The sequence below is a fragment of the Cynocephalus volans genome, chromosome 11, assembly GCF_027409185.1.
Source record: "Cynocephalus volans isolate mCynVol1 chromosome 11, mCynVol1.pri, whole genome shotgun sequence".
Classification (NCBI taxonomy): domain Eukaryota; kingdom Metazoa; phylum Chordata; class Mammalia; order Dermoptera; family Cynocephalidae; genus Cynocephalus; species Cynocephalus volans.
Genome location: NC_084470.1, coordinates 47984053 through 48272410, shown reverse-complemented (window position 1 = coordinate 48272410; position 288358 = coordinate 47984053). Strand labels below are relative to the sequence as shown.

The window sequence follows — 288358 nt, the reverse complement described above, 5'->3', positions numbered from 1 at the left end:
AAAATTTGTTAAGACCTGTTTGTTTAAGACCAACTTAACATATGGTCTATTCTAGAGAATGTTCTATGTGCTGCTGAGAAGAATGTGTATTCTGCAGCTGTTGGATGAAATGTTCCATATATTTCCATTAGGCCCAATCAGCCTAGAGTAGAGATTAATTCTGATGTTTCCTGGTTAATTTTCTGTCTGAACAATCTGTCTTTTGCTAAAAGTTGGGTATTAAAGTCCTCAACTATTATTGTTTTGGCATCTATTTCTCCTATTAGGTCTAATATTACTTGCTTTTTATAACTGGGTGTTCTGGAGTTGGTTGTGTATATATTTACAATTGTTATATCATTTTGTTGAATCAATCCCTTTATCATTATGTAATGACCTTCCTTATCTTTCTTTTACTTTCCTTGGCTTGAAGTCTATTTTATCTGATATAAGTATAGCTATTCCTGCTCTTATTTGGTTTCCATTTGCATGAAATATCTTTTTTCTATCCTTTCACTTTCTGACTGTTTGTGTCTCTATAGGTGAAGTGAGTTATTTGTAGGCAGCATAGAGTTTGTTCTTGTTTTCTACTCCATTGGGCTACTCTGTATCTTTTAAGTGAGGCATTAAATTTATTTTCATTTAGAGTTATTAACGATATAATAGGGACTTGTTACTGCTATTTTGTTCCTTTTATTCTGGTTGTTTTTTTGATCCTTTTTCCCAATCTTACTGTCTTCCTTTGTGATTGAGTGGTTTTCTCTTGCAGTGTATTTTTATTTCTCACTATTTATTTTTAGTACGTCTCATAAGTTTTTGTGTTGTGTTACCATGAGGCTTATAAAAAACATGCTATAGTTATAACAGATTATATAGACTAATAACAATTTAACTTTGATATCTAAAAAAAAGAAAAAACCAAAGCCAACTCTATGCCTTGATGTCATTCCCCTCCATTTTTTGATAATTTGTTGTTTCAAGTTACTTCTTTTTAATATTACCTATCTTTTACATGGTTGTCATATGTGTTCATGCCTTGTTAGATTTGTTTTTTAGTCTTCATACTAAGAATGTAAGTGATTTATTCACCACCTTTATGACATTGGAATATTCTGAGGTTGTCTGTGAACTTACTTTACTAATAAATTATGTACCTTCAAATGTTTTCTTGCTGCTCCCTAGCATTGTCTTCTTTCAGACTGAAGAACTCCCTTTAGCATTTCTTGCAATGCAGATTTAGTGTTGATGAATTTACTTAGCTCTTGTTTGTCTGGGAAAGACTTTGTTTCTCCTTCATATTTGAAGGTTAGTTTTGCTGGATAGAGATTCTTGGCTGACAGTCTTCTTCCTTCAGCACCCTGAATATATTGTCCCATTCTCATCTGGCCTGTAGGGTTTCTACTGAGAAATCCACTGAGAAACATATTGGTGCACTGTTGAATGTTATGTGTTTCTTTTCTCTTGCTGCTTTCAGCATTCTTTCATTGTCTTTGGTTTTTGATAATTTGATTATGATGTGCCTTGGGGTGTTTCTCCTTGGATTGAATTTGATTAGTGACCTCTGAACTTCCTGTACGTGGATGCTGTCATCTTTCTCCATACTTGGAAAATTTCAGCCATTGTTTTCTTAAATAAGCTTTCTTCTTCTCTTCATTTTTCTTCTTCACGTATGTGAATCATGCAAAGTTTACTTCGTTTGCAAGAGTCCTATATTTGCTCTAGTTTTGTTTTACCTTTTCTTCTTATTTTTTCTTTTGGCTTCTCTGATTGCATAATTTTATGTGTTTTATCTTTGAGCTGACTGATTCTTCTGTTTGGTTAAGTCTGCTGTTGGAGCTTTCTATTGATTTTATTGGTTCAGATAATGTATTCTTTATTTCTAGAATTTCTATTTTTTAAAAAACTAATTCAGTTTCTTTGTCAAGCTTCTCATTCAGCTTCTGGATTGTTTTCCAGATATCATTTAATTCTGAATTCTCTGTCAGACATTTCATAAATCTGCTGTTCCTCTGGATCTATTTTTAAAAAAAATTAATTAATTTATTTATTACAAATATTCATGATATACAAAGCTGATTGTACCCCTCCTGTCCATGATGTGGGGGCCAGATTCATACTGGGGGCATATCCATTACCAGAAATTACTTTTGTACTCTTTGTCCCCTCCCAATTATCCTCCAACCTCCCTCCCCCTCCCCCTCACCCCTCAACTCCAATTTGTAGCCCTAGGAATATTCCCTTCCTCTGTTGGATCACGGCACTACTGTGGTCTTTCTTCCCTTTCTTCCTTTCTCTCTTAGCTCCCACATATGAATGAGCACATGAGGTATTTATCCCTCTATGCTTTGCTTGTTTCACTCAACATAAGTTTCTCAGGGTTCATCCATGTTGTTGCAAATGGGAGTATTTCATTCTTTTTTATGGAAAAGTAGTATTCCATAATGTATATATAGCACAGTTTCCTTATCCAATCATCTATTGATGGACATTTAGGTTGGTTCCATATCTTGGCTATTGTAAACAGAGCTACAATAAACATGGGAGTGCAAGTATCTCTTTGACATGATGACTTCCATTCTCTGGATATATACCCTGAAGAAGTATTGCTGGATCATATGGAAGATCTATCTGTAGTTGTTTGAGAAACCTCCAAATTGTTTTCCAAAGTGGTTGTACTAATTTACAGTCCCACCAACAGTGCAGTAGTGTTCCCTTCTCTCCACACCCTTGCCAGCATTTGTTATTCACCATCTTTTTGATCATAACCAGTCTAACTGGAGTGAGGTGGTATCTCAATGTGGTTTTAATTTGCATTTCCCCGATGACTAGTGATGTTGAGCATTTTTTCATGTATCTGTTGCCCATTTGTATGTCTTCCTTCGAAAACTGTCTATTCAGCTCCTTGGCCCATTTTTTAATTGGGTTATTTATTTTTTTACTGTGTAATTGCTTGAGTTCTATATATATTCTGTATATTAGTCCCTTGTCGGATGCATAGTTAGCAAAAATTTTCTCCCACTCTGTAGGTTGTCTTTTCACTCTGTTGATTGTTTCTTTTGCTGTGCAGAAACTTTTTAGTTTGATATAGTCCCATTTGTTTATTTTTTCTTTTGCTGCTTTGCTTTTGGTCTCATGTTCATAAAGCCTGTGCCCTGACCTAACTGCTGAAGTGTTTCACCTAAATTTTCACTCAGTAATTTTACAGTTTTGGGTCTTATACCTAGGTCTTTAATCCATTTTGAGTTGATTTTAGTGTATGGTGAGAGATGCATATCTAGTTTCATTCTTCTGCATATGGATATCCAGTTTTCCCAGTACCACTTGTTGAAGAGACAATCTTTTCCCCAATGTAGATTTGTATTGCCTTTGTCTAATATCAGGTGGCTATAGGCCTGAGGAGTGATTTCTGGGTTCTCTATTCTACTCCACTGGTCTGAATTTCTATTTTTATACCAGTACCATGCTGTTTTGGTTACAACAGCTTTGTAGTACAATTTGAAGTCAGGCAGTTATGCCTCTGGCTTTGTTTTATTTTTGCTCAGGATTGCTTTGGCTATTCAGGGTCTTTTGTTTTTCCATTTGAAAGGTATGATTGTTTTTTCCATTTCTGTGAAGAATGTCATTGGTATTTTGATGGGGATTGCACTGAATGTGTAGATCGCTTTGGGTAGTACAGACATTTTCACAATGTTAATTCTTCCAATCCAAGAGTATGGAATATCTTTCCATCTTTTTTGTCTTCTTTAATTTCTTTCAGAAGTGGTTTGTAATTCTCATTGTAGAGGTCTTTCACCTCCTGGGTTAAATTGATCCCTAGGTATCATATTTTTTTGGTGACAATTGTAAATGTGCTTACTTTCTTTATTTCTCTTTCTGTTAATTCATTATTTGAGTTGATTTTGGGGTATTTATTTTGTATCCTGCAACATTACTGCAGTTATTAACCAGCTCTAGGAGTTTTTTGATAGGGTCTTTTAGTTTTTCTATATATAGTATCATGTCATCTGCAAATAGGGAAAGTTTGACTTCATCTTTTCCAATCTAGGTTCCTTTTATTTCTTTCTCTTGCCTGATTGCTCTAGCTAGTACCTCCAGTACTATGTTGAACAGAAGTGGTGAGAGTGGACATCCTTGTCTTGTTCCTGTCCTTAAGGGGAAGGCCTTCAATTTTTCCCCATTCAGAATAATACTGGCGGTGGGCTTGTCATAAGTGATTTTTATTATGTTAAGATATTTTCCTTCTATATCTAATTTGTTGAGAGTCTTTATCATGAAGGAATGTTGAATTTTGTCAAATGCTTTTCCAGCATCAATTGAGATATGGTCTTTGTCCTTGAGCTTGTCGATGTGATATATCATATTTATTGACTTTCATATGTTGAACCATCCTTGCATCCCTGGGATGAATCCCATTTGATCATAGTGTATAATTTTTTTAATACCTTGCTGTATTCTAATTACTAATATTTTCTTGTGGATTTTATCATCTCAGTTCATCAAGGATATTGGCCTATAATTTTCTTTTTTTGTTGTGTCTTTATCTGATTTTGGTATCAGAGTTATCATGTTGACCTCATAGAATGAGTTTGGGAGAGTAGCATCTGTTTCAGTTGTTTAGAATAGTTTCATGAGAATTGATATTAATTCCCCTTTAAAAGTTTGATAGAATTCAAGTGTAAAGCCATCTGGACCAAGACATTTTTTTGTTGGAAGATGTTGCTTTGCCTCACACAGGGTGACGGAGATGCAAAAAGGATTACTCAAAGCCCATTTCTTCAGAGCAGTGAGACACCCCAAAGGGGTTAATTTCCTGGAACCCTCAAGACAGAGGCATTCTTCCTTTGGGAAATTAACACCAGACTGGGGTTCTGTCTCAGTATTTATTCTCCAGGCCAGAAAATTACAGAAAAGGAACAGGTGAAGTTATGGCTAAGTATAGTTTAACAATAGAGGCTGGTAACATCAGTAAAATAACGAAGTGACATTCCATAATGCAATTTGCAAAAGGTTAAGTTGATCCACCAACAAAAGCTTTTTCTTTGTAAATACCGTCTTTTCCTACAGCAATGTCTTTAGCATATTTACGTAACACTCAAGTAACTTTCTTAACATATCAATCAGTAGATTAACCTGCTCCAAGGGCATTTGTCCTTGAGCCAGCAAGTTTGCTGTGTTACAATTCTATATCCACAACAGAGACTTTAGCCTGGGGAAAGTTTCCTGTCTTTTGCAAGGTTAACATTTCTATAAGTAATTTTAAAAATTTAGGTTAAACCTGAAATACAGGGCTTTGGAAACTAGGCCCTGTGAAATACATTTGCTTTAGAAATGCTAGTATACCCCAAAGGAAGACTGCTAATTGCCACTTTAATCTTCTTGCTTGTTATTGGTCTGTTCAGGTTTTCTATCTCTTCTTGGTTCAGTCTTGGTAATTTATATGTGTCTAGAAACTCATCCATATCTTCCAGATTTTCAAATTTGTTGTCATACAGTTGTTTCTAATAGTCTCTAATGATTCTTTGTATTTCTGTGGTATCAGTTGTAATTTCTCCCTTTTCATTTCTGATTTTTGCTATATGGGTCTTCTCTCTCCTTTTCTTTGTTAATTTAGCTAATGGTGTGTCTCTTTTCTTTATCTTCTTGAAAAACCAACCTTTAGTTTTGTTGATCTTTTCTATTGTTTTTTGGGGTCTCTATTTCATTTAGTTCTGCTCTGATCTTAATTTTTTCTTGCCGTCTACTGCCTTTAGACTTGGATTGTTGTTGTTTTTCAAGTTCTTTGAGGTGTAGTTTTAGGTCATTTACTTGAAGTCTTTCCATTTTTTGATATAAGCATTTACTGCAATAAATTTGCCTCTTAGTACTGCTTTTGCAGTATCCCACAAGTTTTGGTATGATGTATATTTATTTTCATTAGTTTCTAGAAATTTTTTGATTTCCTGTTTAATTTCTTTTCGGACACATAGGTCATTCAGGGGCCTGTTATTTATTTTCCATGTTTTGTATAGCTTCCAGTATTTTGCTAATTGTTTATCTCCAGTTTTAGTCCATTGTGGTCAGAAGAGATTGTTGGAATGATTTCAATTTTTAAAAATTTGCTGAGACTAGATTTGTGACCTAATATGTGGTCTATCCTGAAGAATGTACCATGAGCTGATGAGTAGAAAGTGTATTCTTTAGCTGTTGGGTGAAATGTTCTGTATATATCTGCCAAGTCTAGTTGGTCTGGGATATAGATTAAATCCCGTGTCTCTTTGTTGATTTGTTACCTGGAAGTTTTGTCCCATATTGAGAAAGGGGTGTTCAGATCACCCACTATTAATGTATTAGCCCCTATCTCCTTCTTTAGGTCTAAGAGTGTTTGGTTGATACATCTGGGTGCTCCAGTATTGGGTGCATACATGTTTATTATTGTTATTTCTTCTAGCTGGATAGTTCCGTTTATCATTATGTAATGGCCATCTTTGTTTTTTAAAAAGTTTATTTTTGGTTTAAAGTCTATTTTGTCTGATATAAGAATAGCTAGTCCTGCTCATTTTTGGTTTCCATTTGCATGGTATATCTTTTTCTGTCCCTTCACTTTTAGTCCATGAGTGCCTTTACAGTTGAGGTGGGTCTCTTGAAGACAGCATATACTTGGGTCTATCTTTTTAATCCAGTCAGTTAGTCTGTGCCTTTTGAGTGGGGAGTTTAGTCCATTCACATTCAGAGTAGTTATTGAGAAGTGTTGTTTAATTCCTGTCATTTAATTGCTACTTGTTTAGGTGGTTTTAATATCTTTTGATCATTATTTCCCCTTTCATTTCCCTACTTCAGTGTGAGTTGGGAATTTAAGGCAGAATGATTTAGCTTCTTCCTCTTTCTTGCTGGCATTTTTGTTTTAACTGTGGGTTTTGCCCTTGCTTGTGTTTTCATGATAGTGGTCACCATTATTCAGATTCCAGATGAATGACTCCCTTGAGAATTTCCTGCAGGGCTGGTCATGTGGTGGTGAACTCCCACAGCTTTTGTTTACCTGGGAAATACACTATTTCTCCCTCATTCCTGAAGGAGAGCCTTGCTGGGTAAATAATTCTTGGCTGGCAGGAATTTTCTTTCAGTATTTTGAATATATCTTTCCACTTTCTTCTGGCCTGCAGGGTTTTGGTTGAGAAGTCTGCTGTTAGTTTGATGGTGGTTCCCCTATAAGTGACCTGACGCTTTTCTCCTGCTGCTTGTAGAATTCTCTCTTTGTCTTTGAGCTTTGCAAATTTAACTATAATATGTCTTTTGGAGGATCTTTTGGGGTTGGATCTGTTTGGGGACCTTTGAGCTTCCTGGATCTGAAGGTCTGTATCTCGTCCTACACCTAGGAAATTCTGTTACTATTTCCTTGAGTAGGTTTTCAATACCTTTTTCTTTCTCCTGCCCTTCAGGAATACCCACAATTTGGATGTTGGAGCACTTGAGGTTGTCTGCTATCTCTCTTAGGTTTTCCTCATTATTTTTAATTCTTTTTTCCTTTTTTTTTTGTGTGCCTGAGTTATTTCAAAAAGACCATCTTCAAGCTCTGAAATTCTTTCTTCTGCTTGCTCTACCCTGCTGCTCAAACTATTAGTTGTGTTTTTTATTTCATTGAGTGAGTCTTTCATTTCTAGAAGTTCTGCTACACTCTTTTTCATAGTATTAATCTCTTTGAAGATTTCCGTCTTCATATTCTGGATGTTTTTTCTTGTTTCACTGTGTTCTCTAATTGAGTCTTCCTTTACTTATTCAAGTTTTCTTAAGATCATTGCTTGAAATTCTTCTTCAAACATTTCAAGGATTCCCTGTTCCATGGAGTCTGACTTTCAGGCATTACTGTATCCTTCCAGTGGTGTCATTTCTTCTTGATTGTTTATGCTTCTAAAGTTTTTTTTGCTGATGCTTGGTCATTTGGCAGGGGGTTTTCTCCTTCTATAACACGGAGGTTGGCTGTGGAGTGGCCTTGGATGCTAATCCATGTTAGGGGGGTGAATTGTCTTTGCTTGACAGTACGTGTGGTGGTAGTTATGTTAAACCACCTTGGTTCCTGTTGTAGACTCTGTCATTGTAGAATGAGCTCCTAGTGCCATGGAGTTCTGCTGGGCTAAACTTGGTGGGTCAGAACTGTAGGCTGGTGCTCATCCCTGGGTCTGAGGCTGGAGAAGGGTCTGTGTGGAGGGCATTGGGGTGGGGCCTGTGTTTAAGGCAGTGGGGTGAGGGAACCAGGTGGCGATGCAGTTCCACTGGCTGGCACCCCTCTGGATCTATTGCTGGTGCTTTGTTTGTTTCCTTTGTTGGTGTCATATTTCTTTGTTCTTTTTCTATCTTTGTGTCTGTATGTTGATGCCTCGGCATTTGAAGAGACTGCTACCTCTTCTAGGCTTTATAGGTGTTCTTTGATGGTGTTAGACCTTTACTGGTTAATATCAGAGCTTTGTCTCTGGTCTGTGGTTTTGGTTAATTCCAGAATTGGTGAAATTTCCTTTGGGGACCAGCATTTGAGCTCCGTGCTTGTGCTAAATTGATGCTTTGCTGCTGATTTTCTAGGGAAGGCTTTTTGTGTAGACCAGATTTTAATTGTTGACCTTTTGATCACTTACAGCTCTGTGAGGTCAGATATACATAGGAAGTTCTGGCCTGGGACTGAGTCTTTTCAGCAAACCTCGCCCCCTGCTGTTCTATCATCCTGACCAATCTCCACTGTGTGGACCTGTTCCAATGGGAAGGCAGATCAACTGCTGACTCTGTGCCCCAATGTTCTCCTGGTGGACCAGTTTCCATTCTGCACTACAAATGCTTCACATGGGGTGGGCCAAGCGCGGGTCCCTCTGGATGAGTCACTGGCCTCTGGGTAGTTCCTTTCTTCAGTCAGCTATGGTACCTTGCTTCTATGTGAATCCATGGGAACATTGTCAGTGGTTTTGCTGACCTGGGGCTGGTATGGTGTGCTCTGAGGCCCTCTTCTCTCCTGCAAACTCCAGGCAACTTCATGCAAAGGGCTCAGCTGTGGATTTTGCTGGTTCGTGCTCCATGTGTGCTATAGCTTCTCTTGCCTCTCACAAGGCTGGACCTGAAGTGGCTGGGGCTTGAAATGGTTGGAGTTTCTTCATCCTCTCACCCTGGCTTCTTTTGCTTTCATGAACTCCTTACATTTCTCTTCTTCTTCCCCTGAACTCCAGTGGTCCCAGGTTGGCAATCTTTGCTTTTTAATGGTTATAAATTGGTTGATTGTAGGGGAGAGTGATTCTGGGGACCTTCTATTCTGCCATCTTGATGATGTCACTTTCCATTTTCCTCATTTTATATAAAGGTACGTACCGTCAACCTGATTTATCTATTGGTGTTGACCTTGATCACCTGGCTGAGATAGTGTCTGTTGTTAGGTTTCTCCACCGTAAAGTTACACTCCCCACAACACCCTCCTCCTTCTTGCTTTCCATACTGCACTCTTTGGAAGAAAGTCACGTGCAGCCCACACTTAAGGACTGGGGTGTTGTGTTTCACCTCCTCCAGTATGGAGTGTCTATATTAATTATTATTATTATTATTATTTTTTTTTTTTAAAAAATTTTATTTTGACGATATACATTGTGGCTGATTATTGCTCCCCATCACCAAAACCTCCCTCCCTTCTCCCTCCCCCCCCGCCCCCCCAACAATGTCCTTTCTGTTTGCTTGTCGTATCAACTTCAAATAATTGTGGTTGTTATATCTTCTTCCCCCCCCGTTTGTGTGTGTGTGTGTGTGTGTGTATTTATATATTAATTTTTAGCTCCCACCAATAAGTGAGAACATGTGGTATTTCTCTTTCTGTGCCTGACTTGTTTCACTTAATATAATTCTCTCAAGGTCCATCCATGTTGTTGCAAATGGCAGTATTTCATTCGTTTTTATAGCTGAGTAGTATTCCATTGTGTAGATGTACCACATTTTCCGTATCCACTCATCTGATGATGGGCATTTGGGCTGGTTCCAACTCTTGGCTATTGTAAAGAGTGCTGCGATAAACATTGGGAAACAGGTATACCTTCGACTTGATGATTTCCATTCCTCTGGGTATATTCCCAACAGTGGAATAGCTGGGTCGTATGGTAGATCTATCTGCAATTGTTTGAGGAACCTCCATACCATTTTCCATAGAGGCTGCACCATTTTGCAGTCCCACCAACAATGTATGAGAGTTCCTTTTTCTCCGCAGCCTCGCCAGCATTTATTGTTCAGAGTCTTTTGGATTTTAGCCATCCTAACTGGGGTTAGATGGTATCTCAATGTGGTTTTGATTTGCATTTCCCGGATGCTGAGTGATGTTGAGCATTTTTTCATATGTCTGTTGGCCATTTGGATATCTTCCTTAGAGAAATGCCTATTTAGCTCTTTTGCCCATTTTTTAATTGGGTTGCTTGTTTTCTTCTTGTAAAGTTGTTTGAGTTCCTTATATATTCTGGATATTAATCCTTTGTCAGATATATATTTTGCAAATATTTTCTCCCACTCTGTTGGTTGTCTTTTAACTCTGTTAATTGTTTCTTTTGCTGTGCAGAAGCTTTTTAGTTTGATATAATCCCATTTGTTTATTTTTCCTTTGGTTGCCCGTGCTTTTGGGGTCGTGTTCATGAAGTCTGTGCCCAGTCCTATTTCCTGAAGTGTTTCTCCTATGTTTTCTTTAAGAAGTTTTATTGTTTCAGGGTGTATATTTAAATCCTTAATCCATTTTGAGTTGATTTTAGTATACGGCGAGAGGTATGGATCTAGTTTCATTCTCCTGCATATGGATATCCAGTTATCCCAGCACCATTTGCTGAAGAGGCAGTCCCTTCCCCAGTGAATAGGCTTGGTGCCTTTGTCAAAGATCAGCTGACAGTGTGTGTGGGTTGATTTCTGGATTCTCTATTCTATTCCATTGGTCAGTGTGTCTGTTTTTATGCCAGTACCATACAGTTTTGGTTATTATCGCTTTGTAGTATAGCTTAAAGTCAGGTAGTGTTATGCCTCCAGCTTTATTTTTTTTGCTCAGCATTGCTTTGGCTATGCATGGTCTTTTATTGTTCCATATAAATGTCTGGATTGTTTTTTCCATTTCTGAGAAAAATGTCTTTGGAATTTTGATGGGGATTGCATTGAATTTGTATATCACTTTGGGTAGTATGGACATTTTCACTATGTTGATTCTTCCAATCCAAGAGCATGGGATATCTTTCCATCTTCTTGTATCCTCTCTAATTTCTCTCAGCAGTGGTTTGTAGTTCTCATTATAGAGATTTTTCACATCCTTGGTTAACTCAATTCCCAAGTATTTTATTTTTTTGGTGGCTATTGTAAATGGGCAGGCTTTCTTGATTTCTCTTTGTGCATGTTCACTATTGGGGAAAAGAAATGCTACAGATTTTTGTGTGTTGGTTTTGTATCCTGCTACTGTGCTGAAATCATTTATCAATTCCAAGAGTTTTTTTGTAGAGGTTTTAGGCTGTTCGATATATAGGATCATGTCATCTGCAAACAGGGACAGTTTGACTTCATCTTTTCCAATCTGAATGCCCTTTATTTCGTTCTCTTCTCTGATTGCTCTGGCTAGTACTTCCAACACTATGTTGAATAGGAGTGGTGAGAGTGGGCATCCTTGTCTAGTTCCTGTTCTTAAAGGAAAAGCTTTCAGCTTTTGCCCATTCAGGATGATATTGGCAGTGGGTTTGGCATATATGGCTTTAATTATGTTGAGATACTTTCCCTCTATACCTAACTTATAGAGGGTCTTTGTCATGAATGAGTGCTGAACTTTATCAAATGCTTTTTCAGCATCTATAGATATGATCATATGGTCCTTGTGTTTGAGTTTATTAATATGGTGTATCACATTTATTGATTTGCGTATGTTGAACCAACCTTGCATCCCTGGGATGAATCCCACTTGATCGTGATAAATAATTTTTCGTATGTGTTGCTGTATTCTGTTTGCTAGTATTTTAGTGAGGATTTTTGCATCTATATTCATCAAGGATATTGGCCTGTAGTTTTCTTTTTTGGTTATATCTTTACCTAGTTTTGGTATCAGGATGTTGTTTGCTTCATAGAATGAGTTTGGGAGAGTTGCGTCTGTTTCAATCTTTTGGAATAGTTTGTAAAGAATCGGTGTCAATTCCTGTTTGAATGTTTGGTAAAATTCTGCTGTGAATCCATCTGGTCCTGGGCTTTTCTTTGTTGGGAGCCTTCTGATAACAGCTTCAATCTCCTTTATTGTTATTGGTCTGTTCAAATTTTCTACGTCTTCACGGTTCAGTTTTGGGAGCTTGTGTGTGTCCAGAAATTTATCCATTTCCTCCAGATTTTCAAATTTGTTGGCGTATAGTTGTTTATAGTAGTCTCGAATGATTCCTTGTATTTCAGATGAATCAGTTGTAATATCGCCTTTTTCATTTCTAATTTTTGTTATTTGAATCTTCTCTCTTCTTTTTTTGTTAGCCATGCTAATGGTTTGTCAATTTTATCTTTTCAAAAAAACAACTTTTTGATTCGTTGATCTTTTGAATTGTTTTTTGGTTTTCAATTTCATTCAGTTCTGCTCTGATCTTAATGATTTCTTTCCGTCTGCTAACTTTAGGTTTGGATTGTTCTTGTTTTTCTAGTTCTTTAAGGTGAAGTGTTAGGTTGTTCACTTGCCATCTTTCTATTCTTCTGAAGTGAGCGTTTAATGCAATAAATTTTCCCCTCAATATTGCTTTTGCAGTATCCCACAGGTTTTGGTATGATGTATCATTGTTTTCATTAGTTTCAATAAATTTTTTGATTTCCTGCTTGATTTCTTCTTGGACCCATATGTCATTAAGTAGAATGCTGTTTAATTTCCATGTGTTTGTATAGTTTCCAGAGTTTCGTTTGTTATTAATTTCTAGTTTTAATCCATTGTGGTCTGAGAAGATACATGGGATAACTCCAATTTTTTTGAATTTATTGAGACTTGATTTGTGACCTAATATGAGATCTATCCTGGAGAATGATCCATGTGCTGATGAGAAAAATGAATATTCTGAGGTTGTTGGGTGGAATGTTCTGTAGATATCTGCCAATTCCAATTGGTCTAGAGTCTTGTTTAGATCTTGTGTTTCTCTACTGATTCTTTGCCTAGATGATCTGTCTAATATTGACAGTGGGGTGTTCAGGTCCCCTGCTATTATGGTATTAGTGTCTATTTCCTTCTTTAGGTCTAATAGAGTTTGTTTTATAAATCTCGCTGCTCCAACATTGGGTGCATACGTATTTATGATTGTTATGTCTTCTTGATGGATCAGTCCTTTTATCATTAAGTAGTGTCCCTCATTGTCTCTTTTTATGGTTTTTAGTTTAAAGTCTATTTTGTCAGATATAAGAATAGCGACTCCAGCTCGTTTTTCTTTTCTGTTTGCATGGTAAATCTTTTTCCATCCTTTCACTCTTAGTCTGTGTGAATCTTTATGGGTGAGGTGGGTCTCTTGTAGGCAGCATATAGTTGGGTCCTGCTTTTTGATCCAGTCAGCCAGTCTGTGTCTTTTAATTGGGGAATTTAAGCCTTTTACATTAAGAGTTGTTATTGAAAGGTGTTGATTTATTCCTAGCATTTTATTGGTTGTTTGGTTGTCTTAGGTGTCTTTTGTTCCTTGCTTTCTGATTTACTGTTTGTTTTCTGTGTTTGTTGGTTCCTTAGGTTGTAGATAGTGTTTTTGTTAGCTTGTTTTCTCTTCATGAATGCCATTTTTATTATACTAGCGGGTTTAGATTTTTCTTGGGTTTTTATGGCAGTGGTAGTTATTTTTCAGGAACCAAACCCAGTACTCCCTTCAGGATTTCTTGTAAGGGTGGTCTTGTGGTAGTGAACTCCCGCAGTTTTTGTTTGTCTGAGAAATATACTATTTGCCTCTCATTTCGGAAGGATAGCCTTGCAGGGTAGAGTATTCTTGGCTGGCAATCTTTGTCTTTTAGTATTTTGAATATATCATCCCATTCCTTTCTAGCTTTTAGGGTTTGTGATGAAAAGTGTGATGTTAGCCTGATTGGGGCTCCCTTATAGGTGATTTGACGCTTCTCTCTGGCAGCTTTTAAGATTCTCTCTTTATCTCTGAGTTTTGCCAATTTGACTATGACATGTCTTGGAGAAGGTCTTTTTGGGTTGAATACATTTGGAGATCGTTGAGCTTCCTGGATCTGAAGATCTGTGACTTTTCCTATACCTGGGAAGTTTTCTGCCACTATTTTGTTGAATATGTTTTCAATGGAATCTCCATTTTCCTCCCCTTCTCGAATACCCATGACTCGGATATTTGATCGCTTATGGTTGTCTGATATCTCTCTCAGATTTTCTTCAATGTCCTTGATTCTTTTTTCTTTCTTTTTGTCTGTTTGTGTTATTTCAAACAGCCCATCTTCAAGTTTAGAGGTTCTCTCTTCAACTTCGACAAGCCTGCTGGTTAAACTCTCCGTTGTGTTTTTTATTTCGTTGAATAACTTCTTCAGTTCAGCAAGTTCTGCTACATTTTTTTTCAGGACATCGATTTCCTTGTACATTTCCTCTTTCAGATCCTGTATACTTTTCCTCATTTCATCATGATGTCTAGCTGAGTTTTCTTGTATCTCATTCAGTTTCCTTAGAATTATCACTCGAAATTCCTTGTCAGTCCTTTCAAGGGCTTCTTGTTCTATAGGACCTAGAGTTTGAGATTTATTAACTTTTGGTGGTGTACTTTCTTGATTTTTTGTATTCCTGGTATCTTTTTTTTGGTGTTTATTCATTGTGGCAGGGGGTTTCACAGTCCACCGGTTTGAGACTAATGACTAACTAGGATGTTGCTGTGGTTGCCAATTTAGTATGTCTACCTCCATGACTGCTCAGTTGGCCTCTAGTGCCTTGTGTGTGTGGTTGCCTCGGGTCTTGGGCTTCTCCGGGGAGCCACCTTTCTGGTCAGCTTGGACTCTGCTGCGCTGGTGGATCACGTACCACAGGGTGTGTGATCTCTGTTGAGCTTTCACTTCCTGTGCAGGACTTCTCCCTGTTCCGTGTGCTCTGGCCCAGGCTGTTAGATCTTGCAGTGGCGACCCCACTGGGTGTGTGGTTTCTGTCGAGTCTCCGCCTCCCTTGCCGCACATCTCCCCCCTCTGTGCGCACTGTGCTGGGCTGGGGTGTGTCTTCTGCACCCCTCGTCTATCAGCTGGGCCTTCAAGACCCTGCTCAGCACTGCCTCGCCCAGGAAGTCTACCAGGTTTCTGCTAGGCACAGACGACCGGTCTCTCTGGGTGCCTTTGTAGCACTATGTAGATCTTTCTCGGGTCTTGTTCACCTTTGTATCCCCCCAGTATAAACCGAGTCTAGCGCCCACCTGCAGCCTGGTCTCCGGCAGGTTCAAGCGGACCTGGGAACTCTCCTACCACACTATTCCCAACCAGAAATTCGTTAGGCTTTTTTCCAAACTGGTGGCCGCAGAGATGGTATCTGCCTCCCAGTAACAGGGAGTTTACCTGGGGCCGGAGTCCAGGGTATGGTGGAGTGACAGTCGGCCCGCCCGTACTTCCTTGCCCTCCCGACACTGGCTGGGGATGCCCCCTGCCACCAGCCCTGCCAGAGAACCGCGGAGGGAGTGGGAGCTGAGGCCGGTCTGCAGGCTCTGGAAAGCCCGGCCCAGGCCAAGCAAGTGGGAGGGCTCAGTGATGGCCGAGCAGGGCGGAGCTGTCCGCACCTGGGAAAATGGAGGCAGCACTGGGTGGTGAGTGGCCTGGTGGTGCAGGCGGGAGCTGCGTGGGCATCCAACCCCCGAACAGAGCTGTGCCAGGGGTCACTCACAGTGCTGTGCCAGGTTGGGTGCTCACTCTCTGTCTCTGGTTTGCCGCCTTTCCCAGTTCTCGGCCGCTGCCGCCTCGGGCTGTTCAGTCGCGGCGTGGCTCAGGCGCTCCCAGGAATCTTCTTTAATGCCGGCCTGAAACCTCGAATCCTGAATAGGGCAGCTGGCCGCCTTCAGCGCGGCCCCGGCCTCCGGGATCCTGGCTGCATCCACAGCATCCCTGGCGCCGTGTTCCCTGTTTTGAGACTCGCTTTTGCAGCTAAGAAACAGTTCTTTTCCTACTCCACCCTTCAAAGCTGTTGCCTGTAAATGAGGCAGCCTCTCCTGCCGGGGGCAAAGTGGTGGTCACCCCCCACGACCGGTCAGCAGCAGCAGTCCTCCCTTAAGAGATGGCGAGAGGAAGGTCCACAAGTTTCCCGGCTGCCTGAGGCCCAGTGGCCGCCTTTTCCACCTCAGCTACTCCGCGCCAGCCGCCGCAGCCGCCGCCATCTTGAAAAAAAAATCCTATATTAATTATTTTGAATTTGGGCTGGCTGGTTAGCTCAGTTGGTTAGAGTGTGGTGTTATAACACCAAGGTCAAGGGTTTGGATCCCCATACCAGCAAAAAAAAAAAAAAAAAAAAAAAATTATTTGGAATTCTTCTGCATGGGAGATTTTTCTCTTCTTCCCCATTTATCTATTTGTTCAGTTATTTATTAATATCAGTATGACCTAATAGATATTTATTTTATACTTTGGGTTATAATCCAATGTAACATTATTTTGCTGCTAAAATTGTTCCAGCTCTGGCTATTGAGATCTCTTTCAGTTGGCTCTTGTGTGTTTGAATTACCCCCCACTGCCACATCATTGTGAGTTTGTTTGTTTATTTTGAGTACTGCCTTACTTCCTGGCATTACAAGATGCTCCAGACTGACTTGTATATTTCCTGCCACAGTCCTAGAATCAGATATACTCCCAAGGAGACATGGTTCCTTTTATGGGAGAATGGTATTAGAAACCATGATGGTTAATTTTATGTGTCACTTTGATGGGGTTAAGGGATGCCCAGTGCAACCTTATTTCTGGGTGTGTCTTTGAGTGTGTTTCTGGGAGAGATTAGCATTTGAATCAGTAGACTGAGTAAAGAACTACCACCCTCAGTAATGTCAGTGGACATATCCAATCTATTGAGGGCCTGGATAGAACAAAAAGGCATAGGAAGAATGAATTCTTTCTCTCTCCAAGAGCTGGGACACCCATCTTCTCCTGCCCTTGGATATCAGAGCTCCTGGTTCTAGGGCCTTCAGACTTTGGGACTTACACTGAAGCCTTTGTGGTTCTCAGGCCTTTGGCCCCAGGCTGAGAGTTACACTATCAGCTCTCAGTTCTCAGGCCTTTGTACTTGAACTGAATTATACCACCAGCTTTCCTGGATCTTCCACTCAACTTGCAGATAGCATATTGTGGGACTTCTCGGACTCCGTGTTTGCATGAGCCAATTCCTATAGTAAATCTCTTCTCTCTCTCTATATATATACATATGGAGAACTCTGACTAATACAGAAACCAAGATCTAGGCACCAGGTGTGCATGTTGCTACTGAGGTATCATTGTTTCTAGTCCCTCTCAGCTGACAGAGTAAGAAATATGTGTACATACTAACCTAGGTATATTCACATATCTATAAATATTTCTATATGTAAGTACCTCTATCTATATTAAGCTAAACATAAATTTATATTGATGTCTCCAACTCTAAGCTATTATCACGTTGATTATTCTAGCCTTTCCCTTGCTTACCTGTAAATTCCTACTCCCACAGTGAGCAATCTGGCTTCCACCATCTGCCATCCATTTACTTAATTGTTTAATTACAGTATACATGCAGTATACATGTTTAGCAGTATCAGGATTGTTAACTTGTTACCCTATGGGAAACAACTTTGTCAACCAGAGTATAGTGCTTATGTACCGTTTCTTTTGCTTTCAGTTTTACAGACTGTATTAATCTTCTGTTTAATATCTTTCCCCCCAATCCCTTTAGTAAAATTATTTCTAACAGTTGTAAATATAATTATATATATGTTTTAATATGTATAATACATATATATAGTAATATATATATATTACTATATTCTGCATTTCGTCCTAGGATTCTCTGACTTTCTAAAAATTAGTTTTTTCAAATTCTCATACATTAAAGTTCTACCTTTGTTCTATAAAGTTCTATAGGTTTTGACAAATATGCAGTATCACATGTCCATCATTACAGTATCATACTGGAGTTTTGCAACCCCCAAATCCCCTGTGCTTTACCTATTTATCCCTCCTCACAATATGATCATATTAGTGTGAATCTATTTCTGGGTTCTCTATTTTTTTCTATGGATCTATACCTGTATTCTGTCACCAATGCCATGCTGTCTTGATTACTGTAGCTTTATAATACCTCTTGAAATCTAGCAGTGTGAGTTCTCCAACTTTCCTTCTTCAGGATTGGTTGCTATTCTAGGTGTTTTGTATTTCCATATGAACTTCAGAATAAGCTTGCTGATATCTACAAAATAGCTTGTTGGGATTTTGGATGGGGTTACGCTGAGTCTATTGATCAAGTTGGAGAAAACTGACATCTTAACAATATTGAGTCTTCCAAAGTGTAAACACGAATCTTTTCCACTTATGTAGATCTTTGATTTTTTTCATTTGTGTTTCGTAAGTTTTCTGTATGGCAGTTAGTTTTAGATTTATACCTGAGCATTTCATTTTGTTGGTTGATACTGTAAATAGTATTATTTAGGTAATTTCAAATTTCAACTGTTCACTGCTGTTGATTCCAGTCTGTCCCTTGCTTTTTCCATTGAACCTTGATGTCTGGACAGCATTGAGAGCAAGAGCCTGTATTCTTAGATATGGAGATAACATTTGATGTTTTCAATGCTATTGGGGCAAGGGAAAGGCTGGCACTTTCCTCTGCTGAGCTTTTGGAAGGCAGGTTGATTTGAGACCTTGAATTCACCTTTGTAAAGGACCAGTTCTTTTTATTATTTCTTTGTGATCTGGACTTGTAGAGATATTTTTCCTCCTTAATATTTATCAGTGGTACAGAACTTTAGTGCTACATGGAAGGTAGTGGAAGGAAGCAGTTGACTCATTGCCTGTTTCTGGGTTTCTTCTTAGGCCCCAAATTTTGCACACAAATTTCAACCAACTTGGTTTCCTACTGAAAATAATACTGAGAATTATCCTGGCTTATAATATTTAACTTTACATTTTTGTATCAAAAAAAAAAAAGAAAAGAAAAGAAAAGAAAAATCCAACATGTTGGAATGAAGCTGTGTCCAGTTCCCCCCCAAAAGACTTCAAGACAAGGACTGATGTGCAAATGATTTATGAAGGAACCTCTCCCAGGAGAAGCAGGAGAGGGAGTGGGGGAAGCCGAGCAAGGTTGGGATTCCAGGGGAAGTCCTTGCCTAAGCCTAATTCTGAGGGGGAGCTCTGGGGTGCAAACCACACAGCAGAGTCTGTCCAGTTTCAAGGCAAGGAGTGAGCCTCTTTTACACCTGCCCTTGCCAGTCACTGGCCATGGGAGAATGTAAACTCTTAGAGAGCTTCTGGCAGCTTCAGGAGCCCAAGGGTAGTGCTCTGAAGAGACTGTGGGTGTAAACTGTTAGGAGTGAGGAAAGCAGAGGCTGGGGAGGAGACTGCATAATCTGGGAGATGACGGAGGGGAGGATTTGGGCAGAGCACTGACAGCAAATGCCCAGGTAGAGTCTTCTGCATGGAGAGTGTCTGGTGGGTAGAGACAGCTCTAGCAGGGCTTAACATTTTGATAGTTCTTTCCATTTTAATTTTTCTCTCCTGATCTGAGGTTGTGTCCATGACACTTTCCCTCCTTATTACTGCTGTAGAAAAGACACATTTACTGTATGTTGCTTTGCGTGCTTCCTCTGGAGAGAGACCATCAGCTCACTGCTCCCTAAGGTCGCAGGGCTGCCCATTTCACCATTTACTGTCAGAGCCCAAGGCTGTAGCAGATGCGCATATTCCTTGTTTAAAAAAATATATAGCCAACTGTCTTTTTCCTGGAAGGTGATGATGTAGTTTTTTGATTATTCACATAGTTTGATATCATTCTTCTTTTAATTATCCCATTCATCAGAGGACTGGGAGGTGAAAAGAGAGAAGCTGAAACTCAAATGGACTTAAAATTTATATGAGGCTGATTTGGAAGGGGCTCCTTACTGTTCTTTTGACCCCTTCCACATGGTGTTTGCATTAATGTGACTCATTTAGACAGGACACATTTCCCTAAAAGTAGTCATAATTCGCAGTGATGTCATTGGTAATTTTCTTATTGATTTTGGATGATGAGAGCAAAGGCACATTATTGATTAATTCTAGAAGTGAAAATTAGCTGAAGGCAGTGGACATGTGGCTCCTTTTCTGTCTGGAGTGAGGGTGAGGAGGTGGCAGGGACTTTGGGCCTTCTCTCATTCTTATCCTCCATCTGTTCTTCCCTCCTGCCTGCAGGCAGGACATTGACGAGGTGGCTACGCTGACCCTCCCATTTCACTCTCCACTTCTGCCCCACATAGTTCATCAGGGTGCATCTGTGGCCACTGCCCTTGTGGTGTTACTGCCTACTGTGTTCTCACCATGACGCGTGCTTCAGGAGTTCTGCAGCAGCTGGAGCAAACACAAACTAACATATGTGTATGCGATCTTGGCATAATTCTAATGCAAAGAATGACTGTACTCTTAAGTACTCGTCCAGAACATTATGGGTCAGTGTAAGACTTTTTTTTCTTCTTCTCTAAGAAATCAGAACTCATGCCAATACTCTGCCAGTAAGCCATTCTCAAAAGGCGCTTAAATGAATGTCCATTTATAACTATAAATCATTTATATTTCCTTGAAAATAAGGTTAGTAATGCCACATTATTAAAATCTGTGTTAAATAGGTATCTATCTAATCTAATTCAATTTCTCTGTTTTACATTTACCACTACACTTGTAATGGATGGTTGTACGTAGGACTGAGGGGTTTCCTGAGACATGGGACCTTCAGTGCTAAAATTAGGAAATTCCCAGGCAAACCAGGACTAGTTGGTTACGCTAGACCACACAACACATCGATTCGTAATGTAAACTAGTCACTGACCCCTCAGAGGAAGGTTTCTGAGTTCATTCTGACTCTGTTACTATGGGCACTTTCCTCTGTTCAAACTACTGTGAAACTTTTGTACAAGAGGGCTCCAAATTTACTCCAAACATATTCAGATGTGAGAAGAAAAGTTATCTTGTTTATTTCACTTATAACTGATCCAACTTTTCTCCAGAGCCTCCATGCCTGCTAGGGACTATGAAATGCCTGGGTCTTGCAGTCTGACTGGTTGGGCTTCTTTTCCCCTTTTGTGGGGCATGCACTCCCCTCCATCATGTTCTCCTTTTGGTTGAGGCAGCATTTGCCCTGCTGTCTTCTCAGGTCATAATAGATGTGGTGCAGGCAGAGAAATTGGTTTACTGGTAAGGAGACATGAATCAGAAAATATTTAGAAAAGCTTAACTCACACTCATTCAATGTGCCATGATAAATTTCTCAAATTCATTCAATATACAATGATACATTTTTTGCTCTTTACTATGATCAAATTTAAATACAAATGCAGTCGGACCTCAATATCCATGGGATCCAACCACTGATCAAACAGATTCCAAAAACAACAAAAAAAATGCATTTGTGTTAAACATGTACAGACTTTTCTTCTTATTAGTATTCCCTAAACAATACAGTACAACAACTATTTACATAGCATTTACATTGTATTAGTTATTATGAGTAATCTAGAGAGGAGAATGTGTGTAGCTTATATGCAAATACTACACTATTTTATAGCAGGGACTTGAGCCTGTGAATTTGGGTATCTGAGGGAGGTCCTTGAACAATCCTCCACAGACACTGAGGAATGACTATATAACAATGTGGTACAGAGACATGATTCCTGCTGGTATTTTGTTACTGGGTAACTGTAATAGAAGGAATTTAAGACCAAGGAAGATTAGAATGAAGACTTTGGAAGATTCTTCACCTCACTGGTGAATAGCCTCTTCCCTGCCTCAGGCAGGCACAGTAGTGGCTGTCTGCCTGTGACCAGCAACCTCGCCACTGCTCTGATGTGTCCGGATCTGCGAAGCCGGCATAGGGCTCCTGCTTTGCCCTGCTTTTGTAAAAGCGTCTTGACCTTAGCAGCATATCTGTTGTTATTGAAATAGAAACTTCATCTCTCATCGTCTGTAAGCTGGTAACATATGAGTGGTTTTAAATTCTCCTCTGATGTTTCACACTTCAGAGAGAATAATTTCACAATGCCATCTTTTTTTTTTTTTTTTTTTTGACCAGTAAGGGGATCGCAACCCTCGGCACGGTGTGGTCCGCACCACACTCAGCCAGTGAGCGCACAGGCCATCCCTATATAGGATCCGAACCCGCGGCCTCGGTGCTACCAGCACTGCACTCTCTCGAGTGAGCCACGGGGCTGGCCCTCACAAAGCCATCTCTTTAAGAGGCACAGTTTTACAGTTGGTTGAATTTATAATACCAATAATGACAGTTAAAGATATTTTTCAGGAGCTGTTCATGCTTATCCCTGTCATTCACTGCCCAACCACTAAAACTGTAGATTCACATTTGTCATCTCATTTTTCTGGCTTTTACATATTTAACTTTCCCTTTTAGTGAAAGATGAGAGGAGATTGGTGTATGAATTTTGGATGTAAGTGTGACAAGATGAATGCTCCTAATGACCCCTGTTTTTCAAATGTAAATTTGATAGAAAGACATTTCCATTGTCCTCTTTGACTCTAGAAGCATCTACTACTCCATTTTGAAGCTTTTATTCTCCCCTCAAAAAATTCAACATTCGTAAGAAGCAGAAAGGGACAGTCATTAACTACATGTATTATTTGAAAGCAACTATGGTTTCTCAGTAGATAACCCCTTCACCAAGCCAGTGGTAGCATGTTGAGCATGAGTAAATCCACGGCTGGCCATTTAATTTCCAGGAGAAAACAAATTTCTTGATCTTATTTTCTTTGTGTGAATATTCTTATTTTAGATCCAAGACTGGCATAGTGGTTTTCTATTTCTGCTGTAACAAATTGCCACACATTTAGAAGTTGAAAATAACACCATTTGTTAGTTCACAGTTCTGTAAGTCCAGCAAGGCATGACGGGGCTCTCTGCTCAGGGTCTCAAAGGTGCATTCTTATCTGAATGCTTCAGGGAAGAATCAGTTCCAAGCTCATTCAGGCTGTTGACAGAATCCAGTTCCTTGTGGTTGTAGGACTGAGGTCTTGTTTTCTTGCTGGTTGTCAGCAGTGGTCACTCTCATCTTCTTGAGATCACTCATATCTTTTTCACATGGCCTTCTCTGTCTTCAAAGCCTTCTGTCATCATATTGACAGGTTCCACCCACTCACAAAGTGCAGGGCTTATAGAAGAACAAATATTGCAAGGCCATCTTACAATTCTGGCAACCACAGGGAGTGATGATGATTTAATGTGGTGATCAGTTTCTCTGTGTTCTGAAAAGATTTCCTGAGTAGAGAGATCGGCTGTACAGAATATGATAATAGGAATAATAATCTTTAATTTTTTTAATATAAAAAGGCTGTAGCACCATCATATTCCTTCCATAGAAAAATAGAGAATGAAAGAAAGGAAAGATAGAAGAAAGAAGAAAGAAATTGCTGATGGAGTGATAGATGTGAGATTCTTCCTTATTAATTTTATGCTTTTGGAGCTTAACAAAAACAGTGCACGTCTACTTTGTACTCTTTGTGCTTAACTCTTTGAGCTGAGACAGGTAACTTGAATTCTGGTCTCTTGGCTCTTACTTTTAAACTTTGTGATCCTAGAAAGTCTAGTGTTCATTTGGCTCATAAAGATAATCATAACATGCTTTCCTAAAGACAGGCAACCTTGAGAGTTGCCTCACTCTAAGATGTAGGTACGTGGATGTGACTGGGATGTGAAGGACCTGCTCACTCCCTCAGAGTGAAGTCCTGTGTTTAGGGCGTTTAACAGATGCGTATTGTGCTTTCTCTCCAAGTCTTACCCAGTGGCCTGTGGTTGGATCTCAGGGAGTTTCCACAGGGGGCATGCCACTCTGTCCTCCACCTGGAAAAAATGAAAACTTTGAACAGAATTTTTTTCTTCTTTTTCCAAATCCCATTTATGTTGTAAGCAGAGCCTAACGACAAATCTATTTACAAAGCCATTAACATCTGATGGGCAGGACAGCGGGTCCAGTAGAGAAGACTTTTCTTAGTCCATCAGTGACATACAAGGCCTCCAGAAGAATGTTCAGAGCAGTTAATCATTCCAGACTTGAATCACCTTCTTCTTGAATCCTCCTTGAATGCAGAATGGGAGAGGAGGTGGGCTTCAGCTCTCCCTCCTCGCATCCCTGTCTTGACTAGCGTTCTTTCTCTCAGCCCCTCTAGGAGCCTGTCTCCTCGAGAGTCCCACTCTCTCTTGCTGTGCTCCTTTCAGGTCCTTCAGTTTTTCAAACCCTTTGCTTCCTCATCCCCCTCACCTGCTGTCAATCATCTGTTTGCTTTGCTTTTTTTCTTGGATGGAACTCTGGAAGGCCAAAGATCCATGAAAGTAGGGGAGGAGATGAAAACAACAATTTGTTGGTTGCTTGTCAAACATCTATAAGATAATCAGAGTTTTACACTGACAGTAGAGGCTTAGCAAAATTCCTGTATACTATTTTTTATGTTTACAAAGCTACTCAGTGTGATTTGAGTTATTCCCTTCTGTTAATCTGGGTTGGCACATGCCCAGTCAGTCCTATAACTGAGTTGGTTTGGGCTTATGTTGGGAATAGTATATAAGTTTCTTCACTCACAAGCTATTTCAGAGACCAAGCAAACACCAGCCTTATTCTTTATGTCCGTGCTTTTAATTCTCCTTGGACTTGGGATCACCATTGTATTCACAAACAAGCTTTGGTTCCTAAAAGTTAAATCACAAATTGCATGTACCATTGGATGATGCTATTAAAATTGTCAATATTAATAAATCCAGAATGTTCAACAAACTGATCTTTGAAAAATAGAATCTAATTATTGTAGACTATTGTGCATTCCAGATTGAGATGAGTGTCATAGGGTTCTATATAAATATATTTATTTGAATTGAAAAATGAAATCAGATTCTTTGGAGAGAAGGGAACTCTGATTTGGTGATTGGTTTGATATGAGGACTGACATCATCATTACGTTATATGAAAGTCATCTACCACAATTTATCTACTGTTCCAACTTTGGTCATAAAGTAAAAGCCTTTTCTCCCCAAATATTGCTTAGCACAGTTGTGTAAAAATTAGAAATATTATATTTTCCCATTCCTTTCTGAGTAAATTGTGTTAAACAAGGTGCCCATAAATTAAAGTATTAGTATAACCGGGTATAATTAATAGTCACTTCATAGATCTTGATAAAGTCTCTTACATGTACTTCCCAGAAACCAAAAACGTGAATGAGTAGAATGACTGTGTAACAAAATCCTTTGCAAAACACATAGTTTCCAATTCTTTGCTTTCAGCAAAATTGAAAGAAGGTTGAATCAACTTGTCAGTATCTGGGTCATTTAAAATTAGTTTTTAATTGTGGATCATGATGTGATTTTTGGTATATTGCAAAGAAGGAGTTCAAAAATTTGAGTAATATTGCTATAAAAATCTTTTTATTTCTACTTATTTATGTAAACAAATTTTCTCAATGCTTTTACCTATAAAAATAAAAATTAGTTAAGAAATTAATACTAAATTCTGCTTTGTTTTGTTTATAATATTTACCTGCATATATGATATAATTAAAAAATTCCATATCATATGAGATGTTTCCAATAAAAATTTATTTTTTATGTTTAATACATATTTCTAAAAAATTATAATATATTTTTTGATATTTGTGTTGTAATAATTATAATGGTAATTCAACCAGAAGAAAGTTTTTTAACCTTAAATGACCAAGTGCATTTATGTTCTCTATTCCTCACTCATTACCTTTGTATTAAGAGTATATTTCCCCACTTCATTGATGTTCGACTTGACTATGTGACTTGCTTTGACCAATGGAACCCTAGCAGATGTGATACAAGTCGTGGCTTCAAATGTGCTTATGTGATTTCATCTCGTCTCTTGAACTTATGTCATCCACCTTCATAAGAAAATGTCCAGGGTGGCTGTTGTCCAAGAAAGAAGAGGTAGGGAAGAGACCTGAACCAACCCAACATTTGGAGCCACGTCTGGCTGATGTGTTGCTTTAGCAGAGCAACTTCCTCTGACCCAGAGACTCTGGAATGAGGAAAAACAAATATGTGCTATTGTGAGATTCTGGAGTTTTTATGCAACATTATAGCAAAATCTGTCTAATAAACTTAGAGATGTGTGCCAAATGAAATACATAAATTAAAAATCCTATTTGTACTACTGTTTCATTATACAGAATATTATTAGCTTGATTAATAAAAGACTTTCAAGAATAAAATATACAGTTATTTGGATAAAATTCTGTAGAATCCAGCTTTGCTCTACAAATGAGGCATCTAATCTACTTTCTGGGTTTCTCCATGATGTTCTTTCCAACATTTGGTTTTATTATTAAGAAAGGGATAGAAATAAAATTCCAATTATTTATACCTTTGACCCATGATTTACTAACAGTAACCCAAAGACAATATTTCTTATGAAATTTGGCAAGAGTACAGTCATGTGCTGCATAATGATGTTTTGGACATTGACAGACCACATACAAGATGGTGGTCCCACAGATTATAATGGCTACAACCACGTAGCCTAGGTGTGTAGCAGGCTAGGTTTGTATACTCAGTGATGTTTGCATGAAGACAAAGTCTCCTAATAACACATTCTGAGAAAGCAACCCTGTCACTAAGTGACACATGCTTAGCTTACCTAAGTAAGGAGATATTTTAGAATATTCTGTAACTGAAAACCATGTTCAATCTTATCAACTTCCCTCATTCTTTATACTGAATGAAACTGTCTCCATTTAGAAAACTCCCTATAACTGAGAATCTTAAAGTTGGGTATGTGAACCTCTGGGGCTTTTGCATGGCTGAAGGCCACAGGCTACTCAATGTCTCGGATAAACATAATTCCTCTTCTTGTGCTATCAATATCACTTGACCCAAAGCTTCTTAAATTCTAAATTAAGCCTGGACATATGGAGGAATAGGATGCAAGATGTATAATACAAATTTTAAGATATCACACAAGACTTCTAGGACATTTTGAAATTACAGTAGGATCCGGCAGCCATGACTCCTGAGTGTCTGAGATCACCATTCTCTACTATTAGGGGGTCTTCCATGAAAATGTTTGAGAAACATGTCTAAGGGCTTCACTTGTTTGAGGTGGTCCTTGCTGCTGTGAGGAGAGAAAGATGCCATCAGTGCCTACATTTCATATGATACAGATGTGGCCCTCTATGTCTGGTCATGCTGCTGGCTTTTTTCCTGATGCTATTCTGGATATAGTGTTTGAGAGCAGTTTGCAGAGTTTGCAGAAGTTCTGGAGGGTTTTCTTCTTGGCTGACATTCAGAGAGGAACTTTTTTTATTTGGGTTACAAAACAGGTCGATATCTCATTAACAGCGATGACAGATTGTAGGGGCTCTAAGACAGCCTCATGCCAAATGTGAAACAACCAATTTGTTTATGAAATCATTTAATCTATAATCATGGCATGTAATGAAAGGAGCTGGTGGCATGGCATTGGCATTTATAAGCCAGTCACCATGATATGTTTCTGTGAATTACGCATCCATCAAACTGTAATTTATGAGCAATGAGAAAAAAGGATACATCTGGGCAGTTCTTGAAACTTGTTGAGGCAAGGGTAATGTCTTTAATTCACCTGAATGTAAAAATCACACTATTTACTTATTGAGTTATTTGCTGTTCTGCACAATGTCATATTCCTCTGGTCCTTCACATTTTGTCAGGGATTTGGGAAAGCAAAGGGTGTAACATTCTTTTCAGTTTCACTGATTATAAATTTGTTATTTTCCAAAGATGTAATAGATGTAGTGCAATTATTTTTTGTTGTGATTCGGGGGCAACAGAGCCATGGCTCTGAGTGTACTGCTTGTATTGATCTTGAAAAATTACTTGAATTACCTTTCATTGGATAAATCAAGAGCCATAATTTGGGCTTACATGAGACTGCAGACAGAACATCTGTGAGATTTCTATGGACTCTGGGATTTCCCATCATTTTAAATAGTGGAATGCAACCCCTCTCTGAACTCTGGCCACACTGATCTGTTTCAGTGGGTCATTAACTGTGGTTACAAGCTATTTATTCCTTTATGACCACCTTAGAAAGGCCCCATATTTCAGCCTCCACAATCACATATCTATGGTGTATTTGGGACTGCAGGTCAAATTAATATATATTCAACAAATCTATGCCTACCATGACTTTTGGTGTTTTTACTTGGATGGTGATGATAATCACATTAATTTTTCTGGTGTTCATGAAGATTAAATGGTCAGGAGTGTGAAACACCAGCACATGGGTGCTCCGTCGATGTCAGTCTGGGTGCCTCCTCCCCACGAGTACACGCATCCAGCAGGCTCTCTCAGGGTAGGGGAAGGGTGCTGGAGTATAACTGTGTGCTTTCATGGTTTTTATGGGTGTGGGGTGATGCCCAGAGCTAATCAAACCAAACGTGTGAGCTCACAGGTGAGGTCATCAAAAGAACCAGACGAGTATCAACTGAATGTCGTTGTTGCCTGGGTTACATGCACATTTTTCTCTTGATATTCCATATTCTTTAAAATTCCACATCTTGATGAAAAAAGATATAATTTTGTCTGTTAAATTTCAGCTACTCTTATGGCCCTCACGTGCACTGCTCTCTGCAGTAGCATTTTACCTATACGATTCTGCTGGATTTTAGTATTAGAGCTAAAGTATGTGTGTTAGAAATACTTTCTGTGAGTAGCCAGAATTCATGGGGTAGTGAGCTTGGCACTGGAATCCAAGCCTAAGTTTCTACCTCATCACTTTTGTTTCTCATTATCTAACTTTGGGATGTTTGAGTTATTTGTGCTGGGGCCAGATGTGGTCAGGAGACCTTTAAATAACACTTCACAAACATTAGTATGGCCTCAGTATTCACAGATGGCTCTTTCCAGTGTAAGAGATTGTCTAATACTCATGATCTGCCCTGAGGTTTATAAAAATAGGAATATTAGGCCAATTTATATTTTTTAGAAAGAGCCGTGTTCCCTGTTATTCTTAGAGAAATGATTAACAGGGTGGGCACAAATATGATGATAAAAATGTTTGTGATAGCTGTTTATGATAACGACAAAAAGAAAATTGTAATTATACAAAATTATTATTGAGATAGCAATCTCCTTGTAACCCACGCAAGATTATTCCACTTCTCAATGTCTGTCCGTAAGAAACCCCTCTGAAGCCACATTGGTCCTACAAACTTCTCTCAAACACAACATCAGGAATGGCCTAAAGAAAATGGTCAGAGGCAGGGCTAGAGGGGAAAGGGCCAAATCTGTAAAACATAAAATTTATTCCTAACACAACAGGAACTAATCTAAATGATGGGAAACACCATCGAGGCATATCTCTTGAATGCTTCCAGTAACAACTAAGAAGAGCGAACGTCTACACCTGGGCAATGAGGGGGTGCTGGGAGGAGGAGGGGTTCTAGAATCATGCTGATATTTTCCACTTGAATTAAACAACTTCCTAGAAGTCTTGGCTTTTATTTTTAAAAAATAACATACATTTTGTATTTTACTCCATAATAATAATCTATCCTTTATTTTAGTATTTAAGAAGTCTGAAGTTATTTCATTAAGTAATATTGATGTCCCAAGCAGCTGTGCCATGTTTGTCCTGGGCTTTAAGGAGCCCATGGCCTTATGTCAAGGGATCGGTTGCCTCAGTTTAAAGCCTGAATTTGGGTGCAATTTCTCCTTTATTAGACATACTCTCTGCCAATCTATCTTAGAAATAGCTGCTCTGACGGACCCTAAGGAAGTGGTAGCTCCTAGAGAGGTGGTAACACCAGCTATGCAGCATGTTGGGAGCATAGAGGAGCACCCAAGAGTGCCTAAAGGGGCAGATAGGGGGTGCTCTCAGGAGGAGCATGGAGACAACCTGGCTCACCAGCAGTGGCCCGGATCCTGGTGGGGTCAGCCTATCTAGCCTTGTCTCAGAAGAACATGGCCACTCTCACTGTAGCCAGGCATGGACATAGGGAGAGAGTCTTGATTCTGGGAAATGAGGCAGGTGCAGCAGAGGTAAAATGTGAAGATCAGTTAGTTGTTCTGGCTGTAGTCACAGATGGAATGAGCAGAAACAACACCTAGTCCAGGTACACAGGGCTGTCTCAAAGGAGGTGGGAAAGCAGGGCTCAGTCTGTCTGTCACTTGGGGTCAGGACAAAAATTCCTCTCTTGGTTCCAGACACCTCAATGGGATGAGACAGAAAAACCCAAGTACTCAAGAGACCCTTGCAGAGGGGACTATGGGGGCAGGCTGGCCTTTGGTGGTGGAGGGGATTCCATACCACTTTTGCCTAAAATAAGAGGATTTGGGGATTTGGGGCTGGCTGGTTGGCTCAGTTGGTCAGAGCAAGGTGTTGTAAAACCAAGGTCAAGGCTTCAGATCTTCAGATCCCTGTACCAGCCAGCAATTAAAAAAAAAAAAAAATCAGGATTTCTATCCTTCAATGGAGATCTGTAAAAGATGGTTTCCCAACTCCATTGTCATGAAAGCTGTTGACACCCTTTGGACTTGTCTAGTTTTAGGAGGAGGCATCAAGGATGGCATTAGGACTGAAACCATAGACCGATGCTGTGAGTGAAGACTAATGAGGGCCAGCAGAAAGGGGAAGAGGAAAGGAGAACAAATATTAAAAGCAAGAACATAATCTCAAAGCCAGAGGATATTGAGAATAATCACTACCCAAGGAGTAATAAAATGATTACTCAGAAGTGACTATATTTCTGGCTATGTGTGTTGTCAAAGGAAAGCAAGAGATTGGCTGAGTTTTTAGAATAGTTTCAGCTTGGGGATAATGAGGCAACATTTGGTTAAAACTAAAAATGTTCAGGCATGGATTTACTGTGAGTGAGTCACACACAGATGATCAACTTGAAAAGGTTGAGAAGGGGTTCAGGAGTTTTCAGAGCTTCATAATTCATTAGAATGGCTTGGTCTCCGAAGAAGATAGACAATTAATTCACCATTTATTTTTTTTATAAGAGAAATATGGGTTTGTTTTTGTACAGGAGGTACAGTTCTCTTCTTTCATTGCCATTATTTTAATGTGAAGCATAGTTAGACAACTAATGGTGAAGAAAAATGAGCTACGTGAAATAGGTAGATTGAGGCTTAGGAATTTATGACTTTATGAAATTCCTTTGAAGTCATATAATCACATTTGTCAATTTTACGCAATAAAACTGACCATACAAAATGATGTGAGGATTCTAAATTCCTATTTTTGGATGTAAGATAAATATTAAAGTGCTATGTTAAGATACACATTCAAGTACTATGTATAATACTATGTAAAAAGGACTATATTCTCCCCTAAATATCATTTAAAAGATTCATTTAGTTAAAAATGGGATATTTTTGAGAAAAACATGAAAAAAATTTGTATATGACTAGGTTCCTTGAAGCTCACTGTGAATGTCTACCTGAATAACAATCTCTTTGGTTTTCACATTACATTCATTGGAAATCTAACATCTAGTTCCTGGATAAACACTATAACTTTTATGGGACCTATTGAGCAGCAATATCTGGTGGTCCTGAAACAGAGCATTCATTCTCTTCTCTGCAAGACATGTCTGCTGGCTGTGTTGACTTTCCATCCCACCTCTTTCAGGGCTGGCTTAAATTTGGAATAGGAAGCATACTTCCTGAAGAAAGTCACACTGCAGAGTTTCCTGTTTTTGCTTTCTGCAGGAAGCCAGGAAAATTACTTGTTATATTCTGATGTTGTTATATTCTGATGTTGTCATCATCACCATCATCGTCACCATCAATTGTCATAATTTTTAGGACTTGACAGATTTGTTCACTCATATATGTATATATTGATGTAGTACCGTGTTAGATATTGAGCAGTTACAGATAGGCTTTAGGTAGTTGCCAGCGTCATAGGGATGATAAAAGTGTCAGGCAAATCTGTAAGCACATCAAGCAGAATGTGTTCAGTGTGAGGTAGAAGCCTTGAGCCAGCTCAAATGCTTTGTAAACATAAGCTGATAAATAGAAACACACAAACAAAAATCACAGTAGCAAAAAATGCACAAAAACCCCAGGGGTTTTAAGGAAGATAGGAAAGATTATAGCCTTATGATATTATCTGAGGGAAAAACCAACTCTCAAAGTTTGTGCTAAGTAGCTGATTAATAACAATTTTAGAAACCCAAAGAATTCTGCTGAGATTATTGCTTGTATTGTCATCACATCAATATTTTGCTATTTCTATGCTCAAAAGAAAGCAACCTTTTGATAAGCCAAGGCTATTTTTCACACATCAATCTCCATTTGGCATGTTCTGTTGTATATAAAAATGTGACATGAGCACTATACCAGGAGTGAATTTGAGCTGTAATTGAGCTTTTTTGTAATTGAGCATGATCATTTACTGGGTAACTTTGCACAAGGCAATCTTTCTGAGCTTCAGATTCTTCCTTTATAAAATGCCTGTTTGGTTCATAGGGTTTATTATATGGATCAAATGAGATAATATACATAAAAGCATTCAGAAAACTGTCAAACAGTATTCACATGTGAGTTGATGTTGATTGCGTCTGTCTACTCTCATAGTTTTATAGATATTTAACACATTCTTTATTATTCTACTTTTAAAAAGTGTTCTCGAGTATTATCCAGATTAATTTGAAATTATTTGGTTAAATTTTCCAAAATATTCTCTTGCTATTTTAATTTAGATTGTATTAAATTTATATGTTAATTTGGGAAGGATTGACATTTTGACCTATTATAATAAGTGTTTTAATTTGATAACGTGATATGTTGATCACTTTAAGAAGTCTCATTTTATATCCCATGGTAAAATTTTAGTTTATCTATTGTTTACTTCACATTGATAATCTTTGTTTTTTAATTGGAAATTTAATTCATTTACATTTAATATAAATACAGATGTATCTGAGTTTAAATGTGCCATCTTATTTTATGCTTTTCATTTATTATGTTCAATAATCCTTTTTTCTTTGTTTCTTTTTTGTTAAAGTATTTAAAAATTCTGTTTTCTCTTATTTGGAAGTTGTATGGAGTGTTTCTATTCTTTCGGTGGTTAGTCTAGAAATTATTGTACAAATCACTACCTTATCAAAGTATAAACAATACCTTCACTCTCATTCCAGAAAATACAAGGACCTGAGAGCATTTTAACTCTGTTTACTTGACTGATAGTCTTACAAGAAATATTAAACACTTCTCATGCCCCATTTCACATTTTCTCAACCCTCTCATAGGTGTGAGGAGGTTAATGGTCAACTGGGGACAGAAGCTGGTGAATAGCTACTCCTGTCTTTGCCCTGCCGGTGGACATACCTGTGGTGCATCCATTTTACTTGGCTTCTTAGAAGGCCTTGGTGAGATTGAGGTCCAGTTGCCCACAGAAGAGACCTGCTCAAGAATAAGCACTTTTATTGACTTTCCCTCCTTTCTTGTTTTGCTCTCCCCAGTCCCGCATTTCTCTCCTCTGGGAATAAATTGCATGTAAGCCTTTGTCTCAGGCTCTGTTTTCCAGGGGGATCACAGGCTAAGACACTGTATATTTTAGTTATATAACTTAACCTTATATATTGACCTCTTTGTTTGCTTTTTATTTCTTCTGCACATCTAACATTTCACATGAAATAATTTTCTTTCTGCTTGAAGTGCATCCTTTGTACCTTTATAGGCCTGTTGGCAATAAACTCTCTAAGTTTTTGCTTGAAAATATATTTCACTTTTGTTTTTGGCAAATTTGTTTTTCTGGCTATAAAATTCTAGGCTAACAGTTACTTTCCCTAAGCACATTGAAGATATCATTCTACTTCTGTTTTCTATTGCTGTTGGTAAGAAGTCACCTACCAATAACTGTCACCTGTTCTTTTTCCCCCTTCTTCTGGCTGCTGTTACATCTTCTTATTTTATTTTATTTTGTTCTCTGTTTTTCTTTAGTTTTGCTATGTGTCCAGGCATGAGCTTCTTTTTAATTTATTCTGCGTAGGACTCATTCACTTCTTGAATTTGCAGATTGATGATGTATTTATTCAGTTTTGGAATATTCTTAGCCATTTTTTTCCCATAAATTATCTCTGTTCCAGTCTTTCTCTTTTCTCTTCTCTCTCTCTTCCCCCCACCCCCAGGATTCCAGGTAAATGTATATTAGACCTTTTAATTCCATTTTGTGTATCACTCATGCTCTCTTCTGTTATTTTTTTCCATTTTGTCTCTTTCTTAATATATTCTCCCTATAAACCAGGGCACTATTTTCTCTTAAGCTGAGTCTAATCTGCTACTATTGTTGTTTATCATATTTTTTATTTTTAATTTCTATTAGGTTATTTTAAAAATCTGCTATGTCACTTTTTATAATTTTTAGTTATTTTCTGAAATTTTAAAACTTGACTTTTATGTCTTTGAAGCAGTAAGCTGGTTAGCCTGTGTCTGGTAGTTACAGTCTTTGAAATCTTTGAGAATCATTTTTGTGTCCTGTTTCTGCTGGTTCTTTGTTGTAGTGACTTGTTTTCTTGTGCGTCTAGTTTTTTTTTTTTGGCTCTGTGTAGTACATTGCACCTAATTTGTTTTTTTAGAAATAATTTGATGTTTAATATGATGGTTCTCTTCCTCAAGAGAGTTTTTCCTTTTTTGTTGTTTGGTAATTCTCGTTTTTTTTTTTTTTTAAGTGTTTTGTCCAGATTTTTAGACATCTTGAGCATGAGGGTTGGTCTGAATCTCTTTGAGTTTCCATTTCAAGAAGTGGTAACAATATTCAAGGTTTTTGAGCGGGATCTGACATAATTTGGTATCAAATTAAAAAATATCACATTGGATGCTGTGTGGATATTGGAAGCAGGGCAAGAGGGGGAGCAGGGAGACCAGTTAGGAGGTCTTGCTGTTGACCCAGTGAAAGATAATGGTTATTCGGTCAAGGATGAATGAGGTGGAGAGAAGTAGATTTGTTTGTAAGATAGAACTGACAGGACTTTATATTAAACTATAAATTAGTGATACAAAAAAGGGTGGGATAAAGAAGGACTTCCACAATTTGACTTTGCTAACTCATTGGGGATTGTGCCACTTACCAAGAAAGAGGGGGCTGATCATTTCCCGTTTGCTCTCATATGTCTTCCCCATCCTACCCATGCTATGCTCTATGTCATAAGACCCCTCAATTCCTGGGCTCCATTGTTAACTGTTTTTCTGTAGGCTTGTCCAACACAGGCAATAGTAGAAGACTGACTAGCAGGAGAAAGGGAGAAGCCAAGGATATTTCTTCCTCTTGCTCTGCTTTAGGAATCTCTAGCAGGGGCTTTGTCTCTTCTATGGGTCTGGTTTCTGTCAGTTTTCATAATCCCTACTCTCCTGGATGATACTGGCTTTTAGACTCTGATGATGCTTCCACCTTTCCTTTCCTTCCAGCCCTTCAGGTGATGATGACTTCCTGCTGTGGCTGTACTATGGGTTTGTGTTAGTCCATTGAGGCTGTTATTACGAAATATCATTGGGTAGCTTATAAACAACAGATTCTTATTTCTCACAGTTCTGGAGGCTGGGAAGTCCAAGATCAAATTCATTGTGTGGTTAGAACCTGTTTCCCAGTCCATAGATAGCACCTCCTTGCTCTGTTCCACATGATGGAAGAGGCTAGCTAGCTCTGTGAGGTCTCTTTTACACGGTCCCTAATTCCATTCACCTTCTGAAGGCTCTATCGCCTAATACCATCTCCATGGGAGTTAGGATTTTAAGGTATGAATTCTGGAGGAACACAAACATTCAGACCACAGCAGGGTTGCCCTACCATCTCCTATTTCCATCACCTGAGTTGAAAATTCCTGGTATTAAATCTTTCTGTTGGAAAGACCTAGAGTGATTCTATATTCTTGACTCCTGACTGAACTTTAACTGATACACCTGGGAAGGACTAGGTTGGTTGAAGAAGAGGGGAAAATGAAGCATTTCCTGAAATTTGAGATATATTTTTGATATCAAAGTGGAGATGTCAAGAAGGTGGCTGGACATAAATCCAGAATTCAGGGAAGAGGTGAAGAGGAAGAAATTTGGGACTCAGAAGCATATAGGTGGCACTGAAAGCTAGGGATGGGTTATGTAACCTAGGGAGAGAACATAGAGACATAAGAGGAAGGGTCTAGGACTACCCTGGGGGAATTTTGACACTCAAAATCCAGGCGGAGGAAGAGGAAACTGCAAAAGGAAATAGGAAAGGATTGGCCAGGGAGGTAAGAGGAAAATTAACAAAGTGCGGAGTTGCAGAAAAGAAGAGAGGAGTGTAACAAGAAGAGGATTTTCAAAGGACAATGAGAGGCTGAGTAATATGAGAAGAGAAAAATATCCACTGGATTTGTCAGCATGGACTTCTCTGATGACCTTGGCCACCCCAGCTTTATGGAAGGGATGTGGATTGGAGTGGGTTGGAAGGAAATGAAAACAACTCTTTTGTGATCGTTTGCTGTACAGAGGGTTTCTCTCTCTGGCTGGCAGTTACTTCTCCAGCTTGGCACTTGATCCCCTTGGACTTCTCACAACAGGATGGTCATCTTTGGCTGAGACATCTTTTAGGGCTAAAAATGGGGACAGTGCATGTGAGCTTCTTAGTTCACAAAATAAAGCTCTTGGCTTTATCTTTAACAACAGAAATGACTGCTGTGTGAGACACGTTGGGCTCTCCTGGCAGCGACTGAGGAGTAATGGTACAGCCTTGAATAGGTAAGTGGGTGAACAGGTGTGTTTGGCCCTAGAACAAAGCCATAAAGATGAAACATGAGAACATCATACAGCCCACACATGAAGCCATTTCCCCCACACTGTTAGCTATTGGTTAGCACAATGTTTCTCAACCTCCTTTTCATTACTGTCCCATTAAGGAGCCTGTTTAGATATATTCCCCTAATTACCACTCCCCATTATGGAATTTCAAACCACAGATATATTTTATATCTGTTTAGGTACTATATGGATATCTTTGTCTTTATATATAAAAGATTAAAAAATTTTCACACCCCTAAAAATCAACTTTATCATGCTAACATCTCTGTTGAGAATGCATGGTCTAGTGTAATAATATTCTATCATCTATAGCAGGGGTTGGCAAATTTTTTCTGTAAAGAGCTAGATAGTAAATATTTTGTGCTTTTCAGGCCACCTATGGTCTCTGGTCTCTGTGATATACTCTTTATTTTTTAACCTACTCTTTCAAAATATAAAAATTATTCCTAGGTTGCTGGGTACAAAACCAGGCTGTGGGCTGGATTTGACTCACATGCCGTAGTTTTCTGACTCCCTGATTTGTAACAACAACAACAAAAAGTCAAATTTCAGACTTGAAGTAAATAAATTTTTTGCCAGTTTATTGCAAGGCAGTTTGAAATATATAATATAGTTATAAATTTAAAAAGTCACATGGGATTCATTCATTTATTTGCCAAATAATGATTGACAACTTGTGTGCACAATGGTATGAGTAACTTCTATATTATGGCGAAACTACCAAGTAACCAAGTATTGGAATGAATAAAAACAGCCAGGAATGTGCAGAGCATGCAGGGAGGTGATGGCGGGGCCACACTAGACTGGTATAGAGGACCACCTTGGGGACTGGGCTCAGAGAGATTTGGGTTTGTATCTACTCCCACCTCAATATTGCCTCATGACCTTGGACAAGGCACTTAACTTTTTAGAGCCTCAATGTCTTTAACTGACAGTGCAAGTGATAATAAAATTACCACTTCAGAGTTGCTGGAAGGACTAACTGTAAGAAGACAGGTACCTTATCCTTTCTAGCAGCTCTGTAGTGTTAACTTTCTTTTTCTTTCTTTTGCTCTTAACATGACTGAACTGAGAAGTTCTTATAAATATTGTTATAAACTAATGTCAGGAAAGCAAATATATACCCATTCAGAGACAATGGCAGTTGGTGACAAGCTGTCTCTGTGATGAGGATGCTCATGGAATTCAGGAGCCACCTAGAAAGTCTGGTTTGGGAGGTCTCAGAGGCACCTGGAAGTTTTCATTTTTAAAGCAGTCCAGTTGACTCTGCTGCAGGTTGTACAAGTGTCAGACTTGAGAAACACCGTCCTATCATTAAACATCGATGGAGGTTGCAGGATCCCATAAATATATAGTTTTTCCACCAGGTTTCCTGAGACCTCCTTGATCAGCAGGAAGAAGACTAAATGCCAAGACTGGGTCCAGGGGCTCCAAGTTGTATATTTAACTGGACTCCCTGCTGAGGTGACCAGTTTTATCAGGTTCCAAAAGGAAACAATGTCGAGCCCGTTCCAGGCATGGGCTGACATCCTAGGGTGCTTGATCAGGACACTGGGCCCAGCAGACAATGGTGGCACCAGCATGGCTCTGGGTTGTGTGACTGGCTTGGGGCCGGGTGTTGGACAGCTGGGGATTCAGGATGTGGGACTGAAGCCAGGAAGAGGGAGACAACAAGAACTAGAAGGGGGTTTAGGGTCTCAGCGTAGTCCAACCTTGTATAAGGGGGTGAGACAACCACTTTTACTATTCCCTAGCTGTATAACTAACTTCTCAGGCCCTTATTTTTCAAATTTGTAAAATGGGATAATAATTCTTGCTTTAGAGTGATGCCATGAGGATGATATAAGGTATTTAAATCATCCAGTATGGCATCTGGCACACTGTAGGTTCTCAGCATACAGGAATGGTTATTAGGATCATTATAGGGTGGAGTTCTGGTTCCCTAGAGAGTAAATCAGGGAATAATCAGACTCAGGCCAACCTGGTGAGGGCTAGGGGGAGGGCTAGCTCATGTGCTATGTAGGCAGCCAGTTTTATGGCAGTGGAGTCCACCCTTAAGGTCCCTAATAGGGATGTGAGGCTGTATTGATCCTTACTGCCTTGGACAGAAGATGCCCAGGGTCTAGGCAGCTGACCTGTTGGTGGAAGGGCTCATTCCCTGCAGCATCGGGGGCTTGCTAAAGCAGACTGAGCTGGCCTTTGGGGTCCTGGCCAGCACCTGGGGCCTGCCTAACCTGGGACTGAGATTTCCTCCTTATTCTAGCCAGAACCATCCATGTTTTGGGGTTCACTCTTAGAGACTTTGATATTTTGGATGAGGATTAGAGTTGAGAACCTGAATTTTAGACCCCCTCCCCACTTCTTCTTCGACCTTCTTTCTCCCTCTGGTTCACACCTTGGGAAACATTGTCCTAGGAGGCAGGAAGAGAGAGGTATGGGGTGGTGTTCTCACCTTTTGGGGTTTGTAGCACCGTTCTGAATGCTTGGAAGCATACTGCAAGGGATTGCAGGAATCAACCTGGTGCCAGCAAGCCAGCAGTCACTCCAGTGTAACCCCCCCACCTTGTAACAATGCCTCATGTTGCCTTCAAAAGCATCCCATCAGCCCACTAGTCTCTGGCTTGCCCCACAGAATCATGCCTCTCTTTGAACTAAACTGTTACTGCTCTGACCACACTCTTGAATGTGTGCAGGGGGCAGACTTCTTGCATTCTTCCTTTGAGTCTTGTTTGACTTTTTGCTGAGCCTCCCACCTCTTATCCCCAGCATGCTGAGTTCTCTCTACACTGAGCCAGGTGCCCTATGGAGCTCAGAGTGTCAGCTGTGTCAGCAGTTGGACTGAACCATGACAGCGTGTTTCCCCTGTTGTAGTGGGTCTTCCACGGTGACCAGCAGTTGGGGGAAAACTTGTGTGGCAGGTTTATCTGGGCACAGGGGTTGAGAGCCATTGGCATAGACAGAGTGGGGAAGGTGGAGGGAGGAATATGCAGAGCCCCAGTGTGGGAGTTGAATTGGACAGAGACAGCGGGGGCACCATTTAGTGCTGGTGAAAAACAAAAAATATTTCTATGAAAATCTTTTTCCCCAAAGTCAGGGGTTGGAAACAACTTCTAAGCTGAGTTAAGGCCTCGGCATCTTTCTTCACTGACATCCTGTGGGGTAGGAATACGTGCCCTGTGTCTGGACTGACTCCATACGTCCATATATTAGCTGGGTTGTCACAATGCTGCAGCCTTCCAGCTAGTGGGCCTGGCTTCTGTAGTTAGAGTATGAATTGAAATGAGTCTTTAGAATCCACTCCTGTTCCTTTTCTGGAGGACCTGAGTTTATTCCTATGGTTCTCTCTCATTTGCTTGCTGGTGAAAGCGCAATATGCTCATGTTAATTGGATTTGTCTGATTCAAACTGTTTTCTGCAATCATAATGGATGCAAAATGACAATGATTATTTACGAGAACTTCAAACAAAAACATACTCCTTATAAATGAGTGTAAAGTTAATGCTGTATGGAAACAGCATAATTTTAGAACTAAAGACACAAATGTCTGTCAGCTTTTTTGCCATCTGCATGGTTTTGGAGGCATAAAGCAGTTTAACGCATTGCCCCAAATATGCTAACTATTCACAGGCTCTTGAGTGAATCTCTGGTGTTTGAAAGAGTCTGTGTTTGCTTACTCTGAGTTTTTGCAGAACGAAGTACTGACAGACCAATTTTTCAGGTCCTACAGGCCAGTGCTATTGGAAGTGTGCTCTGAGGACTGTGCTGGTCTGCCACCTGCCCACAAGGAGATGAGGGCAGAAATGAAGAGCACTTTGATAGCAATATGCCACTGCTGCCACATCCAAGCGATGGTCAATGGCATTGTCTTTGAGTGGAACGTAGACCAGTTTTGGTGGTGCATTTGCATGGAGAGTCACCTGTGCCATGAGCTGAAGGCTGGTCATGTCAGTAGGGCCACATTAAAAGTTAAAAATGTTATGTCTTGAGCTTGTTGAAATTGCTTTAAACTTTCTTCTTCCATTTCTGTCAACATTCCTCTGTGGGACTGGTTTATCTATTCCGTGTTATTGAAACAAAACAGAAATCATTTAGATATACAAGTATATTATTCCTTGTGAATAGCAACAATCTAATTTAGGTTTAACAAATGCATTTGTTACATTAAAACTGTTAAACACTGATATATATGCACGGTGTTTGCTCAAAATGTGCACAAGGTGCTTAACGTGAGGAATTGCTAACTCATAATTTTTAGTTTTGTTATGAGCATGAAATGACAAAAAGTTACAGCCATAATAAAGATTCTCTATGTTTATTGCCTCTATGCACACTTTCAATAAAAAAGATGTTCAGATTTTGTTCTTTCCTGTTTCATGTTTGTCCTGATTATATTTATTGATGAACTGATGTATTAATTGATATGTAATTTTGTACCTGCTCAATCTAATAATAAGAAATTTGGACTTATATTTATATGTAAGTTTCTGTTTTTAAATTTCATTTTTCTAGTAATTAATTTTTATTATATTTTTTACAACTCTAAGTCTGTAATGGATTTGAAATTTTTAAAAAAGTGGTTTGTTACCACACATAGGTAGAGAAGCAATTCTATAGGTGATAGTAGTATTTCTCAAAATGAGGCCCATGGCATATGTACATCCTAAACACCTTGGGGTATGAATGTACATTTCCTGAAGCAGAATCTCTGGGGACAGGCTTGACAATCAGCATTTAAATAAGCTTACTTAACCGTAAGAGAGACTTGAAGTTAACATCAGCATTTACTGTATGAAAAGCACCAGACTAGGTACTTTCATATTTTAGGATTCCTGGAGGGCTACTGTACAAAGGAAGGCAGAATCATCTTGGAAGTACCAAACCATCCCTGACTGCTTTGCTCAGAACTGATCATAAGATCATTTTCAAACTCTATTTCAGGTGAGAACAGAGTTCTAGATGGTGACCAATGGGGCATTGTCCCAAACCATATCCTTTCAGGGTTTTTTTCTTTTTCTTTGTTTCTTTTTGTTTTTGTGACTGTGTTAATGCCCATCATGACGTACTTTTGGCAGGTTAATTGCCAAGTAATAGATAAGAATGCCCATGGGCCATGTGATGTACTTATTAGTATGATTGGCTCATTTGCCATGGCAATCTAGATGACTGAATCAAATCAACACTGTAGCTTCTTGTGGCTTTCTTGACAGTCTACCATTGTAGAATAAGAAAATATATCTGAAACTGAATTTAATTATATTTTACCCCAAACTGGGTCCTCATCCCAATTTTCTCATTTTTATGTTGAAAGAAAAATTATTACTCCATCCCATTAGTGCAGTAGTCTCCTAGCTCAGTAGAACTGTATTTTCAGAACTTTATTTTGGGAGTGACTCTCAAAGTCTGTGTACCCCAAGAGCAGCTTGCTTTCCCCTGGCTGTCTCCTGGTGGCAACCTTGAGGCCATTACTTGCACTTGCTTGCGTCCTCCTAACAGATCTGATTCCATAACATACTCATGAGAAGTGGGTACTTTGCTTAAAATTTTGTGGGGAGATGGAGAAGAGGATTTATGCATATTGCACAAATGCCACAGAAATTCAGCAAAACATATTTATTAAATATCTCCATCTTAAACTTCCTTCTTTGGCAGCCTCTTCATTCCTATCTTTATCCTGAAAGCAAAAGAAAAAAAAAAAAAAATCTTTCTTACTGTCTTGATCAACCAGCCTCCACTATGTGTTCTCCATTCATCAAAATAAAAGTTCAGCATTGCCTGGATATAGACCATTTAAAATTTGCCTGTTGGAGGTTCCACAACCCAAGTGACTTCTCAGAATATTCACTCAACAAAACCAGATTGTTTCCTAGGCTGGAATTCAGCTAAAAGAAAGAACTCTCTCCCTATTGTTATGTGTGTAATAGACAGAAAGGAAAAAGCTGTGGCTGAAGGGTTAGTATTAATTGTCGATCTCAGCCACAAGGTATGTATATTTCTCCGCAGGCTTGCCAACAGAGTGTTTTATCACAATTTTAGATTTTTGTCAATTTGATGGTCAAAATGTAGTATCTCAGGGTTATTTTAATGTGCATTTCTTTTATTATGAGTGAGGTTAAACATCTTTTCATATGTTTAAGAGCCATTTTATTTATTTTAGATGAACTATCTCTGCACAACTTTTGTCATTTATTTTTGTATTGATTCTTATTTTTTGTTTTATTGATCCCATCTCTCTGCCCTAATGCATATTTTAATATAAGCTTCATAAATGCAGAGGTTGAGGTCTGTTTTATTTTATTTACTTATTTATTTATTTAGCAACAATGAGTTATTTATTTATTTATGTATTTTTATTTATTTACTTTATTATGAATATTCATGAGATACAAATCTAATTGTCATCCCTCGTGCCCATGATGTGAGGGATAGATTCATACTGGGGTCATACCCATTTACCAGAAATTACTTTTGTACACTGTGTCCCCCATCTAATTATCCCCCAACCTACCCCTTTCCTCCTTTCCCCCCCACTCCACTTTGTAGACATAGGAATATTCCCTCCCTCTGTTAGACCACGGCACTACTGGGTCTTTCTTTCCTTCCACCTTTCTCTCTTAGCTCCCACTTATGAGTGAGTACATGCGGTATTTATCCCTCTGTGTTTTGCTTATTTCACTCAACATAAGTTTCTCCAGGTTCATACATGTTGTTGCAAATGGAAGTATTTCATTCTTTTTTATGGCAGTGTAGTATTCCATGGTGTATATGTACCACAGTTTCCTTATCCAATCATCTATTGATGGACATTTAGGTTGGTTTCATATCTTGGCTATTGTAAACAGAGCTGCAATGAACATGGGAGTGTAGGTATCTATTCGACATGATGATTTCCATTCCTCTGGGTATAAACCCTGAAGAAGGATTGCTGGATCATATGGAAGATCTATCTGTAGTTGTTTGAGAAACCTCCAAATTGTTTTCCAAAGTGGTTGTACTAATTTACAGTCCCACCAACAGTGCAGTAGTGTTCTCTTCTCTCCACACCCTTGCCAGCATTTGTTATTCACCATCTTTTTGATTATAGCTAGTCTAAGTGGGGTGAGGTGGTATCTCAATGTAGTTCATTATCTACTATATACATGGCATCTAGAACAGTGCCCAGTACTTTGAAGGCTCAATACTCAAATAATAAGTATTTGTTACAAATACTCAATAAGTATTAGTTAAAAGAATGAAGTAGCTATTTATATTTAGGAATATTTGTCTTTTGTAAGTGAATGAGTTGCCCATATTTTGTACAAGTTTTCATTTGTCTTTTGACTTCACATAAGGTGTTTTTGTTGTTGTTGTTTCTTGCCATACAGAAATTTTAAAATTTTATGTAGTCAAACTTTCCTGTTTTCTTCTTTCATAGTTTTTGAACTTGGGGTCAAAAATTAGGAAAGGCATTCCCAATTTAAGATTATAAAGTAATTCACCTGTGTTTCCTTCTAGTACCTTTATATCATAGTATTCTTTTTTATTTTATTTTTGATATATTTGGAATTTATTGTTTTGTGAAATGTGGCTCCATTTTTTTTCTCTCCAGAGGACTACCTAGTTACTTTTAAGCAGTGGTTCTCAGACATGGGCAATTTTTCCAGCTGGGAAATATTTGGCAATGTCTGGAGACATTTTTAGTTGTCACAACTTGGTATATATGTGTGGTAGCATCTAATGGGTAAAGTCCAGGGATGTCCTGCAATGCACAGAACAGCCTCCTACAACAAACAGTTTTCTGACCACAAATGTCAATAACGCCAAAGATGAGAAGCCCTTCTCTAAAATCATTTACTGAGTAGTTTCTTTTCACCTTACTGATTTGAGATGCTTTATTTATCATGTACCAGATTCTTAAAGTCATTTGGGTCTATTTTTATACCTTTCAGTTATGTTCCATTGGTCAACCTATGTATCCATGCATCAGTAACACACAGTTTCAATTACAGTGGTTTTACAATCTTTTTTAATATCTGAAAGTTCTAGCCTTCTCTTGTTTCTCTTCATTCTTCATAATTTTCCTGGCTATTTTCTCTACCTAAAAGTTAGAGTCAGCACATCCACTTCTAAAAATGTACCCAATGGTATTTTTATGGAAATCCTGCTAAATTTATAAATTAACTTAGATTTGACATCATTATGATGTTGAATCATCCTATTCAGAAATATGGTATGTTTTTCCATTTTTCAAATCTTTTTTTGGGTTAGTTATGGTATTTGAAGTTTTTCTTTTAATAGTCCTTTAATATTGTTTGTAAAGACCATTACTAATTATTTTATTTCTCATGTAAATAGGTTTTTTTCTTCCATTATATCTGCTAACTGTTGAGTGTTTAAATACCTGAACGCCAATGATTTCTGTATTTTAAGTTTGCCCCTTGCTAACTTAGTGAAATTTGATTGTGGCAGTTTTTCTGTCAATTTAAGGGTGGGATGTTCCAGGTATACAAGCATATCATCTATAAATAGTAAAAGTGTTACGTCATTCTTCCCAGTTTTAATCCTGCAATATCTTTGTAGTGTCTGATCACATTGGGTAGTATCTGAGTATAATATTACATGATAATTGTAATAGTGGGAGTACTCATCTTATTCCGACGTTAGTGAGATGCCTTTGGTGTTTATCAGCATGAAGCTCACATTTGGGCTGAGAAGAACATCTTTTATCATATTAAGTTACCTCAGTTGGTTAGAGCGTGGTGATATAACACCAAGATCAAGTGTTTGAACTCCCTCACTAGACAGCCACCAAAAAAAAAAAAAAAAAGAAAGAAAGAAAGAAAGAAAGAAAGAAAGAAAGAAAGAAACTAAACATATATATATGAAATATTTTTGTTATTTATTCATGTCAAGAATAGTTGTAAAATTTTGTCGAATGCCATTTTATTGTCTATAGAGAGAATTACATGCCTTTTCTCTTTACATATAAAAATATAATGGATTATGGTAATTGATTTCCTAATACTAAACCATCCTTGAACAAACCTACCTGGCCATTATATATTGCTTTTAGTACTGCTGAATTCTCTTTCCTAATATTTTAATAAGGATTTTTACCCTGATATGCATAAGTAAAAGCCATTTAAGATTTCCTGTTTTGGGCAATCTTTATGTTCTTTATCAGGTTTTGATGTCAATATTATAATCATAGAATTTAAAAAAATGCAGACTTTTTTTTTTCTTTTCTACATTCTAAAAAAGAATTTCCCTGTGAAATGGTCTGGACTTAGAGCTTTTGGGAGTAGGTGAGTTGACAATTTTTCTGTATTTTCTATGGAAATTAGTCTATTTAGAGTTTCTATTTTTCCTGGCATCAGTTTTGGTAAATTATACTCTCTTGAGAAACCAGACATTTCACTTGGTTTTTCATAGAGTTGAGTAATGTAGTTGCATATTATCCTTTAAATTTTCTTGCTCTTTTTTTGTTATTTACCTTTTTTCTTTATACATATATTTTGTGATAAAGTTTTATAAAAATGTTTTTATAATTATTTTTTGAAAAAAAATCTATTTTCTGTTTTCAGGGTACAGAGTTCAACATATATCAGTAAGGCCCACCCTGCTAACACTGTCAGTCATGTCGTTTACCGCCCTATCTGCCTTTGGCCCAGAAAGATTTTGGGGTGGTATGACAATAGGAGGGCCAGGCAATGCCTTCTAAAGCCTGTGGCCTGGAGTAGGTTCCACTCTTGTCTGGGTCTAGGATAGCACTGTCATACACGTCAGAAGGATTAAAATGAAAAAGAATGACAATTTCAAGTATGGGTGAGATAGCAGGGCTTCTGGAACTCCAAACATTGCTGATAGTAAACTGGTATGTAAGTTGATAAATATTTTGAAAGATTATTTGGCAGCATCTAGCAAAATCTATGACGGAAATTCTACCATAGGTATATACCCAACAGAAATGTGTACATACATATAGGAAAATCTGTACAGGAATGTTTATGATGTCATAGTTCATAGTAGCTCCAAACTGCAAACAACTCAAAAGTTCATCAACATTACAATAGATAAATAAATTGTGGTATATTCATTCATTCAATGGAATACTATATATAAATGAAAATGATCTACCTGTGACAATATAGATCAATCTCACAAACATTGTTGAGCTAAAGAAATTAGAACCAAAGGAATATGTTTTGTATAATTCCATTTACATTAAATTCAAACATAGGCAAACTAATGTCTGAGGACAGAAGTCAGGCTATTGGTTTCTTTTGAAGAGGAAGGAGTGAGTGTTGATTGGGGGGACATGAAGGTGGCTTCCAGCATTCTCATAATGTTGTATTTTTGAATCTGGGTGGCTGATAGATGGGTGTGTTCTTTTGTGATTAGCTATCAACCTGCAGATGCATAATTTTGAAACCCCCTATACATATGCTATAGTTCAATAAAAAGATTATTAAAAAATCATAGGTCCCATATAGATATGAGGCTTTCCCTGTTCTGAGATGATCAGCCTTCTTTGGCCACTCTTCTGAGCCTTACTCTGTTGTGTCTTCTTACTTAAGAAACTGAGGACATGCAGGGGTCTGTCTCCACGCTCTGAGGTGGCTGGGTACGGGTGCCACAGCCATACACAGATAATCTACCACATCTCTCTTCCTGGTAGGTCTGGAAGAACCAAGTAACCGAAACCAAGAGATCCAGGCCTTGATTGGGTGGCCTCATTGAAAATTGAATGGACTTGCAGAGCAGGAACAAGCCTTTGTCCCAGGAAGAGCAGTAAAGTCCTAATTGGAGTGAACGAATCAGATCTAGGCAATGAGCACTAATCTGGACATGGGAGGAAAGCCAGCAAGGCAGGAGCCAGGTCAGAGTGGGATGGCTGGGGCTGAGGATGGAGATGTAGCATGAGAGCCAGGATTCAGCACTCAGTGCTGCCTACTTGTAGGTTCATGGGCTGTTCATGGAGCAGAGCTGGGAGAGGGAACTGGGGACAAGAACCTGATCTAGTGATACCTTCCATATTTTCATCCTGCAGATGGTTTTGGACTGATATTTGTTCCAAGCTCAGACTTCAAAATGGATAAAAACACGTGTATATGCATTGCAGCATACACAATATCCATTGAATGGAACACCTGGAGGTTAGCTGTCTTCTCCAGCAGATTAAAATAAAGGTTTTCTGGTTAGGTGCTTATACCAACTGCTACCCATGGTGCAGCTAGAGCTTAAATAGCACAAGGGGCAGGAGGGGGAGTTGTATTGAAGTTTGTTTGTCTTTAAATTTTGTTGAGGCCACAGTAAAACACAAGAGGGAATGTATTGCAAAAGTCAGGAAGCTATAAAGTATTTTTATGCCAGAACAGTTCGGTTGGTTTTAAAACGTCAATTAAATCAGCAGATGGTTAGCTATTCTTTTTTTCTAAGTTCAATGGTATAATTTCAGAATTAAAAAGACTGACAAATCCAGCATACATCTACTCTATTATGAGACATGTCTTTAAGTAAGTTTAAAAAATAATTACCTGCTGGTAGCCCCCACTGCCCCAGTGTGCTTGGCAATGCAATAGCCATGGGTTTGGGGGCACTGGCATGACTTCATATAGTTCCTCTTAGTCTGTCTCCTGCATTATTATCTCAGCTTTTCAAACCGATGGTTGATGTATTTTTAAATGGTTTTGTAAATGAAAAAAATGAAAACAGGAAACTTGTCCGAAGTCACTCAGGTTGGTATTGGCAGAGCTAGCGCTGGAATTCAGGTGTTCTTGTTATTGTAGCCACTGGATGGGTTCGACATGGGGTTTTGCTGAGATACACCTGTTCACTGCTTAAATCATCAAGTCACAGTAAATCATTTAACAGTCTATAGGAAAGTCAGATATGGAGAAGACACACTAACAGAAGCCTGTGTGTTTTATTTATTGGTGTTTAGACCTAATCTGGAGATAGCAAGAAAGCAATAAAGGCTCTTATCTCTGGCAGAGGCAAGGCAGGGCAGGTCAACGAATTACGAGAGAGTCAGAAACAACAAGGACCACTGGCTTCATCTGGTTCTCTTTTTATTTATTCTTGACAAATGTGATTTATGAATCCCAGTTCTTTTGTCCCATTATAGAATGGAGCTATTGGCTTCATGCCTGACACCACAATTTTGTTCTAAGCCATTCTGTCTACTCTTGTGCATTTCCTGGCCACATTTGTACACCCTCTTGTCAGTTCCATAAATCATTACAGATAAGCAAAATACTTCTCTTAACCTTTTGGAAAGATAACATGACCAATATTTTCTGAACATATTCTTACCAGGCTTGCTTTGGGGAGATAAATATGGCCTGTCTTGATGGGGCATCACACTGCAGTAGCATGATTTATGGAAGGGGTGTGGGGCTTGCTCATTGCGGCTTACCCAAAGACTTTTCAAATGTCTTTTTCTGTGTGGAAGAACCATGGTGAGTTGTAAAGAAATATAGTAAAGATTTTTGAGAAAGACCTTGTGGTCAGGATTTCTACAACTGTTTCTATATACCCAGGTGGGGGTGGAATGTGAAAATTTTAATACACTCACTTGAATTATCTAGATATTCTTTTTGAGGGGTGTGAACCTTAGTTACATTTTTTTCTGTATGTTTACACAGACTTCACCAAAAATGTCTCTGCCAAGAAGCCTCTTTCCAGCCTCCAAAGACACATATTTGCAGTCTGCCCCTAGAATGAAGGGAATTTAACCAAGATATAGAGAAGAAATGGAATGTATGTGGCCTGTGGGAAGAGCCTTTTCCTATAGCATAACCAGGATATTGTACATCTGAAGAAAAGACATTTCAATAGGAAACTGTGTCCAGCACAAACTTCAGAGAAGGAAAATATGTCATGGTTGAGACTCAAGCTGTGGAGTCAAAAAGGGGTGAATTTTAATCCTGATCTGTCAGTGGAATAAATTTGAGCAAGTGCCTGTCTTGAATTCACCTGTTTTGCTCCCTTGTGAGATGAAGATATTGTGTACCTCAGAGTATTGTAAGGATGAAAAGAAACAGTCTGCTGGCTTTCAATGAAGCATAGTTTTTCCTCCTAGATGTGCAGAATTATAATGATCATTCCTACTCCTCAGTTATCATAGCATATGGTTATCCTTATTTCCTGCACAGCCTCTCTTTTATTATTTTATGTATTGTCTCTTTTGTTCCCCATTTTCCTGTTTTCTGCTCCCAACAGGCCCCCACTCTTGTGTGTCTTTCCAAGCTTCTGGTATAAGTTCTTACAAGCAAGGGAAACTTGGAGGTGCCTGCAACCCGGTCCTCACATCATTTGAGCTACTGCCTTGTGTTCATGAACCAGAAAGCTCAGCTTCAGCTCCCAGGGCTGCTTTTTAAAGATTTAGCGCAGTCTTCAGAATCTACAGAATGCCCAGATGATGTACTTCAGGGATGCCAGAAGGAGGCAGAGACTTTATCTGTTTGAGGATACACACACATATGCATGCACACACACACACACACACACACACACACACACACAAAGTGTATACATACCCACACATCTTACCGCCTCCATACATATAAATTGATATGCTTTTCTTTCTTTTCCTTTTCCTTTTCAGGGGATATCAGGGAAATTTTCTTTGGTGAGTGTTCACTCATGCTGTTCATGTAGATCTGCACATATATATATATATATATGTATATATATATTTTTTAATAGTGACTATTTTTTCTCTTTTGCTGCTGGAATAGGGGAAATCTTTTCTGGATCTGGTCTTTACCACTGGTCAGGGTGGGAATTGGTGCTTTTGGTCCTGTTTTAAGTCCAGGCAGATTCTGTCTGTATCACTTGCCGAGGCTGGGCTTAATTCCAAGCCTTGCTCATCCTGGGTCCCTTGGCAGGGAAAACATGAAATCATTTTTTCTTTTTTTAAATCTCTTCTGTCTTTTTTCTTTCTTAAACAAATGGAGTTCTTCACAATCTTTCATTCCTATTATCTACTGCTGTTAGAGCATACAGGGTTTCCTTTCTGGGGGTCTTTGCCTTAGCAGACTGTCAGTAGTCCCCGTCTTCCTCTAAGGTTGTTTTTTTGGAGTTGCAGGGGGCAATTAGATACAGAAAGAGAGATCCTCAGGGAGATGGCAGTAAACCAGCAAGAGGAATAACAGAAGTTTTGCTTTGTAAACGTCGAGGTTGTGAACAGTTTCCCAATTTTGTGTAATTTTAGTTATAGATTCTGTCCTATTAAGTGACTCTTTCATACCTTTAATTCTGTTCAATTTGATGTTTATATTGCCAACATGTTTTTTTTTTTCATTATTATTATTATTTTTTTGTCCACAGTTTAATCTTTAACTTCTTTGTGCCATTTTATTTTAGGTCTCCTTTTATGTAGAATATAGTTGGGTTAACTTTTAAAAATTTTTATTTATTTTTTATTATTAGCATATTCATTATTACAAATCATATTTTTTCTTTATGCCCTTTACCCAAACTATCACTCCCCAGGGTTTGCTTTTTAACCAAATCTGAGAATTTTCTTCTTTTGAGAGGGGAGTTTAACTTATGCCATTTTTATTCTGATTGAAGCTGTTAGTCTTTTGACAACTTTCTTATCTGCTTATTTGTCTACATACTTTCTTTACTTTTAATTTTCCCATATCTGTTAATGATATGTCAGGCTTTCAGTTTTGCTTTTGTTGTTCAACTTTCTTGAGACATTTTAATTTCTATTTCTCCAATTTTTAAATCTAAGATCAATTTAATGATTACGTCTTCCCTGTGCCATTCTTGGGATTAAAATTGCTCATATTTCCCTCCCTCACTATACCATTTCCTGATCTTTCATACTCTAATTTGGGATTATAAGTCAGACTACTATTATTGTTGAATCATTTTCCTCACATCACACGTCTGTAGCTTTTTTTTTAATTTAAAAATTTTTTTTAGATAATTTATTATACATACACGTGGGGTACAACGTTGGTTTTCAATAATTGTGTACAATGTGTGATGGTTAGATCAGGATAGTTAGATGTCTGTAGTTTCGATCCTATTCTTTATGAACAGCAAAACAGAATTCAATTCTGATTTTGTGTTTTTAGTTCCTTCGGCTACTTTCTTTTTTTAAAAAAAATTTTTTAAAAAATTTTATTTTGTCGATATACATTTTGGCTGATTATTGCTCCCCATCACCAAAACCTCCCTCCCTTCTCCCTCCCCCTCCCCCCCATCAGTGTCCTTTCTGTTTGCTTATCGTATCAACTTCAAGTAATTGTGGTTGTTATATCTTCTTCCCCCCCCCCCCGGTTTCGTGTGTGTGTGTGTATTTATATATTAATTTTTAGCTCCCACCAATAAGTGAGAACATGTGGTATTTCTCTTTCTGTGCCTGACTTGTTTCACTTAATATAATTCTCTCAAGGTCCATCCATGTTGTTGCAAATGGCAGTATTTCATTCGTTTTTATAGCTGAGTAGTATTCCATTGTGTAGATGTACCACATTTTCCGTATCCACTCATCTGATGATGGACATTTGGGCTGGTTCCAACTCTTGGCTATTGTAAAGAGTGCTGCGATGAACATTGGGGAACAGGTATACCTTCGACTTGATGATTTGCATTCCTCTGGGTATATTTCCAACAGTGGGATAGCTGGGTCGTATGGTAGATCTATCTGCAATTGTTTGAGGAACCTCCATACCATTTTCCATAGAGGCTGCACCATTTTGCAGTCCCACCAACAATGTATGAGAGTTCCTTTTTCTCCACAACCTCGCCAGCATTTATCGTTCAGGGTCTTTTGGATTTTAGCCATCCTAACTGGGTTAGATGGTATCTCAGTGTGGTTTTGATTTGCATTTCCCGAATGCTGAGTGATGTTGAGCATTTTTTCATATGTCTGTTGGCCATTTGGATATCTTCCTTAGAGAAATGCCTACTTAGCTCTTTTGCCCACTTTTTAATTGGGTTGCTTGTTTTCTTCTTGTAAAGTTGTCTGAGTTCCTTATATATTCTGGATATTAATCCTTGGCCAGATGTATATTTTGCAAATATTTTCTCCCACTGTGTTGGTTGTCTTTTAACTCTGTTAATTGTTTCTTTTGCTGTGCAGAAGCTTTTTAGTTTGATATAATCCCATTTGTTTATTTTTCCTTTGGTTGTCTGTGCTTTTGGGGTCGTATTCATGAAGTCTGTGTCCAGTCCTATTTCCTGAAGTGTTTCTCCTATGTTTCCTTTAAGAAGTTTTATTGTTTCAGGGTGTATATTTAAATCCTTAATCCATTTTGAGTTGATTTTAGTATACGGTGAGAGGTATGGATCTAGTTTCATTCTCCTGCATATGGATATCCAGTTATCCCAGCATCATTTGCTGAAGAGGCAGTCCCTTCCCCAGTGAATAGGCTTGGTGCCTTTGTCAAAGATCAGATGGCAATAAGTGTGTGGGTTGATTTCTGGATTCTCTATTCTATTCCATTGGTCAGTGTGTCTGTTTTTATGCCAGTACCATACTGTTTTGGTTATTATAGCTTTGCAGTATAGCTTAAAGTCAGGTAGTGTTATGCCTCCAGCTTTATTTTTTTTGCTCAGCATTGCTTTGGCTATGTGTGGTCTTTTATTGTTCCATATCAATGACTGGATAGTTTTTCCATTTCTGAGAAAAATGTCTTTGGAATTTTGATGGGGATTGCATTGAATTTGTATATCACTTTGGGTAGTATGGACATTTTCACTATGTTGATTCTTCCAATCCAAGAGCATGGAATATCTTTCCATCTTCTTGTATCCTCTCTAATTTCTCTCAGCAGTGGTTTGTAGTTCTCATTATAGAGATTTTTCACCTCCTTGGTTAACTCAATTCCTAAGTATTTTATTTTTTTGGTGGCTATTGTAAATGGGCAGGCTTTCTTGATTTCTCCTTCTGCATGTTCACTATTGGAGAAAAGAAATGCTACTGATTTTTGTGTGTTGATTTTGTATCCTGCTACTGTGCTGAAATCATTTATCAATTCCAAGAGTTTTTTTGTAGAGGTTTTAGGCTGTTCGATATATAGGATCATGTCATCTGCAAACAGGGACAGTTTGACTTCATCCTTCAGCTATTTTCTAACATGAGACAATAGCTTCTTTCCCTTTTCCAGTGAACTTTTAATTTCAGCCCATATTTTAGCCAGCTGATTTTCTAGTTTATTTTACATTTTAAAATAGAGTTGATACTTTTTAATTATCTTTTTACCTTTTTATACTTTAATGAAAGCACAAATTGAATTCATTATAAAATGCTATTTTGTATATTAAATCAGTTTCTTTCAAGTGTTTGCTATGTCTCTGAATTGTGTAAGTGATAGAAGGAAAAGATAAATGACAGATGGCTCTTAGGCATTTGGTGTGAGAAACCTGGTGGACTATGATGCCATTTGGATACTTCATTTCGGACAAGGTAAGTTTGAGATATCTTTTAGAGAATCCTCTGGTGATTTATTATGTCTCAAACTTACAATAGAGTTCTAAACTGGAGAAGTAAATGTGATTGTCACCTGCATATAGGTGCTATTTAAGATAACAGGGCTTGAGTTTACCAAGTAAGGGTCTAAAGAGAGAAGAAAAGATCCAGTCCTGAGGCATGCCAACATCTAGATTTTGGGTAGAAGAGGAAGAGAGTACAAACAAACACACAAAAGGGGCCAAGTATGTAGAAGGAAAAACTAGGAGATGATATATCACAGAATCCAAAAAGGAATTCTGTAATAGGCTTCTGTTAAAGGCTCCTCTTATTGGTTTAAGTTTAGCACTAAATTAGCCACTTAGACAATCTAGATTTGCCAGAGTAAGTAAAATTCACCCAGCCAAATGTAAAATTGAACATGACCTGGATGGAAAAAAGTGAACAACCCCCTAGTGAACATTTGGAATATCAGGAAATTAGCATTCTTCTAAAAGCAGCAGTCAGAGGTATTTATCTCAGAGATATTTGTCTCCAGTCGGCAGCTGTTCTTCCAGGATAGCACAATTATGGAGAAGGGAAACAACAAACATTCATTGAGCACCTATTATGTGGAAGACACAATTAACTTAATTCTCATGAGGAGCCTGTTTTGTGGCCACTTTGCAGAGTCAGAATGAATCTGCACCTGGAATTTGGTTTGAATGTTGAGGCTGATGACACTGCACACCAAAAGAATTTGAAAAAAAACGTTATTATTTAAACAAGGGGCTCCTAGGAGGAACTGGGTGGGCACAACAGTTCTGAGCTGGCTTGAGCAAATCAGGAGTGGGTTGGGCCATTATAGTGGCTAGGGGGTGGGACTGGGAAAATTTTTCTGCCAATGCTAAAGGAGGAGGTGCATGGATGAGCTTTCTTACCAGCCTGTCCATTTGTGGGACCAAAAAGGAAAGAGAAGGCATGACTTAACAAAAAGTCAGTAATCAGACATCAAAGTGGAGTCAAATTACAGAGCTTGAAATGCAGTTAGCATTGGCTTCATTTTAGAAATGAGGCTTCTTGAAGGTCACACAGCTGGTGAATACTGGAGCAAGAAACTCAGATCAAACTCTGTGGTATTTCCAAATCCCTTGATATATAAATGTATATTAGGCTCAACAGACGATGAATGACAAATAAAACCACCACTTCCAAAATGTGTAAACAATACCAGAAATAAGTATTGCATGTAAAGGAGCTTTGTGAGTAAATAAGACTGGAAAATGCTGGGTTAAATGAATTAAATTAGTTTTTCTTCTTTCTTTTCTAACAGAATTTATGCGGTGTGAATCTTCAAGAGGAGTATGCAGAATTTCTCAATTTATTTGACCATGAAACACCCTTTTTCCTAGCAACACACTTTTGGGAAATGCTAGATTACACTAATTCTACCTGCAACAGCAATTAGACTTACTTCTGCATAAATGGAATTAAGAGCCCTCCATAAACCTGATCTTGATGCCCAGATAATCCACCATTCTCCTTTATCATTTAAAAAATTAATATAGCTTTTCTTTTATGAAAAAGCAATCCCTTTTATTAGTAGATTTGCATACATAAAAGGGTGATCAAAAGCATCCACAAACTTACATTTGTAGATGACTATGAATACTTTGATGCATATTCTTACAGAACTTTAAAAAATGCATATATACTTATAATTACCAAAATATGGGATTATCTCTTAATTTATTTTGTGCCCTGATTTTTCACCAAATAATAAATGATAAACAGATTTTCATTTTAAAACTATAACCCACTAGATTATTTTCATGTAGTATAGGTGTATTATTATTTATTTCGTCCATTTCTTAATGCTGGACATTTAAATTTGTCTACATTTTCACTAATAAAACCTTACTATGATTAAAAATAGTGGCGTGATGTACATTCCTGTGGCTAAATTTTTACATACACCCTTAATAATATCTTTAGGAAAAATTGTGGGGAAATTAATAAACTCTCTCATTCTTCAGTTTTCTCATCTGTAAAATTGGACTTTTAATAGCATCTGTTCTGCAGGGACCTTACGAGGACTAACAAATATTCTGTGTGCGTGTTTAGACCACTGCCTAGCACTGACATCACTCAAGAGGTGCTGGCGATTATTATTCCATTGTCATACTTAATAATTTGTAACCCTAACTGGATGTGCTCATTACTCCCTTTTTATTTACCTGGTTTCTCAGATGCAGGTCAGTGTTCCCCCCTATCCCCCTGAGGACATCTTCTGTGCCAAACTCAGCCTTCCCTGTGTGAGTCCAAGTAAGTCCAAGGTTTCCAGGGGCCTGAAGAGGGGGATCTGAGGAAGTTGTTTAAGTGTCATGGCATGTACCTCAGCCAACAGGAGAACTCCCTAGTCAGTCCCCTGTCATGGTTTTTCCAGTCCCCAACCCAATAAGCCACAGGTTTCTGAATATTATACCCTAGAAGAATAAGTCTTAGGAGGATGCCTTGCCCATGTCAGCCTCCTTCTCTTTGTAAAAGGAGAAAGATGGTGTGTTTGTAGAGTATTTTACTTCACTGGTGCAAATGTTCTTTCTCACCACCCCTGAAAAAGCAGATTTGAGGTATGGGGTGAAGAGCTGTTTTACCCTTACAGCCCAGAACATACTCATGTTTTTTCTGGAATCTCTTCCTATGCAATATCAGACTGGGGGTGTCTGGCCAGTCCTAGCAATTCTGATTATGACCACACTTGCTACACTGGAAACAAATGGGGGGTGGAGGGAGTGAGCCCAGGCTAGCTAACCAGCTGATTTTCGGGAAAAGTCTCTTATACATAGTCCTGGATGTTTTCTCTCCTTAAGTGGCCCAGGTCTGCCTGGTGATCCTTCTGCCAACCCCAAGATTCATTCAGCTTTGCTAAAGTTGTATTCTTTATTTAGATTTGACCTCACAATATGGAGAAATTTAGATAGCTCCTTAAGTCTTTGGTCAAGTTCATGTCTAAACATAAACATTTGACTTTAAACCACTTTAACACCAAACTGTTGCTCCTGGACCTAACTCTTCAAGCTGATGTCCACCAGCTGCTGTGTGGCCTGCTGTCTGAACAGAGGACCTCTTGCCTTTTGCCCATGTGTGGTCATCCAGGGCCCCTCCACTCTTGGTTAGGAAATCGTCCCTGTGCATGAACACTTAGTTGTAGAAACAGAGCAACCTTAACCAGTGGCTCCAGTCACCTTGGATGCTCCCTTTCATGTTTGCTTCTGTGTGTTTGATAGCTTCATGCTTTTCTCCCACTGCAGACTGAGTCAGATACCCATCTAGGGGTCAGTAACTGGTGGCCAGGGGAGCTGACAGGTACAAACATGGCACCACCCATGGGAACCATGTATACAGGGTAGATGGGGGAAGCGGGAGTGCCATAAAGAAGAGGAATGGTCCTTGGCAGACCATCCCTTATTGATAATTACAGGGAGATACTTTTAGGTTGGCAGGAGAACAGGTGCTAGGTATTAGTCATCTTTTGCTGCAGTAACAAACACCATAATTCTCAACAAGATAAAAACCAAATACTTGCTTCTTTCTGGCATTAAATGAAGGCTGAGAGTTGGCTGTGATTCTGGAGGGCTTTCCTGGGCTCCAGGCATCTTCTCATTCCAGGACTCAGGCTAAACTTTCCATTCTGTTCTTATAGAAGAAGGCAAGAATGCAAGAAACTAAACTGACTGAGAGCGTTTAAAGTTTCTGCTCACAAGTGGCAAGTAACATGTTTATCCACATTCTTCTTTTCTACCCCAGTCATGTGGCCAACATGTCAGCAAAGTATATTCTGCCAACTGGGAAGTACTCAAAGTCACATGGCAAAGGCTGTGCTGAGTGGTCCTTATCACTCACTATAGGGGAGGAAGCAGGAGGCGTGAGTCAATGGGAGTGAGGACAGGACAGCACGTGGAAATTCCTCTTGCAAAGAATCTGCCATTTAAGGAAATGGTGATTTGGTAAATTATAAGTGTGGCACATCAAGGGCTTTTTGTTTTGTTTTGTTTTTGTTTTTTTAAATGAAGGATGCTTTTTTGCACAGCAGTCAAAGAAAAGCCACAAGGGAGAACATAATAAAATAATCTAATACTTTGAGCCTACATTCATTGAAAGATTACTCTGTGTGGTCACTTTATATTTGTCACCTTACTAGTCTTCAACAGACTCATGAAAGAGGTATTGTTATTATTTTAATTTTGCCAATGAGGATAGTGAAGCCAATAACATATAACTTGCTTAGTCACAGAGCAAGTGGGTGGCAGAGTTGATACTTCAGCCTAGTAGATGGACTGTAAACTCTTGGCTTGTTTCTCCTTTACTAGATGAAGATGGTAGAAACACTTCCTTCTTCCCATCCCCTTTTCTACCCCCCACCTCCAAGAAATCCATAGGCATGTAGTGGTAACTTGCAGATCCTGGAGCAGGATAAATGATAAGTGATCGGGTCATAAGAGACAGAGGATGCTCACATGGACATCCTGCCCTCCTAACTGCACTCCAGGCATGCTATAAACATTGGACAGCTTTATAATGAATATACTGGGCCTTTGGCAAGACTTCCTTCTTCTTGGCTGACATGGCCAAAGCAGCCAGAATTCTTGGCAATTGCATCCAGATGTTGCTTTCAGCTGGAAAGCAGAGTCTACCTAAGCTTCCTTCTGGATCCAACAGAAGAAGTTCTGGATTTACTGTACTTTTTGGTACATTTGCTGACACATTTCTTTATATTTAGGACCAAATGTTCTGAAAACAGAGCCTGCATTGTATTTGCCAAACATGCATAAGAACACAAACAAAACATGTTTGCAAGCCTCAAATAAGTGCTTTTTATGCCTAAATGGCCCTTTGGAAGCCATCCAGCACCACAGTGTGTAAGCTTTCTGAACAATTCTTCATAATTGTGTATGCAAAGGATATATATTCACAATTGCATGAATGTCTTTAATTGCCTTTGATTACATGGCACGCTCTATCCTACTCTCTTGAAATGAGGGTTCTTTATACACCAATGGTTTTTAAATTTTTTATAGGTTCCATGAGTGGAATTTTGTACAATGGGATTTTCTAATAGGAGCTGGGATGAAAGGAGAGGAAGGAGAAATGGAAGGGGACACTAAATTCTGAACAAATAAAAGGAAAATTTGAGTGTAAATTGTTACATCCCACTGCTCTGTTCCCAAACAACTGTGTGGGTAGAATAGAATTGGCACCTTGTCCAAGTTCCCTCTGGGTGGAGGACTTGCTCAGTCCTAAACAGCATCTGGTGTTTCTTTGTCTTGTACAAAAAGTTCAAAAGGGCTGACCATAGGCAAGATAGAAGGACATTTGGGGAAAGTATTTTCTGTACTTTCCATTCATGCCTCCATGGTCCCCCAAATATATCCCTATTACCCATGCTGGGGACAGAGGCGAACAGGACTTATGAGGGTCCCTGGCCATCAGATTGTGGTTGTTCACGTGGGAGTGTTTGGAAGGGGGCTGGAGAGAATCTCCAGGATAGACAGGTGTTACTCCACACTAGAGGGCAAAGAATACTGGCTTGGCTGCTGGCAATCTGTGGTCCCTATCAGAAGGCAATGGGAAGAGCAACAACTTAGAACCATCTTGATGTACTCAAAGCTCTTCAATGCTGGGGATGCCGGCTCATGCTCAGAGTGTGGTTGGCCAAATCTCCGTTTCATCCTCTCTATTCCCCCAGGGTTGTCTTCCTCCTCCTTTATCCAGTGCTTGGTGTATTTTAATATTGTCTTTTAGACAGAGAAAGTTGCTCTATAAGAATACAACTCTAGTGTTCTGACTTGTGCTCCGGTGAATGGCTTTTTTGGTTAACATTTGAGTATTTGTGGCTTTGTTTGGGTCCTGTAGTAGATAACTCCAGTTCTGTTGTTTGGACTTGGAGAATGAAGAAGTTCAGTGGCTGAGAGTGGGAAATGCAGATTAATTCTTAGAAATATATGTCACTACAATAAAATACCATTTATTGAGCTGTGCATACAATGAGTCAAACACTGCATTAGGGGACTATCTTAGTCCATTTTCTGTTGCTTATAACAGATACCCCAAAATGTGTAATTTATTTAAATGGAGGAGTTTATTTCCTACAGTTTTGGAGATTGGGAATCCCAAGGTCGAGGGGGTGCATCTGGTGAAGGCCTTCTTGCTGTTAAAGACTCTCTGCAGAGTCCCAAGATAGCACAAGGCAGCACATGGTGAGGGGGCAAGAGCATGCCAGCCCTGGTCTCTCTTCCTCTTCTTATAAAGCCACCAGTTCCACTGTCACGGTAACTCAATCCATTAACCCATTAATTCATGAATCCATGCATGGATTAATCTATTCATGAGAGCAGGGCACTTATGACCCAATTACCTCTTAAAGGACCTATTTCTCAGTACTGCTATATTTGGGATTAACTTTCAGTATGAGTTTTGGAAGGGACAAACACACAAACCACAGCAGGGACCCCTCAAACGTTTTTTCCTCCAATAGATATGTATGGCACATATTATTCCATTATAATCAATGAGGAGACTTTGGGTCTGAGGGCACCAGTAAATTTCCAGACCTGGGAATGCAATTGTATATGCCTGACTCCAGAAGACTGATCTTTCCGATAACAGCCTGCCTCGTTTTGGAATTGCCGGGGTCTTTTGCCCTGTCTTCTTTTCCTTTGGGTTTCTTTTCCCTGGTACCCAGAGCCAGTGACAGGTTCTCTGTGATCTCCTAGCACATCAAAGACTGATCTAGAGCAGGCATTTAAACTGGGCATTGCTTCTGTTGTTTCTTCTTCGGACTGCATTTCAGAAATGGAAATTTGGAGATTAGTTTCATGCTATTCCCAGAGGGCCTTGCAAAGGTCTGAAGGTGCTGGAATAAGGTTGTCTCAGCATTGGTGCTTACCCAGTTTTGATAGCCCAAAATGAGGCCAAGTAAGACAATATTCTGCAAAGGTACTGTGTAGTAGACACAGTAGTGCCCCTCCCAGATTCCCTTTGTTGGGTTGGTGTACCCATCTTTCCAACTCCTGTGAATGTCAGCTGCTTATGTTTCGTAGCTACTCATCTTTTCTGGAAAATTATCCTGGGCTAAGGGAAGTTACCTGGACTGCAGAGCTATATGAGAGTATAAGCTCCCTTTCCTTAAGAAGGGTCATGTATGGAGTGTGGATTCTATCCAGAGGCTCTTTGTAGAGCAGGGCAAGGCCAGACTATACTTGAGACACATCCTTGCTCAGCCAACCCCCTTGCCTATCCTGCTACCTTCACTCTTTCACAGTTTTCTCATGAGAGTGCTCTCCCAGGAAACCATGTGTACTTGATCCTTGTCTCAGGCTCTTTTTAAGGGACATTGACCAAAGATAGGCTGCTAACTCATTTGGTCCACTCTGAACACAGAATCATGAACACAATAGCTGAGCAAAGTCTCTTTTATTCCAGTGGCTATCCCTAACAGTGTCCGAAGGAGTTATTTAATGAATTTTAGGAGACATTAAATAGACTATTTGAGAACAAATGAACCCACTTATAGAATAAAAACTATATTGGCTTGTCAAAATAGTTAACTTAAACACAAGTAATGCAACAACTCTGGATATTATGCAACGGGATTCACGTTCTAATTTCTAATTCGCCTTTCACTTGCACTGTGGTAAGAATCCTTGACCAGACGGATTTTTCCCAAGGGCTTGTTTGCCCTTCTCATCCAGTCTGGACTTCCTTTTCTTCCTTTTGCCTGTGTTCTGCTGAGTGTAAGATTGCTACTCTTGTCTCTCACTATTTTTGTCTTTCGTTGGTATACAAGGGAAGCAGAGTTTTCAGATCAGAATGCCGAGTCTGTCTCTCCTTACATACTTGTTTGAAGTTTACTTTAAATATTGTCAAATGATTGAAAAAATGCTTAGAGCTAAATCCTTATAGTTAGGGAAATGTTTCTCTCTTTGCTTTGAGGGCCTTTGCTGTCTGCCTGGGGCCTGCTTGCCTGTGCTGCAGCTCTGTGGTTTGGCTCTGCATTACACGTAGCCTTTTTCCTGAAATAATCCTGCTTGGGGTCTGGGTTGAAAACTGATCACTTTGGGGGATAAATCAGGGCGCTATGACAATTTCTGTATAATGTCACTAAGCATCCATTCTCATTGCAGATTAGAGGGTCTAACTGTTGACTTACTTTATGTCCAATATACTTTTAGTTAATGATTTCGTCTGGTATATATTTTTTTAAGTTTAGAGGTTTCTGAGATCGTTGCCCATGTAAGTTTCTAAGTCAGTTTTCCTTCTGGATGTGTTTTTATTTTTTATTTTTTATTTTTACAAAGTGGGCCTTAAAATCCTTGAAGGAGAGGAAGGGATCAAGACAGGAAATAAATATTCATTGTATCTACTTTCCTGATATAAGAAAGCAATTGTTCAGTTAGGCAACGGGCTGTAAACTTTTTCTTCTTAGTTGCAAGGTTTTTTCTTTCTCTGCAACCCACTGAAACAATTCTCTCTAACATACCTTTGCTCACATAGTATCCTCTGCTTGAATGCTTTAAACTCTCCCTTCTGCTAAACTACATCTCATCCATGTTTTAAGCTCATGTCCCACTATCGTTAAAAAGTCTCCTCTAACTGTAACTATTCCATTCTTATATAACACCACCATCTTTTGAACTCCTAGAGCATTATCTATACAAAAATTGCCAATACATGTCTACTCTGACTGCTTCGTAGTGACTACCAGGTATATTGTGTTGAGAAGATAAAAAACTCTGTCCAGGCTCACTGGGAAGAGGAAATGCTATGAACTGAATGTTTGTTTCTCCCCAAAAGTCTTATGTTGAAGCCTAATCTCCAGTGTTATGGTATTTGGAGGTTGGGCCTTTGGGAGATAGTTAGACCATGAGGGTGGAGATGGGATTAATGTTTTTATAAGAAGAGACAGAGAGATATCTCTGTCTTGGTGATGTGAGTATACATTGAGAAGGCAGTTGTTTGCAAGCCAGGAAGTGGCTCTCATCAGACACTGGATCTGCTGGCACTTTGATCTTGGAGTTCCCAGACTCCAGTTTGTTAAATATTTGTTGATTAAACTACCCAGTCTATGGTATTTTGTTACAGCAGACTGAACTAAGACAGGAAGTATGATTGATTAGCAATGTCTCCCATGAACATCAGTGGCAGAAGGGGCCTTATGTTTGCCGTACTTGTTTTATGCCATTCAAATGACAATTTTATATTTTCTGCCTTGTTTTTTAGTTATCTTTTAAAAACATTCTTTATTTCTCCAGCTATATTGCATACTCACTTAGCAAGTGAACCATATACTTCTCTGTAGTCACAGGGCTTAGGTTTTAGCACATAGAAGGTATTTATCATAATGCACCATTAATGACTTGTCCTAGACAAATAATATCTATAAGCTTCTAAGGCTTCATTATTTTCCAGATAGATAAGAACTACTCTTGGAATTTCTTTTGAGTGCTCACCCTACAACCAGGCAGAAAGGCACAATTTAAAGAATCACAGGCATGTAACGTGATTTCATAATTAATGTTCAAAGAAAGAAGGTGAGGCTCCAGTTGACCCAGAAACATTAAACACTTATTCCTTTCCCGGTGGGGATTTTTGCTTTTTCAAATTTTCCATTGCAAACAATGATTTGCAAAAGAAAACCGCTAATTAAAGTGGACTTAAAACTTAAATTGGATACTCTCATGGAAAGCCAATTATGAATTATATCTTTATTAAAAACATGTCCACAACCATGTGAAACTTACCAGATTTGGGAGCATATGTCCACATTAATGTAAATCTTAGAAGAGTTTGCATTATTATTTCAGCAGAAAGACAAAAAAGAATATATTCAAAATTCAAACTCATTAAATAACTTAGGACAAGGGTCAATACATGAATGAACAATCTTCCTATTTGTTTAATTTTTAAAAAATTTCTGAAGTTTGTAATGTATAATACGAATGGCTGTCTTTTTGGAGGTGAATATGTAGAACAGATCATTGCCCCCAAGGCCTGGACATTGAAGCTTGGTTTGTCTATAATTGACAATGTATCAGAGAATTGTGTGACAGCCATAAGCATTTGATCACCTAGTGAAAATTAAAGAAATCATCTGAAGATAATTTTTAAACTCATTCAGCAGCTGAAGAATCATAAGAAATCATAAAGTTAAGTTTTTAGAATGACGGTCTTCAATGAAGAAATTAACACTACAGTTTTGATATAATCCCAAAGGTACACATATTAAGTTTCTAATGGATGTCAGGCATTGTGCCAGACACTGCATTCCCTACAAAGATGAATAGTTGCAAAGTAATTAGAAAGAGTATGGGTCCAGGCCGGCCCCATGGCTCACTCGGGAGAGTGCAGCGCTGGTAGCGCCGAGGGCAAGGGTTCAGATCCTATATAGGGGTGGCCGGTGCGCTCACTGGCTGAGTGCGGTACAGACCACACCATGCCAAGGGTTGTGATCCCTTTACCGGTCAAAAAAAAAAAGTATAGGTCCTACACCTACATAATTATGGATTCATATCTGGCACTATAACTGACTAATTGTGGGAGCCTGGGGAGGTTACTGACCTTTTCTGAGCCTCAGCTTTGTCATTTATAATCTGATGATGCTGACTTCAATTGTTGTTGTATGAACTAGGTAAGATGGAATAAATCTAAAGACAGTTGGGAGAGAAAGAGAAGGGGCTTGAATAAGACTTGGTAGGAGGTTGTTCCTTACTGGGAGATAAAAAGACCATAAAGGGGCTGGCTGGTTGGCTCAGTTGGTTAGAGCACAGTCTTGTAACACTAAGGTCAAGGGTTCAGGTCCCCTTATTGGCCAGTGGCCAAAAAATAAAGACAAACGAAATACCAAAAAGACTACAAGATGTGGGGCTGATACCCCTCTTGATAAAGAGAGGGTGTATTAGTCAGGGGCTCTCCAGAGTAAAACAAACCAATAGGATATACACACATGTATGCACATGAGGATACTTCAAAAAGTTTGTGGAAAAATGGAATTAAATGATAAAAATAAAAAAAATGTAAAATTTATTTCTCAATATAAGCTCCATCAGGTTCAAGACACTTTCGTAAGTGATGATATCAGCCATTTAGTCCATCCCTAAAGAAAGGTGCTGGGAACTTAACCACGTCAATGAAGTCTTTTTTACATTATTAACTGAAGAAAAATGGGTGGTCTTTAAAGACTTTTTAAGATTAGGAAACAAAAAGAAGCCCGAAGGAGCCAATTCAAGACTGTAAGGTGGATGCCTAATAATTTCCCACGGAAACTCTTGCAAAAGTGCCTTTGTTTGATGAGAGGAATGAGTAGGAGCCTTGTTGTGGCAGGAAAGGACTCTTCGGAGAAACTTTCCTGGGTGTTTTTCTGTTAAAGCTTTGGCTAAATGTTTGAAAACACTCCCATAATAAGTAGATGTGATCATTTTTGGCCGTCCAGAAAGTCAACCAGCAAAATGCCTTGAGAATCCCAAAAGGCTGTTTCCGTGACCTTTGCTCTTGACTGTTCTGCTTTTGCTTCGCCTGGACCACTCCCACCTGTTGGTAGCCATGGCTTTGATTGTGCTTTGTCTTCAGGATCCTACTGGTAAAGCCATGTTCCATCCCTGTTGCAGTTCTTCAAAAATAATGCTTCAGGATCTTGCTCTCATTTGTTTAAAATTTCCCTTGAAAGCTCTGCTCTTGTCTGCAGCTGATCTGGGTGCAATAATTCTGGCACTCATCAAGCAGAAAGTTTGCTCAACTGTAATTTTTCAGTCAGAATCGTGTAAACTGAACCAGTTGAGATGTCTGTGGTGTTGTCAGTTGTTTCTGCTGTTAACCATCAGTTCTCTTCAATTAGGGCATGAACAAGATTAATTTTTCCTGTCAATTTGATGTGGATGGTCTGCTGCTGGGGGCTTCATCTTCAGCATTGCCTCATCTCGTCTTAAAACAACTTATCATTTTGTAAACTGTGATTTCTTTGGGGCATTGTCCTCAGAAACTTTTTGTAAGCATCAATAATTTTACCATCTTCCACTCAAACTTCACCATAAATTTGATGTTTGTTCTTGCTTCAATTTTAGCAGAATTCAAGTGGCTCTGATAGGGGCTTTTTTCAAACTGATGTCTTATCTTTCTTGGTGTCTGAAACTAGATCCTGTTCAGACATGTTATAAGACATTACTACAAATTTATTTTGGTGCAAAAAAATTCTGAAATCCAAGCATAGTTTTTTTTCATAATATGCATTTTCCATGAAGTTTTTGAAGTATCCTCATGTACCGCCCCCACACGTATATATATTATGTATGTATATGTATGTGCATGCTAAAGAATTGGTTCATATGACCATGGGAGCCTGCAAGACTGAAATCCATAAAGCAGGCCAGGAAGCAGGAAACCCAGACAGGATTTCTATGTTGCAATCGTGAGGCAGAATTTCTTCTTCTTCTGGAAATTTCAGTCTTAAGGTCTTCAACTGATTGAATGAAGCACACTCATTATGGTGGGTAAACTGCTTACTTAAAATCTCCTGATTTAAACATTAATCTTCACTCAAAGTTTATCTAAAAAACAAATGAACAAACAAAATCCCTTCACAGCAACGTCTAGACTGGTGTTTGACGGGGTGGCTGGGCACTGGAGCCCAGCCAAATATGCACAAAAAGTTAACCATCATAGAGTGTTAAAGAGATAAGCCAATCAACCTTAAATGTGTTAGGATTTGCTGTGGAATGAAATCTATAATCAAATGATATGTATGTAATCCAATACTAAAAACTACCATCCCGATAATAACAATAGTGATGATAGTAAACATTTACTGAATTCTATGTAAGAGGACCTTTTTATGTGGATTTCCCCTTTATTCAGTGTGTTATCCATGCATTTGTACACCACTTCTCTAGGCAACTAGGGAATAGCACATATATATGTATATATATATAAATAAAAGTAATATACATATTATATATAAGTAATTTATATATATAAGTAATTTATATATAATATATATATTACTTTTTGGTGCTATTCTCTAGTTACCTAGAGAAGTGGTGTACAAATGCATGGACAATGCATACATACGTGTGTATACACACACACACACACACACACACACAAAAGAATATTATTCAGCCATAAAAATGAAGAAAGTACTGATATGTGCTACGATGTGGATGAACCTCGAAAACTGTGCTAAATGAAAGAAACCAGTTATGAAAGACCACATATCATATTATTCTATTTAAATGAAATGTCCAGAATAGGTAAACTCACAGGGACAGAAAGCAGATGGGAGCCTGCTAGGGGCTTGGCTAAGGAGATAAAGGGGAGTGGCTGCTCAAGGGATGTGATGTTTTCCTTTGGAGTGATACAGATGTTTTGGAACTTGATTAAGGAGGTGGTGGCACAAAATTTTGCTATTAAAGCGTGCACTAAATGCCACAAAATTGTAAGCTTTAAAATGGTTAATTTTAATCGTTAAAAAAGTAGTAGAATTTTAAAACATACTCTGTGACAGAAATATAATGAAAAATTTGCAGAGAATATAGGTAATAGATTCCAAATATTAGGGGTGTCAACAGCAGTTAGACACTGCCAGTATGGGGAGACCTCCTTTACTCCTTCTCCTCACCTCAGTCATGGATGCTCACCTCTTCTCCAGCTGGATGTATGACATGCCCCTGGAGGGACTACTATATTCAGGGGAATCTCTTTAGTCTGCCATGGCCACAACTCTGTTCCATCTTGGATCCACGTGGGCACCTAAGACCCAGCTACTAGCCCTTGTCCTCAAACCACTGGATCTTTTTAATTTTTTAATTAATTAATTTATTTTATTGGTTATGAATATTCATGGGGTACAAAGCAAATTGTCACCACTTGTGCCTAAGATGTGATAGGCAGATCCATACGGGCAGCATGTGCATCACCACAAATTGTGATTATAGCCTGTGTCCCCCACCCAATTATCCCTGACCTCCCTCCCCGTCCCCCTTTCCCCACTCCACTTTGCATCCCTAGGTATGTTCCCTCCCTCTGCAAGTCCAACGCACCACTGTGGTCTTTCTCTCCTTTCTTCTTTAACTCTTAGCTCCCACTTATGAGAGAGTACATACGGTATTTATCTCTCTGTCAAACCGCTGGATCTTAAAGGTAAGAGGGGGACCTCAGAATAGTCCCAAATGAACTGCCATTTTGATTCTCTGCATCCTCTGGCCAGTGCCTGTCTAGTCAACTTTTGAACAAGACTCACATATGAAAGCTGTTGACCCGGAGGTCACATCAGGAGAGGGGAATCTGAGTTTTGTGGCTAGCTTCTGCCATATTGTTTGTTTTTCCTCTTATGACTTTTTCTTTGTATCTTGAAGTCTCTCCAGATCCCCATTCTTATCTTTGATCCTTCTTTTCTTCCAGCTTCTAATCCATGCCTTCTTCTTGTGGGCATTCTTGTATAAACTGGTTAGGCCAGCAAGTTTAGCTGGTCATTCCCAATAAGAATAACTGAGATGGTGTGTAAAAAATGGAAAGGTTGACTCTGACATTTTAGGGATGGTAAGAAATGAATGGCAGAGGTAGGCTATAGGAAAAGATCATTGAAAGTAAGGCAAGGAAGTGAGCAGCTGAGACACTGACTAGATTGTCAGTCATGCTGAAGTAACCAAGAGCAATGACAAGAATTTAGAGGAAGAAAATGGATGAGGGAGCATATCTGAGAAGTCAGGAAGTGGCTTCAGGAAGTAGGAGCAATAGATGGCATATGCCTCGGGCATGCATTGCAAAAGAGCTGAGATTTTTGGAAGTGATGGGAGAAAAAAGTTCTGGAAGTAGCAATAAGGGGCTGGAAGAACATTTACCTACCTCATTGTCCTGGTACAGAGGAACTTGAGGTACTGGAGAAAAACAGCCACCTTCTGAGAGGACTGCAGGAGAAGCAGTGTCCTTGCGTTTGGCCACATTTCAGTTAGTGCTAGAAGCTAAAACAAACTTCAGTTCACTATCCTCCCTGTAACATTTAAAGTTCCTCCTAGTTTGGTATTTGGCACAAAAAATTGAAATGGAATAATGAACTCATTTTAATGTAAAACAGCTACAATTTCCAGTAATCAGAAAACTTTGATATGGACACGGACATCAGGTCTAAGGCACCAGCTTACTAACTGAACGAATTAACAAGAGCTCTTTTTTTTTTTTTTTCAGGATGATAAGCTTAAATGAGGGTTTTCCTGGGTGAATGGTCAAAAGAGAATTACTCTTCTATCAGGTTAAGGGCTCTTACACACATATGCAGTCATTTAGAGATTTTTATTTCTATAAGAATATAACTTTTGCCTCAAAAGACTATGAATTTTATTTTCTGAAGAAATATCAGCACCAAAGAATTTTTATCTTTAATTTTTTGGGGGGCAGCTGGTCTTTAAAATATCAAATTTTGGTGCATATATTCATTTCTTTTCAACACTGCAGTTACATTGTATGAAAATGTTTAAAGTTAGAGAAGCCCTGCTGTGAACTGTAAGAACAAGACTCAGTATCCTTCGGGGAAACAGACACAAGGCTGGGCATCTGCTTGTGTGAGGTGGCGAGTTTGCTGCAGGTTTTGCTGGGCCATGTTCAAAAGAACAATTGGTCCTCACATGTCTCTAGGCTGTAGTTTTTCCATCCAGTTGTTGAAACAGCAGAATAGGGCATGGTGCCAAGTGAGCCCTAGAAACTGAGTGAGATTGTTAGCCCTTAAGCCATGTGGCCCCACAGTAAAAGTTCCTTAATTGGAAAATCATGGGTATTTGTGCAGTCTGTATTTTCTTATTAAAGAAGCTACTTTAACACAAATAACTTACTAAAAGTCATCCAGAACAAAGCCCTGCTCCTGCTGTTCCCATCCCACTCCTTTAGTGAGGGACAACTTGGGAGCTGAAGTGGAGCAGAAACAGGATACAGATTTTTCATATGGTGCCACAAGAAACCCTATCATTGCTTTCATTCTATGAAAACCACTCAGTTTCAGAATTGGCCAAATTATGACTTGATTGCTTTATTACATGAGACGAGCTCACACATGAAACAGAAAACAAACATTTAGGACAATGCTCCCTCTTGGCGTTATGGTACATCATGAGTAGGCATAAGAGGCTCTCAGTGTGGACAGCCTAGATGACAGGTATGTGCCTTCCAGGCCAAGGTGCTCCCAGTAAATTCCTGGCTGAAAGCAGAAGTTTCCAGAAAGCCGACTTGCACTAAAGATGAAGTTTATGGGAGAATCAGTCAGGACATTTTTCTGTTTCTTCATGGTCATCATCTATCTCTAAAGAATACTGTGGTAAGGGTCCCAGTTTTGGATGAACCCGTTTTAAGAAATAATTTAGAATCAAAGACCATTAGAATGGGTTAAGGGCATTCTTATAAAACCTTACCTATGTATGGGAAAATGAGGCCCCATTTGTTAAGGGCTGAGCAGGAAAGAGAACTTCATCTTTATGCCTTTCTCTATAGAAGTAACTTCTATTTCAAGACGTCCAACTAAAGGCAAATGAACACAAATTGGAACATATGATTGGTTTTACATCTATGGATACAGGCTTTTTTTTAAAGGAAAGAAGAGAGAAATCATCAGTTATGGAATATAAAATGTTGTGAACTTGCATATTACAATTTTTAGGAAAGAACACAGAAATGTGATCTGTTTACTGGCTCTCAGTTTCCACACAGCTTTAAACTGCTCTGGAAAAATAAATTTCTAAAAGCCAATGGCAGGACAGACATTTCTCTGCATTTGCTACTGAGGTTATCACATGATTATATCCTTTGGAGCAAACAGATTGGATTACCAGTGTGGTCAAGTTCCACTGGAATTACTGAAAATTGTCATAAAGCTGTATTTTAAAAATATTCATTTTACTTCTTCTGAATATAAGTAATGTGGTATGTTAATTCCCTGCCAAAATGCTTTCAAAAGACATATTTTTAATGATTAATAATTATAATAGTTTATATTTAATGAGCTTGTACTATGTCTTACATGTTTTGGGTTTTTTTTTTGAGATTTGAAATCAATATAAAAAAGTTAGGTTTTACTATAAGTGTTCTCATGTTACAAATTCACGCTTTTCTTTCCCTAGGTGCTTAGTTATGAAACAAAGGAAATCATCCTGTTTTCCTAAGCATCTGGCATACATTGTAACTAATCAAAGGAGTAAGTAATCGATCTTTTTCAGGGGGAGTTAAGGATATTTCAGAAATGTAGAGAGAAAAGAAGGAAAAATTCCAAACTTCTTGGATTCTCATCTTCAGTACTGGATAAGCAAACCTTTATATTTCCATTATGCAATAAAATCATTCATGGCACAGATGTATACTGATGGGTTCCTTTAGACCAGGGAGTGAGTTATGAAACACCTATTTTTTTTATTACTTATTATTTTTCATAAACATTGGTTGACTCTTAATGAAGTTATGGGTTGATCAGATAGAGAAGTGAGGCTATGGCTGTGGACAAAAATACCCCCTTAACTATGGTGACTCAATAGCGAGGATCAGTGAGGAGTCTTCACAACCCCATGGTGATGCTCTGATAGATTAGAGTAAAACCACCAAAGCACGGATGTAATGAGCTCTCTGCAAAAGGCAGCTTAAACATTGGCCTGTCTGCTAGTATTAACACATCTAAAAACCAAACAGGGAGCAGAAGAACATCTGTGAGGTCTGGAAAGGGGGTTCCAGGAGGAAGCTTTGTTTAACCACAAGTGTTTCAGTCTGCTTGGCCACCATGCTGCTCTTGGAGACGTAAGCATCAGGCATTGGAATCTGACCCAAAGTCCTCTTTTTCTCACTTTTCTGTGTATTACACAACATTATGATTATAATTTATATTCCATGTGAATTTGTCTGTGTAAGGAGGTGTGTCTACTGTGAATATGAACATTAATTTTATCAGTTACCATTTATAGAATGTCTACTGTTGTGCCAGTATTATATTGATTACTTGATATATGCTGTCCATATTGTTCTAGTCCATGCACACTGCTATAATAAAATACGAGAGACTAAGCAATTTACAAAAAACAGAAATTTATTTCTTCACAGTTCTGGAGGCTGGGAAGTCTAAGATCAAGACACTGGCAGATTTTGTATCTGGGTGAGGGCCTAGGTTTTCTGCTTCCAAGATGGTGCCTTGTTTCTCCATCCTGTGGAGGGGATGAACACTGTGTCCTCACATGGCAGAAGCCAGAAGGGCAAAAGGGATCAACACTAGTTTCTTCCAGCCCTTCTATAAGGCTGCTAATTCCATTTATGAGGGCTCTGCCCTAATGACTTAATCACCTTTTAAAGATCCCACTTCTTAATACCACCACAATGGTGATTTTCAACACATGAATTTTGAAGGACACATTCAGACTACAGCATTAATTTTTCCACATCAACTTTATGAGGTAGGTATTTTTGATGTCTCTCTTTCACATTGATAGGAACATCAAGGTTTCAGAGGGGTTAAATCACTTCCGAGGGTAACACTTTAGCAAGGGGTAGAGAGCCGAGAGTTGAAATCAGGTCTGCTTATCTTCAGAGTATGAACTCTTCAAATCTTGGTATTCTGATTTCTCACTGGAAAGTGATTATCCCAGTTTCTTTCTCAGATGCTGATGACATTGATTAGTTTGAGTAAGCCCGTGAGAGACCAATCAACTCTGAGGGCCAGGACACAGCTGAGTTTCTGGATCTGAAAAGCTGAGACATGGGGTGTGGGCAGATAATCCTGCCCAGCTCCCTGCTTCCTCCAGCTGCTGTCACTACCAGAAGAAATCTCAGCCTCACCCTCTCCTCATAGCTTTAAACTCACAAACCTTCAGAGAAGAGCTGTGGCAGGCAAGGAAGAAAGTCACTATGGGCATATGCTTGTAGTCTCCCTGCAGCAAGTAACAAGTGGTTTGGGAGAAGTTTGGTTAAGGAAAAAATATTATTTGTCCTAACATTCACAAAAGCTCCATGTTTATTATGTAAGTATTTTACTTTCAGAGATTTAACAATCCACACCAGAAAGAATAATAGATTTTTCTCATGGAGAATACCAGGGCTAGTTATTGAGAGAAGTTCCTGATATCAAGGCTCTTTGTATCTAATGGATATAAACATAAGTGGTTTATTTTGAAAGTATGGAGCACTGGTTAAGCTTCTGGATTCAAAATGCCCTGTTTAGCTGCGAGGAAATTTGAATGACCCCTCCTCTCTCTGGGAGCATGCTGCCTCTGTTTTAAGAGCATGACTCCTGGAAGGATGGGCGTGCTGCCTTGCAATTTTCTAAGAATTGTGTCCTTGCTGGTAAATGATCAGCTCAGCCAGTTTCTTAGTTGAAGGCTTAATTGATTCCGAGTCGCTTTCTTTTCACTGAGCAGTGCTTGCTTGACACACAGAGGGCATCCAATAAATATTGGTTAAAAGAAGGAGAGACCAGAATTTTCAAGAAGACAGAAAAAGTGGAGGAGAGCAAATAACATAAAAAGTGAAAGTAAAACATTTCTACTGAAGAAAAGCACAATTTGGCAGACTAATTTTTTACCTGGTACTAAGGATTATAAATGTAATCTAGTCAGAGTCTGGTGACTGTATACATTTAAGTGGACAGAGAAAATCCTAAAACCTTCCTAGAGAGAGAAAAAATGTCTAAAAAGGAATTTAAAAAACTATACATCAGGCTTTAAGAACACTAAGTGCTAAAAGATAAATTGCTATAAAAGTCATTATTGGAACATGTCTTGGTCTGTTTTGTGCTGCTAAACTAGAATACCACAGACTGTGTAATTTATAAAGAACAGAAATTTATTTCCTTGCAGTTCTAGAGGCTGGAAAGCCCAAGATCAAGGTGCTGGCATCTGGCGAGGGCTTTCTTGCTGCATCGTCTTATGGTTGAAAGCAAAGAGGCAACAGTGGGCCAAACTTGTCCTTTTATCAAGAACGCACTCCAGCAATAATGAACCCACTCCTGCAATAATGGCATTAATCCATTCCTGAGAGTGGAGCTCTCATGACCTAATCACTTCTCATAGGCCCTACATCCCAGCATTGTTGCATTGAGGATTAAGTTTTCAAACATGCTTTTTGGGGAACTCATTTAAACGATAGCAGGACAAGTGATAAAATCTGAGTAAAGTCTGATGATTAGATAATACAATTATGTCAATAATGTCTTGATCTTGATAAAAGTATATTAGTTATGTAAGTGAATGTCCTTGTATTTTAGGAAATACACACTGAAGTATTTAGGGATGAAGGGGTATCTTGTCTGTAATTTACTCTCAAATGGATAAAAATAATAGGGATTAAATAAATAAGTAAATGCAGCAAAATATTAACAATTAGTGAATATGCATAAAAGATATATAGAAGTTTTTCTATTATCATGTCACTTTTTAATGTTTAAAATATTATCAAAATTAAAATTAAAAAAATTTGAGTGGAAGAAAATATTTTGAACTCAAAATGCTACCTTCAGAAACAAATATCAATTTATTATGAGGAAAAAATTTAGATATTGTTGCATGTAGAAGAAAAAAATCATAGCATTTGCTATTCTTTATGAAATAATCAGTGAGATTAGGTCAATGAAATAGCAAATATATCCAAGACAGAGACTTCCATGGGCTATACAAAATTTTAGTTGAATATGACACAAATTAAAAGGTGCTAAAGAGAAATTAAAAGAAGTTTCATTAGACTCAGTCTCCCATAGAGTCTCCTTTTATTGGCCAATTTTCAGCGATGCAGAATTACATTTCTTTTACATGGCTCCAACCACAGTGCTCAAGTATATTAATCACACTGTGCATAAACATAATACTAAAATGCTGTTTATATTGAGTTTTAAAAATTCAATTCTTAGATCATGGAAAACTAATTCTAGTTAAAGAAAAGAATGTTATGAAACTGGACTACACGATATAAAAATAAGAATAGACAAAATATTGAGATACGAGAAGAGGTGGATGAAAGGGTAAATGGAAGCTAATAGATAATTTTGGAAGTTTAAAAATCAAGAAATAAATGTGTTAATATATGATTAAATTAGGAAACTGATAGGAAAATGAAAAATAATAATACAGCAAAATTCTCTAGGTGGAGGTGTGCAGGGAAATGGGGAAATTTAAAATTCTGAAGGAAAGAGCTAGTCCTAATAGGTTCCCGAGAGTTTGCTGGAGTCACTGAATGTGTGAATGAGAACAGAAAGTTGCTTTCCTGTGTCAGCATTCCCTCCTGGTTCTGATTTGATTTTTTATATTTAAGAACCCAGCATCCAAAGGGCTCATTTCTGGACCTTTCATTGCCAGGATCAGAAATGGTGTTGGCAAAGTTCCAGTCTCCTGGCAGTCCTCCCTTCTGAGGAGAGCTGTGGAAGGCTACTGGGAGTGGGTGGTGGGTGGGGATGCTTGCCAACACCTGTGAGCATTGCCTGGTCCCACTAAGCAGCATCCGGTGAGCCTGCCATGGGCCCCTTTCTCTTGTCTGCCATGGACCAGTCACAGTTAGCTCCTCGTGCTGACTCTGTCCGTCAGAGGATGTCTTACATAGCATAAAAGAGATGAGCTCCCTGGCCTTGTGATTATTGAGCTATCTGTGCCTCTGACGAGATTGGAAACCCAATGTTTTTGTTTTCCCCAAATTCATATGTTGATACCTAATCCTCAGAGCAATAGTATTAAGAGATGGGGACTTTGGGAGGTGCTTAGGTCATGAGGACAGAACCCTCATAAATGGAATTAGTGCCCATATAAAAGAGGCTTGAGGGAGTCTGTTTGCCTCTCCTGCCACGGGAGGACACAGCAAGAAGGAACCATCTGTGACAAATGGGCCTTCACCAGACTCTTAATCTACTGGTGCCTTGATTTTGGGCTTCCCAGCCTACAGAACTGCAAGCAATAAATTACGTTGTTTATAAGCTACCCAGTCTAAGGTATTTTGTTACAGCAGCCGGAACAGACAAGACACCTAGGACACTAGAAAAAATGTTTAAGATGAAGCAGGGTATCAGATACTCTAAAAGTGACAAAAATCTTTATTGCGTTTTTAAAAATTAATGTTAAAAAGTAATATCATGGAAAATCTTTTTATTTATGCTTCTGGGAAGATGGAGCAGATGTATTTCTCTTTATTCCTCCCATTAAGTACAACTAAAAACACAGCACATTATATATAAAACAAACATAAGAAGATTCTGGAAGGTGAAGAAAAAGGTGGATCAGCTAGGGACCTCAGCACCTGAGGAATAATATGGTAGTAAATTCCTTGGGTTTTATTTTGCCTCATATATATATATATGAGAGACATATATATATATATATATATATGAGAGACATATATATATATATGTGATATATATATATATCACACACACACACACACACACACACACATGAATCAAAGGAGCAGACACCCTGGAAACACTAATGGGCTCATATAAAAAAAAAAGACCCTATGCTGTCTATCCTAAGTGACTCATTCTGCAGCATACACATGTACTGAAACAACACATTGTACCCCTCAAAAATAAATATAAATAAAATTGAAAAAAAAGACCCAAATAAAATTGAAAAAAAAGACCCAAATAAAAGTCTTCTCTTTCTAGCCAAACAACGGGGACAGAGGCAGCCTAGCAACATAGAACACTTGTGGTTAATAATCACTCTACTCCAGCCAAGCATCACAGAAAAAACCATGGCAGAACCCTCACTCATGCCAGCAAGGGCTGAGTGGGCAGCCTAGACGTTTACACACGCAAAGCTGTGATGAGGCATCCCAGCACCACCACCTGGGTAGTATCAGAGAAAACCAGTAAGAAGGTGAGACTTTCATCCTCTCCAGCCTGCACTGAGTCCCACCTCTCCAGCCACAATGTCAGTTAAGAGTAAGTGGGGATCCTGGACTTCCATCCCCACCTGGCCATGATGATTTGTCTTTCCCTTTCCCTGATGGGATGGTGTCAGACAGAGCCTAGTGAAGAGTCAGGACTTTCACTATTACCCAGAATAATGAGACCACCAGCATTATGGTGTTAGTGGAGACCTCACAGAGGGCTACATCTCTCAGTCCCACCCAGCCGCAATAAGGGGCCTCTCTTTTCTCAGGGGCCAATGAAGGCCGAGTGGAGAACCTGGACTTCTACCTCCACTTGGCAGCAACGACGTGGTGCCCGTTTTTCCCCTGCCACAGTTGGAAAATGCAAGCTGAAACTAAACAAGATTTAAATACAGCAAATGAACCAGAGAAGAAATTAAAAAGGAAATAAAATATTTCCTGGAGACAAATAAAAATGAAACCACAGCATAGCAGAACCTATGCAATACAACAAAAACGGTTTTAATAGGGAAGTTCATATCAATGAATGCCTACATCAAAAAGGTAGAAAGAATTCAAATAACCAACCTAACATTATGCCTCAAAGAGCTAGAAAAACCAAACCAAACCAAACCCAAAATTAGTTAAAGGAGAGAAATAACAAAGATCAGAGCAGAAATAAATGATTTAGAGATTAAAAAAAATACAAAAGATCAATAAAACAAAGAGTTGGATTTTTGAAAAGATAAACAAAATTAATAAACTTTTAGCTAGACTAAGAAAAAAGAGAGAAGGCTCAAATACATTAAAAAATAAAAAATATAAAAGGAGACATTACAACTGATACTGCAGAAGTGCAAAAGATCAGAAGACTATTACCAGCAACATACGCTAACAGACTGGAAAATCTAGAAGAAATGAATAAATCCCTAGACATAAACAACTTACCAAGGTTGAATCATGAATAATTAGAAAATGCAAACAGACCAGTAATGAGTAATGAGATTGAATAAGTCATAAAACGTCTCCCAACAAGGAAAAGCCCAGGACCAGATGGCTTAACTGCTGAATTCTACTAAACATTTGAAGAACTAATAGCAATTATTCTCAAACTCTTCCAAAAAATGCAAGAGGAGGAAATACTTCCAAACTCATTCTACAAGGCCAGCATTACCCTTATCCCCAAAGCAGGAAAGAACACAACAACAACAAAAAGATAACTACAGAACAATATGCCTGATGAATGTAGAAGCAAAAATTCTCAACAAATACTAGCAAACTGAATCCAACAACACATTAAAAAGATCATTCAACATGCTTAAGTGGGATTCATCAAAGGGATGCAAAGATGGCTCAACATACGCAAATGAATAAATGTGATACATCATATCAACAGACTGAAGGACAAAAATCATATGATCATTTCAATAGATGAAGAAAAAGCATCTGATAAAATTCAACAGTGCTTTGTGATAAAAGCACTCAACAAATTAGGTATAGAAGGAATGTACCTCAACCCAATAAAGGCCATATATGACAAAGCTACAGATAAAATACTGAATGAACAAAAGTTGAAGGCTCTTCCTCTAAGATCTGGAACTAGACAGGATGTGCATTTTCCCCACTCTTATTTAGCATAATACTGGAAGTCCTAGCCAGTAATAAAGCAAGAGAAGTCAATAAAGGGCATCCAAACTGGAAAGGAGGAAGTCAAACTATCCCTGTGTGTGGAAAACCCTGAAGACTCCACCAAAAAAAATTACTAGAACTAATAAGTGAATACAGTAAAGTTGCAGAATACAAAATACAAAACCAAACCACAAAAATAAATAGTGTTCTTATAGGCCAATAACAAGATATCTGCAAAAGAAATCAATAAAGTAATCTCAATTATAATTGCCTACCAAAAAAAAAAAAAAAAAAAAAGGAATACCTAGGAGTATATATAACCAAAAATGTGAAAGATATGTACAAAGAAAACTATAAGACATTGGTGAAAGAAATTGAAGGAGACACAAATAAATGACAAGATATATCCCATGTTCATGGGTTGGAAGGATTAATAATATCAGCATGTTCATATTACTTCAAACAATCTACAGATTCAAGGTGCTCTCTATTGAACTACCAATGACATTCTTCACAGAAATAGAAAAAATTATCTTAAAATTTGCATGGAACCACAAAAGCCAAAGCAATCTTAAACAAAAAGAAAAAAGTTGGAGGCATCACACTATTTGACTTCAACATATACTATAAAACTACAGTAACCAAAACAGCATGGTACAGGCATAAAAACAGACAAATTGACCAGTGGAGTAGAATAGAGAACCTGAAATAAACCTACACATTTACTGCCAACTGATTTTCAACAAAGGTGCCAAGAATATGCACTGGGGAAAGGACAGCCTCTTCAATAAATGATGCTGAGGAAACTGGAGAGCCACATGCTGAAGACTGAAACTAGACCCCTACCTCTCACCATACACAAAAATCAATTCAGAATGGATTAAAGATCTAAGTTTACAAAATCTGAAACTATGAAACTACCAGAAGAAAACATAAGGGAAACACTACATGAAATTGCACTGAGCAGTGCTTTTTTGATCAAGACTACAAAGGCACAGGCAACTAACGCAGAAATAAATGGGACTACATGAAACTAAGAAGCTTCTGTACAGCAAAGGACACAGTCAACAAGGTGAAGAGACAACATACAGAATGGGAGATACTGTTTGCAAATACATATCTGACAAGGGGCTAATATTTAGACTGTATAAGGAACTCAAAGAACTCAACAGCAAAAAACCAAGTAACTCAATTAAAAAATGGGCAAAGAATGACAGACATTTCTCAAAAAGAAGATATACAAATGGCCAACAGGCACATGAAAAAATGCTCAACATCACTAATCATCAGGGAAATGCAAATTAAAACCACAGTGAGATATCATCTCATTCTAGTTAGAATGTCTATTATTGAAAAGACAGAAAATAACAAATACTGGCAAGGATGAGGAGAAAAGCGATTGTTTCAATTCTAAGACTTACTATACAGTTCCAGCAATAAAGATAGTATGGTATTGGCAGAAGTATAGACACATAGATCAATGGAACATAATAGAGAACACAGAAATATGCCCAACTCTTTTTTGACAGAAGTACAAAAGCAATTCAATGGAGGAAAGAGAGCCTTTTCAACAAATGGCACTGCAGCATTTGGACATCCATAGGTGGAAAAATGAACCTCTATTTAAGTTTCACATCTTATACAAAAATTAACCGAAAATGCAACTTGGAATTAAATGTAAAATGTTAAAGTATAAAACTTATAGAAGAACACAAGAGAAAGTCTTTGGAATTTGGCTTGGCAAAGAGTTCTTATTTTGACATCAAAAACATCAGAAAAGGAAAAACTGATGACTTGTATGTCATCAAAAGTTAAAAGCTATTGCTCTCAGAAAGACTATTGCTCTCAAAAGCTTTCTCATCGAAGAGGATGAAAAGTCAAGCAACGGACTGGGAGAAAGTATTTGCAAATTACAAATCCAAGAAAGGACTAGTATCTAAAAAATATAAAGAATTCTCAAAACTCTATAGTTAAAAAGCAAACAATCCAATGAGGACATGGGTAAAACACATAAAGAGACAATTTGTCAAGGAGAATATACAGATGGGAAATAAGCACATGAAGATATGTTCAATATATTACCTGTTAGTGAAATGCCAATACTAACCATAATGAAATATCACTAGACACCTATAAGAATGACTAAAATAGAAAGCAGTGACCACATCAAATGCTGACAAGGATGAGGAAAAACCCTATCATTTATACATTGCCAGTGGGAATGTAAAATGACGCTACTACCCTGGAAAGCAGTTTGGCAGTCTCCTAAAAAGCTAAAAATGCAACTACTGTATTACTCAGCAGCTGCACTTCTAGGCATCATTTATCCTAGAGAAATAAAAACTAGAGTTACACTAATGCCTTTACATGAATGTTTACAGAGGTGTTATTTGCAGTAGTCAAAAATTGGAAACAGCCCAGATGTCTTTCAATGGATTAATGGTGAAACAAACTGTAGTACATTCAGACCATAGAATACTAGTCAGCAGTGAAAAGGAACAAATTACTGATACACACAACAACCTGGATGAATCTCCAGAGGATTATGCTGAGTAAAAAACAAACAAAAAAATCTTAAATGGTTACATACTGCATTATTCCATTTAACATTTTCTAGATGACAAATTCCAGAAATGGACAACTGATTGGTAGTTGTTAGGCGTCAAGGTGGAATTGAACCTGCAGAGAATTGGGTATAGCTATAAAGGGGGACACGAGGGATTCTTGTCCTGATAGAAATGTTTTCTTTCTTGACTCTATCAATGTCAACATCCTGTTGTGATGTGATTTTTTGCTATGGTTTTGAAAGATGTTACTACTGGGGGAAACTGGGTAAAGGGTACATAGGATTTCTATTATTTCTGACAACTGCATGCAAATCTACAACTGTTCAAAATTAAAAGCATAATTTAAAAAATCCCTTAAAAAGTAATAATGTAACTCTTAGCTAGGCTAACCTAAATTGAAAGGACATAGACCCAAATGTAATGGTTAAAACCCAATAGAAGTTAATTTCTTGTTCATGTAACAACCCAGGTAAGTTTTCAAGGGGGTATGTGGTTCTTCCCCATGTAATAATTCAGGGGCAGGGGTTCCTTCTGTCTTGTGTCTCCAACATCACCTAGGACCTTCCTATAAATGACTGAGGCTGAGTTGCCATGTCCAGGACCACGCTGGTGGAAAGAGAAAGAGAACATGGGGTGACCCCTCATTTCTGAAAAGTATTGACCTAGAAGTGGCTTACATTTCAGCTCACAGTTTGTGGCTAATGTGATTACATCTGGCTCCCAGGAGGACTGGAAAATGTAGTCTCTGTAAAGAAAGCAGCTTCTGAGATACAACTATAGACAGGGAGAACTGATTACAGTGAACAGCTTTCTGCTTAAAATCTAAAAAGTTTCAAGCAATTTGGAAGTATAAAAAAGAAGAAAAGAATGCATTAGCTTTCTTGTTTCATTCTCTCTACTCCTGGAGTTCACCACTTGTTAATGGTTTGCAGCATTTCTTCCCAGACTTTTCCTAATTTACACATGTAATCATAAATAGCCCCAACAGAGAGACTCAATAAAATGAGTGAATGCTTGACACAGGATTGTGCAACTTTGTCTTCCCACATACCAATATTTCTTTCTATTGTTTTCTGTCTCTCTCAATCTCTTTATACACACACATGCACACACACACTTTTCATTTTTAAAAAATGCCTGCCTCATATTCTATAGCAGAGATTTACTGCACTGCTTGTTTATATTACTATAGAACCATTCTTGTTTGACTGTTTTCAATTTTATGCTATTATAAGTAGTGCTTAAAAACCTTTGGGCTAAAAGCTGTTTCTCTGTTTAGTATTTTTCCATTTATGATATTCAGAAATATAACTCCTGGGCCCAAGACCACTGGGTTTAAGGCCTGCAAGTTTCATTTTTTTTTTGTTCTTGCCTTTCTTTTTTGGTCACCTTCATAAGTTTCTTACAACTAAGGTTTCCTCTGCACAGGTTTACCAAATTTACCGAGTTGAAAAAGTCAAATTTTATTTCTGGATTTGGTTTAAATTTTATTGTTTTACTTCTTAATGTTTGTGATTCTTGTGTAAGTATGTATGTGGAAAAATAGGCATATGACCCTGTCTCATTCTTGGAAAACTGCAGTTTCTCGTTTTAAAGTGATTTTCTAATAAAAGGCAGATCTCTGGGTCAGTCATCCTTGACTTTGTTCTCTGTAAGCAGAGAAGTCAGGGGTTGTTGAGGTTTTTCATACATGCAATTCATGCTTCTTGATTTAGCAATATTTCAAAGAACCTAACAATTCCTTCCTGGGTGACCACTTCTCCTGAGTTTGCAGGTCCTGACACTAGATCTATTCCGATCTATTCCTTGGGCTTCTGGATCTCCCCAGCTCCAGATCCTGGTTTCAGAAGGAATAAAATCTTCTCTCTTTGTCATATACCTGAGGATTAGCTTCCCACTGGAACTGTTCTTACTGTGCAGTTGAGTCCACCAGTAATCCTGCTGTGGTCCTTTTGGTTCCTCTTCTCTACGAAATCCATACTTTTCCCTCTTATCTTCCTGGTTTATGACCTGGTTCCTTTTCTCTTTTTAAGAGCCATAAAAACATCCTGGGCATTTTTTCCTGTGAGACTTTATTTCTGTCGCAGAAGATCTCACTGGGTCTTGCCCCTGTTCCTTTGGTAACTTTGCCTTGGTTGGTTTTCTTAGCTTCACCTCTTCCCTTCCCCATCCTATCTCTTTTTCGTCTCGTCTGTGTACTTCTGTGTGCTTTATACTTGATCACTTCTGTTTCACTTTTAGAGGGTAGCAGGGCTTGGGTCCTGGTCACCCCCAGTGGGAGATGGGTAGAGTTCTGGGTTAGCAAAAAAGGATGATGGATCACTGTTGAGAAGACAGTGTGATCTAAAGAAATGAGCATGCAATTTGGAGCTACAATGGCTTGGTCAAACCTGTGTGTGCAAACGTGTGTATGTGTGCATATGTGTGTGTTTGTGTGTGCATGCATGTGTGTGTGTGGTAGACAACAGAAAGCAGAGAATCTAGTAAAGGAAACATAAAAGAAACCTTGGGATAGTCAAAGAGAAGGAATAAGGAAAAATATCAGGGGCTTTACAGAAGTCTAGAATAAGAAGGAAAGAAGAAAACTTTTGAAGATGAGACATGTTTTAATAGTGAGAACATTTTTTTCTTAAGGGGAAAAAGTGGTGAGAATAGAAGCTAGACTGCATGGAATTAAGGAAGAAATCAATAAAGAGTGAAACGCAGGCTTTGGAATCTGACCACCTGGGTTCAAATTCCTGCATCATCACAAACTAGCTAATTGACATAGAACAATGTCCTTGTTTTTCAAGTTCCTCACCTATGAAATAGGGATAATAACAGTGTCTACCTTCTGGGACTTTTGTGAGAATTAAATGAGACAATACATGCGTATCACTCAGGGTTTGATCAGAGAAGCTGCACTACTCTGAGGAATATAGAAAAGAAAATTTATCAGAAGGATTTGACTCTCCAGTGGTGGCAACGGGTGGAGAAGTCTATGCTAGACTTTGTCTCTTCATCTAGTGTTGAGCTTCAAATAGCATTAGGTCAGCCAGGCTAGCTGCTAGACAAGAAAGCTGGGTGTGGTCGAGAGCAAAGACACACTGGAACCCATGAGAATGAACCAGAGCCCGCCCTGTTCCTCCCCACCTGCACACTCAATGCCTGCATGTGGCTGACACGCAGGAGAAGCTGGCGCCCTTCACCAAGATGCCATATACACGTGTGAAGAAGTGCGGGAGTTGGAGGACCTGACAGTGACAGTGGGAGGGAACAGCCATAGTGCCTGGTACCTCCCACTGACCTTCAGAACGTAAAAAATATGGCTGCTTCTCATTTCTGCTTTTCAGATCTCCTGCAAGATTCTTCCTGTGACCTACACTGACATGGCACCATTCAGGGGAGGGAATTCGGGGAGATGTATTCCTGCTTAGCTGTGTTGTCATAGTGGAAAGCTTACAAAGCCACTATAACATGTTAAAATCTGGGCATATAGGAGTGATAATAAATGTTAACTATTGGCATTGTTAATTATGAGAAGAGAGAGGCAGAGGATTTCTGGTCTAAGAAAATGAGCAACAAGAAGAAAGCAATGGTCCCCAGGGGTCCACTGGAGTTTTGGGTTTGGAGGGGTGGAAATCTTTCTGCTTCTTCCTGTCCTGGTTGTTGACACTGTCTCAAGCTGGCAAGTTGGACCTCTGCCCCTCTCATCTGCTCGTCAGAGCGCTCTACCCCTCCTCATAAACAGAGGCCCTTCTTAGCCCCTTCTCGAGCTCTTTGTTCCTCCCGAGAAGAGGTTTATGGTAGCCATGGGAACTTGGCTCAAAATAGAAGTCCAAAAAGAACTCCGTTTTGGAGTTCTGGCTTACCTGCTTGTGGTGACCTCAGCAACAGACTTTTTACCCAGTTAAGGCAACCCCTTTCTCAGCTCCCCCCTCTCCCAAGTCCTGTAACCCTCCCAGCTGTGTTAGAGGAATGGCGGACTGCCTTCTCCAACAAACCACAGTCAAGATCTCTGGGGATCCTTGCTGACACCGTGCACGCCTATGAAACTCTGGTCTTCATATATAAACTAACAGTGTACACATAAGAAATGAAGAATTCATAACAAGTCCTCTAATTTATCCCCTTCATGCCTCAGTTTATTTGTATGGAAGATAAGGCTGTCAGCCACCTTCCTCAAAAGGATATTGTGCGCTTTCATGGTGAAGACTTGACATTTATTTACCAGGGTCACATGAAAGCCCTGATTTAATCTCTGGAAAAATGCTCTGAGCGTTTCAGACATAGGGACCATATAAGCATAAAGAATTTTGCCCATAGCTCTTGGGGGAGGTGGCGGTCAGTCACCAAGGGCATGGGCCAAACCCTGGTTCCCTCTGCTTTCCATTTGTGTATAGATAAGTTACGTGGAGAATCACAGAGGATCAGCATATAATATGCCAGTTTATTAACTACTAGTTATTCACATACTGAAAAAAGATATGATGAAAATATTTACCATATGATAGAAGATAATTCTTTTAGTCAGCAGGTTGCAGTAGGGAAACAGCCTTTTAATAGGATACTATCACTCTTGGGAGACAATAGTAAAAAGTTCTGAGGCTTCTAGGTGCCAGTCAATACACTATACCCTTTCACATAAATATGTCCTTTAATTCTCTCAACAATCTTTCCAGATAGATATTATTATTTCTGAGGCTCAGAAAGGTTTAGTAATTGTTCAAGGCTACAAGCTAGTAAGGTACTAAATCAGGATTTGAACCTAGGTTGCTTGTATTAAAAAAATGTCCCACATCTTCTCACTATATTATCAAACACTAACAGTTTCCATCTGGGTCAACAGTTATATTATTTAGCATTTACTATTTATGTTCTTTTTGTGATATAGTGGCAATATAAATAAAATAAAGAAAAAATAAGCTTTTAAGGACTGTAGCTATTATGTTTTAGAGTACACAGTTACATTCATACTATACCCAGACTTATACATGCTGTCCGTGTTCTTATGCATTTATGAAACCTTGGAAGAGAGCTTGTATAAATGGGAAAACAATAACAGCCGAATTCGTGTGAAGGGAAGGCCAAGTTCATCAGTGCTGGAAGCTCCAGGGAACTGAAGAGCACAAATGTTAAAGAGAAACCAGAGCATTAGTGAAAATAAATCACCGGTGCAGTAAAATCACGGTGTTTCAGGCCATTGTGTTTCTGCTGTTTGGTCAGGGGTATAATTTATATTTCTCCAAGAGTGAACAATCACTCAGAAGCCCTCATTATTTTTTGTCTGTTGGAAAGGTGACTTTCCAAAATAGTCTATTTCCTGTAATTATCCAAATTTCAAATCAGAAACCCATTAAAAATCATTTTATGTTCAGCAAGAGAGAAAGACAATAAACAAATAAGCATGCATAGCACTCACACCAGCAGTCAGCTGAGGAGTTGAAATAATAAAGCTTTCAGAAGTAGGTGTTAAAAATAAGACCTGAATACAGTGAAGGGAAATTCTAGCTGGCTTGCCATGTTGTGCATATTGAGAGTGTGTGAAGAGGTGTCCTGAGATGCTGAGGATGGAGATGTGTCCTCGTGGGTAGGCACCAGGGCAAGGGCCTGCTGGGGAGAAAACCTTGGAGCTCCTCTACTTCATTGTTCTAAGTGGAGGCTTTCCTTGGTAACTCAAGATGGTATTTGTGTAATTAATAATTTCAGCTGTAACCTAAGTTCTTCTACAGAAAATAGGTCTTCTCCAAAAGAAGATGCTTAGTCCTGTTGAGCACTTTTGTATGTCTGCATGTGCAAAGTGAAGGAAGGAGCTAGAGAGAAATACTCTGCTCTGCTTAAAAGAATGAGAGGAATTCTCAGGCTCCTGGGGGCAGGGCAGGAGCAAACAGAGAGGAGCAGGGAAGAAGGGGGTGGCAAGGTATGGAAAGCCATGTGCTGGGGCTCTTCCCTGGACCTCTGTGCTGACATCACAGCTCAAGCCTACTAAACTCAGTGCATGATTTATCAGAGTGGATTTCTTGTAAACAATGGAGAGAAGACTGAGTTTTGCTTCCAGTTTGAGGTAGTGCAGCAGCTTGTGAGGGCACAGGAACAGGGAGGCAAAGGGCTCCAGGAGAATGTAAGTCTTTGGGAATTTCTAGAGATTGCAACGGAGGCTTTGGACTTCTTCAGGCTATGCACTTGAGACTCCCAAGTAATCCTCTCTAGATTTCAAGGGCTGGAAAGACCCCAGGTGGTACCTCTGTTTTGGAGACATACTCAATTTAATCCAAAGGATAGGTATTGAACATTCATTACATGTAGAGAGCTGTGCTGGGTGCAAGGCAAGTTGCAACTCAGCTCTCCATTCCACAAACGTGTGTTGCTGAAACTATGAAACAGATTAGTTTCTTCCCTTAAATTGCTCATAATCTAGTAAGAGAGAGGGACAAGCAAGTAGCCACTTTCCAAAATAGAATGAGGTAGGAAGCCTTGGCAGGGCAAGGAGAGCCACAGAGCAATCGATGATAATGGGTAGTAGGTTCAGAGAGGTATTCTCTCCACATGCGTGATGTACATTTATGGCTATGTTTTAGTGAGTTCCTACTATGTACCACAACCTATGCTACAATCTTTCTATCAAATTCTCTAAACATCCCCATGAGGAAGGCATTGTTTGACATCTGTTTTATGGCTGAGGAAATGGGCAGTGAGTTCACACAGATGGTAAGTGTTGATCCAGACTGGAGCCCCCTCTGAGCATAGATCTCACACCTGTCCTTAATCACTACACTGCAGTTTGTGGGAATGTCTGGGTGAAAGGGTGCAAGGCTTCTGGGTGCTAGCACAGACCTGCAGTGAGTCTATGACACAGAATTACTCAATGCTCTTTACTTTTAACATCACTCATAATTTGAGACCTGAACATCATAAAATACAAGCAATTCCTACTCTTTTTCCCCAGTCCCATACCTGACCTGAGCTTTCTCTAAAAGCAATGGAGATTGGAGGGGGGCAGGTGCACAAAAGGGCCTTGTGGAGCAACCTGTCAGCATGTGCTCTTTAAGATGCTTATCCAGAGGTGGCGATGGGTCTGCAGCATCACATCCTCACCTTGTGACTGGGGCTGGAGCTGCAGTTCTCCGCCAAGAAACAGAACATAATCAAAAATCTAGTCCAGGTCCTGAATTTGATCTCTATCTTGGTGGGTTTTGTTGACTGGTTTAACCTTCTATGGGCAGAGGTCACGGTCGTCTAATACCATGAGCTGGACATGTTAAGAGGCTGGAGAGTGTGCTGGTAAGGGCAGATGGGGCTGGCGATGTCTCTGATGATGTCAGTACTCTGTGGTACTCTGAACCTATCACAATGATAGCTTCTCTTGATTTCCTTCTCCAAGGCAATCAAGCCTAGTCTCCCCTCAAGGGGTTTAGAGTCTATTTACTGAAATAAACTGTAAAAATCATCACAGTCAAGCACGAAGGGATAGATGTCAGTTGAGCAGTTCTGGTCAGGGATATGCAGTTTCAGAGGAGCTGAGCTTGGTCTGGGGCCTTGGGAGAAGACTCCACTGCAGGATCAAAGCAATACTTTAGGACGGTGATTCTGGCTTTGAGGTTGGCTTTGAGGAAGAACCAAAAAAAGGTTTGCAGTGGTGGAGGACCTCTGAGCACACATTGCAGGATGCTGCCAAGCAGGCTGGCTGACCTTCTGGGCTGCTGTGGGTCTCTAGCTGTTGCCCTATATGGCAATAGACTCTGTCACTCAGGCATGGGCTTCCTTCACTTGCAGACTGCTCCCTCTCTTGTTCCTAAGAGCGTCTTCCCTTCTGTTTTGGCTCTCCTAATACCAACTCTGTTTTCACCCCAAACCCAATTAGAACCCTACAGAATACTGATTTCACCCAGATTTCATTATGTCCCGTAAACCTCTTCTTGGTTTCCTTCACCTGCCTTAATCACGCAAGCACGTTATCTTCTCCTTGTTTCCCACAATCTTCTCTTGATTAGACACCCCTTTCTCTCACACTTAATCAGTTACTCATTGCTAGGAATGATTGATCTGTCCTGAAACATAAATATCAGTATAAAGTGCATTTGAGAAACAAATCGCAGCCCAGGGTGGAAATGCTCATTATCTAACCATCTCATTATTGACCAGAATTTGTCTTTGACTGTACTTTTGCTATCCCTCGTCACACAAAGCTAGAGGTCGCTGCAACCAAAATTCACCCTTCCTTTCTGAGAGAAATAGAAATTGGGAGGAAGAAAACAAATCTTTTACATTCATCTCCTGAGGCTAGAAAATTTACCAGATCTAAGAAAGGTATTATTTCTGTAAGGAGGCTGGATTATTTTCAGGTGACGGTACAGTCTCTGGGTGGTGGTAGTGGTGGGGACAGTAGAGAAGGAAAGGGTTTAAAAGAGAGAAGGGCATGGGAGTCACCTTGCAGAGTCCTAGGCAAAGAATCTTTGCTTCTGATGTGAAAAACAGGTAGGAAATAGCTTTGAAATCAACCAACTGAGTCAAAGAGCAAATAACTACTTACATCGTTATCAGGGTCCAGCATAAATTTCATCTGAGAATGTGTGTGTGTGTGCACACACTTGCCCAGGTGTTGTGTGTGTGCATATGCATGCCCACATGTTGTGTGACTGCACACGCACATCCTGGAGTTCTTTGCCTTCTGATTAGGACGTGGGCTGCAGCACCCTCAGTGTAGGCTACAAGGTGGCAGGGATAGTATGTCCTCAGATGCAGTTTTACTGGCCAAACTGAGAAATCTTTCCCCACTTTTCTCATCCCCAGAGGCTAGCTAGGGGAATGAAATAATCTCTTTCCTACACTGGTTACACACTACTACATGCTATCAGATCTTTCCTGTTCTCTTTGGTTGGCTTTTTTGAGTTTTGGGAGCTCTCTTTGTTCCAGATCTGTTTTTGCAGGCACAGGCTTTGTTCCTCCTTGACAATACCATTCAGGTGCAACAATGGGGATGAGTTAAATTTCTTGCATCATCTCTCCATCTTCGCAAGTGGCACTGTGATGCCATATGTTTCCTATTGGTGCTGTAACAAATAACCACAAACTTAGTGACTTAAACAATGCAAATTAATTGTCTTATGGTTATGGAGATCAGAAGTCCTAAATGGGTGTCACTGAGTTAGGGTACAAGTGGCTTTCTTTCTTCAAATGTTCAGGGAGACTCAGCTGTGGTCCAGTTGGCAGCCTCCTCGGCCACATGAAAGCCCTGCAGGTAACAGGACCTGCCCTGCTATGGTTTGGATGTAGTTTGTCCCCCCAAAAACTCATGTTGAAATTTGATCCCAATGTGGCAGTGTTGGGAGGTGGGGCCTAGTGGGAGGTGTTTGAATCATGGGGGCACATCCCTCATAAGTAGATTCATGTCCTCTGGTGGGCTCACTCTCTCAGGGAATGAATTAGTTCCAGAGAGTGGCTTGTTAAAAAGAGTCCGGCTTTCTCATTTCTCTCTACTGCTTCCTCTCTTGGCATGTGATCTCTTTATACACACCTGCTCGCCTTCCACTTTCTGCTGTGAGTTGCAGCAGCATGAAGCCCTCTGTAGATGCAGGTGCCCAATCTTGAACTTCCCAGACACCACAATTATGAGTCAAATAAGCTCTTTTCTTTATAAACTACCCAGCCTCAGGTATTCTGTCATAGCAACAGTAAACAGACTAAGACACTCCCTTCCGAGAAGTTGGGTTAGCATTATCTGTTGTTACTTTAGCTGGTCTGTTGAGGGCCTTACACTCCAAACCAGGGGCTCTTAAAATGTTTCTTCCTTCAGCAGACACCAATCTCTTTCCAAGTGTTCTGTGACATAAAACCAGTTCAGATTTGTTACATTGCTCGTGATCTTTTAGTGCCTGGTACTGCCCATCCCCACACCACAGATTGCCCTGTCTGAAACCTCATCTGGGTCCAGATCTGCTTCCTGCTACTGCCCTCCTGGCTGAGATTTTGGATCCTCTGTTCCACTTCTCTTTCCACCGAGTATACAATACTCCTCAGATGGCTGATTCTCCTCAGGAGGCTGATTCTCTTGTGAGTACAATAAATGTTTCTTGGTCCTGAAAGCCCACAGATTTATTTCCAGCAGGGAATCAACAAGAATTGCCTTGTGCTGCTTTATTGCATTGAATTTTATGGTTTTAATATCACATATCTGCAAGACTCATACACTAGTTTCCTAGTATTTAGGTTTTTAACTTTTCCCCTTGTGATTGAAAGGGGGAAAAGCAACTTAGGCAGCACTAGTGGTGAGCAGTTTTGTATTTTGGGATTTCTCCATAGTAGGAAGGCTCTTTATAGGTCTATAATGAACATGACAGGAATCTGGCCCAACTCACAGGATGCCTGTGATTTTTTAAACCTTTGTTCCCCTGGTTGTGAAGAAGCTTGTATACTTGTTTCCATTTTGATGATGTTTTAACCTTTATTATTCTATGAATAATTTTTTCTGGGGTTCTAAACACCAGGATTGATTTGGGAAGGATGGGGCCTTCCCTAGATAGATTATTCCCTTTGGGCCATTTCTCTATAGATGAGACATGAACCTAAACCCTCCTTGAAGGAGACGTGACATAAATAAGTAAACAACCTTTTCTTTCTATCCCCACACCATTCCTCCACCCAACCCTATCCTGCCTTCCTCCCCAGCTCCTCTATCCTCCACCCAATCTTGTAGTAATACTACTGATATTGCTCAAATACTCAACACTCCAACATGAAAGGGGCACACTATTGGAAACATTTATGTGAACAAATTTAAAAAAATTGCCTCACTTCCACAAAATCTAACCACCTCATCTCCACAAAGTACCCTTCCTCACCACCCATCAATTCTAGTGAAACAAAAGTCCTTCAAGTGTTGGGAAATCATAAAAGAAAGAGTTGAAAAGCTGCCTTACCACTTCTAATCTAAAATTGTGTTTTTGGAAAGTGAACATGTTTTTGTAATGGAAGCTTTAAACTTTTGTAGACCCTGTTCCTAATGGAACCAGCAAAGTTCCAACATGCTCTTGTGGTTCACTGTACTTTCTCTGTTTTAGCACTAATCACACATTTTTAGTGGTACTTGTATGATTACAGTCTTTCCCAGTAGACTCCAACAAATATTTGTTGATTTCACTGCAAAAATAACAATCATTGTGTGTTAGTCCATTTTATGAGCTGTAACAGAATACAAAAGACTGGGTAACTTAAAACGAACAGAAATGTATTGGCTCACAGTTCTGGAGGCTGGGAAGTCCAGTATCAACGTGCAGCATCTTGTGAGGTCCTTCTTGTTGGGTCATCTCATGGCAGAAGGCAGAAGGTCAAAGAGAGGGCAAGAGAGAGCAAACTCACTCCTGCGATAACAGCATTAATCCATTCATGAGGTCAGAGCTCCCCTGACCCAAACACTTCCCATTAGACCCCACCTCCCAACACCACTGCCTTGGGGATCAAGTTTCCAACATATAAACTTTGGTGGACACATTCAAACCATAGCACATTGTAAGACCAAAGAAAAATCTGTGTCCTGTAACCAGAAGCTTGTGGTTCACCGTGTCCACGCTTAGATGCTGTTAGGTATGAATACATTTCCAGTTCATTATGTGATTTTCACCCCTACCAGTCTTGTAGGTTGCATGCACTGGAGCTGTGATGTGGTCTCCACCCAAAGCCCCAATCTTTAAGAACTTAGAAATGAGGGTATGTTTGCTTTCTGAAAGTTAAACTGTACAATCAGCACAGAATAGATTAAATCAGAGATAATGAAACACTTTGAAAAGAGACACTCCTTGGCTAGGGCAAGAATTACCTGAAAGTAAAATATGTGCCCCTGAGAAGAGGGGTAGTCAAGCTGGGGTCACTAGTGCAAAAGTGAGCACTGGCCATTTAAGCACTGGATGGGGGATAGGAGGTCTTGTCCAACAGCTAATGAGTGTGGTGGGTCCCACTGGCACGATCATTCCCACTGTGCCTGTGGCTCTCTCAGGCTATGTCAGCTGGTGCCATCAAACACACCTCTAACTCCCATAGCCATTTAGCACCCTTCTGAGTACAAGAGGGATTTGATGTACAAGAGTACTTCAAAAAATATGCAGAAAAATAGAATTGAAAGATAATGTGAAACTTTCTGTGAACTTTTTGAAGTGCCCTCATAGTTACCGTCAGAGCAAGTAGGTCATGCTAGTAAAGTTTGCCCATCAACATGGTGACTATATATTTTTTTCAATGTCAATTAATAAATTATCATTTTGGGCTTATGTGACTTTTTTGAGGTTGATGAATGTAAGTCCTATTGTGAGACATGGAGTTCTCCTCAGTGCATGGACACATCAGATTTCTGAACCTGCAAGGCTTAGGGTGTATCCCACAGATCCTGGGAAATTCATAAGTATAATGCAAACTCTTCTCCTGGCAAAATCTTTGTATCACTTCATGCTTTTTACTACAATCATTTATAAATCCATTAACCTGAACCTATTACTATCATCATGAAAGTAATTACAGTGGACTATATAGTAAGGCACGGCACATAATAATTATCGCCTGCCCGTCATTCTATGACTCCAACATTTAACTTTGCAACTAAAACACTCCCAGTAGCTAGCCACTTAGGAACACCGGAGATGCTGTTATAGGTTCAAAGCCTGTTCTTCCTTGTGCGAGTGACCTAATCATTCTGAGTCTCTTTTTCTCCATCTGTAAAATGGAGACAATAAAACTGAGCTCTCAGCATTGTTGTCAGGAATTGTCGTCTTATCACGCAGCAAGTATTCCTATCAGGACAAGATTGCCCCTAACCTCCTTTAGAAATGCACTCTTTGGCTGTATGCTTCTAGGGTTATTTGGTACAAACATATTTCAGAATTTCATTTCTTACCCATCTACGATGAAGGAAAGAAAAGAAGTCCAATACCTTATAATTAGGAACTCCGAAGGCTCTTTGAGTTTTTCAGAACAACCCTATGAGCTTTTCACCAGTGATTGTGGATTTCACTGTAACTTTTCTTTCTGTCAAAAACCCTTGATCCTAATTCTTTGCATTTAATATTGAAATTTTCCAGGAATATCTTTGGAACATCTTCACTTGAAAGTGGTTCCTTTACAGTTTGCTCCAGGAAGTTAAAGAAAATGTTTACCTGGGAAATGACCTGAGCTGTTCGTCCTAAATGTAGAGGGGGAGGCTGTGTGGCTGCCATTTCCTCCCTCCACAGGGTGGCACTAAGGAGGTGACTGGAGGTGCTTGCAAGATGTCTTTCATCTCAGCCCCACTGTTGTTTGCTCTTGACTTCCTTGTCTTTGACAGAGCATGTGAGCAAAAGTAAATGAGAATATAGATAACCTGAATAAGGATTCACTCAACAGATACACATAACTCTGTACACTGCAGACATGATTTTCCCCCAACATCCATTGAACATTTAAGCATATATTAGAACACAAAATAAAATGCCAATTAATTCCTCAAAGCAGAAACCACATGGACCATATTTTCTGATGATGGTGCACAATAGTTTAGTTACACACACACACACACACACACACACACACACACACGCATGTACGAAATAAAAAAATCAAAGAGAAAAATCAGAAATAAATGAAAATTTTATTTAGAAATGAATGAAATTGAAGACAGCTATTTAATACGGTCAAAGCTGAACTCAGAAGAAACTGGATAACTTTGTATAATTTTTTTTACCTCAATAAGAAATAAAAGTAAATTAAGTAAGCAAATAATTTTCAATAAGCTGGTAAAAGGAGAAAATGGACAAAGACAAATTTTGACATGCATAGAAAAACATGAAATCTGGCGAGTAACCTGAGAACCCAAGTAAATGGTGCCAGTGGAGGAATTCCAAAGATGAGCCACAATTGTTCTTGGAAATAGGTCTTATACTTTTCCACGGTGTATTTTCAGGACTTCAGTACATCCTGACTTCCGTGAAGACACGGATAAAGTTCAATAGCTGTTTAAGCTTGACAATGAGATGATTTAAAAAATCTGCCACTTTTCAGTTTTAAAAGGGAACTCAAAATAAATTGCTATTATTAAAATTTCAAGGTACAGGTAAAGGTTTCTATTACCCACAGGAAGACTGAAGACAATTTATAACTCCTTGCTGGAAGCTAAGAAAAACACATTCTAAGGGTCAAAAACACCAGGTGTTGTACAAAATACACAACAGAATGGGAAATGAGCAAAATCTAAGAGATAGTTACAGGATGTCATTAAACTAGTTTTATTTTGTTTGAGTTATTTTAGAATTTTTGTTTTGTGATAAATCTGTGGAGCACACCTGCTCACTTAGTTTCCTGGGGATACTATTTTGGGCAATGCTGAACTTTCTCTTATCCCCAGCTTTATACCAGCCTACTCCCTGCCAGCCAGTGTTTGTTAAAGCTATCAGAGCACAACAAAGCTACTATTCCTTGTGAGTTTTTCACCCCTGGGGTACACAGGTTTCTGATTTCTCCTACTCCCCTACAGACTCAGATTCCAGAGTAGATTGTCTTCCAGCCTTACTTATCACTGTGATTGTGTGCTTTTGTCTTTTTCAATACTTCATAGGTAATAATAGGTAACATAAGAGGTGAATCTCTAAAAAGGGGAGAATGTTTTTTGGAATGTCATTCTAGGAGAGGCTAACAGGTGCTCCACAGTTCTAAGTCCCCTTTTTGAAGATTCACCATGAGAATTAGCAAACTGAAAACTTTCAGAAGTCCTGAGTAAAAAAGTCAGGTTCACTTTAAACCTAAGCTTCTATTTGAACACAGAGCACTTTTCCACAGCGGCATCTCTGCCTGGGCCTGACTCTAGGCTGGGGCAGGCCAGCAGGTTTCCTTCCTGGCTCTCCTCTCTTTGGAGTAGCCAGTCATCTGGACTAGCTTTTGGACTGCAGGGGTGCTCTCTTTTTCCTTTTAGCAGTACTTGGCACTAGGCTGTCTACATGTGATCTTTCCACCGATTTTATTTTTCTCCTTTTAGCAGCAAAGAGGACTAACTCTAATAAGCTCCTACCATGCATCACTCCACCTTTAAATATGCAACCCATATGCTGGACTCTTCTTGATGAGAGTGTGTGCACGTGTTTATGTGTATGTGTGTGTTTGGTGAGTAGCTGGAGAGGAAAAGAGGTCTGTGAAATCAACTCTACTGGTAGCCATCTGGACATATACACATGGGCTCTCTTTGCAGCCCCACTGCTCACATTAAAGGTGCCACAGATGTCTGCTGGTGATAGGAGTGAAGGAAGCTCTATTCTCCACCTTCTGGAGCCCTGGGGAAGATTCAATGAGTTCTTTATTTCAAATTTGACATGATAGAATTCAAGTCTTACAGCATGGGTGGTAAAGTCTGGGCATAGCTGCCCTGGTTTAGCCTCTTACGCACCATCCCTTAACTGGAGGCAGGGGCAGGAGGGGACGAAACACAAGGCTCTTCCTTTACATTATGAAGAATATTCCCCAGACCCAACTTTTTCTTGTTCATTTGGACACTTTCCCCTCCTTCCCTGTCCCCTCACCAGAGTCTGCCTCCTGAGGTCTTCATTTCATCTGCAATCCAAAATTGTGGCCCTCCTTCCATCCATTTCTCAAGTCTTGAAAACCTTCAAGACTTCGGAAGGTCATAGCTATCTTTGTTCTTGTCATTTCTGCAGACAAGCAGGAGGAAAGAAAAAGTTCTGGGTCCTAAAAAAATGTTCTGTGTGTGTGTGTGTGTGTGTGTGTGTGTGTAAGCATCTGTGATAATCTATGTTATAAGGAGCGTCTTGCTTTTTCCATTATGTCTGGATGACTCCAGATCTTCAGAGAACACTAGACATCTCACATTTGTAGGGTTAATTGCCTGCCAATGCTTGAAGTTTGCAAAACTTTTGGGTCTCATTGCGTAGGAAAAACACTTTTCCTCTTTTCTAACTTTGGCTCAGATTACAAAGCCTTTGTTGCAGTTATCTGTTTCTGTCTAACAAATTACTCCAAAATTTAGTGACATAACTGCCCCCCATATTTACCTTCCTCATAAATCTGTAACTTGGGTAGGGCTCTGCAAGGACGACTCATCTCTGCTCTCTAAAATTTGAGACCTCGGCTGCTGAAATGTATGGTCTGTCCACTGGGTCTCTCTTGCATGGCCTCAAGGTAGACAAAATTCTTATATGGTGTCTCAGGCTTCCAACAGTGAGTGTTCCAAGAGATCAAGCCAGAAGCTGCAAGGACATTTTTAACCTGGCCTCTAGTGCTATGTAGTATCACTTCTGCTGTATTCTATTGTCACATAAGACCGGCCCTGATTCAGTGTGGGAGGGGGCTACACAAAGGTAAAAATATCTGGAGGTAGGAATCACTGGGGGGCTAACTTGGAGTCTGGCTACCATATCGTCCTTCTATTCAGCTTAAAAAAGCAAACTAATTTTTTAATGCAAATAAAATGTGCATATGATGTGATACCATTGTACCAAAAAACTTCAATAGATATTGCACAAGAAAAAAGAGATCAGGACACATGTTTTCTATGCTCTTTCCAGCCACTGTGCTGTCTTTATTAAATAGAATATTGAATTAGAGGGAAAGAGTGTTTATACTCTGCATTCAGTTTTACAGAAATGCAGTCATATTATCCACGCTGGCTCTCAAAGAATCCATCTTGGAATCCACCTGGTTTCACACGTTATATCAGAGAGGGAGAAAATTCTGGATGCTGGCTTTAAAATGAGAGTAAGGCATCCAAACTACTGTGGAACCAGCAGCTATCCTGTCCCCGCTCCCAACTTCACACTGAGCAGTAACAAAAGAAATAAATGGAGACTAATGATGCTTTGGTTTGGGAAATAATGCTTACATGCACAGAATGCATCCACATAAGTCTTTTGAAAACCAATTGTAATGATTTTATTGCTTTGCAACAAAATAAATCAAACTGACATTGATCCCAAGGTCATAGGGAATTGAAGTTTAACCATATTAATGACTAATAGGATGCAAGTTTGAGTGCGAAGAAGAGACTTGAGGAGGAAGGCATCACAGTATACAGCATTCTTGTAAACATTAGCACAAGTGCAGAGTAAGAGAGATTCCCCTAGATGATCTTAACTAGGCCCAAGTTCTCCTACTTTCAGAGAATGAAGCAGAAGGATTATTTTTCATTTTACATCTGCTAGGGTATCATATACTGCTCTAAAGGAGAATGGATTCCAATTTGGCTATAATTCTTCTAAGATGCTGCTATTGGATCCTCTCCATGTTCCTGGTTCCCTGCAAGGTGGGCTCAATCTCCAAAATGGAGTCCTGAAGGATGGCATGAAGGGAGAACACCACCCCCAGTACAGAGGATGCCAGACGAAAATGGAGTTTGTCACCAAGACTTTTTGCCACATTCTCTTCCTGAGCTCCATTGCCTTCAGGAAGGGCATCATAAATGAGAGGGCTGTTTAATCTTCAATAAATAAGGACTCTTTACCCCACTGTGCTCCTGCTGGCCCTCCCCCTGTATCTATGCCTCGTATCCTGCTCTGTCACCTCCATTGGTAACTAGAGCAGAAGGAAAGACCGTCTGTCAACAACCTTTGTGCAGATCAGGTCTTTGCAGCTGGTGCCAAGTAAACTTAGCCTTTGCATCTAATGCATACCACCAGGACTTACTCAGAGGACTGAAGAGAAAGAAAGAACAAGTCAGCTACTCTGAATTGCATAATCGCAAAGTGAAGAGGGACTGGGGGAGCACTGGAATGGTGGGGGCTAGAAAGTAGGCCTTCCTGATGCTCTGCAGAGAGACTGCTTGTGATCTGAAATATGATGATGTTAACTGGCCGGTCCTGGGGACCAGGGTCTGGAATCAGCATAACACTTGGATACATGAATTTGAACCTCACATTGGGGCCACACGGCAACCTGGAGCACACTCCAGTGGGTTAACTTATACCACATGGACAGGGAAGGAGTTAGGTCCTGGGGGGCAGCTGTGGTTTGCAGCCCTGCTGCTGCAGCCAGGTATGGCACTTGGCTCTGCCAGCCGACTCTGAGCCTTGTCCCCACTTTGGGCAGCCTGAATATGCTGTGCGATGGGCCCTCTGCTTTGCAGCTGCTATTCCGCAGTCTCAGATCCTCGAGTGCTGTCTCACTGTTTCCTGGGGGCTGGGTCAGTATGGCAGCTCCTCTGGGTTGACACAGTGTGAGATGAGGCAGAAGGCATTGCAGCAGAGCTTGCCTGCTGCAGAAGGAGGAGGGGCCAGCAATCAGATGTTCTCTAGGACATCGAGGGGGACAAGGCCTCTCTTCTTTCCACTGAGGACTCTAATAAAGCCATCTTGTTCTTCTTCAGAACTCACGCAGATCTGAATGCCAAGGAAGAAAAAAACAAAAGGCTTTGGTGTCGACAAGAAAGAAGCTAGAACCTGCAGCTTCAATCACTGCTGACTGAGGTCACAGGAGCACCTAATTGGAAAAGGGAGAGCAGTTTCAGGGTGGGAGGTTGTGGCACTGTGAAGAAGAGGTCTGATAAAAAAAAGTTAGGCAGAAATCTGGGTTTGGAACTAGGCCCAGGCACTGAATGTTTGTGAGATTTAGTTTTATGAATGAGGATCAATAAAATGGGGATTAATAATACTGTGTCCCCTGGAAGAGTCACTGTGAGGACAGAATGAGATAATGTTTATCAAAGACCCTAGTATGTGGCATGCAGTGAGTACATTACTTTAAAGAAACATTACTTTAATATGTTACTTTAAAGAAACAAAATAAAAGCTATCTTTCAGCAGGCTCCTCTCATGTGTTTGGAACTTTATATGTGCCTCTCATAACATCAGGAAGTTAAAGGGAACTATTTCATTCCTGGCCCCAAGCAAATAGATGGTAGCATATCCCATATTCCAAAGTAAGGCCACCTGTGCTAGACTTCAAGAGATGGTAAAAATCCATTAGGGTACCCCCAGCACTCATCACTTATAGGCCACTGAAGGGTATACAAGGGTGGATGTGGCCAGATGAAAATTAGAAGAGGTTTGTGAACAGAACTGTCAGTATGTTGTGAGTTTCTCCTGCCTGACCTGCTTCCATGGGAGGCGGGCTATGTCTTAGGTTGGATTCCCTGGAAACAGAGCCTGAGACAGGGATCCTGTGCAAGTGACTTATTGAGTGGGTGCTCCTAGGAGGCAGGAAGTGAGAGACACAGGATGGGGAAGGGGAAGAAGTTAAGCAGGGACATGGTCTCAGCTGGAAACCAGCCCAGCCTGATCCCACAGGAACTCTGGAGTATGAATTGCACTACAGAGTTGTCTCACTTTGAGGCAAGGGGTCTAGCCTTTTGGACCCCATGTCAGTCAGTCATTGGCCACTGTCTGACCTGGGGTGTGAGAGGCTTAACTTCTTGGGTGAGGCAGCTCCTGTGCTCCCAAGGGAACCTTGCTGAGAAGGGCAGCTGTGAGCCATCAGCAGCTGACACAGCAAGTGGGAGATGGGTCACCCACCTAGTGATAGGGATGTTGGCAGGGCTCCCACAGAAACCTCCACAGTGGGCTCCTCTGTCACATAGATAAGGGGCTTTCACAGGACACTTAAAGAGATTGATTTGTGACCCCTGGGGATAGGGGCCTGCGATGGACTAGTATCTGACTCATGTTTCAGAAATCTACTGAAGAAACTTGACTATGTGAGAAACTCAACTAGAAAGAGGCTCAGACAGTGAAGAGGAGCTAATTTGTAAGATCAGAGTTTGGTTGACTATTTCACAAGACCAGCTGTGGGTCATCTGTGAAAGAGAAATAGCTCAGGGGTCGTGTTGGATCCTACCAGAGTCTGATGCATAAGGTGACCCCAAAAGGAAGGTGGGCCATCTGATTTTTGAAAGCTGAGACTTGCCATTGCCCATGCCAGAAACACTGCAGAGGAGATGCCCCAGTGATGGGCAGGGAGCATATGTTTTTGAAGAACGCACAGAAATGCCTTGAGAGAAGGATTTACCTATAAAACCTCCCAAAGTGTGTGTCTTCTTTCTTATTCTAATGTGCCAAAATTCAACAATCTAAGGAGCAACAATCTACTACAAGTCCAACCAGCCAGCATCAGTGAAATGCTAAACACCTGCCCCCTTGCATAGGTTTGCTCTAGATGCTTATTTAAAACATGTTCAGAGGTGAGCCCGCTGGAAGCAGCTGGCAGCAGCACCAGTCAGTGGAATGATGTGGCTCCATGCAGCCCCCTCACCCTGCTGCCTTGGACCAAGGCAGAGGGGGAGCTCCAGGCCCCATTCCCATTCCCTGAACCACTCCCATGCTCACCCTGCGTGGTGAGCCCCCTGGTGGTGGCCAGCAGCAACACCAGCCAGCGGAACTGTGTGGCTGGACACAGCCACTCACCCTGCCTCAGACCCAGGGGGCAGCACCAGCCTACAGATTTCACCCGAGTTTGGCCCAGCAGAACTCCACAGCGATAGGGGCTCATTCTACAACCACAGAGTCTAGAATGGGAACCAAGATGGTTTAACATAACCACTACCACACCTACTGTCAAGCAAAGACAATTCGCCCCCCACAGTAGCAACCAGGGCCACTCCACAGCCAACCTCAGTGTAATAGAAGAAGCAAACCCCCTACCAAATGACCAAGCATCAGTGAAAAAATACTAGAAGTACAAACAATCAGGAAGGAATGACACCACCAAAAGGAAACAGTAATGCCCCAAAATCAGACTCCATGGAACAGGGAATCCTTGAAATGTCTGAAAAAGACTTTCAAGTAATGTCTTAAGAAAACTTGAAGAAGTAAAGGAAGACTCAATTAGAGAACACAATGAAACAAGAAAAAACATCCAAAATATGAAGGAGGAAATCTACAAAGAGATTAATACTATAAAAAAGAGTGTAGCAGAACTTCTAGAAATGACTCACTCAATGAAATAAAAAACACAACTGAGAGCTTGAGCAGCAGGGTAGAGCAAGCAGAAGAAAGAATTTCAGAACTTGAAGATTGTCTTTTTGAAATAACTCAGGCAGACAAAAAACAGGAAAAAAGAATTAAAAATAATGAGGAAAACCTAAGAGAGATGGCAGGCAACCTCAAGTGCTCTAGTGTCTGAATTGTGGGTATTCCTGAAGGGTAGGAGAAAGGAAAAGGTATTGAAAACCTACTCAAGGAAATAGTAACAGAAAACTTCTCAGGTGTAGGACGAGATACAGACCTTCAGATCTAGGAAGCTCAAATGTCCCCAAACAGATTCAACTAAAAAAGATCTTCCCCAAGACATATTATAGTTAAATATGCAAACCTCAAAGACAAAGAGAGAATTCTACAAGCAGCAGGAGAAAAGCATCAGGTCACTTATAGGGGAACCCCCATCAAACTAACAGCAGACTTCTCAACCAAAACCCTGCAGGCCAGAAGAAAGTGGAATGATACATTCAAAATACTAAAAGAAAATAACTGCCAGCCAAGAATTCTTTACCCAGCAAGGCTCTCCTTCAGAAATGAGGGAAAAATAGTGTATTTCCCAGACAAACAAAAGTTGTGGGAGTTCACCACCACATGACCAGTGCGGTAAGAAATTCTCAAGGGAGTCATTTATCTGGAATCTGAATAATGGTGACCACTATCACAAATACACTAGAAAGAGCAAAACTCACTGTTAAAACAAAACTGCCAGCAAGAAGGAGAAAGAAGCTAAGGCATTCCACCTTAAATTCCCAACTCACATTGAAGAAGAGAAATAAAAGCGGAAATAATGATCAAAAGATATTTAAACCACCTAAACTAGTAGCAATTAAATGACAGGAATTAAACAACACTTCTCAATAACTACTCTGAATGTGAATGGACTAAACTTCCCATTCAAAAGACACAGACTGACTGGATTGAAAAGCTAGACCCAAGTATATGCTGTCTTCAGGAGACCCACCTCAACTGTAAAGGCACTCATAGACTAAAAGTGAGGGATGGGAAAAGGTATACCATGCAAATGGAAACCAAAAACGAGCAGGAGTAGCTATTTTTATATCGGACAAAATAGACTTTAAACAACCCCCCCCCGTAAACAAAAAACATTTAAAAAGACAAAGAAGGCCATTATATAACTATAAAGGGAACTATCCAGCTAGAAGACATAACAATAATAAACATATATGCACCCAATACTGGAGCACCCAGATATATCAAGCAAACATTCTTAGATATAAGGAAGTAGACAGGACCTAATACATTAATAGTGGGTGATCGGAACACCCCTTTCTCAGTATGGGACACAACTTCCAGGCAACAAATCAACAAAGAGACACAGGATTTAATCTATACCCCAGACAAACTGGACTTGGCAGATATATACAGAACATTTCACCCAACAGCTAAAGAATACACTTTCTTCTCATCAGCTCATAGTACATTCTCCAGGATAGACCACATATTAGGTCACAAATCTAGTCTCAGCAAACTTTAAAAAATTGAAATCATTCCAACAATCTCTTCTGACCACAATGGACTAAAACTGGAGATAAACAATAAGCAAAATGCTAGAAGCTATACAAATACATGGAAAATAAATAATAGGCCTCTGAAGAAATTAAACAGGAAATCAAAAAATTTCTAGAAACCAATGAAAATAAAGATACATCATACCAAAACTAGTGGGATACTGCAAAAGCAGTACTAAGAGGCAAGTTCATTGCAGTAAATGCTTATATCAAGAAAATGGAAAGACTTCAAGTAAATGACCTAACACTACACCTCAAAGAACCTGAAAAACAACAACAATCCAAACCTAAAGGCAGTAGATGGAGAGAAATAATTAAGATCAACCAGAACTAAATGAAATAGAGACCCCCAAAATAACAGAAAAGATCAACAAAACTAAAAGTTGGTTTTTCAAGAAGATAAACAAAATAGACACACCATTAGCTAGATTAACAAAGAAAAGGAGAGAGAAGACCCGTATAACAAAAATCAGAAATGAAAAGGGAGAAATTACAACTGATACCACAGAAATACAGAAAGAATCATTAGAGACTATTACAAACAACTGTATGACAACAAATTTGAAAATCTGGAAGATATGGATAAATTTGTAGACATATATAAATTACCAAGACCGAACCAAGAAGAGATAGAAAACCTGAACAGACCAATAACAAGCAAGGAGATTGAAGTGGTATTTAGCAGTCTTCCTTTGGAGGATACTAGCATTTATAAAGCAAATGTATTTCACAGGGCCTAGTTTCCAAAGCTCTGCAGTTTCAGGTTTAACCTAAGTTTTAAAAATTACTTTAGAAATGTTAACCTTGCAAAAGACAGGAAACTTTCCCCCGGCTAAACTCTCTGTTGTGGATATAGAATTGTAAAACAGCAAACTTGCTGGCTCAAGGACAAAAGCCCTTGGAGCAGGTTAACCTAATGATTGATATGTTAAGAAAGTTACTGGAGTGTTACATAAATATGCTAAAGACATTGCTGTAGGAAAAGACGGTATTTACAAAGAACAAGTTTTTGTTGGTGGATCAACTTAACCTTTTGCAAATTGTGTTATGGAAAGTCACTTTGTTATTTTACTGATGTTACCAGCCTCTATTGTTAAACTATACTTAGCCGTAACTTCGCCTATGTTCCTTTTCTGTAATTTTCTGGCCTGAGACAGAAATACTGAGACAGAACCCCAGTCTGGTGTTAATTTCCCAAAGGAGGAATGCCTCTGTCTTGAGGGTTCCAGGAAATTAACCCCTTTGGAGTGTCTCACTGCTCTGAAGAAATGGGCTTCGAGTAATCCTTTTTGCATCTCCATTACCCAGTGTGAGGCAAAGCAACATCTTCCAACAACAACAAAAAAAAGACTGGCGCTGGATGGCTTTACAGCTGAATTCTATCAAACTTTTAAAGGGGAGTTAATACCAATTCTCATGAAACTATTCCAAACACTTAAAACGGATGCTACTCCCTCAAATTCATTCTATGAGGCCAACATAACTCTGATACCAAAACAAGATAAAGACACAACAAATAAAGAAAATTATAGGCCACTATCCTTGATGAACTGAGATGATAAAATCCTCAAGAAAATATTAGCAATTAGAATACAGCAATGTATTAAAAAAATTATACACTATGATCAAGTGGGATTCATCCCAGGGATGCAAGGATGGTTCAACATATGAAAGTCAATAAATATGATACATCACATCAACAAGCTCAAGGACAAAGACCATATGATTATCTCAATAGATGTTGAAAAAGCATCTGACAAAATTCAACATTCCTTCATGATAAAGACTCTCAACAAATTAGATATAGAAGGAAAATATCTTAACACAATAAAACCCACTTATGACAAGCCCACTGCCAGTATTATTCTGAATGGGAAAAATTGAAGGCCTTCTCCTTAAGGACAGGAACAAGACGAGGATGTCCACTCTCAACACTTCTGTTCAACATAGTACTGGAGGTACTAGCTAGGGCAATCAGGCAAGAGAAAGAAATAAAGGGAATCCAGATTGGAAAAGATGAAGTCAAACTTTCCCTATTTGCGGATGACATGATACTATATATAGAAAAACCTAAAAACTCTATCAGTAAACTCCTAGAGCTGGTTAATAACTTCAGTAATGTTGCAGGATACAAAATAAATGCCCCCAAATTAGTAGCATTTATATATTCAAATAATGAATTAACAGAAAGAGAAATAAAGAAAGTAAGCCCATTTACAACTGTCACCAAAACAATACAATACCTAGGGATCAACTTTACAAACCACATCTGAAAGAAATTAAAGAAGACACAAAAAGATGGAAAGATATTCCATGCTCTTGGATTGGAAGTATTAACATTGTGAAAATGTCTATACTACCCAAAGCAATCTCCAGATTCAATGCAATCCCCATCAAAATATCAGTGACATCCTTCACAGAAATGGAAAAAACAATCTTACCTTTCATATGGAAAAACAAAAGACCCCGAATAGCCAAAGCAATCCTGAGAAAAAGAAAAGGAAAAAAAAAAAAAAAAAAAAAAGCTGGAGGCATAACTCTGCCTGACTTCAAATTATACTTCAAAGCTGTTGTAACCAAAACAGCATGGTACTGGTATAAAAATAGACATTCAGGCCAGTGGAGGAGAATAGTGAACCCAGAAATCACTCCTCAGGCTTATAGTCATCTGATATTAGACAAAGGCAATACAAATCTACATTGGGGAAAAGATTGTCTCTTCAACAAGTGGTGCTGGGAAAACTGGATATCTATATGCAGAAGAATGAAACTAGATATGCACCTCTTACCATACACTAAAATCAACTCAAAGTGGATTAAAGACCTAATTATAAGACCCAAAACTGTAAAATTACTGAGGGAAAATATAGGTGAAACACTTCAGCAGTTAGGTCAGGGCACAGGCTTTATGAACATGAGCCCAAAAGCACAAGCAGCAAAAGAAAAAATAAACAAATGGGACTACATCAAACTAAAAAGTTTCTGCACAGCAAAAGAAACAATCAACAGAGTGAAAAGACAACATACAGAGTGGGAGAAAATTTTTGCTAACTATGCATCCAACAAGGGTCTAATATACAGAATATACATAGAACTCAAGCAATTACACAGTAAAAAAATAAATGACCCAATTAAAAAATGGGCCAAGGAGCTGAGTAGACAGTTTTCAAAAGAAGACATACAAATGGGCAACAGATACATGAAAAAATGCTCACCATCACTAGTCATCAGGGAAATGCAAATTAAAACCACATTGAGATACCACCTCACTCCATTTAGACTGGCTATGATCAAAAAGACGGTGAATAACAAATCCTGGCAAGGGTGTGGAGAGAAGGGAACACTACTGCACTGTTGGTGGGACTGTAAATTAGTACAACCACTTTGGAAAACAATTTGGAGGTTTCTCAAACAACTACAGATAGATCTTCCACATGATCCAGCAATCCCTCTTCTGGGTATATATCCAGAGGAATGGAAGTCATCATGTTGAAGAGATACCTATACTCCCATATTCATCGCAGCTCTGTTTACAATAGCCAAGATATGGAACCAACCTAAATATCCATCAATAGATGATTGGATAAGGAAACTGTGGTATATATATGGAATACTACTTTGCCATAAAAAAGAATGAAATACTCCCATTTGCAACAACATGGATGAACCTGGAGAAACTTATGTTGAGTGAAACAAGCAAAGCATAGAGGGATAAATACCACATGTGCTCACTCATATGTGGGAGCTAAGAGAGAAAGGAAAGAAGGAAAGAAAGACCACAGTAGTGCCATGATTCAACAGAGGGAGGGAACATTCCTAGAGCTACAAATTGGAATTGAGGGGAGAGGGGGAAGGGGAGGGAGGTTGGGGGATAATTGGGAGGGGACAAAGGATACAAAAGTAATTTCTGGTAATGGATATGCACCCAGTATGAATCTGGCCTCCACATCATGGGCCGGAGCGGGGACAATCAGCTTTGTATCTCATGAATATTTGTAATAAATAAATTTAAAAAAAAACATGTTCGATTAAAAAATTTAAATAAAGCAATCAAATTTGAAAACAATTCATGGACATATACACAATACATGTTGTGTTGTGGTGATGCTGAATTGAGAGAATTCAGGGGAAGTAATCAGAACACCGAAATTCCAGCTAGAGCTAAGAGCCTTATTCAATTACCCCATACCTTGGAACAAAGGAAAAACAGACAGCAGTTTGGATCTCCATTGGCATTTTGGGTCATTTTCAGAGTGTTCCATCATTTCTATGAACAGCAAATTTTAGTCTGTAGCAAAAAACCACTGAACATTCAAATGTGTGCCCTTCTAAAACATACACTTTTGCTTTTTCCTTTCCTCATTCAGAGTTTCCATGTGGAAGAGAAACATTACTTGGCAGGTTAATGGAAGAGTTGTTTGGAAGTATCTCAGAGACAGGAAGCCCAGGAACACAACATTCGTGCTTTGTTGAGTGTGTTGACTTATTTTGCATTTCTAGTTGGCACCTCCAGGGTAATTTGGTTGTGGGAGACCTCTATAAGGATGAGAAGTTCTGCACCCACTCCGTACTGCTTGGACAGGCTTGGGAGCAGGCAATGGGCAAATAAAATGAGGAGGTAAGTGAAGTCAAAAAAGTTGATGAGTACAAATGGCTGAACACAGGCTGCAGATAGAGTGAGAACTCTATCCAGAAATGAAGGATCTAGAGTTTAAAGTTCTGGTGGTCAAAATACATAACCTTCCAATCTTTAGAATCTACCATTTTAGGACACAACGGCAGAGCTGAAAACATTTCCATTCATTTAGAGGCAAAATGAAAAGATCTTCCCAGATGATTAATTATGGGTGGAAAAAAGTGGGAGGTGAGGGACAAACAGAAGGACTCTTTTGGATTGGAGGGCCATAAATAGGGTGACTTAGTAGTCTTAGTTTGCTCAGGACTTTCTCAGTTTTACCACTGAAAGTCTCAAGTCCTAGGAAACCCCTCAGTCCCAAACTGAGACAACTGGACAGTTGGTCACCCTTGCAGAAATCTAACCACGTCCAGTTAGAGATACATTGTGTAAGGATCCCCAATTCCTTGTTTTCCACACTTACATACTCATTCAACAAGTTTCTGCTGGGTGCCTACTATGTGCTAGATACCATCCAGAAGCTGGGGAACTAGGGGAACATGACAGACAGGTTCCTACCTTCACAGAGCTTTCTGGGTACAGCTGGGCAGACAGACGTTCACTGAGAAGTTACACATTGGGTGAATGCAAGGGCCGTTCTGTTTTGATCATTGATTTTTCCATGGACAACACTGAGTAAACTGACTGGCAACAGGTAACATTCATATTTTTTGAGTGAATTAATGAATGCAGGAAAGGGTGCTAAGGGGAATATATATGGCAAGTATCTAGCCTAGAGATTAAGAAAGCTCTTGAAGAAGTGACATTTAAATCACGAGAAGGAATTGTTGTGGGAGGGAAGAAAATGAGAGTAATATGAACAGATTCCACTATCAAGAGACTGTGGCACTTTGGAGTAATGCCAGAAATGCTGTCAGGGCCTAGAATACGCAGAAAATGCAAGCCACATTAAGCTCCGCTGAAACTCTTAGCTGACAGTCTGACCTGTCATCCACTAGAACTGGGTCACAAGACAGCCACTAAATAATCACCGACAAGGAGAATGGGGCCAATTCAATCAATTCAGTTAGGATTGCCTGGGTCTTGTAAGGTACAGGTGGACAACAGAACCAAGCTCAGGGCTCTGCAGCATGAGAAAAGGGCAAACACGACTACTGGTATCAATCAGAAGGGAATTAAAGGGTTCTAAGTGGAGGAATGAGATGGTCAGATTTATTCAATACAGTTATTTTTTTTCTCCCCATCCCCTCCTCTCCTCTCCTCTTCTCTTTTGTTCTCTTGCCACCTGTTCTCTCCCCACCCTCCTTTTCTCTCTCTAACTGGAAGACCTCCTGAAGGCTGAAAAATATTCTTCTTGTACTGGTAAATTCTGACCTGGCCACCAGCTTGCTGGCACAATGCACACCTGAGTTGGGTACATCCTGTGTGCAGCTGGACATCTCAATGCCAAGGTGGTGCAGAGCAGAGCCACTCTACATACACACTATGCCATCTGCAGCCAGCCCAGTGCTTACCTAGCTATCGAGTCCAGCTACAGCCAGCCCCTCAGCACCACTCAGAGACTTTGCTTCCCTAATACGGGGCAGAGACAGTTTATGGTCTCCTGGCTTTAAAATACTCCATTTCTTACCCAATCTTATTTTCCAGAGCTAGACTCCTTGCTGGGCTGGAGGTCCCTGCTTGGAGTTAAACTTTAACACTCAGCTTTCAATCTTTGGTTTCTTAATCATTATTATCATCACTTTAAGACCAATCATCCAGGTCTCTGCTCTCGTTTTTGAATTTGCCAGACACTGAGCTGGACTCAGATTGATCCACTCAGCTGGGAAACCTTAGTTCTGGGCTGATCACTCCTTGTCCTAGGATAACTGGAACACTTGAGGCAGACACTGTTGGTAGACATCAATAGCCACTTTTCCCCTTTCCCACACAGCAGGGTCCCGACTTTTGTTCTGTTGCTCATCCCTATCCTATATGACACAGGTGAATCCTAACTGGCCCACGTCTGTTTCTACCCTCCTTGCTAGTGATTCTTAGTGGTTTGCTGGGAGTGAACAGGGCCCTATTCCTTTTTCCTTTCTATTTCTCTAGGGGGTAATTTAATTCCAGGCTCATTTAGGTTGTTGCTGAGTCCAGTTCCTTTTGGCTGTAGGACTGAGATCCCTGTTTCCTTGCTGGCTGTCGGCCAAGGGTCATTCTCAGCTTCTGGAGGCCACCTGCATTCCCTGCTGCGTGGCCCCTTTCCTCCATTTTCAAATCCAGTAATAGTGGGTTGAGTCCTCTTCGTGTTTTACCTCTGACTTACTCTTCTGCCTCATTTCTTCTCTTCCCTCTTCTGCTGCATCACTCTGCATCAGTCAGACACATTTCTTTGTTCTTAAGGGCTCAGGTGACTAGAACTGGCACTCCTAGACATTCTAGGATATCTCCCCATCTCAGGATCCATAACTTCATCACATCCACAAAGTCCCTTTTGCATAAAGTCCAGGTTAATTTCCTTTTGCTTGCTATTAACAAATTACCATAAATTTGGTAGTGGCTTAAAACAATACAAATTTATTATCTTACAATTCTGGAAGTCAGAAGTCCTAAAATCAAGGTGTTAGAGGGCTGCATTCTTTCTGGAGCCTCTAAGAGAGAATCTGTTTCCTTGTCTTTTCCAGTTTCTAAAGGCCACCTGCATTCCTTGGCTCATGGCCCCTTCCTCCATCTCCAAGGCCAGCAACACAGCATCTTCAACTCTGTCTCACTCTCCGACCTCTGCATCCATCATCACATCTCCTTTTCTGACTCTGATCTCCTGTCTCCCTGTCATAAGGACCCCTGTGATTACACTGGGCTCACTGAGATAATCCAAGATCATCTTTCTGTTGCAAGATTCTTAACTTGATCATATTTACAAAGTTCTTTGTGCCATATAAGGTAACATATTCAAAGTCTGGGGATTAGGACATGGGCATCTTTGGGGAGCTGTTATTCTGCCTACCATAAAATAAAAGGATCAAAGCTGTTATTATAAAACATTAAAAAATATTGTAGAAAATATGCACATATGTCCGAGAGTCATTCTTTCAGACACTGGATGCAGTAGTTTGAAGGAAGACTTGGCCTCAATGCTATAAGGAGTGAATCTCTTGAGGTAAAGGGATAATGTAATGAGATGCAAAGAAAATAGGCTGTAGAGGAAAAGACTACAAGGAAATAAATACTGAATTAAAACTCCTGTTAGAAGTAATGAAAGACTGGATGGAGGCTTCAGAAAACCAAAGTGAAATGGGGGCTATCTTGAAATGTTCTCTTAGGAGGACATGGAGAGAGATGATGAAGTGGCAAATGATAAAGAGATTAAATCTACGAAGGAAACGGTAAAATAGAGATTATCCAACCAAAGAATTATCTATGAAGCTCCTGGAAGAAGGAGCATTAGGATCAAAAAGCAAATGATAAACTTTACCACATATGGTAGACCAAGTATAAATATTCTTAAAATATAGAAAACATTTTTAATATTGCAAGAAAATGGACAAAGTACACGAGTAGATTATTCAAAAAAGAAATACAAATGCTCAATACATATGTGATAAAATGTCAACCTCACTAACCATTCAGGAAATGCAGATTAACATAAAATATTACTCATCTATCAAAATGACATATGTTGGAAAATAGTAAGGTTCAGTTCTGGCAAGGATGTGGTGACCTGAATATTCTTAGGAAGAACTGGTGTGGGTGTACATTGGCACAGCCTTTCCAGAGGCAATTTGGCAGTATGTATCAAGTACTGTAAAAATCTTTTATCCTACAAATTCTAAAGTATATCCTAAGGAAATAATCAGAGTTAGGGAGAAAAATTTATGTTTAAAGATGTTCATTGCAGGTATCAATAATAGATTAAAAAATAAAAACTCTGAATATCCAGTAATAGGGGATACTTAAATACATTCCTGAACACCTAGACTAGGTATTGGCAGACTTTTTCTGTAAAGGACCAAACAGTAAGTATTTTAGGCTTTGCAGGCCATATGGTCTCTGTTGCAGTGATTCAACCATTGCAGCATGAAAGCAGCCACAGGCAATACATATATGAATGAGTGTAGATATGTTCTAATAAAACTTTAATTAAAAAAACAGAGATTTGGCCAATGGGCCATAGTTTGCTGCCCCTGATCTATATAATGAAATGTTATGATCTGTTAAAAATTGTGTTTTGATGAGCATTTAAGGACTACATTAAAAAAAAAGTTGGGAAACTAAATAAAATATGATATCAAAATGTGAATTAAAATAAAAATATGGTAGGAAATATGCCAAAGTGTTAACGTTGATAATATCTTGATGGTTGGATTGCCCACGGTCATTATTTTCTTCTTTATAGCTTTTAAAAATATATTTTTCCCAAATTTTCTCCATAATAAAAAATTTTAGTTTCATAATCTAAAAATAATTTCTTCATTAAAAAATCTTTCATAGAACACAAAGAATCAATAAAAACAGTTCTATAGGTATGATAGAACTATAGATAAATTTAAAGAAATGTTTTTATGGTGTTTAAAGTTGATTTAAAAAGAATATTTTTTAAATTTAAAAAATGAAAAAAAATAGCCCTGTGTCAATTCAAACTCTAGCTATGTTCATAACAAATGGATAACTTAATTCGATTTAGAAACAAGAGTACTGTGAAAAATAATATAATAATTGTGAGAAAGATTAATCCCAGAGGCAGAAATGTGATTTAATCAAAGAGATGCATTGCATTTATTTTCAGAATTAAATTTCTTCTATTTCCCTGTTAATGATCACTTGTCTTGTTATGTTTTTAGAGTTATAAATATCATACTGGCTATTTTCTGGTGCTTATTGGGTAATTTTATTTGGCATTAGCCATTGAAGATGAATTCCTCATTTAAGCTTTACTCTGAATGACGATGGTGGCAAGGGCAATGACCTCTCTTAAGCACCTACAGTGGTCAGGCATGGTGCGGAGCCTTTATACAGGTGACCACATTTAAGCCTCACATCCACCTCAAGTGCGGGATGCTACTATGCTGATTTTATAGATGAGAATGTTGACATTCAGAGGTGACTTTGCCAAAACACACAGATCCATTTCTGTATGACACTATACAGATCCATTTCTGTATGGCACTATTATCTGTGTTCTATTTCACTTTCTCCCTCCAGTTAACAGCATGTTTTGAAATCTTCCATCTAAAATAATTTAAGACGCTAAAGTGGAGACAAATTTTGAAATTTGTTCTTAATAATAGATTTCTAAAATGCAAGTTTTCTTTCAAGTGGCTAATGTATTTCAAAAATTGGTTGCAAAGTTAATAACAGAGATTGAGAATAGAGACTTTGTGTAAGAATGAAGAGACCTCAGTGCCTTTTGTTGACGCTTATCTAATTGGAAATAAAAATGCCTTTAGTTGTCACAAAGCAACTATAAGTTTTAAAGTGAGATTGCAGAAATGAAGGAAATTGTCAAACTTCAGCTTTGATCAGAACCCCTGGACAGTTTGTAAAAGAGATTGATTCTTACTTTGACCTGTGAAGTTCTGATTCATCAGGTCTCAAGTGGGGTCCAGGAATCTGCATTTTTAACAAATGATCTGATCTCCAGGTGAGTCTTACTCAGCTGGTCCAAAGACCACACCTCAAGAAACACCAGACTGTTCCAGGTTCAGGCTGAAACGCCCTGTTGGATCTTGAATATGGGTAACTGAAGAGGCTAGGATGTTTGCCTCAGTCCCTCCTACCCCAACCTCCAGCAGACTGTTAGTTCAACCATGAGGGTAGAGGATGTGGGCGTGAGGCTCATTCCCAGAAAAAAATTGGGGTGGGGGTGGGGGTGGGAGTATGCCAAGGATCTGGGAGAAGTCACTGAGCATATGTTCTGCTTCTGGAAGTTGATCAACTTGAGCAAATTTTAATTTTCCTTCTGGTTTTTAATAACATAAAAACCATGTTTAATCTCAAATGGGGAAGCACAAGATTATTCCAAGGGGAAAAAAATTAAGCATGCTAGCTAGACTATTTAATCCACTTTGTCAATAAACATGAATATCCTTTCTGAATTTATTTTATTCAAAAGAATTTCTAATTTTTAGATTAGGAAGGATGCAGTTGGGTAAACTTAGAGAAGTTTGAAGTGTTGGCATGGAATCCAGCTGAGAAAAGTGTCTGTTTGCCTTGTGGAGTGTGTATGGGGGTATGTATGGGTGTGTGCATGATCTCAGTCTGATGTGATAATTCCATTGCCTGGAACCAAGAATGACTCAGTAGGGAGACCATATGAATAAGACTTTGTTTTCAAGGGGTCCTCTATCCAAGACAGTTGCCTTTGTAACACTTACCTTCCCTGGGAGCCAAGCTATGTAAATGGCTCTTTACTGTTTCAGTGTTTGTTCCATAATGTCATATGGCTCAGTGGAAGGAATTGATTCAGAGTTTACAGACCTGTGTTTAAGCTCTAGCCTCGTCACTTAACAGATTTTTGTTCCCTGAGCAAGGCACATACGCTCTATAAGCCTTTGTTTCCTTATTTATAAAGTAGAAATAATGAATAATTAATCTATGAAATTCATAGGGCATGTGTGCAACCTTAAATAAAATATTTCATATATATAAGCTTTATAAATATTATGCAATGTGTATATATGACATTAAATGATGACTGATACTTATAACAATTATTGTGACCATGTCTAAGACAGTATTTTGTTCTTTCCTATCTGTGAACCAAGGGCTAAAGATAAAAGGTTCTCTCTTAAGGCACATTCTCCAAAACAGGTCATCACAATCCAAAAAAGAATAGCCATGAGAGATGTGCGTACACTTCTATGGGAAGCCAGAGTGGACTGTGCCATCTGCCAGGGTAGGGGAACGGTGGGGTTCCCCAGGGGTGCTGTCAGATGCCACTGCCCTTTACGGGCAGATGATGGCTTCTCCTGTTGCCTCTTTGGGGAGCACACAGGCCAGTGATGTGTTGGACAAACACCAGCTCCAGGGAGAAAGAACAACTTTGGGCAGAAAATGAAGAATCTGGCAACATTAAGTGAGGCATATTTCATACCAGCACATCGATGGCTTTTGATCTCTGTAAACATATATTCTGTCCACAAAGGACCAGGTAAAGGAGAGGTTGTGCGATTTACAAAATACAGTCTGTCCTAAAATGGGCATACTATGTAAGCAATTTTTACAAAATGGAAGAATGCTAATTTCAAGTAAAATTGTAAAACCAAGGTGAAACCATAGAGTCCAGTGACCCAACATCCTAATGATATTAGAAATTTTAATGACTAAAATTCATTAGATGATTTGGCATTTACCTCTGGGGGTTATTGCATTTATATAAGCAGCAGCTACTGCAATTAGATATAGCAATGGTGGGATGCGTTTGTGTCTGAAAGTTGAGGCCCAGGAAAACCACAGCAACCCTAAGTACATTTTGCATTATTAGATTCAAAAGATGACTGGGTATTTTTAATTTTGCTTCTTTTCAAATTTAGTTTTGTAAATTTATACTGTGAAAGTAATTTTACTGGAAAATACAAAAAGCCCTTAAACCAACCTTTGAATTTTTTATTTTCCTTATATTTATACTAATTTTTCACTACCACTGTACCATTTAATATTTAACTTTATTCTTTCAGTGTTTATAAAACCATCATTTAAGATGGTAACACAATATGTGAAGATCTCTGCCCTCTCTCCCAGTCTCTTCTTATTTCTCCAAAGGCAGGAGATCTGATTGGGTCACACATGCCAGGGGCTTATCACCATCTATTAAAGCTGCCTCTTTTCTCGTTCTTTCTGGGACATCTTGTCTCCTATGCCAGTTTTGCCATATGCCTTTCTTTTTTTAAAAATGTATGTATTTACTTTTTTAATCAAAATGTATCAATTGCACATATCTATGGGGTACAGAGTTACATTTCAAGACATGTATATAATGTGTGATGATCAAATCTGGGTAATTAGCATATTCATCCTTGTAAAACTTAATCTTTTCTTTGTGTTGAGAACATTTGAACTCTTCTCTTCTAGCTACTTGATAACACACAATAAATTATTTTTCTTTACAGATGCCTGGTACTGCTATATACCTCTAGAACTTACTTTTCTTATCCAGCTATAATTTTGTGTCCATTAACCAGCCTCTCCCTATCCTTGCCTCCTCCTCCCTTTCCCAGCGGCTAGTAACCACAATTCTACTAATTACTGCTAAAAGTTCAACTTATTTGTTTATTTATTTTAGCTCCCACATAAGTGAGAACATGTAGTATTTCTCCTTCTGTGCCTGACTTATTTCACTTAACATAATGTCCTCTGGGCTCATCCATGTTGTCATGAACGACAAGATTTCATTATTTTTCACGGCTAAGTAGTATTCCATTGTATGTACATATCACATTTTCTTCATCCATTCATCTGTCAGTGGCCACTCACGTTGGTTTAATACTTTGACTATTGTGAATAGTGCTGCAGTAAACACGGGGCTACAGATATTTCTTCACTATGCCAATTTCCTATCCTTTGGATAAATACCTAGCAGAGGGATTGCTGGATCATATGGCAGTTCTATATTTAGTTTTTTGAGAAACCTCCATATTATTTTCCATAATGGCTGTGCTAATTTACATTCCCACTAACAGTGTGTAATTTGTTATTTTTTGTCTTTTTAATAATATCTTTCTAAGTGGGTGAGATGATATGTCATTGTGGTTTTGATTTGTACTTCTCTGACAATTAGTGATGTTGAATATTTTTTTCATATACCTGCTGCCCATTTGTATGTCTTCTTTTCAGAAATGTCTATTCAGATCATTTGCCCATTTTAAAATCAAATTATTCATATTTTTGCTGTTGAGTTGTTTAAGTCTTTTGCATATTCTGGATATTAATCCCTTGCTGGATGGGTACATTGCAAATATTTTCTCCCATTCTGTTGATTGCTTCTTTTGTTTTGCAGAAGCTTTTCAAATGATGTGATCCCATATGTCTGTTTTTGCTTTTGTTGCCTGTAATTTAGCAGGCTTCTCCATAAAATGTTTGCTCAGAACAATGTCTTGGAGTGTTTTCTCTATGTTTTTTCCTAGTAGTTTTATAATTTCAGGTCTTGTATTTAAGTCTTTAGTCCATTTTGAGTTGACTTTGGTATATGGTGAAAGGTAGGGGTCTAGTTTCTTTTTTCTGCATATGGATGTCCAGTTTTCCCAGCACCATTTGTTGAAGAGACTGTCCTTTCCCCAGTGTATGCTCTTGGAGCCTTTGTCAAAGATCAGCTGGCTAAGATATGTGGATTTATTTCTGGGTTCTCTATTCTGTTCCATTGGTCCATGTGTCTGTTTTTATGTCAGTACCATGCTATTTTGGTTACTATAGCTTTGTAGTAGACTTTGAAGCCAAGGAGTGTAATGCCTCCAGCTTTGTTCTTTTTGCTCAGGATTGCCTTGGCTATTCAGGGTCTTGTTGCTCCATATAAATTTAAGGATTAAAAAAAAATTTCTATGAAGAATGTCATTGGTATTTTGATAGGAATTGCATTGAATCTGTAGGTTGCTTTGTGTACTATGGTAATTTTGACAATATTCTTCCAATCTATGAACATGGAATGTCTTTCCATTTTTTTTTTTTTTTTTGGTCTTCTTTAGTTTCTTTCATCAGTGCACTGTAGTTTTAATTGTAAAGGTCTTTCATCTTCTTGGTTAAATTCGTTCCTGGGTATTTTATATTTTTGTGCCCCTAGGGTAGGTGGGTGGGCCCTCCACAGTGCCCAGCTGAAGTGGGTGGCTCTGGTGGGTTCACCAAGTTGGATGGGACTGTGTCCTTGGGAGAGGTGAAAGACACCTCACCAAAGGAAGCAGGGCAGCCAGCAGTGGCAGAAGGCCCCAATCTATTGGATTTCAGCCTCAGTTGATCAGATCTTGGCCCCAGAAAATGCAAGCACTGGCTCCCTCTGTCCAGGCAGTGGACTCTGCACTGTGCTGGAATGTCTGTTTCCAGAAGTGCATGGCGCCACATAGGCCTGGGTGCCAGAGTCCTGGTGTGATAAGGGGACCCTTGAAATGTGGAGATGCCAGGGCTTTTGGGCCTCAGGGTGAAATGCACTCTGGTGTCGTCTCTATCCCCAAATGGTCACATGCTGCTGCAGCCCCGGGCCGTGGAATGGGAGGCCTCTGTGAGCTCCCTCTCTGGAAAAAGGCAGTTGCGCGAGCTCCAAGCAGCTCCCTGCACTAGGCTCATGGCCTGCAGGGGCTGCATGGTTCCCCTGCAGCTTGGATTGCCAGCGTCTGCAGCTGGAGCACCAACCATCGGGAATTCCACCCCGTTTACCTTCTCCCAGCAGCAAGGAGTCTCTCCAGGCTTCTCGCTAGACTCAGTGGGTGCTTCACTTGTCTTTCTATGCTGCCACACATCTTGGGGTGTCTTCCTCACTATTTTGCTGGATTCTGTTGTTTTCTCCTAAGCAGTCTGTTCCACACGTGACTATCCACCTTCTGTTTTGGACTTTCTTTGCATTAGAGGCAAGAGCTGGCCACCTGGCTAAAAACTCCTTCCCCACTCCTTTCTGAGACTCAGCCCAGCCAGTGGTGGTGGCGATAACAGTACGGAGGGTGTAGCTGTGGTAAGGAGCATTTTAGGTCCCTAGATCACATCTGGTACTCTGGTTCACTATGGTTTTGAGAATAAAGATAGGGCTTTAGGCCCCGTCTGCATCTCCCCCTTTGCGTCGACCTTGGGAGAGCAGTGATTGGGGATCTAGGTCCAGATTCCAGTATTCTGTCCATAATATTATCATAACCTCATCTGAACTGCCTCGGTTCTAACATTATCCACCAACTCCATCTCCTACCTTTGTTAAAATATATAGGGAAAGTAATACTTAGCATTACTGTTGTCTCATTTTCAATAACTTTTATTTAAATACAAAGGTACTTCAAAAAGTTCAAGAAAAAAGAGAATTAAAAGGTAATATGAATCTTTTCATCTTGTACCCTCTTATAAGAGGAGGGGGAATTAAACTTTTTAAAAAATCTGTTTGTCTATATTATAATTTTTCTTTAGATACTTCTTTTAGAAATTCTTTTAAATAGCCATAAAGAAAAGGCAAATCTTATTCTTTGAAGGTATATTTAAGTCATTTGGGGCCACATGTGGCACATAAAATATTGGTAAATTTAGGTAAAACAATTTTTTAAAATTGCATATCAAATACAATTTTAAAGTAATGACTAATTTCTTTGTGGGACTTAGAAACTATCTTTGAAGACAATTCTATGAAAGATATTCAAAATGTATTCTGGGCAACTCTACTGGACAGAGCTAGTATTAAAATTACTAATGCATTTTTCATTTTATGCTTCTTTTTTGGGTAAGCCTCATTATTTTCAACTACAAGCATTTGTTGCCTTGGGAAATATTAGAATTATACTAGTAATGCAGAAAGAAAGAGAAGTAAGCATTTGACTTCTAAAATTGGAAATTGAAGTCTACTAAGAGACTTTATTGGGAGAGAAAAGAAATTTCTAGTTTCTAATTCACCAAGTCCTCCCCTAATATATCAAGAACAAGCGCAGAGGTCTGAGCATATTATTTTACTCTGTAGTGAGAATACAGGACATGACATGAAGGGAGCTGCAGTCAGAGAAGAAGGGGTGGTGGGAAGCCACTGTCTGCTGGGGAAAAACAAAGAGAGGAAGAGTAGGACAAAGAGTCAAGCTGTGAGTTCCTGTCTCTTTGTCTCTATCAACATTCCAGGGATGAGATGGAAGAGTAAGAAACAAGAGGCTTACAGACACACAGGTGCAGGGGGTTCCTGACTTCTCAGGAAAATGGACATTATAAAGAACTCCACATTCAACATGGTACTGCAGCAAGATGGTGCCAGACAACTCTAGAGCAGATGTAGGGAGATGTCCAGCTCACAGGCTGGAGATAGTTCCTGGTTATGTATGTTTTTTCCATGTCTTGTGCAGTGATGTGAAGGTGTCATGGGGTTCAGAGAACAAGCAGAGAGGCTTGGGGTTTGGGCAAGGAGACCTATGAGGGGTGCTTATGACTGGAGGCGAATGCAGGGAACCCTGGAACACAGTAGCAAGTAACAGCAAAGGATTCCCCAGAGACCAGGAAGAATGACCCCCACGTTGGTGAACACCCACGCAGAGCCCAAACTAGAGTAGCTGCCTACGTCAGAGACCAGTGGTCCTCAGAGAGAAGCATGGGGACCAGCTGTCCTCACCCTGCCACCATGAAGTCATGGATATTTCCTCTTGTGAGCAGATTGCTCATATTTTGGTTTTGCACGTTCAGGTCCCAGTACACTGACATCATAGGTGTGAGTACACAAGTATCTTGTCTCAGAGTGAATACTTCGACTGTGTCCCCTCTCATTCAGACTGTATGTCTTGTTGTGTTTGTTACAATAACTGCTGCTCTATTTTGGTCATACCTGGTGTGTGCTGTGTGCTTCTCTTACCTGATTCTCCTTCAGTGTTATCTGCCCTTGTTCCTTACACCCGAGGAAGGTTCTAACACATCTGAAAATCTTCTCATTTTCTTGTACTCTCTGAACAAAGTTGGCTGGAAAGAAGCCAATCCTATCTTGAATTCTCCCCTGAAAGGAAAAAAGAGGAATGCATCCACAATTGTTGCATTTATTGTCATTATGTTACCAAATGATTTTTTTTAAAGAACGAGAAATGCTTACTTTCCACCAGTCTTCATTAGAATCCTCTAGAAGAGTAATCATGTCTCCTGGCCTGAAATAAAGAATGAATGAGTTGGATGGGGAAGTAGAGGGAGAGAAAAAGAAAAATATGATACTTTAAAGTTGGAAGTAGTAGTTTTTCATTTGTACAAATAATCCTAAAGTAAGTAGAAGTAAAGTAAACATGACTTTTACCAGTTCTTTCCACCCAAGAATATAGCCTTATTATACAAGGAAAGGAAGCATAATTTCTGTACTGCATTTTTAAAAATAACTCTTACCTTTATTTTTATACATAAATGATCATATTTTTATTGCAAAACCCCCAAAATTTAGAAGTTGATAAGTTTCAAGGTACAAGCCCCCCTTCATCTTCTGTCCCACAATCCTCCTCCCATGTGCTCCCTGTGTGTCCTTCTAGATGCACACCTCCCCATGCACTGAGATTTATATGTAGATATGTATATGTAGTTTTTTGTTTAGTATTGACATCTAGAATCAGCCATTATCTTTATCATTATCTATATCTCATCTTCTCGGTGCCTTTTCGAAACTAGCACACTTTTGCTTAATACCACTTTCCCTGCCTGCCACCTTTTATCTTTTAAGTTGATATAATTTTGCTTTAGATTTGTGTACGTGTGTTTTTACATTATTCATCAAGAATTACTTGGGTTTTACTGAAGGCTTACGTGTTTTTGTTGGTGGTGCTGTTGTAGAGGTGGTGCTTATTTGCCAGTTCTTATTTTATTTTCACATCCAGGTGTGTGTGTGTGTGTGTGTGTATGTGTGTGTGTGTGTGTTTTAATTCTTTTGCTCAGCACTTACTGAAGCTTTTACAATCTGAAGACTTTTTTTTTCACTTTGGGAAAAATTTCTCTATTTCTTTTATTGTTTTCTCACATCCATTTTCTCTCTTCTTTCCTTCTGGAACTTCTAGTGAGCACATGTTAGCCTTTCTGAATTCACCATCCTCTACTGTGTCTTTCTTACACATTTACCATCTTGTTTTTTCTCTATGTTCTTAAAATTTTTCTCAATTTTATCTTCCTAATAATTTATTTTATATTTTGGCTTGTCTCTTCCATTATCTACCATAATACCGAGAAATTTTTTAGAAACAATTTTAGAAAACACTTTTAGAAAAAAAAAATCAATTCTCAAGGACTCTTTATTGTTTTCTGCAAGTTTTCTTTCTTATTATTTTTTATTATTTTCTGAAAGATTTCTGAAAGTCACTTTTTATCATGGATGCAATATTATAATGGACCTTTCTGAGGATATATATTTTAAAACCATATTTCTTTCCTTTACTGAATTATTTTTTTGCTCCATGAAACTTCTCCTTCATGTCAAGGATGTTTCTTGGTTGTCTCTTTTTATTAATGACCGAAAATGGAGGTAGGTGAGTGTGGGCCGCTGGGCAGGCTTGTCTGCTATTACATACATCTGGTCTCTGTCATGGGTCTTTCTCCCAAGCTTGAGGGCTGTTTACAGGCTCTGTTTAAGGGAGGAGAGTGCGTCCTTTGATGCATCTCACTGTTGGTTACTTGAAAGTATAGCAGGCAAGCAGTTGGATGCCTCCTACCACTATCTCAATGGCTGAAACAGGAGAGTTTTCTTAACCTGGTGAGAGTGAATGTCAGTTTATTTTTCTCCTAAGTAGAGCTGCCTTTTCTCCCTACCCTCTAGAAGGTCTAGAGGTTCAGAGTTATCTCAACACACTTTTTCTTCTTTCTTAGCCTTCTGTGCCCACATAGGAGCCCTCCTTAGGCATGGAGTTTCCTTTCTTTAGGAATTGGAGTGCAGGTATTGGTTTAATTCTGGAAACAAATACCATTGCTGCCAATTGCTCATTATAAGCAGTCATGTGGTATTATGAACACTGTTGGGAGTCTAATATTTTGCCACAGTTACGCTGTGTAATAAACAGTCACAAAACCCCAATGGCTCACTCACATGCCTGGGTGTGGCTAGCTTTTGGTTGGGGTGATGTCCCTCTATACCATGTTTCTCATGCTCCGGAAGGCCAGTTTGGACATTCATGGCAATAGTAGAGGTTCAAGGGTAGCAAATGGAAACATGCAAAACACATAAGCCCTTTGAAATCAAGCCTCAGAATGGATACAGGTCACTTCTGCCTCTTTTTATTGGCCAAAGCAAGTCACAAGGCCAGTCCCTACTCAAGAGATGGGGTAGTAGGCCCCACCTCTGTAGTGAGAGACTGCAGAGTCTCACGGCAAAGGGCATGAATACAGGGAGGGATGATGAATTAGGGCCCTTAATGCAATCCACCTGCTGCAGACCCCCTCCTACTCTTCAATGGGTTTGCTGTGTGGTTAGGGTCTCTTTGAATGTGCTCCTACATCTATTTTTTCCTGAGCATTCTTTGATCTCTGGTCATCTTCACTGTTGTCAACTCAATTGCATTTGCTGCAGTCTGCCAGGAAATTCCCAAGATTTATGGTTCTCTCGTGGCAATCTTTCTTGGTTTTTTTTAGTAGTATTGTTATAGGTGTATTCTTAAAAAAAGATATTTTTTTTCCCGTTTTTAGGAATTGGAGCAAGAGGGGAAGTAAATTTGTTTGCTCCTTTTGCTATTCTGATTCAATCTCCTTTGCTGTCATTTTCAATTCTCAGTTAATATCTGTCTTCATCGGGGATTCCAAATATAACAGGCTTGTTGCACCTGAAGCATCACACACAACTGGTATTTGGTATCTCAACAGTCACAATTTCATGCTGATGCTACAGAGAGCAAGATGGCTGAAAATCACTCTTTCCCACGGGAAGGATTTAATTAAGTAGCAAGGATGAAAGTCAATGTAGAAAAATCTTCTAAGCTCCAGCAGATTTTATTTAACCCAATAACCTAAGAAGCTATGTGTTAGTATCAAATATGGTGATTTTGCTGACAGTTTGGTAGAAATTGTAAGTAGGGAAAAAAGTTCGAGACTGGGGGAGCTGTCTCGATCTCTGTAGTGTCAGCATGAAACTGTGACTGTTGAAATACCAAACACCAGTGGTTTTTTTAACTGCTCCTAAGGGTGAAAGAGGGTGCTGCCTGAATCCAGCCTCTGTTTAGCTAGAGACTCATTCTTTACTGTGCCTAGAGGTGGACAGTCCCCGAGAGCATACCCCATGTTAACTGAACTACACATTAGAATAAGGCACTCACTGGAATAAAGCTATGATTTTATGAGAAATACCAGGCATACTCCTGACAGCATGGTGAGGATTCTGTGTTTTCCTATAAAAGAGCTCCACGAGGATCAGAAAACTGCTTGGTGAGTGAGAACAGTAAAATTCATCCATTTATTATTTCTTTTTTTGTTGTTTACCTACTCATTTGACAAATATTTATAGAATGTGGGCACTGAAAGAGCCATTTTACTAGGCACTGGGTTTACTTTGGTCAATATAATTCTCATCTGACTTAATATTCTAGTGAGAAAAATGGATAATAAACAAGTAAATAGATAAAACATTTAAAAATATGTAAATAATAATAAATATAGCATATGTATGTATAATTAATAAATATATAATTGCAAGTTGGCATAAGGGCTATGAAGGAAATAAAGAGATGTAGCCAAAAAGAGTAAGAGTAGACTCCTTTTGAGATTACTCAAATACTTTAAGCGTGTGGCAGAGACAGTTAATATCTCTTTTTCACTATAGGGTGGACCTTGCCCTTGCTCTTGGGTAGCACTTGAATCCAAGACAACAACTCTCTAACATTTGGGTCAGCAGGCCTGTGGCTGGTGGGACTTTTACTGCCCCCATGCTCATCCAAGCATCACCCGACAACCCCTCAGCATTCTACTCCACTGATCTTGTGCTCAGAATCCTTTCGACTCTGGGCTCTGGGTGGTGGATCTGAGTATGCGTGCAAGATAAAACCATTCTGTGAAATAGAACTTAAAAAAAAAATGTTATCTTGATCCAGTTCTGAGGCCCTAACTAAAGGCCAGTGAGTTACCCTTCTTAAGCAGATGATTAAGTCCACACCCCCAACCACTTCCTTTATCAGGTCTCTCACACTCTAGGCTACTATGTACCAGCCCTATTCACCCACCCTGGAGCCAGGTACCAGACAAGGAGGGACACGCCCTATGCCCTAGAGCCTGTGGAAATCTGGCAGCCCTCACCACTTGCTGTACTAAGTGGCCCACTATAGCTCAAGCCTGTGTTACCTTGACTCTTAGGTGCAGCCCCTGTGTGGCTTTCATGGTTGCCATTCACATTTGACTGAATTGTCTTCTTAACCCCTTTTCAACTTAGTTCTCTCCTCCAACCATGGTGTTGGTGTGCTGCATCCTGCCACCAAAAAACTAAATCAAAACTTTCTGCCAACTGGTTCTGCTGAGGAAAAGCCTTGCCACTGGTCCCAGAGGTGCTTAAAGTTCTTCCCTGGTTGTTCTGAGGATGGACACTGCCAGCACACGATTCTCTGCCTCCAGCTTCTTCATGCTTCTGTGGCTGATGGGGCCCTTTCCATGGAATAATTCTTTACTTAGGTTGTCACACTGCAGGCACGTGTGGGGAAAGTCCTGCTCTGGCCTAACAATTATTTTTCTTTCAGGTGACTTTATGTTCCTGGTCTATTATGTGTAGATTTTGTAATTTAACTCTTTCTTTATTTTCAAATTCTTGGGACCAACTTGGTAGACCACCAAATACTTAAAAAACGTTCCCTTTGCTTTTTTTTTTTTAATGTAAAAAGGTGTTTATTGCCCCATGATGTAATAATAAAATAGTGGAAACAACTTAAATGTCCATCAGGATTTTAAAAAGAAATTGTGATCTAGTCATAAACCAGAAAAATATTGCCATGAAAAAGAATGAATTGAAGTTTAGGTACAGTATATTGTTTTATTTCTATTCTTTAAAATTTTTTATTCTTTTTTTTTTTTCAGCTCACCCTCATGAGTGAGGACATGCAGTATTTCTCTTTCTGTGCCTGGCTTATTTCACTTAACATAATTTTCTCTAAGTTCATTCATGTTGCTGCAAATGGTAGAATTTCATTCCTTTTTATGGCAGAGTAGTATTCCATCGTGTATATATGCCACATTTTCCTCATCCAGTCATCTGTCAATGGACATTTAGGTTGGTTCCAAATCTTAGCAATTGTAAAAAGAGCTGCGATAAACATGGGAGAGCAGGTATCCCTTCAACATGATGATTTCCATTCCTTCGGGTATATAGCCAGCATCAGGATTGCTGGATAACACGGCAGTTCTGTCTGTAGTTGTTTGAGGAGATTCCATGCTGTTTTCCATGGGGGGTCTGCAAATTTACAGTCTTACTAACAGTGTAGGAGGGTTGCCCTTTCTCTGAATCCTCCCCAGCATTTGCTATTCTCTGTCTTTTTGGTAATGGCCAGTCTAACTGGTGTGAGATGATACCTCAATGTGGTTTTGATTTGCATTTCCCTGATGCTTAGTGATGTTGAGCATTTTTTCACGTGTCTGTTGGCCATGTCTGTTGTATGTCTTCCTTTGAGAAATGCCTATTTGGCTCCTTTGCTCATTTTTTAATCTGATTACTTGTTTTTTACTATGTAGTTTTTTGAGTTCCTTGTATGTTCTGGATATTAATCTCTTGTCAGATGCATAGTTTACAAATATTTTCTCCCATTCTGTAGGTTGTCTTTTCACTCTATTGACTGTTTCTTTCGCTGTGCAGAAGCTTTTTAGTTTGATATAATCCCACTTGTTTGTTTTTTATTTTTTGCCTGTGCTTTTAGGGTCTTATAAAGTCTTTGCCCAGTCCTACTTCCTGAAGTGTTTTCCTTATGTTTTCTTTTAGTACTTTTATTGTCTTGGTCCTATATATAAGTCTTTAATCCATTTTGAGTTGACTTTGGTATATAGTGAGAGGTACGTATCTAGTTTCATTCTTCCACATATGGATGTCTAGTTTTCCCAGCACCACTTATTGAATTGCAGAGTCAGTTCTTTCCTCAATGTATGCTCCTGTGGCTCTTGTCAAATATCAGCTGGCTATAAGTATATGGGTTGATTTCTGGGTTCTCTATTCTGTTCCATTACTCCAAGTGTCTGTTTTTATGCCAGTACATGCTGTTTTGTGTTACTATAACTTTATAGTATAATTTCAAGCCAGGTAGTGTAATGTCCCCAGCTCTGCTTTATTTTATGTTTGTATGTATGTATGTATGTATGTATGTATGTATTTATGCATGCATGCTCAGGACTGCTTTGGCTATTTGGGGTCTTTTGTTGTTCCATATGAATTTTAGGACTGTTTTTTCTAGTTTGTGAAGAATGTCATTGGTATTCTGATGGGGATTCCACTGAATCTGTAGATAACTTTGGGAGTATGGACATTTTCACAATGTTAATTCTTCCAATCCAAGAGCTTGGAATCTCTGCCATCTTTTTATGTCCTCCTTAATTTCTTTCAGCAGTGATTTGTAGTTCTCACTGTAGAGATCTTTCACCTCCTGGTTAAATTGATTCCTAGATATTTTATTTTTTTGATGACTATTGTAAATGGACTTGCTTTCTTAATTTTTCTGTGAGTTCATTATCGGAGTATAAAAATGCTACTGAGTTATCATGTTGATTTTGTATCCTGCAACTTTAGTGAAATTGTTTACCAAATCTAAGAGTTTTTTGAGTCTTTAGGTTTTTCCATACATAGGATCATGTCGTGTGCAAACAGGGAAAGTTTAACTTAGTTTTTTCCAGTCTTGATGCCCTGTATATCTTTCTCTTAACTGATTGTTCCAGCTAATACTTCTGATAGTATGTAAATAGGAATGGGCACCCTTGTCTTGTTCCTGTTCTTATGGGAAAAGCTTTGAGCTTTTCCCATTCAGGATGATGTTGGTGGTAGGTTTGTTATATATGGCTTTTATTGTGTTGAGATACTTTCCTTCTACACCTAATTTGCTGAGTCTTTATCATGAAGAGATGTTGAATTTTGTCAAATGCTTTTTCTGCATCTGTTGGCATAATGTTATGGTTTTTGTCCCTGATTTTTTTTTTTTTGATGTGATGTATCAAGTTAATTGATTTGCATATGTCGAACCATCCTTGCATCCTTGGGGTGAATCCCACTTGATTGTGGTGTATAATTTTTTTGATGTGTTGCTGTATTCTGATTACTAATATTTTGTTGAGGATTTTTGAGTCTGTGTTCATCAAGGATGTCAGTCTGTAGTTCTCTCTTTTTGTTGTACCTTTGTCTGGTTTTGGTATCAGGGTGACACTGGCCTCAAAGAATGAGTTTGGGAGAATTCCCTTTGTTTCAATATTTTGGAATAGTTTGAAGAAAACTGGTATTAATTTCTCTTTAAAGGTTTGGTAAAATTCAGCTGTAGTGCCATCCAGTCCTGGACTTTTCTTTGTTGGGAGACTGCTGATTACTGCTTCAATCTTGTTGCTTGTTATTGGTCTGTTTAAGTTTTCTATTTTTTCTTGGTTCAGTCTTGTTAGTTATTATGTGTCCAAAAATTTATCCACTTCCTTCAGGTTTTCAAATTTGTTGGAATATAGTTGTTTATCATAGTCTCTAATGAGTCTTTGTATTTCTGTGGTCTTGGTTGTAATATCTCAATTTTCATTTCTGATTTTTGTTATTTGGGTCTTCTTTTTGTTAGCCTAGCTAATAGCTTGTCTATTTTGCTTATCTTCGTAGAAAACCAACTTTTTGCTTCATTGATCTTTTATATTGCATTTTTGGGTCTCTACTTCATTTAGTTCTGCTCTTATCTTAATTATTTCTTTCTATCTACTAATTTTGGGATTAGATTGTTTTTGTTTTTCTAGTTCTTTGAGGTGTCGCTTTACATCGTTTATTTGAAATCTTTCTATTCTTTCCATGGTAGTGTTCATTGCAATATACTTCCCTCTCAGTGCTGCTTTTGCAGTATCCCACAGTTTTTGGTCTTTTGACATGTCTTTTTTCCCTGTTTAATTTCTTCTTGGACTCACAGGTCATTCAGGAGCATGTCATTTAATTTCCATGTATTTGTATAGTTTCCAGTTTCACTTGTTATTGAGTTCTAGTTTTAATTTGTTGTCTTCTGAAAAGATGCTTCAATTGATTTCAATTTTTAAACATTTGTTTACCTGGAGAATGTTCCATAAGCTGATGAGAAGAATGTATATTCTGTAGCTGTTGGATGAAATATTCTGCAGATATCTGCCAGGTACAATTGACTTAAAGTGTAGCTTAAATCCTGTGTTTCTCTGTTGATTTGTTGCCTAGATGAACTGTCCAGTGCTTAGAGAGGGTTGTTCATGTCCCCTACAATTATCATATTGGGGTCTATCTTTTTTCTTTAGGCCTAATAGTTTTTGCATTATATATATTGGGTGCTCCAGTATTGGGTGCATATATATCTATGATTCAAAATTATATGTCTGCTTGATGGATAGAAAGTTTTATCATTATATAATGACCTTCTTTGCCTCTTTTTATGGCTTTTGGTAAAGTCTATGTTATCCGATATAAGAACAGCTATTCCTGCTCATTTTTGGTTTCCACTCACATGGTATATCTTTTTCTAACCCTTCACTATTAGTCTGTGTGTGCCTTTACAGGTAGGCAAGTCTCTTGAAGACAGCATATAGCTGGGTCTAGCCTTTTAATCCAATCAGTCAGTCTTGGAAAGGATTTTTTGAGCTGAATCTGGTTGGGGAATCCCCTGGATCTGAAGGTCCATGTCTCTCCCTATGTCTGGGAAGTTTTCTGTTATGATTTTGTTGAATATGTTTTCCTTGCCTTTTCCTTTCTCCTCCCCTTCTGGAAAACCCATGATTTGAATGTTTATGTGCTTAATGTTGTCTGTGAGCTCTCTTAGATTTTCTTCATTAAAAATCTTTTTTTCCTTTCTTTTTTCTTTTGTACACACGTGTTATTTCAAAAACACTACCTTCAAGATCAGAATTTCTTTTTCCTGCTTGCTCTAGCCTGCTGCTTAAGCTCTCAGTTGTATTTTTTCTTTCATTGAATTAATAATTCAGTTCCAGGAGTTCTGCTACATCTTTCTAAAGGTATTAATCTCTTTGTAAATTTCCTCCTTCATATCCTGGATTTTTTTTGTTTTGTTTTATTATGTTGTCTAACTGAGTCTCCTTGTATCCCATTGAGTTTACTTAAGATTGTTGCTGTAATGCCTTTTAAGTCATTTAAAGTTTTTGTTCTTTGGGGTCTGGTAACTGAGAATTACTGTATTCCTTTGGTGGTGTCACATTTTCTTGGGTTTTCTTATTTGTAGTATCTCTATGTTGATGTCTGGTCATCTGGTAGAGCAGTTGCTTCTTCTATTACTCTGGAGGGGGCTTTGAGGAGACGGACTTACTCTTCTTTTTCCAGGCTCCACTGGTGAATCTCCCTGTGTCACTGCAGTTGAGTGGGTGGTGGGCCACATGCACAGTGAAAGTGGCTGGTACTGTGGTGAACCACCTGTAGGTGAGTCGTGTTTCTGGCATACTCCTGCTTTCTGATAGGAGGTGGGGCTGCCCATGGCTTCTGCCTAGGACCCCAGTTGTGCTCCTCAGGTTCCCTTTGCTTAATTCAATCAGAATATTCTAAATTTAGGTAAAAGTTCTGTTTGCATTGTAACCCAAAATTCTATACCATAATACAAAATATGATGCGATTCATAAACCCTCACTAAATGCATCAGTTTCCTATTTGGTAAAGACAGAGCAGAGCACCACAGCTGGCTTTTTCCTTTTTGTTTGCTAAGTAAAATTTAACATAGGCCCAGAGGAAGATTTTCAAGTTGGTTATATCATGATTTGTGGGAAGTCTTGAAATGATGAGGGAGCTGTGGACTAGCAACATGAATAGGAATAAAATAACAAAAGCTAACTATTGAATTGTGGCATATCAGTGAGGAGGACAGGGTTTATTTGCGAGTGTGTGTGCTTGTGTCTGTGTGCATGAGAGACTGAGGGTTGCTATCTGTCTTCATTCTCAGCAGTTCCTCTGCTTCCCTCATTTCTCGATTTTCCATGTGGGCCTTGGAAACTCTCTCTTCCACCAGCAGGTCAACTGGCTTTAGAGACTGAGTGGGCACAGTGTGCACAGAGCATTAAAATTATGCAAGCTGGGCCCAGACAGTGACATGGAGCTCTCCTGCAAGATGGTTTGGTCCTCTATGGGAGGGTGCTCTTGGAGGGAGGAGTGTGAGTTGACCTAAGGCCCCAATACCCAGCTTCTCTCCATTTTCCATGTAGATTCCGAGGAGTGGAGACATTGACACCATCCTGATGAGATCACTGTTTCTGAGAAACACCTCTACGGTCTGAGACAACCTGAGACCTCAGAATGGCCCTACTTTGGGAAGCACATTGTCAAATCATGATGCTCTGGGGCCTTATTTACTTCCTTCATGTTTTGGATATAGTGGATCTTTTGGAATTCAAAGGAAATTTATCTTTCCTCACTCCTCCATCTCTGCCCATTTAGCCTAAGGAAATTATATGACATTCAGTATTTTCTGAATGCCTATGACATTTTAGGTACTGCGTGTGCACTCGGGGTACAAAGATGAAAGGATTTCTCTAAGCTTCAGTTTTCTTTTCTGTAAGGTGAGGATAATGATAACAGTTACCTCATCAATTTTTTGAGGTCTAAATGAGGAAATACTTGTAAAGCACATTTAGATAAGCCCACAATAGATGGCAGCTATTATCATTGTTAAGATGTAGTTTCTGCCCTCAGATGTTGGTAATCTCAAAGGAGAGAGACAGGAAAGCTGGTAATTTACAGTCAAGTGTCATCTCTGAATGAGAAGCAAATGCTAGGAAGGGATAAACAAGTATGGAATTGATCCCAAACAAAAATTCTAAGCACATATGTCTCTTTGAGCCTCACCTATCTCAATTATACTTCTATACTTACATGTTATGCATGATAAACTATTACGAAGTATATTTACTTTGAAAAATTGCCATATAGATTAAATGAGTAAGCATATGTGGAAGCACTGTGATTGACATAAGGGCTTAAAAATGCTAATTTCCTTCTAAACCTGTAATCGTTCACTTGGAAATCTGCAGATCTAGTGATCATTGCCTTTTCAGTGTGTCCCACTAGGTTTTTGGCAGAAACAGTTGGTTAATAAAATAGTCTTTGACTTTAGTGGCTTCAGACACTAACCTTTTATGTGATTTAGAGCTTTGGAAAAGCTTCTTTCTTTCTTCAGACCACCCTCCCATCTCCCTCACCCCTCTACTCCCAGTAGTGACCACAAAAGTATATCAGGCCCAGGGGCGATTGCAATGGAGATGTCGCTGAGGTTGAGGAGGACAGCCAAATAGCCTGGAGAGCAACAGCAATGTTCACTGAAGGAAGGGGGTATGAGCAGTGGCATTTTCATACAAGTAAGCAGGTTCAGAGATTTCACCACTTATACGCAGCATTTGAATCCATGACTAACACCACTAAATAAAGCCACCTCTTCCACTCCCTGTATCTTGTCAAAACTCATCTGAACTGCTTGTTTTACTCTGCAGCTGTTTGGGCCATCTTTAATATTTCTCACCCTTTCCCACTCATTAGGCAAAAAGAACCCCAAATCAAGCTTAGAGCAATCATAGTCTCTCAGCTAAAGCAGATGTCCTTGAAAAACCAGACTAAGGGGAGAAGAAAAAGGAGCTAGCCAAATGGCTCTATTAATTTTAGATGTACTGCTTAATTTGTCAGCAGACCCATTTCCCAATTTACATTAGTCTGGTCCAGAATCTTTTAGAGTCTGAGCGCATGGGTAGGTAATAACAACTTTTTAAACTTTGCATTTTGGTCTTGTCTTAAGCCTGAAATCTGTAAGGCTGCCTGCACTTTCTCAGGTCTGTAGAACAGCTCAGAGAAAAAGCATTCAGCTAAGGGGCCATTTGGAAGGAATTTTGGTAAATGTTCCTGAACTGTCATGGATCACGCTCTCCAGAACCTAATTGAGAGAGTCATTTGAGTGAGAGGGAGGCTAGTAAACACATTAGCGACATTTGGTAAGATCTGGGTTTCTTGACATAGTGCAGCATCAGAACATAATATGCATCAGAGACTTTCCTCAAATAGCCTTAATTGCATTTTGATGTCCTGGTGACTGTGAAGATTATTTTTAAATCAAATTGGTGCATTAGAATTACATTTAGTTTTAATTAAGTTGATGCATTTGCCAAGCAGTAATGTACTTAGAGAATGGAAACGAGACACTAAGGGAGTCTTACTCTGTCTTACTCTGTCTCAGGGCCTCTTCCTTTCTTATTTTACAGAGGGTTTATACAAGCTTGTAGGGTGAAGGACATTAGAACATAAGTGACAGGCCAAAAATCCAATGCAAACCTGTACACAGAGCATCAACAGAGAATCAGGAATCCTGCGTTCTGGTTTTGGTCTGCCACTGGCACTCTGCGTATCTTTGGGGGAGTCACAGTTCTCAAATCTGGCAGATAATCAGAATCCAGGAGAACATTGAACCATATAGATTTCCATGTGGGATTTGCCTCTCTATGTCTAGGTGGAACCTCTATTTTAATAATTTTCTCTAGGAGATTCTCATGGCTGTAACTAGTGGCTTAACCATTCTAATGAGAGTTTTTTCCTCTGTGAAAGACTACTTGTTTGGGTAACCTCAGAGATTTGCTGAGAAAACTCAAGGGGATTCCAGGAAAAGTTGCGAAAAACTTTAAAATGGGCAAAAAAGATGGCTGATCTGGGTTTCCTGTCTGGCGCACCCTTTCAGGTTATCTTTCCCCTTGCAATGCCTTTGAGATATTTTGCATCTCATGCATGTTGAAGAAAACTGATAATAATGCAAATGATTCTTGTCCATAGAAATGCATGTGAATTGTGCACAGTGGAACGCAGTCAATTATGGCTCTATTTTAAACTCAAGGCAGCATTTCCTATTGCCTACATATCTATGATGAATTCAATTATTTTCTGTTGAACCAGGTGTGACATCTTACTGGTTCTCTCATTAATAAATGAGTTAAATAAAATTTTTGACATGTGCTTATTTTATATTTGTATGAGAGTCATAATTTTGTCTTAATTAGAAAAAATCATGCTTTAACAGGAGTGACTTTTCATGAACACACTCTACAAATCACAAGTTTCCTGGTCTTAGTGACCAGATTTAACAATCCCAATAGACTTGGAAGAAGTGATGTGAGTGGCCAACATGGGATAAATTCATACATTGTTTAAATCTGCTGATTAGAACAGAATTGTCAACTTTATCAGAAAGGAAACCAGGATGGAAAGTATGGGATAAGAGAAAAGTCAGTGGACTGGGAGCCCACTTCCCTGGATTCCAGCCCTGAGCCTCCATTTTCTACTTGTGAGTTCTTGTGCTTGGTTCTCCCACATTCCCTCCAAAAAGATAAAGACCATAACTTGTCTCATTGGAATATGAACTAAAAGCCAGGTGTCCATTTTCTAAACATTACCAAATTTTAAGACAGTCTTTCTGGAATCAAGACTGGGATGAATATAGTTATCGAAATATGCTCCTCTCCCTGCAATGAATTTTCACCACCTCTTTTTGTAACAGGGTTTGCATTTGCCCCCCATTTGGTACCTCTTATAGTAATTCTCTTGTTCTGAAGTTTAACCCATTCTTCTCTCATCCTTCCCTCATGCGAAAGAGTGACTGCTTGCTAACCAGGCTTCCCAAGTACCCATGGCCTTTCTGCTGTCTGGAAGCTTAGCTGTGCTGCCACCTCCTTCAGAGCCTTCCCAGACTTCCCAGATCTGCTTCAGTGTCCGTTTGAGGAGCTGTTGTATCATCCTGGACTACCTCCCACAACACTGCATGCTGGACTGTAACTTCTAGTCTACTCTTCTGCACCCCCCAGCCCCATGCCCACTTGAACTCTTTGAGAACAGGGCCTGTGAACTGTCCACCCAGCAGAGGGCTAGAGCTCAGTCACCACATGATGAGAGGTGAATAGATGAAACAAATCCTGGAAACAGCCATGCAAGGGTTAAAATCACATTCAACTTGATTTCAAGTAGTGCTTTGAAAAAATCTGGAAGAGATGAATTCAGGCCATTCCATCTCTAGAGGTTCTTGCAAATATCAGCTAATGAGACAAATGGTTGCTGCTTTCATTTAGACTCACCCATGGAACATATGAGACTCGTTGCTTCCAAGAATCTGACAATTCATGAACCTAAATCCTTATTTGGGGTTACAAAAGAAAAATGTTTTTCTTTGAAGCCCCCCCAAATCTAGGTGTTATGATATACATTGAAGTGGTAATTAATTTGTATCTCTTTTAGAATTTAATAATATTAAAAAGGCTGTTCCCTCTTTCCCTCTCTGGGCTCATAAACCTTCTCTTTTTTCTACCCTTATATGAGAAATGGCCATTATCATATAAATTTGTTTGGAGAGAACTAATAAAAATGAAAATGACTTAGGCGTGTGAAGTCAAAATGGATTCTTTGGAGTAGGCATTACACAATGGTACTTCAAAAGTCTGTTGAAAAATAGAATTAAAAGATGAAAAATATTTCCATGAACTTTTTGAAGACTCCATGTATGGTCAATAAAATGCATTTGAACCTTTAAGTTTTTCATTTACTCTCAATGCTTTATTTCAGAGTCCCTGTGATGTTTTTGAGGTTTGTGTTTACGTGGAGTTATTTACATCTGCTGATTATTTACATGAATATCAACGTGGCAGAGCCATAAAAGCTATTCTTATTGATTTAAAAAAGATGCTTTGGTGTGAGTAAGTGATGACTTCCAAGACTGTTTTGCAGACTTCTAAACCTAAAAGCAGTGAGAATAATGGGACTGGTTACATTGTAACTGTTGAAGGCAGGATTTACTTTTATCGAAAAGCTAAGCATGGGTTATCAAGTTTTGACTAACGGATGTGTGCATGCTTGAAGGTGTGTGAACAAATGTGTGTCTGAGTGGCAATGAGTATGTGAATGTGTGTGCATGTATATATGTGAGTTTGTGACTGTGTGAGTGACTTGTGTGTATCTAACTGTGACAGTGAGTGTGTGTGGTAGTATATGAGGGGGTCTTCAAAAAGTTGATGGAAAGATTCATATGTCTTTTAATTCTATTTTTCCATGAACTTTTGAAGTTTCTTTTTATGTGCTGTGCATATATGAGTGTGTCACACACACCTACATACGCACTTGGCCAGAGGACGATTTCACACATAGTCTATGTGAATTCACGGGGCAGTGCATGGTGGTACTGATGTCAGTGCTGATTATAGTGCGGTTCTCACCATTACGATGGGATTCTACAATTTGTACTTCAAGTAGCATTTTAAGAACTTTGCTCCTTAAAAAAGTTGATAATAAGGGTTACTGGTGGATATTGTCCAAGATCCTTAATTACAGAAGGTTATCTACTATAGCAGCCTGCTATACACTGACAGAAGAACCTGGATGACTCTTTAATGCTATTAGACCTCAAATAGTCAGGAATGCTATGGAGTCTCTGTGCATGATAGCATCACATCTTGGGTGTCAGTGGTAAAATTCCATGGCTATAGCATGTCATGTCAGCAACTGAAAAGCTTCTCCAAAGATAATTACTGGATATTACAGTCCTTTTTGCTGGAACAATTAGATAAAGTCTCATTGGGTGTGCTAAGGACCAGAGAGAGCCTTTAACGGTGTGTTCTATACCATTTATCCTTAGGTTAGAGTTAATGAGGTTGTTCAGAAGACTAGGAAATAGAATGTTGTAAAAAAATGCAAATTATGAAAAAAAAGGTATCTAAAATATACTGCGCACCTCACTTTGTATTGGGCATAAAATCCCACACTTTATTTATATTATCTTGTTTAATACTCAGTCTCCCTAGGAAGGAGAAAACTGAGGCTTCAAGAGATTAAGCAGTTTGCTTCAACTGATGCAGATATGTAGTAAGTGTCAGAGCTGGACACTAGACCCAGGCCTATCTGACTCCCAGACACTGCTCTTTCCTGCCTTGCCACTTTGCTCTCTCCTACTATCTGCCTATCATGGTGGAAAAATAGAGAATTGTCACAGCCTGCATCAGCTCCTGAGGTTTGGGTGGGTAATATCAGATGAATTCATGAAGGAAATTTATTTTGCACTGAAACTGTAGCAAAGTAGACTGAAGCATTTGCCTTTATACAAGGTTCAGAGACTAATGATGAGACCACAGCACTTCCAAGAGGAGTATTCATTGCCCTCTTGGGACAGCAACTGGATCTTCCACTCTGAAGCACCCCCCAATTGTAAGTGCTTCTGTAAAGGCTTAGCAGGGTTTCTTCCAAGTTGCCTTAAACCTTTTGTTGTTTGTGAATGGGGCCATGGGCTACTTTTCGTCTCCCCTTCTACATTTTCTTCCGAATAAATAATATTCGTCATGAGCTCAAGGCTCATCTCCTCCAGGAAATGGCCCTGACTAACCCCTCTCAGCTTGGTTTGCTTCCTTATTTATAGTTTTCATTATATTATCATGAACTTGATTTGCCCACTAATCATATACGACAGGCACAACAGTAGTTCATTTAATCTCCGTAATATCCGTTCATTGCTATGGTTAGAACATCCCTGCCAAAACTAATGTTGAAATTTAATTGCCAATAAAACAGTATTAAGAAGAGGGAACTTTAAAACGGATTAATACCATTATCATGGGAGTGGGCTCTGAAAAAAAGGATAAGTTTGGCTAACATTTTTCCTCTGTCTCGTGTGCTTGCTTCCACCTTTTACCCTTCAGCCATGGGATGACCTTCACCAGATGCTGGTGCCATGCATGCTTTCGGACTTCCCAGCCTTCAGAACTGAGAGTTGAATAACTTTTCTTTATAAATTACCCCATCTGTGGTATTCTTTTATAGAAGCATAAAATGAACATTCATCAAATACTTATTATCTACTGTACACCTATTAGGTTTTAAGAACTAACCCAAGCTCCAGGGAAGGTAAGAGTTAGTAATTACTGACTTGTTCTCTTGGAGTTTGCAGGAGAGATAGAGATTAGCCAAATAATTCCAAAAATATGTAAATATAAATGAGCTATATAAACACACATAAATTAAACAACATGCCCCTGAAGGACCTATGGGCCAAAGAAGAAATTGAACAGGAAATCAAAAAATTTCTTGAAACTAATGAAAATAAAGACACATCATACCAAAACCTGTGGGATACTGCAAAAGTAGTACTAAGAGGGAAGTTTATTACAATTTATACGTACATCAAAAGGATAGAAAGACTTCAAATAAACAACCTAATGTTACACCTCAAAGAACTAGAAAAACAAGAGCAATCTGATCCTGAAATTAGTAGACAGAAAGAAATAATTAAGATCAGAGCAGGATTAAATAAAATAGAGACAAAAAAATACAAAGATTAACAAAAGAAAATGTTAGCATTTTGAGAAGATAAACAAAATAGACAAACCATTAGCTAGACTAACTAAAAAGAAAAAGACAGAAGACCCAAATAATAAAAATGAAAATGGAGATATTACAACCAATACCACAGAAATACAAAGAATCATTAGAGAGTATTAGGAACAACTATACACTAACAAATTTGAAAACCTGGAGGAAATGAATCAATTTCTGGACACTTACAAATTACCAAGACTGAACCAAGAAGAAATAGAAAACCTGAATAGACCAATAATGACCAACGAAATTGAAGCAGTAATCTCAACAAAGAAAAGCCCAGGACTGGATGACTTTACTGCTGACTTCTACTAAACCTTCAAAGAGGAATTAATACCAATCCCTTCAAACTATTCCAAAATATCAAAACAGAGGCCATTCTCCCAAACACATTCTATGAGACCAGCATCACCCTGATACCAAAATCAGACAGATACAATAAAAAAAGAAAACTATAAAAATTTCCTTGATGAACATAGATGCAAAAATCCTCAACAAAATATCAGCAAAAAAAAAATACAGCAGCAAATAAAAAAGATTATACATCATAATCAAATGGGATTCATCCCAGGGATGCAAGGATGGTTCAACATGTGCGAATTAATAAATGTGATATACCACATCAACAAAATCAGGGACAAAAACCATATAATTATTTCAATAGATGCAGAAAAAGCTTTTGACAAAATTCAACATCCTTCATGATAAACAAACTCAGCAAATTAGATATAGAAGGAAAGTATCTCAACACAACAAAAGCCATATATGACAAATGCACCACCAATATCATCTGGAATGGGAAAAACTGAAAGTTTTCCCATTAAGAACAGGAAGAAGACAAGGATACCCACTCTCACCACTCCTATTTGACATAGAATTGGAAGTACAATCAGTCAAGAGAAAGAAATCAAAGGCATCCAAACTGGAAAAGATGAAGTCAAACTGCCCCCGTTTGCAGGTAACATGATCTTCTGTATGGAAAAACCTAAAGATTCCACCAAAGCACTCTTAGAGTCGATAAACAAATTCAGTAAAATTTCAGGATATGAAATCAATACATGAAAATCAGTAGCGTTTTTATATGCCAACAATGAACTAGCAGAAAAAGAAATCAAGAAAGCAAGCCCATTTACAAAGCTACCCCCAAAATAAAATACATAGGAATAAATTTAACCAAGGAGGTGAAAGATCTCTACAACAAAAACTACAAATCACTGCTGAAAGAAATTAAGGAGGACACAAAAAGATGGAAAGACATTCCATGGTCATTGATTGGAAGAATTAAGAAAATGTCCATACTACTCAAAATGAACTACAGTTTCAATGCAATCCCCATGAAACTACCAATGACATTCTACACAGAAATAGAAAAAACAATCCTAACATTCATGGAGAACAATAAAAGACCCTGAATAGCCAAAGCAATCCTGAGCAGAAAAAAATAAAGCTGGGGGCATTACACTACCTGACTTCAAATCATACCGCAAAATTATGGTAACAAAACCAGCATATATTGGCATAAAAACAGACACATGGACCAGTGGAACAGAATGGGTAACCCAGAAATCAATCCAGGTAATTACACCCAGCTGATCTTTGGCAAAGGCACCAAGAACATACATTGGGGAAAGGACAGCCTTTTCAGTAAATGGAGCTGGGAAAACGGAGTATCCATGTGTAGAAGAATGAAACTAGACCTATACCTCTCACCACATACCAAAATCAACTCAAAGTGGATTAAAGACTTAAATATAAGACCTATTTTGTTAATTTTTTTGTTTACTAAAAGAAAACATAGAAGAAACATTGCAGCAATGTAGGACTGGCAAAGACTTTATGAATAAGACCTCAAAAGCATAGGCAGCAAAAGAAAAAAAAACAACAACAAATGGGATTATATCAAACTAAAATTCTTCTGTACAGTGAAGGAAACAATCAATAGAGTGAAAAGACAACCTACAGAATGGGAGAAAACATATGTGAGCTATACATCCAACGAAGAATTAATATCCAGAACCTACAAGGAATTCAAACAACTTAACAGTGAAAAAAATAATCAGATTAAAAAATGGGCAAAGGAATTGAATAGACATTTCTCAAAGGAAGATATACTAATGGCCAACTTGTACATGAAAAAATGCTCAACATCACTAAGCATCAGGGAAATGCAAATCAAAACCACATTGATATATCATCTCATCCCAGCTAAGACTAGCTATTTTCAAAAAGACAGAGAATAACAAATGCTGGTGAGGATGCAGAGAAAGGAGAATCCTTCTACATTAATATACATTTGATGGGACTGCAAATTTGTGGAGCCATTATGGAAAACATTATGGCAATTTCTCAAACAACTACAGATTGAACTGTCATATGATTCAGCAATCCCACTACTGGGTATATACACAAAGGAATGGCAATTATCATATCGAAGGGATACCTGCACTCCCATGTTTATCACAACTCTATTTACAACAGTGGAACCAACCTAAATGTCCATTAACAGATGACTGGATAAGGAAAACGTGGTTATATACACAATGAAATAGTACTCAGCCACAAAAAAGAATGAAAGTCTGCCATCTGCAGCAACGGGGATAAGCTTGGAGAAAATTATGCCAAGTGAAATAAGCCAGGCACAGAAAGAGAAATACTGCATGTCCTTAGCCATAAGTGGGAGCTTACAAATAAGTAAATAAATAAAAAAAAAAAAAAGAAAGAAACAATGATCACAATAATATGTTGAACTTTTTTTTTTTTTTTTTTTTTTTTGTCTTTTTGTGACCGGCCTGGCCGTACCGTGCTCAGCCAGTGAGCGCACCGGCCATCCTTATATAGGATCCGAACCCGCGGCGGGAGCACTGCTGCGCTCCCAGCGCCGCACTCTCCTGAGTGCGCCACGGGGCGGCCCTATATGTTGAACTTTCAAAAGGAGAGAACAGAACTATGATTATTAGAGGTTGGAAAGGCGGAGGGGGAGGGGAGTTAGTGAGAAATTGGTTAAGGCTCACAAAGAATGATCATGTTTTGTAATGATGAATATACTAATTATCCTGATTTGATCATCATATCTTAATACACAGGTATTGATATTCAACTCCATACCCCACAAATATGTATAATTAATTAAGTCTTAATTAGAAAAATAAATAAATACAAGTTGAGGTAAGTGCTTCTGATGAGAGAAATATGTTGTCATGGAAGTATGCAATGGAGGAATCTGCCTCAAATTGGAGTTATCAGGAAAGGCTTGACCAAGGAAGTGAAATCTGTGTGGGTGAATAATGGCCAACTGAAAGCGAGTGGGTGTGTGCAAAGAAAAATTCCTTGGCAGGTGGCAGTGTGTTCTTTTTGGGGAAAGAAAGAAGGCAAGTGTGGATGGATCAGAGAGTCATGAGACTATGTGGGTCTTGGATACATAATAGAGGCACAGTGGATATTAAGTATTTGATGAATGTCTTATTCCATTTTCTGCTGCTATAAAGAATAGTACAGACTGGGTAATTTTTAAAGAAAAGAAGTTCAGTCAGCTCAAGGTTCTGGAGGCTGGGAAGTCCAAAAGCATGGCACCAGCATCTGGAGAAGGTCATCCCATGGCAGAAGGGGTCCTGAAATCCCTGTTAATATTTTGATTTTTACCAAGAACAATGGAAGGACATTAGTGAGTTTGAGCAAATCCGTGTGTTGTTAAGTAGACTTAAGGCAGCATAATGACTATCTTCTTTTATAAGTCAGGACTTAGAAGTTTGGATGGCTTGTGTAACTTTTCCAGGACTTATGGTGGTCACACAGCTAGTGAGTGGCTTGGGTAGGACTTAAATCCAAGTCAAGTAATGCCACACTTTTTATTGTTATACACTCATTGGTTTCATGCTAACATATTCTCCGTTTCCCTTTCTCTCTCCTTCTCTCCCTTTCATTTCGTAATTCTGAAACAAAAGCATTTACTTCTGAAAAGGAGTGTGAAATAAAACTCATTGAAACTAACATTATTAAGTTTCTCCAATACTGTGATATTATCCTATTTAATACCCTCCACCCTATAAGGGCAGGCCTTATTTTCCCTATTTTCAAGATCAGAAAACTGAGATTCAGAAAGTTAGGTTATATGCCCTATTGTTAGAGAGTACAGGTGCAGGAATGTGAATCACTCTGTCTGACTCCAAAGTTTACATGAGACCCAGAAGACTATCCAGTTACTTTAGTGTACTCTTCACCTGTAATGGAAGCGAAGGGCAGCAAGACTGAAAACACAGAGCTTGGGGAGGGTCTTCTATAACAATCTAGGTGAGAAACAAAGGTGGGAATGGACATAGTAGACTTTAGGCGAAGAGAATGAGTAGGAATTGAACATCCAATACATTTTGGGCACGAGGTAGAGGGAGGCCTCCCTGGCTGGCCTGAGGCCCGGGCAGCGGTGACATCATTCACCCTAAAGAGCAGGTTTGTGGGAGGGAGAGGACAACTGCTGTGCTCCAGCCATGGCTGGGGTAGGCAGGTAGGTAAGAATCTGGAGGTCCATGGACAGGTCTAGACCACTGGCCTTTGGCAGAAAAAGCTTTCCTTTTTATTGAGCAGATATATAATGAATGCTTGTGAGAGCGATGACTCATCTGCTGTGATTTATGACTGTCGGCTTTGCCATTTGGGCTTTCTTTGCCCTCACGCTCACGCTCCTAACGTTCCCTGTACTCTCAAGTACTTCATTCTCTTTCCTGAGGACAATGCCCAGCATGCTCCACTGGATCACAGTGCAGGTGGATAAGAATGGTATTTTATTGAAAGAAAAATTTTTTTCTGCCTTATGGTATGAGGAGAAAAAGAGAATTCACAAAGCATCAGTTTATTTAAGGAATTATACCAAATCCCCAGAGCACTGCCTTACACATTCTAAATCAAGCACCTGGCTTTTAAAATGGGAACCTCTTGGCAGAAAGAAGGAAAAAAATAAATGAATGTATGTGTGATTTATCACTCCAGTCTTGCAGTTTATGTGACACAGACATTTCACTCCAGGGAATGAATAGTCCTGTTTGCCTCAAAGCAGACTGTAAACGTTTGATTCGTGACCAGACAGCTTGACTCTTAATGGCCTGTACCCAACTAAAATAAGCACATGAAGTTATGACCATCACCAAGCAGCTAGGTATCATTCCTCAGTGTCCCAGTAACATTCGGTATTTCTCTGGAATTGCTTTTTAAAATCTGATCACTTCGGAATAATCTTCTAGTATAAAACTGTAAGACCTGTACAATAAGAAGTTGTTAAATCTTAAATTTAATGAGAATCTCAAGAAGGACCCAATATGCTGTACTTATTGCAAAGTAAATACAAGTCATCCTTGTCTTCATCAGCAGATAGTTAACTGTGGATCGTCAGCTAAAGGCAAGGCACCATCCCAGCAATGAATCCTCTGCAGGCTCTGGTCTACCTCATGGGCTTGTCATGTCTCTGATAGAATAGGGCCTCACTTGATAAATGCCATCTCCTCCTCCTGCACCGATGATGCCAGAACTGTTCAGGTAATGTTTACAACTCCAGCCAGTGAGCTCATTGTGGCAATTTTACTTCACGATGGAGAAAACACGTAGGCACAGGAGTTTGACTGTCTGAAGAAAACTAAGGAGCCAAGATTCAGGCCCTGAACTCTGCTCTGGAAAAGCCTAAGGATCCCTTAGCAGCAAATTTCAAACTAATACCGAAATGAAGCTGATCTTGCGGTGTGAGCCAGGGAGAGTTGCCAGACTCTGGCAGGATAAATAAATCTGCTAGAAAGTCTGGCTGAATTATACCCACCATAAGGGGTGGTTGAGCTGCTGAGGTTGACCCCGACAGTATATGCACCCCAGGAAACAGGGTCTAATTGGATCCCTTCAGTGGCTCTCTTCTTTTGCAAGGGCTTTGGGGAAAATGGGAGAAGAGAAGCTGATTTCACGGAGGCAGGGACCATGCCTGAGAAATGACACAAGCACGGAGATGTGGAAAAGCCCAAATAGGTCCAGGGTACAAAGGCAAGGCCTCCAGGAAGCCACCGGATGGGAGTGGCTAGTGACTGTTAACTGGGCCTGCTTGGCCTTCAGACACGTGGAGTCCACCCCTAAACGGAGGCTATTTCCCCAGTACTCTGGCAATTAAATAGTTTTTAGTGCTAATTTATGTCTCCATTATTTTCAGAAGAGGAGAGAACCAGTCTCTAAGGGTCCATTTGACTAGGAAAGCAGCCTCTTCTATCCTGCTCTAGGATGGGAAAACATGGAAACTTTCTCCTGATATTACTCATGTTTTGGTGTCATGAATGGAAGAAGGGAGTCAAGCCTTTTCTTTAGATAGGACAGTGAACACATTATGGAAGTTGTAACAACTACCAGTTACTGAGTATTTATGATGACCAGGCACTGTGCTATGTGCTTTATGTGCATTTTTCATTTCAACCTCACAAATACCTTAAGGGGAAGAGGTCCTTATTATTCTTTTATAAATAAAGAAATCAGAGTAATGGGATGTTTACACCTTGCATTATACAACAAGTAGGATGTGAACCCAGGGCTGACGCAGCTTAACCATCCCTGAAACATGAAGAACCTCAAGCTGTGGTCAAGAGAAAGGTTCAGATTTCATAAGGGTTAAAAAAACTCACCTGATCATTCCCAGCATTTCAGTTACCATGAATTGGATGGTTCATTGCTGACTCTGATAATTTTAGTTTGATTCCTCCGTCAACGTTCATTTGGGAATTAAATACATTTACTGATTCCCTGTTAGGCCCCGCCGGATGCCAAGTGCATCTGATGCTCAGCATTCCTGAAAACTCCCATTAGCGGTGCTGCTGACCATGCACTACAGCTCTGCTTTCCAGAGTGTTTCCCCTGGGGAAGCAGCGTCAACACGACTTGCAGGATGGCTACAAATGCAAATGCCCAAGCTCCACTCAGGACCTACTGAATGAGAAACTCTGGGGACAGGGCCCCGCAATCTGTGTGTTAGCCAGCTCTGCAGGTCACCGGATGCATGCTAACGTTTGAGAATCACTGCTCTACAGTACTAGAGGGGCACAAGTGGAAATGTTGTTTCATGTGGAAAAACACTGACTTGAAAATTTTCTTTCGTTCTTTTTTTCTTTAGAAACTGTTTTTACCTCATTTCCAAGTCTTCATTCTCCTGTGGTACAAATTTGTACAAGGCAACGTAGGTGTTCATCTGTAATGGGTCTTTGGAAAGAGGTCCCTGAAAGAAAAAAATAAAGAAAAATGAGAGAAGGAAGGAGGAAGAAATCAAGAGAGGAAAGAAAGAAAATAGAAAATGGAGAAGCTACTGCAATGTAGTTTCAGTGTATGGATCTTAAGTGTTAAAATATCTAATCATTATTAAAGATTTTCTTTCAGCCTTAGGTTTATTTTTGATTTCTTTACTTGGGAAAATTATTAAAGAAAATTTTAATTTTCTTTCCTCGAGTTTGATTTCATTACAAGCCATTTGAAAACAATTATTTGGAACTCTTTGTCAAAAATATCACAATTTCCTTCAAATAATTTTTTTCTTTGATATATTTGTTCATGAAAAATGATGCAGCTTTGGCCCCAGAAATGGAAATATTCTCTCTAAAGAAAGAGGGACATGTGAATATCAGCAAACAACTCTCAGATCCTAAACTGACTTTTCATCAGCCTAAGAGTTGGTATCTAGCATATCAAAGGGAACCAGATATATTCATCCGGCAATTAGGTCATTTATATTGAGGAAAAAGCAAATTTTGGTGTCAGACTGATTTAATTCATATCATGGTACCACCATCTATTAGATACGAAACAATGCAATAATGATAATAAAATATCAATGATAATAAATAATGATAATAAAAGCTAGCATTTTTGACAGTTAACTGTGTGCCAGCCATTATGTTACATGCATCAGCATACTTGGACTTCACAACAACCCTATTAGTTAGATTCTATTGTTGTCCCCAATTTATAGACTATAAAGGAGTCTTGGACGTATCATATAAATATTAGCTATTATTACTAACCACATAAATGTTAATGCTGTATAAACATTTACACTTTATGAAATGTAAGTTAAAAATTATGTAATATACTCTGTAATATATAATTGCCTAATACATTTAAATATATAGTAAATATATGATACACAAAACAAACAAAAGTTGCACACAACTATATGTATCCTTTTTATCTGTGAGTCTCTCTGCTGTTCGAAGCTCAGGTACCTTATACTATATTATTCTATTCTAATTTTTTGATATATAAATGAACATATAAAATATAATATATACATATATACTAAAAAAATTTGGTTATATTATATACTTCTATAATTTACACAGTATATAGTATATATTAACTTGTGTTTAACATATACAACAGAAACAAAATGCACAGCACAATACTTATCCTTTTTACTTTTTATGCACCGTGATATTTCTGTTTATTCCATGCAATCTATGCTATGGTATATTATGCTACATTATTCTACTCTATTCTCTAAAAATGTTGGTCTGGGGTCCACTTGCGTGGCGACCTGCAGTTTGATGTACGGGCTCCTGTCTGATCTGTCTTCTATAACATCCATAAATACCTGGTGGTTTATGTTCTTTGCTTGGTCTCTGAAATCGTCAGTGCCATTTTCCGGATACGTAAACACTGAAGGAGACAAGAGAAAGCAGGTGCTTTATGAATCCAGCCGATATGTGATGCTTCTCCTGCCTCCCCATGCAGCATTCTGTACCACCTTCTCTGCGCTGCCACAGCCTGTGTACATGCCTGGCTACCACTTGTCTCCTTGCATTGCCTGGCAATCATGTGTTTAAAACTTGGTCTTATTGAGCAGTGTTCTCAGGAGTGGAAATCCATGTCATTCATCTTTGCTGAATGTGTGAAATTACTTGTTAATGTGGATGGTGGATGAGGTATTTATTTGTATTTACAACTTAGTTGTATTTGAAACACCTTTTCTAAACATCAGATTCTTTAATCTATATTTCATATATTAGTTTAGCTTCTTAATGATAACTATATTCTATTTTGCAGATTAAAGCTTTAGTTTTGAACATCAAAAATAGTTCCTTGATCTCTTATTGTTAATGCATTGTGGCTATTATTTGTTTTTTCTATTAGTTTATTCTTGGAGTGTATAATGCTCTTTCTTTTGCATGTAAGCAGCCACCCTGTGGCCTTTGATAGACAACAAGCCTTCTCAAAATGAGCTTTCACTGTCCACATACACAGCTGTGGGAGGTCCCTGATGGATATTGGGGCCTCTGCCTTACCAATTTGATCAGCCAAATCTACCCTGGTGACCAACGTCATAGCCTTATTCTCATTGCATGTATCTTTTTAAACAAAAATGTGGTACAATAGAGTTGTGGTGTCTAAATTAACCTACCATTTAGATGATGACATTTAAAAATAGCACACTGCTCCTTTATTCTTCCCTTTGAATTTCCTTCATATTATCAAGGAAATATAAGTAGAGAAAGGTAAACACACAGTGGAAAGCTCTATAACCTATTTCATTAGTGCACTGACAATTTCCACTGTTCTTAAAATAGACTCAACAACTGTGATGTCGCAAACATGCTTCAGAACAAGAGCCCCTGTAAATGTACTGATGCTTATTAAATATCTATTCTCTTCAGTTTGTAGTTCGAGAGCTTATGAATAAATTCTATTATCCCTAGGAACCATATGCAGTCATTGGTGGAACTCTGTGGAAAACTGAATAATGAAGGTCCAATGCTATGGACCTTGTCTGCCTCAATATTTGGGCATTCAGTGGTGTTTGCCAGTCTAAAAAGGGTAGAGACCAGCAACACCTTTTCTGGTATTGTGTGGCTATTTGAAATCCTGGTAAAAACTCTTGATTCCATAAATATGAAAATGGATACTTCTAAAAGAATATTAAATATCTGAATGGAAACATGTGGAGGCTCTTCCTAGAGAATTCTTAATTGGGGATAAAAAGAGGGGCTACTTAAAGTGTATATGCAATGTTGAGTTTGGACTGATTTTACAATTTTGTAATCTCACATTATTTTAGCTTTTTATTGAATATCCACCTGGCCATCTGGTTCAAAATGTGTATCATTTTTGTGAAATATGCTGAAAATTATTTGAGGTGATCCCGAATGTCACTTCAAATAACACCTTCAGCTATACAGTTGCAAGCAGAACTGAAAGGTTGCAAAAATGATTTTTAAAACCCATTTTTCCCAGCTATTTCTAAGACTTCCATTTAAGGAAGAGGAGAAAAGAAAGGTAACTATTTTATATAAAGTATATCAGATACTTTTAATATTTGGTGCTTTAAATTCTTTTATTAAGATAATTTGGTTGTTTATTTCACCCATAACAAGTATTCAAAGAATATGCACATTATGCAGGCTTTCTTTTCTTTTCTTTTCTTTTTTGTCTTTTTGTGACCGGTAAGGGGATCGCAACCCTTGGCTTTGTGTCGCCCGTGCCGCGCTCAGCCAGTGAGCGCACCGGCCATCCCTATATAGGATCCGAACCCGCGGCCAGAGCGCTGCTGTGCTCCCAGCGCCGCACTCTCCCAAGTGAGCCACGGGGTCGGCCCGGGGCTTTATTTTCTAATGCTACGGGAACAAAATGACATCTCTCATCCCCAAAGGACATTTTTCTTTTCCTTTTCCATATTCTGTCTTTCTATTTTTACTGTACACACCTGTGAGACCCATGTCCACCATGGTGTTTTCTAATGAGATGATTATTTATTTGGTTTTTCTTTTTTAACCTGGTAATGCAGCAGGTTTCCTTACCGGATTATCTGACATTGACTCCAATTTTGCATCACCAGAATAAGTACGACTTGGTTATTAAGCAATATCTTTTTTTTTTTTTTTATATTGGCATCACTTTAGTAGAGATATACATCATACTTGAATTGAAAGTGTTATTAACATAGATGATGCAAACCAGAAACAGTTCGGTAACGCGTTCTCACGATGCGATGTGGTATGTGTTTAGATTGGTTTTTATGTTAGTAGACAGTGTGAGCTTTTAATCAGACAATGTTAAAATATTTTGTCTTCCACCTTTCTTAGGTGTTACTGAAATCTACCTTTATTTAAAATGTTATCTAATTTTAAATTATGCAATACCTTTTAAAAGTATATTACTGGATTCAGCTTACAAGATTTTATTACAGATTTCTGCATCTATATTCAAGAGGGAGACTGGCTAGTGATTTTCCTTTCTCACGCTGTCCTTGTTTGGTTTTGAAGTCAGTATTATAATAGCCTCATAAACTAAGCTGGAGAATGCCGCTGCCCTTCCTCCTTGCTTCTTTTTGTTTCTTTGAAAGAGCTTATGTAATCTTATGTAATTTTCTATTCTTTAAGTGTTTGGGAGAATTTACTTACAAAGTTGTCCGGGCCTGGTATTTTCATAGTGCAAAATTTAAAATATTGATTCAGTTTCTATAAGGATTAGAGGCAAATTCAAATTTTCTATTTCTCTTTTTCTTGAGTCAGACTTTAGTCATCGATATCTTTCTTGGTATATGCCCATTTAAAAAAAGTTTAAAAATTTATTAGCATAAATTTGATCATGAAATTTTTTTTTAGTTTTCTTTTCAATCTCTTATGTCCCCTTTTTTGTTATTGTTTTTTTGTTTCATCTCTCTCTTTTATCTTAAAGAATTGGTAGAGATTGTAAATTTTATTTTTCAAAAACCACTTGGGATTTGTTGATTTATCATTTTTTTGTAATTTAATAATTTCTGCTCTTTATTATTGCCCTCCTACTGCTTTCTTTGGGTTTATCTTATTTCAGTTTTTGATTTCTTAAGTATGGTGCTTAGATGATTACTTTTCAGACTTTATTTTTTAATAGAACTGTTTTAAATCCAAATACTCTAGTCACAACTTTAGTGCTATGCCACAAGTTCTGATATGTAGTATTTTCATTATTTCTTAGTTTTAAATATATTCCATTTTTATTATGAATTCCTTTTGACACATGAGCTTTATAAAAATGTGTTTTAATTTTCCAAATTATTGGTTTTCCAAGCTATCTTTTAACTACTTATTTCTATCTTATTTGCACTATGGTCAAAAAGATGTGTTATATATAATATTAATTCTTTGAAATTTATGGAGCTTGCTTTATTGCCTAGTAGGTGATCAATTCTTAAAATTGTTTCAGTGTTCTTAAAAAGAATGTGACTCTTCTACTTGTTGGATGGGGTGTCCTTTTTCAAAGTCAATTAGATTAAGATTGTCAAATGTATCGTCAAATCCACTATATCTGTACTTAATCTTTTTGTCCACCTGATTTGCCAGTGACTGAGAGGCATGTTAAAATCTCTCACTGTAAAGGGGAATGTCAATTTTCCTAATAATTTAGTAAACTTCTCCTTGAGTTTCTATCATTTCGTGGCTATGTATTAGGTATGTGCAAGTTTAGAATTTAGATATTCTGATGAAGTAAACATGATCACGTAATGATGCCTTTTATCTCTAGTAATGCTTTTTTTGGACTTTAGAGTCCACTTTTCTCATCTTAATACAGCTATAGAATTTTTCTTTTGTTTAATATTGCCCTGTGATAACATGTTTTCCTTTTTTGTTTTATTTGTTTTCCTTTTATGTTTTCCTTTATTTAAAAAGTTGCCTATTTTGCTTGTGTTTCTCTTTTTTTCCTTCATGGTAACCTTTTAAAAAGTTATTTTACTTTTCAACTTTGTATGTCCTTATGTCTCATATATATATATATATATCTATATATATATATATAGATAGATATATATATATATATATAAATATTATATAGGTCATTTAAAAAATTTAGTCTGGAAAACTGCCTTTTATCTAGAGTGTTTATTTGGCTTACATTGATTTTGATTACTGATAAATTTGGATTCCTTCCTAACATTTTATTTTGAGCTCCCTATTTGTCCCCAATTTTTTATGCTTTTTCTTTTACTCTGCCTCCCCACTGCTTTCTGTTGAATTAATTGGCTTTTTCTCCTTTTCATTATTCAGTTTTGTTCCCTTTCTAGTTTGGAAGGTTTAATCTACTTTTTATTCTTTTAGTGGCTGTCTTAGAAATTTTATGAGGCATATTTTAACAAAATCTAAAGTCAAATAATATCTTTAATCTCCTCCCAAACAATACAAGAATCTTTAAATGGCCATTTCCTACTTAAATATCAGTATTTTAATGTTTTATTGACAAATTAAAAAAAAACATTATTGTTATTATTTATGTAGCCAATGTTTGCTTAGATTTAACATGTTTACCACTTTCTTTGGTCTTCATTTTTTTCTTACTTCTCAGTCTTTTCATTGGGGTAACATTTTCCTCTTTGAAGTATATCTTTTTGAAATTTTCTGAGTGTAGGTCTTTCTTAATTGTACTTTAGATGCAGTTTTTGTCTGAAAAATATATTCTTGAAAGATAGTTTTACATTTGTTTAATTTACAACTTCAGGTCGAGTCACTTTTCTTTCAGCATGTTAAAGATAGAATTCTATTGTTATTTAGCTTCTAATGTAATTTGTAAGAGGCAGCTGTCAGCTGAATATTTATTCCTTTGTAGGGAATCTGTTTTTCAGCTTGATTTATTGTTTTCTTTTGACTACGAAATTCTGCAGTTTCACTAAAGTGTATCTAAATATATATTTCTGAATTTCAGGAATGCTGTCTTTAGTTAATTCCGGAAAATTCTCAGCCAATATCTTTTTGAATATTCTCTCTCTCCCATTCTCTCTTCATGACCTTCTAAAATATCAATTAGATGCAGGTTGATGTCTCTTTTACTCTCACAAACTACACTGCTTTGTCTCCCTGGCTATACTATACAATTTATTTGGCTCTGTATTTCAGGGTACTAATTCTCTCTTCAGGTATATCTAATATGCTATTAAGCCCATCAATCAAATTTCTACTTAAAAAAATTTCTAGAAGTTCTATCTTTTTTTTAAACATTTTCCTGTTTAATTTAGATATGCTCTTGTTCCTTTGTTTTATTTTCTAGTCCACCTTTTATATTTTAAACATACACAACTATATAGTTATATGTTTCTTTATTTGATAATTCCAACATATGCAGTCTCTGAAAGTCTGATCATAAAATTGGTTGCTTAGGCTAACTCTGACTCATGGTGGCTCATTTTCTCATGTGTTTGTTAAATTGTAATTGTTAGCTAATGTTCTTTGAAAGTTCATTTGTGGGGGGGCGGTTTCAAGATGGCGGCGGCTGCGGCGGCTGGCGCGGAGTAGCTGAGGTGGAAAAGGTGGCCACTGGGCCTCAGGCAGCCGGGAAACTTGTGGACCTTCCTCTGGCCATCTCTTAAGGGAGGACTGCTGCTGCTGGCCGGTCGTGGGGGCTCAACGCCACTTTGCCCCCGGCAGGAGAGGCTGCCTCATTTACAGGCAACAGCTTTGAAGTGTGGAGCAGGAAAAGAACTGATTCTTAGCTGCAAAAGCGAGTCTTGAAACAGGGAACACGGCGCCAGGGCTGCTGTGGATGCAGCCAGGATCCCGGAGGCTGGGGCCGCACTGAAGGCGGCCAGCTGCCCTATTCAGGATTCGAGGTTTCAGGCCGGCATTAAAGAAGATTCCTGGGAGCGCCCGAGCGGCGCCGCGACTGAGCAGCCCGAGGCGGCAGCGCCGAGAACACGGAAGGCAACAAACCAGAGACAGAGCGAGCGCCCGACCTGGCACAGCACTGTGAGTGATCCCTGGCCCACGCGGCTCCCGCCTGCACCACCAGGCCACTCACTGCCCCGGTGCTGCCTCCATTTTCCCAGGTGCGGGCAGCTCCGCCCTGCTCGGCCATCACTGAGCCCATTTGCTTGGCCTGGCGCGGCGCTTTCCGGACCCTGCGGGCCGGCCTCCTCTCCCACTCCCTCCGCGGTTCTCTGGCGGGGCTGGGGGTGTGGGGCGTCCCGACCAGTGTTGGGAGGGCTAGAAAGTACGGGCGGGCCGACTGTCACTCCACCACACCCTGGACTCCGGCCCCGGTAAACTTCCTGTTACTGGGAGGCAGATAACATCTCTGCGACCACCAGTTTGGAAAAAAGCCTAACGAATTTCTGGTTGGGAATAGTGTGGTAGGAGAGTTCCCAGGTCCGCTAGAACCTGCCGGAGAGCAGGCTGCAGGCAGGCACTAGACTCGGTTTATACTGGGGGGATACAAAGGTGAACAAGACCCGAGAAAGATCTACACAGTGCTACAAAGGCACCCAGAGAGACCGGTTGTCTGTGCCTAGCAGAAACCTGATAGACTTCCTGGGCGAGGCGGTGCTGAGCAGGGTCTTGAAGGCCCAGCTGATAGACGAGGGGTGCAGAAGACACGCCCCAGCCCAGCACACTGTGCACAGAGGGGGGAGACTCGACAGAAACCACACACCCGGTGGGGTCGCCACTGCACGATCTAACAGCCTGGGCCAGAGCACACGGAACGGGGAGAAGTCCTGTACAGAAAGTGAAAGCTCAACAGAGATCACACACCCTGTGGTACGTGATCCACCAGCCCAGCAGAGTACAAGCTGACCAGAAAGGTGGATCCCCGGAGAAGCCCAAGACCCGAGGCAACCACACACACAAGACACTAGAGGCCAACTGAGCAGTCACGGCGGGAGCCATACCAAATTAGCAACCACAGCAACATCCTAGTTAGTCATTAGTCTCAAACCGGTGGACTGTGAAACCCCCTGCCACAATGAATAAACACCAAAAAAAAGACACCAGAAATACAAAAAATCAAGAAAGTACACCACCAAAAGTTAATAAATCTCATACTCTAGATCCTATAGAACAAGAAGCCCTTGAAATAACTGACAAGGAATTTCGAGTGATAATTCTAAGGAAACTGAATGAGATACAAGAAAACTCAGCTAGACATCATGATGAAATGAGGAAAAGTATACAGGATCTGAAAGAGGAAATATACAAGGAAATCAATGTCCTGAAAAAAAATGTAGCAGAACTTGCTGAACTGAAGAAATTATTCAGCGAAATAAAAAACACAACGGAGAGTTTAACCAGCAGGCTTGTCGAAGTTGAAGAGAGAACCTCTGAACTTGAAGATGGGCTGTTTGAAATTACACAAGCAGACAAAAAGAAAGAAAAAAGAATCAAGGACATGGAAGAAAATCTGAGAGAGATATCAGACAACCTCAAGCGCTCAAATATCCGAGTCATGGGTATTCCAGAAGGGGAGGAAAATGGAGATTCCATTGAAAACATATTCAACAAAATAGTGGCAGAAAACTTCCCAGGTATAGGAAAAATCACAAATCTTCAGATCCAGGAAGCTCAACGATCTCCAAACGTATTCAACCCAAAAAGGCCTTCTCCAAGACATGTCATAGTCAAATTGGCAAAACTCAGAGACAAAGAGAGAATATTAAAAGCTGCAAGAGAGAAGCGTCAAATCACCTATAAGGGAGCCCCAATCAGGTTAACATCAGACTTCTCATCACAAACCCTAAAAGCTAGAAAGGAATGGGATGATATTTTCAAAATACTAAAAGACAAAGATTGCCAGCCAAGAATACTCTACCCTGCAAGGCTATCCTTCCGAAATGAGGGGCAAATAGTATATTTCTCAGACAAACAAAAACTGCGGGAGTTCACTACCACAAGACCACCCTTACAAGAAATCCTCAAGGGAGTACTGGGTTTGGTTCCCGAAAAATAACTACCACTGCCATAAAAACCTAAGAAAAATCTAAACCCGCTAGTACAATAAAAATGGCATTCATGAAGAGAAAACAAGCTAACAAAAACACTATCTACAACCTAAGGAACCAACAAACAAAGAAACCAAACAGTAAATCAGAAAGCAAGGAACAAAAGACACCTAAGACAACCAAACAACCAATAAAATGCTAGGAATAAATCAACACCTTTCAATAACAACTCTTAATGTTAAAGGCTTAAATTCCCCAATTAAAAGACACAGACTGGCTGACTGGATCAAAAAGCAGGACCCAACTATATGCTGCCTACAAGAGACCCACCTCACCCATAAAGATTCACACAGACTAAGAGTGAAAGGATGGAAAAAGATTTACCATGCAAACAGAAAAGAAAAACGAGCAGGAGTGGCTATTCTTATATCTGACAAAATAGACTTTAAACTAAAAACCATAAAAAGAGACAATGAGGGACACTACTTAATGATAAAAGGACTGATCCATCAAGAAGACATAACAATCATAAATATGTACGCACCCAATGTTGGAGCAGCCAGATTTATAAAACAAACTCTATTAGACCTAAAGAAGGAAATAGCAGGGGACCTGAACACTCCACTGTCAATATTAGACAGATCATCTAGGCAAAGAATCAGTAGAGAAACACAAGATCTAAAGAAGACTCTAGACCAATTGGAATTGGCAGATATCTACAGAACATTCCACCCAACAACCTCAGAATATTCATTCTTCTCATCAGCACATGGATCATTCTCCAGGATAGATCACATATTAGGTCACAAATCAAGTCTCAATAAATTCAAAAAAATTGGAATTATCCCATGTATCTTCTCAGACCACAATGGATTAAAACTAGAAATTAATAACAAACAAAACTCTGGAAACTATGCAAACACATGGAAATTAAACAGCATTCTACTTAATGACATATGGGTCCAAGAAGAAATCAAGCAGGAAATCAAAAAGTTTATTGAAACTAATGAAAACAATGATACATCATACCAAAACCTGTGGGATACTGCAAAAGCAGTATTGAGGGGAAAATTTATTGCATTAAATGCTCACTTCAGAAGAATGGAAAGATGGCAAGTGAACAACCTAACACTTCACCTTAAAGAACTAGAAAAACAAGAACAATCCAATCGTAAAGTTAGCAGACGGAAAGAAATCATTAAGATCAGAGCAGAACTGAATGAAATTGAAAACCAAAAAACAATTCAAAAGATCAACGAATCAAAAAGTTGGTTTTTTGAAAAGATAAATAAAATTGACAAACCATTAGCATGGCTAACAAAAAAAAGAAGAGAGAAGACTCAAATAACAAAAATTAGAAATGAAAAAGGCGATATTACAACTGATTCATCTGAAATACAAGGAATCATTCGAGACTACTATAAACAACTATACGCCAACAAATTTGAAAATCTGGAGGAAATGGATAAATTTCTGGACACACACAAGCTCCCAAAACTGAACCGTGAAGACGTAGAAAATTTGAACAGACCAATAACAATAAAGGAGATTGAAGCTGTTATCAGAAGGCTCCCAACAAAGAAAAGCCCAGGACCAGATGGATTCACAGCAGAATTTTACCAAACATTCAAAGAGGAATTGACACCGATTCTTTACAAACTATTCCAAAAGATTGAAACGGACGCAAATCTCCCAAACTCATTCTATGAAGCAAACATCATCCTGATACCAAAACCAGGTAAAGATATAACCAAAAAAGAAAACTACAGGCCGATATCCTTGATGAATATAGATGCAAAAATCCTCACTAAAATACTAGCAAACAGAATACAGCAACACATACGAAAAATTATTCATCATGATCAAGTGGGATTCATCCCAGGGATGCAAGGTTGGTTCAACATACGCAAATCAATAAATGTGATACACCATATTAATAAACTCAAACACCAGGACCATATGATCATCTCTATAGATGCTGAAAAAGCATTTGATAAAGTTCAGCACTCATTCATGACAAAGACCCTCTATAAGTTAGGTATAGAGGGAAAGTATCTCAACATAATTAAAGCCATATATGACAAACCCACTGCCAATATCATCCTGAATGGGGAAAAGCTGAAAGCTTTTCCTTTAAGAACAGGCACTAGACAAGGATGCCCACTCTCACCACTCCTATTCAACATAGTGTTGGAAGTACTAGCCAGAGCAATCAGAGAAGAGAAGGAAATAAAGGGCATCCAGATTGGAAAAGATGAAGTCAAACTGTCCCTGTTTGCAGATGACATGATCCTATATATCGAACAGCCTAAAACCTCTACAAAAAAACTGTTGGAATTGATAAATGATTTCAGCACAGTAGCAGGATACAAAATCAACACACAAAAATCAGTAGCATTTCTTTTCTCCAATAGTGAACATGCAGAAGGAGAAATCAAGAAAGCCTGCCCATTTACAATAGCCACCAAAAAAATAAAATACTTAGGAATTGAGTTAACCAAGGAGGTGAAAAATCTCTATAATGAGAACTACAAACCACTGCTGAGAGAAATTAGAGAGGATACAAGAAGATGGAAAGATATTCCATGCTCTTGGATTGGAAGAATCAACATAGTGAAAATGTCCATACTACCCAAAGTGATATACAAATTCAATGCAATCCCCATCAAAATTCCAAAGACATTTTTCTCAGAAATGGAAAAAACTATTCAGACATTTATATGGAACAATAAAAGACCACGAATAGCCAAAGCAATGCTCAGCAAAAAAAATAAAGCTGGAGGCATAACACTACCTGACTTTAAGCTATACTACAAAGCTATAATAACCAAAACAGTATGGTACTGGCATAAAAACAGACACACTGACCAATGGAATAGAATAGAGAATCCAGAAATCAACCCACACACTTACTGCCATCTGATCTTTGACAAAGGCACCAAGCCTATTCACTGGGGAAGGGACTGCCTCTTCAGCAAGTGGTGTTGGGATAACTGGATATCGATATGCAGGAGAATGAAACTAGATCCATACCTCTCACCGTATACTAAAATCAACTCAAAATGGATTAAGGATTTAAATATACACCCTGAGACAATAAAACTTCTTAAGGAAAACATAGGGGAAACACTTCAGGAAATAGGACTGGGCACAGACTTCATGAATACGACCCCAAAAGCACGGGCAACCAAAGGAAAAATAAACAAATGGGATTATATCAAACTAAAAAGCTTCTGCACAGCAAAAGAAACAATTAAAAGAGTTAAAAGACAACCAACAGAGTGGGAGAAAATATTTGCAAAATATACATCTGACAAAGGATTAATATCCAGAATATATAAGGAACTCAAACAACTTTACAAGAAGAAAACAAGCAACCCAATTAAAAAATGGGCAAAAGAGCTAAGTAGGCATTTCTCTAAGGAAGATATCCAAATGGCCAACAGACATATGAAAAAATGCTCAACATCACTCAGCATCCGGGAAATGCAAATCAAAACCACATTGAGATACCATCTAACCCCAGTTAGGATGGCTAAAATCGAAAAGACTATGAACGATAAATGCTGGCGAGGCTGCGGAGAAAAAGGAACTCTCATACATTGTTGGTGGGACTGCAAAATGGTGCAGCCTCTATGGAAAATGGTATGGAGGTTCCTTAAACAATTGCAAATAGATCTACCATACGACCCAGCCATCCCACTGTTGGGAATATACCCAGAGGAATGGAAATCATCAAGTCGAAGGTATACCTGTTCCCCAATGTTCATCGCAGCACTCTTTACAATAGCCAAGAGTTGGAACCAGCCCAAATGCCCATCATCAGATGAGTGGATACGGAAAATGTGGTACATCTACACAATGGAATACTACTCAGCTATAAAAACGAATGAAATACTGCCATTTGCAACAACATGGATGGACCTTGAGAGAATTATATTAAGTGAAACAAGTCAGGCACAGAAAGAGAAATACCACATGTTCTCACTTATTGGAGGGAGCTAAACATTAATATATAAATTCACACACACACATACACACACACACACACACAAATCGGGGGGGGGAGGGAAGAAGATATAACAACCACAATTACTTGAAGTTGATACAACAAGCAAACAGAAAGGACATTGTTGGGAGGGAGTGGGGGGAGGGAGAAGGGAGGGAGGTTTTGGTGATGGGGAGCATTAATCAGCTACAATGTATATCGACAAAATAAAATTAAAAAATAAATAAAAATAAAAAATAAAAAAAAAAAAATAATAAAAAAATAAATAATTATATTTACAAATTAAAAAAAAAAAAAAAAAAAAAAAAAAAAAAAAAAAAAAGAAAGTTCATTTGTGGGAAGTTTTTGAGGTCTGGGTTTAAATTCTCTTCCTCCAGAGAGGGTTTATATTTGTTTATGCCCAAAGCCTGGTGATCTTATCACATCTGCACCACATTAAACTAAATTAAATTAAAATTTCATATTATCTTACTTTGCCTATACAGGCAGTATGCACTCAGGCCCTAAACTCAAGTAAGAAGAACTTCCTTCCTTTCTTCCTTCTTTTCTTTCTTCCTTTCTTCCTTTCTTTCTACTTCCTTCCCTCCTTCCCTCCCTCTGTCCCTCCCTGTCTGTCTCTTTCTTTCTCTCTCCTCCCCACCTCCTTTCTTTTCTTCTCCACCTGAGTTAACATCAATATAGTATATTCCTCTGCAGGGTATTCTCTCTTCCTAGTGACACTAAGGGTGCCTTTTAAGACATCAGCCTTTTCCCAAAGGGCCTCTAATGTAATTTATCACCTTGCTCGCTCCTCAGGTTTTGTCCTCTGTTGTTCATACATGCGGCCTATTATTACCCAAGGTGAGGGCCCAGGGATGTGCAGAGTAAACATTGGCCTTTACCTGGCCTTTACCTGTTTCTGGATTCATGTTTTATTGTTATTTCTAGACTCTAAGAAATCAGCTTATTTTGCTACCAGCTCAACTAGAAATTTTAAAAAAATTCATTCTCCTAATGGTTTTAGGAGTGCTAAACTAGGAAAAATTTGTCTGAACATCCAGTTGGAAAGGGAATCTTCCATGCTTTTAAATAGACCTTTACCTAGTGTGGATACTAAGTGTGTGCTACAGCAACATACCATAAATATTTGCATCTGCAATTTAGGAATTTTCCACTGGAGGGGGACAAGAACCAGGGGTATCTGCCAACTGAGTCGTTAAAATACCTACTTCCTTTTTTTTTGGTTACAACTTAAAATTTGCGATATAGAACCAGTGCATGCTAAAGACAAGGATAGATTTTCCAAATCTGTGCTTGCCTTTTTTCTTTCTGGGAAAAATTTCTTTGCTTTAGTGCAAAGTGAGATAATGTTGGGTTTTGCAATATCCTCAAGTGGATGTGACTAACCCAGGCCTTTTTGAAGAAAAGTTCTAGGAATTTGTATTGCTTATGTCCTGTTCCCTCTGATTCTCTTCCAGGAAAATTTTGATCACATATAATCACACTGAAATGAAATTATTGAAGGCAGTCAGTAATGTTATTGTTTGGCATTTCGAGCTGAAATAGGCAGCCCAGAGTTTACTTCTCCCTTTGCTCATTACTTTGTTATGAGTGAAGTTTCTAGCAGTTAAACCAAAGGGGAAGACCAACAATTTTTCCCATCTGTATTTATGATGCATCCAGGAACAGTGTTGAAAACAATAACCAGAAACACTCAGACCTGCTCAAGATCCTTTGTAAGAGGGCAAGCAGAGACTGCACTCTCAGCAGTAAATAAATTAGTATGAATTGTACCCGCTTCTAAAGTGGCTTTGGAAATATTCTTCAAGGAATTTGACATAACACCTGCCTGGAAGAAATAAAACCTGTGAGCACTGCATATTTTTTTAAGGACATAATTGAAACCTGCAAGCAGAACTGGCTGTGGCTGGAATCCCAGACACTACTTCTGAAAAGCCAACACCCTCCATGCCATGATTGAGAAGACCCATGGGAAACTGGACCTTGTAAACAGGGTGTTTTCTCCATGCTGTTTCTCAAACTCCATGGGCATGGGATTAAAACCAATCAAAGGGAAGTGTTTTGAAGAAAACTGCTGCATAATCAATCTCCCTGGCTTCTAAAAGTGCATTGTAAAGAAAGCTATTGCTAATCAAAGGAATTGTTAATAGATTTCCAAAGCTTTTTGGAAGTTTATTGCTTGCTAAATTCTTTTGACAGATCTCTTTAAATAAGGCCTTGAAATAGCCCCTTAACAAAGAAGAGAAAAAAAATAATCAACTTCGTGTTTTTGAGTATATTACTCTGTGACTTAGTTTCCTTATCTATATGGTATGTATTGTGGGGGGTGTGTGTGTGTGTGTGTGTGTGTGTGTGTGTGTGTGTGTGTGTGTGTGTGTGTGTATGTGTATTGGAGGGGAAGGAGGGGGACTAAACAAACTCAATTTCTACTTAAATTTCAAGGACCATGTGAACCACAGATTCATATGCAGATTCTGATTCAACAGGTCTGGGGACACCTGAAATTCTGCATTTCTAATGGGCTTTCAAGTGATGCCCGGGCTGCTGGTCCAGGGCCATACTTGGACAAGCGAGGCTCTATGCTGCATCTCTGACACTTTATGACCTTATGATGACTTTGTGAATAGCAACCATGTTCCATACTGATGATTCCTAAGTGTAGCTCTTCACAGTATAAAATCCTATTGAGATTGCTTTTTGAGAGAAGAAATCCCTAGGGTAAATGGGGGCATTAACCACTAGAAGAATGGGTGAGCACCAGACCAGGATGGCTGAGGCAGAGGGTTTAGCACTGGGTTCATGATGGGCATAGTTTTGAGAAACAGCAGGTAGGATTTGCTGAGATTGGATATGAGGTGTGAGAGGAAAGGGGAGTCAGGGCTGATGTCAAAGACTTTGGCTTAATCAACAATTTGAAAGGAGTTCCTATGTACTGAGGGGAGACAATTGTAGGAAGAATGGTTTGGGTGGGTGAGTGGGTGGGTGAGGAGATCAAGAGTAAAGTTTGGGTGTGTTAACTTTAGGATGCCTGTGCCATGTTCAGAGGGCCATGCCCAGTAGTCTATAGGAAGCCTAATGCTGGAGATGAAGTTTGGGGGTCAAGGCATCCACGGTATTTACATTCATTATCTTATTTAAAGATCACAACAATCCTATTGATTCAGTGTTATTATCATCTTCATTTTAGAGATGAGGTAATTGAATTGGACAGAGGCTAGGTCACTGCTTCAAGGTCACATGATCATTAAGAGAAGTCGGGCAGTCTACCTCCAGATCAAGGATAGGCCAAGGACCAGATGTTTCCAGCGTAGTTAGTGATGAGGAGGCCATCGGTGGTGTTGGTGAGGGGATTATCAAGGGCAGGAGGGAGGCAGCAGTCAGATGCGGGACTGAGTGGCTGACCAGACTTGAAGCATTCGCATGCAGTCTGGTTTACAGAGCAGTCTCTGCTGAGAGGTTTTCCTCTAATGGCACTTCTAAGTACTTGACGAATGTTTGCATTGATCTAAAAGTACAGTTTTCCCCATGTGATGCCAAAGAATCCTTACCCTAGCAGTGAGCTTTAGCAGATGTGTATGGGCTTGGCAATGGGGGCCATGGTGAATGCTGATGCTTGCTTAGGAAGGAGTCACAGGGAAGCTAAGCGCATGGTGCCTTTTGGTAACTACACAGTCACAGTCCTAACTAGAGAGAGACATAAATGAATTCCCAGAGTGAAGGAAGTGGAAGCGATACCTCTTAAGACAGCTGCTGACAAAGCAGCTAGGTGGTATTGAATGCAGAACTTCTGCTTCCAGGCTGGAAAAGGCAGGGGCCACTAGGCCCGTGGAAAAACTATCCTAGGCAGCAAATCCCCACTATTCGCATGCAGGCATTGGTGCCTGGAGGGATAACTTCTGCCGTGAGAATGCATTCAGTCCCAGTTAACAATGTGTCAGGACCTGTAACCTGAGGACAGGTTTTGTGACAGATGTACTTTTGCTGGTAGTAGTAGATGCTTCATAAATATTCTTTGATAAATAAGTGAAGGTTAAGTAGTTGTTGCCATTAAATTTAAAAAAGTTGTAGAGACAAATATCTAAGAAAAGTTTTATTTGGGAATAGAGCATTGCAATGGGAATATGCATGCCATAGTAAACTATGTGCATGTTCAGGGAGGTAAAGGAAGACAAAGAGTTTTGATTGAAAAATGATGGAGGTTATGTGATAATTATCCTTAGCTACCAGGATCAATAACAATGGTGATGTCAATCTGAGGCTGAGAGAGAGTTGCTGGGCAAATGTCCTTACAGAAGTATTTTTTGTCAAGGTTGTGATGGCCCTTGTGCAAGTTATGGGTTTGCAGAGTCCTTTGTGATGGTTCTTGTTATCAGGCATTCGTGCATGAGAACCCTCCCTTCATGGCCTTTCCTGGCTCTCTTTCTTTCTTTCTTTTTTTTTTTTTCTTTTTTTTTTTTTAACACAAGTGACTCCATTTTGATTCTGACAAGTTTCACATTGCCAAAAAGGCTTGGCAAGAATACATCCATAAGGGCCTGATTATGTGTCATTAAGCTCTGGTTTAAGAGGTGGCTCTTAATGTTAGCATGCAATAGTATGTAGTTAGCATTTAATAAATATTTTAGAAATAATTTTAACAAGGGCTTAAGCTATTAGAAGATTTAATAATATTAATAAAGAATGCATGGGTTGGATTATACATATCAGTTTTTGAGAGTCTTGGATGTCTCTGCTGGGGAAGGAGCCAAGTGTGAAGACCACACTCCCCTCGCCAGCACCATCACCCACCTGGTTTCAGGTACGTCAGGTGTAGCAGGAAATGGTTTCTCTGTGGCTAATCTAATCTAGGTCAGGGGAAGAAATAAGGGTTTCACAAAAAGGCCTGCAAGTGTCTCTTACACCCTACTATAACTAAGTCAATAAGGTGTGAGAACTCAGGAGACAGAATTCAGGGAAAAGTTAGAATCAAATCACTGATATCAATCAAAAACTATGCCCAGTTTCCTTCCAAAATATTGAACACTTGCCTGGATTGAATTCCAGAGCTAGCAAAGAAAGAAAGGGGCCTGGAAATCAACTTCACCTGCCTGCTGACCCTGACAGATGTGATTCCCATGTGTGCTGGGGTCCCACTCACTCACTCACCACTGTTGCTGCGTGTCCTTAGGTCATGCCCGTCTCCTGGCCCATCGGTTTCTTCAGGAACCTCCACGAGATCCGAAGTCTTGGAGGAAAGAGGAAACAGCACAGAATAAGCAATGTTATGTTTGTGGGTCACCTGAGCAGAGATTTTGATGTCAGTAAAATAGCTAAGGTAGAATTTACATGACACTTAAGAATCCAGTTATTGCTGTCTTGTCTGTCTGGCTAACTTTAGAGAGGCTGTGTGTCCCCTCGTGGGCTCTGTTCCTTCCTTCATGTGTCTGTGGTGGGCTCAGGCTTGGCTGTGATAGGTACTCAATGAGTATTGAATGAATGCCTAATTGCATGGGCCATAGTTAGGCTTCATCCCAGGAATAGACAGAGAGAGAAATCAGGATTCCTGCCCATATTCTGTCACTTAAAATTTTCCATAAAACTACAGCTCTTTCTATAGGTGAGTTTTAAATATTAATTATAGCGAATAAGACGCATTATTGAGGAGGCATGAGTTGAGTGATATTTCTATTGCTGCAAAAATCAATTGTTTTTGTAATACTTATTTTGCCTTTTTAAAATGAGAGGTCACATTATTATTCCACTTAGGTTACAAAAATAACAAGAGCAGCAACAACAATAACAATAACAGCACTCTAAACAGCTAACGTTCTTAATCACTTACCAAGTGCTGTTTTTAAGTATTTTATCATCCCTTTATTCCTCGCAATAATCCTATGATAGACCCATTTTTCAGATAGGAATTCGAAGCCCAGACAGAATCAGTAACTCTACTGGAGGTCCCACAGCTATTCAGTGGAGGAGTTGGGGCTGTGAACCCCAAACACAGTGCTTCATCCTGTGGTGCTCTGGAGCAGCTCCATGGGCTGGTGAGAGCCTTCAGGGTTATCACCTGGTAGTGTGAAATTGGTCACAGTAGAAGAATTTACAGCATGGAAACTGGCAAATGCTATAAAGCAGGGTCCTGCTCCAAGCTGCTGGTTAAGCATTTACCAGCACACCACTGATCGTTTCTTTCAAAGGCTCAGATGCCCCAGCTTCTGTCTGCCTGGCTCTTCAAAAGAGGAAAGTCACATTTAAAAAAACTATTTATGCATATCTTATCAGAGAGGAACAAGTTTTACCTTCCTAGCTCTCTCAGCTTTAGAGCACTTTAGCACCACCCTCCAGAGACTGATTTTTGTTACAATTTAGCCTTAAGATTTTTTCAGCCATTCTTACTTTCATGACACATCAGAAAGAAGAAAAAAAAAACATGTCACAGGATCTTTAAGTCATTCATACCCCGTTCCCTTTGAAGCTCATGATTTCTGCACAAAAGTTGCTTGGCAGAGAATTTCATTTATGTTAATTTAATCTTATAAGATTGAAGATTATTCATAAACTAGCCAACTAACTCTCAACATGTTTTTTGAATTTGGTTTCTCCTGGCCTTCCCAAAGCTATCAAGCTTTTTATATTCTAGAACATTTGAAAGCACATTAAAGAAAATATAATGATTTGGAAACAGGCAGCAACTTCTCAACAATGTAAAACAAATGCCTCTACATATAGCCCTGGAAGAAAATAAAACTTTGGAACAGAGCTTCACCATGTGGAAACATGTTAGCTTTAAGACATGATGATACTAAAATAATAGCAAGAGTCTGAAGTGTGTTATCACTAGACCCTGCGGAAGGAAGGAAAGTCATTTTAAAGTACCAATCAATTACTTCTGTTTTCTTCCACTGAGGCAAGTTTGACTTCAGGGTAAGAGTGAATTACAGATATTTAACTACAAGTTGATTTGTCTTTGTCTCCCCACAGCTCTCAGAACAATGCCTTCACGGAGCAAAACTCCAACAAACATTTACTGATGGAACCAGTGCCAACATAACTGGGCTGTGATGAATGGACACCTTATTGACCTTCAGAAAACTGCTTTTTTTGCCCCCAAAACAGTCTGTAGGGTTCAGATGTTGCTAGAAACAAAGCTATTTTAGAGATTAAAGCAAACTGGACATCCTTCCACTGTCCTTCTGATGGTCTTTCTATTTAGCATTAGCTAAAAATGTGGAGGCTGAAATGTTCATTGCCTACTATGGAATGTTTCTGAGGCTGTCCCCTTGTCGTAAGTACAGCAAATCTCAGAAGCACAGGAGCAGAAACCTGCTGCTGATGTAGATGGATCAGGGCCATCTCTTGGGAGCCTCTTCTCTGCTCCTGCCTCTCTGGGCTGGCTTTCCATTGGCCCTTTCACTAATGCCAGCCTCACACAAGCATGGGAGATGCTTGCGCTGGAGTGGGGTGAGGATATATCGGCTCTCACTAGAGACGTGAAGGCTGTTTAGAATGCAGGTCAAAGTGGACAGAGGTCTCTCTGCTCTGGCCAGTTTTGTTTGTGGTTTTCCTTTGGATTGCTGGGTGGTATCTGTAAAATGTCTTGACTTGTAAGGGGAATGGCTACAGGCTGGGAGCCAGCTCTACGTGGCTTTGGGGAAGCAACTTATTGGCAGCAATGGTCCTACTTATTTCCCTGAGAAAGGAGATAAAATTTGGTACGTGGGGTTTGGGAGATGATTAGCATTCTCGCATCTCTGTTCCAAACTTCAGATCCAGCCTGGTGGACACTATAAATGTTTGATTCAAAAGCTGTTCACACGAGGAGGAAGCAAGAGCATGAGTGAGCGAGCAAGGGAGGGAATGAGAAAGAAAGAGGAGGGGCTGGCTAGCAAGGGCTCATTTCCTTTGAAGTAAACTGAAGTCCTTAATTGAACGCAGTAATTCTCAAACTTTAATGTGCATCAGAACCACCTGGAGGGTTTGTTAAAACAAGGGTGGTTGGGCTTCCAAAATCAGATTTCTGATTCTGTAGATCTGAGAGGAAAACATAAATATGCATTTCTAACAAGTTGCCAGGTAATGCTGGAGCTGCTGATCTCATGACCTCACACTGAGAACCACTGATTTAACTCAACACTAGCTTTAGGTTCTTCATAGATGTTTAGAGAGTTTGACTCAGGAGGGTGTTCATTTGTTCATTTATCCATTTGTTTATTCATTCATGACATATTTAGTGAGAATCTGCGATGGGCAGGCACTGCATAGACCACTGGTTCTCAAATTTTGGTAGGTATTGGAGTCAACTGGAGAACTGATAAAGCTCACAGAGGCCCAAACTAGTTGAAGCGGAGCAGGACCTGGACATTTTTACCAAGTTCTCTGGTGGATTCTGATGCCCACCAAAGTTTACGAATCAGTAATATAAGGGAATGGAAATAAAAAGATGTGAGCAGAGTCGTTGCATTTCAGCAGCTTAGTTTAGTCGAGGAGAGGAACGGAAAAGAGAAAAATTACTCAAAAAAATGAAAAGTACTAAGCAACATGTAAATCATGATTAATAAACTGGTTGCTATGGGAGACCAGGGAAGAGGCGCCTACCCAGACGAGGAAGCTCTAAAAGGTGTTGTTTGCAGAGATGTAGAGATAAAGTGTGGGCGACTAGACAGAGCATGGTAAAGGATGACCGAGCAACCAGAGGATGACAAACTGTGCCTGGGGCTTACTGTGTGATAGAGGAAGCATTGTGTGGATCCCCGAGGATTCTGTGATTAGTCTTCAAGAGTTCCTTGTGAATTCTTATTCTTCAAGCTTTTCCTGGTGCTCAGTATGTGCTAGGCACCCTGTCAGGCCCTGGTGTAGTGAGATAAATAAGGAACGAGGACCTGATAACAATGCAATCACATATATCCCATAAGAAAGTAATTCTTGGAGGCTTGTGGGAGGAGCAACTCACCATGCTTGGGGGAGTCTGGGGACTCTTCATTGTTTGTGTAAAAATCAAGCTGGGTTTTAAAGAATTTCAAGTAGGGGGAACAGCATGTTCTAACATATGGAGATGCTGAAGAGCCTGGTGAGTTCAGGGGAAGGTGGGTTTTTAGGGTAGTGACAGGCCTCATGTGCATGCTAAAGAGTGTGGGCATTGCCTTTTAGCATAAGCAACTCAGTAGAGTGTTTTAATTATGAAAATTGCACAGTCTTTCTTTAAGTGATGATAAGTGTGGAGGCATTGCTAAGGATAGATTAAAAAAAAGAGAATAGCACGTAGTTATTCCTGTGTAATAATCTGGGTGAGAGACGATGAGGTTCAAATCTCCAGCACTGGTAATAGAGAGGAAGGGCACTTTTGATACATATTTCTGAGTTCCGAATTATAGGACCTAATCACCAAAGAAGCATGAGTTTAGTTTGGACATGCTGATTCTGCAATATCTGTTGGACTGGTCTGGTGCTTGGGCAAGAGGCTGGGACTGGAGATATCTAAGGGATGCAGCAGCTTAGAGATGGTGGTTGGACAAAAAGAATGTGAAAAAGATCAAACAGGAAGAGCATGTAGAATAAGAAGACCAAGCAAAAGCAGACCCCTGGGAATACTCCAACTTAAGGAATGACTGGAGGACATGTTAGAGAAGGAGATGGACTGAGCAGAACAGAGCAGAACCTCTCGGTGAGTCAGGGGTTTCTAATAGAGCTTGAGAATAGGCCCTGTCAAAGGGTGACTCCAGAAAATGCTCTTCTCAAATAACATATTTGCTTTTTAGTAGATTACACACTTGTTTAACTTCATAGTACCTCAGGTTCAAAGAATATCCAGCTAAGGCCTAGATGCCTAATGAAAATAAAACAACAACAACTTCCATTTACTGAGTGTCCATTATGCCAGTCCCTGTGCTGGATGCTTTATATATAAACTATTGTTATTATTACCCAACCCATGCAGCCATAACATATTTGTATATAATATAAATCCTATCTATATATACTTTGTATATTTTTATCATGTTTAGCACTGTTTCGAGTCTTCTTTCAGTAAATGCATTAGCATTATCTTTTGGACTGCCAAATAATAATGATCTCTCTAGGGATATCATCAGGATCTGGGTGTCTTAAAATGTCACAAATTATACCCTCACTGATTTGAGGCAATGTCTACTGAACTTAAACAATTCCCACTTTTACTTTGAAATCCTTCTGCACTCATATGACATAGTTATTACAATATCCTTAACACATGTATGTTATGTTCTTACTGTTAATAAGATAGGATAAGACATATCAAAGTGTATTTAAAAAAATGCTAAACAATGCCACCATCATTGGCTTTTGTATCCATGGTTTGATCTTCAGAAATAAGTTTTGAATTCTAAAGGTACGGAGCCATGTCCTCCTGTTCTTTCGTATCCCCTACAGTACTAGTGAAGTGCAGGCTCTTCATTCATGTTTGTTAACTGAGTAGAAGAACTAAGTGACCTCAATTTTATGTACAGCAAGAAAAAAAGAGTAAAAATTATTTTCGGTTCTTCCCTCTTAGAAATCAGTGGAATGCATAAAGAATGGGACTTTAGGTGAGATTAAAGATGACTTCTAGGATGACCATGTGACATCAGTCAGAGGGCCTACAAACCTACCTATTCATCCACCTGACCTACATACCTACTCCAGCACCTACAATCTCAGCTTATCTTGTGGATTGACCTGCACCCAATAAGGGAGCTACTTCATCTCAGCCCCTGAGAACCCCTCCCGGGGGGTATGCCCTGCCCTTCATCCCACAACCCACCCCAATCACTTGCTGTGGAGAGGACCCGGCAGGGCAGACCGTTCATAGGTTCAACTGTGTGTTGCTCAGAAGCCCCCAGTCCAGTAGGAACTGTGACAATGGAACCGGTAACTGGGTGCAGGCTATCCTAAGTGGCAATGTCAACCCAAGGTCCTTGTCTCTTTGCAAGAAGGATGGTGGCCTTCAGCATGGGCTGCAGAATATTTATAGAAATTCTGGTTGGGACAGACAGAGACAGGATGATGAAAACCGGTCATAGAGATGCATGGAACAGTTAGTTTAGGTCAGATAAAACATAGGAGAGGTGCCTGGGAGTAAGTGTCCCATGGAGAGAGGTCCCACTGAGTCACAGGTCAAGTGATTCTGGAGAGGGCAGTTTTTGTGTGAAATCAAGGGGTGTATCTTGTCTTAGAGAGAAAGGACCGAGAAAATGTGAGAAATAGCTGTAACCTTGAACTGGGAAGTAGCTGGGAGGAGAACTGGAAATAGCCAGGACTTCCCTGCTCCTGCCCATTGTCTGAGCCAAACATTTCTCTCTGTTGACTGATATGTAATCTAATATTGGTGGGAGGGTGAAGGAGAGGGGTATGTGGGAAGAATCAAGGAGCATGAGGCCAAGAAGGTGGTCCTAGAGCAAGAAAGTAAAATGATCCCTGGGTGTTGGCAACAGAAAGTTAACCCTTAGTGGCCCAGAGCACTTTGGCTTTCCCTTCGGAGGCTGCCTGACTCTCAACAGACCCACCCTCATGAGGCATTTAGGTGGAACCCCTCATATTGCCATGCCTGACGCTGGCCCCACCTGAGGCCACCATGGGGAACTGAGGGAGGAAGAAATTACAGAGGTTCTGTGAGGTGAATCAGAGCCACTGCCGGAGCTGCTCTTCTTTGTTCTCTGGGCCAGGGAGGTGCCGAAGCGAAGGGTCTCGTAGACAGGGTCCACCTTATTGCCACAGGCTGCAACGGAAGAGAAGGCTCATCTGAAAAAGCTCATCTGAGAGAACCCAGCCACCCTCCTACCACATCTCCTGGGTTAACAGAACTTGAGAAGAAGTTTCCATGCAGCAGACCTGCTGGCCCCTGGGAGGATGGGCTTCTGAGGTCAAGATGCACAGGTGCACCCCACCCCCACGCGCTCCCATTCGCCAGGCCCCTCCCCTGCACCCAGCACTTCCAACTAGAACTCTGCTCCCAACACTTCCTGACTGACTGTTTTTCCTCTTTTGTTATCCATCCTCAGGCTGCCAGTTTCAAGGTTCTTCCTAGAGATCAGCTTTATTTCCTCTAGTGGGAGGCTCTGCTCACCAAGGTACAAAGCTTTGAGACATAAAGACTTAAGAAGGAGGAAAATGTTTTCGAAAGAATTTGACTTTACCAATCCTTATGAATTTCGAATGAAAAACATTCTAGTTTATAAATTTCTAGTTTAAAACTTGTCCCCCCACAAAAAAAGGCAAAAATAGATGTAGAGCTTTTTCAGAGCGAGAGAAAAAATAGAAGTAATCTGAAAGACATTGTTAAAGAATAAATCCAAGCCAGAACTATCTATAAATATATATAGTGCATTTTGGGTAGCCATTAAAGAATAACATATTCATTGAGTTCGACTAAGCAATGTCTATGATTTGTGTTTATTTTTCACAACAATTATGGAAGGCTGCCATTTCAGTTTTCATTTTGTGGGGTCTGGCAGGTCCATAACTTGTTCAGAGACACCCAGTGGTGTGTGGGGAGCTGGGCTTTGTACCATGTGTGGGAAGCCATGCTCCACGCAGCCGTGCTGCTGAGGGCTGGGGGCGTGCATCAGCAGCTGTGGGGGCCTAGGTGTTTCTCAAGCTTCATCAGGTAAAGGATGAAAATTCCTGGAGGATTTGGTCCACCTTATATTTTCCCTTCAGCGAGACAATCATAACCCAAACAGCCACCAGACAAAGCCACAAAGACACCCCACTGGTTCTGCAGCCCTGGGAGGAGAGGAGCGATTAATGTTGACTATGCTGCTGAAAGCCCAGCTCAACCCATCAATGTCCCAACTCACCAATGGGCATAACTTCTTTAATGCATCCAAATTGTTCATTGATGAGCAAGGGGGAGCTGTAGTAACGCCGAAACCCCTTGGGCTGGAGATAGAGTGAGAAAGAGAAGGGGTTAATGTTACTGATAAGATGGAAGAAACCACACAAGAACCCTAAAAATAAAGCCAGTTGGTTTCTCCAGGAGCTCGCCCACGGCTCCCTTAAAGATGCTGACCTATCCTGTAATTCTATAATTTATCCCCAGCAGGGGTGCAGGGGGAGGGAGGTGGCAAAGAGCAAGTTATGCTCCATCCAGTAGGCTTCTGGGCCTGGCCCTCCCTGTCCTGCTTGTCCTCCGCCAGCAGCGCACTGCAGCCTCCCTGGTGTCCAGGGTCGTCATTACTTCCCAAGATACAAGTGGACTGCATTGCGTTATTTCACTGCAGTTTACTATTGTGGGTTGTTAAAATCAGAAAAGGCCTGGGCATGGGAGAGCAGACCTCAGAGGCAGGCTTAAAGGTCCTTGTATGTCTGAAGAGCTTTGTTGGCTCTGTGTTCTGGATTCTGTTTCCTTTTTTTTCTGACCTCTCATCTGTGAACTTTGCCTTGGCTTGTGGGAATCACCACTGGAGAAGGAGAAGGGGAACAGGTGAGGCAGGGGTTTGAGAGAAGAGGATGTTACAAATCAGAGAAAGTAGATGAACCCTCTAAGAACGTGGACTTACTACACCCCAGCATTGGATGAAAACTCAGTGGCTGAATCCCTACTAGAATTCCAGAATCTTCTCCAATGCTCCCGGCAAGTGGTTTTCTCCTTTGTTTGAACACTGTCAGTGATGGGAGGAGGGGTAGGAGTACTCACTAACCCTAGAGGCAGGTCTTTGGTGACATTATCTTTGATTAGATTTGGTATCCACTGATTCTGTCTTTCCCCTGGAGCCACAAAGGACAACAGAATTCCTCTTCTATGTGACAGGCCTTAAACGTTTTGAAGACAGGTGTTATGTCCTGTTTAGTTATTCTCTAGGGTAGTCATTCTTGGTTTTTTCTAAATTCTTTGGACCAGCCTAGTTTCAAAGACCCTCAGACATGCTCTGGGTTGCTTTTTATCAATGTGCGGCACCAGGACTGAAGCCTATACACCTGAGATGGTACGATCAGCCCAGAGTGAGCCAGGACTACCCAGTCTCCCTTGGTTTGGCCAACAAGATTCTGTTAAGGTGGTGTAGATATTTATTACTCTTGCCACTTTTGCAGGGGTTAGCTCTAGTCCTCTCTTGACACCCACTGAACTGACAGCCAGTTAAGCACTAGGGTGACCAATCACCCTAGTTTTCTTGGGGCTGAGGGGATTCGTGGAATGTATGACTTTCACTTTTAAAACAGTCCCAGGATGAACAGCCCTAGGATGTGGACTTTCAGTGCTAAAACTGAGAAAGTCCCAACCAGGGAGAAATGGTCGCTCTACGAAGGACCTTGACTCCTATTAAGTGTGGGGTGTTTGTCTATCAGGTTGACAAAGCTCCTCCTCTGCTCTATCATTAAGCCAATTAGGAAGCCAAGGTGGCAGGCCGGGGATGCCCTCCTGAGGTGGGGTGCCCTCCTCAGGGCTGCAGGGAAGAAGTATGGAGGGGTGATCTCACTGGGGAAGGCAAGTGCCCTGGGCAGGGAGTGTGGGGCCCACTCCCGGCACAGGCCCTTACCAGCTTGCCCATGCACCGCTGGGGTGCCAGGCCGTCTGTGCACTTGTGATGGATGCTCATCTTACAGGCTTTGCAGCGCAGTCCATGCTTAGCATTTGTTCCTGTCAGGCACATGGCAAACTGTGGTTAGGATACAACTTGCCCTTTCCTGGTGAACAGTCTGAAATCACTGAAAAAGAGGATGCTCCTACAGCCAGGTAATTCTTTCCTATGACTTTTTCATGAAGCTTTCAAAATGGAATATTCTGAAGATGGTTTTACCTTCTACATTTTCTACCTAAGTTATCAGCTCTGGTTTCTCCCCATTTCTTTCCTTTCCACTACTCCAGAAAGTATCAGCCTCTTCTGCTTCCTTTGTCCTCTCAATTCAATCGAGCAAATTCCACCTTCTTTGCTTTTCATATAGGTCACCCATTTCTGCTTTTCTGTGTCTTATTGAGTAAGGCAAGTCCTGGAAATTTCACCCATCTTCCTATTATAAGGTCAGAGCTGTTGGACAAACTCTCAGGAAAATGACTGATAAAGGGAGAACAGCAGGCTCATGGTCTTTTAAAGTGGGGGAGAGTGGGCTTGATCAGATACCAACACCTGCCTGGGGACAGAGGAACAGGAGGTGGGCAGCAGTGAACATGCTGCTGTTTGAGTCACTTAGCTTCCTGGGACAGGTGACATCATGGGGTTAGGAGGAAGAGGACTGAGGAGGAGAGGAGGGGCACAGCTGACCTGGCAACTTCACTGCTGCATTGAGGCCCAAGGCAGGAGCTCCCGAGAGGCTCCGGGGGCCAGCCACGAGTGTGGGGTGCACAACCGTGGGAAGATGGCAGTGGTGCTGGACACCCACGTCTGTTGTTTCAGAAGGTGGCTGCACGGAGGCTTGGAGAGAATGTCAAAATGCGATGTTTTCTGTCTCTATTTAGACAAGAGCATCCAGGACGAGAGGTGCCAACAGCACTGACACACAGAAGTGAGGTGTAGGCCCCATGCAGGCCTCAAAATGAGGTGCCAAATGGATTTTACTAGTCTTAGATGACCAAGCACTTCGAGCATATTGGAGAAGAGGAAGAGAGGTGGGATACTGGAAGGAGGGTGTCTTTGTAGAGCTGTTGAGGCTCTGATAGTCTCACCCCTACTCCTCTATCATAACGAGAAGGATGGGGGCACTTTGCTATCTCCTTGATCCTGCTGGAAGGGTCTTCAAGGGGACTTTTTCTTTTACGTTTTATTTTATAGCATTTTAGGTTTAAAGAGAAAGTGAGCAGGAAGTACAGGTAGTTCCCATACCCCCTCCTCTGCTTTCCTGTACACAGTTTCAATTATTAACATTACATTAGGGATTTCCACTTGTTACAGTTATGAACCAATAGTAACCTATCACTATTGACTCAATTTTACATTAGGGGTCCTCCTTGTGTTGTTCATTTCCATTGGTTTTGCCAAATGCATAATGTCATGTGTTCACCACTATAATATCATACAGAATAGTTCACTGCCCTAAAAATCCTCAGTGCTCTACCTATTCATCCCTTTCTCCTTCCCTCCCTCACTGAAACCCTGGCTACCACTGATTTTTTTCCCATTACCTCAAACATTTATCATTTGTTTGTGTTTGGAACATTCAAAACCATCTCTTCTCCCTAACTGAAAGTATATAATAAACTGCTATTAATTACAGTCACCCTACAGTGCTGTAGAACACTAGACATTATTCCTACTATCTAGCTGTAATTTTGTATCTATTAACCAACTTCTCACTATCCCCCTCATCCCAACCCTTTCCAGCCTCTGGTAACCGCCATTCTTCTCTCTGCTTCTATGTGATCAACCTTCTTAGCTTCCACATGTAAGTGAGAACATGTGCTATCTCTCTTTCTGTTCCTGGCTTACTTCACTTTACATAACCCCCTCCAGGTTTACCCATGTTGCCATGAATGATAGGATTTCATTATTTTTTTATGGATGAATGGTATTCCATTGTGTGTGTGTGTGTGTACTACATTTTCTTTATCCAGTCATCTGTTGATGAACTTGGGTTGATTCCATGTCTTGGCTATTGTGAATAGTGCTGCAATAAACATAGGGGTGCAAGTATTTCTTCGATATACTGATTTTCCTTTTCAAGGAGACTATTTTAAAAGCTTAGCCTGTATCCGCTGGAGTCTGTGCGACATGTGGCTGTGACCATACCCGTGCTTGATAAAGTCTAAAGGTGAGAGACATGGGTGACCAGTGGTCCTGTCAGCCTACTGAGGAGGGATGGCCATGGGGCAAGGCCTGCACTCTGAAAGCTTTTCAGGAAAAGGATATATGAGTAAAAAAATGTGTGATTCTGAGGATCAGATGTGAATTATGTAGAATGAATCCTGAGAAGACCACCTGGAGAGGCAATAGGACTCCAGCAAAGTAGTCTCTTTAGAATGGAGATATGGGAATGACTATGTCCACACAGTGTGAGACATGAGGCCACAGGGACCCCACTGTATACACAGCTGACTATAGACCCCAAATGAGGATATCTCAAGATTACATGGAAAATCCACCTCTCCTCCACCTTGCTTCCCCACCCTAGCCAGCATCACTCCTACACCTGTTTTTACCCTCCTCCAACCCCATGTGTGTACAGTGGCCAGAGTAATCTTTTAAAAGTGTGATTGAGTCAGCTCCCTCTCTCGCTTAAGCATCTCTCAGCAGGTTCTCTCTGCCTTTCTGAGAGGCAGAACATACAACATGTTCACCATGATGAAAAGCTTTTGTGTGAGTTAGGGGGAGCCCACCTCTAACTTTACTGCAGGCCAAGCGCTGTTGTTCACTATGCTTTAGCCCCGTGGCCTTCTTTTAGTTCTTTGAATGCACAAGCTCTTTAATTCCACAGGGTCTTTACGCCTGCTGCTTCATATGCCTGGAATGCTCTTCCTATCACTCTTCTCTTTGTTAGTGAACGCTCATTCTTTGACTCTCTTGTTATTTCTTCAAGGAAGCTGTGTTGAAAACATTTCCCCTCCCGTGTCTAAATTATCTTTTTTTATTGTTATTCTTTCTCACAGAACTCTGGTTATTTTTTTACCACATTTATCACAGTTTATTATTTATTTGAGAGTTCTTTTTTGTCTGCCTTTTTGTATGACCTGTGAACTCAATGAGGAAGGACTGTGTCTGTCCATTTGCTACTGTATACCCAGCTCTGAGTGTGATGCCTGATAAACATGCCTTAAGTAAATTAATGAACAAATCCTTTCATATGCACGCATGTACTGAGGCATGGTGACTTGTTTGAGATAATTTGTTGAAGCTGATTCATCAACAGGTAGAAATAGTATTCAAGAGCTGAAAGGGGACTTGGAGCTCTGACTGTATTATTTCATTTTAAAGAAGCCTGAGGGTCCAAGAGGTAGAATGATATGCTCCCGGTCAGAGGAGGTCCTCCTCATTTCACTCTTTCACAGCTTGACCTAACCATTTCCTCCCTTTATTTGGGTTGTTTAACCTACATGTAGCAAGAGTACAAGAGAGTTGAACATATGAGAATCTTCAAAAAGTTCATGGGAAGATGAGTATTATCTTCCAATTCCATTTTCTCACATACTATTTGAAGTACTTTTGTATATTTGGAAGATAGAAGGCAAGTGGAGGTATGGTAAGCAATTTAGCAGAAAACAGAAAGATTGTATTTTTCAAAAGCAACTTGGAAACTTGAAGGTCATGGAGCTTCAAACACTGTTGAGTTTCAAAATTATGAGAGAAAATGATTTCTAACTCATAATTTTATACCCAGCCAAATTACCAACACATATGAAGGTAGAATAAAGCTATTTTCCAATCTTTAGGTATTCAATATATTTACTTTCCATATACCCTTTCTTAGAAAACTAATGGAAAATGTGTCTTATAAAAATGAGAGAATAAATCAAGAAAGAGGAAAATATTGGATCTGGTACACAACAGAAGAACTGACATGAGGAGCAGTAAATACTATCCCCTTATAACAACTATGCTAGACTGAAGCTGCAAGATAAAGTAAGGCAGTAGATTTGGAAGAAAATGGAGCTTAAAACCTTATTAATGCTTTTGAGGTTTGGATATTATAATAGATATGACATTTGACTTATCTGTGAGAGCATTTGGAAAAAACAATTATAAGTGCATAAAAAGTTAAGGAAGTGAAAAAGGCAATTTCTAATTTGAGAAAATGTAAAATCTGTGTAAGAGAAGAAATGTAAACATAGTAAAATACTTGAATCAGAAGTCAGTAGTCACAAGAGTACATAAATTGACTTCCACTTAACACAAATTTGTGACAAAACTACCTGGGAAAATGGGAGCAAGGGAGCAAAACTTGTGATGTAACTCTTTTGGGAAGGCGAGAACAAGGAAGAAATGAAAAAGAGGTAGTGCTGGAGGTGTGTGAATCGTATCCTCATCTTCTATAGCAGGAAGCCAACAAGTGTTTGATTATCCAAGGAACAGCAGGAGAAGCACAGTATTTAGAAATATTGAGATAAATGCCAGAAAAAGCAAATAAAGAGGACGAAAGTGGTTGCCTTTCAGAAGTGACTCTGGGATGAGACAAGTTTCATTGCAGTGTGTTCATTACCATCTGTCTTTAAACAATTCTCACATACTACTGTGACAAAAAGCAAATAAAAAATTAAGTGTGGAAACAGAGTCAAGTCATTCGCTTGCAATGATGTGGCTCTTGATCAATGGAGATGTACAGAAAACATGGGACCAGCTCATCATGCAAGTCAGCAGTTCTTCCCTGAGCATTTGAAGTTCTGCGCTAAATCTAAGACAGTTTTATGAGTTACAGCTCAAAATTTTTAAGAATGTTAATCATGATATTCCAATGGAGTTTAGAATGGATCAGTGTAAACCAATACAACACTGATTATGTGCTAGGCACTGGGCTGTTTTACGAGCACGGTATCGTTTATCACTAGGGATAGGTGAGCCATCCATAGAGAACCAAACACTGAAGGTCTAAAGCATGAAGAAGTCTATACATAAGTGTTGGGGGAAAATATTGAAGTGTTTTTCTCAGTGTAGGTAGCTGAATCTGGATGACAGATTCAGCTGGATGACATGCTCCTGTTGCTTTTTTAAAAATGAAATTGATTACATATGTCTGTAAAACTCAGACTCATTTTGATAACATTTTGCCATGGAGGCATTGCTTAACCCTTAGTCAAATTTCATATAATGTCAAAGTTAAAGACAAAGCGAGATAAAACAATGGTTTACAACTGAGATTACTTAATTACAGAAATAATTTTGAGAATGAGTAAAAATAAACTTGTATAAGAAAAGAAATGTAATCACACACTACAGTACTTGAATCAGTGGTGAACAATGGTTAAATTATTACTTATAATTAGTTTGCTTCCAGATTGTACAACTACAGGATTACTCCTGTAATTGATATGATTAAAATTAATGTAAATAAAATAATAAAAAAGACTCTTTACTGTGATTTGGGAAAAAAAAACTTTAAAAAATCTATAACTATATGTACATAAATATGAATATTGATAAATATATCCACAAATATTTTTTAGATTATATAAAATATTGATAAGTAATTCAAAGGTAAATACAGGAAAGATAGTCCAAAGACATTCCAGGTTCCTGTTCCCACAGGTTGAGCTACTGGACTGATAGAGGAACCTGCAGGGCACGCGTGCATCAGGAGCTTGCAGAGCTTGGGAGGCCCCAGCATCATGTCATAGAAGGGTCTCAGAGCCGGAGAGAAGAGAGCAAAAGCAATAGGTAAGTTTTAGGCACTTGGGCAGACCAGAGGCATCTAAGGCCTAGGGACTATGGAAACTAAAGTCAAGATGACAGAGTCAGTATTTTTAAACTAAAGCCTATAACAAAACTGCTGCTGGATAATAAAAACTGGCATAATAATGCAGCTAGCATTATTCACGAGCATTTTACCCTTGAATATACGCTAATACAGGAACAAAACAGAATTATGTGGGAGGCAGTTAAGGAGCCCTCCTTAATGAAGTCCCTGCCTACTTTCCTTGCTTTGTTTTCAACATGAAGCCTTGGGCTCCTCCTTTGCTTTATCAGATCATTTGTGGTTCCTGGTGAGGGTGGCCGTGTCACTGCTTGAGGCTGCTCACGCCACCTCCCCTGCCTTCCTTATTCAACTGGTAAACAACTTCTCACCTTCCATGAAAAACCTCTAAGTGCTTTCCAAAGCCTCCTGCACACATACCCTCCCTCCCTCTACATCTATAGGAGCCACCACTCTCCTGTGTCCTCTCACTGTGCCCCAAGGACCTATCACAACAGGCAGTCTCCTCTTCTACTTTGTGGGGCTTGACATGGAATGGTGTTTTATTCACCTCTGGAAGCTCTGTGGTCAGTAAAAGGCTTGGCATGAAGAACATTATCATCCATTAGGAAAGATCAGCCTACCCAGGCCTGGGACAGACGAATGTTCAGGCTAAGAGAATATTGGGGCTTTGTCCTAATAATACCGTGGAAAGAGCTAGACTTCTTCTTGTGTCCTGGGGCCCATATGAACACCAGGTTCAAGCCTGCCTGCAGACCTTTACATATGGGCTTCCACCTGGCTGGTCTGCTTCATACCAATGCTGCAATATGACTACATCTTGGTTTTTTGGGACCCAGAACCCTCCAAGCTCCTGGGTGGCCCTACATCCAGGTCAGCTACTGTTCCATCAGATGCCTGCCTGACCTATGAAGCTGGCTGAACACTGATTCAGGGAACCACTCCCTTCATCTCTGTTACTGGCTCTTCATACCTTCCTCAAAGCAGATGTCACAACTATCTGGACCAGAATCAAGTTAGCTGTGCCCTTTAACTTTTGTGATTTTGCTTGTGGACTTCTCCCGGCTAACAGCTTACATTAGCCTCTGCTTCCTTCGTATGGTATGAGTTCTCACCACGCCTCCCCAGATGACCTCTGACAGCTTCTGTGAATGCTGTTACACTGATAGAGAGATGCCTCAGATTCTCACTATTTCTTCTGCATCATATACATAACCCAGAAGTGCCTGCCACTCTACACCTAAACATAGCTAATTATAGGAACGTGTAAGCATAACAATTTACATAGTTTTGTGTGCTGCTTCAATGCAAAAGCAACTGACTTAACACATATAAATAAATAAAATATAAATAAATGTTCTGAATGATCACATGTGGAATTTTAATTTCCACCATCAAAGGAATGCATAATTCTACATCTTTAGTGCCACTGTTAAAAATCTGTGATTTCAAGATCTAAGTTGGATAAATCATGCTTCATAGCGGAATTACAAAAAAATACATACAAAACATAGGATGTATTTCCCTGACTTTCACACACTCCTTCTCTTTGATGTGGAGACAATTCCTAAGATTCTGAGGTCACCTAAAGCCAGCTAAGCCAAATGCAGTCACTGGGCATGAGTCTTCCCTACTCATATGGACTAAGGGTAATTTGAAAGAAAAACAATGAATGGAGAAACAAACAGTAGCACTACGATTGAAGGAGTTTACCAGTGAACATACAAACACACACACACATACACACATATTTAAGAAGAAAAAGCATTGTACTAGAAGTCAAAAACTTGAATTCTTATCCTGACTCTGTAGTAAGGAAAGAAGCCAGGAGGGAATTAAAAATTATTGAGCTCTTGTGCACTGTATTAGGCAATTTTTTGGATGTCTCCTCATGCTAATAAATGAATGTTACCTTTTATATGTGAACTATTATTTTAACTAGGTGATGCAGGGATAACTGGTAACTCCATTGGAAAGAATGGTCAAATGTTGCGCTGAAATGGGTATGTAACTCACTAGCTGTGGAGTTCAATATTGGAACTTTTCCCTTCTCTTAGTATCTCCTCCTAGTCCTGTGAGGCCGGGATTTTCATTCCTTCATTTTTTGATAGTGGACAGAGGCCAAATGATATGCAGCTAGTAAGGAAAGAGAAAGGACGAGGATCCAGGTCTGCACAACTCAGAAGCCTACCATTCTTCCCTTCTCCCCTTGCCTTCTGCCAACCTTCTGCACAGCTCATATCTCTACCCAGATTAATTTTTGAAAATTAGAGAGACATTTATGGCAGTTTCAACTCTGCTTGTCTATGATAATGATAAAATAAAAGTAAAAGATCACAACCATGGTCAATGAGGATGAGTTGGAGGAGAAATAGCAAGAGTTTCCAGGCACCAAGCCTTTTCTCAAGAAGATTCTGGGGCTGTGACTGTTCTGTTCCAACACCCTCTTTGGAAGAGGCAATCTGATCCCATTTATGGTGGGTTACAAATAGGCTCTCATAGTTGACAAACGTGAGTAAGCATTTTCTGGACGTGCTGGCCACTGTAGAGATGTGGGTCCATGTAACAGATTCATATAAGGCATTACAGCTCAATGCAGGCCCTGGAAAACATGCAGCACTAGAGTGTGGGGTATAGAGATTCCTTCCATCACACACGCTATTGCTAAGCTCTGTATGCTGGTGATTACTTACTCGGTCAGTAACGCAGTAGGAGTCAAGGCTGCAAATGCACCAGCCCGTGCAAGAGTTCACTGCTTTTTCCAGTTTTGTTATGCACCTATTCAGGGACTTATTTTTTGTTTTGAAAATGACATGATGGATAGTCCTCTTTGAATAAAAACAATGTTCTTGTCTTGGTTGATCCTTTTAAAAGGAAGAGTGGAGCCAGGGGGTAAAGTACAAATGTAAGAATACCAAAGTACAAAAGTAAGGCAGCTGCTTTACAAATTATTAAAATGTCCATGCATAAATTATATTATATTTGGATGTTCATACCTGGATGTGTGTGTATTTACATACATATATAATTTATGAAGATACCATGGTGGGGTGGAAAAAGTTAGGTCTATGGCATCCAAAGGCTTAGATGATAGTCTTTAGCTCTGAGACCGTGAACAAAGAACTTGATATCTGAGCTCAGTGATCCCATCTGAGAAAAGGTGTCATGAACACAACATGGGAAAACCAAGGGACTCTGTCCTTGGGAAACATAATTTACCATGCAAAAATGAGTGAGGGTTTGGATAGATGGTGTATCATCAGCAACTCTGAATAGTGACTTTCCTGGAAGTCACAATTTTCAGTTTCCTTAGGGCTGAACTGTTCATACCAAACTCAGGATTTGATCAGCCATGACCTTGATAAAGCACAGGTCTACATATACCCTTCTCCTTTCCTGTGTGTACTACTCCCTTCCTTATATTTTAGTTTACAAACAAGTATAATTGATCCTTGTTTTATAAAGTTTAGCTTAAATCCTCTTTGAACATGAATGTGGCATAAAATGTTAAAGAAATTTATCATTTGTGGAATAATTCACTCCATAATTCTTTTAAAAAACAAGTTTCATACTTATCAAATATAGAGATTATTAGGCTTCACAGTCAGCTTAACATAAGAACATCTGCTCCTCCCTCACCCTGTCCCCTTGCCCCCTCCCTTTCCCTCAAGGCTGGAGCGTTCCAATAAAGACATCTGGTACAACTCACTCTGTCCCCCTACCTCCTCCCTTTCTCTCAGGCTGGTGCGTACCGATAAAAACATCTTGTACAAAGCAAAAGAAATTTCAAAGCTGTTAAGGAATGCTGAGTGCTCAGAATAGTTGTCCAACCCCCTCCCAGACAAACCCTATAAAGCCTTTGATAGTCTGTACGAGGGCAGAACAGTGATCTTTCAGTTTCCCCTCTAGGTTCACTGGAGTAAACTCCTTTGCTTGATAATGTTTGGCTCAGAGTCTTTCACTCTGTTTGTCTTGCCCTTGCTTGATAACGTTTGGCTCAGAGTTTTTCATTCTGTTTTTCTTGCCAACCTAATATTTTAATTTAAATAATATTTAAACATTTGCATAAGATCTTTCATTTATGTATTAATGTGGTAAATTAATTGTTAAAAGACCTCTAACTACCTGAGGCAGACCAAACTGCTAAAAGTTTAAGAGCCATGGCCAAACAAAGAGAATCAGAACTACTGGTTAAAGCACGTGTGAACTGTCAGTGTGCATTAAATTGATCCTACAGTTTTCTAGGAATATGTCCACAGTACAAAGTAGAGACTTCTTCTAGAAAGATCCTCCAAGGGATCTTCATCAAAGGGTTACACTGAGAAAGGTTTGAAAGCGCAGAAAATATTAAAAACCAATCAACAAACAAAAAACCCAAAGAAAGCAAAACAAAAATGAATGGGTATGCGCTCTCTTTCGCACTATAGAAAAATGGGCAACTGAGATGTCAAACTTCACATTTCAGATCAGGCTAGGACTTGGGAAGCTTCAGCAAGGATTGTGGGGAAGCTATCAGAACTGGGAATGTTGGTGGATCTGTCCCTTACCCTTACACATCACTTTGATCTTAGGGAAATGGGGGAAAGAGAGGCTGAGAGTTGGAGAGGACCATGAGCCCAGCCTTCCCTGGAGCTCACCCCTCAGAAGGGAGAGGGTGGAGTTACTCTTCTCTGCTTACTCTCTGGTGCTAATCTCTCCCACACCGAGCAAACCACCAGTGATATTTTGATGACATTCACAACTGTATTTAAAATACTTTATTGTCATTTAGTGTGATATTTTTAAAATGCAGTTTGGGGACTGATCAAGTGAAGATAAAGTTACCAGGAAGAAGACAAGTAACTTCCAACTCTTTTTTTAGAAAAGCACCTATTCCAAGAATCTGGAGATTTCTGCAGCACAGTGAAGGATCCTCCAGAAGAAAACCCTTTAACAATAACAAGGACAAGAGTAGTTGAAAAGTTAAGGATTTTTGCTTTTTTTTCCTTTTCTTTCTTTCTTTCTTTTCTTTTTTTTTTTTTTTTTTAAAAAAAAAAACCTTTTGAGGAGTTAGACCAGGGGTCAGTTTCTCTTTGCAGGCCAGATGGTCTCTGTTACAACTATTCAATTCTGCCATTATAATGTGGAAGCAGCCATAAATAATAAGTAAACAAATGGGCATAACTGTGTGTCTGTAAACATTATTTATAGACACTGAAATTTGATGTTCATATAATTTTCATGTCACGAATATTATTCTTTTGATTTTTTCAACAGTTAAAAAATATAAAAGTCATTCTTAGCTTGTGGGCTGTGCAAAAATTGGTGATAGGCCAGATTTGGCCTGTGAGCCTAAGCTTTTTCTGCCCAGTTTTTAATTTTTTTAATCGGGGCAAAATTCACATTACATAAAATAAACCAATTAAAAGTGAACAATTCAATGCACTTAATACATTCACATTGTTATGCCACCTCCATCTCCATCTAGTTCCAAAACATTTTCATCACCCCTAAAGGAAACTCTGTATCCATTAAGCAGTTGCTCCCCAGTCCTCCCAACCCCTAGCTCCTGGCAACAACCAATCTGCTTTAAGTCTCTACGGATTTACCTATTCTAGATATTTCATGTAAATGGAATTATACAGTATACGACCTTTTGTGTCTGGCTTTTTTCACCTAGCATAATGTTTTCAAGGTTCATCTATATGTCTATATGGCTTTTTTCACCTAGCATAATGTTTTCAAGGTTCATCTATATTGTAGCATGTATTAGTATTTCATTCTATCTAATGGATGAATAATATTCCATTACACACACACACACACACACACACACACACACACACACACAGTCTGAAATCTGACATATTTTCCGTCCCTAAAGAAAAAGACTTTGAGCTTGTTCTTCCTGAGAGGTTAAGTCTCTGTGAAGTTGGCTTGCACGATATGAGGTATTATAACTCCCGCATTTTCAGAAGAGAGCAGAGTAGATTCTGACTGCAAGGAGAAGCCCCCATATCCAAGTCTGTTTCATATTTTAGATGTCCTATGCATGTTTCTGGTTTGTCTTCAGATAATTTTGTGGCTCCTTTTTCTATGATCCTTCTTATGAACACAATATTAACCTTTGATGTTTCGTTGCAAATATCTTGAATTTTAAATGTATGGCAAGTCAAGAGTTAATGTTAATATGGAAAAACAAAACTAGGCAATGCATGTGGATTTTTTTTTTTTTTTTTCTGCACTGAATCAAGCATTCTGGCCATGATGCCTCACTTCCAAAATCTGGCAAGATCAGGCTCTGGGGAGAGATTATTCTCAGTCAGTCACTTTTGATAGCATTTTAAATGAAGGATTTTGATATAGACCCAGACCTGTACTTCTTGATTTTCAAAAAATGTGGATTTTGGAGCCACACACTCCTGGATTCAAACCTTGGGTCCAATATCTCCCCTTAAAAGTGTAAGAAGGACAGAAAAAAGACTTTAATAGCCTAATAACTGAGGATGAAATTGAAAGGAAAATTGTTTCTCTCCACCCTCCCACCAAAAGGTATGTTACCTACCCAATTTTAAAGATGGGTTGTTATCAAATCATTAAGAAGAGAGAATTCCTGTGCTATTAATCTGCGCAAGATAACAAAAACTTCTTCGTTAATTTTATAAAGCTAAAATTTATGAAGCCAAAATTTGCCAAAGCAAAGAAGGAAAACTGCAGATAAATCTTACTTATAAATATGAATGCAAAAATTCTAAATGCAATGTTAGCAAAACAAAGCCCATCCTGTACAGAAAGGACAATATTATGTAACCTTGTAAGGTTTATCTCAGGAATGGAAGGATAGCTTATGAGAAATAGCTATTGATCTAATAATCATATAGACTTCTCATTCTGATTTAAACTGTTAGCAAATGTAGCATAGAAGGATACTTCCCTAATATAATAAAGGATTCTCATTTGAAATGAGTCTCTATGATACCTAAGGAGACAACGTTAAAAACTCTTCCTTGTCATCCACCAAAATTGCTCTCATGAAGGTTACCAGACACCACCACCTTTCTGGCTAAATACAATGGTCACAGTTCTTCCTATTCTTTCCTATTCCCTATTCAAAGTTCTTCCAAATTGATCTATCAGCAGCACTGAGAAGGCTGATCATTCTCTCCTCCTTAATATATATTCTTTCTTGACTTCCAAGATAACACATTTTCTTGGCTTACCTCTACTACACTGGTCACTCCTTCCTGGTCCCTCTTCTAGCTACTCCTCCTCTGTACACCGTTTTAACAGGGGAGAGCACCACAGCGCAGTCCTAAGTCTTCTTCTCTGTCTATGCTTACTTCCTTGGTCATATCAAAAGGTCTTATGCCTTTAAATGCTATTTATATGTTGATGACTCCAATATTTATACCTGTAATCTGAACAAGACTCTCAAACTCTGGACCTACTTATATACCTGACTACTTGACTTTTTTTTTTTTTTTTGGCTTGGCTGTCAAACATGTCAAAGTTAACACATCTGAAAATGAATTAGTGATCTTTCCCCCAACACAAACCCCAGAACCAATTCAACCTCAGTTGACAGTTTCCTTATCTCAGTTGATGGCAACACCATTCTTCAAGTTGCTTGGGCGAGGCTTGGAAGCAACCCTGTCTCTTACTTTTCCCACACAGCCCATATGGAGAAAATCCTGTTGGGTACTTCCTTCAAAACATATCAAGAATCTGGCACCTTCTCTGTTTTGCCTGCTGCACCTTGATCTCTTACCTGAATTACTGTACTACATTTCTGTTTTCACTGCTTCAGTCCTTGCCACCCCCCTCCCCCCGAGTCTATTCTTCATGTAGCAGCGGAGTCTCACAAGATCTCTGCTCCTGACTCACTCTGTTCCAGCCCCACACTGGCTACTGGCTATTACTTAAACACATCAGGCATGCTCCTGCTTTGGGTTTTGCTCTCGCTGTTTCATTCACTTGAAATGCTCTTTCCCTAGAGTTCCTTCACTTTCTGCAAGCTTTGCTCACCTCTTATCCTCTAGACGATGCTTACCCTGACCACCTCATGTGATACTGCAGCCTGTCTCCTGCCTCTGCACTCCTGATCTTTCTTACCCTGCTTTACATTTTCCTTCTTTCCATATCACTTATCACCTTAGGAAATTTATCTATCTGTCTGTCTATCTATCTATCTATCCATCTATCCATCCTTCCTTCTCCTCTACTAAAATATCAACACTACAAGGGCACAGATCTTTGCAGGTTTGTTCACTGATGCATCCCAAGTGCTTAGATCAGCACCTGGCACAGAGGAGACACTCTATAAGTATTTGTTGAGTAAATTCCTATTTAAGTTTGAAAGAGAAAAAGATGCCTGATATTAGTAATACACAGCATGCTTATTAAATAAGAAAAGAAAAAATATTTATTGAAGGGATGCCAATTTTCTCCAAATAGTTCTGCAAGTTTAGCAGAATTCCAGTTGAAATCTCAATGGGATTTGGGTGGGGGACTTCACAAAATGATTCTAAAATTAATCTTGAAGAGTATGTGCTTGAGAACAGCAAAACATTCTTGAAAAAGAATCTATTATAAATCACAATAGCAATTAAACCAGAGAGCTGTTGGTGCTGGAAAAAGGAAACAACATAACCAATAAAGTGAATTGAAAGCCTAAAATAATAAATATGTCTAATAATTTAGTGTTTGATAAAAGTGACTTTTCAAATCAGCAGTGAAAGGAGGAATTTATTCAGCAAATATTGGTGAGCCATCTGGTTAATTACTTGGGGAAAAGACCAGATAATTTAGTCATAGAATATTCTGAAATAAAATGTGGGTGCGTTAAGAAGTTTACATAAAAGTTGCAACTATTAAATTAATTGAAGAAAATATGAATACTAGTTTATTTATTTTTTGGTATAGAAACTCTTCCTAAGCATGATTTTATGAGAGAAAGCAATATACTGAAAGACTGATAAATTTGACTACCTGGAAGTATAGTCATTAGTGCAAAACTGAAAGGCAGATAAATTGAGGAAAATTATTGCCTTATATAATTAAGGCTGTTATACAGTATTATACAGGGTTCACAAGCAGTTCTTACAAATTAGCAGGAAAAGATGAATAAGCCAAAAGATATATTATCCACAGACATAAACTGACAACTCACAAAAGAAGTGGAATTGAAAGTTAAGCATTTAATAAATGGCAGAATTAAATAGTAATCAAAGAATTGGAAATAAGAATGGAATAAGAATCCATTTTTTTTCTCCATCGAATATGCAAAGATTAAAACAAATGAAAAAAACCCCAAAAGATACCACCACTGATTGAACTTTGACACATTGCTGCTGGGAGAGGAAAATTGTACCGATATTGTCAGGTCGATGTGGGGACATCCCTCAAAAGTTTTAATCATTTGCATAATTCGTTGATGCAGCATATGCAATTTCAGAATTGGGTCTTAAGAAAATAAAAGTATGTTTGCAATAACTTAGCTACAAAGATGCTTACTGCAGTTTTGCGAATAATGTTGAGAAATGGAAGACCACCAAAATATCACAAAATTAGGTGTTAGTTAATGAAAGTTTGGTACATCCATGAACAAAACACATTTTTGGCTACTGATATGGACTGTGTCCTCCAAGTTTTATGTATTAGTAGCTAGATCCCCACTGTGACTGTTAAGAGGGTGGGAAATCCTATTACAGTAATTGAAAGGTGGCGCTGGTGGTCACGGGTGTGGTTCTGGGGGCTTTAAAAGGAGAGCATGTAAGAGTCTGTCTCTCTCTCTGCTCCACCATTTTCTGCCATGTGAGTCCCCTGCAGTGCTATAAATCCACCACCAAAGAAGATCCTCACCAGGAGTGTTCCCAGGACTTTGGATTTCCCAGCCTCCAAAACGATAAGCAACGAATTTCATTTTCTTTATAAATCACCCAGTTCCAAGTAGTTTTGTTATAAGCAACAGAAATGGACTAATACAGCCATTGAAATAACTTTTTAAATTAATAATGATTGACATTATAGGGTATTCACAATATAATGTTAAAATGTCAAAATCAGGATAAAAGATAAAATGTTTAGGGAACTCTCATTTCAAATGAATATATACATGCAAATAAAAAAGTCTAGAAGGACATATATAAAGACCTTAGTAATAATTTCTCTCTAGGTAGTGGAATTATAAATGCTTTTTAGGTCTTGCTTTTTGCTTATTTGTATTTTCTCATTTTCTACAATGAGCATATTTTCTTTTTATAATAAGAAATAAAACACTACATATTTTTGGAAGAAAGTGTTATTATTTTTGAAGAATTATGAAAATGAAGTCATGTTGAAATGAGAGGAATCACTCTGGCAGCTATGTTTTTGGAGTCCCCATTGTTGGGAATTGTCAGGGTGAGGAGTCCAACAGCTTAGGAAAAAAGTAGCACCAACTCCCTCATCTCCACTTGCCACAATAGAGGCCTTTGGTAGTGTAGAGACTTTTGTCTTGGACACTGAGTCCTGACATAATTCTGCAGGGCCTGGCTCCCCACCCACTCATGTGCTGCATGCACTGTGCATGCAGAGGGTACCAGTGGGAAGTAGGCCTGCATTTCCCTTCCTGGAACAACACTCTCCAAGGTAGGGCCTCTCCCTGGGTTCCTTGGAGCACACTCTGTACTAGAATGTCAAGCTGCGGATTTCACAGACTGTGTCAGCTCAATTGCCTCTCTGCTGGCAAGGGGAAAGTGCCCATTTCCCTTTTTTTTTTCCTTCAAAATTTAATGGATAGCTTTCAATGCGTTATAGATTTCAAAGCACATTTTTTAAATCTAAGTTTTCTGAGTAGAGTTTCTCAGCCTCTGCACTACTGACATTAGGGGCCTGATAATTCTTTGCTGTGCTTGTTTGTGGGGGGGGGGTTATGAGGGAGGGGGTACAGCTGATCTGTATATAAGAAGCATCCCTGACCTCTACCCACCTGATGCCAGTAACACCCTTTCCTCCTATTTGTAACATCCAAAAATATTTTCAGACATTGCCAAATGTTCCCTGGGGGTAAGGTTGCCAGATGAAGTACAGAAAGTCTAGTTAAATTTTAATTTCAGATAATAAACTTTGTTTGTATAAGTGTATCCCAAATGTTGCATAAGACTACTGGGTCCTATATATTGCCTGTGAATACTTATACTAAAAAATTATTTTTTGTTTATCTGAAATTCAAATTTAGGTAGGTATCCTGTCTTTTTATTTGCTAAATCTTGAAACCCCACGTGTGAGTCAAAGTTGGCTCTGGTTTAGAACCACTGATGTAGAGCAATAGTTATTTTCAGCCCTCTTTTAAAGCCAAGAAAACTGAGGCTTGGGGAAGAAAGTTCTTGGTCTAAGGCCACAGGGCATAAAGGGTGTGGAGATAAGATTTAAACCTGGGTATCCGGATTACAAATTCCTTTTTTCTTCCTGTGCATAGAACTACCCATCTTTATTCCAGAAAGTTTGAAAACTGAAAGATATTTGGATCAGTGTCACTTGACATTGGGACTGTATCCAGGATTGCCAAGAATTAGGGACTTTGCATATGTTATCTCTAACACAAGAATTCCTTGAATTTAGCTATTATTACCCACTTAACAAATGGAAAATTGAGGATCAGAGCGTCTTAACAATTTCCCCAAGATTATCTAGCTAGTAAGTGGTAAACCTGGAGTACCCCAGCAGGTCTGACTTAATGCATACTTGACATCGTATCTCTGACTGGTGTCCTTTGCTTATTTATTTCTCCCCCTCCATCAACTAGCATTGACTGAAACCTTCTAGCTATATTTTCTGGTTGTACCAAGATACCAGATTTTTGATCCATCGTAATTTGGAAATCAGGTCTATTTACAATAGCCAAGATGTAGAACCAACATAGATGTCCACCAATGGATGACTGGATAAGGAAAATGTATATATTCACAATGGAATACTACTCAGCCATAAAAAAAGAGTGAAATTCGGCCATTCATAGCAACATGGATGAGCTTGGAGAAAATAACATTAAGTGAAATAAGCCAGGCACAGAAAGAAAAATACTGCATGTCTTCACTCATAAGTGGGAGCTAAGAAACAAAGAAACAAAGAAAGACCATAACAAAACATTGAACTTTCAGAAGGAGAGAATAGACCTGTAGTTACTAGAGGAAGGAAAGGGCGAGGGGGAGGGGAGATAGGCAGGTATGGGTAAGGGACACAAAAAGTAATTATGATCTATAATGATGAACATGCTAATAATAATGATTTGATCATCACATACTGTGCACAAATACTGATAATCAACTTTGCACCTCATAAATATGTATAAAAAATAAAAATAAAATAAAAAAAGAAAGAATCAGGAATAAAAGGATGAACAGGTGCAGAACTCTTTTTAAATACCATTTATGACCAAAGCCAGATAGTGAAACCACTTGACTTGCCTGTTGGATATGTTGCCTTCCATATGAGCAATCTACCGAAATAACAGAGTGGTTAATAGTGGTTAAGCTGGATAAATATGTAAACTATATATCAGCCTCTGAGAAACTAAGAATTGACTTTGTTACACTTTTCTTTTAAAGAAAGTATGGCATGTTTTGGTTCTTTGTATGCAAAAAGAAGCTGCTGCCAAAACTGTAGATGAATTTGGTAGGGAGTGGTTAATCCTTACTCATCTGTCAATACCCAAATCAGAGGCCACATCTTTTATGGAACTTTTATTGACCTCTTTCTCCTTAGGAAGAATTATTGCTTCCTAACTTGGCTTTCCTTAGCACTTGGCTCAGGTATTTACATGTGTATCCCCAATTATCTACCAGAGTACCCTGTACTTATTAAGTATCTGTGGAAAAAAAGAATTAGATAAACATCTATGCAAGAAACAAAGTTAGATATCTCATAAAAAATTAAAATCAGCTTTTTAATCATCTATCTCTGTATTTCATTTTCTCTTTCTAGGTACCTAAGCCCTTGCACATAACTCTTAGTGACTTGCTGAGTTTTCATGTTATAGAATTTAGTCAGGAAGTGACCTCAAAGACTTTCATCTCAAAGTGTGGTCCATGGACCAGCATTAGCAGCATCACCTGAGACCCTGTTAAGAATGCAGAACATCAGGACCCAACCCAGTCTGGCTAAATCAGGATATGGAGTTTAAGAAGACTTCCAGGTAATTTGTATGTGCAGTAAATTTTTGAGAAGTCCTGCCTTATAGATCAGTAGCCTAGGGATAGCAAATACATAGCACGTGTTGAAGCCCTTCATTTTAAGTACATGGCAGACATCACTAATCAATTGCAATAATTTTCTCACCGAATTAGGTACAGCTTTGGAAACTTCTCTGGGGAGTCAATTCCAATCAATGAGTCCGAAAGCCAATTTGCTCTTCCGAATCTAGCCAATGATCTCATCTTACAGATAAAGAAACTGAGGTTCAGAGAAGCAAAGTGATTGGACAAACATCACATGGCTCCTTCATGGCAGACCTGATATTAAAATACTAGTCTCCAGCCTCCTGGTCTACTGGTTTCATCACACCTCGCTGGGAAGTTAAGCAGACACGGCTCACACCAGGGTTTACGGTAACCTTTTTTTTCTCACCATGCAAAAGGAGCCCTAGATTAATTTCACTCTCCTCACAGCGTGGTGTAATAGAAAGAGCTTGAGCTTTGTAGTTTAGAGCATTACAGCTTAAACTGCCCCTAAACTTTAGATATTGCCCAAAGGTTAGAAAGTTTTCTGCTGAAGGGGAAGAGAGGGAACATATTTTCCATCACAGCTGAACTCTAGTCTTGGGACTTCAATTAAAAATAACCCATCCCATCTCTCGCCTACCCTGAGTTCAATTTACAAGATGGTTCCCACGTTTTCCAGGAAATTCAATAGTGTAGTAATTCACCAGTGACTTTTGAAATGCCAACAAACGAGCAGAAAGGGCCCTTTAAAAGATGTGAAGACCCTGGGCCATCTTTCTCTGCCTGTGTTCCCCACTCTTTGTTATACTACAACTTTTCCAACCCTGTCTTAGCTTAAAAAAAATTAATGGCATTCATTGTTTATAAATGCCTCTGTTGATCTTTCCTATTTCGGTTCCTGACTGCTAGTGGAAAAACTCTCTCTATTTCCCCCACCCCTCACCCGCACTTGGCTTTAAAAATAGCATTGAGAGTTGGGTTGGCTCAAGGCCTCGTTTTTGGAGCCCATAGCCTTTGCCCTCTGGGTTGTCCGTTCACATCATAATACCACGGCTGGCATGCTTTCCTTCTGTTACATGTATTTGCCTTAAAGTTTTGAGAGGAGGTGTTTTCCTGAATGATCACTTTCTCATGACCATCAAGGAAACGTGGACTTGACCCCCAAACCCCAATATTAATAATCTCTGCTACTCAGTCTTCTTCTCTTTTCTGAAGTCTGCAGTGTTCACAATTTCATTTGCTTTCTTCAGAATTGTTCTAGATCAAGGCTGGAGAATTTATATTTATCCCCTGGTCTCCTAAGAATGAACTGACCAATCCATGGTCAACCCCTTCCCTCTATCTCCAAAATGTTCTCCCAGGAATTTGGCATATGATTAATGTCTCCCTGCTTTACACACAGAAAGATAGCTTTAATAATAGTGAACAGTTTTTGAGTTTTATAGTCCACGAAGTTTTTATATATGTATCACTTTATTTAGTTGTCATTTCCAATCTCATTTAAAAGATACTGGGGATTGAGAGGAGGTAAATCAGTTGTCCAAGGTCACTCGATCTACCCACCCTCTGCCTCCTAGGCACCAGTCTTCCTCTCTCCTGATCTGCTCTTGCAGGTCTGTATTTTGAGTTTGTTTGTGGTGATCGACTTACAGATGCTCACCAATGACAATGACAATGACTGTCAGGGGTAGTGAACAAAGTTTCACTTTTTATAAACATGATGGGACAAAGCCCTTACTTCTCCTTTGTCAGCTACTGGAGGTTTTAGAATAAGTTAGTCAAGCTGGGGCACTGGAGTGTGATTCTTTAGGCAATGAGGTAGTACAGGCATTCTTGAGAAAAGCACTAACATGATGTCAATTTGTTTCCAGAAGAGATTTGGCAGCACTGTGTAAAGTGGATGAGCAGACAGAGACAGAAAGAAATCACATGATTTAGGAAGTTCTTGAAACAGTTCATGTGGGATGTATTAAGCCTGGACCAGGGTGGGACCAGTGGGGAAGAGAGGTGGGGACTGATCACAGAGAAGCCACAGGAGTAGAACTGACAGTGTGGTCATGGATGGGATTTCTGGCTAAAAGGGCAGGGACCTTGAGATTCTGGCCAGCTAGCTGACAGGATGAGGAGCTATTTGCCCTAACAGGAGAGAGGACATCCGCAAAGTGGCAGGTTTTATGGAGGAAGGAGATGCTCTGTTCCATTGTGGGCATTTTTAAGCATTTCAACATCCACAAGGCATCTGGGTAGCAAACTTTTGACAGATGATGTGAGAGACCAGACTTGGGAGACGGGGGCAGGCCTGTAGCGGCAGCACAAGCCTCCTGACATAGGAAGCAGAGCAGAAGCAAAGAGACTTGAAAGCTACTAATAATTGAGACTACTGCATGCTGTACTGGCTCAGTTAATCTTTATAACAAACCTGCCTTATAGGTTTTTAAAAAATTATTATTTCTATTTTTTAAGATGAGAAAATGAATGCTCAGAAAATGTTCCCCAAAATCTCCTTTACAAACAGGGATATCAGGCTAATATAAGGCAAAGTGGTACAGTCTTTCTGGGCCAAACAGTCAGGCTGGTTCATCGTTCCTTATCCATGTTAATTATATGTGATTTTTGCTACTTCTCTTTATGGCATTATAAATTGAGTAAAGATGGTGCTTTGATCCGAGATTACAAGGGATCAAGGACAGGCTGAAGAGGATGTGAACTCTTTAAACCATGTTCTTGCTGTGTCAACAGAAACACATTTCCCTGACTGGCGGTGGGAATGTGTGTGTGTGTGTGTGTGTGTGTGCGTGTGCGCGTGCACACACATGTGTATGTACATGCTGTTGTGCATTTGTTTATTGTCATGTTGTTGGGGCAGGGAGTGCAGGCAGCTATATAGACTTCTGCATTTCTTTTCCAGGTAAGCTTAGCATGTGGTAGAATGATCGCTACTTTGTTTCTGTGATTAGGCAATCAGGCAGTGTTTGATAAGCTATGGAAAAAACACTTTATTAGATTTAGTCATGTGCTTCTCTTCCTCCCATCTTCTGTTCTTCATGATTGGGTCACAATGTACAGACACTCCCAAACACACACACACACACACACACACACACACACACACACACACACACACACCCCTTGCCTGAAGCTATGAGCCACCCCCACACAAAGGATTGTCCTATTTTATACTAGTGGCCCAGTTCTGTCATTTTATGACATGGTATCCACTGTGGCTACACAACCAAGGGGACCATTCTAAAGTAGGTCACTGGAACATTCCCTGTTATGGTAGCTGAATGTACAGTGCAGGATACACATTTCCCAACAGGTCTCTATCTCTCCTGTATTTATAACTGGAGATGGCCTATTCCTATAGATTTCCAGCCTCTAAACAGAATTAATCATGGGCCAAAAGGCAGGCAGCCTCTCAACATCTGTCAGTCATATCTTGGTCTGAACCTCAAGCAGGAAGGCAGAAATCGGTAATATCACAGGCAGGAAAAGACTTTGCAGCTTCAAGTTTAGAAAATTCTCAAAGTGTATCTGGGATTCATAGATGCATCTACTTTCTGTCCACCCCTCAACCCCCACCTCAAACTCCACCTTGAATGATTTCTCCTTTCCTTCTTCCCTGGGCAATTTTTTAGCTTTTTCCTGGATGGAACAGGGAGAAAATATGTGAAGCATAGTGGGTCTCAGAAGAACATGGAAATATGTATTCAGAATATATATGCCACGTGATAGAGTCTGGATGCATTGTCCCCCAAAACTCATGTGGAAATCTGACCCCCATGTGGCAGTGTTGGGAGCTGTTTGAGTCATGGGGGTGGATCCCTCATGAATGGATTCATGCTTTCCCTGGAGGGTGGGGGTAGTGAGTGAGTTCTTGCTCTATTAGTGCCTTTGAGGGCTGGTTGTTTAAAAGGACACTGGCACCTCCCCTCTCTCTCTTTCTCTCTCTCACTTCCTCTTGCCATGTGATCTTGCACCCACTGGTTACTTGCCATTTTCTGCTGTGAGTAGAAACAGCCTGAGGCCCATGCCAGATGTAGCTGTCCCAGAATCGTAAAACAAATCAACCTACGTTCTTTATAAACTACCCAGTTTCAGGTATTTTGTTATAAGCAACAGAAATGGACTACTACACTGTGATATAACTAAACAGCAACTAGTTGGTGACCTACAGGAGATGACTAAAAATTTAACAAAAGACCACCTTAAATGATCAGGCATTCTCTCCTCTCTGGTCTGTTACTCATGCCCTGGAAATTACTTTCTGTGTGTCACTTTTTTCTGCTCAGGTCTGATCTGAAAAGTCTGCTAAAAGACAAGTCTCTTTTTTGGGGCAGGAAAAAACATTACTTTCTTGAAAGAGCATCTCTACAAGGTAATTTAAGAAATCATCAAAGAACTTGCAAACATCACGATCTATAATTGGAACAGGGGCAGTCTCTTTCCTTTGGCTGACTTTTTAAAATGATTTTTTCCCCGTAAATTTGACCATTTGACACTTCAGTCAATTACTAGTAAAATAAGCAGTGTTCAGGAAGGAAGTTCCAGACTTTTTTCTTATACTGATAAGATAGCGGCAGTGTCAGCCGGCTTGGAAAATTTTTATTCTCTGAAGAACTGTATGAGGGTGCTTCAAAAAGTTCATGGAAAACACCTATTATGGACTTTTGGTCAAGATGGTGGAATAGTCACTCTCAGTGTCACTCTCTCCCACAAATCAACCAATTTACAACTATAAAAATGTAAGATCATCAAAGCTGGGGCCACTGGAGCTCAGGGGAAGAGCAGGAGAGATCTACGGAGTTTATGAAGGTGGGAGAAACCACGATGAGAGAAAGAAAAAACTGCTCTGAGCCATTTCGTGCCACAGCCGCTTTAAGGCAGGAGCTGATGAGCACATGGAGCAGGAGCCGGCAGAAGCCACAGCTGTGCCCTTCAGATGGAGTTGCTTGGAGGCGGCAGGGGAGAAAGAGGGCCTTGGTGGCCCCCAGGACAGCAGGACCACTAATAGGGTTCCTGTGGACCCACACAGGAGCAAGGAGCCAGAACAACTGAAAAAAGGGAGCCATTAAGATGCTAGTGAGTGATTGCAAGGGACCGGTGCAGGGCCTGTCCCATCGGAAGTGTTTGGAGCATGGGCTACCTGGGGAGACAGGCCCAACAGGAGAACACTGGGACACAGCAAGGACAACTGATGCTCTCTGTAATCAGTGCGGGACCACTCAGAGGAGACTGGTTGGGAATGCAGAATTGCATGGGGTGCAGTTTAATGAAAAGATTCAGGCCCAGATCAGAGTTTCTACACAACTCAGGTGTACCTTACTTCCAGGTCTCTGGAGAGCCAGAAGTACCTATAAGGTCAACCATTAAACCCTGAACTTCACAAAAAGCCTTCCCTAGGGAAACAGCAGCAAAGCAGCAATTTAGCTCAACCACACACCTCAAGTACTGGTTCCCACAGGAAGTTCCCCCACGTTAGAAGTAAGCAAAGGACAAAAAGTTAGTTCTGACCCAGGCACACCACCAGTGCCTTGAGACCTGCCTGGGAACTGGAGGCTAGGAGCTGGTGATTGGACCCCACTCCCACATCCAGGTACACCACCCCAGCACCTTGGGGCCCACCTGGGGACCCGATGCATGGAGAAGGGGACTGGACCCCCCTCCGACAACCATGCACACTGCACCAGTGCCTCAGGGCCCACCTGGTCACCTGAGACATGGAGCTGGGGACCGGACCTCCTTCTCACAACCAGGCACACTGTGCCAGTGCCTTGGAGCATGCCCAGTGACCCGAGGCATAGAGCCAGGGACAGGACCCTGTGCCCACAACCAGGCACACTGCCAGTGCCTCATGGCTCTGTCTGGGGAACTGGGGCATGGATCCGGGGACTGGACACCCCTCCCACAACCAAGCACACTGCCCCAGCACCTTCGGGCTTGCCCAGGAACCCGAGACATGGAGTCGGGGACCAGACACACCCCACAATCAGGCACACCACCAGCACCAAGGAGCATGACCAAAACATCATCTCCATGTGGGTGGCCGACCACAGCCACCACAATAACCATGGCTGCCGTAAAAGCAGCTTGATGCCATGACCACCATGCAGATGGTCCACCAACCACTGGAGTGCATTGACACAAGGAGAGTCACCAGCAGATTTAAAGAAAAGAAGAGGATGTCTCTCTCCACAAAGCCCATTTCAGATTGACAGAAGAAGTATCTGCTTTATGATACTATTGGGGGACTCAATCACACCTCTCAGCATTGGACAGATCATCTAGGTGGCAAATTTACAGAGTAACCATTATTCTTTCAGAAGGAGAGAGGAAATCTGTGGGGGGGGAAGGGGGAGGAAGAAGGGTATGGGGAGAGATTGGACAAGGGGCATAAAGAATCATTATGATTTGTAACAATATATATGCTAGTAATATTGATTTGATCAACATATCTCAATGTTGAACCCCCAAAATAAGTGTAATCAATTTTGATTCAATAAAAAATGTTAAAGAAAACACCTATTATGAAAATATTATACATAAATTAAATTTTTTTTGCACCAAAATTAACTTGTACTAACTTTTTATAACATGTCTGAACAGGATCTAATTTGAGGCACTGAGAAGAATAAGACATCAGTTTGAAAAGAGTCCCTATCAGAGCAACATGAATTCTGCTAGAACTGAAGTAAGAACAAACATCAAATTTATGGTGACGCCATAAATTTATGGTGGAAGAATGGTGAAATTGCTGATGCTTTACGAAAAGTTTTATGGACATGGTGCCCCAGAGAAATCAGCAGTTCACAAATGGATAACTTGTTTTAAGAAGGAACGACATGATTTTGAAGATAAAGCCCCCAGTATCAAACTGTCTGCGTCACTTTGCCCAGGAAACAATTAATCTTGTTCATGCCCTAATTGAAGAGGACTGATGATTAACAGCAGAATCAATAGACGACATCATAGACATCTCAACTGGTTCACCTTACACGATTTTGATTGAAAAATTAAAGTTGAACAAACTTTCTGCTTGTTAGGTGCCAAAACTGTTGCACTCAGATCAGCTCCAGACAAGAGAAGAGCTTCCAATAGAAATTTTAAACAAGTGGCATCAAGGTCCTGAAGCCTTTCTTTGAAGAACTGTAACAGAAGACGGACGAAACATGGCTTTACCAATAAGATCCTGAAGACTAAGCACAATGAAATCCATGGCTACTAAGAGGTGGAAGTGGTTCAGTCAAAGCAAAAGCAGACTCGTCAAGAGCAAAGGTCATGGCAACAGTTTTTTGGTATGCTAAGGCATTTTGTTTGTTGACTCTTTGGAGGGCCAAAGAACAATAATATCTGCTCATTATGAGAGTGGAGAAAGTTAGCCAACGCTTTAGCAGAAAAATGTCCAGAAAAGTTTCAACAGAGTGTCCTTTTCCACCACAATGATGTTTCTACCTATTTCTCCCATTAAGCAAAGGTAATTTTGCAAGAGTTTCAATGGGAAATATTAGGTATCTATCCCTACAATCCTGATTTGGTTCTTTCTCACTTCTTTTTGTTTCCTAATCTTAAAATCTTCAAAGGGTACCCATTTTTCTTCAGTTAATAATGTAAAAACAACTGCAATGATGTGGTTACATTCCCAGGACCCTCAGTTCTTCAGGGATGGGTTAAATGTCTGGTATTATAACTTACAAAAGTGTCTTGAACCTGATGGAGTTTATGTCAAGAAATAGTTTATATATTTTATTTGTATATTTTAATTCCATTTGCCCACGAACTTTTTGAAGCCCCCTCATATCTTACAAAACACAGGAAGTTATTAAAAGGAAAGAATACATAAACCCAACATGGCACATGCACACATACACACACACAATGGAAAGAAACAGAAAACCCAAAATAGAAAGCCTACAGTAACATGACAGAAGGAAAGCCAAATATTTTACTCACAACAATGAATGCAAATCCATAATCCTCTTCTGTTTAGGAATAAAAAAATTCAGATTGGGAAAAAAATAATCTAAAACCCAATTATGTTTATTTTCAAGAGAAGCACTTAGGCAACACAACAAAAAAGAGTTAAAGTTATATGTAGATAAGGGCATATCGAGCAAACATCAAAAAAGCTAAAGTGGGAATATAATAACAGTGGGATTCATGGCAAAACCTTTAAACAGAAGAGGATGTTATTTGGATTATGATTATTAAGAGGATTTATTTGAATATGGATATGGTGCACAATAAAATATCCCTGTTATGAGCTGTGTGCACTGAGTAACTTTGCATTAAAATATGCAACACAAAGGAGAAATGAAGAGAAAGATGACAGATGAGGAATAGGGCCTCTGTGTCAAGCTTCCTTTTGAGCAGACTAGAGCCTTGATACACTTAAGAGTGACTTTCAGAGGGATTAGGGATTTTTCCATGTTTTTCTATTTTTTTAAAAAACTGTTTCTATTTCTGTTGTTGGTATTTGAAGGTGGACTGTTTTTCCCCATTCACTAACTACTATTTCTAAATCCTCACTATGTGCCAGGTGTGTGCTGTGTGGCTGCTGTGGAAATAAGCACATAAATTAGAGCCTATCATGTCTTCAAGGAACTTAAAGTCCAGGCTGTTTGAGAAATTACATGAAAATTGAGAGAAAATAAGTGACCACCACAGAAATGGAGTAAGCATTTTAATTGGGTCTCCACAGATTTAGGATTGGATAGATGGAGAAATGGGGGCAGAAGGAAGGGCATTCCAGATATTCCAGAAGGAAAAGCAAAATGCTAGGGCACTGAAAATGGGACCAGAAATTAGTATAAGGACCTTCCATGAAGAATAGCATATCTGTAGGACAGCGGTGAGAAATATGTAACATGGGAAGGCTTCCCACCTCCTCTTGTCCTGGCAGAAGATAAAGAATTTTTACATTTTCAGACCAATGAATGTAAGTCACATGTGGCGCCACAGAGCACAGAAGTAGCCCTTAAAAGGTGTTGCTTCCATTTCTGTGTGAGATTCTAGGATACTTCCTTTCTTGGAGTATACCAGCATCAATTTCTGCTCAATCTTTGCTGGAAGGAGTGTTGTTTACTTTTTCATTTAACTAATTTTCTATGAGAGATTTCTTAAAATTCACAATACTTGGCAGCAGGCATAAAATTTCAGGAAAATAATAGAACATGCTAGCTTAAAATTATTTTGTGCTCTTTTAGTTGAAAAGTGCTGAGTACAGGCCACACATTCATGCATATCATTTATGTTTGATAATCTCTATGAGAACATTGGACCTGATACTGAAGTCTTAAAAACTCTTTAATGAAGTCGCCTTTGCAAGCATTGAAAAGTCTCTCAATTGTGTACAATAAACAGATACATGAGAAACAGTGTTCAACAGCAACCAAGTGGAACTAGGGAAAAGCAGATGTTGAGAGAAAGCTCTTTAGTTATAATCTGTTTACCCTACTGCCTCTGTTCTCCACTGACAACACCTGGGTCATCTTCAGGATGGCAGAACTTCAAAATGCAGATGTGTGCTATGCATATCCAAAGAGAGTACAGAATATGGTATTTTCCAAACATATATTTTACCCCTCCCCAAATCCATGGAACCTACTTCTGGAATTAATTTAAGAAGTTCTTTCTTTTTGGGTCTTGATATCTGCCTCAGTATTTCATCCCTCATGGTGCACTTGGGACTCCAAGAGGATTTAAACCCTCTTCCAGATGCGATCTCCTTAGCAATGTGAAGACAATGGTCATGTTCTCCTGTCTCTGCCATCTCCTACAAATATTCCTTCTCTGGCAGGGTCACTACTTCCTTACTATGATTGTGTTATAGTTTTACTTATTTCACTTAAACTTCTGTACCCAGAATCAACCTGATTCTCTTGAGGTGGCCAAATGAGCAAAGACTAGAAAGGAACAATTTGCCTCTGTCATAGTGGGCATTGCTTTGCATTTTTGTTCTCTAGTAGAAAAGCAGCAGTTAAATTCTGGACACCAAAGACTAACAATCCCATTGGACAAACAACTGAGTTCTGGGTGCTGCATTTTAATATGGAAACATACTATGGCCCAAAGGAGAGTATCTATTTGAAACATTAAATAAAGGGTTTCAGAGAGCATTTGAGAGAAAACACGTTTGTATTTTCTTATTTCCAAGCTATGCAGCCCCTAAAACAACTATCCAGTTAAATGACTGACAGCTCCTCAGAGGTTCAATTTCATTCTGAGAATACACAGACTTGACATTTGCTTTTTAATATTCCCCTTGATCTCTATTTGGCCTTTCTCACCAAGAGACAACTTTATTGGTGAGAAAACATTGCTCTGTCTTTTTAGTTATGTCTCTATGTCTGTGTGTCCATATGTATACATTTTTTCCATTCAGATTTTGGTGAATAGCTTATGGCCTTTTTTGAGAGATGGGACAAGGTCAGAATAGGTCAGGAAACAATTAAACTAATGGTCAAACAAGAGCACAGCATAAAGGTCCTGAATTCTGTGTAATGCAGTATTTCCTTATGTTATACTATTCGTTATGGCAGTAAGGCAATGATATAGGTACAACAATGCCAAGGTCCATCTGCATTTTAAATTTGCTCCTAGAGCAGGGTGCTTTTATACTAAATCTTGCAGCATTACTACAGAGGTAGTAGATACTGCTGGTGCCTTGTCCAGATCTTACTTGACATGCTGCTGCTGTGAGTGTTGGCTGCTAATGACGCACAGATGCTCTTTTTTCCAGAGAATTGTCCTTGGTTAAATGGGATACTCCTTGCTTGGGATGCCATACCCCCACTACTTCCTGGGGGCAGCCCTGGCCAATGACTGAGAGATATGAATGTACACAGGCTAGTCCCTTGTCTCAATTTGGGCTTACTCACTGAGATCAGTCTGAGGCAGAAAATCTAAGATATGAAGATGACCTGTGGCTTGAAGGAAACAGATATTTGATAGTGTACGTGGAGACAGGAGGCTGGGTTTGAAGGGTTAAAAAAAAAGAAAGAGGTCAGATCCACTGTGGTCCATTATCAGAGATTTAAAAAGCCCTATGCTTGTTTCAGGAAGAGAGAACATTCAACAGCCCCCATGTCATCTCCACTTCTCTCCCTCGCCTCACCTCCTTCCTCCTGCCTTCTATCTGCCCTGTGCTTCGTGCCTCATGCAACCTCTCCAGAACCCTTTCTTCTCTGCTAAAAGAAGCCTATTATGTGGTTTACTTTGCTTTCATCCTTAAAAAGAGCAGTGTAACTTGCTGACTACTTTTTTCTTTCTTTTTTAAGAGGAAAAGTCACATGTAATATAAATTAAATTCTCATAAGAGAAAAGCACAGTGCAATTCTCTTTAGCACAGGGTGTTTATATATATATATATATATTCAAAATAGAGTCTTACAAAATTGTTGCACTTGAGGTGTACCCAGAATCCTCCTTAGGGTAATGACTGTGACATTCCTCAGAGGTGAACTCATTTCCGTGACTCATTTTTAAAAACACATGTTCTGTTTGTCTTTTCACGCCCTCACCACAATGAGATTTAAAATAGAGACTCATCATCACCTATTTAAGGGTTATGAATAGCACTGCCTTGAAAAGGCTTGGTGGAAATTTGTGAGGAAATTGAAAGTGACGCATCCAATTCAGAAGCATCCGATTCAGAAACTAGGCAGACACAAAAACTGAGCTGGAGGCCGGATTGCCTAAATATTCTGTGCATGGAACCTGATGAGACCCCTTCTGCCTTCCCCCCTGCTGACAGTCAGATGCCAGGTGTCATTTCCAGATGGAGAAGTGAAGTGGAAGGGTGGGAGCTCCGAGACTTAGCAGAATCTACCAAACACAGAAAGGATCCCTAAGTGGTAGATGGGATTACCAACCCCTTTCTTCACTAATCCCTGTGTCCATGCCCTTTGCTGGGTGGCTGGCAGGCCCTGCACTAGAGGTGGAGGAGACTTGTCCATGCCCTGACTGTGGGCTTGGCCACCTAACTTACATCAGCTAATGGAATGCTGGCAGAAGTCGCAGTGTGCCACTTCCAACCGAAGCCCTCAGGAGCTTTGCATGCGTGCACTTGCCCTCGCCATGAGAACAACACCGTGTGGCTCGCCCACGGTGAGAGACAAGAGAGAGAAGATGCAGTAACTAAGCTGAGTCTGGACTGGCAGAACCCCTGCTGATCTGAAGGTGCCTGAGTGGGAGTAAAACACGGCTATTTTAAACACTGGAGTTTTGAGTAGTTGTGAAGCAACATTTTGGTGGAAATCCTTGACTGATATGAGTGTTGTTCCTAAATGTGGCCGTTTGAAGGAAAAACATACATAGTAGTGACTAGAAAATGAGAGTGTGAGCAGATAACTGTTTTCTGAAAATGAGGACAGGCCTTGTGTGTATGGTCATAAGAGGGGCTGAGGTTGCTCCCTATTTGGAATATCCCACCCCTAAGTGGGCCTAGGCAAAAGGTAAAGGGAATTGCAGAACATCCTGCCTTCCTGGACATGTTGGAAATCACTAGTATGTCCAAGTTCAGTGATGACAGACATTGGCCTCTTTGGAAGCAACAAACATCCCGAGTTTCACTTGGTGTCCATATGCAATGACAGGCTGGTGTACGAAGATGTTGACCTCTCACCTCCATGCAAGATAACTCTAAAGGGCTCTAGGGCTCCCTGGGGGAGCAGCTGAAGTCTTGGTTACAACTGTGTCACAACCCACCTTCTCCCTCTGCCCAGACCTGCTTCTCTTACCTTTTTACAAATCGTGCCCCATAGCACTCCTGAACAATCCTCCTCCATGTAAACCTCTGAAGCTCAGAGTCCATCCGTGGGGACTTGGACCTGTGGTACACCACTCTCATTCAGCTTTCCAGGGGGTGCTGGGATCTGCAGGAAGGGGTGGGGGGAAGGCCTTACCCACTATCATGTGATTGCAGACATCGCAGAAAGTGGGCTTCTTGAAGATGTGTTCCTGGAAGGCATGGGCTTTGCCGCTGCCTGGGGGCAGGCCAGCCCTGGTGGGCGTGGATGTCAGGCTTCCGGGAGCAGGGAGTGGGCTGGAGCTGGGGCTGACCTCGGCCAGCAGGTCTGCCTGCAGCTTCGCGTCGCTGTTGGTTCGCTGGAAGAAGTTGTCAGCACTTTTGCTCCGTAAACTCTTGGTCTTGAAAGAAAGTGATCGTTTTAGTTTCTGGAGCTGCAATGCAATGACAGAACAGTCTCTCTTACGATCGATCATGCAGATTCATGCTGTGGGGGTGAGGTCAGCTCCATGCACTGCACAGTTCCCACAGACACCCTCTGCCCCCAGCGAGGCTCACATATGTCCCTGTGTGGGTGGAGTGATGTCAGCCTAGTGAAGAGGGACTTCAGCAGCACACTGTCCCCCCACTGCTGCCAAGCCAGATTAGCAGGAAGAGGTCCCATTGGATTTTGCTTCTGCCCTGTTCCTCCTCCCCTGCCTTCTTAAGGTCCCACATACACTCTGTCAAAATGTCCCATGACATAGGATTGTTAACACCATTTGCCTTTTGAATTTGAATCACTGTAAATATTAAGTATACCAACTTGTAAACATTAAGTACACCAACTCACGGGCTCAAAGGCTGTGTGTGTAATGCTGGCCTTTCTCTCTTGTGATCACTTAGCGGCCACTTGTCTCTGCACACAGCAAAGCAGAAGATGCCATTGTCTGACTTGAAATCAATCTGGCTAAACTATGCACAGAACATAAACCAGAAACTCTCAAGTCTGCTTGGGTCTGAAGCATGTGGATAATTCACCTCGTGTGTGTGTGCGTATGTGTGTGTGTCTGTGTGTCTGTGTGCATGTGTCGGCGGTGCGGGGAGAGACATAGTGTTGAATTATCTGTCCGAATTTCTCTGCTCTTCCTCTACCCTGCCTCTTGTTTTTGGCCACGACAAAATACACCATTTCTCCTCTGCTCTTGGGACTTATGAAGAAGCACCCAAATGGGTTTGGAAAAGCACTAGCTTCTGAAAGGTCTGGGTTTGAGTCCAGTCTGAACCTCTCATTCAGTCTTCACATTGAAGCTAGAGGGATCTTTTGGAAACACAGATGCCAACATGTAAGCTTCTTGTTTGGAACCCTTCAAGAATTTTCCCTTGTTCTTAGATTTAAGGAAAAGCTACTTGTCATGGGCTCCAGACCTGGCAGATTCTGGACCCTGATGACAGCTTGTGCCACTTTCCACCTTGCTCTGTCCATTCCAGCCACAGTGGCATTTTAAAAGTCTCATATTCACTATGCATTTTTACAACCAGCCCTTAATGCATATTCTTCCCTCTGCCTGGTTAAAAGAAAGGAACCATTCATTAGCTGCATGACCTGCAACAGGTCACTTTGCCGTTAAGGTGGTTTCCTTCTGTAACTGAATATCCATGGGAGTTCTTCCTGTTGGCTGAAATTAACATCTCTGGCCCAAAGCTGCAAACAAAAAGGTGCTCAGTACTCTGTTCTAATAAAAACCTCCATCAGGTGTGGTCAGACTCCCCTATACAATGTGTGAGACAGGCTGAAGTGGACTCGCCAAGCCCAGCCACCCCTGTCTCAAGGCCCCAACTTCTACCTCAAAAGACCAGGAAGATGGTCATGAGTGCTTGGAGTAGACTGAAAAAGGCCACAATTCTCTCCCTTCCCCTTCTGCATGTTGCTTTGCAATGTGACTTTGCAGCTCCTCCCATCAAAAGCGGAGCCTATTTTCCCACTCCTTGAATCCTGTTGGTTTTGGAAATTTGACTAATAGAAGGTAGCAGAAACAATTTTAAGCCAGTTTCAATGCCAGACCTCAAGATGCCTTGCATGTGTCTGCCCTCCCTTTGGAACCCTGCCAGACTGCCATATGAATAAACCCAAGGTAGCCTGAAAGATTATGAAAAACACACGGTCCAGTCAATCCCCCAACACTCCAGAGAGAGCCCAGAAGCAGAGTCACCCTGCTGTCCTGCCCTCTAAGGGAGTCTGGATGAATCCTGCTCAAATCATCAACCCACATTCTCACCAACTAAAGGGACGACTAGTGTTTTAAGCCATTAGTGTGTCTCTATCGTGTGTACACAGTGTCAAAGAAAAACTTTAGACAAATTAAACTTAACAGAGTTTAAAGAACATTTCAGGAACTGGGCAGCCCCTAGAGCAAAGAACAATTCAGGAATTGGTCAGCCCCCAGAACCAGAATAGGTGCAGAGAGACTCCCGGGCTGCCACATGATTGGATAGCATTTATGGACAGAGAAAGGAAAGTGATGTACAGAAAACTGAAGTGAGGTACAGAAGCAGCTGGATTGGTTATAGCTGGGCGATTGCCTTATTTGAACCTGGTTTGAATAGTTAGCTGCCTGTGGTTGACTAAGACTTGGCTACTTGTTACAAGAGTCGGTTCCAGTCTGTTTATACATCAAGTTAGGTTACAGTTCACTATGTTCAGAGAAACCTTTAAGCTAAGCTTAATTTTACAACAGCAATAGAGAACTGATACAACGCTGCTCTCCCCACCCTCCTGGCAGGTGGCAGAACTGCACTTCTTTGCTCATCCAAAGTTGGACGTGGTCCTGTGAAGCCATCTCTCCAGTTCAGGGAGCTGTACAGCAGGGAGGTCCTGCAGGGCCCACTCGAACTGCCCCACTAGGGCTGGCAATGGGGCATCATCAGCCAGAGATGGCTGGCCAGAGAAATAACAACAACCTGCATGGAAAGGTCACAAACAGTGCGCCAGCTAAGACTTGTCTCTTTCCCTTGGTCCTACAGCTCAAACCTACCACAGCAGCTAGAGCTGCCAGAGGAGAAGGAAGGAGGTGCCCTGAGGAATGTTGGAGTCGTATGTTACTGTAGCACAACAGAGCATATCCTGACTGATACAGGGGCGTGGCCCATATATCCTTGGGAGCATTGCATTTATATTGAAGAGGACCCTCCACCTCTGAAACAGGTCAGTGAGAGGAACTATGAAACAACCCTTCATTGAGACTGAACTCCACCCAGGGGAGGACCTAGAGACAGCAAAAGAGCAGAACAGACCCCTAACTTCCAGTGCTTCAGACTACAAACTGGACTAGTGCTGGAGGAAGGGAGACTGAAATAGCAGGTGAGACTGCGGTTTTATCTTACACAGTTTTTAATATGTTGAAGTAACCAGGTAGTTAAGGAATCTACCAAGATTTTGCTATGGGATGTGCAACCCATGGAGAACGTTTATCAAAGCAAATACCTTCACACAGACAAAATAAAATCATTTTCTCTTTCCTCCCCACTGAGTTCAGATGGTTCAATAAACTGGCTACTCATGTCTCAAAAATAGAATAATGACATCCACCCTGATTATATCAGGGCACTGTGTGAGGGTCACAGAGGATAATTTACGGGAGAGCTCTCTGAAAACTCTACAGGATGTAAATAGATGTAGGATGATGAGGGGCAAGATGGGGGGTGGGGGATGGGGAGCTGGGAGGGTGGAGCTGGGCTAAGTGCTTCACTAGGTGATCCCTCTTAAATCCTCCCAACCATTCAGTGAAGAAATCATTTTACCTCTGGAGAAACAGAGCTTGAGAGAGGTTAAGTAACTTGCCTAAAGTCACACAGCTAATGTGAATCAAGACCAGGGTCCAAAATTAAATCTGCCTTCCTCTCAGCCCTGTGCTTTTTCCACTGCCAAGGTGGGGGGCGGGGGGAGGGCAGGGGACAGCAGAGGAGTCTTCAGGGGATGGATGGGGCATGGAGCAGAGTCACCCCTCATCCTCAGGGGGATGCAACTACTTCTGGCAGTAGGTGAGGGTGGGCAAAGATGTGGAGTGGGAAAACAAATCTTTATGGGGAGCTATTTCTTTTATTTTATATATTTCAATTTAAAAAAAAATAATAAAGGAGTGTGCCCTATTTATCAAAAGGGAGCATCAGACATCACGGCACGGACTCCGGCTTCCAGGACAGGAAGGTGCTGGGGTGATGCCTACACATACCCAGTCTTGTCTCCCTCAGGACTCATGTACTTTACTTCTCCTTTCAAACCCCTTGTCATACATGGTGTTCTGTGTTCCCTGGAAGTTTAGGTATGATGTTTAGGTATGACGCCGGGAAACCTGTAGCATTTTCCTTGCCCTGTGGGATGTGGCTGGAAATTGTTTCAGGCTGGCAGAGCCTGCCTGCCTCTAGAGAAGAATTTGACTTAAAAGCCTATGTGTCATTTCTTATTCAAGTGGATAGCTTAAGAGAAATACCTGCAAGAAATACCTACAAGTACAAAGTCCTAGATGTGAACTTAAAGAAACATGCTTTCTCCAATTATCCCTAAGAGAGAAGAGGCCAGATGGGAACATATGAAGTGCAGAAATAGAAGCAAATCCTGATAATCACAGATGTCACAAAATGATTAGTTTCATGCACCACTGCCACAGCCCAGCTCCATGTTATTTATGATAATAATGATAAAAGGAACAATATTCTTGAATGCCTTACCACGTACTAGAAACTACTCTATATACTTCACTTCATGGAACCATCCCGGCAACCTTATGAGTAGGGGATCATTCCTTCATTAAACAATTCATTCAATAAGTATTTATTGGGGTACTGCTATGGGAGCCAAGCATAATCCTTGGTTTCGGGGATATGGAGGTGAAAAAGGATAAAGTCCTTCCCCTTAAGGTTTTAAGGCCTAGTGGGTGGAGACAGAAAATAAAAAATCGAAGAGGTATATAATATACATTTGGGTAGGGATTGGGGCTGCAAAGGAAAATAAAAACAGACCAGGCCTTGGAAAGTGACAAGGAAAATTTCTCTGACAGGTGACATGGAGCAGAAACAGAAAGGAAAGTAGGGAGTGCGTGAGCTACGCTGGAGAAGAGCATGCGGGGGAGTGGGATGGAAAGGCCCTGCCAAGAGAGCACGGCCAGTGTATCTGAGAGCCACCAGGAGGTCCTGTGTCTGGATGACAACAAAATGGAGGGAAAGGGCAGAGATGCCAAGAGCACCTCTAAGCTGGGCCCTGCAGGTCATGGCAAGGTCTTATCTTAAGGGTGATGGTTTTCAGCAGGAAAGTGACAGGGTCTGATTTTTATTCAGTGGCATGGAAAACAGATAAGGAGGGCAAGGTGGAAGCCGGAGACCAGTTGGGAGACTCTTCAATAATCCCGATGAGTAGCAATTTTGGCTTGGCTTAGTATCGTTATGGTAAGACGTGGTTGAATTTGAGGAACATACTGAAGGTAGAACCGATTGGGTTTGTTAAGGGATGCGATGTGGAGTATGAATGGTTTCAAGGTTTTTGGCTGGAGCAACTGAGTGAATGGAGGTGCCATCTACTGAGGGTGAGAGCACTGGAGAAGAACTAGCTGGCACAGGGCGTTGGGTAGTGTATCAGTCCACTTTCTAATGCTTGTAACAGAATACTGAAAACTGGGTAATTTATAGAGAAAATAGGTTTGTTTATTACAGTTTTGGAAGTTGGGAAATTCAAGGTTGAGGGGATGCATCTGGTGAGGGCCTTCTTCTCGACAGAGGCTCTCTGCAGAGTCCTGTGGCAGCAGACATTACATGGCGAGGGGGTAAGAGCTTCCAAATGCAATCTCTTCTTCTCCTTATAAAGCCACCAGTCTGCTCTCCTGATAACCCACTAATCCATGAATTGATTAATCCAATTGACTCTTCAAGGCCCCACCTTTGCAAATACCATGGTTGGGTTTCTCATCCTCTTAACAGTGTTATAATAGGGACTAAGTTTCAACACGAGCTTTGGAGGGATCATTCAAACTACAGCAGGTAGGAACCAAAAGTTGAGTTTTGGCTATGTTGTCTGACATGCTTATTTGGAATTCACATTGAGCTACCAAGTAGGCAGTTGGATATATGATTCTGGGATTCAGAGGAGAGGTCCAGGCTGGAGTAATGATTTGGGAGTCATTAGCATACAGATGTTATTTAAAGCCATGAGATTACATGAGATCACTATGGAGGGAATGAGTGCAGACCTTGAAGAGAAGTGATCTGAGGCCAGAGACCTGGACTACTCCAATATTTATAGGACAAGAAGATTAGTAAGGACAAGCAAAGGAACTTGAGAAGGGGAGGCTAGTGGGGAAGGAGATCCAAACAGAGTGGTGACTTAGAAGCTAAGAGAAGAAAATGATTCAGAGAGAGAGAATAGCCAAAAGCATCAAATGAATCTTATATAGTAATGTCAAGTAATGGGAGGTTTAGGGATTGGCCACTGCATTTGGCAAAGGGATTATCTTTGGGGGACCTTAACAGTAGCAGTTTCAGTGAGGTGGTGAGTATGAAAACCTAACTGACGACATTGCAATAAAGGAAGGCTGGAGGGGAAGTGCGCGGAGGCCGTGAGCATGGACAGTTTGAGCAGTTTTGCTATAAAGGGGATTAGTGAAAAGAGGAAGTAGCTGGATGGGGGTGTAGCATCCAGGAGGTTTCTTGTTATGTTTTGTTTAAATATGGGAGATTATTTCAGCATGCTTTCAATCTGCTGATGCATAAGAGACAGTGGGGAATGCGGGGGGATGTCTGTGAGTAGATGAGAGTAGGTGGGATGATGTGCACAGAGGAAGTGCTGTCTTTAGATTGGAATGAGGTAGTTTATCCTTAAGGAGAGACATGCAGACTAGCTGGTAGAGCTGGTGCTGGTTGGATGTGGATGTTTTCTTTTGATGGCTTCTATTTTCTCAGTGACACAGAAACAAGACTATCTCCTGAGAAGAAATGGGAGATGGAGGGAGGAGATATGTTGGAAGCTGGAAGAGAGAGAAGATGTGGAATAGCCATTTCAGAAATAGGGAGAGAGAATGGATAGTGTCAGGATGGTAGAGCAGCACAGAGGGTCTGATTCAGGTTATTACCTCATTTTTCAGATGGGGAAACAGAAACCTGGCAGTTTACCCAATGTGAAGTGGCTAGGAAGTTGCAGAATGAAGATCCACATATACAGTTCTGGTCCCAAAGTCCCTTAAGCCAAATGGACTTTCAAGAGAAGGTATCCTACCCCTGAACTCCTCTTAGTAAAATTCCTCTGCTTAGTGTGTTTTATCTTCCTGTTGCAGCTAGAATTTTTACCAATAATCCATGTGGTTGCCACGCTGAGCAATACTTCTTTGGCAATGAACTAGGGAATGCAGAAATCGGGCGTCATGAGAGCAATGGAACACAGAGAATCGCAGCCTGAAGGTGACTGTAATGGCAGGCGTATTGATTTACCAGTCTGCTCTGCAGCGGCACATCAAGTTAATTAGCCAGCGTGCATTCTATCATTTCAGCCAGGATCTGAAGTCTGTACTACTCAGGAAAGGGGTGGTTCTGGTGCCCAAACAGGCAGTAGATCACGAAGCACAGTTGCCACGTCAGCTCAATTTCCTGCTTGTTAACGTTCAACCATAAAGTCAGTCGTATCTGTGTAGACATCTCCTTGGCTATTTAAGACTGCACCGATAATGCACTGGCTTTTACTTCTGAATTGAAATGAAGTCATCAGAGAACCTTCCACAAGCAAATGTCTCATCCTTGATGCTCACATGTGATCTACATCTTTGATTTGAAAGTGAACATTTTTTTCTTTTTTACTTTTTGACTTTTCTAATATAGAGATGTCTTCAATTGAAATGCTCATTATTTTCTTTCTTTTTCCTGAAAAGGTATTATTAAACAAATTGGTGACATCAAAGAATCGAGAAAATAAGTTATTTGTCATGCAGCGGCATAACAGCCCTAGTGCACTGACTCCAAAACCAAGCTCCCTTCACATTCCATCAGCCATGCAGATTCTCTTCACCTGTTCCAGGCTTGGCTGATGCTGTGGTTTGTCAGAGTGCTTCCTACACTTAGCCCTAACATTTTTCCTGTGGCTCAGTGGGCAGAGAGAGCACTGGGGGTCTTGAGAAACATAGTGCCTATGGTGGGGACTAACTTGCTCACCAACATTTTCACCCACCTAGAGCTTGATTTATTTTATGGCAAGCTCAATACATTCCGGGTCTGATTTGGCTTAGTTTGGACGGTGACTTTAAAGTCAGAAATATTCTTACATCTACCTGGCTCTGTCACAGCTGGCTGCAAAAGCTGGTTATTAATGAATACATAAGTAAGGCAGCAGTCATTGAATGTGATTGATTGCACGTTCTGCCACCAATGAGTTGCGTGGGCTTGGGCAAGTCCCTCAAGCTCCTTTGTTTGGGTTCCGTTGGTTCCTGGAGAGGATGAGCTCAGTAGCTGCAAAGTCCCTTTCCAGCTCTGACAATTCAGACATAGTGAGGGAATTCGAAAGACTTGGAACAGTCTCTGCTTTCAGGAAGTATAAGATCTAATTCTGGAAACAAGTAGCAATGCTTAAAATTATCTGAGGGTGACACAAGACCCTATACTTATATTATCAAGATAAGTAGAGTGTTTTGATTGCTGCCTACTCTAATATGTCAGAAAATGGAGCTATCAATGGGGACTGGGATAGTCAGAGGCATTTTTTTCAAACCTCGAAGGATGGAAGAATCAACTCTAAAACATATAATTCAACTGTTGAAGTGCTGCGATGGTTGCCCTTGCTTCTAGGTTACATCCAGGCTCCTTACTGTGAGATACAAGACCCTTCCTGCAGGACAGGAGCCATCCACCTGTCCAGCATTCTTTCTAGTCACCTCTCTTCCACCCCAGGCACAGACACACTAAGAGCAGCCCCAGGTTTTCAGTGATGTGCAAACCTTCAGTGCCTTTGTTCTGCTTGGAAGGTCTGTGTCTCACTTAATGTATCTGGAACATGCCTGGTTCTCCATGACTGCTTAACTGTTCTCTGGAGTCTTGCCTGGGCCTTCCTACACGTGGCTCTGGGCACTCTGTCCTGTGTGACCCCCAGTGTGCAGCACGGGGATGTCACTGTCCTTCCCACCTTCTGCTCTTGGGCTCTCCTCCAAACCATGAGGCTACTTCCAACATGTAGCACAGTGCCTGGCACGTAGCACTGATATTAATTGTATTAGCAAATAGTTATTGAACTCTTACTATATACAGACTCCATCCTGAGGGTTTTACATGGGGTATCTTTTGATCTGTATGCTAACCCTATGAGGTAGGTACTATTACTATGTCTATTTTATGGATAAGGAGATGATGGCAGGAAGAAGTAATGTGCCCAAATATACCCAGCAACTGTGGTAAAGATGGGATTAGAACCTAGCAGCAGTTTGACTTCAGAGCCCAAGCTCTTAATCTCTAGAAACATTTATTAAATGACTGACTGACAGACTGATGGGCTACCTGAACAAATCGGAAGAGATACAGCCAGACTGGAGATTTAGATTTGGAGTCAGGAATGAATCTACCAAGAGCCAGCATTCTGGGGTCCCCAAAGGGCAATGCTTACAGTAGGGCTGCAAACACAGTTGTCCAGTATACCTCTAATGAAAAGCCTGGTCTGTCTGGTACTGTGTGTGTTGGTGAGAGTGGGAAATAGTAGCAATTAAGGGAGTGTGTATGGGTGTAAGTGAGAGGGGGTGTTCCAGGTAATAATGGCAGCCAGATAGAATGAATATAAACAGGGTGATAATCCACAGCGATCCACTGCAGATTCCCTAGAAGTCAGTGTGATAAAAGCGGTGCACAAAGAGGATCAAGCTGAGTTAGGGTACATTAGAGCAGAGAGTGACATTAGGGAGACACACTGGGAAGGAGGAACTGGCAAGCTGCTCCCTCTGTGCCCTGAGGCTGGCTGCCATATTTTCTCAAAGTTTCTGTGTAGCTCCCAAGTGCAAGTTCACAGTTGCTGGAACAGGAAGAACATAGTACCATGGAGGTCCTAGCAACCTCTTGCAGATTCCTCTTCACTAGAGAAATTCAAGAACACCAATTTTCTCAGACACCATCATTTTCCTTTCCAAAGCCTAGATGTTGTGGGATTTTTTTGTCTTGTCATGAAAGCAGTCCTTAACTATATTATTTATGCCCTGAGGGGTGACATTGGTCAAATCCTGTTCAATAGCAAATGTCAAGATGATGATATCTCACTTCTTGGCTGAAACAACACACACACACACACGCACACACACATTTTTCGATTTAACATACTGTTAAATTAAGTTTAGCCTAAAAGTTTCTCCAGGTGTAGTGAACTATAACCTAACTTCATGTGCAAATGGACTGTAACCTACTCTTTAACAAGTAACTGAGTCTCAGTCAACCACAGTCAGCAAATGTTCAAACCAGGCTCAAGTAAGGCAAATGCCCAGCTGTTACCAATCCATCTGCTTCTGTTCCTCACTTCCATTTTCTGTACATCACTGCGTTTTTCTTTCCACAAATGTTATCTGACCATGTGGCAGCCCTGGAGTCTCTCTGAACCTATTCTGGTTCTGGGGGCTGCCTGATTCTCAAATCATTCTTTGCTCAATTAAACTGTTCAATTTAATTTACCTAAAGTTTTTTCTTTTAACAATACATTTTCACGAAACAGCCCTGTGAGCACAGCAGGGAAAACACCATCCCCATTTTATAGATGAGGAAAATGGGACAGAAAGACGTAAAGTGACATGCCCAAGGTCTGCAGAAGATGAGATGCTTGATGGGGGAAAAGTTTAAGGACTGTCTTCTGTGCAGGGACAAGGGAGCCCTTCATACCCGAGGATGAGGCACAGGATGAGACACACTGATCCCTCAAGACTTTGGGATCAGACTGACTTCCCTGCCCTTTCTAGCTCTGCTGGTCTCCAGCAGTGTGAGCATGGCAGTTATTTAACTGCCCTGAGTCCCAACTTCCCCATCTATAAAATGGGGGTAATAACACTTTCCCAGAAGGTTTTTTGTGAGAAGTAAATAAGATAAAGCATCTAACGTCCCTGGAAAAATGCCTGGCACTCAAGAGCCACTCCACATCTCCGACATGTGGGACCCCACCACTCTTCGGCCGCGTCTGGTTAGGGGGGTTGAGGAGCACTGCTTTCATCCTTTCTCCTGCATGTGGATACCACTGTCACCACACAGGGCAAACGTGTCACCTTCAGAGCTGGTTCAAAGAGTCCTCTGGGGGAAGAACTTTTTGTGCTCAGAAGATATACTTTGAGAAGCCATGTGGGAAGGGAAGATGGTACCTCAAGGACCAATCAGAGTGCTTTGCTCTGCTGAATACTGAGGTGAGTGAGAAGGTTTAGGGAGCCACCGAGCTGTGGAAGGGGGGGGGCTGCCATGAGGGAGGGGTGTGGGAAAGGGCAGAGAGGAACAAATTTAGGGGTGATGTAGAGAAAGGGATTTTTGAGTAAGAGAACTACTGAATGGGGTGTGCCCTGTAAGCCTCTCGCCTTTTTCTTTTCAAAATCTTCAGTGCAGGCTACATTGCTCACTAATGCTTTGGGTAAGAGGGCTCCTCTTCAGGCAGGATGGAGAGGAAGGTGAAGGGAGTTAGCACCTGGATTATAATGGAGTATAAGGCAAGCTTCAGGGCACACTCCTCAGCCCTGGAATCCTGTCAGAGAGAGGCCCTGCCTCCCAGGTGGCACAGAGGCTGGAACTTCAGTGCTCTGCCTGAAGCTCTGGCCGCTAAGCCCCAGAGGGTGTGGCAGTGGCCAGTCCCCTCTCTGCTTTGTGTGCTGCTGCTGCTGTTGCTGTGTGACAGTGAGGAGGAGGAATACAGTTCCAGGGACCACATTGTTTTTTCTTCCCACGAGCAAGGACAGTGCTGGGCCCTAGGAACACCAATGAAAAACAAAGAAAAGGGAAAAAACGATGGCTGTCTAAAAGGTGGAAAACTATTTCAAGGGCAAATGAGAAGGTTAGAGTATGAAACCTTCTACATTCTGATTCATACATCAAATGGTTCTACTGATGATGGTGGACAACAGAACAAAAGTATTTACACTTAAGCACTATGCTAGGCTTCATTTATTAGGTACTGCCTCCCTTAGTACCTTGCAAATAGTAGGTACTTGCTACAGGCTGAATTGTGTCCCCCCTTCCCCCCACCCTAATTCTTATGTAAAAGCCTTAACCCCCACTACCTCAGAATGTGACTGTATTTGGAGACAGGGCTTTTATAGAGGTAATTAAATTAAAATGAGGCCATTAGGATGTGTCCTAAACCAATATGACTAGCGTTCTTTAGGGAAAGGAAATTTGGACACAAAAGAGACACAGAGGAAAGAGGACATGAAGACACAGCAAGAAGGTGGCCATCTGCAAGGCTAGGAGGGGGGCCTCAGAAGAAACTAACACTTTGATCTTGGACTTCCAGCTTCCTGAACTGTGAGAAAATAAACCTCTGTTGTTTAAGCCAGGCAGTCTGTGGTATTTTGTTATGGCAGTTCCAGCCAACTTGTTAGGGTGAAATACTGTGCCCCTAGAGCTATCAGTTCCTATCAGAAAGAGCCTCACTAAGACATTTCTGTAGTGTTTCTGATGTGGCACATAGCAAATACGCTCAGTGTATGTTCCACTGCGTAATGAGGGTTGGAAGCCTGGGCTGATTGTGTGGTCCATGCTACACTGCCCAGAGCGTCTTTCCTCATGTGTGTTCCTGGAGACCTGCTGCTCATCATCTAAGTCTCAGCTCCAGTCTCACTTCCCATGCTCTGCCCAAAGCTTTCCCTGACTTCTCACAGAGCTCAGTATACTACACTTCCAGGCGCCTTATCATCAGCCTACCATAACATGCACTGGTGCATCACCATGGCAGGCTGCATCCTCTTGTTTTATGCACTGAAATCAAGGACTGTCCATTCATCTTTGCATCTGTGACACGCTGGTAGTGTAGGTTTTGGACGTGTAGGCATTTTATGTTGAGTGACTGTGAATGAATGGATTGCTTGCCTTACATGTTTGAACTTCCCATATTTAGTGTGGAGAAAATGACCGAAAAATCATCCTTTCAGTATTTTGGCCTAGAACAATGTTCTGGCCTAGAAGACTCTTTGAGTCTTCCCTTCTCTCATCTTGAACCTCATTTCCTGCCAGTAACCAAGGCTGATCTTCTCACCCTTGACAATGTCTTGTGTATTCCTCTCTCCTCTTCAAACCATACCAACTCTGATCCTTTCACCAGCCTCCAGTCTCTCCCTGTATAACATATTCTTGCAGGCTTATCTTCTAGGAAGGGGCTGGGTTCACAGAACCAGTGTGGGTATGTGAGAGCATCAGGCCAATCTGCAATGTGAGGGGCTGGAGCACAGGAAGCAGGTGAGAGTGTTCCTGTGGACCTTGAGGCCTGAGACCACAGGAAGAACTCCAGGCTCACATCCTCAGGGGGAGGGCGGGGTGACACACACTGGAGAGCTGCAGTGGCGGTCAGGCAAGACGGATGAGAGTGTTCAACCTGGCAAATGAGAGTATAGCCCTGAGATGGCCCAAGGACGTGCAAGGGGAGGGCACATCTTCTAGCATATATATGTTGGCCTTCATGGACAGAGAGAGCTGCGAAGGCTTTCAGCAGGTTCCAACATGTTTTCTGCCACTCCTAGTCCTCCTCCTGCTGGTGGATGAAGCCAGGATGTATGCATGGTGGGACTTGTCAGTCATAGGGAGCATCTGTCTCTGCTCTGGCCTCCCCTCATGTGTTTTCTGGGATGGCACTGGGACTCCAGGTTTATAGTGGGATGTTGGCAGGTCAAATGGAACGGTTGGATTCTTACAGAGAAAGGCCTCTGAACTGCTGACCCTTTTGCCAATGAGGGGTCCCAGGAAGACTCCAAGTCAATAAATGGCATAACATGTTATCCAGTGTATCAGGCCTCAAACTTTGGAATCATCCTTGATTCCAATTTCTCCCTTACACTTCATATCCAGTCCATTGCCAATATATTAGTCAATAAGACTTTCAAAATATATGCAGAATCCACCCACTTCACACCACCTCCACCACCATCATCCCAGTCCAATCTGACATTCTGTCTCACCTGGACAACTGCCTTCTTAAGGTCTCCCTGCCCAAATATATCAACCATATTCTATTTTATTGCTCCATTGTACTCTACTTTCTGCAAAGTGGTCAAGAGAAATTATTTAAAACAGAGGCCAGACTATGTTACCACTCTCCTCAAAACCTTACCATGGTTTCTCATCACAATTACAATAAAATATAACATCCTTTCAATGGCCTACAAGGCCATACATGATCTGGCTTCTGACCATTCTTCCCATTCTCCTGTGTCACTCACTCTGCTCTAGTCCCTCTGGTCTCTTTGCTCTTCCACAAAGACACCAGGAAATTGCTATGTCATGGCCTTTGCTCCTGTTGTTCTGTTTCCTGTAAAGCTCTTTCCTTCTCATGGTTTCCCCACTTCTCACTTCCTCCAGGTCTCTACTCAAAGGTCATCTCACAAGAGACCCTCCCTGACCCCCTTGCTTTATCCCCTGTCCCTCTTCAGAGCACTTATTATTGTTTTATTTTTTTAACTTTTTATTTTGAAGACTTCTAAGCCCACAGAAAATTGTTAAGAATAGTTCCATGAATGCTGATATATCCTTCACCCAGATTCACCAATTATTAATGTTTTGCAATATTTGCTTTTTATTGTTCCCTCTGACATATAGTCATTCTTGTGATAGTTGTTGTCATCGCTATTATTGTTATCATTACTGAACTGTTAGGGAATAAATTGCAGACATCAGCACCCCTTTTGTCCCTGAATACTTCAGTGTGTATCTCTCAAGAACAAAGATTTTTTGTGTGTCAATATAATACAACAAATTAATATTAATGCAATGTTATCATCTAATATGCTGCTCATACTCAAATTTTGGGAATTGAACTAGTAATACTTTTCATACCATTAAAAATATGCTTCAGGATCTAAACTAGGATTACGCATTGCTTTTAGTTTTCATGCATTTTTAGTCTCACTTAATTTAGAAAAGCATCTTAGCTTTTCTTTATCTTTTGAGACATTTTCATTTTTAAAGAATACAGAAAAATAGTCTTGTAGACTGTCCCTCAAAGTGGGCTTGTCTGATGTTTCTCCACAATTTGGTTTAGGTTCCACATCTTTTGGCAGAAATATCACAGAACTGATGCTGTATCCCTCTCAGTGCATCATAACCTAAAGCATATGATTTCTGATTTTATAATATATACTCATTTCTTTGTTGATTACCTGCTTCCCAAGCTAGAATGTAGTCACCACAAGAGCATTTTCACTGTTCTATTAACTTCTGTATCTCAGAATCTCCAACAGAGCTTGGCACATAGAAGGTGCTCAGTAAATACTGGTTGAAAGAATGAATCCAGGTGTGATTGACTCTAAAGCCCAGGTACACTTAACTACCAGACAAACTACTTACCACAGTGTCCCCCAGAGAATTCCAGAAAAATTTTCTCTATGCTACATATTCTTGTGCAGATACAGCATTGCTAGGCAGGCTGCAGACACCTTTGGCAGACAGAACAAGGTCTATAAATAGCTCAGGGCTCTCCAGCACATATAAGAGTACTTCAAAAAGTTTAAGGAAAGATTTGTATTATCTTTTATTCTATTTTTCCACAAACTTTTTAACGTACCCTCGTATTTCTGAAGCTGGGCCAGGGGGAATACTGCAGCAGGGGCCTGGGGTATTGCTGGATGGAGGAGGACCTGCAAAGGTTTTGCATGCAAGAAGTCATGCCAGGTGGTGCTTATTGGGATTTCAAAGAAGGCCAAGGTTTTTCACAGGCTCACAGTCTTCCCTGTACAGTCCCATTAGCCATACGACCATAAAGAAGGCTCTGCTCTGCTCATCACGTGTCCAGAGTGGGACATGAGTGAGGCCTCCAGGAGCTCTTCGTTGTAAAATCCCCTATGGATTTGGAAGTGGGAGAGTGAGTAAGAAAGGTGGAGTGGAAGAGGAAGGTGGAGGCAGACTGAAAGACCAGGCCACAGCTCATTTTCCCAGTGCAGGTTCTTGACCTAAGGGTTAGGCCTTACTTGGGGTGTTTACGGATGAGGGTATAGAGGAGGTTGGTGGTGGGGATGAGGGGAAGAACAGTGATTTAGCTGTCAGTCTTACAGTTTGCTTTAGATGGATTGGACTTTTAATACCAGAAAAAGAGACCCCTATGACCAACAATGAAAGCCATAAGATATGCCCAAAATGCCGTCAAGAGGCAATAAACAGAATTCCAACCAACCATGTTAGAAGAGTGTGACAGGAGAAAAACAGAGCTGATAGCTGAGGGCACCCCACTGAGTTCAGCCCTCTTAAAACCAGTGTCACCATCCGTATTTAAGAATTTATTTTGATATGCATTATATAATTTGATTAAAACAGTGGAGGGGTCAGAAATTGAACCCAAGCTTCTGAGTCCACATTTGGAGGCCTTTCCCAAAGCCTGGTTCTGCTATTCTATAGTGTATTAACTCAAGGAAAACTTAATTTATGTCTTGAAAAAAGTGGCTAATAGATTAAGTCCATTTATATGGTGATTACTTTGTGTATCTCCAACAATGTGTACGATCCTTGACTTTTCATTTCTAAACCACTGTGGAACACTTCTAAAGGTGCACAGTAGATTTACAGGAACTTAGTAAATGGTTTTTTAAAAAATGGCTAACAGCTTCAAAGGCTGCTTGGAGAATCAGAGCAGCAAGTAGAATTCCAACTCTGTTTAGAGCCTCACCTGGAGCTTTCCCTGATTTTAACAATCTATCGAGCTAGAGATAAGTGCAGTTTTTTCTGCCAAATGAACAACAAAGACTGCTTCTTCTTGATGGTTAAGAAAAGCCGCTGAGTTAGATTCCACCAAATGAGGGGGGAAAACTGCTGATTTTAAACATTAGCTATTAGGTGTTGGAGTATTATTCTGAACTTTTCAATTCATCAGGGCTCTGGATTCCCTATCTATGAAAGAGCAACCCACTGATAAATTATACAACCTATTTCTTTTTTTAAAAAACATTTTATTTTAAAATAATTTTAGTCATACAGAAATGTTGCAAAATAGTAGAGTCTTCACATACTTTCATCCAGCTTCCCCTAGTTAACATCTTACATAACCATAGCAAATTGATTGCAACCAGGAAATTAACACTGATAAAAAACTATCAAATCATCTAAAGGCCTTATTAGAATTTTGCCTTATTAGATTTAGATGTCCCACTAATGTCCTTTTTCTGGTTCAAGATCCAATCCAGGATTCCATATTGCATTTAGTTGCTATGTTTCCTCAGTTTCCTTTAATTTGTAACAGGCCCTCAGTTTTTCTTTGTCTCTCATAACCTTGACCCTTTTGAAGACTACTGGCCGGTTATTTTGTAGACTGTCCTTCAATTTGGGGTTGTCTGATGTTTTCTCATTATTAGACTGAGGTTGTGTATTTTTGGTAAGAATAGGACAAAAGTAATGTGCTCTTCTCAGTACATCATATTAGGAGGTACCTGACGTCAATATGGCCCATTTCTAGTCCATTACTTAGGTAACTTTGGTCACTCAGTTAAGGTGATGTTTTACAGGTGGCTTTTCTATAAAGATACCAATTTTTCCCTTTGTAATGAATGCGTATCTTGTGACTGTGAGACTTTGAGACTGCAAATATCCTGTTTCTCATCATAAATATGCCCTCTAATTTCAACATCTATTGATGAATCTTGCCTGCAAAACTTATTACTTGGTCTTTGCTTAATGGTGGTATTCTATTTCCATTAGTCCTTCTATATGTATATATTAATTAGAATTCTATTGCAGATTTATCCTCCATTTATTTATTCATTAAATCACTTATTTTTATCAGTATGTGTATGTATGTATCAGTATATATATTTGCTTTATTCTATTGTTACAATTTACTACTATTATTATTTATTTTGTTGCTCAAATTGTCCCAGGTTTGATTATTGAGAGCTCCTTTAAGTTGGCACCTGTGTTCTTTTAGACATGACCTGATCATTTTTGAACACTTCCTTACTTTCTAATACTACAGGATTTTCCAGGCTTATCTTGTATTTTCCCTCCTCCAGTCTGGCAACCAGTCATTTCTCCAAAGAGTCCTGGTTTTATTGGGGAATGGTTTTTACAAACATGTGGGTACTAGATTTGCCCATTGCTACGGAAGTGTCATTGATTTGAGGCTCTCTCTGTGGACAGAGCTAGAGAATATATGAATGAGTACTCAAACACCTGCATACACATATCTATATTTCTTTTTATATCAATCTATTTGTATAAATATTAAAAACCATGCGTTTATACTGATACACTCCCTCATTTATTAAAACGTGTTTCATTGTTTCCTGGTTATTTGCATGGTTGGACTGTATGGCTAGTGTCCTTTAAACTACACTAGATGAGGAAGGGACAAAAATTCACTGGGAGAAAATATACAGGACAAATGAGAGAAAATGGAATAAAAATTGAAGACTAAAGAAGCCACTTAGGAGGGAGCCATGTAGTCACTTAATAAATGTTTGCAAAATTAAATGGGTGGGAGGATGTTTTCACTTCCACAAATATTTATCTACTACTTGCTCTTTGTCAGTCATTCTGCTAGGGACAAGGAGAGCCAATAGCACGTTCTTTGTCATTAAGTTTTCACTCTTGGGGAGAGGCAGATATGTGAACGGATCTATTATATTCATTATATAGCACTAAACTCTGTCTTGTGAGAGAAAAAAAGAGGTAAATTAAAATACAGGTATCAAAGTTTTTTGAAGGGATATTTTAGGAAGATACACTATTTATGAGCAAAAGGAGGGAAATGAAGAACAGCAAAGGAAGAGAGCTTCAAGTTCAAGGCTTAAGACAGTAAAGGAGCTTGAATAATGTGTCAGTAAGCCTGGACAGTTTCTTGCAGTAACAGATAATTGCCAAAGGGTATTAAGCAAGGGAAGAACTTGTTCATATTTTTATATGATTGCATTTTATAATATTAATAATGATACATGTATATGTTACAAGATCATATAATACAAAAAAGGAAACTTGTTAAAAAGTAAGTTTTCTTCTCATATCAGCCCCTAGTTCAAATCAGAGTTAAACCTCTATTAACAGTTTCTTTTTCCAGAAATGTTCTGTGCATATGCCTGTATATGTGTATAGATATCTTCTTGTTAAAAACATAAATATGAATGTATTATGCAAATTTGTTTTTGTATCTTGTTTTCCATTTCACAATTTATATTGGGGACCTTTTTATTATATGTATCTAGTGGAATGAGAGATTTAACTCATTTTTTTATTAGAGTCTAACATTCCATTGAATGGAGGTACCAGATTAATTAATTGTTCCTCTTTTGATGGACATTTTGATTGCTTCTAGTATCTTCTTGAGGCAAAGATCTGCAGTTGTTCACCAAAATCCATTTTCATTTTCTTCCTGGGTATATGGTTAGATTTCAATTTCCAAAGCTTCTGGCAGATAAATGCAGAAATGGGCCTGCATTCTTGCTAATGGAATATAATGAAATGCTATGTATCTTTTCTAACACTAGGTCTTAAGGCTGTGTGCATGCAGTTTCATTCCCCCTTCCTCTTCATACCAGCTGCAAATGGATGTGGTGGAGATCCTGATCAACCACAGAGATTATGACAATGTCCTAGGGAATGGCACAGTGATATCTTGCAGGAAATGAGTGCTTGAGTGACCACGAAGGGTACAGCTGCCTTGTTAACTGAAACAGCTTACCTTGAAACTTCTATGAGAGGAATAAACATCTACATTTTTTGAGCCACTGAATATTTGTTGAGTTTCTTTGTTATAACAGCCTATCCTTACCCTCACTAGTATGTTCTCTATTACAAACAATACTGGAATGAACATTCTGTACCTCTTTTAATCCTCCAATCCACCCTATCAAGTAGGTCTTATTATTCTCTTCAAAAAGTTCATAGAAAAATTGAATGAAAATATAATACAAATCCTTCCATGAACTTTTTGAAGACCCGTCATATTTGCACACACACACACAAAGATATCTAAGAACTATAGTGCTAAAAGTAGATTTGCATGGCCAAATATATATTTTTAAATTCACAGTCCTATTGGTTGGTATAAGAGAGTAACTTTTTCTTCCCACCTTGGCTAATACTTGTTATAATTAATTTTAAAAATATTTGCCAATTCCATAGGTAAAAAAAAGGTACACATACTTTAAAGACATTCAATTTCTTAATTATTAATAGTGCTAAACATATCCTTATATGTTTATCAGCCAATTTATGTGGCTTGTATGGGCAGAAACTAACTTCAAAACAACCATTTTTTCTGGTAGATTTTAGATGTTTTTATTGGTATGTAAATGTTTTATAGATTTATAAGAAACTATTGTCTGCCATTTGTGTGGCAAATATTTTTCTCAGTTTGTCATTCAATTTTGATTTTCTTCATTGAATATGTTCACAGTGGATAAATTTAAAATTTTTATGGAGTCAGATTTATCAATGATGATGCTAATGCTGATAAGGCCAAAAGTTATTGAAGACTTACTATTTGCTTATTCTATGTGATCCCTGAGGTTGTTCTATCACTCAACTAGTGATATATACTTACGCTGGCCTCTCTTCTAGCATAAAGTATAATACAAGGACTCTAACAACATCCACATGATGTTGTGCTATTCCATTCTCAATGTTATTATGCTATTCCATTCTCAATTATTATGGAATATTATTCCATATTCTCAATTATGCTATCCCATTCTCAACGTTAATAATTAGATGTACATAGTTGCAGTGAGTGTTAAGCTAAATTGATCATAGGAGACTATATTTACAATATTTAGGCACAAGTTCCATATCTTGAAAAGCTCTTTTTATTTAGAAATGAATGGATATTAAAACACAAACCAATATGATGGTGCCTATGAAAACTTCTAAAACATAAAATGAGTAAGGACTGTAACATTCAGGTCATAAAGAAAGAACAACAGTGAAAATTCTTGCTATTGGAATAAAAAGCAGATTTTATATACTTCTTACTCTGTGCTCTCAATAAATTTGAAGAAAAATAATCTCTTCAAAATAAGATATGAAAGCTGAGATAATAAAACTAGATTATAAAGAGAGGGATCTGAAAGAGTTAAAGAAAGAATTTATAGCGACCAGTAATACCACAGTAAAATTCAAAGCAGTAGGAAAGGTAAAAATGAGAAAGGCCAGCGCTGCGAAGGTGATCTGGTGGTGTGGGAGTATCTTTGAGAAGCTCTCATGGAGTGCAAAGTAAAGACACGATAAGTTGAAAGTCACGAACGAAGATAATATTAGAGAAGATACAGAAGGAAATAATTGGATCCTGAAGAGACTTCAGAATGACTAGAGCAGAAGCACTATTCAAAGATAAAAGAGGGTTCCTGGGGTATCACCATGTGTCAGGTCAGCGTAGTGAAAAGAGCCATCTCTTTTCCTGCCAGCATGTTAATTATCCCCACAGAATGTTCCACGGCATCAAAAGTAGAGAAGAACATCCAAGCTTACAGGCAGGAGAACAAATGGGTCATCCACAAAGAAGGAAACCTTAGGCTCACTTCAGATTTCTCTTCCACAGCATGAAACAATGTAAGACAAAGTTATAACCCAAGTATTCTTAACGCTGATTATCATCTATGAGCAGAGAACACAAAAGCTTTGGGAAATATGGAAAATGTGAGGCCCAGAAAGGTTTGTGCTAGGAATAATTTAAACATGGTTAAGTTCAAATAATTGGTATAAATATAGTTCATGAAGAAAATGCACCTGTTATAAATACTTAATGAAACAGATGACACATAATATAGGTGTTTCAGCAGTAATAAAAATGCCATAAATTGTAGCAACAAAACACAAGTGTTGAGGGGGATGCAGAAGGAAGTTAGGTTGTGTTAATTTCCTCATTTTATATGGAGGAAAAGTAACAATGACAACAACAATGTAACAACAGTTACAGGTGACAGTTGAGTCCTATGTGTCAGGGGCTGTTCATAGAATTTTACATGTATCATCTCTTTTAATCCTCCAATCTACCCCATCAGGTAGGTCCTATTATTCTCATCCTCATTTAGGATAAGAAACAATTATGTATTCCATTCTCAATGTTAATAATTAGAGGTACCTAGTTGCAGTGAGTGTTAAGCAAAATTTTAAAAGTATCCATTCATATATTTTACAAATTGGATTGTCCTCGACTTATCAGAGAAAAAAAGTTCACATAGCACAGGAAAATTTAAAAAGAAAAGAAAAGAATTAGCAAGGAGCATGAAAACCTGCAGAAACAGAAAATAAAATGACGGAAGTAAATCAAACATATGACAGTAAATGTTAATGTTATGTTCTCTGTTAAATAATTTGAAAATGTAGTTTGAAAGAGCCACACTAAAACCAAAATAACATCTAATGATTAAATAAGAGAATTAACAAAGAATGTTATATGCTGACAAAGGAGAAGGCTCTGCAGTATTAATATTAGAGAGAGTAGAATTTAAGATAAAAGAAGTTAGTGGGATGGAATGGGAAGTCAGTCAGTGCCGAATGGTAGAATCCAAAATGAAGTTTAAATAGTTATGATCTGTTATGCACCAAATAACATGACATTAGACTGCATAAGACAAAATTTTTAAAAGTATAAAAAGAAATAGAAAGAAGTGAATTGGAAGTAGAATACTTTAATAGATTTCCTTCAATCCATGCTGAATTCTCACATTGTAAAAGAAATTATAAAATATATAAACAACCAAATTTACAATGTTGATTTAATTGAAAGTATTAATCTCTTTACACTTCAGTAAATACATTTTCAAGTGCCTATGAAACACCCACCAAAAATTGCCATATAAGCAACCACAAAGGAATCCTCAATAGGTTCCTTAAAATAGACGATTAAACAGGCCACATTTTATGAGCACAGAGCTATGGAAAAAGAATTCAAAATGGAAAGGTAAGAACAACACTAAAACACCTAACAAATTGGAAATAAACTGCTACCTCCTTAGTGCCCACATACCTGCTTCTGTTTGAGCTTATTCAGAAAATAGTGAGGAGAAGAATCCTTATAAAAATTTAAGAGATTCAATCACAGTTATAGAGTGATTCCAAAGCTATAAAAGAGTTCATTGTTACAAATGAAAGAATAAAAATTGTTAAGTTAAGAATACAACTAGAAAATTGTAAAAAGAATATAAAAGAAGTTCAAGGAAATCAGGAGAAACAGTGTTTGAAAGATAAAAGCAGAAATTACAGAAAAATCATAGAATGGCTAAATCAAAAACTGGTTTATTTAAAAAATTAAAATAAAAAATTATATTTAGTTCAATCAAGAGGAAAAAAGTCTTCACTAAATAAAATTTAGAATGAGAAAGGAGGTATAATAAACAATGCAAATGATTTAAGTTCCCTTTCACATATAGGTGAAAACTTGGTTTAAAAAGATTATTTTCTAGGAAAAATATAAGTTGCTAAGATTAATTTAGAAATAGTAGAATAGCTGATTAGCTTAATTACACAGAAAACATGGAAAATGACTTCTAAATAATTACCTGCAAAAAAGGTGTCTGGAACTGATGTTTCATGGGCAAGTTCTGCCAAAAATTTAAGGAGCACATGAATTCTATACTACATAAACTGTTCCATAACATAGATCTAAATTCATTCTTTTTTAAAACTAGTATAAAAACCCATGCTGGAATCCAGTGAAGAACATACGTCTGCAAGTGTACAAACACCCACATTCTACAAACCAATTTCCTTTCTGAATACAGAGAGAAACATTCTAAGTAGAATGTGAGGACGTTAAATAAATCCATATATTGAAATAATTATATTCTGTGGTCTAATAGGATTTATTCTAGGAACAAATACTATTATTTACATTGCTCTGCAAATTCTGACTTTAAGGCAAACAATAGAAAATTTTATATGTGTGTGTGTGTGTGTGTGTACCTGTAAGTATATATTCGCAACCGAAAGCAGAATAAACACAAACCATGCTAAGTAATTCTCCTGAATCCATCCCTGTATATGCCACATAGACAGGAAGGAAGTTGAAGCCAAGAATGTTGGAAAAATAGAGAAACCAGGAGGTCTTTGGGTTCCATTATATGGTTAAAAAAAAAAAAAAAAAAAAGCTTAAACTTAGAAGATAGCTGAACACCATGGGAAACATATTTTGTTGGGTCCCTTTCTTCTCCACATGGCTTTAGTAAGATCATTGTCCCCACATACTTGTCCATGCAGCTCATTTAAGCAGCACTGCCAACTCAGAGCAAGCTGGAGGCTGTGGGGTAGCAACAGGGGACCTCTGGAAGCCTGGTGCAGGGGCAGGCCAAAGACATGCCCTTGGCTTAGTATGGCTCATGTTTGGTATTGATTGGTGAGAGGTTGGAGTTTCTGCTTGAACAAGAGAACTGTAAATGTTTAATAGTGAAATGGTGGATCAATATTTAAGATTTTAATTAAAACTGAGTAGGTTACTTTCCTAGAAATAGGAGATAATGAAAATGTCCTTTGTCCTGTGACTTTGACGTCACCATACCAAAAGCCAGGTATAAATCCTTCACCTCAATTAATAAAAAATCCAGAGAGGCAAGTTCAGTTATTTTCACTGGAATGTAAAGCCTTTGAGAGCAGAGTCTTGCCTGTTTTGTTCACTCCTGTTTCCCAATTGTATAGCACTGTGCTGTTCAATATGGAGCCATTCACATGTGGCTCTTAGAATGTGGCTGGTAAAGTAAAATATGCATATGATTTAAGAGACCTGGTGCAAAAAAAAAAAAGAGTAAAATATCTCAGAAATATTTTATACTGATTATTAAAATTAATTTCATCTGCTTCTTTTTACTTTTATTAATGTCATTACTAGCTACTTTAGAATTAAACACAGGGCTTGCATTTTATTGGGCACCAAGTGCTTGTCTAGAGCAATCATTGGCACATTGCGGGTCCTAAAAGATGTTGAATGAAAGAATAAATGAGTGAATTAGTTCAAATGAGTCTTTTAATCAGGAAATGGTTCACTTTCTACATTTATTGTTCAGTCTTATATCCTTGCATATGACCGAAAATATTCCATCAGCTGAGAAGACAGTAGCTTCAGTGGGAATGGCTAATTTAGCAGTTTCCAAAGGAAGAAGACAATGAACAGAACATTATTGTTTGAAAACAGGTTTCATTTATGGAGCAGGAACTGTGTGGCAAAAAATGTAGTGGTATACAAACTCCATTGTATAATGATAAATATAGTAATTATCCACATTTTAGCATCACATATTGCGCACAGGTATTGCTATTCAGTGCTGTAGCCCACAGATATGTACAATCAATTATGTTTAAAAAAAAATAAATAAATTGTGTGGGAGACACTTCACATGCACTCTCCCATTAAACCCATCCTACAACTCTATGAGGGATTATTATTCTAATTTATAGATGACAACACTGAGGGTCAGAATGGTAAAGGTCATACTGCAAGTAAGCAGTGAAGTCAGGACTCAGTCCTGCTTACTCTGACCAAGCCAGACATTTGCAGCCAGCCTAATCTGATGGTGGTCCTCAAATCTCACATCAGTATTTTGGCCCACAACTGACCAGCGGGGTGAACTTTCTTGCCTCTGAGCCTTTGTTCATGCTGTTCCTCTGCCCAGAAACACCCTCTTACCCTTTCAGAAAGCCACCAGCTATGTTTGGATTTGTCACAGTTGAATCTTGTTTTATTTATTTGTTTGTTTCTTGTCTATGTCCTTCTTAAAATGTGAACTCCATGAGGGGAGGCGGGTTTTCTGCATTGTTTACTGGAGAGATCGTAGCAATTAATGTTGAAATGCCTGTTATACAGGGAGTGTTTAATACATAATTGCTACCTGGATCAATGAAGATACCTCCATCATTCCAATTAAAACTAATTGCTCCTTGGGTCTATCATAGCATAATGCTTGCACTCCAAGTATAATTCTTTCAATTTGCATCATACCAGTATATAGAGTATTATAACTAGCTCTCTTTTTGTGTGTCTCACCATCCCAAGTTTGTAAATTCCTTGTAGATTGGATTAGGTCTCAATCAACTTTTATCATTCTCAAAGAAATTCTAAGTCTTTTTAATCCCCTGCATGACTGTTTTTCCCCCCATTGCAGATTCTGTTAGTTGTATACCCAACTTCTAGTCCCTACTTCTCTTTTCCTTACAATACATCCATTTTGCTTAGAATAGCAATGTGTTCAGCCTTCCTCACACCTGGAAATGGCCATATGACACAGTCTAGCCAATGAAATGTACATGCAATACAGATTTCACCAGAGATACTTGCTTTCCCAAGAAAAGAGGGAGGACTTGGTTGATCCTCCCTTTCTCTCTTTCCTTCTTATATTGAACATAGGTACAATGTCCAAAGCTACAGCAGTTCCTCTTGCCATTCCAAGGCAATAAACTGGAGGACATGAGCCAACATGCCAAGGTGGCAGAGCAAAGGAAGATCTTAGCAGCTTTGCTGAGTAGCTGAGCTAAGCTAGCAATTTCCTACCTCCAGACTTCCTACGTACTTCATATGAGAAAACAAATTTCTTACAGACCTCATATGAGAAAACAAACTTGCTTCAATTATTATAAGTTGGTTTTTTTTGGTTGCTTTCAGCCAAAATTATCTTTACCTTGTACAGCTGATATATTTAACTGGTACAGCACACACATGCTATACTCCCATGGGTATATGCAGACTTTTGATAAATCTAAAGTAGTACTGTAATAAAGTAAGTCATTGCAAAAATTTAAAATATGAGGACACTAAGACTCAGAGAGGCTAAGTGACTGCTCACAGTTATATGCTGATAGTAAGCAGTGGTGTCAGGAATCAAATCCCAGTGTCTCAAAACTCCAAAATCCATGCTGGTGACCTGTCCATGTTGTCTCATGACAGGGTGTGTATGTTGACTTCAGAGCCCACATCCTTTGGCCTAACGGAGACATGGGGACCTGTCATCACTGTCCCACTGAAGACCTCATCCTGGAGGAACAGTCTCTCCCAGACTTAGCTGCCGTGGTCTTAACTTCCTATAATGGTGGTTCAGCTTGCTGGCAAAATATGACCTGCCTTTGCTGGGTTCTTTTTTTAAGAGCCACTTTGGAGCATCTCCAACAGCACCCTTTGATCTTGGTCATTCTCCCAACCTGAGATGAAAGTATATTCTGTGTGTTTGGGAAACATCAAGGAGCCTGAGCATCAATGACTAGAGCAGACTGAGAGAGGGAGACGAGGAGGCAAAGGGTAAGGATACATATGCAGAGTCTGAATCCTGTTAAGACCTCAGAGGCCTTGGTAAAAATTTTGGATTTATTCTCAGTGTGATGGAACGTCATTGCTTGACTTTGAGTGATCTGGATATTAAAAGGATTGTATTGACTTACATGTGGAGAAAGGACCAGAACTTCTATAGACAGATGATGGCTCAAGCCAGGGCTATGGCAGTGGAAATGGTGAGTTACCATTGGTGTATTCTGGACATATTCTGAAATTAGAGTCTATAGAATTTCTCAGTGGGTTGGATGTAGGGTTTGAGGAAAAGAGAGTAGCCAAGAAAGAGTCCCAGGTTTCTGGATTGTGGGGTTTCCATTAGAGGGGTGGCCATTTACTGAGAAGAGGACAGTGTGAAGAAGCATGTCCGATGCAGGGAGGGGATGGGTATCAGGCAATTGCTTTTCATGGGTTAATTTTGAGATGACTGTTAGACATCCATGTGAAGATGCAGTGTCAAGAGAGTTCAAATCCCCTAAATCTAAAGTCCCAACATCACACCAAACTGCTATTATGAGCCTGAGATTCACCAGAGTGAACCGTGTGGGTTATGAGACATATTTGAAGATGAAGACAAAGATCAATCAGGAATTACAAACAAACATCCTAAGATTTTAGCTTACAATCTCAATTTGCTACTGAAACACATCAATGTGTTACCAGAAAGATGAGCGTGTTTGTTTGGTTAATTGTCTCAGCCCAATTAATGTATTGATTTAATGCAAACAATAAAGAGAACTGATCCCCTTTTGGATTTTCTCCAAAACAAAACAAAACAAAATGCACAAACACACATATAAACATGGTCACCATGCAGCACAGCAATGTAATTAGTGGCAAAGGGCTCTGGGGAGCTGATCACCCCAAATGGTCAAGCTGCCTGGGTCTGAATCCTGGTTTTGACTCGTAATAGCCATATTAACCTCTTTGGGAATGGAAAATGCACACTGTTGAGATAATTCAGAGATAATCCCCATAAACTTCTTAGCACGGACTCTGGGGCACAGTATCAACACAATAAATATTATTACTTAGTTAGCTATTATTACTTCCATCCACAGGAGCATACAATAGAGACACAGACAACCCACTGAACACTTATCTTTACTGCCATGTGCTGATAAGCTTATGAGCAGACACACACTCGTAAATCTATGTGCATAATACATGCATAAGTATATACAGAAAATACCTTAAAATTTCTCATTCTCTCACTGCCTGTCTTGCCTGCCTTTGCACTTAATAACATTCCTTTTTGATACTTTCCAAAGATGAAAAGATTATTTTCTTTTTCTTCCAAGAGCTGGCTGTTACTACCGATGCCTGCCATGGCTGGCTATCCTCCTGAATGAGTAACAAATATCCTCAGCAAATCACTTTGTGTAAAAATAGACCAACCAAGATGATCTTTAGCTTCAATTCTCATTTCTATACACCTTTAAAAGAAAAGTTCCATTCTTTTAGAGACCTACTGCTAATCTATCACAAGCAAAGTGACTCAATGAACGTGAACAAATCTCCTCTTAAGGTTTGCAAAATGCCCAAGTTTTGCCTCATCTGTTTATTGAATTTACATAAAATAGGAATGTAAAGCTGACAGATTTCTCTAGACACTGCCAGTTGAATGTTCATTTTGTTTGGCTCTATGGAGCCATTTACCTGAAGTATTTTACCTCGATAATTTAATGCATGATTTGCCTTCTCTATTTCTTCCCCAAGATGCACATGGATGGATTTGGTGGGTATAAGATACCTTTCAAGTCATGGTCACTATGTAGAATCCAATGAATTGCTCTCAGCACTACAAGCCAACTAAACTTTTGATGGACAGGATTCTCCAAGAGTTCACTTGGCTTTCTAGGTCAAAGACCACTTAGTTCACATAATCCATACTGCTAGGATGCATGTTTATGGCCAAAACAAAATGATGACAAAAACACCCAACAAAAACAAAAACATGGCTTGGGGATGTGGGAGTATAGATCCCATTTTCTTTCCCCACTTTGGGACAACTCAGATGGGCCTCTCCAGATTCAGAGCTCCCCACTCAATTGGCTGAGGCCGCTGCTGTGACTGCATTGCAATTCTGCATCTCCCTCTGCCCACTCCCACTTGGCTCAGTCTCTCCCAGGGCTTGTCCCCAAGGGTAACCTGTCATTCATTCCCTCGAAAGAATGTCAAAATTTACCCACTAATTTTCATTTTTTAAAAAAGCCCTGTTGGTATATTATTGGAATCAACTTGAATTTACATATTTATTTAGGATGGATTGACATCTTTACAATATTGAGTCTTCTCATGTAAAAAACGTCATGTCTTTCCATTTGTTTAGACATCCTTATTTATCTTTCCATAATGATTGCATGTTTCTTCACATTGGAACTACATATTTCTTGTTAAAGATATTCTTAGGTGTGCCATACATAGCTATTGTTGTTGGTGTAAGGAAAATTAAAGGAATTTGTGTTTTGTATTTTGAGCTTGTAACATACAGAATTGCCTATTTAGTCATAAAGGTTTCAACTGATTATTTTAACATTTCACATCAGCTGCTAATAATGAATCTCACATCAGCTACTAATAATGGTAATTTTGTCTCTTTGTTTCCAATATTTATTCTTGTTTATTTTTACCACCCTGAGAATTCCAGAACAATGCTGAGCAACACAGGCAAGAGTGAACTGCTTTGTCTCTTTCCTCACTTTACTGGGACTCATGATTTACTGCTACATGGGGTGGTTGCTGCAGTTTTCTGGTAGGTAACCCTTCAACAGGTAAATAAATCCTAGTTCACCAGGAATCTTTATGATTATCAGGAGTCCCAATTGATTCTGCATCAGTGGAGCCACAGTACTAATTTTCTCCCGTTTTCTATCAAAGCAGGGTATTATACACTTTTTTTTTTTTATATGTTTTGCTATCTTTGCTTTTGGGGGATACACTTTCCTTGGTCCTGAAACCAAGGAGACATATTTTTAAAATATACTGATGGCTTTTGAATGATTTATCCAGGGCTTAACTTGTATCTATGCTCTTTCAGGAGAAATATTGATGACTTTTATTCAGTCACCAAATGACTTGCTACTGGATTCCAGCTTAAATATACTTTCTACTCAGAATCTGCAACCACGGCATCCTCACTTTTTCTCTCAGGCTGGTGCCCCTCTGATTCTCTTCGTGAGAAGATCACTTGTTTTTTAATTTGTGGAAACATTTAGGGATTTTTCTCTATCTCTGTAGTTTATAAATGTCATCATGAATCTGCTAATTGTGTATGCATAGTTCTTTCAATTTTATTTTTCATTTGTCATTTTTTCATTTTTGCTTGTTTTATTTTTTATTTTATTTTGTCGATATACAATGTGGTTGATTGTTGTGGCCCATTACCGAAACCTCCCTTCCTCCTCCCTCTCCCCCCTCCCTCCCCACAATGTCCTTTCTGTTCGCTTGTCATATCAACTTCAAGGAATTGTAATTGTTGTGTCTTCTTCCCTCCCCCACCAGTTTATTTGTTTATTTTTAGCTCCCACAAATAAGTGAGAACATGTGATATTTCTCTTTCTGTGCCTGACCCGTTTCACTTAATATAATTCTCTCTAGGTCCATCCATGTTGTTGCAAATGGAAGTATTTCATTCTTTTTTATAGCAGAGTAGTATTCCATTGTGTAGATGTACCACATTTTCCATATTCACTCATCTGATGATGGACATTTGGGCAGGTTTCAACTCTTAGCTATTGCAAATAGTGCTGCAATGAACACTGGAGAACAGGTATACCTTCAACTTTATGATTTCCATTCCTCTGGGTATATTCCCAGCAGTAGAATAGCTGGGTCATATGGTAGATTGATCTGCAATTGTTTGAGGAACCTCCATACCATTTTCCATAGAGGCAGCACCATTTTGCAGTCCTACCAACAGTATATGAGACTTCCTTTTTCTCTGCAACCTTGCCAGCATTTATCATTTACAGTCTTTTGGATATTAGCCATCCTAACTGGGGTAAGATAGTATCTCAGTGTGGTTTTGATTTGTGTTTCCTGAATGCTGAGTGATGCTGAGCATTTTTTCATGTGTCTGTTGGCCATTTGTATATCTTCCTTTGAGAAATGCCTATTTAGCTCTTTTGACCATTTTTTAATTAGGTTGTTTTTTTGGTTGTAAAGTTGTTTGAGTTCCTTGTATATTCCGGATATTAATCCTTTGTCAGATGTATATTTTGCAAATATTTTCTCCCACTCTGTTGGTTGTCTTTTAACTCTGTTAATTGTTTCTTTTGCTGTGCAGAAGCTTTTTCATTTGATATAATCCAATTTGTTTATTTTTCCTTTGGTTGCCTGTGCTTTTGGGGTCGTATTCATGAAGTCTGTGCCCAATTCTTCTTCCTGAAGTATTTCTCCTATATTTTCCTTTAGAAGTTTTATTGTTTCAGGGTGTATATTTAATTCTTTAATCCATTTTGAGTTGACTTTAGTATATGGTGAGAGGTATGGGTCTAGTTTCGTTCTCCTGCATATTGGTATCCAGTTATCTCAGCACCATTTGCTGAAGAGGCATTCTCTTCCCCAGTGTATAGGCTTGGTGCCTTTGTCCAAGATCAGATGGCTGTAGGTGTGTGGGCTGATTTCTGGATTCTCTATTCTATTGATCACTGTGCCTGTTTTTAAGCCAGTACCATGCTGTTTTGGTCATTATAGCTTTGTAATATAGTTTAAGGTCAGGTAGTGTTATGCCTCCAGCTTTATTTCTTTTGCTCAGAATTGCTTTGGGTATGTGTGATCTTTTGTTATTCCATATAAATGTCTGGATAGTTCACTCCATTTCTGAGAAAAATGTCATTGGAATTTTGATGGGGATTGTATTGAATTAGTATATCACTTTGGGTAGTATGGATGTTTTCACAATGTTGATTCTTCCAATCCAAGAGTATGGGATATCCTTCCATCTTCTTGTGTCCTCTCTAATATCTCTCAGCAGTAGTTTGTAGTTCTCATTATAGAGATTTTTTCACATCCTTGGTTAACTCTATTCCTAAGTATTTTATTTTTTTGGTGGCTATTGTAAATGGGCAAGCTTTCTTGATTTCTCTTTCTGCATGTTCCCTATTGGAGAATAGAAATGCTACTGATTTTTGTGTGTTGATTTTTTATCCTGCAACTTTGCTGAAATCATTTATCAACTCCAAGAGTTTTTTTGTAGAGGCTTTAGGCTGTTCCATATATAGGATCATGTCATCTGCAAACAGGGACAGGTTGACTCCATCTTTTCCAGTCTGGATGCCCTTTATTTCCTTCTCTTCTCGATTGCTCTGGCTAGTACTTCCAACACTATGTTGAATAGGAGTGGTGAGAGTGGGCATCCTTGTCTAGTTCCTGTTCGTAAAGGAATAGTTTTCAGCTTTTCCCCATTCAGGATGATACTGGCAGTGGGTTTATCATATATGGCTTTAATTATGTTGAGATACTTTCCCTCTATACCTGACTTATAGAGGGTCTTTGTCATGAATGAGTGTTGAATTATATCAAATGTTTTTTCAGCATCTGTAGAGATGATCATATGGTCCTTGTGTTTGATTTTATTGACATGGTGTACCACATTTATTGATTTGCGTATGTTGAACCAACCTTGCATCCCTGGGATGAATCCCATTTAATCATGGTGTATAATTTTGCGTATGTGTTGCTGCATTCTGTTAGCTAGTATTTTATTGAGGATTTTTGCGTCTAAATTCATCAAAGATATTGGCCTGTAGTTTTCTTTTTCTGTTGTATCTTTACCTGGTTTTGGTATCAGGGTGATGTTTGCTTCATAGGATGAGTTTAGGAGAATTGCCTCTGTTTCAATCTTTTGGAATAGTTGTCAATTCCTCTTTGAATGTTTGGTAGAATTCTGCTGTGAATCCATCTGGTATAGGGCTTTTCTATGTTGGGAGCCTTCTGATAACAGCTTCAATCTCTTTTATTGTTATTGGTCTTTTCAGATTTTCTACATATTCCTGGCTCAGTTTTGGTAGTTTTTGTGTGTCCAGAAATTTATCCATTTCCTCCAGATTTTCAAATTTGTTGGCATATAGTTGTTTATAGTAGTCTCTAATGACTCCTTGTATTTCTGAGGTATCAGTTGTAATATCATCTTTTTCATTTCTAATTTTTGTTTTTTGGGTCTTCTTTCTTCTTTTTTTGGTTAGTTGTGCTAATGGTTTGTCAGTTTTATTTATTTTTTCATAAAACCAACTTTTTGATTCATTGATCATTTGTATCATTTTTTTGGATTTCAATATCTTTAAGTTCTGCTCTGATCTTAATGATTTCTTTCCATCTGTTAATGTTGGGTTTGGATTGTTCTTGTTTTTCTAGTTCTTTAAGGTGGAGTATTAAGTTGTTCACTTGCCATCTTTCCATTCTTCTGAAGTAAGAATTTAATGTGATAAATTTCCCCCTTAGTACTGCTTTTGCAGTATCCCTCAGGTTTAGGTATGATGTATCATTGTTTTCATTAGTTTCAATAAATTTTTTGATTTCCTGTGTGATTTCTTCTTGGACCCATATGTCATTAAGTAGAATGCTGTTTAATTTCCATGTGTTTGGATATATATTATCTCTCTATATTATTTTTTTATTTAAATTGACAAAAAAATTATATAGAAGTCTTATTTTCCAAGAAGTCACTCAGGCATTGATTGTCCCCTTTTTAAAAAGGAAAGAAAAAATAAAAATAGAAACCAGCTCTTTTGATATGGTCATAGAACTCCTTGAATCTCCCTGAAGTTACTAATTAGAAAGTTTTTGAGGCTAGTCCTAATCATTGTGTTATCTGTCATTTTTGGGGGGTTAGTTGTTTGGTTTGTGAACACTGGTCTTTTGTTCATGTTGTCTGTTCATATTTAAGGGTGAAGAACTAGCTTGATCATATAAGTAGCTGGGGTGGGTTTTCTCTGCAGCTAAGGATCTGAGTAGACCAGTACCCTGAGCCCATCTGAGCTGGGAAGGCAGACAGGGAGACTTTGCTTTAGGACATATGAGTGGGATCAAGCAGGCAGGATGGCAACCCCACAAATGCCAATGCATGGAGGGTTTTGCTCTGGGGTTTGAAGGTTTTCATTAATTCTCCTACTTGTTATTCCTGGGTAAAGGCCCCTTTTGTTTATTATTATTATTTTCCTACAGTTATGATGTTTTGAAGTCTGGAATTATCTTGGACCCTGCTCCTCTGTCTAGTCCCTGGGTCCATTCTGGGTGACCTCATAGGCTAATGTTATAGATTGTTTAGACAGAAATCCTGAGCCTTAGCCTTGATTAAAGTTAATCAACTGCTCTAAGCTTCTGGCTCTGCATCTGTAACGAGGGCATGAAAACAAGATCTGTTTGGGAGCGCTGTTGTGAGGATTAAGTAAAATAAGCATGTAAAATGGTCTGTAGCGACTGGCCAGCACATGCCAGCTTTCCTTTGCCTCCTCCCCCCCTTTCCCTCCCCTCCTAACTTTTCTCTTCCCTTTGCTTCCCTCCCTTCTCTTTATTCTCCTCCTCCAGTGTTTCCATCATCATCACCACCACCACCATCATCATCATTATTATAATACCAGAAACTGGACCATTTATTAATTCTTTTATTCATTAAAAAAACTTTTAACCAAATATTTATTCTTTCTTTGGCCTTGTAGGAAATAACATTTGAAAACAGATATAAGTGTTTTCCCTACAAGCCATTACTGTTTTTAGGAATTTGGATGCTGAAAAGTTAACAAACAGACAAACAAACGGGGACTTGGCGCCAGACGGATGTCAGGGTAGACTCGTATCAGCCACGTGACATGGACAAGCCACTTTACTTTCCTGAGCCTCTGCCTCTGCAGTTTCCTCATCTGTAAAATGTGGATTGAATAAAACGATGTACCTAGATCCCCTTGCACAGCAAGACTAAAGGAAATGTCCTTCCCCACTCCCTTCCCCTTCTCTTGCTTTGGGGAAGTCTGCGATGGGGTCGTGCTGCAGGGACTGCCACATGGGTGAGACCTGTGTGCTGTTGCACTGGGCCCACACTGAGATGGGCTCTGAGTTCGGTTTATTGCTTGTTGCTGTTGCTGTTTTTAAATTCTTAAAAATGTTTGAACCAGATGCTTCTGTTTTCCTTTTGCACTGGGCCCCACGAATTATGCAGCTGGCTCTGCCTTCTGTGATCCATTCACTGAAGAATCCATATTTTTATCTCCCCAGTAGACAGGGAGGAAGCAGGTTCCCACGTGCCTGAGGGTGGCAACTGGGGAATCCTAAATTTGTCTATAGCTGCAGCTCTCCCAGCCACATTTCTACCCAGTTCCTAAAGCAGCCAGTGCAGGCTTCCTTGGGTTCCCTGCAGCATTTCTAACTATAGCTGCAATTTGGCACACTTGCTATTTTCTATCCAGGTCCTTAAGGTAGATTTCTGCAAGGTTTTGGGAGTAAAACAACCTATGCCTTTTTGTTAATGACTTTTAAAGGAATGAGCCTTTTTCTGAGCATAAGGAAATCTCTAGGAATATTCTGGGAAAAGCTGGCTCCTGCTGTGGATGGACTAGAGGGTTCTCTAATAGGAAATCCCTGCCCAGGGAATGCATAGCTAGGAGGTTCCCCTTGCCTCCTTCATGACCCTTCAGTTGGCCATCTGTCCCTTTTTTCCCAGAAGAGATGGACACTAGTTTTCACAAGACAATACAACTCCGGAATGTAGGGATAGGAACAATTTTAGAGATTTGACTTCCTGGAAGTTTCAAAATGAACACAAAACATTGTATGAAGCAAGTCAGTCTCAGCCATGTGAAGCTGACCTCCTTTGCCTTCTTTAGCCAAGTCCATTGCTGGGGAAGGAGGCATAGGGTTTGGGAGGCTGGGCCAACCCAGGGGGTCCTGGTACCTCCCTCCTTGCCAGCTGAATTAATTCTGCCCATCTGTGGGGTGACAGAGGCTATAGCCAGAGAACTTACATATCAAGGAACATCTGCAGATCAGCCTGGGTCAAAAGAACACCTGTATGTAATTATGGCCAAAGCAATAAATAACAGGATGGGTACAACATGCATGCAGAGTAGGTATTTACTTCTATATAGTGGTTTTCAAAGTGTGGTCTCTCTACTAACAGCAACAGCATCACCAGAAACTTGTTAGAACTACAGAATCTCAGGCCCTACCCAGACCCTACCAGATCAGAACCTCCGGATGGGGCCCAGTAATCTATGCTCTAATAGGCCTTCTAGGTGATCCTGAAGCACACTTAAGTTGCAGTAAACCGCTCTGTGGCATTTTTGAAGGTCATCATAAGGCTACCCAACATATATGCCTAAATGGCCTGTCCTGTGGCTTTGGGTTGTGGTATGTGTTGTGTAATCGGGAGAATAACTCAAGCTCTTTGGGCTTGTTTCTTCAACCCTAAAATCAAGGGGTTGTCTGTGATGATCTCAAAGGTTCTTCCCACATTATATTCTCAATGAACTAGCACTTAGAATGATCCATTAACACACTCAAATAGTTATATAACACATGGACAAACGACCATTTGACAAGTAGATGAGTGGCTATTATTAAATATCTATTCATAGATGTCTATCTCTATTTATATCCATTTATCTACCTATCATCTATCTGAATCTGGAACATGGTAGCCCAGGTTTCACAGTCAGGTGATCTGAATTTGACACTCACCAGCTACTTATCATGTGTCAAACTGGAAAACTACCTACCTTGCAGAGGATGAGACAGTAAAAGTGTTTAGTGCTGGGTCTGGAATAGGAAAGCTTCCAAAGGGCAGCACTATTATTTTATTGCTTTACCACTTAGACCTGAGCATCACCCCCAACTGCTTTTTAAGCACATCGATCCTTCTCTTCCCTTATTCATTTCCTCCAATGTTTCCCAAAGCACTTAAGCACAAGTGCTCCATCTCACATGGGGCTGTCTGAGGCGCAGAACCAGCAGTGGCTGGTCAAAGCTCACTAAACCTAGAGGCAGGATCCAGGCTGACTCCATGTCTGAGCTTTGGTTTATCCATGACTTCGGGGTCGGTTGGGAGAAACTTCCTAATAACCTGTGAATGTATGTGTCAACTTAGCTAAAATCTTTCCAAGAATCCTGAGTAAGTTACCCGACAGCCGTGGGTTTCTCATGAATCAAATTATTCTAGATTAAAGGAGCAGCTGAGCCTCCAGCCAAATGAAATCTTGCCAAATGTCATCTCTCCCCTCCAAATGTTTTTTAGGGGGGGTGTAGAAGATGCCACTGGTGCCCCTCCCCCTCAAGATCTCTAGTTCACTCTTTCTGCTATGTGACTCAGTGGCATATTAGGGGAAAGCAGCCAGTTCCCACGGCTAGTAGCCCTTATAGCCTTATATCAGGTGTCTTATCAACCCGATTTCAAATGCAGCACTCTTTTTTTGAAGCAAAAAGTTTAACAAATTTTGAGCATGGAAAAGGGAAAAGGCTGCTTTGGCTGAAGCAAACTATGTGTTGGAAGCAGGCTTGCTCAATGTCGGACCTATATGATTTGATGAGTGTGATTGTGTCCCTCTCTCCCTCTTTCCTTCTCTCCCTTCCTTCCTTCCTTCCTTCCTTCCTCCCTCCCTCCCTCCCTTCCTTCCTTCTCTCCCTCCCTCCCTCCCTCCCTCCCTCCCTCTTTCCACATATCTTTATAGGGCACTAGAATAGTCTTATTACAAAGCTCATAAACCAGCAGGTGACACTGCAGTCTGGCCATTGGGGATGAGGTCAAAGCTGTGGCTCTCCTCATGAGCCTCCTTGTGTTTCACAGATGCTGTCTTGAGCTTGGGAACCAGGTGTATGGGCTGAGAGAGCTCGATGCAGGCTCTCTGTGAAGCTGTTCAGCCAGGCTGTGGACAAGCTTATAAATGAAGGTCCAATTAAGAGGCAGGAAGGTCCTGCCGTAAAGCTAGATGGCTTGGCATTTTGTTCTTGGCTCCTGATATACAAGTTTAAAATATCTCCCATCATCAGCACTATGATTGATTACATATTGGAATATCAGGTTTTTTACTGCCCGCTGTATGCAAAAGCCACCCTATAGGCAGTCTACGAAAAAAAAGTTTGCCAAAATAGTCCTAACCACAAGAACAAACAAATAACATATGAAACAATGTATACTGCTTTCTGAGACAAGTTCATAAAATCCATGAATTTCTAAAGCACTTGGTGATCACAACTGGATTGAAGTTATTCCTTCTGGAAGGAAGACCTTTCACAGTTAGTAAAAATCTGCACATTTGAGAGGATTCAGTGGGCTGAGTTGTGATTTGACATGAGGCCTCCTGTTTTCTTGTTTTCATGGGAAGAAGCATAAGCTGTATGTTTTAATTTTGTAATTTGGATTTTTTTCCCTTTTGCTCTTTTTTTGCCTCATGCAACTTATTCATGGAACATTTATTTTGATCATTTTCACTTACAGGATGTATACCTGAGTAGAAGAGATAGAGTCCAATATAGCAGTTAAAAAAATCCACTTGGTAGATATTGACAATGATGAAACCTTATATTTGGGACTTTAGCTTTTCAATGTTAATTGGAAAGTCAAGTCCATTGGGGATGATTACCAGCAAACTGATCAACACATTAAGCATCCAGCAAAAACGTATTAATTAAACAAATGGATAATAGCAACTACAGCTTATTGATTGGTCTTTTAAACAAGAATTAACAAATAATCAAACCTATCAGAAGCTCAGTATCTTACAAAATGACTTACAAAAAACACAGCCAAGAACCAGAGAACATAAACAAGAAAGGTGATGAACTACCAGACTAATCACTAAATCAAAAATGAAAACAAAACACGGAAACACTAAAAGACAAAACCCCTCTGCTTTTTTCTCTGGTAGTCCATTAAGTTCAGTGTCTATTTTGTTTTAAGGAATGTGAAATTCCAACTAGTTTGATTGTTTATTTTCCAACACAAAAGCAAACTAGCAAGTTAGGAAGCCCAAAGTAGACTGGGGAGAGGGATGGTCTCTGTGTGGGAGGACATAGAAAAATGCTAGAATCAAACATGAGAAGTAGGAGAGCACAGCAGTATGGAGTCATTAGTGCAAGGGAAAATATGTCCTACACGCAGAAAGTTCAATAACTATCATTCAAATGGGGATCCTGAGTAATTAGAAAAAGAAATTATCAAAACAACAGAATTGCTTTGAAATTTACAAAACATTTAAAATTCTGTCATTATATGTGTACATCAAAAAGTTCATGGAAATATTTGTATTATCTTTTAATTATATTTTTCCACGAACTTTCTGAAGTACCTTCATATGCGAATGAAATTCCATTTGGTGTACTTTGCTTTTGAAAGCAGGAAAATGTCAACCAGATTATAGAAAGATTTACAAGCAAAATTCTCAACAGAAAAATGCTTGGAATGGTTTCACATCCTGTTATCAGTAAGACTTGACTCTCCAGGGTGATTCCCTTCCTGAGCATCTTTGTCTGATAAGGTTTCCCTGTACTTCTTTGAGATGAAAAGAGTTAGTTCCCCCCCCAAAACATGGAATTCCAAGAAAATGTTCTTAGGAAAAGAAAGCAGTAACTTACTTTGCAGAGTAGTAATAATGTGTTATCAGAAAATCATTCCTAGCACTTTTCAACCACAAATCTGATTTTAAAAATTGTTGCATTTGTATCATGTGATTTTTTTGCTATTTTTCCAATGGACTTCACCTCAAATTTCTTAATAAAATTCAGCAGGCAAATATTACTCGGTGAACAGAGATCCAATTTATAATTAAGTTTTTGTATGTATGTCCAAGTCATGTGTGCCCTGCTTAATGAAACTTTGGTTCAATATCTGCTAAAAAAAAAAAAAAAAAAAAAAAAAATGAAGCCAAAAAAAAAAAAAAATCAATCTGAAAATCTCATTAAGCTTATTAAACTCCAGGGTGGAGACTTTAATTGTGCTTTTAGAATAAGATTAATTGGGGAAGGAGGAAACAGACTTCTGTCAAAACCATGATCAGAGAGGTTTTTCTATTGTAGTGATAAATACTATTTACCAGAAAGACTTTCTGACTGAAGGAAATTATTCCAATCCAAGGTCTTTCTACCTGACCCTCACCTGATTTTTAATTTTGTGGAGAGATGGCCTGTGGTTTTAGAAGCCAAAAATCAAAGTGTTTTCTTGTTGGATGATTCTGGCCCTTGTTGCCATCTTCTTGACCTATGAGGAGATTTGAATGTAGATTACTGGGACCAACGACCAGAACTTATGTCTAAGGTTGTCCGATAACCTACATGGACCAAGCAACACAGTAGAGAAGAGCTTCAGTAAGCAGGGAGATTAACAATTAATTCTTGATGACTTTGTTTGCACCTCATTCCATCCTGCTTCTTTTCTTCACTGCTAGCATTAGCTCTTTGGCTCTCTTTACTTCTTACCCTGGGCTTTGGAATTTTCCGTCTTCATGTTTCTCATCTTAGGATCTCTACTAAATTACTCTGGCCATTCACTCTGACCGAGCAGTCTCTTAAGGATCCTCATGGTTGAACCCAACCTCCACCCCTTGTGCAGACTCTGTGGTGATGGCTCCCTGAGGAGGAACCACTATTCTTTTCATGCCTGCTCTTTTCTCTTCCTTCCCATTGCCTCTCTGTAATCTTTTTAAGGCTCGATTGCTCACCTCCCTGGTTTTAGGTGCTCACATGCCAATCCATCTTTCACTTCACTGTTACAGCATTCATGGTTCCTCTTATCCTCACCTTTCAAATCTAAATCTCTCTGCCCAGCTTCCAAGGCCTTTGTCTGACCTCTTCAGCTTTCTTGTCTTTCTTCCCAGTATGCAATTTCAGTCAAGCCAATTACATTGTTTCCATCCTTGCAAGATTATCTATAAGATTAAGGTCACATCCCATTTTCTTGAAGTTTACCATGCCAGACTGCTATCAACTTACAAGAAGCACAACGCTGCTGCTTCCTTTTTTTTTTTTTTCTTTTTGGAGGTTGGCTGGTACGGGGATCCGAACCCTTGCCCGTGGTGTTACAAAGCTGCACTTTAACCAACTGAGCTAACCAGCCAGCCCCTCAAGGCTTCTTGGATCATAAAAGGTTTTGTCATGTACGAATCTTTTAATTCTCCTATTAACACTTTAAGAATGATCTTTGATTTCTCTCTCTCCTTTACACCTCACACTACATTAATAGCAAGTCTTGTGGACTTTACTTTCAACATGTATTCTAAAATTTAGCACTTCTTAAGTCTTCCACTAACTAATACTGATCTAAGACACCATTCTCCCTAACCTGGACCACTACAGCTTTCTAACTGACCTTCTTACTTCCACGCTCGCTATGCCATGGTCCCACTGCACACAGCAGCCAGAGTAATCTTAGTAAACTGTGAGTCATGTACTGTTCAGACCCACCTCCTCCCTGGCTTTCTCCAGTGGCTTTCTCTCAAACCTAGAACAAAAGTCTAGATTTCTTAGCATGGCTGGTAAAGTCCACAGGATGTTCTGCAATGATGGAAATGTTCCATAATCCATGGTGTTTAATTCAGTGGCCATTAGCCACACGTGCTTACCAAGTACTTGAAATGTGGCTAGTGTGACTGAAGAACTGAATTTTGAATTTTAATTAATTTGATTTAAATTAACTAGCTACATGTGGTTAATGGCTCCATATTGGATGTTGCCGATCTAGCCCTTGGAATGACTCACCTCTCTGGAGAATATCACAGACTAGGTGGCTTAAATAACAAACGTTTATTTCTCACAGTTCTAGAAGCTGGAAGTCTGAGATCTGGGTGTGAACATGGCCAGTTTCTTGGTGAGGGCCCTCGTCCTGGTTCATAGATAGCTGCTTTCTGGCTACGTGCTCACATGGGGAGAGCAGAGAAAGAAAGCTCTCCCCTGTGCTGCTTATAAGGGCACTAATCGCACTATGAGGGCTCCGCCTTCAAAGCCTAATTACCTCCCAAAGGCCCACCTCCTAATACCAACACACGGAGGATTAGGGTTTCAACATACGAATTGGGGGGCAGGGGGAGTGCAGGGGAGGAACACACATTCAGTCCACAGCAGTCACTCTATGTAAATAGATCCCCACGCCACCCCATTCCACATGGACTCTTCTATGTAGTTTATCATGGCCTGAAATCATGTTACCCATTTATTCACCTTGTTTATCATCTGCCTTCTCTACCTTCTACAGAAGCACAGATACAGAGTAGGTGGGAAATCAGCTTCAGGCAGGGCTGAATTTCTCTAGGTGACTCTGAACAAAGGGAGATAGCAAGGGAGTTGAGGGTGTTTACAAGGGAGTAATGGAATAATGGTGATGATGGAAAAGTGGAATCTGAAAACCTGAAATGGGTGAGATACAGTGAAAAGAGGGTCAGTTTATTGGTTTAATGGATTTTATGTTCTGGTGAGGTTGAAGTATTATTGGAATAGAAGTGCTAAAGGGAATTAAATGTAAAGATACCAGGCAGCAGTCACAGAATGGGAAGCTCGAAAGGCAGATTCTGGAGAGGGTGGAATCCTTATGCAGACAAAATTATCTTCTAGAAATGGGTGGCTGATGTGGAAGAGGGTAGAATGTGAGATCGTAGGATGAGAAAAGTTTGAGGACGCATGAAATCAGGGTATTTGGAAGAGTCATCTGCATTGTGTGAAAATCAGCAAGGATCATGACAGAATTAGAGTGAGCTTGGCTGTACCACCATGGAGAAGGAGGGACCTACTTGGGGTTATAGGTGACCGCTGGTGACAGCTATGGGTGGAAGAACCTGACAGCAAGGTCTTTAAAGCTATGAGTTTTAGGGGAGGTGCGAATACGTGTCAGAGTAAGAAGTGAGGGGCACATCAGAGTGGAAGTTGAGGCAGATAGAATTTTTCTAAAGAGGGAACTCTGGGGGATGGAGTGGAGGGTAATGACCTTGGAGGAGGCTGGGCGATGGGTTGTTTCAGCAGGCGTCAGACCTGTATGGAGATGAAACTGGGAGAGAGAAAGGTGCCCTGCAGCCTTGTTCTTCTCCTGGAGACTGAATCATTGAGAAGAGAGGTTTGACGGATTCTTTTCTAAAGTCTCCAAGTCACCTACTTCTGATACAACTGAGAGTGTTGAAGGTGGGGGGAGGGGTGTTGTCAAAGGCACACAGAACTCTGGTGCCTCTTTTCATTCCCCTGATGTCTGTGTGGAGGGCAAGGGGCATTCCTGGGAGCCCAGGGTGTTCTGGGTCCTTCTTCTTTATTCTTTTCCTTATGCCTGACCTCAGTCCTTCATTCTGTGGTCAAAGCTACTTCCAGACCTGAGGAAAACATGCTCACCGAAACTTATGCTATGGGGGCCATTTAGGAACAGGCAACAATTACATGTTTCATTTATAGATAAGTGAAACACCCTCTGAGAGCCCAGAGACTTCTTGTCTCCTGTCCACCTACTGCCAAACAGCTCCTCCCTGCTCAGGCCCTCTTGGGGTCATCATGGACAACTTCTGTTTTTCTGGCTTGTTTGACTCCATGGATGATGGTTATCTATGGATGAGCACACAGGAAGGAATTGGAGTGACATTTGAGTTGAGAATGGTGAGTTTAGTTGACAGGGTTGGCTGGATTTAAAATGTGGGCATCAAGAGAGATTGTCCAAAGGGTAGATGGATATATTGGTCTGGAGTTCAGAAGAGAGATGTCTGGACTGGACTCAGATTTGGGAGTTATCAGTTGGTCGATGAAATACTAAGAATAGGTAAGATCTATCCTAGTAAAGACCCAGCCAGAGGGACTGTGGAGAGTGAAAAGGGCTGAGGGCTGAAAGTAGAATGCTGGGGAAGACCAGCGCTTGAAGGACGGATGAAAGAGGAAGAGACAGCCAAGAGGATGAGAGAGGAACTGTAATAGCAGTAGGAGGGAAACCAAAAGAGAGTGGGATTTAAGGAGGGAGCAAGGGGTCCTTCCTCCTAGGAAGGTAAAGATGTGAGCACTCGTGTTTAATGCTCTTGATTTCAAATTCAGGTCTAAGGGGCCACTATTACACAAAATTAGAGAGCTACAAAAGGGGGTAGTCATAGGACAGAAGCTCATAGGAAGCCTGCTAGAGAGAGTGAAGACGGTGTGAGATTGAAAGATGGTCCCAGGGCTGTCCTACTATAACTCATCCAGATATGTTATGAAGATTTAAATGAAATGGATAAGTTTTTGGCAAAATACAAGTTAGTAAATCTGACTCAAGCCAACTTAAGAAAAAAAAAAGAATAAAAAATGGGAAAAATGTTTCGAATTTTATTTTTATTAGGTACTAGATTTAGATATTATTGGCAGTTTTGTTTTCAAACATTCAGAGAGGGGATTAATTCTGGGTTCTAAAAACTGTTTCACAAGAAAACAAAAACAAAAACAAAAACAAAACAAACAAAACCATCCATGGACATTTTCCAAGAATATTTTCTAAAACTTGGCGTATCCTTAAAAATATAATCTGACCAAGAACACAAAAGTAGCACTTATAGAACAATCTCCCTTATGTATGTAGATGTAAAAATAATAAAGCATTGGCAACAAAAACCCAGAACTTTATTAAAAGAAAATCCCCATGACCAAGTAGAACTTGTTCCAGGAATGTAAAAAGAGCTTAATATTAGGATGTCTATTAATATGATCCATCAGATAAAGAGGCCAAAGGACAAAAACATCACATGATTGCCTGGATACTTACCAAAAAGTCATCTGAATCAATTCCACATCCATTCATGATGGAAATACTCAGTAAGCTAGGAGCATTACCTATCTTTAACACAAGAAAGCCTGTCTCAGTTTAATTGTGAACATGAGTGGGAAGTCTAGAATTTGTGTAGAAGGGGGTCTTAGGGAATGATTTAGTTGGAAACGGATTTGTCTTGAAGTTTTTTTCCACAAGATTATTCTCAGAGTGAATACTACTTGCAGTGGCTCCCAGAGTGGCTGGTGGTATACAGACAGGAGAGCTAAGGCCACTCCAGCACCAAAACTGTACAATATTACACTTACAGTAAATCATTAGTGGCATTTAAAGTAAGTCAGGTACTAGCCTGTGCATTCATTAATATTTACCATATTTTGAGAGTTCTAATGAAATAAGCCCATTCTTATCACCCCACTCCCCATCCCAGAAAAAAGCGAGAATTATAGTTACAGAGGCAGAATTATTATGTAGATATTATGTTAATCTGATAATAATAGCTACCATTTACTTACGATATGCCAGGCACTGTGTTAAGCACTTAACATACACTAATTAATTTAACTCTAATGACAATGCTGCAGAGGGCATTAATATGCTCACTTTACAGGAAGGACAGAAGGTTTCCGAAAGTGAAGGACAGGGAATCTTGCTGAACGGCATCGCAAAGAGGCCCAGTGGGATCTGAACACGGCTGTGTCTGACTCCAGAGCCCGTGCTCTGAACCAGTGAGCAACAAATGGAATCTAAAAGATCTTAGATTACAAAATTAATATAAAAATAAATTTCCTATGTGCCAGCTATCACCAGACAGAAAATATAAAAAGGAGGTTCATTATAGTAACTCAGAGTTTGAAATACCCAGTGCTATGTTCTTAATGTTTATGTGCCCCCCAAATTCATTTGTTGAAACCTGGTATTAAGAGGTGGGGCCTTTAGGACGTGATCAGCTTATGAGGCTGGAACTCTTATGAATGGGATTAGTGCCCTTATAAAAGAGGCCCCAGAGAGCTACCTTGTCATTCCACCATGTGAGGACATAGCTAGAAGGCATCATCTACAAACCAGGAAAGGGGCCCTAACCAGACTTCTAATCTGCTGGTGCCTTGATCCTGGGCTTCCCAACTCCAGAGCTGTGAGAAATACATTTCTGCTGTTTATAAACCCAGTTTATGGGTATTTTGTTACAGCAGCCCAGATGGTTTAAGACACCCAGGAAATAGATAACAGGCAACTGGGCAGGAAATATTTGAAGAAAATTCCCAAGCATTTATGAGAGGCATGAAAGATGATCCAATAAATAAAGAGATGTACTATGTACCTGGATGAGAAATCTCATTATTGTAAAGATTACGATAAAATGATCTTAAAAATTTCATGAAATTACTTTCGAATTATTATTTTTATAAATTGATAGAAAAACAAAAAGGTGAGTACAGATAAATAAATAAAACTCTCATGAGGGTACTCATGTTAATTATCAAAGTCTGCTAAAAAGCTAGAATAATTAAAATATTACAATAGTAATGCAAAAGTACAGTACAATAACAAATGCAAAAATAAAGTTTCAAATCACTAGAGTATAACAGATGACTTTAAAAGAGAACCTTGTACATATTACCATTTATTATAATAAGTGTAACATTTCAAATCGGTGAAAAAAGAATAAATTATTCAACAAATGGTTTTAAAGATACTGATTAATCTTTTGGGAACAAATTATATTTCTTCTATACCACATCATGACATAAATTCCAGATGGATTAAAGTGATAAAATTAAAAAGTATATATTAAAAATCTAGAGAAAAATACAAGTTAATATTTTCTGCTCTCTGAGGGTAGAAGACCTTTCTAAATGTAAATAAAAAGAAGAAATTTGAGACATTTAACACCATAAAAAAGATATCTTCTAAGTTAAAAATTTAATAAACAAAACTGAAAAACAAATTTCAACTTGGGAAAACTGCTAGCAATGTGTATGAGAGATTATTGTTTCAATATTTATAAAGAATTAAAAAAAAACAATAAGAAATGGATGAACATTATTAAAATGGACAAGACATGAACAGACACTTCACAAAAGAAAATATAAATAATAGAAAGTATGAAAAATAACCCTTAGTGAATAAATGTAATTAAAACAATAATAAAATTCAATATTTTTGTCCTTAAAATTCGCTGATTTAAAAGGCAACAATACTACAACTCAACAAAAACCCAAACAACCCAGTTGAAAAATGAGCAAAGGCCTCGAATAGACATATCCCTAAAGAAGATATACAAATGGCTTATAAGCCCAAGAAAAGGTGCTCAACATCACAAAGTGTTGAGAAAATGCAAATAAAAAGCACAATGAAATACCACGACATACCCATTAGGATTAAAAAACACAGAAAATAAAAAGTGTTGGTGTGGACGCAGAGAAACTGCAAGCCTGTGCTTTACTGGTGGGAATCTAAAATGATGCAGCCACCATGGAAAGGGGTATGGCAATTCCTCAGAAAATTAAACATAACATTACTATATTATCCAGCAATTCCACTTCTGGTTGTACACACAAAATTAATGAAATCAGGATCTTGAACAGCTATTTGTGCACCCATGTTTATAACAGCATTACCCACATAGCCAAAAGATAAAAGCAAACCAAATGCTCATTGACACATGAACAGATAAACAAAATGTGGTATATACATACACTAGGCTATCATTCAGCCTTAAAAAAGAAGGCAATTCTGATACATTCCACAACATGAATGAACCTTAAAGATATTACGCTAAGTGAAATAAGTCAGTCACAAAAGGAAAAATATTATACAATTCCTCTTGAGTGAGGTACCTAGAGTAGTCAAATTCATAGAGACAGAAAGTAGAATGGTGGTTGTCAGGGACTGGAGAAGAGAGATGGGGAAGTAGTGTTGAATGAGTACAGAGTTTCAGCTGGGGATGATGAAAAGTTCTAGAGATGAATGATAGTTATGGTTGCAGAACATTGTGAATGTACTTAATGCCACTGAACTGTACACTTAAAAATGGTTAAAATGGTAAATTTTATGTTATGCATATTGTACCACAGTAAAATAAAAAAACTAGGGAGTTGGGTTTTGATGCCTAGGTAGAGTGGAATCTGGAAAAGAAAGAGAGAATGAACTAGAAACAAAATTCTCATCAACTCAGGTTAACGATAAAGAAAATTTAGCTTAGACTCGAGGGGGACAAAAACAATAAATAAGGTATTTCTCCTGGAATTCATAATCATGGACCTGTCTTCACATAGATTTGAGGCTCAAATTGACACAACAAAAATTGGTCTGGGGATCCCTTAACTGAAAGAGAACAAAATTTGGTTCTCAGTCAATGATGTCCTGGTGGACTTGACAAAAGCAAACAGTATGGAGTCGGATATGTTATTGGAAGACCTAATATAAACATGTCCATTCTCTCCAATTAGAGTACAGATTCAATGCATTCTCAGTCAAAGTCCTAGGAGGTGTTTCTGTGGAAATTGATCAGGTGATTCTAAAATGAATGAGGAAAGGAAATGCAGCGAGCAAAAAATAACCAAAAATCAGTTCTGGAAAGGAAGTGCAAAGCTTCAGGGCTTAGTCTATCAGATATTAAGACCTTTTAAGTAAAACTATTACATTTAAGACAGTCCCATATCGGTACAAGGACAGACAAAGAGACCAGTGGGCCAGAATAGAAACCTCCACATATACAGTCAAATTATTTATGGCAACGACAGCGGTGCAGTTAAAAAGAATCGTGACCTCTACCTAGCACCATATCAAAAAAGCAACTCCAAATGGATTGTAGATCTGCCTGTGCAAGGTAAAATAATAACACTTCTAGGAAATAATGCAGAAGAGTACCTACATGACTGTGGGGTAGGCAAAGATTATGTAAGTAGGACACAAAAAGCACAGCCATAAGGGGAAAATTAATAAATCAGATTATATTAAATTAATAATTTCTGTTATGAAGAGAAAAAGGTAAGCCTTTTTTCAGTGTAGGAGAGGATATTTGCAATGTACTTTTCTTTCAAAGTTCTTGTATCCAGAATATGTGAAGAACTCCTATAAATTAATAACAAAACAACAACAAAACAGATAACCCAAAAGAAAAATGGACAGAAGACTTGACAACCTCTTCACAAAAGATATGTCAAATGCCAATAAATATATTAAAAAAACTAAACTCAGTCTTTGGGAAAATGAAAGTTAAAACCACATTGTGATAGCACCAATCACCTTTGGGATGGCTAAAATCACAAAGACAGACAATGCCAAGTGTTGGTAGCATGAGGAGCAGACTGAACTCTTATACGCTGCTGGTGGGAGTGTCAACTGTTACAGCCACTTTGGAAAGTTGACAGTATCTATTCAAGCTGAACATATGTATGTCCTACAATGCAGCAAGGCTGCTCCTTGTATATGCCCAGCAGAAGTGCTTCATATGTGCCACAAAGGATATGTACAAGAATGTTCATAGCAGTGCTGCTGACAGCAGCTAAAAACAAGAAACAGTCCAAATGTCCATCATCACTAGAGTGGGTTAATAAATTGTGTGCTATTCATACAGTGGAATGCTATACAGCAATGAAAATGAAAACTATTGCTACACGCACTGGCACAGATGAATCTCACAACATAATGTTTAGTGAAAGAAGCCAGGAATGAAAGGGTACATACTATATGATCCCAACTGCCAGAAGTTCAAAAACAAGCAAATGTAATTTATATTGTTAGGAGTGAGGACATTGTATACCTTTGGGAGCGTAGTGACTAGAAGGAGATATAAGGGAGATTTGGGGGTGCCAGTGACATTCTAGTTCGTGATTTATATGGTGGTTGCACACAGAATGAGAGTTTATTTTTTTGAAAATTCATAAAGCTGTAATCTTATAATATATGTACTTTTTGGGATGATGTTATATTTCAATAAAAAGTTTACCAAAAATAAATAAATAAATAAATAAAAGACCATGACATAACTTTTCTTGAAGTCACTGTGATAATGAGAATAAAATACCTTGGAAATTTTTATGCACAGACCTAGTAATCCTCTTTCTCATAAAACTAAATATATACAAATGTTTATGCATCAGGACGTACATTTTAATATTTTTTAAATGTGTGAAAGCTTGGAAAGAACCTAAATATGAAATCAGAAGGGGACTGATGAAATAGATAAGGTAGGACAATGTAATGAAATGTTATACCATTTTTAATATTCATGTTATTATTTAAGAGTATGGGAAAGGTGGAAGAAAAAGCATAACGTGCATTTACGTATACACTATTCCAATTTTGTTTTCAATGGACATCAGCATAAAAAAAGAAAACATATATGAAAGAAATACAGCAAAAAATTTAACAATCCTTATCTGTGGGTGGTTGTGTGATAAATACATTTTTTCTTGTTTTTATTTTTCTGTGTTTTCTAGTTGTCTGCATTTAGTACTTTTTACTTTAAAAATCATGAAAATAATTTAAATGAAGATATAGTCAACCTTACAAATCCAGCCACATCTGAGTAATGCTTCAAATTATTTGGCAACATGGAGGACAATGAGCAGGTCTTCTTTGCCAGAGTCAATTCTTTTAACTGAAGTGTAAATGGGAAGTGAAGAAATAGAGAGAATAAATGCAAATGATTCCTTCAAGTACCTCGGTTGAAAGGAAAAGGAGGCGATAAGAAGGCATTAAATCTTGCTTTCTACAATTTTTGATATTCTGCAATCCTTAGAGTCTAGACCAGCATTTCTTAAAGTCGGCTACACAAGAAATCACCAAGGAAGCTTTAAAAAATACTGATGCCTGGGACCCGCTGGCAGAGATTTCAATTTAGTAGATATAGCCCATGGCCTGGATTCTCTAGGTGATTTGAATGCAAAGCCAAAGTACCATTTTCTTTCATCCCCCCCACCCCCCACTGAGTAGAAATTAAATTCCTTATCAGTAATAGCTTCATATATAGGTATGGGATGTGTTGGGAACAAAGTAGGTATCCAATTAATAGTTGCCAAATGATGCACACAGAAACCTTTCTGGGAGACTGAGGGCATGTCCTCAACGTTAGGGATTTCTTTTCCATAGGATGGATGGTTGTCCATTTTCAGAGAGTGACATTCAGGAATGAGGGGGCACCTTGGTTTATGGCTCCACTGGGGCAGTGGGTAGCTAAAATCACTATTCAAAATCTAAGTCATATGCTGAAGGTCTATAGTTTATTTTCTTAGGTATACAAAGTAGCTGAGATTAAATCTCACTGTTGTCAATAGCATAACTGCAAGTCCAAAGAGAGGAAAACTCAGTTATACTACTGGAATGTCAATGTGATTATTTAAATTATTCAGGTGATGACATTTGGGGTTGGCTAGAGGTAGAAGTCTTCCAATTTGAAGCAAGAAGAGAAAATTCATAGTGCTTTATGCTTATATGTGCTTACAGCATATTAGATGTTTAATATATTCTTAGGTCTTACAACCATACTTATTGGATGTTAGCATCCTTATTCTGGAGACAAAGAAGCTGAGGCTTGGAGACATTAGGTAACTTGCCCATGATCATAGAGGTGGCAATTGATAAGAAGAGATTTGAATTCTTGTCTCTGACCTCAAAGCCTATAATTTCTCCGTATCATCAAAATGTGACCTTGGGTCATGTAAATAATGGATAAGGTATCCACACCAGTCCTTCACATTAGACTCTATCAATGTTTCTATGTTGTCCATAAGTCAGTAGGAGAAAAGGCATTCATTGAAATAAGGGATAATGAAATATGAAATTTTTCTTGTTATTCAATGGTCTCTGGTCAAGCACTTAGAAAATAAGTCTGTGGTCTTTCTGGAATAGTTAGTGGTAAGATAGAGAGGTGAAGTACATCCAGTAGCTTTCAAACTTTTTCAACTCAACTAATTTCATGAAAAAGAAAAATCATGGTTACATTAAACTACATTACTACTTGTGCTTACAGAAATTTTCTCTGAGGAAATTGCACCGGGATATCCAAAGTCCAAGACAGAGTTCCTAAGGGTATTGCCAGTAACTGTGTGATCGCAGGCAGGTCATTGCCCCTCTGTGGCCTCAATTTCCTCAAGAGAGAGGGAAAATATATACCAAAATAACCTTTGAAGCTATAGACCCTTTATGGATCTGATATAAGCTATGAATCCTTTCCCCAGATCATGCACATACGAATGCACCCATATGACTTCAAATGCTGGTTCTGGTCATTCAGAGATTTCCCCATTTGTGGGCCTCCAAAGAACATATTAACACTTGATTAAAAACCACCCAAAATATGTGATAATGGAATCAAAGTCATGTTTACAAAAAGAGCCCTTATCTTTTAGAGACGCAACCTGATATATTTATGGTGAAATTATTTGATGTTTGGAGTTTGTCTTAAAATGATTTGGTGTGTGTAGGGAGGGGTCTTGCTGGTGGGGTGATATATAAAACAATACTGTCTATGAATTGATAATTAGTGAAGCTGGTGATTAGGCACATCATAGTTCTTTACAACATTTTCTCTACTTGGGTATATATAAAACTTTCTATAATAAAATAAATGTATACAATAAAAATGATCCATAATTTTAAGAAATACCTGGGATAAATGATCCCTCATGTTTCCAATTCTAACAGTCTATGACTCAGCATTTCAATGAATGTGCAAAACGGACTTCTGGAAACATTTTATGTGCTTAGGGCATTGGATCATCCTTCCTCTCCTCATGGACCTTCTGGACTAAAGGGTCTGTCGTAGCCCCATTTTCCAAATGATCCTGTATTGTTCCATTTAATTTACTTCTGTAAATATACTTTTAGGGGAGAATAGCAAAACCAAAGGCAAAGAAATTGGACAAGGTTTGGTCATTAATCATTTCACATGATAACGTGGCTCAATTTATTTTCAAAGATTTAAGATGAGAAGACCCAACAATGTTGCAAATGATGTTTAGAGGGGTGTGGAATACTTAGGACATCAGGTGCAAATGGGAGGATGTAAAACAGTGTACAAACATGAGAGACAGTCCCATGTGGTTGAGAGTTTGGGCACCAGAGCCATGCTGCCTGGGTCCCTGTCCTGCCTGTGACACCCTAGTAGCTACATGATCTTGGGTAAGCCACTTAGCCTTTCTGAGCTTCTATTTCTATATCCATAAAATGGAAATAACAATAGAATGTTTTGTTGAGAAGATTAAGGTTGTGCCTGACTTATGGTAAGATGCTCCCTATTGTTCTACCAATTATGAAAATATAAAAACAGATTTAAAAAAATGCAAGATATAGATCAAAATGCTATCAGTAGTTGCCTCTGGATTATGAACCAATGGGTGATTTTTTTTTCTTTAATTTTGTCTGGGCTTTTCAAATATCTACAAAGAACATTTGCTACTCTTATAATTACAGAAAAAAAGTTTTTTAAAAAAGTAATTTTAAAAGTTTTCCTTGAGAAAGTTTAATGTACACAGAGGCCTAAACCATGTTTGTCCCATGAGGTATTTAAAATTTTTAAAAATTAATATTAATTTTAGTTGAAAAATCATAATTAAATTACATTTATGGAGTACAAAATAATGTTTTGAGATATATATATATATATATATATATATGTATATAATGTGGAATGATTAAATCAAGCTAATTATATCCATCACCTCACTTAACATTTTTTGTGGTGATACATTTGGAATTTACTCTCTTGGCTATTTTGAAATATATATATTTTGACAAACAAAACCATTTTACAAGAGAGTAAGATGGAATGATTACTACTGTCTTGTTCACACTTTCCTCACCAGGCTCCCACGTTCAGGGTGAAAGATCCCCATAAATGCCAATGAGCTATGAAATGTGGCCTTTTTGGTACAGAATGAATAAAGCCTTACTCTGCCTCTGTTTCATGCTATCCTGATCCTTACCACATGTTCCTCCACATCAGCAGGTTAGCCTTTTTTGAGGGGCATGGATCCCTTTGAGAACATCATAAATGCTATACTAAGAAAAATCTACATTCAGGCACACTATTTTGCATTCATTTTCCTGGGGCTCATGGATCTCAGTGATTAAGAACACCAAAGCCATCACAGAAAATTAAGGAAGGTATGAACACATATCAGGTGTGTAGAACACTCTAAGAAAAACTAACTGATACAAATCTGAAACCATAAGCCAGATAAATTGGTGGATAATTATAGGCATTACATAGGAGGTTTTTGCTTTGCTAAATAATTTACATTACGACATCTATAAATAGCAAACCCATACAGTGTGTTTGAACCATGCTGCTGTTTACCCAAATGCTAAGACTTTCCAGAACACACCTACTGCAGAGCAACATACTTAATTCAAAAAGTTTAATTGCCAGTCTCACTCTTGAATTTAGCTACATTCATTTACAGCTTTCTAGATCGCCTTTAAAATGGCCACTAGCCATATCACTTTGGGGACCGATGGTCAGTGGTTAGTGATGATGACACCCAGAAACTTCCAAATGGAGGAGAGGTAGTGCATGTGTGTGGGATGTGAGCCTGCTTTGGAGTGGATTCTGAGGCAAGGTGGACTCCATCTCCTTATCTCAGGAAGGATAGGGATACACATTCATTGATGAGTCCCTACACTATCCCAGGATGGACATTAGGTCATCTCATGTATTCCTCACAATGATTCCAGAAGGTGGGGACTTTTGTTCCCATTTCCAACTGAGTTCTAGAAAAGTTGATAACCATGCCCGAGGTCACACAGGCAGTAATGAACAGAAAAATATAAAATAAAAAAAATTCAAAGCTTTCTGTCCTAGACTACCATCACTCATGGAAACTTCAGGAGGCTGGGAAATGTACAATGCCCATCACACCAAATCCCCAGAGCCACTTGGCTGTGATTTTGATGCTGCTGATTTTGTCAATGGCTTCCAGGGATGTGTGTGAGGGGAGACAGGGTTGCACTTTTCCTTACCCATCTGATCTGCCCTCCAAACTGGCATCCCTCTTTCCTTTGCTAATATACCCAGGGACCGCCACACATTCCAGAAACGCCTAGGGAACTCACAAAGAAATCTGTATAAAAAGCCAGGAGCCCTGCACTTAAAAGAAACCATATAACTACAAAATCCATCTTACGATTTTCACTCCCGGCTAGTTGCCATTTGGCATCACACTGCTAGCAGCCACATTTTACTTGATCGTCCTCCAAGATTTCCAAACAAGTGCCTGGCACCCACGAGAGTTTCAGAGGAAGTGTAACAGTGACAGTGGGGTTGGTTTTGTGTGTATGTATTAGTGCAACTCTCATAAAAGCAGGTGTAAGTTCCTTAGAGTATTAACTTCCACAGGAGGAACGTCAACTTTCCCGCGAACGCAGCATTTCCCTTTGCCTCGCTTTTTTTTTTTTTTTTGAAACGATTGTTATCTGAAATTAGGGATGAGCCTTTGCTAAGCAAAACGTCTCTGAGACCCTTGCGATACTGACACCCCCTGCTGACCCAGTGTCCAGGCTTTTCTGGAGGAGTATCCTTCCATGCCTCAGCCTTCAAAAGTCGCCCGTTATCTACACGCACTTTGGGCACAAGCAGGTTCAAATCACAGAACGACCGAGTCATCCCCCCACCCACCCGCAAGAATCGATCTCTGAACCCAGAGTCAACGTGAATCGCGTGTGCTCGCCGGGTGGAAGCAGCCCCGCGCGAAGGCTCGGTGCAGTGTGGACGTGTTGCAGCACCGTCAGCTACGAGTCCTCTCGGACGTGGAAGTCTCGAGGGGGAGACCGTCCTTGAACCCCGACCGAACTAGGGACCCGTCTCAGCCCCGGCGCCAGCGCCAGACTGGAGGAGAGGAAGGCGGACAGAGAGAGGGAGACAAGAGTGCGTTTGTGTTCTCTGGGGCACGTGTGCGCGGTACCTTGGATTCCTGGCTGCTGGTGGATGCAGGCGAGGGCGGCTGCTCGGCGCTCGCTGCCTCCTTGGGCAGCCCGTCCACGCCGTCCTCGCGGGCGCCGCTCGGAGGGATCATCGTGGCGGCGCGGGAACGGTGTTGGGGCTCCGGAGGAACAGCGAGGCTGCCTTCCTCCGGCGCGCCCTGCCCGCCGCGCGCTAGGTCGCTCAGCTCCGGGTCCCGGGGACTCCCATCCTCGCCAGGCGCCGACGTGCCCTCCTCCGGCCTCGCCCCCGCCCCGGGCCCTGCCCACTTCCCGGGCACTTCCGCGGGCGGGGGAGAGCGCGCCCCGCCGCGCCCGCGGCCACCTCGCCGCTACCGCACCGTCGTGACTGCCACCAGGCAGCGGGCGAGCGGGCTCGGGCTCGCCCGCCGGAGGAGGGGGAAGGCGGGGAGGCGGCTCCGGGGCGGGGCTGCGCGGCCAACGCTGCGAGTAGTGAGGGCAGACAGCGGGGCAGCGCCCAGGAGAGCTCTGCCGCCGGGGGACGGGGCTGGGCGCGCACCCGCACCCGCGCCCGCGCCCGGTCGGGGGTGATCCTTTAGGTGGGATAGGGGACATTGAGACCAAGGCGCGAATGAACAGAAAACCCGTGAATGATACAGCCGGGAGGGACCACCTGCAACAACTCCCACATGCCTCATCCCAAGAAGTAGGGACTCAGAGAATCGCGACTCAGCTAAGATATTTATAGGATTCGGTGACAGACAGCAGGGACCAGCGCGGGGTCCCCTGACTCTGGGCACTGCAGTTTCTCCCATTCAGCTTTGAACTATAGCAGAGAGAATGCAATGCGTGCGTGGACACCTGTTCCTCGTTTTGTTATGCATTTCTTGTGCTAAGCCCTCACTTTTTACCTTATTTAATCCTCACAGCTACTCTATGGGGCCAGGTCCTATCAATTCCATTTTATAGATGAGCAAACTGAGATTTCATGGAGGCTAAATAATTTGCTTTAGGTCACTAAACTGTAAATGGTGGAACTGGGATTCGAACCCATTTTGGCTTCAAAATCTCTGTTTTTTGGACTGTGGAGCCTCAAATAAAGGCCAGGTCTTAGTAGCTGAAGACCAACTGTATATGACAGTATAGCAAGGAGCTCAGGACTGTTCACAGAGGGGCCGACCAGAGGAGTTTCTTATTAAACCTTTTGGAAACATAGAAATAGCCCCAATGGATAAAGGTACAGAAGGGCCTGGTTTCCTTAGAAGACACAACCTCAGTGTGCAGGGAAAGGAAACCACCTAAATGTTTAAAAACCTTTTTTCCCCGATTAATATAAAAGTTCCTACTTAATTTTCTAATAGAGAATTAAAAATATATGTTTAGATTTTCTTATTAACTGTAGATGTTTGCAAGACCAGTTCATGCGTGTCCAACCTGTGCTGTCACACAGGGCCCTGCCCATGGTTTTAATGATCTGATGTCATCTTGAAATTCTTTAAAAGAATTTTTAACAAGGAGCTGCATTTTCTCTTTGCACTAGACCCTGCAAATTATCTATCCGGTCCTGCCTGCTTGCCTTAGCTCATGTCCTTTGGAAAAAACTTATTACTCTTTCCGTCCCAGACATCAACAGAAAGCTCCTGTTCTAAGCGTCAGCCTCTTATTTGGCATTTGACTCTCAGAGTGCTCCAAATTCCTTAGGGACTCTCCGCCTCTCATTTGACCAGGCCAGATTGGCTAGCCCAAATGGCCACAGCTTTTTACTCCCCCAAATGCAATTCCTGATTGCTCGATAGAGACATAATTCTAACAGCCTAAGTCACAGCAATAGCAACCAGAGCATACAATGACAGGAACCACACATCTCTATCAAACATCTATTTTGTACCAGATATTGTGCTAGAAAATAATCATACAGCAGAGTGAAAACATAGATTACATCTGTTCTCCTGGAACTTGAGACCGGTAAGAGACAGAAATTAATCCAAACACACACACACACACACACACACACACACACACACACACACACACACACACACACACACTTTTAATAAACTATGATAAGGACAAGTTCAGGACTCTAATGAGTATGTACAGATGTGAGAGCCAGAGAAGGGTTTTCTCAGAAAGTAAAACTCCCGGGGTCTACTGGCAATTCCAGCCTTGGTGAGCAGCACGTTGTGGCTTAAGACAGGGAATTTTTCATGTTTGGATTTTATTTTTTTAAGAGTTGAAGATGTCACAATACATTTTAGTAGATGTTTAGCTCTAAAGCTTAGTAGCAGTATTAACTAATAGTAGAGATTTAAATATTGTCCCCTGAATAAAATTATAAAGAAGACAGTACCTTCTTCCCTGTCCCCTCCACCCTTGCCCCCGTTCTTAGTCTGGTAAATAAAAGCTACCTTTCCTAGGAAATTGTGGAATTACCTTTGGTTTCCCAAACTAAATCAAGCCTTTGTTCATGGGTCTCTTTCAAGTAAATCCTTTACATCCCATCTTTTGTTATCTAGCTAACTTCTTTTATTCTTCAAAACACATCTCCAAGCATTTATTATTCTTGAAATCTCCTTCATTGACCCATTTACCTTATTTAGATCCCCAAATCAATGCCATGATCCCATGACATCCTCCCCTAAGTAATTAATGACAAAGTTGTCTATCCTTCCACTGGGCTATGAACTCCACTACAGCAGGGATGATGTTGTGTTTATCTTGTTTCTCCAGCCACTGGCACAATGTTTGTTAACAAGATGGTAAATAGAGGTTATAGCCCCTATAGCCCCTGAACTCTAAGACAGTCTAGGTTTTAGTTACTCCAAATGTTCTCCACACACTGAATGGAGAAACATCTTGGATGTTTCTAGAAAACAGTGGGATTTAAAAATCAAACAGCTCCTTAATGTTGAGGATTTTGTCTTTATTGGCTTAAAAAAGCATCTAAAACTGTGAGTCATGGCTGTCTGTGGAGGTGGGGGGCTCACTGATGTGCATGTACGTAAGGGATCTTCAAAAGGGAAATTAGGTTCACAGCTCATTTCTGGAACCAGGAGTCTTGCTGGACAGAATGCTGCTTTGTCTGAGTCTGTGGGCAGAGGGCTACTGGCAGAAATGGAAATAACTATATCTCAAGCTTGGGTCACAGGCACTATTCTTTTTGGACACAGATAACCATGTCTGAGTCTAATTCCTGGAGTGATGAGACTCCTCCCATGCTGTCATGAAAGCCAGCCCCGGACCTGGTAGTGAAAGAACATTGAAATATTGATGGCAATGCCCGGAGGACAGTGGAGAGGACTGATAGGCTACATGTATTGGGGCTAGGTGGATGGTAGATCAGCAAAGTGATTCTCAGAGGACACCTGATGAAGCACTGGTGTCCTTGAACAGAAGTGTACCTTTTCATGGCTCTGTGTGAGATACCTCCTCAGACTCCCAGGAATACCAGATGAGACCTCACAGAAGACTGGAGGTCTTGTATTAGAAGCTGTGGTGACATTTTAGCTATGGCTTTCAAGATGATCTCATTTCTACTGCAGGCTCTCAGGTTCTGGAGGGGGCGGGGAACACTTGCAAATAATTATTCTAAGTTTCAAGTCTGTAACAGGACCTTGTGATTTTTGTAGATTCTCTTCATGGTCCATTTCACTCTGGTTGCTGGGTAAATATCAAGCCAGCAGAAGTGTGAGGTGTACCGAAAATTTTCTCCCCAAACTTTAACTGGAAGCTCCCACTCCTGGTTCATTTACTCATCCATTAATTTGTAAAGATGGCAAAGCCCTCCTTCTAATTACATGCAACTGCCTTTCACAGTAGACACTGCTGAGCAGTAGAGTGTGTAATGCTTTCAACCCTCTCGCATCGCTCTGCTCTGAATTTGGATAAAATGACTGGATTTTTATTCCATGGATCTTGGCTTCTTCTAGAATCATTTGTTAAAAAAAAATACTATAAGACTAGTTAAATAAAACAGCCACTCTTATGAAGGGTATTATAAAAAGAACAGCAAGGAAAGAGAATAGTGATGATAACCAGAATGTCCAGACGATAGGGTACTGATGAGGATAAAGGAGAGAGGGTCTCAAGGAAGGGATGGCTCTCAATGTTCCATGTGACAGAGTCATCATGGATAATACCAGAAGGACATAGGGTTTGGATAATAATGGTAGCTAACATGTATTGGGTTTCTAGTATATTATAGATATTTTGTATATGTTATTTCATTTAATCCCTACAAAACCTTAGTGAGATAGAGAAAATTATCCTAGATTCTAAGTGAGTGTGGGAACAAGTCTAAACTCAGATACACCCTGCTCCTGGGACAAGATTAGGCCACTCTGCTCTGCTGCCACCCAGACAACAACACAACCCAGATCTGCTGAAAAGGCAGCAGGCCTTAAAGTGAAGGAGCAGCACACGTGGAGAGCCAGAGGTGTAACAGAAGACATATAGAGAGTCCCCAAATCATGAAGAGTGGCCCACTCCATTCTTTTACCTTAAAAGTAAATCATGAACAGATCTACACTTAAAAGGAGATAGCCAAGACATCAAGACAAATGTATGCAGGAGGAACCAGCCAGTAGCATCCATTGTCACCCTCTAGTGACCTTGCCTGATGGACCTGCCTTCAAGCACGGAGAAACCAAATGCTTTGCCTAAGGCCTTACAGCCAACACCACCACCACCACCACCATCAACACCCCTATGTTCAGCAACTGTCAATGCTAGGCTTTAGTCCCTAGCAACTGAAGATTGGTCTCTCCTCATAATCAAAGCTTATAATTTAATTTGGAGACTCATGTTGTCAGGGTAAATGAGATCCAGCTTAAGCATCCTTAACTTGTTTTTCTAAGTGCCAATTAAGAATAACAGCAATAATAGTAGTAGATCACATTGTATAGCACGGTCTGACGGCATTAGTTATCCCCGCTGGAGATTGCCAGAAAAAGGTAGGGTAGCAAGACCCAAGCCTCATATAACTGCTTACCTTCTGGATTAAGATCTGCCTCCTGTCCCCAAAATGCATGGCTGCTTCCGGCTGGTTATAACCTCTGTGGGACAGAGGGCGGCTGGAATCTTTATTCTACATTTAGTAAAGGCTATGCACCTAAAATCTAAACATCCCAGCTCTTCCACTTAAAAACAGCAATATCTTAGGCATTTGATTTAATCTCTCTTAGTGTCAACTTCTTTAAATCTAAAGTGGGATACTAACCCCTACTTCATAGAGTTTCTGTAAGGATTTAATGTATGCTCAAAATAGGGCCTGCTATCATCATCATCATCATCTCATCATCATCATCATCATCATTGGGAGTATAAATTTGGGCAAAAATATTTGGTTTGAGTTGGGTTTATCATTTCTTACAGCCAAATGAATATATAATATCAAAAGTAGATCTATTCTACATTTCTAAACTTAATACCTCCTGTCAGGAGAGTTTAGAAGCAGCACATACCTGAAATTTCTTGGGAATGCAAATAAAGTAAATCCATCTTACAGATTTTGGTCCTTTGACTAGTAATTAGCATTTAACTTTACAAAGCCTCTTCTAAGAGTTCAGAGTAATAGTTTAAGAGGGATATATATGATCCAGTCCATACTGGCCTTTTTGCTCCTCAAAACTTTCTCGTCTATTTCCCCCTCCAAGCTTTAGTTCTTGTGGTTCCCTGAACCTGAGGCTGCTCCACACTTCCCCATGGCCAGCTCTCATGTTTTGGGCCTCAGCATCTACCATCTGAAAACAGCATGTTTCTTTCTTTTTATTTTTTTAATTAATTTCATCTATAATGTAAGCTCCATGAGGTCAAGGAACTCTTCTCTCCCCTTCACTATGTATCCCTGATGCTTAGGTGCTCATTACGGTAGACGCTCAGTGAATATTTGTTACATGCATGAATAGATGAATGACAAAATGTCAGTGTTTGAGAGGAACTTATAGATCTAATGAAAAACTGTTTTGTAGGGGAGAAAATCATAACTCAAATAGATCAAGTTCTTGCCCAGAGTCAGTTGTATGTGGCACAGCAATCCAATGTCTATTTGCTTGTTCACCAGTCCCAGTAGTCATTGCTGTATTCAGCTTTGGAATATATGACCAAACTACCAGCTGCACAAGTTTCTTTTCAAAGTTTTCAAATTTATTGTGATGTTTCTAAATAAGAGCTTTATCATTATTCGAGCTGTATTCAAAAAGAATACTGAAGAAATTAAAAACCTTGTAAAGTTGCACCACCCATTGGCAATAACTATTAATGTTTTGGTAAACCTCCTTCTAGAAGCACATGTGTATATGGATATATTTTAAATTTATATTTATTTATATTTACATAAAAGTGATCTCAGAATATTAAGCAACCTCCTTTCTCTTCAATAATATGTCATAGAGGTAGTTCTGTGTCAATAAATATAAGTATATATCATCTTTTTTGATGACTATTTGTACTCCCCTGTATAGATGCATCATAACTTATTTATGAAGGATCATTTATGCTTTTTACTAGAACTGTTTGAGAGCAACTAAAAACTCAATACCTCTTTTATTCCTAAATAGCAACTTGGCAAGGTAAGTACTGTTAGACCCATTTTGTATAGATGGGGTACTTGGAAGCCTGAGAGGCATTATGATTTCCCTAATGGGAAATGCTAAGTGCAGGGTTGGGATTTCAGTCTACATCTTTGCACTCTTGGGCCCCTCACAACACATAAGCAAATAGTAAAACTCAGTGCGATCACTGAGTTGTATAAGAAGCCTAGCCCAATGTGATTGGAGAGCATGTGCCGAGAAGGATAAGGTCCACTAAGTGGGAAGGATGCTGGGGAAGGTCTCAGTGGAATTTGAAAGGTGACTATGATTTTCCTGGAAGGATAAGGGAAAGTAAAGAATCTTGAGAAAAATGCAGAGTGTCAATACCAACATGGAGGTGTGCATGTGCAGGGGCTATTCAGGTCCGGTTTTTAGAAAACCACAACTTCTTTTCTTTGGGAGTAACACGTACTCTTCACATAGGCAATGCTTCAAAAAGGGGGAAGATTGAAGCTGGTGAAATTTCTTGAATAATAGTCTTAAGTGCTTTTACAAATGGCCCATGAAGAAACTTGGATCTCTACCAGCCTAGGAGGAACATTATTGGTTGTAACTAGTCATAAAGAGTGGAAAAAAATTATAAGGATTGCTGGAAGGTTAAATGGGATGCAGAGTAAGAAAAAGCCAGAATTCAGAGAGTTCTGAGAGACACACATAGAATCTTTATTCCTGGCAGCCAGACAGAGAGAGCTCTGGTTCCCTCTGAGGCAGGAACCCATTCCGTATATGGGGCCCTAAAATTCAATCGCTTGTGTAACTTGCACATTTACAACCTGCAAAGGATTATGAATATTCCTCTTAGTCATTATGTGTCTTAAATGATGCCCCTAGAAGTGAGCAGTAGGACTGACTTTCAAAACAAAGAACAGGAATTCCAGCAAAAATGTATAATATTTGTTGCTCTTTATCCATAAAGCTCTGCACTTACTTTGAAATATGTTCCAAAAGCTTGTATAGCCATGCTGGGAGCAAACGAATCCCAAAAATTCTCTCTACTATGTTTTCCAGGATGGGAGTTATGGGACTGCTTTGTCTTTCTGCCTCCTATAGCCCTCTATGTTCCTTCAATTGCTCACTTGGCAGCCATGAGCCATTCATCAGGTGTTTGACAATTGGCCTGGAAAAGATGACTCATGCCGTAAGCCTTAAATGCCAACTTTTTGCCTCCATAGCTAAGACAAACTTACCCATAAAACCTGGACTTAAGTAACATACCTATGTTTCATATGCCTTTATTCTTGCAAAGTTGGCCAAAATGGGGATTTTGTCTCTTCAGATGTTAGTTATAATAAATGATAGTTAATAATGGTAGCTTATCAAATGCTGGGTATATTGGGAGACAGTATCAATGGAGTTGCTGTCCAGGTAGACCTTTACAGGTGGGTTTTGACTGCATCTTGGTCACCTGTTTCCTCCCTGAAATGCAAGCTGCCAAAATGCCAAAGTCTACCAAACAAATGGACCAATACTTGGAGGAGGCTCAACCTGCATAGCAACTTTGTATTGCACAGAATTACTGAGTTCCCTATGATGCAATTAAAAGCTCGAAATGTATGAAATGAGATGAACATCCAGATTTTAAATAAAAATCTTACCAATTTTGCCATTTGCTTTTCTTTGGCTCCCTTGGATAGCGAGTCACCATATCCTGTTGTTTCTACCTCTTATGTGGTCACGGGGGTGAGGAGTTAGTATTCAGCTTAAGATATTTGAGATCATTATAAAACAAGGTATAGATGTATAAATGAATGAAGTCTTTATTTTATTCACTGATTTCATTATCAAAAGTTGCCGAGACCTGCTGCATACCAGGCACTTTATTAGTTCCAGGGATACAGAGAAGTGGATGCATAGTCCCTGACCCAACGGAAAATTCAGCTTAATGAGAAAGGCAGAACTGGTGACAAATAATAACCATGAGTATGAAGAGAGGGCTGTGGGGACCTGGAGAAGAAAGGGACAATTATACTGAGGAGCCCAGGAGAGGATTCACTGAAGAAAACAAATTGCCAGTGCAGTGTAAGTAGCAGCTTTCCAGAAGGAGAGAGGAAGGTCATTCTTGGCATTTTAAGGTTGACATACATCCCTGCTTATGTTTTTTTGTGGTATGTTGTGATGACTGTTTATTTATATTTATTATTATAACTGTGGAGGTAGTGAAGGGGCCCAGAATTGAGTTATTCAGGGCACACTGTCATCATCAGTCCTTGCAAATTCCTTTTCTCATTTTAACCTAACTGTCCCAAATTTACCTCAGTACTCACTCAAAATTCCCTCCCTTCAATGATGCCTACTATAATATTTTTAAAAGATATATCTTAGCATGTATGCATATTTGAAAAATATGTGGAGTATAATTGTTTCAAATTGTATAAACATATTGCACCGTGGAGAATTTCTTCTTTTTAAATTATTTCAGGAAACATAGTTTGATTTTCAAAACTACATTAAAAGTAAAATATGCTTAATACCGATGAAGATCCATGTTGAATGTATACTCTTTCATTGTATTGAATTCTATTGTATGATTCTGCCATGATTTATTTAATTCATTATGTGTTGATAAACTGTGAGATTGTTCCTAATTTTTGTCTTCATGAATAGTGCTACTATGAACATTCTCTTACATGATTTTTGATACTAACATGTGAGCATGAATTAAGGGTTCCAGGTGTTTTCTTTAGTGCTGATACAGTCATTACCTTTAATTTGGTCACTGAGGCTTTATTTGCATTTTGCTAATGACTAACAAAGTTTAGCACTTTGTCATATGGCTATAGGCCATTCAGACACTCTCACAAAAAAGAGTAAAAGTAAATACAGAAGAGTACATGGTATCTTATATAATTTGTATTAAGTTTTTAACCCCCTCCCCTCTTAATCCCTATGTTAGCTGTTATGACAATGGTTCTCTTTGAGATAGTTTATAATTGGGAAGAAGCACTATAACTTTCTAGGGTACTAGTAGAGTTCTACTACCTTACTTTCAGTGATGGTAAGTTATTGAACTATACAATGACGATTTATAACCTTTTCTAAAGATATATTTCAACAAAAACATTTTCTAAAAGTTTGATAAATTGCAGATAAACAACCCAAATAAAAGCAATTAGACTTCTGCTTGTGAGGAGATGGAGTAGACATATCTTTCCCTATTTCTCCCACTAAAGACAGCTAATATTCCTGGATGTTTATATAAAACAGACATAACAAGACTCTGAAAGGTGGAGAGAAGAAGGCAGACTGACTTGGGCCTTCAGGACCCAAGAAATGACATCGTGATGAGTTCCCTGGATTTTCCTTTTGCCTCATGTGAATATATCCCAGACTTGGAGCTGAAGAAGCCTACAACCCAGAAAAGCCAATGGGAGCAGACAAAAAAAAAAAAAAAAGAAAAAAAAAGCTGCTACAAAATCTGCTATCTCTAGCAAAAGGACCTAACAAGGGGGCAGCCTAATGAGGAAAAATTTCTAGACAAAAACTACTCCATTCCAGCCAAACACCACAGAGAAAACTGTGGCTCTACTCTGACCTACGCTAGCATAGGCTGAATGGGGATCCCAGATATCCACACTTAGCAGAGTGTAGAGATGCCTCAAAAAAAAAAAAAAAAAGCAGGGAGCCAGGAATTTAATTCCTGCCAGCTGGTAATAAAGCCCACCCATGGTGTCAGTGAAGAGCACATGGGGAGTGAGACTTTCATCCTCATCCAGCAGTAATAAAGACCCCTGTCCCCTGGGGAGCTGAACTTCAATCTCAACCTGGCAGTAACAAGGCGGCACCTGCCCCCCTAACTCTGCAAGACCAGTGTCAGAGAAAGCCAGCTAAAAGAGAAGATTAAAACAAGACTCAGAATCTCATCACATAATATGAAAGTATCCAAGTTTCTCTAAAAATGGCTCATTATATCAAGAAACTGGAAGATAGCAAATGCGATGAAAAAAAGCAATTAGTAGATATTAACACTGTGATGACAGAAATCTTAGAATTACCTGACAGAGGTTTTAAAGCAGCACGATAAAAGTGCTATAATCACCAATTACAAACATGCTTAAAACAAATAAGAAAACAGAAAGCCTCAGCATAGAAATAGCAGACAACAAAAGAAAACGAAACAAGACAGAAAAAATGGAAATTTTAGATATGAAGAATACAAAAACTGAATTAAAAACTCCATGGGAAAAGCAGAAAGATTATGACAGAAGGAAGAATCAGTGAATTGGAAATTACAACAATAAAAGTTACTCAATCTGAATAGCAAAAAGAGAAAATAGATGGAAAAAATAGCGACTCAGGGACCTGTGGGATTGTAAGAAAAGATTACCATTCACATCTTTAGAATCCTGGAAGAAGAGGAGGAGTAAAATGGGCCTAAAAAAGAAAATACCCAAACAGACAATGGCTGAAAACTTACCAAATTTAGTAAGATACAGAAACCTGCAGATTTAACAAGCTAAGAAAACCCCAAAAGAAAAAAATCCAACAAAATTCATGCCAACAAGTCACAATTAAACTCATGAAAAATAGAGACAAAGAAAAAAAATCTTAAACGAAGACAGGAAAAAAGACACGTTTACCCATATTTTCCCTTTTTGTTTTCAAAACAGAGCAAAAACAAAATAACAAACAAAACAAAACAATTCAAATGATAGAGGATTTCTCATCAGAAACCATAAAAGTCGGAAGAAAGTGGCATATTTTCAAGAGTAGAACTATCGACCTAGAACCCTGTGCTCAGCAAATTTAACCTTCAGGAATGAAGGGGAAATTAAGATTGTTTCAGGTGAAGGAAGACTATGAAAACGTGTCACTAGCAGATCATCATAATTAAGAGCTAATGGGAGTTCTCCTAACAGAAAAGCAATGATAAAAGAAGGAACCCCGATGCAGATGAGAGAAGAAAGATACAGTAAGAAAAATTATGGGTAAGAATAATAGGCTTTCATTCTGGAAAATAGGTAGCAAGTTTCTTAAAAAACTGAACTTGTTACTCTAATATGACCAAGCAATTGCACTCCTAGGCATTTCCCCCAAGGAAATGAAGATGTGTATTCTCACAAAGCCTGTACATAAATGTTTATTTCAGCTTTATTTGTAATAGCCCCAAACTGGAAACAACCTAGGTGTCCTTCAATAGTTGAATCCTTAAACCAATGGGAACATTCACTCCGTGGTATATGACTCAGTAATAAAAAGAAATGAATTATTGATAGCAATTTTGTTGAATGAAATAAGCCAATCCCAAAAGGTCACATATTGTATAGTTCCATTTATATAACATTTTTGAAGTTATAAAATTATAGAATTGGAGGACAAATTAGTGGTTGCCAGGGTTAAGGAGTGGGGGGCGGTGGAAGGAGAGAAGTGGGTGTGGCTATAAATGGGCAACATGAGAAATCTTCGTGGTGATGGAAATGTTCTGTATCTTGGTTGTATCAAGGTCATTATCCTGGTTGTAATATTGTACTGTGGTTCTGCAAGATGTTGCCATTGGAGGAAGTACAGGGATGTCTGTATTATTTCTATAGCTGTATGTAGATCTACAAATATCTCAAAATCAAAAGTACAGTAAAAAACCATGAAAAATGAGTAACATACATGAATAAGAATAGCCAACTTATAGATCAGAATATCTAAAAAGTTAAAAAAGAGAATATTAAAATCTGCTTAATGCTCACTTGCGTTTAGAAAAATAAAAATCAAAGCAAGTAATGCATCCATGTTCACCCATTAGCTCCATAAAAATAAGAAGAGAATAATGGCACTTCTCTCTATGGGAAATGTGAGTAAATCCACACTCTCATGCTAATTGCCTCAGCTTCTTGGAAAATTACATGTTGCAATAGCTACTCAAATAAATAATTCAACTGTATCTGCAACCTCATTTCTGGAAATTAATCACATAAAAATCATAGCTCTAGTGCATGAGGAAGTAAGTAAGGAGAAGGTAAGAGAGAAATTACTGATTTTTTTTCTTTATAATCTTTATGTAGTTATACCACACATAATGGATTTGTCTTGATGCTGAAGTATGAAAACTAAACATGAGAGAGATAAAAAAAAGTGTGATTTCTGATTTCACTCTGATGTGTAAAAAGCTAGGAAGCCATCACTCCTGTTTTTACAACAAGGAAAAGGTGAACAAACTGAAAATCAACCAACAACTTTTCTTAGATTCATCTGAAAATTTAGGTGACAGGGTAAACCCCCATCCTGAAATCTGGAGAGACAGGTGAATACAGAGAATCACAGTTGCAATCAACTTATTGGGAGACAAAACTACTGGAACCATAAACGGGTAGAAATACTGACTGAAATGTAATTTTTATGAATTGCTGGAGGCTGAGAGTAGACTAGCTGGAAAGTGAGAAACTCCTACGGACTCAGTCCTAGGGTGGGTGCCCTGCAATTTCATGGGTTTTACTTCTAGGAGTACTACCAGATTCTCACAGTGAAGATCATAGGAAAAATCCTCATTTTTTGGGCAGAAGAAGGGGAAAAATACCCATTTAGTCATAGATCCAGAGCAATGTCCATAGCAGAGTGAAATGCCCCAAGGGAAACTTTTTTAGAGCATTATCTGATGTGGAGAGGAGGTAAATTAGCCAATTCCAGACCCTTCTAATCCTTTCTGTCTTACATAAGTGGGAAAAAAGCTGAGAAATACTTGGGAATGCCACATCCGAGGGACACAGGCCCACTAAAAGACTGAGATGTAATCATGAGATTATAGAATGTTTTCCCTCCTCATATGCCTTACCACCAAACCAACAGAGTTCCAGAACAATAGCAGTGGATTATAGCAGAAAGAGCTGAAAAAATTAGACCAATTTAAGAAGGAGTTTTTAGAACACTTTCTAACTCATTTTATGATGCATCTTCACCCTAATACCAAAAGCAGTTGAAGACATTACTTGAAAGGAAAACTTCTGGCCAAAAATTTCTAATGAACATAGATGTGAACATTCTCAGCAAAATATTATCAACCCCCCCCCAACAATGTATAAAAAGAATTATATACTACAACCAAGTGGGATTTTACAGGTATGCAATGCTGGTTTAACATTTGAAAATCAATTGATGTAACTCACTATATCAAAAAGCTGAAGGAGAAAAATCATATGATCATATCAGCATATGCAGGAAAAGCATTTGATAAAATTCAGCATTCATTCATGATTTTAAAAAACTCTCAGTAAACTAGGAATATAAAAATTCCACATTTTGATAAAGAACATTTACAAAAAACCAATAATTAATGTCATACTTAATGCTAAGAAACTAGACACTTTCTCCCTAAGATTAAGAATAAGGCAAGAATGTCCCTTTTTACAACCCCTTTTCATCATTGTATTGGAAGTCCTAGCTAATGCAATCAGGCAATAAAAGGAAATAAAAGGTGTACATACTGGGAAGGAAGAAATAAAACTTTGTTTGCAGATCTCATAATTGTCTGTAAATCCCAAAGAATCAACAACAACAAATAACGTCCTGGCACTAATAAGTGATAATACTAAGGTTGCGTTTTACAAGGTTAATATATGAAAAAAGTTGTATGCTTTCTTTCTTTTTTTTTTGTCTTTTTCGTGACCGACACTCAGCCAGTGAGTGCACCTGCCATTCCTATATAGGATCCGAACCTGCGGCGGGAGCGTCGCCGCGCTCCCAGTGCCGCACTCCCCCGAGTGCCCCGTGGGCTCGGCCCTGTATGCTTTCTTATGTAGCAACAATGAACAACTAAAATTTGGAATAAAAAATATAGTATCATTTACATTAGTACAAAAGAAAGGAAGGAGGGAAGGGAGGAAGGAAGAAAGAAAGACAGAGTTAGGTATTCTGGAAGATGCAAATCTAACAAAATATGTACAAGATCTATGAGGAAAATTATAAAACTGATGAAATAAATCAAAGAAGTATAAATAAATGGAGAGATAGTCCATGTACACGTAATATGAAGACTCAATATAGTTAAATGTCACTTGATGTACAGATTCAACAAAATTCCTATCAAAATCTCAGCGATTTTGTAAATATTGAGAAATTGATTCTAAAATTTATGTGGAAAGGCAAAAAATCTAGCGCAGTCAACACAATACTGAAGAAGAGCAAAGTTGGAGGACTGACACAATCTGACTTAACGACATACAGTAAAATTACAATAATCAAAACACCTTGGTATTGTCAAAAGAATAGACACAGAGTCAATGAAACAGAATAGAAAGCCCAGAAATAGACCCACACAAATATTGTCAATTGAGCTTTGACAATACAGCCAAGGGAGCTCAATAGAGGAAAGATAATCTTTTCAACAAATGGTGCTGAAACAATTGGACATTCATAAGCAAAAACATAAGTCTAGTGAAGTCCTTGCACCTTTCATGAAAATTAACTCAAAATGGATCATACACTAAAATGTAAAACACAAAATCATAAAACTTCCAGAAGAAATTGTAGGAGAAAATCTAGGTGACCTTGGATTTAGTGACGAGTTTTTAAGATACAACAATACCAAAAGCAAAATTTGTGGAGGAAATATTGATAAATTTGGTCTTTATTAAAATTAAAAATTTCTGCTCTGCAAAAGATACTATTAAGAGAATGAAAAGACAGTCACAGACTGGGAGAAGACATTTGCAAAACATGTGTGATAAAGGACTTGTATACAAAATATTAAAAAAAAAATTCTTCAAATTCAACAATAAAAAAAAAGTCCAATTAAAAGTTGGGTAAAACATATGAACAGACACCTCACAAAGAACATATAAGGTACTTCAAAAAGTTCATGGAAAAATAGAATTAAAAGATATTATGAATCTTTTCATGAACTTTTTGAAGTACTTTTGTACACAGATGTAAAATAAACTTATTATAGAATTGTAAGTTAAAACAAAAATGACACATCCATTAGAATGACTAACAACCAGAAAATTGATAATAACAAATGTTAGCAAGGATGTGGAGCAACATGAACACACTGTTGTTGCTTTGGGGATGCAAAAAGTTATAACTACTTTGGAAATTTGGAAATAGCGTGGCAATTTTTTACCACGCTACTTCCAGAAGAAATCACACTCCTTATTATTTTCGTTATTGATTTGAAAATGTATGGTCACACACACACACACACAAAAACCCTGCATGTGAATGTTTATAGCAGCTTTGTTCATAATTGCCAAAATCTAGATTCAACCACCATACCCTTCAATTGGTGAATGGATAAACAAACCGTTGTATATTCATGAAATGACATATTATATTCATTGATGAAAAGAAGTGAGTTATCAAGCCATTAAAAAACCTGGAGGAATCTTAAATGCATATTATTAAGTGAAATAATACACTCTAAAAAGGCCACATATGACTCCAACTTTATGACATTCTGGAAGATGCAGAACTATACAGAATACAGTAAAAAGATCAGTAGCTGCCAAGGGTTTGGGGGTTGTGGAGAGGGATAAATAGGTAAGAAAACCAAAAACAAGAACAGGGAATTTTTAGGGTCGTGAAACTATTCAGTATGATGTTGTAATGGTGGGCACATGATATATGCATTTGTCAAAATCCATTAAGTTAATAGTACAAAGAGTGAACTTTAATGTATGCAAATTAAAAAAATCGTTTAAGAGGTTGGGAACCTCAGCAAAGAATACAGACTGTGATAAGAGACACCAAGGGCCCAATCTTGGTTTCTAATACCCTTCTCATTAAAATAAATAGATAGATAGATAGATAGATAAAACAGTGCTTCTTGGAGAGATGGCTGATTCAAGGACTAGGTCAGGAAGTATACAAGATGAGCCTTGAGCATCATATAGTGTCAGAAATTAAAGAAGTCCTCAAAAAAACAAACAAACAAGCCATATTGACAGGTATATGTCAAAGGGACACAGGAAAAAAACACCAAAAGCAACCCCCCCAAACTAGAGGGACACAGAAGCTGACTGAACAAGCTTCCAATGACCAAAGCTGGAAGAATTTGAGCAAAAAATAAAATAGTATTGGGTTGTAACCCAGTGTATAAAATAAGCATTTACGAGCTCAAATGCACTATATAAATAAATTATAAAATAAATAAATTGGGAGAAGAGATAAATCTCCCTTGCAGAGCACCAAATGATTTATGTAGATACTCTACTCTCAAGGAGAAACATAACTCCCCACTCCTTAAGTGAAGTTGCACAGAATGACTTCCTTCCAAACTGTTCAGTATGGAAAGGGGGAAGAAAGAGTAAATTTACAGTGAAGAAACCTGACAAACATGGCTTTAGCCACATGATCAAGGTGAACATCAATAGCCACAGGTCATGTTGATATAGTATGTATCCTTGATATGATGCTTGAAAATAGCACTTTTCCTCTGTGATCTTCCTCTCCAAAATCCATAAACGCAGTCTAATCATGAGAAATACATCAGGCAAATGACTACAAATAAGCATCCTATAATAGATATGACTGCTATTCCTCAAAACTATCAAAGACATCAACAACAAAGAAAGACTGAGAAATTGTCACAGCCAGAAGAAACCTAAGGAAATATGACAACTAAATGTGATGTGGCATGCTGGATAAGATCCTGGAAGAGAAAAAGACATGTATTAGTCAGGGTTCTCCAGAGATAACAATTGGATATGTTGGGCACATATATGAGAAGGGATTTATTAAGGGAATTGGCTCACATGATTTTCAAGGTTGAGAAGTCCCATGATATGCCATCCACAAGCTGGAGAACCAGAGAAACTGTTGGAATAGCTTAGTTAAAGTCTCTAGGCCTGAGAACCAGGGGAGCTGATAATGTAACTTTCAGTCTGAGGCCAAAGACCTGAGAAACTAGGGGCTATTGGTACTAGTCTCAGAGTCCAAAGGCCTGAGAACCTGGAGTTCTGATGTCCAAGGGTGGGAGAAGATGGTTGTCCCAGCTCCAGAACAGAGAGAGAGTGAGTTCACCTTTCCTCTGCCTTTTTGTTCTACCGTGGCCCTCCACAATTGGATGGTGCCTGCCTACATTGGGTGAGGGCAGATCTTCCATACTCAGTCCACTAATTTAAATGTCAGTCTTGTAAACAGGCTAGCTTTCTTGATTTACTTGTCTGCTAGTTCGTGTGGACGTATAAAAACGCTACTGATTTTTGCATGTTGATTTTGTATCCTGCAAATTTACTGAAATCATTTATCAACTCTAAGAGTTTTCTTGTAGAACCTTTAAGCTTTTCAATATATAGGATCATGTCATCTGCAAACAGGGACAATTTGACATTGTCTTTTCTAATATGGATTCCCTTTATTTCTTTCTCTTGCCTGATTGCTCTGGCTAGTACTTCCAATACTATGTTAAATGGGAGTGGTGAGAGTGATCATCCTTGTCTTGTTTCTGTTCTCAAGGGAGTCACCAAAAAAATAAAATACTTTGGGATAAATTTAACTGAGGAGGTGAAAGATCTCTACAGTGAGAGCTACAAATCACTGTTGAAAGAAATTAAAGAGGACACAAAAAGGTGGAAAGACATTCCATGCTTTGGATTGGAAGAATTAACATTGTGAAAATGTCTGTATGACCCAAAATGATCTACAGATTCAATGCAGTACCTATCAAAACACTAGTGATATTCTTCACAGAAACAGAAAAAACAATACTAACATTCTAATGGAACAACAAAAGACCAAAATAGCTAAAGTAATCATGAGAAAAAAAAAAGTAAAAAAGCCAGAGGCATAACACTACCTGACTTCACATTACATTACAAAGCTGTAGTAACACGAACAGCATGGTACTGGCATAAAAACAGATTGTCAGACAATGGAACAGGATAGAGAACCCAGAAATCAACCTACAAACTTATAGCCAACTGATCTTCAACAAAGGCCTCAAGAACATACATTGGGGAAAAGACTGCCTCTTCAATAAATGATGCTGCAAAAACTGGACATCCATATGTAAAAGAATGAAATCAGATCCATACCTCATGCCATACACCAAAAACAAATTAAAATGGATTAAAGACTCATATATAAAACCTGAAACTATAAAACTACTAAAAGAAAGCATTGAGGAAACCCTTCATGAAGGAGGGCTGGGCAAGGACTTTATGAATATGACCTCCAAAGCACAGGCAACAAAAGGAAAAATAAACAAATGTGATTATATTAAACTGAAAAGCTTCTGCACAGCAAAAGAAATTATTAGCAGAGTGAAAAGACAACCTACAGAGTGGGCGAAAATATTAGCAAATCAAGAATATACAAGAAACAACATAATGGTAAAAAAACCAAAAAAACAAAACGAACCTGATTACAAAATGGGCAAAGGAGCTGAACAGGCATTTCTCAAAGGAAGATATACTAATGGCCAACAAACACACACAAAAAATGCTCAACCTCACTCAGCATCTGGGAAATGCAAATCAAAACCACATTGAGATATCATCTCACCCCAGTTAGACTGGTGATTATCAAAAGACAGAGAATAACAAATGCTGGTGAGAATGTGGAGAAAGGGGAGCCTTCCTACACTGTTGGTGGGACTGTAAATTGGTGCAGCCATTATGGAAAATGGTATATGGAGGTTCCTACAGATAGAATTACCACATGATCCAGCAATTCCACTGCTGGGTATATACCCAAAGGAATGGAAATCATCATGTTAAAGGGATACCTGCAATCCCATGTTTATCGCAGGTCTATTTACAAAAGCTGAGAGCTGGAACCAACCTAAATGTCCATTGTTGGATGACTGGATAAGGAAAATGTGGCATATGTACACAATGGAATACTAGTCTGCCATAAAAAAGAATGAAAGTCTGCCATTTGCAGCAACATGGATGAAGCTAGAGAAAATTATGTTCAGTGAAATAAGTCATACACAGAAAGAGAAATATCATATGTCTTCATTCATAAGTGAGAGCTAAAAAATGAGCCAAAATAAATAAAAAAGAAAGAAGATACAACAGTCGCAATAATACATTGAACTTTCAAAAGGAGAGAAGAGAACTGAGTTTACCAGAGATGGGAAAGGGGGAACTGGAGGGGAGAAAGGGAGGAATTGGTAAAAGGCCACGAAAAATGATCACATTGTTCAGTGTTGAATATAATAATTATCCTGATTTGAGCATCACATATTGCATGCAGGTGTTGATACTCAACTCTGCACCCCACAGATATGTACAGTCAACTACGTTACAATTAAGGAAAAGGTTAAAAACAACAGCTACAATGTATATCGACAAAATAAAATTTAAAAAAAATTAATAAAAAACAAACAAACAAACAAACAAAAAACCCCAACAACAACAACAAAAAGCAAATGCCAAATAGCCTCACAGACATACACAGAAATAACGCTTTATGAACTCTCTGGGCGTTGCTTAATCCAGTCAAGTTGACACCTAAAATTAACTATTATAGAACATTACATAAAAACTAAGGAAATTTAAATAAACTATAAATTTCAGTTATTAATAATACATCAAATATTGGTTCATTAGTAATAAAAAATGTATTCTAATGTAAATGCTAACAATAGGGAAAACCGTATATGTGTGAGAGGGTGGGGAACCGTTTGTACTAGTTCCCCCAATTTTCTATAAATCTAAACCTGTCCAAAAAGTAAAGTCTACTAATTTTTAAAAAAGTGTGAGCTGACAAGCATGAATTGAAGCATCTGTATGAATGAGTCATTGTCTAAGCAAGTCCATATTTGTCCTTGGACCCATTCTCAATTGCATCAGAAGCATCTCTCTATAAGACTAAGTCCTTGGATAATACCACATATCTTTAAAGCAACCATTATGTTGCAATGGGGGAAACTCTGGAAATGAGAAGTAAAACTAATCAGAAGAGAGGAGAAAACCTCCTTCTTCTAGGAGTTTTTTAAACCTTCCCTTGTCTCTGACTGTCAGAGCTAGGGCCCGATGGAAGTTTTTTCTGACCCTCTGCTCTGGAAAGATTAGGAAGAAGAAGATTTGGAAGCTGATATCCCACAGGAATAAACCTTTCTCCAAAAAGTTGGGAGTGCAGTACAGGAAGAGGAGATGGGTAGATCAGAATGCCAGGACTAAGGGCTTAGAGGGGCTGGGCTTCTATTAATCGTGTATGACATAGATGTAAATTACATGTAAAGTAAAAATTTACACCTATTGTCTAGGCATAACAATTAATAGGCACCATCTTTCAATCTCAAGATAATCCCAGTGTGGATGGTACAGTATGTAGTCACTCTAGTTATGGCACCATTACCATATTCAAGACACAGTGTATTCTTTTTATAAAAGGAATGGCTAGAACTGAACCCAAAGAATATTTCTTATTCCTTCCCAGGGAAAAAAATCATCTCTAAATTCTTATGATGTATTCTTGGATATCCTCAGTTCTTCCAGCCCATGTTACTCTGTGTTGCATGACTGAGGTTGCGAAGGTGGCCATCCTATATTTTTAATATCTATCCACGTTGTTATCTCGTTAACCACTTGTATTTGATGTATAGTATTCTATTGTGTGAACCCACTTACATGTATGCATTCCCTTTTCTTGTGATGATGCTGTCTTAGTCAGGGTAGGTTGGACTCTGCTACTATAAAAAATAGCCTCGCCATTAATAAACACCCACATTACAGTGGATTAACACAAAAACATTCATGCTTCTTGTTTATCAAGTCCAATGCAGATTGATAAAGTCTTTCTCCAAGCACTGATATGGAGACCCAGGAACCCTCTATTTTGTAGCTCTGCCATCTTAATATGTGGTCCTCACATTAACCACTGAAGGAAAAGTGCTCTTAGCTATCTCTGTCCGGAAGTGATAAAAGTAGACAGAGACTAGAAATTATGGGGGAAGATCATATGGACTACCCATGTATATTAAAGGTCTCTACCCCAGGGATTGATTTCAACTCCCCATAGCACAAAAATTTCTAGCCTTAAATATTCTCCTTCATCTAGCAGATATTGGATTGTCAGATTATTGTTATATGAAAATTTAATTTGATAAGTCCCATAAGATTCCTCTCCAGAATGGTTAAAGCATTTATTTTTCCACTAGAAGTTCAAGAGACTTTCTATTACACTTCTCTTCACCAATATTCATTACTTTCTTATTTCCTAAATTATGCTAATCTGATAGAGAGCAATATACTTGTTGATGGTATTCTGCATTGATCAGAAATTGATACATTTAATATAGCAAAATTCATTCAATTTTTAAGTGGCTTTTTCATTTTTGTATCTGAGTGGCAGATTCCATCTCCCTCAAATTCCTGGGGTGGAAGAGCTATTCCAGGTATATTTAGCAGCTGGTGAATGAGGGAACACCGGCAAATCTCATCCTTCCTGGTTCTGGATTGAAGAAGAATTATACCTGTGGTGGTAGCTGGGTGATGGCACTTGGGCCGTAGCAGCAGTTCTTGCTTCCCCTCTGTTCCCTTCCTATAGTTCCTGCTCAGTATGTAGGATATGGGTGGGTAGCCAGCCCTCCTCCTCACCTCCAAGTTTCTGTTCCATTTTGCAGAGGCTCTGTCCAGGGGAGGGTCAGAGCAAGCCTCAAAAACTGATAAAACACTACCCCATGCCAATGATTCTGATTTTATCTGAATCAGACTGTTGAGCGATTTATATTTTAGGATGTTGTAGAGAACAATACAGAAATCAACTTGCAATTAATAGAGGCTAAGAGTTGGGTATAATATCAATAGCGGCAGACCAGTCAGAAGCTGCATGGAGAGGCTGGAGAGCCCAGCTAAACCACAGTCATTCTTGGTGGTCATGGAGACTGTGCACATGACCAAAGGGTGACCAATAAGGGAACATCTGAGCTACAAGTCCCTGACTGAAGAGGGGACAAATTCAAACTCCTTGAACAGTGAAAGCAATCTCCAAACCACACACAGTTCCAGTGGGAGAGGTTAAAATCCTGCTGGTTCAGGGGACTAAAGTATAATCACTGAACAATCGGTGGCTGGCCTCTAAATATATTGACTTAGCAGACTCTTAAGAAGCAAGGCTTTAAAGATAAAAACTAGGGTAAAAAGTTGGACAGTGCTATCAGAGGCTCAAGAAAGGGGAAATAGACTCCATTGAACCAGTCTAGGTATGTCACTACTTTTTTTGAGGGGGAGTTACCTGGCCAGTAAGCTGCCAGCTTAATCTTGACGTTAACAGCACCATGCTCTAACCAAGTGAGCTAACTGGCAAGCTCTCACTAAACAAGTAAATAAGCACATAAACAAATAGCAACAAACCCTGAAGAATCAGTATCAAGAGGTGCTATAATATATTACCTAAAATATTTGGTTTCCAACAAAAATTATGAAACATGCAAAGAAACATGAAAATGTGACCAACACACAGGAAAAATAAAGCAGATGATAGAAATTATCTTTGTGCGGGTGCAGATGTTATACTTAGCACACAGACCTCAATGCAGATATTATAAATGTGTTCAAAGTACAAAAGGAAACCATGTTTAAAGAATTAAAAGAAGAAAAGTTGTGGACTAATGGGTACAAAACTATGCTATCTACCCCAAGTGAATCATTTGCATTACATGTGTGTATAGAAACAAATTTCGTACCCTGCAAATATGTACAAATAAATGATAAAATATTTTGAATTAAGAAAAGGTCTCACCAAATAGAAAATATCACTAAAAAGAAATAATAAAAAAGAATCACATGGAAATCTGGAACTGAAAAGTTCAATAGCCAAAATGAAAAATTAACTGGAGAGGCTCAGCAATAGACTTGACCTGGAAAACAAATCAGCAAATTTGAAAATAAATCAATAGAGATTACGAATCTCAAGAAAGTCTTTTATTCCTACAGCCTTAGATCTTCTGCTTCTCTTATCTTTCTATGGCAAATTTCTCCTAACTAATCTCCCCTAGACTCAGCTCCTCCAGGTGGCTAATAGAAGTTCTGTTTTAGAACACAAATATGGCCACAAGACTCTTATTCTACAAACTCCGTTATTTTACGAGCTCCTCAGACTGATCTATATCACCTGGCTTCTGTATAAAATTCCAAATTAATCTCACTCATCATTCCCTTTGAAGCCTCTAATCTCACACCTAAAAGGCCTATCTCTTCCTTTTCCTTGCCCCAAACCTGTATTTATCCATCAAAATCCAGGTTAAACAACACTTCTTAGCCCTGTCTTGGTCTGCATTCCTATGGCACATTATACATGGCATTATTTTAACTCTTACTATACTATATTGTACTTGTTTGTTTATATTTTTTTACTATTCATGGATTTATTCCACTAATTAACAAATATTTATGCAACACTCATTATTAGTTACACAGTGTACTAGAATTTTGGGGTTACAAGGTAGATGAAGATAGATATAATGTCTACTCTCATAGGGTTCACAATATTTTGAGAGTATAAATAAGGAGAGAATTTACTATAATATGGTGGGAAAAGTGATGGGTTAGATAAAGCATGTAGAGTCATGGTTCTATATCTGGAGGTGTAAAACTAGAGGTATCAGTGGTGGTCAAGAAAAGCTTTCCTGAGGAAGTCATACCTCAGTAGAGCTGGGAAGTGTGGCTTAGCTTGGTGAAAGAGTTGAAGGTGAGGGTTGGAGGTGCGGGTGTTGTTGGGAGGAGATTAAAAGTGTTTCAGACATAAGGAATAACATTTATGAAGACCCAAGAGTGAGAGGTTGTGGCACTCTTGGCTGTAATTTATTCAAAGGCCATCAAAGCTGATGCAGCATAGCGGACTTCATTAAATATTTGTAAGAGGAATGAATGAGCAGACACATAAAAGTTTGTTTTCCTTCCCCAATAAGTATAAGGACATACAGACTAGTCACGTTACTTTGCTTGAGAAACTTGTAGCTTTTTATCCGTCCGTCCGTCCATCCATCCATCCATCCATCCATCCATCCATCCATCCATCCATCCATCTCTACCTTATGTATCTATTTTCCTACTTCTATATCTACCCCTCTATTTAGTTATCTTTTAATTAGTGCTTCCAGGTTAACTTGTCTTCCTACTCTAGGTGATTTCATTCCTACTAAAAGAGGAAACCCAATTTTTTTAGATAATCTGACTGTGTAGTCTATCCTAAGTAAATGCATAATTTCCACTATATTTGATTTCTTGTAATACTAAAAATAATCTCTAGTCTCCTGTATCTGCCCTAAGAATCCTTAGTAGCCTGAAGAAACCATTCCTTTGTTTCCATAATCTCTGTTTTCTTTGTTTGTTTCTTCTTTCTTCTCGAGACTTTGTTCTCCCTGATTTCACATCACATAGACCCAGACTATGGGGGTCATAAGACATACGGGAAGCTAATTCAGTCCATTCTTCTTACTTCACCAACGAGCAGATGATTAACCTTCTCAAGGTCATCCAAAGCTCTAACCCCAGTCATTCCACTAAGTGACAACTCCTGTCCTTTTTTTAACATTCCTTTCTTAACACTCAACCTTTAATTCCTCAGCTTTCCAGGCCCCTGTTGTAATAAATAAAAGAAAGAAGGACCATGAAACTATGCACCTGTAAAGATGGGAAAAAATTAAGAAAGTCTTTTCTTTGTGTGGATCTTTGGAGAAAACCTTAAAATGTCAATTCAGAGGCAACATTGCTATTTTTCTATATGCTGTGCAAGCACTCTCTTCATGGGAAGTGCCATTGGGAGTGCTCAGCTAGTCACATTATATTTTGGGGAAGATATAAATAATGGACTAGGTGGATTATTCTTAATTGTTATGATATGTAACAAAGGAATTATGAGCTTAAAAGGAATTACTTCATGATCAGGAAAATATACCGGGAAATGGCAAGGCTCAAGAAGATTTTTTTAAGGTCATAAAACTAAAAAAAATCTTTAAAGAAAAATTGTATCATTTTAATATTAAACTTATTTTTGTTGAGCATCTCTTTACTGTGGACCTATCATAATTCCCAAACTTAGAAAATCAGTCTAATTATAGAACAAGGGACAGTGACAAACCTTGAAAGTCAAAGTTGCTTTTATCACAGCATCTAAGAGAAGGAAGCTGAAACCTCCTGCTCTTACCTCCTCCGCAGGCTACATGGCCAGTAATGTTGTCCGGAGGTGATGTGAGAGGGTCACGTGGCTGCTCTTCTTTTTTGGAAAGTGAACCCTTGCATGTAAGAGTTAGTGTGAAAAATCAATATGAGAGAAGAATTATCTCACATGAAAAATATTACAATTGCAAAAATGATGTACAGTACGAAAGGAGAGAATGTGTATTTCATCATATGGGAAATATACGACTAAAGCCACATATTTATCTAACTAAAGAAATAACAGGCATCTTGGAAAAGAGGGATGTTATAAACCTCACTCATTAGAAAATATAATATGAAGTATGTGAAACTACTACACTTTAACTAATACATGACTCCATTGTTTAAAAATCCATGTTACTATTAATAACCATAGCAACATGCTGCAGAGTTTTTCCAGAAAGCTCTAACGTAACTCCTTAGCGTATTTTCTCTTTTGTAATAAATCATCACTCTGCTCAACTGCTTCCAATCAATATTCTCCCCACTAAAAACAGCCTGGATGACTCAATAAGAACAGAAACAGTGGTTTGAATAGTCTGTGTCTCATTGATTTCTCTAATCATAACCTTACACTATTCTTGCAATAGGCATTACTACACTCTAATTCCCACATCTTCAATGCTTCTTTCGTTGTCGGTCACTCTTACTTCCTTTCCATTGGTATTCAGATGTGTTGTTGATCCATGCAAAGGAACCACTTCTGTATCACTCTAGATAGAAGAAACTTGCATGTTGCCTTTAGCAGGTGTGTTCAGGCACCTGAATTAACCAAATGTCCCTGGAAATTGTACTCAAATCCAGGTGCATTTCACTTCAGCAGTTTTTTACTTCTTGGGACTTCTCCCTGATTCCGTATCACATCGCCCCAGACTATATATAGGGTCATATAAGAGTGTTTGGTCACAGACAGCCTGACATGAGATCCCTCGGTACTGTCAACCCCTGTCCTAGATGAGGATTCATCTACACTGACTGTTACGGCAGTCCATAAGCGGTGATTTGAACCATCCCATTTTCACCAAAGGAAACATTCAGCAAGGGTCAAACTCACTATTCAACAGCAGCAAGTAGGTGCCAAGTGTGGATTATGTGCCAGTCATTGTTTTAAATGCTTTTGTGTGCATTAAGTCGCTGAAGTTTTGGAGGCAATGTTATTATTTCCACTTTGCAGATGAGGATCCTGTGGCTGAGAGGTGGCACAACTTGCCTGAGAGCACGAAACTATTAAGTGAAGGCATTCTGAGTACAGATTCCTGCTCTTGTACATTATATGGCTTCCAAATCGAGCACCCTGCTAGGATTCGAACAAGTGGGAAACTCAGACATATTCTTGTGACTTAAGCACCTTGACTTTTATTTACAGATACACATAATTAGAGCCTGTGGTATAAATAATTTCAAACAAATTGGAGG

The 288358-nt window shown here is 39.4% G+C and overlaps 1 protein-coding gene across 3 annotated transcripts; it reads right to left on the bottom strand.

Moving 5' to 3' along the window:
• Positions 1–97195: 97195 nt before the first annotated feature.
• On the bottom strand, positions 97196–261702 carry STAC (SH3 and cysteine rich domain). Of its 3 annotated transcripts, none has more exons than XM_063115031.1 (11): positions 261342–261702; positions 205530–205806; positions 173653–173753; positions 171973–172054; positions 170776–170891; positions 164327–164405; positions 147091–147155; positions 145634–145722; positions 121104–121155; positions 120873–121010; positions 97196–99634 (listed from the first exon to the last, which is right to left on the bottom strand). In XM_063115031.1, the coding sequence occupies exons 1-11, from the start codon at positions 261450–261452 to the stop codon at positions 99536–99538; spliced, it is 1209 nt and encodes a 402-aa protein (XP_062971101.1). In that variant the 5' UTR covers positions 261453–261702; the 3' UTR covers positions 97196–99535. The 3 variants fall into 3 exon arrangements, with proteins under 3 accessions (XP_062971101.1, XP_062971102.1, XP_062971103.1); XM_063115032.1 differs by having other exon boundaries at positions 205530–205773; XM_063115033.1 differs by lacking the exon at positions 97196–99634 and adding an exon at positions 99663–99734.
• Positions 261703–288358: the final 26656 nt, after the last annotated feature.

Coding starts and splice junctions, on each gene's coding strand:
- STAC (XM_063115031.1), bottom strand. CDS start 261,452: ATGATCCCTCCGAGCGGCGCCCGCGAGGACGGCGTGGACGGGCTGCCC. Junction 170,892..171,972: donor TAAAGAAGTTATGCCCATTG/GTGAGTTGGGAC, acceptor CTTCCGTTGCAG/CCTGTGGCAATAAGGTGGAC. Junction 145,723..147,090: donor CAAAGAACATAAACCACCAG/GTATTTATGGAT, acceptor TTTTTCTTTCAG/GGACCTCTTTCCAAAGACCC.